This window comes from Numenius arquata, chromosome 7 (genome assembly GCF_964106895.1).
Source record: "Numenius arquata chromosome 7, bNumArq3.hap1.1, whole genome shotgun sequence".
Classification (NCBI taxonomy): Eukaryota; Metazoa; Chordata; class Aves; order Charadriiformes; family Scolopacidae; genus Numenius; species Numenius arquata.
Genome location: NC_133582.1, coordinates 59,613,110 through 59,901,467, shown reverse-complemented (window position 1 = coordinate 59,901,467; position 288,358 = coordinate 59,613,110). Strand labels below are relative to the sequence as shown.

The 288,358-nt window shown below is 39.0% G+C and overlaps 2 protein-coding genes across 4 annotated transcripts; one reads left to right on the top strand and one right to left on the bottom strand.

Moving 5' to 3' along the window:
* Window positions 1–93,309: 93,309 nt before the first annotated feature.
* NDUFA4 (NDUFA4 mitochondrial complex associated) lies at window positions 93,310–96,708 on the bottom strand. Its single transcript, XM_074150774.1, has 4 exons — window positions 96,587–96,708; window positions 95,865–95,953; window positions 95,492–95,552; window positions 93,310–93,529 (listed from the first exon to the last, which is right to left on the bottom strand). The coding sequence occupies exons 1-4, from the start codon at window positions 96,626–96,628 to the stop codon at window positions 93,473–93,475; spliced, it is 249 nt and encodes an 82-aa protein (XP_074006875.1). The 5' UTR covers window positions 96,629–96,708; the 3' UTR covers window positions 93,310–93,472.
* An 18,535-nt stretch (window positions 96,709–115,243) lies between these two features.
* Window positions 115,244–265,637, top strand: PHF14 (PHD finger protein 14). 3 transcript variants are annotated; one of them, XM_074150633.1, is made up of 20 exons: window positions 115,244–115,404; window positions 115,948–116,058; window positions 125,735–126,384; window positions 131,381–131,525; window positions 137,002–137,161; window positions 143,000–143,111; window positions 145,820–145,957; window positions 148,441–148,587; window positions 152,317–152,587; window positions 153,505–153,611; window positions 155,125–155,220; window positions 156,788–156,891; window positions 158,535–158,666; window positions 164,488–164,656; window positions 172,810–172,860; window positions 173,034–173,155; window positions 210,745–210,862; window positions 233,265–233,378; window positions 235,061–235,143; window positions 265,339–265,637. In XM_074150633.1, coding segments are annotated over exons 1-19 (2,820 nt in total). In that variant the 5' UTR covers window positions 115,244–115,403; the 3' UTR covers window positions 235,133–235,143; window positions 265,339–265,637. The 3 variants fall into 3 exon arrangements, with proteins under 3 accessions (XP_074006734.1, XP_074006733.1, XP_074006735.1); XM_074150632.1 differs by lacking the exon at window positions 235,061–235,143 and having other exon boundaries at window positions 265,339–265,510; XM_074150634.1 differs by lacking the exons at window positions 210,745–210,862; window positions 233,265–233,378; window positions 235,061–235,143; window positions 265,339–265,637 and adding an exon at window positions 200,186–200,757.
* The last annotated feature ends 22,721 nt before the right edge of the window (window positions 265,638–288,358 follow it).

The following is a 288,358-nucleotide window of genomic DNA, read 5'->3' as shown; positions in this document are numbered from 1 at the left end:
TGTGCTGCTTAAAAACTCAATATCTTGGTGCTCTAGATTATATTACATGATTATTTGCCCAAGAAAAGAGCAAACCAGCAGCAGAGAAAGATTAAACTCAAAAATTCTGTCTCCTGGGGCCACTATTCTAATCATTCATATACACACTTTAACCTTAAAATTGTCAAATTCCTTGTTGTGTGGAAATTTGTAAAGAAATCTGTCAACAGAGTTACTACATAAAATATCTACAGTTATTCTAGAGAGCTCTATTTAAAGAAAATAATATTAATCTTTACTGAACAGGGCACTAGAATCTTACTGTTCATACATCTCTGCTTCAACATTCATCTTATATTTCTGTAGAAGTACATCTGAGTTATTCTATTCATTGCTTTTGTTTGCTAATTTATCCCTACATTATATTAAATTTGCACTGGTTTCCAAAGTACAGTGTATACAGCAAGAATTGTTTACGCAGTCACTGTTCAGATTATCATTACTTTCCTTCTCACCTTAATGTCATCATAAACATCGCACCTTACTCGTTAACCTCATGTTGATTTAATGACTTGACTCGCTTGTGACAATAACGCCTCTTATCTTCCAAGCTGCTTAATGTATTTGTTTTAAGAATAACTGAGATCTCAAGTGACGGTGCAGGCAAATTAGAATCACCACAAAAAGTTTTGCGGTAAAAGATGATTACAGGAACTTCAATGCCAAATTAATGAACAACCTAAATATTTTATGTAGTGCCCAAATTATAAATAGTTTCTTCAAATCCAGCAGCTGAGAATTAACATTCTTTAATTATTGTTTTTTAATTTATCCAATTATAGGACTTCAACTGGAAATTCATAAAATAATCCCAAACCTCTGATGCAATTGCCAACATATACATTGAAAACTTGTTGATTCGATAAAATAGCTTTCTGAGGACAGGGACCTGGATGGAAAAATCATTCTGACTTTTTAGTCGAAATAGCCAAACTGAGTCATACCGGCTGATGGCAACAGAAATTGTCTCAATCTCTGGAGTGAGTTTGCCAGGAGTAACTATCAGAACTGCCCTCTGTTCGGCCCTGACATCCCTCCTCTCCACTTCGACCAACTTACAAAGATGGAAATCTTCTTAACATCTCCCAGTACCTCAGCATGAGTTCAGATCTCTCCAATAGAAAACTTTATGATATAATAGAAACATTCATTCATCAAGAAACTAAAATGGAGAAGTACAGGCAGTGTTCTATCCATTCTTAAGGTGCATATATTTCTGACAATCAGACCAGATGTGAATGCTTTTTTTCCCAAATTAACTTTTTAAGATTCAGCCACCTCATGCCAGTTCTTAAGTGTACATCTACATAATCAATTGTACGTGCTTAATGAGTCCAGGAGTAATGCTAACAGTGACAAAGGGACTTGAATGCTTAAAATGAAGAGAATATATAAGACTAGATGTTACTGGTGAAAGGGACACGGTCAAATAGTAGAAAAAGATAACCCATGGTATATAGCATTTATTCCTCTAGGTGTACATACCTGGAATTTCATTGTAAGCACATTTCTAATTTCTCTATGTTAGATACTGAGAAGAGAGCCTTTTTTCTTAGTGTTCTCTGTATTTTCCTATCATTGTATAATAAAAAGTGCTTGTCTTGCAAATAGGATCATAGACTGCTAAAACATCATTATTTTATTGCAACTAATTACGTTTGTTATGCCATGTAATGTTCACCACCAAAAGTTCATTTCTCCCATTGAGAGGCAATTTTTTCTTGATATTAGTTGGGTCTGCAACAAATACCATTATTATGACTGTTTCACATTACTGCCCGCAGCAGGGAAAAAAACCAAACAAAAACAAAAAGGATTTGAGCACTTGAGATACGGGGCCAAGTATTGTGCAAAGTTGGTTACATGTTATTTCCACACCAGTTTGTTCCATCTTGGCTCACACCAGAGACCAGCATACAGGAGAAGTTAAGCCTGTCTCCAGTCACCATGTGGCACCATCTATGCCAAAATTTGTGTTTTTTAAAGACTTAACAGCCTGAAAGGCAGAAAACGAGATAAGGGAAAAGGGTATAAAATGAACGTATAGCAATTAACAATGAGCACATAGTATTAACAGTCATTGATTCTTGGACAGGATTTCTTGGATTGCCTTCCTGTTCAATGATCATTATGTCAACGATGTTATGCTGTCATGAGGGGGGATTTGAATGATGAGAACATAAGAAAAAGGAGAATATAAGAAATAGAAAAAAAGAGACATTTTAAGAAGTTAAATACAGAGAAAAACTTTTCTATGATCTTGTGGAATTATTTGTTTAGAATTCTTGTGAGCAAGTCTGAGCCATCTGTATTCAGATAATCCAAATTACAAGAGAAGTCAGGGAAACAAAGATGACTGAAACATTTTAATGCAGAGCTACTTCCTATAAGACATGCAAATCTCATTCTGATTCCATAAAAATCTTCTCTCCCTGAGCCTTCAGTCTGCCATTATTAAAAACAATACAGACAGGAAAAAAAAGCACAGTGTTTCTTAAGATTCCCTGCAGATTTGTATAAAAATGACAAAACTCTTTATTCTACAGAGAAAAATAGCAGAATTGGGTGCTCTGGGTTAGTGAATCTGCAAATAAATCATTTGCAACAGAAGGCAACACAGCAAAAAATATAGTCAAGATTCCAAAAGTAAGCGTAGTGCATAATATGTGCATATTTTAGGAGCTGAATTCTATTTCAGGATTATGTGATATAGTAGATTTTAGAGTTTTAGACCTAAATCTTATCTCTCCTGAATGAGTAGAGTCCTTTCTTGGCAACAAAACTAATGTAGCTGAATTAGCCTACCTGAAAAAATAATACACTGCAGCTATAACAGCAAAGGGAGTCAAGATCTAAGTATGTACACAGAACTTGCCATGTTTTAATGACAAAAATGAACCTTCCTAGTCACTTCAAGCAGGTGAAAATGAAAAGCAAAAGATTTGCCATACCGTCTCTAACACACACAACTACAACAGAATACAGAAAGCCATGATCTAATTTAATGGCAAAATGGCAAAAATAATGCCATAGCTCTGAACTTCAGGGTTGGCCAAATTCAGATTGAAAGCAAAATGAAAGCAAAATGAGCTGAATGCAAAAGCCACCCACTTAACAAGAGCACAAATCCTTACGGAATTCTTTGTTCCTTGCTAAATCTTACCCCTCCTTCAACACAATACAATAACGTTGTATATTTAATTCCATGGAAATATATATATATATATATATATATATCACATTTTTTAGGCATCTGGTTGAATACATTCTTATATTGGATTAGAATATGGTAATAAACTAGAATGTGTTTTTGCATATTGCAACGGGTATAAGTCATAGCCCTGATTGGAGAGTTTGAAAGAAAGTAATGACCGCAGAAGGAGTCTCAGAAAGAATTCTCACTAAATCTACAGTTCTTGAAGCTTTGAACAGCATGGGCTTCAAGTAGGCATTTTCTATCCCATTTTTACTTCCTCTTTTATGTCTATGATTTTTCTTTGGGGTAGATGTTGTCATTCATAATACTTACATGAGGCAGTGACTTCATTCCATGGGCACTGTGACCAAGTCCTGCGTAAGTTATGCGGGGATATGGAAATGTTCTCTCTTTTGTACATGTCTGCTGGTTAATCTTTACCTATTTTAAAATACACTCGGAACACTGCATGGTTTGATCCCACCCATAGCTACAATTTATGAAAAATGTCTAGTTTAATACAGCTGGAAATATATTTCAAGCATGTCTTTTGTTTATTCAATCTCTAAAATTTTTACTGGGGAAATATGTCTTTTCCTACACAACATAGTACTACAAAACACTTTCACTACAACTTTGTCACAGAAGTACCTATTTCTATATGGTGCATCCCAGTGCTACATGACCATTGACTCTCCACAAAGAACTTCAGTTACTCTCACAGAGATTTATAATTAAGCAAATGGTCACAAACTTGAGGAAAGCCTGAGACAGCTTTTCTCTGTGTATAAGTATGGAATAAAGGAAACACACATGGATTTCACCACAACATGTTGGATTTCACCATCACCAGGGTTTGGACTTCATGCTGAACTATTGTCTTCCTTTCTTTCCCATTTTTAGCTTAATATTAAAGTCCTTTCTCCTAAATTAGAATAGTATATTTCTGTATACATTGGATTGTTTCTTCCCATTAAATAAACCAATATTAAACAATCACCATTAAAATTTACAGCAGGCACACAGTTCACAGCACAGGAGAATCTGGTTGCAGAATTCTGAATTTGTAGCAGACTTCAGATATTCTTTTGGTACAGCACCATGAAATCTGCTAATTGGCCATTGAATCCAATCAGCTGCTGAATGGAAACTTCACAAGCCCTCCTTAACATTAGTGCCATCAGGTTTACCCCTTCAAATCACAAAAGATGCTTTCAAGCTTGAATCTGTTTCTTTTTAAAGTGAGAAAATACTAAAAGCAGTCAATTTTAGATTAAGTAGATGAGCACAAAAATATTATGTTACAGCATAAAATCTTTGAACTAATAAAAACAAACCTAATGATTCTTCAGGTGGACCTCCTACAACTGCTGATAAATGGAAACCAAGGTTTTTGTGTAATTGGTAGAGTACTCATTACTTATCTTGCCCTAGTTGAAATCACTATGAAGGAAGCATTTCATCCACCTCTGGGGTGAAGCCACCCTTGGAGCAGAATACAGTGGTCATTATAAGTTCAATAGCGTGGTACAGCAGCCTTTCAAGGGGAGATTGCCTTGTTGAAAATGCATGAATAAATAGCCTACAATGCAGCTATACAAGCTGGAATCTGTCCAGGACAATAATAACTCACACACTTTTCTTGCAAAGGGTGCCCTGGGATCTTTAATGACTCAAAGTGGCTTTCTCCTTGGTGCTATCTCTCAAAAGCCCTTCAGGTCTTCTTTTAGAATCCTGAACCCTACATATCCCACTGCAGGGAAGAGCTAAAGGAAAATAAAAAGGGCAAAATGTCAATAGTATGTATTGTTTAGTATGAAGAATCCCCAAAAGCTCAGGAAACATGTCTTTTTAATGAGAAACAACAGTTTGTGGCCAGCTGTTCCACATCGTTATGAACACGTTAGCTCCAGCACGATGTACAAATGGGGACTATAAACACAGTACGTTGAAAATAAGGCCTGCATGGATAATCATACCTATTAATATAAATGGCACTGAGAAGAGGCAGACTGAGCTCATACACTGACTGACAATTTAGAGCAAAACACACTGTTTTCCTTCACCATCTCAATAAGAAATTAGATGTAACACGGGTACAACAACAACTGAGCCCCCCTAATGTGTTTATTAAAATGCGAATTGAAATTGTGAGTGGAAACATGGTACTGCATATGAATGCGACGGCCACTCTTTTGAGTTCTTTTACACCATCAAACTGTACACATAATAGGATCATGCATTGGACTTATTTTCAAAACACAGCCTAAGTGAGGATTTATGCAGCTTTTCTGAAGGCTACTATGAAAAATATACAAATGCAGGCAAAGAGCTAAGTTTATCACAACCCACAAAACATTTTCTTCCTTAATAATAACAGGGGGTTAGTCGGAGATGGAGTTCCAGCAGGTATTTCAACATATCCTGTCCTGTGATTAAAGAATATCTACTGACAAAATACCCCTGTCTAACATTAAATCTTTAAAATTTATCTGGCAGCAAAACAACTGAAGAAAAAAATCAAGATCCTTATCCATGAGTTTTCCATAGCAATTTGCTCTGCTGGGTTTCTTTTTATTTTAAATATGTCCATAATAAACTGGGGGGGGGGGGGGGGGGAAAGACCAAATTCACTGTCTATGCTATTTTTCCATAGAGGTGTATTAATGCAAATTAGACAGAGTGACTTTTCGCAGTTATAATTGGGCTGAAATGAGGTGGACGGAATAGAAAGACAATTAACTTGAGTGGTTTTTCTTTTTCTTTTCTTGGTTTTTTTTTGGTGTGGGTTTTTTTTTTTTTTATCTCCAGCAGTTTGGAGTAGGTTTAGTGCCTGATGGTAGTAGGCTGTCAGTACTGCCAGGCAAAATTATTCTGAGACCTTCAAGGGGCTTTGTTTATCGCATTTTTCAATTAACCTCTGCATTTAAACTTCATCATAATGCCTGTGCCAATTCACACCAAAGAACAAACAAAAATCCCCATTTCCTGTCATTATTTCTTTGCTTCATAAAATCAAGGGGCTTGGGGTTTTTTTCCCTTTGTCTCTCTTATTTGATACAGGGAGGAAAAGGACATAAATTTCAGATTACAGGAGATCGCCACAAAGGGTTTAATATAAATTACATTTCTACATTAACCTTTGTGTCTTTTCTTTCCTTTTCTGCTTATGCAGTAAGGAAAATGTTTTCCATCCAGAAAGTATATTTTATAAGTTTTAAAATTTAACACGAGGAACTTCAAGTAGATATACGAGGTTCAATACTAAACTAAACAATTTTCAGGAGTTCAATCACAAAGAGAAAATCATAATTTTATAACTTTAAAGCCCTTTGCACGGCATGAGAAGCACTTGATGCCTAAGAATTCTGGCAGTAGATTCACAGCAGCCATAATAATAGAATCATAGAATGGTTAGAGTTGGAAGGGACCTTAAAGATCATCCAGTTCCAACCCCCTGCCCTGGGCAGGGACACCTCCCACCAGACCAGGTTGCTCAAAGCCCCATCCAGCCTGGCCTTAAACACTTCCAGGGATGGGGCATCCACAACTTCCCTGGGAAACCTGTTCCAGTGCTTCACCACCCTCACAGTAAAGAATTTCTTCCTAATATCTAATCTAAATCTCCCCTCTTAATGTTAAGCAACATTAGCTAAGCAAGCCTGAAATATCATAACTACAACTCAGATATGTTTAAGTACATGGAATAATCCTCCTCTTTTCTACCTTGCCCCTTCCTTACCTCTTCTCCCCAGACTGCTGCTGACCATCTGGATCTAGAACAGAAAGGAATGTAATCGTGTGCCCGAACTTGTGCGGTTTACATTGCATAGGTGATACCAAGCCTGCTGGAATAAAGACTTTCTGTCCAAACTGGAATCACAAACCTGGGTACCAAGCCTTCAAGCAGAATAGGTGGGTACATTTACACACCTGTTAAATACTGTTAATTGCATGGGACAGGACTCAAATCATCAAACGGTTGATGCCTGGATGCTTACGTGGAAGCTGGCCCCCCTTGGCTGCCTTTCAAGTCAGTGGAGAGTAATGGGCACTTTCAAGGTTTGATTCATTTCACTTCTCTTAGACAACTGCTTTAGGCTGAGACAAATTGCACTTTCGACTCTCCTCACTGTATTGACTACGTACCCGCTGACTATGAACAGAGCCCTGGGCGCAAACGCTACCCTTGATGGATCCCATCCTTTCCAGTTTTCCCATCATCTACTCCAGGTACGTTAACTAACAGATCTCTGACTAAATTCAGGACATAGTGATTATTAAAGATGCAATAAAACTGATAGAGAAAGAGAACTGAGGTAAGATTTGGGGGACTGCACTAAACTTCAATACACTGATTTTTTTAATGATTACTAACAGCTGCCTGCTGAGTGTTGACAGCCAAATAAATTGTTAATTCTCAATTCCCTCTTTTTTTTTTTTTCCCAAGACACAGGTATGTGAATTCTCAGCTATTCGCTAATAATAAATCATTTTAAAATCTGTGGGTTTTTCACTGCATGGTCAGGCATATGACAACTTGTGAAGTAGGAGCTAAGCATGAGTGATACTGAGAGAGATTGTTCAACGTTTAATCTGGGTAGCAGCTGCATAAAATCTGAGGAAATTTGAAATAAGCCTATATCAAACTGAGAATTGCAGGTTTTGGACTTGTATTAGACCAATCAATTCAAGTATATTTACAGGGTCTCCAAAGCCAGGACAGAACTTGCTGAACTTGCGTTGCTGTACAGTCCTTAAAGGACATGGCAAACACTGGGATGCGGGCAACAGGACATTCAGCTCCAGACTCAGAATTATAACAGTGTGAAGACCAGGCTCAGACACACATTTTAGGCCACGTGAGCATGCAGTGTAGGAGTGCATACACCTCACTAGGCAGGATCACTGCCTGACAGTCAAGGCTCATTAATTTGGTTGCAGTCCTATATAAAAGCAAATACCTCACTTTGAACACTGAGTATCTCTGAACCACTCTGTGTACCGGCTCTGCCTGCACTCCACTATGTAGCATGTGTGCAAAATTTTTATACACTCAGCATCTGGATAAAGCTAGACGACCACCACTTTCCAAGAACCATCTCCTGAGGTTATGAGATGAAATCAGGTCAGTCCTTGCAAGAAAGAAGAAAAAGTAAACAGCATCACTGCCTCCTTTTCTTGCCTCCTTTATTTACTCAACAAAGAGCCCTGAGTTAGAACAGTCTTTACGGATTTGGGAGATCCAGGTTTAAGCCACTTTTTGTCTCAGGTGACTGGAAATCATATCCCTTGCCTATCATCACAAGTTTGCCCTAACCTAAGAACTGTGGAATATTTTAAGGCGACAACTCTGTTTCTCTCCCATGAAAACTTTTATTAGTGACACAGGTTTATTACTGATATACTCCTTGGCACAGAATAGGCTGCAAATGTTGGTACAACCTGCTCAATAGAGTATTGTCCTGCTCCCAGAACAGACATGGATCTCAGAACCTGCTCCGTATATTAGATAAGAACATAGATTTCACCAAAGAGCAATTCAGGTCAGAAAGGAGCATTAACACACAGCGTATCCCAAGTCACTAAATTCCCTGTACTAAGCACAGGAATATAGTTGCATTAAATACTTCAGGCCTCAAAAATAAATGAATAGCTAAGGTAAAATTAGAAACTTTTGTGTAAAGTAGTATTCCATCAATAGAAAATGTAGAAAGACAGTTCTTTCAACCTCACAGGCACATACACAAGGCTCCCCTCCTACAAACTGCAAGTTCAGGTTACATTAGAACTTGCATTAAGAGCTTTAGAAGCAATTTGAAAAGTATAATCTTCACAGGGCACACATCAAGTAAATGCTTCTGTACAAGAATTGACTGAAAGACAGATTTCTCCTGGCACCATCTCTATTCGTGTTTTCCTTGAACATAGTAAGTCCAAAGTGCTTGAAAATTCTGGTAGGACAAAGTTATCAGCCAGTGGTAAAAGATCTATAATCTTTACTTTGTAGATTGTATCAACTTGATTGGAAGAAAGAGACCCATAGCTGGCAGATCTGACAAGAAAGCTACTACCTGTGGACTGGTGATCAAACAGGAGGGAAAAAACAGATAGAGGACAATGGAAAATTCTCATACGCAACAAGAAATTTACTTCAAAGTTGAGAAACATGAATGAGGGGATACATTCAGGTATCTCAGAATTACCATCACAAAGGAGAGAAACTCTGAAGCAGAAATCAAAAGTAGAATTGCTTTTGTGATAGCAGCACTTGTAAAATTCAACAGAACCTGACATGACAAGAATATCTCAAGTGCATCAAAGGTAAAACTCAGAATAATTGAGTTTGCCATAGGCCTGAGCGTACGTGAGACATGGACTCCAGCGGTATGGATCAAATGACGTGTTCAGGCCTTTACATTCAAATGCTTCCAAATAAATATATGAATAACATACACTGTATAGGACTAACAACTCTATTAGAATGAATATTTTCTCAATAATTGCGTCCCGTGACTCTGTGCAAGCAATTGCAAAACGAAACAGCTGCTGGGATGGCTTGGTGATGTGAGGAGAGCAACAGGCCTTGCAAACACAACACATCAGGCAAAAGCCAAAAAGTAGAGGGAAAAAAAGATACCTGGCCACCATAGGAAGAGAAGTTTGAGTGGAAACCATATTTATGGCTTCAGGGTAGAATCCAAGATATCCAAAGTTTACCAGAGATAGAGAAAGATCTAGCCTGTAGTTGGTTATGTGAATTTGGAAGTAGTGACAATAAAGAAACTGAATATATTTTTGTCAGTACTGCATTTTGACAGTTTTCTTGCCTTTGAAGATAAAGGACCAAAACATTCATGAATGGTAGGAAATATGTTTATTTTTTAAAAAAACTAGAAAACCTAAATTAAATATTTAAGGCATTCATCAAGTATAAATACTGACTATATAAATACTAATTGTATAAAGTATATAATTGTTTTATAACTGTAATTACAGTTATACTGATTGGATATAAATACTTATTGTGGCTTTTAGGTTTTTTCAAATGTGGCTTGATAAAGGTAGTATTCTAGCACTTCAGGAATCCATTGCAAAATCTCTGTAAATAAGATATCCAGATTTGCACGACCCAGATCTAGTTTTAAACGTGGAGTGAATACATGGACTAAATTGTGTTGCAGAGATGTGGCTTTAACGATGTCAAAGGAAAGTTTCTTATCCGGCCCTACCTTAATTCTACACAAGCTTATGGTTAACTGCAGCAAAAGGTTGAACATAACTCTGCTAATTTCTACTGCACAAGTTAAATCCTATATGATGGAATAACTCCACTCAAATCAATAGAGCTAAACGATATAACCTAACTGGGAATCTATCCAATGGTGTTCCTAAAGTCATTTTAACTTTAGTTAAATAGTATGCTATTTAGTTAAATAGTGTAAATAGTTAAATAGTAACCCCCTTTTTCCTTTTTGCTATTAGTGTAATATTATAATTTGTTTGTGAATCATATAAATTCAAAATATTAGTTTTACAAAATCCTGTTTCTCTGGGAGTAAGGTGCTAGATTTTTCATTCATTTTATAGGAATACAGATTATTGTGTATTTTCCAAAACATGTTTGTGCATCCATCTGGTAGCCTACCAGGTCATCTTTCTCCATATGAGGTGAAGCTCCACAGGGCTCTCAGGAAAGACACCGCATGGCAGCAAGCTACAAACACCAGAACAATTCATCCAGAATCCACCTTCTCCCAACCTTGCAGAGAAGAGTCCAGCAGGCAGCAGGTTCTCTGCATTAGGTTGGTCACATGAGACAGCCTATGGGTCCCTCATCCCATTGCCCGGGCATCCCACTGTGCCTTCAGGCACAAGCTGGGGAGCAGAATGTGCTTTATATATGTACATGTACAGTGGAGTACATTCATCATGATGAGAGAAAGAGGTAGGATTGTTTTTGTGTTGCACTGCAGGTCAGGCATCATTTAACATATTATGGTATGTTAAATACCATATATATCCTCTAAAACCATAGAGGAAAGGTCCAGTCTGCTCTCACCGATTCCTTCTGGGTTTTACCATGTTCCTGAAAGCAGCATTTGGCAAAGCAACTAAAACTTGTCTCAACATTGAGAATAGTTTCCCAGACTACTCCTGCTCTCTCTGAATTTCCGGTGCTCTGGCAAGGCGTAATCTGAGTCTGCATAAAACATTGAAAGAACAACTCCATCTGACAACATTTCTCACATAAATAGCTCGGGTAAGTTATTTATGGTCTCCCAGACTCCTGTCATGGGTAATGCCGGTGATTAGCTAAGATGATCCCTTGGTACTCTAGCAACAGGTCTGACTGCCTAATAGGAAAGCATTCAGACCTATGTCATAGACATTGATTCTGTCACTTCAGAACAAGGTTTCACAGCTTCAAAGTATTCCCCATTGTCAGAGCACTGCCACTTTCTCCAAAAAATTGACTGTCTCATGATTTACTCCTCTCAACAATGATCAGTTCCTTTGGGCCTGACCTGGACTGCCACATGTATCTGAACGTTTAAGGCCATGTTGTGGAGAAGTAAAGAAATGGATGTATAAGCTACTAAGTTCCTTTCAGCATTCAACAGGCATCCCATGTTGGGCAGTTAAAAATCTCTGCAAAATAGAGCTTCCAAAGCTCCCAGCAGTAAGCTCTCACACCACATTTTCTCATAACCGTCTCACAAAAAATCTACCTGCAATCCACGATGGGAGAAGCTCAGAGGACTGTAGCCAACAATGCACAGAAAACCTGAAAAGGAAAATACAGCTTTAAATACACAAGGAAATAAGTCATGCAAAACAAAGACTACATTCCCTATTGTTTGCCACTGTCACCTGTATACAACTCTAAAGCCAAGGGATTTTAATGTAAAATGCTAATGAATTTCCTAGGAATCTAGCTTCAACAAAGCTGAAAAGCATCTGTTCATTTTCAGTGAGACCTGAACACACTAGGTACTCTCCTGAGAATTCATCACTCCTGATACATCTTTGGTATGGCTAAAAGAAGAAAAGCAAACCTGAAGGCATCAGCTAGACTACTAAATATTTTTATGCACCTAGGCTGTTTTAAAATCCCAAATCTTTGCTGAGTTATGAAAAAGACAATCTGTTAGTCTGACCTGCACTGAACTGAGAGCTCATTGATATAAATATTCTCAAAAGTTATTGGCATCCCCATTAGACCCATTCGGTAACTGGGGAATGTTGAACCATAGGAATGTTTTGCATCATGGCTAATCTCTAGAAGCCCACCATCTCATCCCACAATTAAATATCAGAAAATCACACAACTATAGTTGATAGTAAGAACCTACATGTTTCCATTCCTAGAGAAGAAAAATAACATTTTCTTCAGGCACCGATGACAAGAGCAGCTCTCCAGGAAGTCAGAAAATCCCGCAGTGTATGCTCTCAAAGGACCTTGAGCTACTGATGTTTTTTGACAATATAAGAGCAGTCAGGTGCCAGGGATCCACAGGACTAGTCGTATCTTGGATAGGTTCCATCTGGCTCCAAGCAAAAAGGCACTAAGACTCAAACATCTGTATGTATAAAACCGAAACAAAACATTTGTCAATAGCCAAAATATGCTCAGTATAAAAATAGATTTAATTACTTTCTAAACAAGTCAGTGAAAGTGTATGCATAAACCAGAAGACCAAAGAGATTACTTGTACCTTCCTGTTAATAATGCATATCAAGGTCCAACAGCTGGACCAGAGGAAAGATCTCTTTGTTCCCACTTAAGGTCAGCCTGAGACATCATCTTCTGTGCGTTACAAGATCAGTTAAATTGTCAAAGAAAGTCCCAAGCAGCCACACTGTAGCCTAGGTATTTGTCAAGGAGAACTTTGACACATGCAGAGCACCACCCCAGCTATTCAAAAAATGGGAGACTGTGGCAGGCAGTGTGAGTGTGAGGCAGCTGAAACTCACTTCTCTACAGAAATGCTGGACTACTTTTTTTGGTCTTTTGACAGAAGAGGAAAAGCAAAGAGCACAACAGGAAGTAAAATCTCAGCTAGAGCTGATCGGTGTGAACTCTAGCTACAAATGAGAAAGTATAATAGCTTTTGACACCTTATCTACTTAATTTAGTTATACAAAGGAGGAGGAAGAGTAGTATTGGCTGTAGTGGCAGAGTATCATCCTTCATTTCAGACAGTCACAAGAAGCCATTATCTGACATGAAGCATAATACAGCAAACACAGCGTTAGTTTATATGACATGAACTTGCAGTAAAAGCTGGCAAAGGTAGATTTTCTCTTCATACCCTGACCAGACAGCACACCACTAACTGGGCCAACCAGTTATGTTAATAGCATGCCATGTGCCAGTGCTGTTCCGACTCTTAACATTTCTGGAACATATAAAAATATCAAATGACTACTTACGCATGTTAACTACACCTAAGTATAAACAGAAGTCTCTGTATTGTTTATGAGCAGTTAGCCCAGCAGGTCTGACACGAAACCCAAAACCAGAACACATGGCTTCCCAAGAACAATTAAAGGCAATTGCATTTGTGTCCCAAGACCTATCTCCAAAGAATCCTACCTAAGAAATGCTTGGAAACATTATTCAGAGCAGAGGGCAATGGTAGGAATGGGTTTTGTTACAAACCCTGGTTTAAAGAGCAGAAGTAAATCTGAGGTTTTAAACAAGAGGTTAAGCAACTGCAGAGATATCCAGCTACTAAATATTTTAATTTTTTCTGTTTCTAAACTTGTCTTTTCAGCTTTGTACCTTCAGTGTTGTTACAGAAGTCTTTATTTTGATTCAGTGCTAAACCTAGATGGTGTTGGGGCAAGAAAATCACTGTGAAATCATTCAAGCTGAAGGTGCATTAAATCCACAGAGCTGGCACAAATAAAACAATCTGCCCAGACTCCAACCGAACAGAATCCAGCAGCATATATCTGAAAACCAGAAGACAGAGTCTCTTCCTATCAAGCTGAGAGAGGGAAAATATGAGGCCAGGACACAGATTTTTAGAAAGGGAATCTTTACAGTAACATTAATTAGGCCCTCTCCTGAAAAATAATTCGGTAATGAGATATCCTGGGGACCCAGGCAACTCCCAGGCACCACAAGTAAGAGCTGGGGTTGCAAAAGTCTCTGTGAAAGAAACAGTAGAAATGCAAGGAAAAAAAAGAGCCCAAGAAAACACAAAAGAAAATCACTAGAACAAAACTTTATAGCAAAATGCAAATAGTTTCCTGTTTGAAACTTCCCATTTCAGGGAAAGAAAACTTGTGCATTTTTCTGTGAGTAAATAAGACTGGCTAAAAAACTCCATTATCAATTTCTCCACCGAACTGAAAACATCAAGAGGCCCTGAACTTTAGTCAACCACCACAGGATGAAATGGGCAGCTAAACAGCTTCATTATTACTGCTTGTACTACTGCTAATGCTGCCTACTCATGATTCTGATTCATGTGTGTTGTGAATTGTAGACAGACACTGTGACGGAGACAATTTCTGTCCCCAAGGGATTAAATGTAAATTAAATGTAAAATTATGATGTAAATTATCTCCAACCTACTGAGGGCTCACTGCTGAATAGGACTATAGAAATATTTTCCAGACCTCATTTTGGAAGGCCAGTCTCTCTCCCCATCGACAATGATGCCAACAATCAATGTCCCCACACCAGCAGACCCAGTCTTCATCTACTATTAGAAGATGTATTTCTTATTTACCTTCAGTGAGATTACAATTAATTTCTGAAAGGAAGGATACATTTAATAGTGTACTCACCCAGGCTTACAGTCACACAAATTATTAAAGAACAGCATAGAGCTGCAATTTGGATAGTTTCTCTCATTTCTGTAGATAACGCTCAACACAGGTGGCTCCTCTCAGCCCATCTCCTGCCACTGGACAAAGCGCCTCTCTCCTAAACCACACCAGCAGTGACTACATCCTCATACTGAATCAGTCAGGATCTTCCTCACTCCATGGACCCAGCTGAGAACACCTCAGCTTCCCAAACCAGTACAGTGTCCTTTCTTCCACTGACCCATTCATTCTAGTGATTATAAATTGGTAATAGAATAATTAAAAGTAACATGCAGCAGAGGTTCCTTTCCCTCCTCTCCAAGTGTAGAAGTGCTGCCTGAAATATCCTTAACCTCTGACTCTATGGATGCAAGACCATACAAAAGACCCCAGAGGAAAAAAGGCAGTAGCATCTCTTTCAGGAAGCACTAGATGGAGATAGCCTCTCGGTAGGTAGCCAGGCAATAAAAATCTCTATTTGTTCTGGAAATACTTTTTTTTCCCCTCATTTCTATGCTGCAGAGGAATGGGAAATACCCAATACTCTGTATCAGTTCAGCTAGCTCAGCTGAAAAAAAAGCTATCAACCTACCATGATCCCTGCAACTTGCTGTGTATCCTTCTAAAGTTTGTCTTAGACAAATATGTGCAGATTACTTTTCATTAAAATATCCATTATGCCCCATTAAAAAATGTGTTTTCACACTCATGTGCATGTTAGCATGGGTGTAATTTAAATACAAAAAGATACATTGTTAGCAAAGATTCACTAGGACTCATTTTCAAAAAAATTAGAAAAAAAAAAGAAAATACAGTATGAAATAATGGAAATGACCCAAAGGGACAGGGTGATCTTAAGAAGCCATCTGTACATTGACATCTTTTGTATATACTGTTGTATTGTACCTCATCTGCTACAGAAGGGAAGTAAATAACTGAAATGTTTTCCTATCGTATTATTATTACAATTACAGTCACACCAAGGATGAGCTCTAATTGAAGCTAAAGTCATTCACTTTCTGTGTGTGACTTCTGGAGGGAAGTCATGCAAGCCAAAGCCATTCTACAAACCAGCAAAACCAGAAACACACATACCGTTGACGTTATTTTAAAATACAGTATTTTCATACTACCTTTAATATCCCTTAGTGCATCCACTAGACTTCTATAGACAAAGGTAACAAATAAAAACCTTTCTCTGTATTTAGTAAGGAAGATACTGATTGGCACTGAGACATATCCACTATACAACACTGCAGTCTCTACAGTGTTAATACTTGTTTCTTGAAGCAAAAGAGCTCCTATTAGAAAAAGAAAAAAAAAAAAACACCCCAACCCACACTACTTTTGATTAGAACAGTTTAATCCTAATCCCTTTTCTCTGATCTTGGCAGAGGATTTTTAGCAAGTAACTATATTTAAATAACTACCCAGAATTAATCCTTTTGGTTGCTCAAGGCATGAAGGGAAAGCAGTCAGAAACAAAGAATTCAGAAAAGTGTTGCAGCTGTTTCATAGAATTCACAATTTATAATTGAAAAGATTCTTTTTTTCTTTTCTTTTCCTTTTTTGTGTGGTGTGAGGGTAACCTTCAACTGCCTTACTTGTCCTTTCTTTTCCACAATAGCAAATATCAAGAGAGAGACAGAGTAGATTTAAAGCATTTTCAGCATGAAGTTAAGTATTTCTGACAGTTTACAGTGTGCGGCATAATGCTGTATGTAGAAAGAAGATTCTTTCTTCTATATAGTTTGGGTTGATTTAGTAAAACTGGGAAAAAAACTTTTCCGAGATTTTGTCGCAGCAGTAATTGGTTGAAAGTGCCAAGCTCATTCCTAATTTGCAAAAATAGGAATTGCATGTACTGAGAAGGAATTTCATGTGTAACTGTAGTCCCTCCGATTCTACCTTCCTCTCATAACACTCGGTGCTTTCCAGATTCAAAAACTACCATGACCAATTTGGTCTTAAGAACCCTATCCAAGGTGTAAGTAAATCTTTTTAGTCCCATTTTAAAGAGCCAAAAATGGAGCCCAAAAGTACACATAAATATGTGTTACGATGAAATACTGTTATAGTAAGCACACGAGTGTCTATGCCTTGTTCAAAAACTAGGTCCTTATAATAGGTTTTGAATAGAGAGAGAGCTAGGAAGCCAGTCTCTGTTCTCAAGAGCTCTCAGTCTGCAGCATACATTTCAGAATATACAAAAATACAATTCAAAATATACAAAATAGAATGAGGAGTGTTGGGACAATGAAATATTTGGGTACTCTAGCTATACCTTTGGCTTCTGCAAGTGGTAGTCTGCATAAAGATTTGTAGGTAGAAGAGAGAAGCTGGGGTTGTATTATATGGATTACTTTTCTAAGAATGTAAAAACAAAGCTGATCAAGGAGTGGCAAGAAGAATACCACATAAATTAACTTTCAGTTTTTATAATACATACATAGTATTTATCCATCCACAGAGTGACCTGTATTCGCACATGTGTCCCATAATTACAGCATTTCAACAAATCACCAAAAATAACATCTTTACCATATCACTGAAATAAGAATGTGCCTCTGTACACATTGGGAATCAAAAGCTTGAATCCAGAGAAAAGCAAATTGTTCCAGGTCACACAAGGAGCTGGGGGCAAAGCTAGACTTTTTTTTTCCAGCTTTAGATGTGAAACTCTGCTTCTTGAACAAATATTATAGAAATTATTAGCTTAGTTAAGAATTAATGAAATAGGAAAGTTATTCAAAACTACTCTAAAAAATTGTTTCCTTGTCTAAAAGAAATAAAAGTTTGGATAGCAAGTTCCTGTGTCTTGGTCATTCATCAGACTTCACTGTCTGGCCTGGTCTATATGCAATTCCTCATTTCCCTTTCCCTGCACACTTAAGTAAATCCTTAAAAAGAGGTCAATAACACAAACCCCTTTATAAAAAATCCCATTTTAATTCTTTCATCAGAACATTTTCAAAGTCCTTAGGCCGTATTTCTTACATTTGCATTGTAAATTCATATCTCTCCAAATGACAGGTTTTCCATTTTGTACAATTTTATATCCTTTGTCCTGATTATATTATCAAAACTCCAGATCCAATTATAAAGCACTTCTTTAATTCAGAAGTAGGTAGTGTTCTCAAATTTCCAAAGCAATCTCTGTAAAAGCTTGGACAGAGAAGAAGATTGGAACTCTTTTATTCTTCTGTGTTTTGGAGCAGGATCTATAGCACACATGAAAGTAGGATAATATCAGCTGGGGAACCAGTCACCCTTTTACTCCAAGGGCTCACAGATTAGATGGAGAAGATCACTAAAAGTAGTAACAAAGTTCTTCAGAAAAAACTATTCATTGTGTGATATGCTCAAAATGCAAAGACTTCAAACATTTTCAGTATTATCAGCTTTTTTCCACTCTTCTGTTTTCTATTTAGATATAGAAGCTGAAAGCTCTTCCATCCCTGGTACTCAATGTTATTCACATGCCTTTTATATCATCAATAAGGCCTCGGGCAGGTGGCTAAAAGAAGTCGAAGCATAGTCAGCAAGCACATGAAGAGGATGCATCAATCCAAGGAAAAAATCACACTCTTCTTGAGCCAAGCAATTACCAAGATCTTGCACTGTTAAATGTAAACATTCTGCCTGATCAATTGTCATTACAGAGGAATTATATGATTTGTTTCACACGTGCTATGATCTGTGGGTCCCACAAACATGGCAGAAAGGGACCAATGTTATTGGTAACAGAGGAGTAAATGGAAGCATAAGGGAAAGGCTATGAAAAATTTAAAAAACCAACTGATTAATTGTGAATGCAAAGCTGCTAGCTGCTTGGCCTGCCTGCATTATTTAAGAACATACCATGAGTTTCAATCCATTATAGTTATAATAAAACATTGTCTCTCTACAGTTAAAAATTGCACTCAGAAATATTTCTCTTTTTTTCTGCTTTCTTCAACCATGTGACATTGTTAATGCAGTAGAAAAATAAATTCCAGAAACCAAAGTCATGCTTTGTAGTCTATTAAAGCCCAGCTGTCGGCCAGAGTTAAGGAAACGATTGTGCTGTTTGTGCCATTTCTAATTAATAATAACTAAGGATTAATAAAGCAATTTGGAAAAAGAATGTACCAGGTAAGGATTTATAGGCAGATGAAAGTAATTTTATTGTAAATAATCATGGATAAAATTAAATGGGAGCTAAGACATTTTATGGTGCAGCAAAAAGTGTTTAACACATTTTTCAAGCTCTGCTTCTCTTGGAAGCATGTTAATGGAGGTGGAGGTACTGAAAAGTCGCAATTTCATCCCTGACAAATAGATAGTTAGCTCAGTGACATCTGCAATGTTTAGCAGTTCTCTGCATTATTGCGAAAAGCATGAAAACTGATCTTGTAGCAAGGCTTTTCTCTGTCTATTGTGTGTTAAGCTCCTTAGAGGTTTCAAAGCATGATGGGTGGCTTCTAACCACACTGCTGAGAGAGAAATGGTTTGGGCCTTTCAGGAACCACCGTCAGGAGCTGCCCTCAGTAACCCCTGTTGGCCTACTACATTAGGTTTATTAGGTCTTCTAGCGAAAAAAAACGTACAGTTACATGGGCCATGAACTCTTCTGCCCATAAAAGAAGGAAAGAGCAATTCTTAATTTACCTCCTGAGGCAGGTCAATGCGCATATGAGGAGGAAACTGGTCAGGTCTAGGGCAGTGTCCCACAATTGACAAGAGCACATCCTCCTCCACAGACCTTCTGCAGGCTGCTCATTTTTACATCTCTACTCTAAATACAGGTCCAAACCCCACTGCTTAGTCCTGGCCAGCCTGTCCATATGGCTTATGTACAGCATCAGCGAAACTCAGGTGTCAAAATTAAACTCACCTCAGGCAGATCACCAATGGAGAGCCAGCAGCTTCTCTTTGAGGCAACTCACAGCTGGGCCTTCACGAGCTGCTTCTGAACCACCCCAGGCTGTCCTCCTCAACATGGCTGGGCACACTCGGCCAGCTGCGGTAGTGGGGGGCTGTGGGGTGCTCCATGTCAGGGGGAAGGTCAAGAACTGCCCAGCTGCCTCCAACACCACTGTGAACCCCCTACTGCCCACCAAAACATCTGCCGGTCGAGGAGCTCCTGATGCCACTGTGCACACAGGGGAGAAACAGAGTCTGAGGGGAACCTCAGGGTGAAGGGAAAGCCGTTCATAGAATCATAGAATTGCCTGGGTTGGAAGGTACCTTTCAGATCATCTAGCGCAACCATCAACCTAACACTGAAAAAAACCATCACTAAACCATGTCTCTATGTCAACCCGTCTTTTAAATGCCTCCAGGGATGATGACTCCACCACTTCCCTGAGCAGCCCATTCCAACATTTAATAACCCTTCCAGTATAAAAATTTTCCCTAATATCCAATCTGAACCTCCCCTGGCACAACTTGAGGCTGTTTCCTCTTGTCCCATCGCCTGTGACTTGGGAGAAGAGACCGACGCCCCCCCGGCTACACCCTCCTTTCAGGGAGTTGTAGAGATTGAGAAGGTCTCCCCTCAGCCTCCTTTTCTCCCAGCTCCCTCAGCTGCTCCTTATAAGACTTGTTCTACAAAACCAGGAGGAGCAGGAAGAGGAATGAAAGGCTTGTTCTTCACAGCAGGAGGAACCTCCCTGGCCATCTTGCAGGTGGGCTCAAGCCGGGCTCCAACAGGCTGGGAGTGACCCCCCAGCAGGGGAGGCCAAGCCCTCAGGTGCAGAAACTGAGGGCCTCAGGGTTGTGAGTGAGTAAGGTTTTAATGTCATGTAAATTAGCAGGCTGTACTGATGACGTGTGTAATACTTTGAGCCCAGCCATGGGCACAGTCTGTACCATGAACAGAGAGCACATGGGTAACATCCTCAGGCCTGGCCTCAGTCTCAGACCACAGACAGGGCCCAAATCTGCAGTCATTCCCTCCCCTCAGACCCTCGTTTCTTCTCTCCCTCTTATGAATGGTCTCTGGCCCACCAGAACAGTTACGGAACAGGTAAGGAGCCGGGAGTTTCTTTGTAGTCACTCAAAAACCTACAAGTTTTATTTACAGCCATTTGTACTGATTATAGCCAGTAAGGCCTAGCAGTGCCCCCAGGACACTGACAGGTATATTGGGGCCAGGAGTTCAGGCTGGATGAATCCCCCTATTAAAGCTCTTACTCCAAGTATTTCATTAGATATTGTCTTCTTTCATGGCAGACAAAAGCTTAATCATCTGTTGCCCTAGTGGAACAAATTCAGATGTGTATTTGATGAGAAAAATGCAAAACCAATACAGTTTACTGAAGAGAGTGCGTGACAATATGGAGCTGCCTCAAAATCTCGCTAGTCTATCTGCATCAGGGCCCTGATTTCTTTCTGGGTGTATAGTTCTATACCTTTCAGAGCATCACTGGTATATAGACCTTTTACACCAGTGCCTGAGTGCCCAAAAATAGGTTTTACAGACATCTATGCATTTCTCTGCCACACCTTGGAAATGGAATCTTACTCTCCAGTCAGTAAAACTGTTTGGCTTTAAACACCTCATTTCTTTTTTAAAAAGAATTTAAAAAGTAAAAAGATTCTGTTCTGCTGACTGCCAAGGAGTTTTGGAACATTTAGTCCTTGGAACAGTTGATCCTAGTTTCTTCCATGGTTTACTTATATATTTATATACATATACAAACACACACATACATACAGAATAATAGAGCCTTGTAGCTAGGAGACTACACAGTTCCAGTTTGAATAATAAATTCATAATGTCTTGGGAAGGATTAGCAGAAGAGTTCAGTTTGGCTTTATCAGTATCAATTCGTCTGTCCACTGTTTAGAAGTGGGACACAGGTATTCGTGGCTACTAGTGTCAAGTTTCTGGAATTACTTTCACCAGGAAGAGATTTGTATAGTTTAAAGGGGAATTTTTACACACATGATAAATCTTGACCATGCGCTGATAGCAAAGAGCAGTGATAAATCTGCCAATCTGTAAATATATATTTTTTTTGTTTAACCTTGAAACCTACATTGAAGAAATAAATTTTATTTAGGTTACTCCATTTTTGGGGGACAGTTGTAATTGTGCTACAGTGATTTTTGCATTTTTCTTTTCCCTTGATTTCCATATTCACAAGGTAAATGTTTAGACTGTCAGCTGCTCGGGTTAATTCTTTCCAGGACAATAGGATGAGAATCAGAGCAAACAATTTCTTTCTTTGATTAGCCATATACCAAACACAGCTGTAGTTCTACCTTCTGATTATCTCCCTGCTTCAATTTCATTTACAGGATAACTTGTGTTAATAACAGAATAGATCGCTTTGTCTAGATGCTACACATTATGGATACATTTTTATCTTTTAGAAATAGCTACTAATTCTTAGCATAAGACTACCCAAATATCAAATACAGGATTATAGGATAGGTTGGAAGAAAATACTGTGGTTGGTTTAAATAAAATCAATATTTATTTGTGTATATATATTATATATATATAATTTAAATAAGACCAATATTTCTCTTAGTAAATTTATTATCCTATACACCATCTTAACTGTATTTTAAAATGTAGGTCAAGAAACCTGCTCCTTAATCCTTACGTATCAGTTCACAGAATCTCAGAACTGCAGAATCACAGAATGGTTGAGGTTGGAAGGCAACTCTGGAGGTCATTTTATCTGATCCCACTGCTCAAGCAGCGTCACCTAGAGCATGTCTAGATGGCTTTTTAGCATCTCCAAGAATGGAGGTCTTCAGTCTCTCAGATTCCATTATTTTTCTCTTGTGGTATAGAGTATTTAGGCAACTTTTGCCCAGCCCTTTAAGGAGTGAACAAAGTCAGCTACTGATGGAGGAAAATGGAGAGGGATGCCTGCAGTTTGCTCTGTTAGGAAAACTCACAGGCCAAGTTCCAGCTTTGGGATGATTCCCAAAGCAGCAGCAACAGGTAAAGTAGTAAGGGTCTCCCATTCAGTAATAGCTCAGGGTCACTTCAGCTCAGGACACAGGCTAACAAAAATTAGAATTTAAGACAGAAAATATATAGGGGAGTTACCATTTTTCCATTCTTCTGTTGCTGTGAGTGTGAATACATTTGCAATTACCAGTAGATTAATTCCACATGCGTCTATTGCTGACTCCTGTGATGAGGAAACATTACCCTTGGAGTAAGGAAGCACACTGAGAACATTATAAAAACAGAATATTTGTTTTTCATACTTATTTCATTCTTGTCAGAACTTTACTATCAATAATGTGTTAAATAGATATATGAGGCACTGTAGGAATGCAGCATTTCTGCAAGAATGTCACCTGAATTGCAAATGATACAACAAGCTAATTGTTTTAGCAGTAGAGAAGACTTATTGACAAGGAGTAAAGGAGGAAGCCAAATACAAAACATATTTTTCTGCAAGGGAACTGGTTCATCCTAATACGTAAGTAAATAAGGAGCACATAATAAACTCTCTCTTCATGTGGGATTTTTCAAATGTCACTACATAGCAAATGTCAATTGCTATGAACGTGTACTTCAGTGTGCAGAAGGTAAAGTACTGTTTGCTACAAGACACAAGAGAACAGGGAGAGGAAATTAGGAATTTGAACCTTAACAGTCTGTGCTTGAAGAAAAATATAAGAATAGGTCTTTATGATCTTTCCAATCTTGCCTGTATTCAAAGTATCTGACTCATTTGAGTAACAGCTCTCAGACTTCATTGAAATGTTTACTTGTATAAGATCTACTCCACATGACCAAAGGAAGCAAAATCATCTTCATAATTTGCCAAGTGCATGAGGCCCTGGATAATTTTCTTTATGACTAAATATAACATAACACCATAAAGCGTGTCATTTAAATTGTTAAAGGTGAATTATTTTTAAATGTAAATAAATTTCCCCAAAGCATCCTTTTGCATCATGCTGGTCTACTAGAAGTGGGTTACCCAAAAAGATGAATCCTTGCAGGTATCGCATGGCTTGTCTGTGGCATGTGATATGCTTTCGAGATAAGCATTTTTCAGATATAGCATTAGCAGGAAGGTCTGTGCTAAATTTATGCTGCTGGCCCAATTTCCACAAAGGTTTATTTTACAAAAACCAGAACTCAGGTGCTACTGTTCTAAAACACTTTTGTAACATTAATGTGGGTCACTGACATGATGACAGAAAACTATGATTTCATGTCAGCAGGGTTAAAATTTCAGGCTTGAATAAAATGTTTCAGTCAGAAGGGACAATACTGTCAATGAACAAAAAGACGTTTTCATTTATCGTATCTGAAGGTAGAAAATACTCAGTATAAGAAAGTACTACAGGAGCACTTGCTGGCACTGTTACAACTAAAGAGGACTTTCACACCAGGACATGTTTTAAGTTATTTTACTTCTAACATGGATTCATTTCCCTTGCAATTACCTATAAGGTGTTCTATCATTTTGGCTGCTCCCAATAGCTACTTCCACTAATGTATGCCCTCTGCTTCTCTTAGTCTACCGTGCAATTACATTAAAATGCATGTTTTAGTGGCATCAGAGACATTACTTGTTGCACTCTGGTGTCAGAATTAAGCCTTTGTTGTATCAAAAGGAGCATATAAATAAAAAGTACTTGAACAGGTTTTCTGTCCTGAAATATTAAAAAAAAATAGTTAATAAGATAGCATATCTTTGCTAAAGACCCAAAATAGAAACAACTGAGATCTATAGGTATGAGATCTAGACCTGGTAAAAAGTACAAAATTGTTAAACTTTGCTCAGTGAAATTACTCCCAACTGAATATATTTTCTTTTTTTTAATTTTTTTTACTGTATTATCTCTGACCCAGCCTGGTGGAGATTTTTGGAGATGACTCCATTGCTTCCAATTAAGAAGTGATATAAAGCCCAGCTTTCTACTTTGTTATTCCTTGTTTGCACTCACCGATTTGCAATCACATAATAAATAAAACAACTCGGTGGTGAATGAGGTGGCAAAAAATCATCGGGAAAAGTTAGGAACACAAACCTTAAACTGCGTTTAGGCTTTCCAATTTAAAAATGGATGGAAAAGCTTCCTGGAGTCCATGTCTAGCAGCTATATCTTTGTCTCCTCTCATATATGTATCGTAAACTGCTAATCCACCTAAAACACTTTGCTTAGGCGCACTCCTACCCCTAACTAGAAAGTCAGTGTGGGCTACTGAAAATACTAGTAGCATCGCTAACCCAAACATTCACAAATCATATAAGACTTGGCAAAAAATTTGCTCGGTTTAAAAAGTATAAAGTGTGGACAGATTTTATTTTATTTATTTAATGATTCATTATTGAGTTTTGAGAATTAGTACAACTTTACTTAAATTATGCATAAATTGTCAGTTTGTCTTTACCGTGCCCTCTCCCACCAGAGGAAGCATTCTTGGCTTAGAGACAGGCTCTGAATCCACAAAAGGAGAGGCTAAGGCTGGATATTCTGCATTCCCGGGAAGAGCTTGGTACAATCTGCATTACTGCTTTAGGAGAGAGCTCAGATTTGAACCCGACCTTGCAAAAAGCCACAGTGATGACACTGCTAATACCAATAATACCAAGGCAGAAGTTGCTTTGTCTCCTTTTTGCAGCAAGATGACAGCAGCAGGTATGTAAGTTATCTTGGCCAAGCTGAAATCTAATGTATTCATCTCTTCTGTGGCATTTATTACTGGTAGTAATCCACCACCCATTAGAATAAGCGTTCTCATAGAAGGGAAAAGAAAAGCTACCAAAATACGCAACAGAGAAGTTTTCAGCAGGACAGAGCTTCTGGTGATAAATTCTTGATCCTGCCTTCACCTACCCTCAGAGACATTTCTGTGGAGCTGCCAGAGTATGACTGAAAGAGATCCACAATTCAGTACAAGTTCATTTTTGATACCTATAGTAGGTTACAGAAAATGCTAGGAATGTCTTATTAACAGATCTATCTGATAGTTGTCAGTGACACCATTAAATCTCTCATACAAATGAAAAAAGTTTGGACTTAATTGCAGCAAGTCCAGGTTTAAGTGACAGTGAGGCCATTCAAGCTTGGCTTTAAGCCATGGCAATTTGCCATTCAGCTGCTGGGTAAGTACAAGCAGCCTCTTGTGTCAACTCTCCTGAAATTTCACCGGTGAAGGTGAAAAACGCTGTCAAACAATGTCAAAACATCTCATGAAAAATTAGAACATTTCCTTGTGAAATGTTCTCAATTCAGCTGTTCTCAACTTTGTATTAAATAAAATGGTAAAAAATAAAAAAGACTTAAGTTCCAAGACAAAGTTCCAGTTGACTTCAGATGACCAGGTCTTTATTGAAGGTTTTCAAAAACAAAATATAACATTAATCACTTAACAATTTTTTTAAAAAGATACTATTTCCAAGGGGGTTTCTGTATGGTGATTTTTACTGTATTAGAGTCACACTTTAACAAATTCTCATTTTATGAAAAAAAGTCTTTAACACATCCCACAGAGCAGGTAAAAGACACGCTCCAGCTGTTCTGACAAGGTTATGTATTCATGAATTGCTGAGTCACATTCAAAGATAAACCCCAATTCCCTGAAATCTGTAATTGAAGAGCTAACATGAGATCCATAGCAAGTGGGAAAAGACCAGGCTGAACAACAGAGAAAGAGGCTGTAAACTTAATGCCATCACATGCAGCATAAATACCCAGATATTTTAAGACAGGTAAACCACCTTTTTTATATATTTTAAAGTATGTACCTGGAGAAGCTAAAGGGAAATAGTGTAGCTATCAGTGCTAAACAACAACATAAATTCTGGAGAGCTTGCACCAGCTAAACCATGGTCAGACCATCTGTAGCATCTTTATTTTCATGACCTACTTCACTTAACATCATCATATTTTGGATTAGCTTCATGTGGCAATCCACTAACAATTTGTACGCCCGATCATGTTGAATAGTTGTAGTCCAGTTATCTATCAAGAGTGGGTAAATTGAATACGTTCACTCCTTTGCTCTGAAGGAAAACCGAAGGAAACAGTCATGGTAATTCCATATTTGTTCTGGTAGAAATGCTACTGACAAAAAATAAGAGGGTGTTATGTCCTGTGCTCCACAACAGAAGGAAACAATTTCTACTTTTGCAATTGTAAATTTTTCAGAGGAAACACAATGCAGATTGCCAATTTTCAGCCATTTATATTACTTTGAAAAAATCAAGATTCTAGAAAAAGGAGACTTTTCAACCACATTTCTTCTCAGCATGGAAATGTCCTATGCCTGGGATCACCAGGGACAGTTATAAGGTCTTGGGGCTTTGGCCACAGAAGGTGCTTTTTGAATACTTTTAAGATGCTCTGCCTGGACTCGGCTGTCCTGGCAGCGTTTGGCCGATGGATGGGGTTAGATGGAAGCTGTGGGAGTGCAAGGAAGGAGTCTTGTCTGACTGTACAGCTTCTACATTGCTTGGGCAAGGCCGATTTTCTCACACAAAACCTGTTTTTGGATGAGGCCACTGACCATTAACAATGCAACAGTAGTCTAAATAAGTTTCGTGACTCTGAACAATTAAAGAATGAGCTAATTAGAGCCTATTAATTTGTGACATGACCAGTAAGTGGTTCAAAACTAGCTGGTAGCAATAAATAGATTTTTGAAGGGCTAATATTGTGTTTTGCAGAAGAGCAAACAAGCAGAGAAAGAACTCTAGAGCATATAATTACAAGTGTCATAAAGACAAAAACAAAAATCGAGATCAGATAGATTTGCAATGAAGGTTGAACTAATTGCAGCACAAAATAAAGGTACCAGAGTTGCAGAGTTGTTTATTCAATAAAATTTCTTCTGGTGTACTTGAAAGCAGATGTGCAGAACCGTTTCGCTCTATCACAGCCACAGTGCACATCACCCAGCCTCACTGAGCCCCAAAATCCTAATGTGCTGGCGGATCTGCAAAGTGACCCACCAGCATATTTTAAAACTTCATTCTCCCACAATCGCAAATTTGTACTGCTCAAGTCCTTCACTCATACAATCATGGAATGGTTAGAGTTGGAAGGGACCTTAAAGATCACCCAGATCCAACCCCCTGTCATGGGCAGGGACACCTCCCACTAGACCAGGTTGCTCAAAGCCCCATCCAGCCTGGCCTTGTTATTTTAAAGAACCAGACTTCCTCTTTTACCTTGCCTCTTAAAGCTTCCAAACGATCCCAATAAGGGTAGTTTCGCAAAGGGCTGTGTCAAATAGCCCCCAATCTAATTAGTCCAGCCGGAGCCTTTTCCTACTGCAAATCATGGAGTAACTGTGCCTTCCCGTGGCTGTAGCAGAGGCCAGGCCAGACCTGGGTCTGACGGAATGGCATGAGTGTTTTCTTTCAACACTTCGATACGTACGGGCCAGGTGTCTCCCGATCTGAAAGGGCACGGCATGTCTACTCCATGTATTGCTGTACACAAGCTAGAGAATTTGTATACTTACTCCTCCAGCCTTATAAAAATACTTTCATTCTTTCTTTAGCTCTCAAGTGCTTCCATATTTCTACTTACTCTCATTTTAATATGACAATAAGAGAAAACATAATTTTCAGGTCTCAAGTTTTTCAGCAGGGTTAATCTTAAATGTCGCTTAGTGACTAAACCCTCACTTTTGAGAGGGCAGAAACACTAATAACATATAGAAGATGTGACTTCCCTGTACACGAGCACAACTCAATGGCTTCTGCCAAGCAAAGGAAAAAATTTGGTCCATTTCATTAATTTTATACTTGCTGATTGAATTCAATTGTTAGGCCTGAATACGGTGGTAGATTTTCCGTTTTCAGGACAGGTACGTGCAGTATGTGTGCTCTTCATTCAGTAAAATGGATCATTAACAAGGGATGTAAAGTGGCATAATAGATATGACTGTTGTTCTTTTGCATCTAGTGCTGGCTTCAACTGGAGATTAAATTGCCTCGTGTCCCACACATTAATAATTGCTAAGGCTGACATTTATGAGGGAAGCATGAAGGATATTTCAGGCTTTCAGATGAATGTCATTTCAGAGACTGCGGATTAGATGTTTACATGCTCATATGGCTCCTAATAATTAAAATGAACTTCAATTATTTGATGTACAGATATCAAACCTTTCTTGACAAGTATTAATAAGGTATATATATAATACATATGTAAAATATATAAGATGTATACAATATCAGTTAGGATAGGTTTTCAGCAACAAACAAGATATTTCTATACTCTCAAGTGCAAATTCACATTAGGCAAAAATATTGTCTGCTACTTAGTTTAGTATTTTTTAAAAACACAATCAATCCAAGTTTCTTCATGCAGAGGGGATACAGTTTTTCTGCTTTCATAATGGGGTAGAAAGTAATGATGCATTCCAACAAAGGCATAATTCTTTCTTTTGGTGTTTATGATCAACTTCCATAAATACAGCGGTGCACTAAGCTCAGAGTATAATACACGAATCCTGGAATAGCAGAGATGGAAGTGATTATGCCTAAAGAGATATTAGCAAGTAAAAATGAATTGCCTGTAAAACTATTTCTCCATGCTGTAAGGCTGTGTGTCGCAACGATCAACCTGTACAAAGTTTCTGCTGACATCCATAATGCTGTGTACTGACGTTGCAGACTTGGATGAAGTATTGCCCTTTCTACCAGTACCTGGGTGGACCAGAGTTTAAAATTCACTGTTTGTTCTGGTTTCATTTTCCACTTTCTCTGCCCATCTAGCACTGTTCCACTTCTTGCATTCATCAAGTGATGCCATTGATTAACTCTGGAATTACAGCATTGAAACCATCCCAGGATACTCCATATGAAGAGTCTCACTGCATTAGTCCAGTCGTTTGATCTGGAAAGAGACCTCATCATTTCAATATATTCATGTAAAGGAAAAGCAGGGGGCAAAACTGCAATGTGGTCAGTAAGTTTAATGTATATAGTGAGAAGAATATCAATCATGTCTCAGAAAGAAAGGAGGACACGTGAGATTTTAAAACTCTGTTTATTAAAAAAGCACCCAGCTAAAATAGTAATTTCTTACCACCCTTCAAGTGACAGATTGACAAGATGTTGTTTAAAAAAGGGCAAGTGAAAAATGCCAAGCAAAAATATGTTTTCAACTCCATACTTACTGCACTTAGAGTATAGTCTCACTGCTCTAACTTAAGAGATACCACTATTATTCCTAAGAAGATAAGCGCAGCTATAGAGGAAGGAAACCTCAAATAGATCTACCTTAAAACAACTGTTTTTAAGTCTTTAAAAACTAACAGTGCCATCTTGAAATGACTCTACTGTTATGGGCAGCCAACTTAGAAAATGCTGGCAGGGGGTCATGGTATCAGAGCTGCTCAGACAAATAAATGAACACGTTTCTGCCTTCCAAGAAGCTGCAGGGAACAGAAAAGCCTGCATAAGCTATTAGAGAATTATGGTAAACATGCCTTTTGATCACAAAGGCACATACTGCTATTGTGAGGTTAAGTCAAGGTGGGTTTTTTTTAAAACTGGGCAGCTGGGGAAAAATACTATTTTTTCTACTAGAACTGATACATTGTTTTCCATGAGAGGAGTTGGTTTCTAAACAACCCTGAGGTTTTTGGTGGTTTGGGTTTCATTGTAAGTATAGTCCCAGGCAATGGGTTTTTACAGCCCCGGTGTCTGAAGTTGTGTGAAGGCCTTAGATTTTATTTTCTTTGAGAAACAAATAAGCTAAAATTCCTTTTCCACTCCTTGTGTCTACAGGGAAGAACTTCACAATCTAAAGATTGAAAGAACAGACCACAAAAACAAATGAAAAGTGTGGATTTTTATCCTGATTTTTACCTATTCCTATGATTTTTTTTAAAGCTTGGGGTTTGTCTATGTTGTCAACACAGAAAAACCTGCAATTATTTTCCAAAAAGTACAAATAGGGAAGTCCAGACAGTTCAATGGACTGGTTTAGGTTTTCACAGAAAACCATAGTCCGACCTTAAATCTGGTTCTTCTAAACCACAAACCAATCACATATTCATGGAACTATCTTTACAGTTTGGATACAGTTTACTTAAAAAGAAAACTGATAAGAATAACTAACTGTTGAAATGAAAGCTTCTGGGGATAAGTATTGTAAAACCTGAAGTATTTATCCTCATTCACCTCAAAACTAAAACAAAGTCCTTTCCATTTTTTGAAGTTTCTCCATTGCAGAAGGCAGATAAAGAAATCATATTATCAGAGAGTTTGATTTTTGTTGAGATTCAAAATTTCAGTGGGCTTTGCACTGCTGACGTCTACATTTGAGACACATGAGGACAGTTTGGGGAAAATCAGTGTACAGACCATGGCACGCAGATTTATTTTGTAATACTACCTATGGAAACCAAACCGAAGTGGAGCAGAAGGCAGACAATCCTGCAGAGATTATGTAAAGGTGTTGAAAGTCTCTATGCTAATGAATGTTTGCTAAGCCCTCTTTTATTATCATCTATCTAAATATCTTCATGAGGAATTGTCTTTACTGATTCCTACTACCACTGTTATTACTGTGGGTAAATTGGTGAAAGGTATATTACATACAGCAAGTACTGAAAGGGCTGAATTCAGGAATAAAAGCAAGTTTACATGGCATGTGCTTCAGGATTTATAGCACAATTGTCTTTTCAAGAAAGGGTCACTTTGCAATACAATAGTTGTTTCATTTATCTTGTGCTGACTTACAACAGAGAGTGGACTCGAAGTTGATTAAAAATTAAACTGCACTTTATTCAACATAATGGTAAAGCGATGCTGCATAAATTGAACTGCCTTTTCCATTTCTCTCATCACAGTCTGCTCTCTGGTTTCTTTTCACATGCTGATATTATTAAATGCTGGACATTTTCTGAGAATTTAAATGTTAAGGATTAGAAGAGCTAATTGCTCCCAGGCCTAATGGCCACTACTACATGGAGCATGACTGGAACATTCTTCTGCTCCATTTGGTTCTCTGATATTCCTTTCCTGTACAGGCAGGAGGTCACCTGCTGTAATCATACGGTATAGAAATGTAATGAAAGTATTTCTTACTCCACATATTTTATAGAAATATATGATAGAAATATATTTGTATTTCATAGAAATGCCTGGGATCTCAGCACATGAAAATTTCCAGAGTTGGACTCCACATGAATTTACCCCTAGTGCTAGAAATAATTTTATTTGCTACTAAAGAAGACCTCCATTTTTTGTCCTCAGATCAATTTGTAACATTTCAGAATGTAATCACAGTTGCATAAGGTACAGCAAGTCATAAATAAGTAAGAACGGCAAGACCACTTCCTCATAAGATTAGGGTCACCAGTATAATTTCCTTGTCCCAATTTTCCTAAATTATTAAGTATTATCATCAGATCTACTGCCTGTACCATCTTGTTACATAAAGCAGCTTCTTGCCAGCAAGAAATGTCATAGTGTGGTATCTACTTAGAATCATAGAATCATAGAATCGTCTAGGTTGGAAGAGACCCTTGGAGTCTTCATACCTTCAAAATCCTACTAATCATAATTAACTTTTCACCATTTTGAGTTTTCTGCTTCCCATTGTTATTAGATTTTTATATACTGTATGGAAAATGAAGCTGTTAATTGATATTGATTTGCTGTTAATATTAATTTCGATGTAAAATGAAAAGATATTGTTAGACGCTTTCATTGCTTTCCTGTGAGACTCTAATCGCTAGAAATCACGTCATGAAACACAGCAATTTCCAGATAGTGAGGGAACTACTCAAAACAGATTACATTAAAATAGCCTAAGGTCCCAGAGTATTCATGGTTAACCCTCTTTCTGATTCCCCTTTCCCAGGGCCTTGGATTTCAGGTCAGCTGTGCAACAGTTTTTAAGATCGAAAAACTTGTTAGCTTATTAAATGGAACCAGCTTCAAAGTGGAAAGGTCCACAAATTGCCCTTCTTCAGCATAGCCTCTGTTAAAAAAATCCCTTATAAATTTACAACTTTATAACAGAGTGGAGGAGAAGAGAGGAAGTATTACATGTGACAGATCCCAGTATCCTCACTTAATGCACACCGTAACACATCAGCAACTGCAAGTGTAGGTAAGCATAAGTATCAGAAAAGAATAAAATTAGGCTTAAGTCTAATTAGATTCAGTGGGAAAACGTAGATGAGAAAACAACAAGAAAAAAAAAAATTATCATAGAATGGTTTGGGTTGGAAGGGACCTTAAAGATCATCCAGTCCCAACCCCCTGCCCTGGGCAGGGACACCTCCCACCAGAGCAGGTTGCTCAAAGCCCCATCCAGCCTGGCCTTGAACCCCTCCAGGGATGGGGCAGCCACAGCTTCTCTGGGCAACCTGTTCCAGTGTCTCACCACCCTCACAGGAAATAATTAAATAAATGTTAAGTTAAAAATAGCATTTAATTTAAAAATTTAAAAATTAAAATTAAAAATTAGAATTAAATAAATCCAACAGTGTGGCTCATTACACACACTGGAGTCTCTCACATCAACATTATTTTGTGTGATTCTCTTTCATACGTTTTATAGCTGCAAATCAGTTTTGAAGCCTCTCTACTTCTCACACTCTTTGCGCCAAAACTCATTTTCCATACATTTTTCTTACTCCCCTGTGCAGCTTCCCATTGTATGTACAATGAATTATGGGTTTGGATCTCCTCTCTTTGTCTTTCCTCTGGAATTCTCTTGGATGGGCTTGTTCTGCACTGTGCTTCAGCTTCTCAGTCGCTTTCACATGTCCCTTTTACAGCCTAGCAGCCTGTTCCATTTGGAAGGATTTGTCTCATTTATTTGGACGTATCTGCATAGGAGTAAGGTAGGGCATAGATAACCATTTATCAATAATTTTTTGTATATTTTCAAAATTTTGCATGAGGGCCATGGCACTAGCATCCATCAGCCTAATGGTTCCATTTTCATGCCAAAGGATTCATATAAGGAAGTATTTCACTGTTTTATCCTCTTGTGTAGGATCACAGTATTTGTGAAGTCTTTGGCACATTTTATGGTGACTGTGCAGAATTGGTGCTGCTCGTTTCTTAGCCATTCTGCTCTTTTCCTCCTTTTGAATAGTAAAGTTTTGCTTTATGTTCCTACATCCCTTTTCCCGCTTGGTTTGTTCTGTATAACAGTTCGGTTCTTAATTTCACATTTAAAACCAGACACCCAGGTTTCTCGGTGATCATTCTATATACCCATATGACTGCTCTTGACTTAATTCCAAACAGCAAGGAGTGTATTTTGAAGTCGTCAGCCTCCTCGTTAATGCTTCTGTATTACATGGCGTGGTCAAGGCCACGCGGTCACTGAACGGTTGGGTCTCTCAGAGGAAAGAGGACTCAGAGCACTGTGGGTGCAACCCTGTGCAGAAATTTGGTAATACACAGCGCCTCCGGCCCCAGAAGGGGTAGTGATGTGCGATAAAGGAGGTGTTTGCATCAGGGAGCTGGTGTTGGGCACAAATGTTGAGCTCTGCCCAAGGGGAGACCAGGGACCAGTAAAGAATGAGACAGGGCAAAGAGGCAAAAATAAGGAGCAGAAATAAGATATGAAAAAAAAAAAAAGAGACAGGAGACCTATACGAAACAAACTGTCTGGTGTTTTAAGTCCCCAGAACAGGAGAATGGGTTTCCCTAAAATAGACTTCAGGTTGGAGCTTGTCAGTTCTGTTTATCTACTGCTGATGGTTAACTAGGCTAGAAATATACTAAAGAAACTAGACTTAAAGGAATTTATTTTTAAACTTTCCAAACCACGTTAACCTTCCCAAATTAATAAGCATATGTTCTCATTTGAAAGCTTCCTGAATAATTCTCTGCCTAGGATAGCTTCAACCACAGCACTATAAAATGGAATTTGCAAAGAGATCTGTGAACAGAATTAACAGCAGAAGGTAATGTATACTGCATGGAGTGCTGCCATCTTTTGGTTATAACAAATTAAGATTGTTACAAAAGAGCTCTGAAAACATTTAAGCAAGATGAATACAGTCTGAAAGCATAATATGTAAGCTAAGTATTATTAAATACAATTACCATTATTACGAAAATGACTAAATTTTTTATTAAAGACTCACTCTGAAATGTAAGATTGCTACTTAAAATAACATGGCATTTCATTTAGCCTCTCATTTTATTTTTTTTTAAACCTTTTGCTTTTTCAAAGATCTGGATAAGCAGAGCAATGAAGGATTTCTTCTCATCTTGTTGCAGGGGAAGTTAAAACATCATTTAAAGCCCGTAGGAAATTACACTAGTTAATAATTTCTGCAAGTCCCTCTATAAAAACCAGCAGATTGAAAGATAATATAGCAGTATCCATATCATAAATTGGCCTGATTTTAGTTAGATAATGATTTGCAATTGTTTTCAAGATTTTAAGAACAAGAATCGCTCCTGAAATTATGACATACATTCTGTTGTTATGTTTCAGAGACACCACACATTTCCATAATCCCACGGCAGAACAGTAGGCAGCAATTTCCACCTATTTTTATGGTAACTAATAGTGGTTGCATTTGTTAATAGTAATTAATAAAGAAATAAGCATCCTTTTGAGAGAGATTTCCAGCGTTTTTTTTTTACTTTTTTCATTCTTTATAAGACTGGAAAATAGCTATCTTTCTGTGTATAATTCACTTGAATTAATGGCATATCCAAGTTCCATCCTCATCAGAGACATGTCTATGCAAGTGACTATAGTATGGTTACTTTTCTTTTATATAATTTCCACAGATGAAAAACTATATACATAGAGCATTTGTTTAGATTTAGTAGAGCTTGGAAGTCGGTGGAGTTGTTTTGTTTTGAAGGACGTGAGCCACTGGTCCTTGAGCAGAACATTCTTATTTTGATTTTCTTTCAAATCTTTATTGTTACTTTACAGTTAAGTTTATTTGAAGTTCCTGGACTCATTTAAGTATAAAAGCTTGAAAATGTGACTTGAAAGGCAGGAAAGTCAATAACCAAATGAGAGTTAAAAGCAGATTATTTTCTCTGGGGACTTTTGAATATTCAGGTTTATAAATTTAAGATGGAAGTGTATATAATTGCACTCAGATTTCTTTGCTTTTTCACTGTAAACTGACAGCCACAATGGAAAACAAAACAAAACCACCCAAAACTTATTACCTGCTGTAGTGGGTTTTTGTGTTGTATTCTGTGCAAAGCAGGTATTTACTGTGCCTAATACTGATATTTCATACTTATTCAAAGCATTTTATTTAGCTATTAAGAGAACCAGTGGCACATCTTCTTGGCTCAGGCTGTTTCTTCGATGCACTTTACAAGCTTCCCATTGATTTAGATTTTTTTTTTTTTCTTATAGGAGCATGTTTTCTTGGTGCGAAGACATTGGCATTCACTTTTCCACATTGTGTATGTTTTGTCATTTTCTGGTTCTGCTGATGCGGTGATATGTTTTCTGTCGAAGGTGGTTTACAGGCCGTTCCCCTGCCTGACAGGAACAGCAAGCTACAAGCATTTCCTGAGGAGAAACTTCCAGATACAGCGGGTGAGATTTCTCATCTCCCGACTACATTAATTACGTTATCTCCCCGAAACAACATTCGAAATAAAAACATTCCCTGAAAGTCTCACACACAGTCCAGCTGCCTGGACTTTGCTAATGCTTCTGTCATCTATAAATAATTCACAGAAAGCCAACTGGGAGACTTCACACCCATTTTTTTGCTCTCAATCTCTGCCAGTCATGGATAAGAGAAGATTTTCAACCTGGCAGCTGTGGGGAGACAGAAGTTTACCAATTTCAAGTCTTCAAAAAAATCTCAGGTCCAGCTATAATAAAAAATGAAATCGGCTTTAAAAAAAAATCTATTTTAAAATAGATTTTTTAAATATTTTAGCTCTTTTTATTTATTTCTAAGTTCACTCAGGTCATATTTTCGCAAGAAAGAGGACAAGAATTTTTCTTTGAAATTAAAAAAAAAGTGTTTTTTTCATACTCACACATCTCTAGAAGTTAGAGCTTTCAGAAAAAAAAAAAAAAAAGAGAAGAAAAAACATGACAGCTGACAGAAAATCATGAGAACACCAGATACAGAAAGCTTCTTAACTTGAAAAGACGGGGTGGTCTATTAAAACAGAACAACACAATTTCTTCCATAGGCAAAACCATTACATATATTGCTGCCCTCAACAGTTAAATAACATGGATGAAATTTGATATATACAAAACCTGAAGCTATATCTGACAGGACTGGTTATTTTGTTGTATACGTGTTCTCTTTGCACATTTGTGCTATGGGGAAAAAAGGAATTATGTCATCACTAATAATATAATTCCAGTCAAAAGACAAAAAGGCTAAACTCAGGTGTGGTGTAACTGAATTTCTATTTACTTACACCAGTCACAGATTTGGCTCACTGTTTGTATTTTCATTTTGTGACAAGTGGCAAAAACACTTTTTAACCTTGTGATCAAAGGGGAAAACACTCGCAATTTCCCCTTGAAAGACAAATGGGACATGCAGCTCTCTGACTTATCTTTTTTATAGTTACATCCTATAAACTTTGATTATAATAATGGGAATTTTGATGGAAGATTATAGTATTGGCCCAATCATAGACCTAATTTAGCTCCAAATTGATACAACTCCATTGAAAACAATTGGTTGCATCTATATACACCAGAACTGATTTGGGATCAGTTCCTTTGAGAGACTGTATTTCCCTTCAGCTATTAGAATCTCCTCTCCCAAAGGCAGAGACATTATCATATTATTTGCACAAAGGAGCAACATCAAATGCTGCATACATAAGGATGGAAAATTAAGTTTGAAGAGAGCTGCATGCTTCTTTCTTTAAGGACTTTGAGGAAGAGAGCATACAAGAGTGACCTTATATTCCAATATCTGTGGGATGCTCCATGCAATGGAGAGTCCCATATTCCAGTTTGTACATTTTTGCTTTGCTTATTGTAGTCACCTGACATCTCTCCATGAAAACAGTTCAAGAGGAAAAGCTGGTAGCATCTACAGTGATAGTAGTACTTCAATGTGTTCTTAAAATTGCTGCAGAAAAAATTAAATAAATGTCTTGGTGACTACTTTGGAAAAAACCCACAATATTTGCTGTTAGTGTCGTATCACAGGAGGCATTTTTCTGCATCTTGAAATTATGTTGTGATTTTTTCTCTCTTCTTCATTGTCTTGTTGCAGGTATTGTTTTCCCATTTCCTGTGGAGCTGAAATGAATAAAATGCACAAAAGAGTGATGGTTAATGAGAGTAAGAGTGAGAATACAGCAACAACAGGAATAATAAAAGGTGAATTTCAGTTCAGAAAAAACGTAAGTATCTCTTCCTAGTATTCCTGAGGATAGAGTTGAAGAAACAAGACTCATTCTGAGGCTTAATAGGATTAACTTCCTGAAAACTATCACATTTTACGAGACACCGGCACTTTTGGAGCTTGAACTGGTGATCAGTTTCTGTATTTACAGCTTCTACAGAAACTACACCAAACAAATCTAATATAGTCATAGTGGGCAGGGACACCTTCCACCAGACCAGGTTGCTCAAAGCCCTGTCCAACCTGACCTTGAACACCTCCAGGGATGGGGCAGCCACAGCTTCTCTGGGCAACCTGGGCCAGGGTCTCACAACCCTCACAGGAAAGAATTTCTTCCTGAGATCTCACCTGAATCTCCCCTCTTTCAGTTTAAAATCATTACCCCTCGTCCTATGGCTCCCCTCCCTGATCAAGAGTCCCTCCCCATCTCTCCTGGAGCCCCTTTAGGGACTGGAAGGGGCTCTAAGGTCTCCCCGGAGCCTTCTCTTCTCCAGGCTGAACAACCCCAACTCTCTCAGCCTTTCCTCATAGGGGAGGTGCTCCAGCCCTCGGATCATTTTCGTGGCCCTCTGCTGGACCCATTCCAACAGTTCCATGTCCTTCCTGTGCTGAGAATAGCTGCGGGGCTGGTTAGTTTTTGGTCCCAAGCTACTCCCCAGCTAGGGCCTGCGCTGTTCATCCTTTGTGCTACATTATGTAAAGCTGAATATGACCCATGAATTCTGCAGAAATGATCTAATGCTAGAATTTCTGTTGTCACATTAATATTCCAACTTAAAATACCAGCACCTGCTGGCCATATAGACATATTAGCTTCTGTTAAATTACATGATACTATGTGAAGTAAAAATCTTACCATGTTGTATTTCTCTCTTCTGAAAGACAAAAAAAAATAAATGTAATTTATTTAAGTCCTTAACTAAACAGGGGTTAACAAATTTTAGGGATATTAGACGTAGCTTTAGAAGTAGTTTAATAGTTTTTTCTCTTTAGATTCTGAAACGTTTCATGTCTTCTGTGTCTCTTTTTTCTCCCTTTATCCATTTATTCATAGTTTATATATAGTAAAACATAGATCCAGAAAATTTATATGTGTATATCTATATTTTTCTCCTTTAGTTCATTATCACTGACCTGTTTTACAGATCAGTGCCTTTTCTTCCAGTGCCGCCTTTTCCTTTGTTTCTGATTTTGGATGTTGTGAATGGCTATGCAATTTCCTTTGCTGTATTAAAACTCGCCTTTTTTCCCTTGCATAACCAAACAAAGGACAGTACAAGGACATAGAAACCATCATGAAATGCCTTTTATTTCACAGCTCTTTTCATCTGCTCAACAAATAACAGAAACCATGGTTAATCGTTGCATACTTCTGGTTCCCTGGGCACTCATGGAGCTCTCCATATGGTCTGTTCAAAATGGAGGCACTTGCATATATCAGATCTAAATTATGCAAAGAAATATGATCATATACTGGAACAGAGTAATAATAGAAAAGATACCTGCTCAACAAAACCAGAAACCTAGCTAATAATCACTCCATATTTCCAACTCCCAGGGTGGGAGAACATTGTACTAAATACATAAATCTCCTTTCTGACATTAATTTCATAATCTTTAAAATATATTCGCTCTTGAGCTTTAAATATTGTTCATTCATGCAAGAAACCCAATAGCAAAATGAATAATTGTTTTGTTTTCTTCATTTCTCTCTTCTTTTTGTCTTTGTTTCACCTTGCTCTTGATACAATCAAGCTCCTCTAAGTCCTTTCCTTTTTCTTTACCGTTTATTTTGCTTCCCATTATTCTTATTATTTTCTTCATCCTTTACTATTTTACCACTTGTTTTTAATTAACGTCCCCTAAGATAAGCGAGGGTTCTAAGAAAATGCAGTATGTGATTATATTCTACAGAGAAAGGTTTGAAATAACGTTGCTTGGGTACTGTAGGCATCACATTGAGCAAACTGAGGAGAAGGTCACAGATAAGTGTCACCAGTGAACAAAAGTGTTTTTTCGTTGTGGTCCTAAGCCTTACCCTGGTTAGAGCCAGTGTCTGCCTCAGCTGGAGGACACTTAGCAGTGCAAAGGTGTGCAGGAAAATTATAGGTGCCTTCATTGGAAAAGTAGCATAGATGGTATTTTACATCTGGCAGGGAGTAAATAAGGAAATGAAGTAAATCTTGTTTGGGTTCAGGTTTTGATAACTGGCACATTAGTTACATATTGGCACATTTAACAAAGTTCACCAGATCTGTTAAAAATTACTGGGAAGAAAGCTTGGGAGAGCGAGCTAAGTGAAAACTTTGGGGAGCTGTGGGAATGATGTGAAGGGGAGGTGACAAAACAAAACCCACGCACAATCTAAGAAACTAGCTTGGACCATGGCAAGATATCCCTGATCATGCATCTAATAATCATTTAGGTAAGGAGTATTTAGTCTTGCCTGATCCCTCTTCTCCATTAAATAAAGTCTTTCCTTGACAGCTATAGTGTAGTGTCTCTCCAAGGCAAAGAGGCTTCGGGGCCTACGGGAGAGATGGGGAGGGATGCTTGATCAGGGAGGGGAGTGACAGGAAAAGGGTGAACGGTTTTAAGCTGAAAGAGGTGAGGTTTAGATTAGATCTCAGGAAGAAATTCTTTCCTGTGAGGGTTGTGAGACCCTGGCCCAGGTTGCCCAGAGAAGCTGTGGCTGCCCCATCCCTGGAGGGGTTCAAGGCCAGGCTGGATGGGGCTTTGAGCAACCTGGTCTGGTGGGAGGTGTCCCTGCCCACGGTCAGGGGGTTGGAACTTAATGATCTTTAAAGGTCCCTTCCAACCCAAACCACTCTATGATTCTATGATTTATTTTCCTATAGAGGAAGCAGAGAACAAGTGCTGTTACATATAGTCTTTAATGAAGTATCCACATACTATTTCTCCATTGGATCTCAGCCTTACTCAGCACATAAATGGGCAGGTGCGTAGACATGAACCAGAGTTGTGCAATGGAAAGAAGAAAAAGTAAGTGAATTCAGCTAAACCTTGTACTAAAACCAGCAGATCAGCTGGTGCTTTGGGATTTAAATGTCCAGAATGAGCAAAGAGAATAATAGTAATTGTGTGAGCACAAACTTCCAGTTCAATAACTGCATTACACGGGCTGCTGAGAAGATTCTGGTACATTTTAAAGATATTATATATGAGTTTCCACAAGCTAGAATTCAGCAAGGTTGGCGTGAGCCACCTTCATCAGTGGGTCAGGCCAACTTTGTACTCAAAGAGATAAGGCAAATTCCCTGTGTTTCGTTCCTGTGGCTTTGCGGGGAGGAGCCAGACACCTTCCAAGAGGTAACAGCAGTTTCTACTGCTCCACCCACTTGCAAAAACTGGCAAGGAAGTGTCTGAAACGTGTTAGTTCGTTTTTAAAGTTGCTCTAATAGAAAACATATACTAAACGTTATGTACATTTTTGCAATATTCATGGAGTTGCTTTTGTTCTTAAAACTGTATGTTGAAAAGGTAGACGCATATGTTTTTTTTAAAGAAGTTGAGATTGCACATAAAGCTCTAAATCATAGTGTGAATTTTTTCCGTAACCAAAGAGTTTCTCATTAATGGAAGATATCAACTGTCACCCTTAGGGTTATCTACTGTTAAATATATTGTAGATCGGAGCCCTTATCTAAGCAAGCACCTTTATGCAGGACAGACCCAGGTAAACATATTTTTTTTCTTAAACAGCTTTTAATGTGAAAGTGTTCTTGGTATTGGCAGATAAAAATTTACCTAATTGTATGCATAAATGCATTTGTCTACATGCTGATGGGGACTGGCGATGTCCAGGGACACAGAATCAGTTCTGAGACTTACGCTCACAGGATTCTCTCTTCCACCAGGGAATGGAAGCCAGACCCATCCTTCTTCTACTTTCACACATCCTCCGGTTCAGCCTCTTACTGCGAAACTCTACAGCCTTGCAATGCAGATTCACTCCACAGGAGTACACTCTCATCAGCTGCACCCACATCATGTGTCCCCTGTTTAATGTATCCAAATAATTTTGGACACATTAATTGTAAGCTTAATTGCCACTGATACTAAGTACAGGTAAGGCAATTTGGGTAATACTTTAACGTAACAACTCTAAGTACGCAAGGGACTTAAAAGGCGTTTTCTTTTAATTTGGATTTGTTTCCTCAGATTTTAATTCCCTGTTTGTTCTTGGTCCAGTGCATCTCTTCCCTCCAGGGAAGTTCGACTACCTCAATTAGACAAAAACCTATATTTTTATGAACATCAGAGTAACATTTTCACATTGTTCCAGTCCTAAGGGGGAGATATAAAGAAAAAGCCTGCCTACTAATACTGCTGATTCTGCCAGCTATGGCGTGTGCGCTAACACAAACACACACCCTTCGTAACACCAACAAGAATCCAGGAATGGGGAGGGAGCGTGCTATCCCACAGTCCTTCCTCACCTCCTCTTGGTGGCTGGACCTGAAGTCCTCTTACAACACTATCTTTCCTCTTATCTTCCTTCTTTCCCACTTGCGAATCTCTGTCTCTTTGAGAGATTGGTTGCTTCTCAGCCATTTTAGGAATTTACTTTTTTTTCTTTTCTTTTTCAAAAACTTCCCACGTGGAGTTTGGGTTTTATTTAATGTCCCTCTGCCCCATTATAGTTAACAAGTGTACATTGTTTTCTTACCTTCTTTTAAGCCTGTGACTCTGTTTTAGGGCACCAGATGTTTCTCTGTGTGAAAATAGTCTCAGGAGGTCGCTGATTTCCCAGTTAATCGGTGCATTTTTTTTTCAAAGTTCTGAACTGGTCATGGCGATGCTCAAGAATCAGCATGGAGTGGAATTCATTAGAGATATGCTGATGTTCGCTGACTTGTACTGCAATTTGCTGCTAAACCACTGAGCATGCATTTTAACCACAAATTTATTTAGAAGGTGCTTCAATGCAGATCATTTTTAATATTTTGTTACTAATACAGGAAGAGAAGCCTACAGTTCTCAGACGGGAGTTTTAAGAAAGGCTATGGGTAGGTGGGGAGAAAACACAAAGAACTAATTCAAGGTGAAAAAACTCGGGCGTATGGAGCCATATGGAGGATGGCCTAGATAGGAACAAGAGAAAAATTCAAAGCAATTAGTTGTGAAGCTCCGGGAGAACAGCATGGATATGAATTTATGAATGTTGCTTGTCTCAGTCTCGATTTGGATTCAATTTATCCCTTATCCCCTTCTCCTCTTACTTGCTTTAGTAGTGCAGAATAATAAAAGGAAATAAATCTTCCCATTCTTTTTCTATTTTGAATAGGAATTAATCAAATCGGCAGGTTGTTCTGCATAGTACATTTTGTTGTGACTGTATTTTCGCCAACACATGCAGATTTGATGCACTGCATGATTACTGTTTCTGCAAATCTCAGACACCTAATCATTTCTTTTCTTAAATATACCGGGAACAGATAAGATTGAGCTAGACTCCTAAGAAAAGCACGTGAACTTATGCACGTTTGGTGCAATGCTTCAATATTTTACGTACACATCTGTATACATACGGTGCGCTGCTTCACTGGAAAAGGGACCTGAAATTTCTCGTACTGTTAAATTGAAGCCATGGAAAGTTTTGGTCAAGCAGAATTTGAGGGAGATGTCAAAACTTGCCTATGGGTTATCCAAATATTGTCATGAAATGACTGCGTATCCTACCTAGGTTGCAATTTTTCACATTGGCTTAACACAATATTGATTGAAAAGAAGGAAATCTATAGAGATTTGCATTAAAACAATGAAATCTGTTTGAATTCACTGTCTGGGAAATTTCCATCAAGGTCTAAATCTAAGCATGACAAAAGCAAGGAGAAAGGAAGTGGAATGCTGACAAGAAGGATTGGGGTTCATTTTCCAGCTGTGTTAGAAATGGACCATGTGGTCTCAAAAATCTGCAGAACTACGTGGTCCTTCCACTGTCAGTCCCCTGCAAACAGAGGCAGCTGTGTCATATAGAGCCTCTCATAGACCAGGTCATCGTTTCTGCTGGTAATATTATCTATGTATAAACCTGAATAACTATGCCTGCAAGCGTGTTAAAAGGTTTAAATAACATGTGAGAATTTTTTGAGATCCACGGGTTACAGATACTGAGGAAGTCCAGAACATTTAGGAGTTGTAATAGTGTTGTATTTATCAGTGTTTTTCTCTGGTGCTTTGATCTTCAGAGTCACTTTCCATTTCAAAGCAATAAATACTGAACAATTCCCTCAGATGTGGTTTCTGCATAAGAATTCTCAGTTCTTTCTGAGACACCCTGCATGACAGCACCGGGATAACAAATGGGTGTATGGCTGAGTTGTGAAGAATCTGAATTGTATAAATGCAATTAAAGATATGATATCTAATTTCCCTATTTGCATTTCTCCTTACCCAAAATGTGATTTGACCAGGGGTGGAAAGATAAAGGTGTGCTTAATTGCTTGGCTAATCAAGACCTTATGCACATACCACCATAAAAGACAGTAACCCTGTATGACAGCATGCCTACGCTTCCCTTTGTATTTATTAGCCATCACCTGAGCTTACAGTTTATCAAAGACCCTGTTCTTTTTGATTCCCAGACAATAGTTGTGAGGAATTGACTGAAAGACCAAATGCCACTCACAGTTATTACCTGTGTGGCTCCATTCATTTAAATGGACCCTCTTACATATATAAAGTCAGAAGCATATGCCCCATATTTCCCTAATTTTCCAGGGCTCTGCTAACCCACAGAAAATGGAGGGCTGTATTCAGATCTAATATTCACGTACTAGGTGATATATTTGTATATGCTCGTTTATAACTGCATAGATAGCAAAAATGAAGATGCATGTTGTCATAACCCAGACAGCACTGGAACGCTTCTCCGGCCCGCTCCGATGTCTGTATTAAAATGCAGAGGAGAAATGTCATAAGTACACTTCTTGAAATAGAATAGCACATCGGTAACGGTGTTTAAAGAGACTCTGTTCCAGAAATGAAATGTTCATTTCATTTACACTGAACCCGCGGTGGATGTTTTCGCGGGAGGGAGGGAGGGGGAGAGATGGGGGAATGTTGCCAAGTGAGCAAAGATGGGGACGGCTGCAAAGAAACGTTTAGCCAGTAAAACACCATGCTTTCTCATAATGTCATGCATCTCACTCACAATAATTCTTTCTTATTAACTGCTTGGGAACAATTTATTTTCCTCTCAGGCTATGAAGGCAAGTGCAAGTGTAGCAGACTCTGTTTGGAGCTGATAAGCCATCCTATAGAAGCAACACTGCTGGCATGATGAGATTTGTTAAGAGGACAATATCCCATTGGCTCGGACAAACTACGCCGTGTATCAAACCTATCAACAATAATATCTGCAAAATAATGCCTTTATGGATCTGCCAACTGCCACAGAAAGCTCTCTGGTGTTCCTTTGGAAAGGTGGTTTGAATATTTTTTCATATATTTTTGATTTTTGGGTTGACACATAAAACAGTTGAAGGCTCACCTACTCTCACTTATATTACAGTATTTTTAACCAGCTTCTCAAAACACTAAGCAGAAAACTGCGCTTATTAAAACAAAATGATCAGTCGCTGCTGTAAAAGAAAAATCAGTCTTTTCAACTTAAACAAAAACAACACATTTGCATTGTTAAATTATTGCTACATTACTGTTTAGAATGCTTTAACTGAACTCTATGATCTTAAAAGAGCATAAAAAAAGAAAAAAACTTCTAATCTCACAATTAAAAATATATCTCCATTGCCATCATCGTCTTTGAAATACCGGGTTTTGTTTCTTTTTAAGTGATTCTGTTTACTATTTATAAAACTGTTTGAGATGTCATACATTCAAACACTGAGGGAAAAACCCTGCTTAGATTTTTTTTTTATATTAAAAAAAATGCTTAACTGCTTCTAATGAAAATTTGTGTTGGTCAAGATCAGCAGGGTTTGATTTATTTTGGGAAAACTGCTATCAAAGACAATAGAAGTTTGATCATAGGAAGTAAATTTGCATCTCAAAGAGTTTTAAGAGACAAAAAAATAAATGTGAAAGTTATTCAAAACTACAGGCTGAAGCTTACTTTTATGTACTTAATATTCACATTCTGGCAGGAAGAATGAAGATCTCATAAAATTTCCGGGAGTGTATTTCCTGTCAAATCTGCTGGTAAGTCTGGAGTTGAACAGTTCAATAACAGTTTGAGTGGCAATATCGTGAACAATTCAGACAGAAATTCTATTTTTCTCTCCACTCATTTTGTTGCAAATATTTCTGGGAAATCAGTACTTATTTGAGTGGAGCGCTCAGCTTAGAGCATAAACGCTGGACTTCCCAGAGTTACTTTGGGCAGAGCTTAGTTTGGTTGAAAATAAATTTCTTGCTGCAAATGTTGCAGGTATGTCCCTTTTCAGTGTAAAGCCCAGCTTTCACATCTGTAAAATGGGAACAGGAGTATTTCTGCACTGGGGGACAAGGGGGGTGGGTGTGAGAATTCATGTGTTGAATATGGGAAGTGTTCCTCTCGCCATTCACCGGAGCCATGTCGGAGACACGTGTAGGCAGATGGACAAGCAGACAGGCACCTCTTTTTTCAATGGAAATTAACATAATATTTCATTCTTCCTCAGGCACAGTCTTCCTGGGGTGAGCTGAAGGTGTCTGTCCTGCTCGTTGGCTCCCGTCTGTTCCTCCTGCTGCAGCCTTGACCATACCTACATCCTTACTACTCTTCTGCAGCTCCTCTCCAGTTCCCAGAGCCTGCCTGCCAAACCGTTCAAACATCGGAAGCATCTCTGGTGCTTTCTCCTTATTTTTCCTCCAGCTCTGCATAAACAGGGCTGGTTTATGCCTGGAAGAGCCATGGGCACATAGAGTTGTGCCTCAACCTTGCAGAACACAACGGTGGCTGCTTCCCTGGAGCTCCCACGCCAGCAGACTCAAGCAAAATAAGGTCTGTTCTTTTCAAAACGCAGACAAAGGGTTTTGAGCATGGGCTTAAATGGACATGAGCCATTTCATGATGATGGACAAGGTCTGAGGCTATCAGCTACAGTCCCCTAGTGTGAAAAACTACAGAAGAACCAATGTTCCATCAAGTTCAACAGTTACGCTGCTGGTTGAAAGCTTGTCTTGCCCTGCTGCCCCACAGGTACCCAACACCCACCACCTAATGGAGCATTAGGCAACTCCACTTCCTCCCAGTGAGATCTGCCTGTTGGAAACATTTAATAGCGAGCTCTTAGCTCCCCCCAATATTTGGGCTGTGATCTGTCATCTTCTTTACTTGGGCCGCTCAGAGGGAAGAAGGGTTTTATTTAAACCTAATGAATGAATGCAGCCTTTTCCAAAATGAAGCTTATTTACTAATTAGCACTTTTTGATTAATGCAAGCAATTTATGAAGATTATAGTCTCAATGTTCAGTTCAACAAAGCACTTTAGCTCATGCCAAACTTTAAATTCATCCCTAGTAAAACATGTTAAGAACATAATTTCCTTACTGTAGCAGAGCTGATAGCGAGAAGCAAAAGGAAAACTCTCTGTTAAAGGACACTTCACACTCCTGAAATGCTATCAATAGCAAGCAAACAGTTCATGAGCAGGTTGAAATTTATCTGTATAAAGAGATAACAAAAAAGCTGGCTAGCAAAATATTTTTTTCACAATCACAGCTTGATACCAGTCGTTGCACCGCAGCTTAAGTTCTCAGCTGCACAAAACGGCATTGAGAGCTAGTCTGGAATATTTGTAGCTGAAATCGTGTCTTGAATTCCTTTCATAAAAGTATATCCTCTGCGTTCTGCTTCTGAAGTAAATAATCTGTATACTGCTGGACCTCTAAGCTTGTGCTTTACATTGCTGGCAGTCTTAAAGAATCTTTCACATTGTCCACAAAATGCAAACTGTCCTTCTGGCAGCTACTGCTCTCAAAGTCTTTCTTAGTTTTCTCTCCTTGTCTGTCACATCTTTGACATTTATGTCAGTGAGTAAAAATCACAAGAGACAGCAGTCATTGACATCTTCATACCATCATCCACGCAGCGGCTCCTGCAGAAGAGATTATATTTAGTGTCATGCTCAAGCTGCCCACCTACGTCTATCTCCAGTTTATCCCAAGACATGAAAAACTGGCATATAGCACCGTTAACCGGCATACTGCCACGCTGACAGATGGGCACGAGTTTAAGCAGCCAAGAGACGGAATATGATGTCTAATGTGCATTTCAATTGTTGCTTTCCCAGCCAGGAATGTCACATCTGCAGCTTGTTCCCAGTGCTTACGCCTACGGCTAAGGGGATACACCATCACCAGTTCAGTTCTGAGGTATATTAATTTAGAAAACTGTTGTCTGTTTTCCCTGGCATGGGACTTAGTTTCAGAGATTTAGGATTAGCTGTCTACAGATGAGTCCCTTTGACTCTCTACCAATGGCTTCCACCAAATTGGCTGGTAAAACCCACAGTATGTCAACTGAGAGGGTGAAGAAGGTATCCAGAAGTATTAACAAGATAAAATTAAGTTTTGAAGCAACTGTTATTACCGATACCTAAGACTGAACGAATGGCACAATGCAAAATCCTCCATCAAATTGCAGAGAATCGCACAGAACCATTTAGGTTGGAAGGGATCTCTTGGGATCATCTACTTCAACCACCATGCTTAAGCAGAGTCAGCTAGAGAAGGCAGCCCACGACCATGTCCAGACAGCTTCTGAATACCTCCACAGATGCATTCCCCACAGCCTGTCTGGGCAAACTGTTCCAGTGTTTGACCACTTGTATAGTAACAAGTTTTTCTTGTGTTCAGATGGAATTTCATGCTTCTTAATTTGTGTTCATTGCTTCTTGTCCTGTCATCAGCACCACTGAGAAGGATTCTGGCTCCTTCTTCTTCATTGTCTCCCATCAGCTAAGATCCCCCTTGAGCCTTCTCTTCTCCAGGCTAAACAGACCCAGGTCTCTCAGCCTTCCCTCACAGAGGAGATGCTTCAGTCCTTTCACCACTTTCATGGCCCTTTGCTGGATTCTCGATGGTATGTCCATGTTTCTCTTGTATTGGGGAGCCCAGAACAGGAACCAGCACTCCAGGTGTGTCCTTGCCAGTGCTGAGCAGAGGGGAAGGATCACCTCCCTTGACCTGCTTGCATCACTCCTGTTAATGCAGCCCAGGATGCTGTTGGCATCCTTTGCCATGAGGGTGCACTGCTGGCTCATGGACAGCTTGGTCTCCACCATGACCCCAAGGTACTTCTCTGCAGACCTGCTTTCCAGCTGGGTGGCCCCAGCACATAGCAGTACACGTTCCTCCCCAGATGCAGGAATTGGCATTTCTCTTGGTTGAACTTCCAGAGGTTCCTATCAGCCCAGTTCTCCAGCCTGCTCAGGTCCCTCTGGATGGCAGCTGTACCGGCCACTCCTCCGGGTTTTGCATTATCTGCTAACTTGCTGAGGACGTGCTCTGCCCCATCCTCCAGATCATTCATGGAGTTGTCAAACGGCACTGGTCCCAGCATCAATCCTTGTGGTGCACCACTAGTGACTGGCCTCCCTGGGCCTGGCCATTCAGCCAGGTTTCACGTCTGACACTTGATTATTTCCAATGAAGGTTTTCAGAGGCAGGTTTCCACACTATACATAGAAAATTACATATTTTCTTTTTTTTTTTTTCTGGCTACAGAGTATGCATCCCCAGAAGTTAAGCTTTACTACTGGGCCCAAGCAATGCAGAACAACATGATGGTGCCAAGATGTATCCTTCTAGAAATAATTCATCTCATTCTTAGTTGGTAGTTATGCTAATTCTGGTCTTTCTGTTCATACACAATTGTGCCAAAGTAGGTGGTAACTGGGTGTGATTTAAGTTATCAACCACACATGAGAGTAAACCAGAGCAACCAATTTCATCCCAGAGTTTGGATTCAGCTGCCAAACACAAGCGGAAAACTGTGAAATGTGATTTTCTAAAACAATTTCAGTAGAAAAAGACTAATAACATTCAAAATGAAAGGTCTGATAGCTCCCACTAATTTAGTCTCAACCAAAGTGTTATTGTAGATCCCATTAACTTGTCATCTTTCTCTTTCAAATTTAAACTGAAGTAGATAATTTGTGTGAATTTTAAGAAAATAATGGGTTTTTACCAGGTGACTCGTGGTTTAATTATAAGGATAATATGCTCTCAGTTATGCTGCCATTCATATCACTAATTTTTAAGTGACCCATCAAAAGATAAAATTTAATGTTGCTATTATATCCTTTGGCCACGAGTATTCATTTTTGTTCCTGAAGCTGAATTCATGAATGTTCTCTGAAATGGCACTGTTTGTTTTTGACTCTCTGCAACTCTGGATCACTGGTTTAAATCACTGCACTGCTTTAAAAGGAATCCACATCAAAGTGGAAAGCTTCCTTCTGCTGCACCAGACAATAGAGTTGCTAAAGGATAACAATGCCCCCTGGGAAGGAAGTGAAAACGTATTCCTAAACTCTTGTAAGTCAGGCCAAAATTGTAACTTTCTCTGTATGTGGAGGCAGAATAACGTAAAGAAAAACTACTGGAAAGGGACTTGTCAGACCCCAAACACAAAGCCCAAGTTATCAGGATCAGAAAAAGTTCTATTTCTATTTCTTACAATTTCAAAGTAAATAGCTCCACAGGGTTAAAAAAAGCGGTAACTTTTAAGTGGGAGAAGAAGCCCCTGTATCTGGCAAGTGAGTGTATTTCTTTTTTATAAATTATACTCTGTAATCCATTTGTATACGCAGAGACACAAACGTATCTATTTGTCAAACTGTATATATCAAAGCAGTCAAAATAGTCTTCCACATAGGCTTATAAAATGATAGCACATCTTAGAGTTATTATATTTATTGAATATAGCAGAGAGTGACTTTTGAGTATTTTTTTCTCTGCTATACCTTTTACTGAATGATCAGCTTTTAATATTAAGAGCCATACAGAAGACAAAGCTGCAAGAGGAGTCATAGATTCCAATAACCCTTTGTACATCTCTCAATTTTCAACCCTGCATTTCTTTTACTTCTCAGATGAAATGAAATGTATCAAACCCAGTTCAATTTCTGCCTTTTAAAATACTGAAGGTGAAAAACAGGGAAGCTGTGGATAATGTGGTAAGCAAAAAAAAAGCTCAGTGAGAAGGGAATCTTTGTTCTGTATCAGCCATTGTCAGAAAAGAAAAGCGGCTGTTCAAAGAGAGAAATGAGAAACTATGTTTTCTTTTTAAATATAAGGGATAATAAGTTCTACAAAAGTATATGTGTGATATGTAGATCTCCACTGAAAACGCATTGTAACAGCGGTAGGCGAGAGGGGTTATGATGGTTATGGTAATAGAACAAAGGCAGAAATATTGCCCAAGGGTACGCACAGGAGTATCAGTCGATTGGGCAGTACCAAAAAATACTTCCAAACAACATCAGAGGACAAAAAATCATGGATATCTCACTAAGAAGTTAGCAAAATTCAATTCAATGTCGAGCTTTTTGCTAAGATCAGCTCTTCTGTGTTAGCTGCTACATTCACATTTATTTACCGTCTCAAGAAAGCTCCCTTACCAGGGAAGACTCCCCATACGAGTCAGGGCATTTGTTGCAGCCCCCTCATCAGCCCGACCTTCAGTTCCTAGTGTTGGGGGCACACACAGAGAAAATTTATTTACCATTTATTTACCATTTAATTTATCATTCCTGAGGCCTGCTGAAATTAATATCTCACTGAGGACCTGGTTTTGTAGGCCTTACAAGGCCTCTCTCACAGACTGACACTATATTAGGAATATATTAGGATTTTTTCCTTATTGTTGGTCATTCATATTTGCTGCTTTTAGTCCTGCCCTGTATATGTGTATATTCTGGTTATATTTCTTCATTTTCTCCAGTAGTAGCTAAATTTGAACATCCTCTGCTGGAATTCTTATTGATTCTAGAATGATCTGACTTGTGTTGCCTTTCTAGGATGAATCAGTCCATGGAAAAGGACCTCGGAGACAGACTGTTATCAGCCTTAAACAGGAACAGAATACCTTCATACTTCTTCCATTTTATCTTCCTTTTTCAAAACTGGGTGTATAGCCACTTCTTTCGAAAAGTCCTCTGGTTTCTTTTCAAACCTCCAAACAGACAAAGTGAATGTGTAGAGTTTGTTTGACTTCTCCCTTCATGTATTTAATACTTCAGCGGAATTCAGTGGCTTGTTACTGGAAGCTTTGTTGTTTGAAAATTCCTGATGCCTCTCAGAACTTGTCAAAACTCAGTTCCTCAACAGTGAGCTCAACCAATGGTTGTTCACCTTTACTAAGCTCTTCATTAAAGCTTACTGACTATCTATAACTGCATGTTACGTAAATGTGTGTTCTATTCATGTCATAATTCCATTTTTGTCCTTTATCAGGCTTTGTTGCTGTTAATATTCTTGCCTCCGTACGGTGACATCCTCATAGAATGACCTCACCTTATTAGTATTTCTGTCCTGTTCCATCTGCTCTCCCAAGCCAGGCAAGTATTGTCATTTGCATTGTTTTATCAGTCTCTTGGCATTTGTTTTATCTTGATCATATTCCTCAGCAGGAGCCTGACTCCCACTCCGAACACACGCTGCTCTTACGCTGCTGGCAGACAGTGTAAATAATTAACCTTTCTACCATTCGGTTTTACCCACAAAAACGGATGTGAAAGGCATTTATTCTACCTTCCTTTACACTTGCCCAGAGCACAGAAATCACAGCCCGAGTCTGTCTGTTGACCTCATTGCACGGTGGTACCAGCCACGCTGGAATTAACCAGAGTTTTGACCATCAGCCTGGTCACAGAGTAGAAGTTACATGGGCTTCATGATGGGACCCAGAATTCAGGTAATCATAGAATCATAGAATTGTCTAGGTTGGAAGAGACCCTTGGGATCATCGAGTCCAACCATCTACCCTACTCTACAAAGTTCTCCCCTATACCATATCCCCCAACACCACATCTAAACGGCTCTTAAACATATCCAGGGATGGTGACTCAACCCCCTCCCTGGGCAGCCTATTCCAATGCCCGACCACTCTTTCTGTGAAAAATTCTTTCCTAATGTTCAGTCTAAACCTACCCTGTTGGAGCTTGAAGCCATTCCCTCTCGTTCTATCACTAATTACCTGTGCGAAGAGACCAGCACCAACCTCTCTACAGTGTCCTTTCAAGTAGTTGTAGAGAGTGATGAGGTCTCCCCTCAGCCTCCTCTTCCTCATACTAAACAGTCCCAGCTCCTTCAACTGCTCTTCATATGATTTATTTTCCAGGCCCTTCACCAGCTTCGTTGCCCTCCTCTGCACTCGCTCCAGCACCTCGATATCTCTCTTGTATTGAGGTGCCCAAAACTGGACACAATACTCCAGGTGTGGCCTCACCAGTGCTGAGTACGGGGGGAAATACCTGTGTGTGAATTTTATCCCTCTTTCTATATTCACATTTTAAGCAGAGAAGCAGGTGACTTATTTTTGGCCAACTGTACCTTTCGCAGGTATCCTTCTGTTTAACTGCAGTGCATTTAGGAGTACTGACGGCAGGCAATAAGCCGTTCATCTGCTCAGATACAGACCTATTAAGTAACAGGCTTTTCTGTTCTTCCCCAGCATTTCCGGGTAATTAGATTCTGGAACCAAGGATGCACCATGGCTTTCCCTAAACAGAATGTGATCTTCACCTGGGATACTAAAGCAAAGCAGCCCTGCTGACATCACTTTATATCAGCTGAGGATCTGGCCCATTGAGTCTTTACTGGGACATGAGTATAATCGGTACCATTAATATCTTGCCAGAAGGCACTAATCCTACTTTTACAGCTTATTGTTTTTTGTAATTTTTTCAATTGTCTTTGTTGCTGATTGGAAGAGGATGCTTGCATTACTGATTTCAATGAGGCTTAGAGGAATAAGAATGCAGAAAGCAAGGCCTGAATGTGGAGACACTTCTGAATTTATAGTGTATTTGTTGGTTCATCTAGACTACATTTGGGAGGGTGAATTGGTGTGTAATTTGTGGCAATTCTATGAACGATTTTGCGCCATGCATAATTTTACCAGTAGTTAAAATTGTTCTATATAAAAGTGGAAAGCCTCACGCTTTCCTCCAGTCGCCTGATTTAGCAGGCAAAAGTAGGCTAACAGCAAAAAAAAGCAAGTGAAATAATGTTTTTTGAAAAATAAACCAGGGTATTATTCAATAAACAAGCTAACAGATGAACAATGTCCAAGCACAAATATTGTAGGGCAACAGAAACATGCTGCTGCATAAAAAATAATTGCTTTAGAGAAACAAAGTTGTTTTCTGTGCTGTTCTGCACTCCTTTGTTCTTAATCTCCTCCCTTCTCCTTCCCACCTCTACTCTGACTTTCCCTCCGTATGGGGTGGATGAGACCTTCATTACTTTATTTTTGATTTCTTCTCTTTTTTTCACCCATTCTCCTTTTCTTCCAACTACAACTGGATTTATCTTTATTATATGATCAGTTTTCAACGTAAGCACATTTTCAAATGCCTATTTGGTTTCCGTATAGAGGCATTGTCAGTCTAGAACAGATGCAATTGCAGTCGCGCTACATGGCCATTGTGTGAAGGAGGAAGAAACCAAACACGAAAAGTCCTAAAAGCAAGTTAGGAAATCTTAGAGTCTTCCACAGAGTCAGTTGTCCTTGAAAGAGGTGAAGTAGCTGAATTTACAGATTTGGTGTACAAAGGAGGTCTCTGAGCATATCTCCCTTACCACATCCTACAGCACCCATGCTTAGAAAACACAGGACACATTTTTAATGTAGTGACGTACTGTTACCACCGACACAGCCAACAAGCTTCCACCAGTTTTGCATCCATGACATGCAGACTGCCAGCTGGATTCAGGAAATACTTTTTCCCCGTTGAAGACTGGAGTAAGGTTTTCAGTCTCCCTCAGCTTGTGTTCAAGTGGTACATAATAATATCCAGCACAAACCAACTGTTTATCGCTGAGGAACTTATTGCTGTTGAAGTGGTAAGGAGAGCAGCAAGCTACCAGGTCCATGTTCTTGGGGAATCATAGAATCATAGAATAATCTGGGTTGGAAGGGACCTTTAAAGGTCATCTATTCCAAACCCCCCTGCAATGAGCAGAGACATCTTCAACTAGATCAGGTTGCTCAGAGCCCCGTCCAACCTGACTTTGGATGTTTCCAGGATGGGGCATCTGCCACCTCTTCGGGCAACCTGTTCCAGCGTTTCACCACTCTCATTGTAAGATATTTCTTCCTTATATCTAGTCTGTCTAAATCTTCACTCTTTCAGTTTAAAGCCATGGTTGCATGTTATCACTTGAGGCCCACTGGGAAAGCATCTACGTGGACACGGGCCAAAACAAGAAATAAACGCTATATGAAATGTCCAACCATTTTGATAGCCTAGCTTAAAAAGGGGAAAACAATGAAAGGCAGAATTTAAGCTGCCACTTCATCTTTAATTTATATTTTTGTACCAATCCAGGTGTCTTTCTCTAGAAGTTTGCAGAACAGTAGAGGAATGGAAATAAACTAATGATGGAGCATGCAGATATGACCAGCATTTTCTTGAAAACAAAACAAAACAAAACAAAACAAAAGCCCACATGGTATTTTAACACAGGTAGGTATCCAAACCTGATGTGTGTACTTCATTACCTCCTTTGTTGTGGTATAACCAGGTAAATTAAAACAGTATTTACTGACTAAAAGGTATTTTAGTGAAGTATTGGGATTGCTGGACTTTTTTACTTAAGGACTGGCAGGATGGTAGGATATTCACTATATTTTCAATGCCATTATAAATGAAGTGAGAGAGCTATCTATTGATTTATCTCCGACACTTATGATGTAAAAATGGGGAAAAGTTTTTTGAAATCATATACACAAATATATATGACACAATAAATGACACCCGCCTAATAGAGTTTCTAAGCGCTCCACTAGGAACACTGCACCTTTCTCCTTTGATTTAATGGAAATTTGTTACATTCAGTGAAGTACAGTGAAGTAGAGACACCAGGTTCTTTCTTAAATGGGGGAAAATACGAGCCCCGTTACCTTTACATTTTATGAGTTGCTTGCTCTTTAGTGTTTGGCAAGACAAATAGAATTACATACTGAGAGTGACTCAGAACAGAACTTCACTATCAATCACCTGCCTGACTCTGCACAAATTCTGTAGGGCATTCAGGACATTTTGCTGCCTATGAATATTGCAGACAAGATGAATCCCTAAAAGCTTCCTGATGGATTAATACTGGAAAGTAGGACTTTTTCTTGTTTTATAGCTGTTTGTCAAAATACTATTGCCACTACCACTCTGCAGGAGAAGCATGTCTCTTTAAATGAAGGAAATAACCCGGGGGAATATTGCTGACTCCCTTTACCGCAAGTCATTTGAAAGTAATGATATTTAATATATTAATATTATCTGAACTACAACAGCAGAAAATGGAGAGTTGTATTAGCTTCTAAGCCCTTAATATGGCACTAATGAAAGTGAACTACAATGGATGCTTTAATAAAGCCACATCAACAGCCAGAGTCATCCAAATGTGTTGTAAATCTCTGAAGGTTCCCCAGCAAGCACGATGGGAGGAGAGTCCCCCGCGCTCTACGGGCAGATTCTCTCATCCCAATAAACCTGTATGGCTGTTGACTGTCTTTCCATAATGACAAGCCAATTTTCTTGAAACCTTTCACTGCCAGAAACTCTGGAAAGGGACTATTCTATAAACAGAAATGACCCTGATAAGTCCATATCCGTGATTATCACATCCAAAGTGCATGTAATGGACAATTGCTCTGTGAACACATTTACCTGCCCAAAGACCTTCAATCACAACTGCAAATAAGGCCTCCAAAATGCTTAGATACCTCTATCAACAGTGAGCTGTTGATAATGTAATAGAAAATTACATTATTTTGATTTTATAATGACATCTTGTTATTTGAGAACTATAATGACAGCTTTATCGTAAATAAATATTACTTCTGCCCCTCCACACGTCTTCAAGCAATTGTTTCAAAACTAGTAGAGTAGATTTTCTCTGAGTTGTGATGCTATGATCACATTGGGGAAATCAGAAATACCATTTGGCACATCATTTTTATCAAAATATAATTTTGTTTGCGTCTGATTTGTTTAATTAATTATCTGTCCATCTAAGTACAGAGAAGGCATCCATTAGCAAAGTGTCTATTTCTCTACTCAATGTACAACAAACTACAGTTACTGTAAGTCAGGTATTTGGAGTTGTGATACAGTCAACAAAGCATTTGCTGTAACGTCCACCCTTCAACCAACCTTGGACGCTCTACTTTTGCTACTGAAATTTCCTCTTAGCTCATCTCCAGCCTTAAACTGTGCTTCCCCCTCCTGTTAAACAGCTGCTACATGCCAGTCCGAGGACAGCTGCATTTCAATTCATGTGAAAGGATTCCTTTATCTCCCATGACTACCTCTCCAGGTTGTTATAAGTATTAATTAAATTTTGCAGAAGGCTTAGAGACATTTGGATGCCTGCAAAGTATTATTAATTACCGCCTTATGCTAAAAGTAGATATCTCCAGACTTACACAAGTCCCAAACAAAGTCATATGTGCCTAAGCGTTCTTGAACTTTGCAGGAGTTCTCACAGAAAGACGTGGAATTTGAAGGTCAGGCGTACTTTCAGTCAGAAAGGAAATGCACCAACTTTTCTCATTTCAGACTTTGTCAAATGACAGAATATTTTTCTTTATTAGCACAAATATTAAACATGATCTGACTGGTATCACTGCGGTACATCTGTTGTAGTAATGGATATGAATTTGCCAAGCTATTCTCTCATTTTGTTGTAGTAAGAATAAAAAGCCCAGCCCATTAACAAGAACAGGGTAAATGATCTCACTTCATCATTTTCAAAGGGACTGATGGAATATGAAATGAGTTTCATGGCAGTAAAGCATCATGGTATTACAGAAATAGTTTGAAATTACATAGATAAATGGACAGATAGACTGACAGTTGCAAACCAGTCTCTTGCATATTTGTGTGTATATATATTTGTATACGTCTGCATGTATAGATATACATATTTAGATTTAGATTTTAACACATAAATAGGATAGCATTGTTTATCCTGTATTATTTATACTTGTGATATTGCATATGTCCTTATGAGACACATACTCATCCTGTGACGAAACAATTTATTATAAATAATAACTGTTCTTTCCATCAGCTGAGGATCTGGCACCGCATGTGTGTGTGTATGTATGTATGTACGTCTCTATATAGCTTTATGCGTCTATATCTACATGTACCGACATACATCATAAGGAAACTTGGAGTGAGAACAGGGAGAATAGGGCTTTTTTTCCCCATTGTAAAATATTCTATGTCCTTTTTATGTCTTCTACCTCCTTTGATGTAACAGGCAAAAATCAAGGAAGCAGAGAGAAAATCCATGTAAAAAAAAAAAAAAAAAAAGAAATGACATGGCTTTGAAATTACATTCATATTTAGCCGGGATTTTATTTATTTATTTATTTATTAAACAGGGTTAAAATCGTGTTTTGTCCTGCAGGGGCTGGATTCCTCAGCAAATTTTTGGCTGTCTTCCCAACAAGTGTTCCAGAATCGATCCCCTCGTGATATGCTGTACCAGAGATGCCATAAACTGCTGGAGGTTGGATGGTGTTCCTGGACACAAACCCAGGCTTGTTATCCTTTCAGAAAAAAATTAATTTTATTTAGGTTTAAAATGATAAAAGGCAGCTATTCAGGTTCTGATTTATGTATTCTGGCTAACATATTCCTTACAAAATACAGTGAAATGCCAACATTCCTTTGGCACTTGGTTAAAATGCCAAAACTCGGCACAAATGGGTCACGAGTTTAAAGCTGAAAGACAAATGAGGAAAAATAGGATTGTGGAGTTCTGTGAAGTCTTTCCTTTAAGAAAACTGAGAAAACACACTTTAAATTCTGCTGTAAACAATGAGGGGTTAGTCTTTAAAATCACAGTTTCGTGTTTAAGAAGCGCTTAATGGGCACTTTCTGCTTCTTTATGTTAAAACCTTACGACGGCTTAACTGATTATACACTATTTTTATATAGAATACTTTGGCTTTCTTCAGCACCCAACCTGCTCCCACAGAGAAGGGGAATAAGCCTTACACAAGCAACTACACCTCTTAGTGCACCCTAATTTCCGTTTTTGCAATGTGAATAATTTTTTAATTTTTTTTTTTTTCCTCCTACTCTTACATGTTCCACAACATAAGTTCGTTCTTGTATCATGACCTGCTCCCGGCTCCCTGTCCCTTAGGGAGCAGCCAGCCCTTCCTGTGCCCTGACAGAAGGACACGGATAACTATAAGACTGGGATTGCTGCCCCCGGCAAAAACCATGCCGAGTTATGAAGGTCATCAAAGAAGAATTATGTTCAGACTCTCTTATTTGCTAATCAAGCAAGAATACTTTGTATTTAAGCGCTAAAAGTATTTTACAGTCAAATCTCTTATCTTTGTTCACCTAAGATTCCCACAGAATTCAGCAAAAATATGAAGATGTTCAAGAAATATGGCCCCCAAAAAAGAAAGCAAAAAGAATCGTTATTAATAGCAAATGAAAATCAACACTTTCATGTTAAAATACAAATGTAAGAAGCTTAGTAAACAGCTTCAGGTGGATAGAAAATAATATTAACATTTTAGACATGTAAGCACCAATTTTCAAGATGTGGACTATCATCTGCCAAGTGTAAATGTGAAATGATCCCCTGTTTCCTAAGAATCCTAGCTGTTCATTGCAGCATATTTCATATTATGTTGTCTATTATTTTGTAAAGTAAATGTATGAATAGGTAATCCAAGTTTTAGTGTTGGAGGTGTGAAATCAGTTCTGTACTCACACGCGTGTTTGATTGTTGGGGATTTAGAACATCCAGAAGCTTAGCTAGGTAAAAAATGCTCTGGTTATATTATACTAAAGTTAAAGTAATCCCTACAGAACAAGAATAAAATCAGAAGAGATCTTTTACAGAATCTACCATGTAAAGTTCAACAGTGATTTTTTAATACTGTTTTCAGGATTCAAAGGATCCCTTGGTTTAGGCACTAAACACGGTGGTGTGCTTCGTTTCTCAGAGCCTCTGAGCCTCCTTCTCATTGCAGCTATCACAAATTCTCTATAATAACAAGATCATTTTATTTACAAAACCATAATCTTGCAAAACATTTGCATCACTAATGTAATTAAGTACTTGTGCACATGCTAATGTGTTCTACCTAATCTTAGTTTAGCAAATTTTCCATTCTGTGTAAGGGTTAGAATTATAATTTTTTTTTCTTCGGGGTTTAATGACAAAAATTAACTGGATAGCATTAGTATATTCCAAGAGACAAAGAAGTCTAGGCTGCGGGAAATTATCCTGCCACAAACAAACACAAAAAATCTTTCCATGTAAATTTTACATGACTAATGCTAAGCGTGCGCTGAGGTTTTAAGAAATTAAATCGCTGTGCTGTGTTGAACCATCGTTTCATGCTCCGAACTCAGGCAAAGTGAATAGCTGCTAATCAAATAAGCTGAATCCAAAACTCACTGATGTCAATAGGAGATGTTGTACTTGTTTGACAGTCTATTAAAGCGTAACTAGTGCTCTAGAAGCATAGACTAAAACACAACTCTGCCTGAAATGCTCTGAACTGAGACGAGGTGCTGTCTCTTAAAGCAAATTACCTCGAGGCCTCTGTGCTATATGCTGTGGTGGAATACCTACTCGTTGTTATACTAAAAGCTCATAAATCCTAAATAAACCTTCCATTAATTACTGACTAAGAAAACAATTGGCCCGAGCCAGAGAAAATGCAGAATAATTATCACTGTCAAAGTTCTCAGTCTCTTTTAGGACTGGATCCTCAATGTGGCCATGTAACACACTGCTAGTCAGGCTTCATTAGAGAGCACCCTCCCAGTCTACATAATTCCTGATTGCACCTTTATTACAAAGTAGAATACAGGTTTTTTGGTTTCTGCCTTCCCTATTAAGTGACCTAATCAGAAATACGTTCCAGCTACACTCCTTCCCCAGTGCTCAGCCCAACTCTGCTGGAGACCAAACAACTGGGTTTATGTGTGCTTTTATCTCCTCAGGATGGTCAGAGTATTTGAGTGGCCAGAAGGTAACTCGGAAATCTTATCATCTCATGCACCAAAGGTCTTTTATTCATGCAGTTATAGTTACAATTATGGCATCATTTACTGTTTCTGAGCAATTTTAGTGCCAGGTCCTACGAAAGGGAGCTCCTACTGATTTAGAGCTTCTGAAGATGAAAGGTTATCTGGCAGTTAGCCTTTGAGATTAAATATTACAAAAACAATATCCATAAGAATTTTTGAAGATTTTAAACATCCTGAACACCACATTTATCTTTCATTAGTCACTAGAAGTGAACACTTTGTGAACAATTTCTTCTCCCAGAGTGCTTGCCTGCTCTTGGTACAAAGCCTCAGATCTACATTCAAATGTCATTCATGAACTAGGATAGTCTCTTAATTACTGAATAATCATTACCTGAGCCTATTTTCTTTCTTTTCCTGTTTAAAAAAGTACCTAATTTGGGTGCAAAAGCACTATCACGTTAGCTGAAGGAGCAGTTAAATTCCAAGAATGAATGTTAACAGTAGACATGACTGAATTGTGGTCAGTCTATTACTAATTATTTTTATTTCCAGAGACTGCTCAAGCAATAGGTCACAACATCACAGCTCACAGAAGCACAGATCTTGTTAGAAAAGGGGTCTACTCCGTTGCTTAATGAATGACTAACAGCAGAAGGGGTGATAAATTCTGCTGCACACTGGAGTGTCTTTACTTTCAAACACTTGGCTTTAGAACCTTACCATTGTTGTCTTAACAATTTATTTTTTTTCTGTGTTGTTTTATAATGAAGTTTCTCTGACACATGCAGTTAACAAGCAGTGCCAAATTAAGATAAGCTTCCAACCTTTTTTTCCCATTGATTCCTGGAAGCCAAGTCTCACTGTTTCACTTTTTTGCTTTTTGGATCAGACTGATCATTTTTACTGCTTTGCACTACCCACCACACCAGCAATTTTCCCATCTGTACCTTCATAAAAGCCATATCAGAAAAAAAAGATCATGGAAATTTATGATGTTTCCAAAATGAGATTCCAGTGTCCAAGTTCACACTTGCTCTTCTCCCTCTTGCTGTTCTTCTTTACTCTATTCCCTGTCACCAAGGACTTTGGCCACCTGGCTGATGTCACCTCGTCTCCCGGGTTTTCTGCCACAGCCCTTGGGAAAGCTTCCATCCTCCCGCATAAAGGAAAGAGGTTCTAACCACAGCGGGAAGAGCAAACCATCAAAACTGGTTCATGCTGGATCTTGGGCAAAGAGAGAGCAACGCACAAGAAAAGTGAGGCTTTGTGTCGAAGTTCTCACACAGAAACAGCACAGGAAAGATGTGCATCCACCGAGTGTGGCTGATGTGTCCTGACCCCTACACCAATCCTAGATGCTGGGCTTGAATCAGGCATTAAACAATAACACAGTGGGTGGAAAAAAAATTCAAATCCCACGAATTAATGTAGTTTGCTTGTATACTTTTTGAGAGCAGAAGCGTGTTAAAGATACTCAGGTCATCTGCTTTACACTTCATAGAATCATAGAATGGTTAGAGTTGGAAGGGACCTTAAAGACCATCCACTTCCACCCACTGCCACGGGCAGGGACACCTCCCACCAGACCAGGTTGCTCCAAGCCCCATCCAGCCTGGCCTTGAACCCCTCCAGGGATGGGGCATCCACAGCTTCTCTGGGCAACCTGGGCCAGGGTCTCACCACCCTCACAGCAAAGAATTTCTTCCTAATACACTTCAGCTGCTGGGTATGTTTGTCATTATTCACTGCGGCTTGCAGTTCCCATGTCAATCCCTTCAGGATTGTCTCCTCCTTTTAGAGAAAAGAAAAAGCAATATAAGTTGTAAAAACCCTGGTTATTCAGACGTGCACGCAGAAGCTGATTTATTTTTAATAGAACTGCAGTACTTTAGGTTTAAATCATATTAATGTAAAAGCATGTTTCCTAGCCCATTAAAGCTTAAATTGTGCAGATTAATATACTACTTCTACTACTGCTCTGTTTTGGAAAGCAACCAAATTGAAAATTCAGTTCAGTCTGAAACAAACATATTTTTATTATTATCTTTGATATAACTGGTCTTGTTACTAACAGTATATATTGCCAGTGTAATTTGAGGCAATTGAAACAAATGAGAGTATAGTTATGCCAGATAAAATATAAGACCGTTTCATTTCCTCTGTGAAATGTCAAAGTTTATGATTCTGGTGTCTCGAATAGAATAGAGTTGAGATAACCACAACCCACACACCAGTTTCATTTGCGGATTGCAGACACTCCTTGATCTGTGCCAATAGATTACAGTAGGATGTTTTTAAAGAGCTCATCATTTATATAAGAAGACAAGAGTTGAAATGAAAATGTGTAGAGGAAAACAGCCCTCATAAAGTGAAAGAAGCCCAAGATAGCTGTAAGGTGACATAACATCTATCAGTGAAATGAAACCGCTGTCTCAGGCAAGGCAGATAAAAAGTAAATGACTTCAAAGCAGAGGAGGAAAGTCAGGACCGACCCCGGGTTCCTCCATCTTAAGGGATGTCCACAATGAAGAAAGGGGCTTGAGTACTAAATGAGAGATTTTAAAAAACTTCTCCTCATCTGGCACCTGCTGGACAAGTACTGGAGTGGATGGCACATTGCTGGGAGTCAGTATGGTAATTTTTGTCATTCTTTGTGCTCTTGGTATGCATATGAAAAACCAGTCGTTTTAGAGACAAATTAGAAATTTTGGAAACATCACTCAATGACACTTCAAAAATTTCTGAAAGTATATTTTTCCACAGAAACCCCTTTGTTAAAGACACGACAACAATATGAAAAAAAAAAATCACTCTGTCTTAATCACAAAAAGTCATTACGAAAAGTTGAAAATTACTGCTGAATGCTGAAATTTTGAGGTACTTCAGAGTTGAAAGTATTGGCATTCCAATTAAGTGAGAATTAGTGCCTTATTAGTTTCCTTAAAGTTTCCCTTGAAATTAAGCAAGTGAACAAGAACTGATGCAGTCTGGCCTGGAAGGAAATATAATTTTTAATGCCCTGCAGCAGATCAAGCAGAATAATCCTATTTCAAACATTACGTCATTAGAGTTGATCGGGATGATTAGTTTTGATTGGGCAAAAAATAGCCCAACACCAAAGTAAATTATCTGTTCAGATGGAATAATGGGGAGAGCTTTAAAATTGTTGTCGGGTATTGGGTATTATTTTTACACAAAGTGAAAATTGTGCGCTTATAACCATCTTTTGTGTTCCCATTATCCGAAGTCTTGTTTCCCTGCATTTGCACGTGAACTTAAATTTCTGGGATAGTTCTGAACAGCTATTGATGAACAGGTCCAGGATAGTGTCTGTAAATAAAAAATGAAGGTGCTTGAACTTTTTATAAAGCTAAGAAATATACAATTAGAATTGTTGATTAACACCCAGAAGGTGTCTAATTGACTGCGAGGTAACAACACAAGTATTTTCCCTGTCATCAGCCAACCTGATCACTGGAAACGGTAGTTAAACGTGAAAGACTTTGTTTATTCTATTCTTTTCTTGTATTTGTGCTGGAGGTGGTTTTTGCCAATTAAATTGGCCCACAAACTATTCATAAGTACAAATGCAATTTGTGATATTCGAGCAGTGTGATACATTCTTATAAAGGAAATTTACTAAACTATTGCCAAAGAAATATTTCCATTACAGGCTAATATAAAAATAATTATTAGCCGCAGTAGTAGCACAGCCCATTTTGCTAAATACTGACACCAAAAAAAAGCAGTCTTGCATATGAAGAAATTATTATTAAAGACAAGAGAACAGACGTAGTAGAAGAAAACTACGTCTTCAAAAGAAACAGGCCAGACCTTATGGACTAGTACGTGTCCCTGCTGTCTGTCACGTTGCCAGTGAGGTCCAAGGTGCAGCTTTGGTCCGGCACCCTCCTAGGCCATGTCTAGACAGAGTACTGGATGGAACTCGGGACAGGCAGCGCTCCCACCAGGTAGTGCAGGTGCAGCCAACCTATTCTGAAATACTAGTTTAGCTGTAAGGATGCCACCCATAACCTGAGAGCCGGCCTGAAGTTGGAGAGTGTTCATGGCCTGCTTCGTTCACAAGCACGTTTTGCTGTCTATCATGAACATATTGCCGAAAATTTCAACGGTTGGCAATACAGTGGCCTCCAAAGCACAGTCTCCTGTAACTATTACTGGAAGAGAGAGGGAGTGCATGCTGTGTCTTCAGATACATTTACCACTGAAGTACATCAGGTTTGGGGGGCTGGAGAACAAGACCATCAGGACTGTCAAACGGGAGATGCTGGCTTTTTAGGGGCTGTCTTTGAGGTGTGGGTCGCTGCTCTGGAAGATCTCTGCTGCTTCATCTGTGAGACTGACACCAGGCAATCGCCCCTTTTTTCCAACCTCCACTCTCGCTTGATTAGGTTTGACCTTCACTCATTTAAGGAAGGTGGTGATGACGATGATGATGATTAAAATGCAACTTCTCAAAAAGCGGCAGGAAGAGAGCTCGCTGTAGAAGGCGTACTTTGGGCAGTGTGTTTCATCAATGAAGCAGCTCCACACAGCGAGCTTCCAAAAATCCCATCAGCCATCCTCCTGATGCTCCTCTAGCCTTCCCATCCTCTGTAAGGCATACTCTTCCCATCAGATAAAAGACCATATATTCGCCATCATGTTGTTAGCTAATGTCTTTGATATCCTGAAGGACAATTCATTGTTTTAATGCATGATGTAGTGTAATTCATCATGCAGCAAGAGCAATACTGATCACCCTTCCTGTTTGCATCAGCCATCACTCTTCAGCCCCTATTGTATCTGAATCAATCTGAGCTTGTTTATATTAATCATGAGTTGTTTGTAGAGAAAAAAGCCAGTTGCAGATTGTATGCATAGGTACCATACTGCAGAGAAACAGCGAGAGGGTTGAGTATGAGAGAAGATAAAAAGAGGAAATGAGAAGAATGTTTTCTTTTCTTGGGTTTATAAAGCAAATAAATAGAGTAAACAAACAGCATATAATCAAATGTTAGAGAGAAAAAAATATTCAAGAAACCTAATGTGAAAATGTAGATAAGCTCATTTAAAAGAAATTGAAGAAGAACTTTCAAACTATCAGAAGACTTAAAAATTCCCTCCTGATTTGCAGTCTTGAAGAGCTGCAATACAAACGCTACGAAATGTTGCACATACCTTTTCAGTGGTATGATCTCTAAGGCATAGCTCTGTATCAAGTTTAATGCATTTGCACTGAGATTTATCAACCTCCTTGCCCAAGCGTACAGGATGGACATTTATTTATTTTCATTTCCATTATTAAGGGTTTCTTACATTATACATCAGCTACTGGGATTAATGCGGTGTTCTGTTGCTTATAAAGAAGGATTAGCTTTGACTCTTCCATTTACAATTAAACCTAAATACAAATGCTTCTTGCATTTATTTGTTACAAAATGCATATGCCTGATTTTAAATCAAAAAATAATTCTACATCCAAAATAGTAACATTGAAATTAAGTGTACCATCAGAAGTGAACTATATCCTTAAATAATCCTCTGACTCACGGCTATTATAACTTTCCATGCACATGTCATAAACCAGTGTATTTTAAAGACGACGGTACAAAATAACCCCACATAATATTTCATATGAATATTTCCCAAGGCACAGCATAAAACCAGGGTGTAAAAGGTGCTACATCATTTAGAATTAACTGAGTCAAGAATTCTTATTTTTCTCTTTAGCTTTTAATATTTATTAACCTGTCAACTTGGATGCAAGCCAAAGCTGATTTCCATATTTCTACTAATGACTAAGAAATTTTCTTTTCTAGTCTTAAACCTTATAATGGAATAGCTCATAGAGAGCAGTTTCAGACGACAATAAGAGTAACGTAAAAGTTCCGTTTGACTACAACCACACTTTTTACATCATCAATCCCATTCCAAATGGTCAGTTCCCCCAGAGTATTCATAAAAACTCTTTTTTAAAGTTAATGTCTGTTAGATATCAGGAAACCCAAGGGGACAGTATAAGCAATTTTGATATCAAGGCAATATTTATCAGTAAGCTAGTTTAATGCATAGCAGAATATTAACGTTAAAATCATTACAAGGAGCAGAAGGAAGAAAATGCACTGTGTTGAGCCAAGTCATTGGCTGACATTTTTGTGACCAGCCCTGGTAATGGTGTCGCTTTAAGTGCCATGGAGATGCCTTGATACTCTTCCTGTTTTATTCACTAAATGCTCACAAGATACAGCTCCTCCAAAGATATCGACAAGTCATACATTTCTACCTGCTAATGCCCAAATATATGATGCAACTAAGATAAGGACTCAGACTGGGGAAACAGTCCGAACCTATTCACACCAAAAAATTCCTGCCACTGCAAGGATTGTATTTTTGTGTAAACTATTCCATGAATTTTTCATGGGGTTTTTTGTTTGTTTGTTTGTTTGTTTGTTTTTAACACAGAAAGAAAATAAGAAGTTGCCCCATTACCATAGTATGTGAGAAGTTCAAGAAATGACATTCACAACTGCCCTCAAAACGAGGTAATTGGGGGCGGTGTCACTCCAGAAGTGGTTGCACATTTGGATCTTTGGCTGAAGGTTTCAGGAAAGTAGTAATAAAGTCATTTAAGGCACAGCAATAGTCTCACCTACAGGTTTCCAGACATGAATTACAGCACGTACCAGTCTGTCAAGAGCACTGGAGTTGTTTAGGAACAGTAAAAACAAAATTTCGTAAAGGTTCAAGTGAAAAAGGCTTGGCCTGAGAGGTATCATTATTGATAGGAATTACTGAACAGAAAACCAGTAGATTATCGCAACATACAAACGTGTCCTTAAAGGATTCATTCGTCTGAAATAGGACTGGAAAAATATTACTGAAGACATTCCTTGTGAGCTGGATGTATGTTCTGCAATGTGATTTATGAAATTGGAATTCCATCATCCTCTGTACTGTTCTGCTAGCTCAAAAGAAGACTTTGAAATGGCAATTTTGCTCTAAAATTAAGATTTATTGAAGAGATAATCAGAAAGATTAGACTTGCCAATGTCTGCTGGATGTATGGTCTGAGCAACTCATTTTTCATTTTGCCAAACAATTCTTTACGCTCGTAGCAAGTTTTCTTAAAAACACCCTTCTTCGCATGAAGCCTTATTTCACTAATTTTTGTAGTAAGTAACAAGGTAACCACCAGATTTCTAAGACATCAGACGTAATCCAAGACTCTTAACCATTCTCATGTCGCTTCCAGGACTACAAGGTTAAAAATTTGTGCTTTATTCAGTTTAATTTCTATTTATTCCTTTATCTAACAACTTTACATAAATATACATAGAAGAAGTCTTGATAAAAGCACATGTTGTATTTCTCAAGTAGGAGGAAATTCTACTGGTATTCCCACTATCTGATTCATTGTACTAATTAATAAGTCTAGGCACATAGTAGCAGCCCTGAAACATGACAGGGAAGTAAATTGCTCCGTGTTATAAGCGGTAGGGTATTTACATATTTGTCCAATTTTTCCGCTGATCTACAAACATATTAGTGCTTTACATGAATTTTTTACTTTACAACTTGCACATAATGTTTCTGCCTGAACATCAGATAAAAGCTTAAAGGAAGGCTTGGTGTTTTAAAGGAAAACTCTTTTCTCACTTAGCAGCATTCATCATCCAAGCCTAGGGCCTCCTGAAAGCAGCTGCAAAGAAAAGAGTAGATGTTCTGTTTTTTCACTTGCTTTCTGGCTGTCATTTATTTTATTAGCAACACTACAGGGGACCAATTATAACAAGAATAAACAAGATATCTATTTGGGTTTTTCATTATTTGCTGCATCTCCTTTTCCTCTGTTTTCAGTTGAAAACACCCCATGGTTTTGCCTATAAACAGAATTTTGGAAGCATACTTAGAGTAATGGTATTCACTGGTGCGGAAGAAACTCAATCATAATCTTAAAATGAAGTCTCTGGGTTTGTTTCTGCACAACTGCAAGCTTCAGTGTGAATTTCGGTTCTGGCTGCACCTTACACTGCCTTTAAAAGAGTAATTGCAGCGCTGCCCTGTTTCAAAGGCTTTGCCAGAAAAGAACAGCTTTAGCCAAGGGTCCCCTGTAGAGCTTTCAGGAGATGTACTTGAATTAAATAATAGCTGTGCCCATGTGTCTAGGTCAATGTTGTCAAATTTACAGCCTCTGTCAAAGGCAAGGCCAAGTCTTGCTTTGTTGGCCCCCATGACTTATGGCTTATCTTGTATATCCTTATGGCTTACAGTATTTGTCCTACTATAATAACCTTGAAGAACAAAAGCGTACGCTACAAACAGAAAATTTTGACTATGCTACAGCCATTCAGTATTAATTCAATGGCATATTTAAGACTTAAGTCCATTGGTTCTATTGAGCCAGCATGGAGGATCTTTGTGGGTTTTAAAAAAAAATGTAAAGATGTTGCCCTCAGCCTGCCAAAGAAAGGAGTTTATACCACATCGAGACACTGGCTAGTGGTTGGGCATGAAAATTTGGTGAAAGGACCATAAAAATGAATGGAAGGCATTTGTTCATTTGATCTTGCAAACACAGGCTGCATACAACCCCAAGGTTTGCCCCTGCCAGAATTATTTTTGATGATTCTGATTCAAGCCATAATTTCCTACTAAAGCCCAAATGTTTAACGCCGTATGAACAAGAACTCAGAATAAGGGAAACTATTCATACACCTATTCACACTAATTAACACTTTCAAGATCTGTGAGAGTCTTTGTGTAAAACTTTGCATTCTTACTTTCATCTTTGTTTTCATTTTATATGAAATTTGCCTGCCTTTAACGCTTATATGCTTCCCAAGTTAATTTGTCTCACAGCTGCCCGGTGTTTCTCTAAGTCTGTGAAATATTTTCCTTGTCACCATATGTGGACTTATTTCTTCTAGAAGACCAAAAACCACCACCATACCTATCATCTGAGTATCAAAACACAACGACAGCATTCATATTAACTGTCAATAATCATGTGAGCAGCAGGATGACTTGCTGATGTTGTTAAATGTCATTTCTTATCCCTCAGGTGTATTTTATATAGAGATTATAAATCTTCTGGGCAAGAACCCTTCCTCTGCTAAAAAAGGATGAGTACTTGTAGCTGCAGGTTTTGGATAAAAGTAGGGCAATGCTGACAGTGAGGACGGTGTTAGATGTTGCCTGCACATCACAGGTTTTGAGTATATCTTGGTGGCTACTGGTTTCGTGGTGCTGTTGGTCTGGAGGCCTCACGCACACACATTGCTACCAATGTAGCTTGCCAGATTTTGTGCTGAAAATTCTATATGGAAAGATGATGGCCTTGGGGTGTTTCAGCATATTTCGCTGCTATTGAACTTTGCACTTGCTTGAAAATATCTGTTTCTTTCCAACTTATTGCACTCTAATAAAGAATAACATTTCTTCATACAAGCTTCAATACAAATAAGTGTTTCTACGTTATTTATTTGCTACGTAGACTTCACATTTACATTGCACAGGCAGTATCTCTACACTTGACAATAACCATAAAAGACTAAAATGATTCTGTTTCAAATGATCATTAATACAATTTTACTTTCCCTAGAGAAGGAAGTGAGAAGAAATTTATGAAACGTGTTTCAGGTTCAGAAAGAATAAAAGGAAGGTCTTCACCTGGTGAATTTATCAGATCTATGATGATTAACTGTAGGTGAGGTTCTCGCCTACGGCGTTGGAGCAGAAGGTAAGAAATCCACCATTGCTTTTTCAATTTTGATGGATTTGAAAATTGAAGGATTTCAATTTGGCTTTGGATTTCACACAATATCACTCATTAAGCTTATGAGTGTGCTTAGGGAGTTAAAAACAACCTGACTGTGGTATCACAACACGTGTTTGTGAAGTCATGAATCCTTCATGACTGACTAAAACTAGTGGAGAAACACGAGCTTCTCATTGATGAGATTGATACTAACGTTTCTCAAGAAGTTAAGCTGCCAGTCCCACAGAAACAAGCAGAATTTTTTTGCTAAGTAAGTCTTCCTCAAATATCAACAATCTCACCAGCTGTTATTCCTTCTTGAACTTGGCAGGAGCATAGAAAGGCAGTCACAAGGTCTCACTTCAGCTGTATCTTTATTACACAATTATGTTGTTTCTCTTAATCTAAGTTTGTAACTTCATAAAAGACTCCAATGATTACAGATATTTATGACTAATAATTTCTTATTAGTCACTAATAAGAGATATCTATGAAAACCTATGCAAGCTGTGCTGTCGACCACAATCCATCCACTGCAAGACCTTACAGAAGTAAATAGAAAGGCTGGTTAATGAGTTCATTCATCACCCTCCAAATGGTCCTGAGGTTAATACTGTGGAACCGCTTTTCTTCATCTGGGTCTGTGTATGCTATACCCTGTATGGGTCCGTCTTCTCATCTTTCTCCTTCAGTACAGAGATGAATCCTCATATAGCTCTTTCCAGGTGCCTTACAAAGAGAAGAAGCTAGATTTAAATGGCTACCAGAAATTTAACAAAACACAGAAATACAAGTTAATACAAAAAAATATGTATTATACCCTGAGGATATGAGAAGTTATGGACGCCTCATCCCTGGAGGGGTTCAAGGCCAGGCTGGATGGGGCTTTGAGTCAACCTGGTCTGGTGGGAGGTGTCCCTGCCCATTGCAGGGGGGTTGGAACTCGATGATCTTTAAGGTCTCTTCCGACCCAAACCATTCTGTGATTCTATGATTCTATGATTCTATGATTCTATGATTGTGGTTCAAATCCATTAGACCTATTGCAAAACCTGGATTCACACCACCAACAGCTAACATGGTATGCGGCCACCTGGGAGAAGGTGTCTGTCCAGTGAATACCTCACAGTGACCACCTACACCTCTGTCACATGGAAACTTCTCACTGAAATGAGCAGGGAATTTTGTAATTTGATTTGTAGGCCCATGTCAACCACCACTTAAGTGACATTAATTTGTAGTACATCTACTAAACAGTTCTCTCTTGGACTTCCTGTTTATTCTGCCTTTGATTTATGCATTCGGCTGTGCTTTTGAAAACCTGCAAGTTTCAATTAATACCTCTTACACTTTTTACTGCTTTTCTAAAGAAAAGCAGAAAGCTTAACTTGCTATAGATGACACATGGTGTTTGGTTTTGGGTCCCTCACAACAGGAAAGACATTGAGGTGCTGGAGCGGGTCCAGAGAAGGGCAACGGAGCTGGTGAGGGGTCTGGAGCACAAGTCTCGTGAGGAGCGGCTGAGGGAGCTGGGGGTGTTCAGCCTGGAGAAAAGGAGGCTGAGGGGAGACCTTCTCGCTCTCTACAACTCCCTGAAAGGAGGGTGTAGCCAGGGGGGGGCGGTCTCTTCTCCCAAGGAACAGGTGATGGGACAAGAGGAAATGGCCTCAGGTTGTGCCAGGGAAGGGTTAGATTGGACATTAGGAAAAATTTCTTCGCTGAAAGGGTTCTTCATCCTGTAAGACTCCACAATGGATATTTTTTACATTGTGCTGAAAGAGGAGAGCTTTACACAAAAAAATAATAAAGAAATTCCCTGAAAAACAACAAGAAAATCTCTATTTGTAGTTTGGGCACAGGCTAAACATTGATATTCTGGTAAAGGATTTAAAATAATTAAAAGAATAATTATCTCAGTACTACTTTGACATGGAATAGAGCACTCAGTAGTAATGAGCCATTAGAAGGCAATAAAGAGCATTTTGCTCATGTAGGAACTATTTTTCTCTGGCATAACTCTTCCAAATTTATTGGTCTGATGCCTCATATATGGCAGCAATTAGAATCAGGGGTCTCCAGGAAAACAGCTAATAGATTATGAGAAGTATAATGCTACACCCTAATCCTGAAAGCTGAATAAATGACATAAACGGTTCCAGGTAGAGGTTCATTGGGGCGGAGAACTCTGTGAAACATTGAGTTATCCTCCAGCAAAGCCAATTTCACACAGCAATAGGCTCTTAATACTATTCCCACTTTAAAATCCAAATCTGGTAGTCTCTCCCCGGTGCTGAGAAACAGTTTTGATATGTTTACAACGCTTAAGGAGTACCATCATGATTGATTAAACTTAAACTGCACCAAAATAAATAAAATCTATCTGGTAATTGATTGTGCTTTCTTTTCTACTCAGCTTCTGAAAGGAAATTAAGGTTTCTTATACAAAACAAATTAAGACTTTGTTTCTGTATCTGCCCATCTCTCCTTCCCTACCAACGCGTAAATTCGTATTCAGCACTGGTGAGGCCACACCTGGAGTATTGTGTCCAGTTTTGGGCACCTCAATCCAAGAGAGAGATCGAGGTGCTGGAGCGAGTGCAGAGGAGGGCAACGAAGCTGGTGAAGGGCCTGGAAAACAAATCCTATGAAGAGCGGTTGAAGGAGCTGGGACTGTTTAGTTTGAGGAAGAGGAGGCTGAGGGGAGACCTCATCACTCTCTACAACTACTTGAAAGGACACTGTAGAGAGGTTGGTGCTGGTCTCTTCGCACAGGTAATTAATGACAGAACGAGAGGGAATGGCTTCAAGCTCCAACAGGGTAGGTTTAGACTGAACATTAGGAAAGAATTTTTCACAGAAAGAGTGGTCGGGAATTGGAATAGGCTGCCCAGGGAGGGGGTTGAGTCACCATCCCTGGATGTGTTTAAGAGCCGTTTAGATGTGGTGTTGGGGGATATGGTGTAGGGAAGAACTTTGTAGTGTAGGGTAGATGGTTGGACTCGATGATCCCAAGGGTCTCTTCCAACCTGGATGATTCTATGATTCTATGATTCTAAATCCATTGACCCATTTTTACAAGACAGAAGATGGTGATGTAAGTTTGTGCAATGATTAGGTTACTACAAGCTTCCTGAAATTTGGCAAGTGGAAGGAAGAGACCCAAATATGGATCTCTGGTGGGAAGGGAGACAGAAATTCGGAATTTATTGACTGTGGTTGGAATCAGCCAAATGTCCCCACAACCACGCCTCTAGTACCCTGGGTAGCCACGTCACACGCTTCTGGTGGATGTCACGAGATTATGGAAAACTTAGGCTTACTTTTCTTAGAAGAGTTAGGGGACAACATTAAAATCTGTAGGCGATGAAGCGTTAATAATTCTACTGCTCTCAAAATAACTTGCTTTTATTGTGTTCATTCATGTACTCGATAGTTCAAAAATGTTAGGGAGTTTTTTATTTAAATGTGAATATTTATTACTAACGTAGAGCAAACAAACAGATTGCTCCTGGAATAAGTAGACTTTAATGGGGTACTTTCAGAATCACAGAAAAAGTCATTTCTAACAGTGAGCAGGGAATTGTGTTAGAGAAAGGAAGATGTTATTTTCCCAGAAACTAATTGCCTCCTTGCCTCACTGCGGAGCTTCTGACTGTAACCTTTCCCACACCTCCATCTCCCCAGTTCCTTGCAACAATCTTAACAGAGAGAGTCTGGCTGATCCTATGGTCTACATGGAAATCTTTTGAGAGAAATACTACATTTGAGAGGAAAAAGAGAAATCTTTTATGTAGCAAGTTTGTTTGGTTGTTATTATTATTACTACTCCTATTATTATGCTTTCAGCTGCTTCATACAATTTAAGAGCTAAATAAATTGTAAAATAATTTCTAGGGAGATGGAATAGCTGGAGGAAAACAGAAAATATTCAGCATTGCATATTAACCTGTGTTTTTATCAAATTATCATACCATTTCTTATGTGGCTTTAATTTTTTTACATATTGAATGCCTATGTATTTATATAGAATCCTGGAATTCTCCTGTATGTTGGGATTCTGACCTATTCCCTTTCTTCCTTCCAAAATGCTGCGATTTTCTATGAAGCTACCGCTGTCTCCCTAATGGGTTCCAGTACAATCGTTACATGCAGTACATATTCATTTCCCAAAAACTGAGGATTTCTGACATAACTGCTAAACTTCCAAGGAGTTGCTTGGGATTTAGAAACACTGCTCTCATTGACTTTAACAAGATTATTGAGACTCTACTGCATGTAAAGCTTTGAAAATTTAGGTGGAACCGTTAAACACTAATGACTACAATGGTTAGACCCAAATAAATTAAAACAATGGAATAATACCATAATGACTCACCAGAATTTATGATAATCCATCATAAAATAAAGAATAATTCATCAAGGAATTTTATTTTGTCCTTCCTTCAAATATTCCTTTTTGATGTCTCCTGTCAGCCATGACAAATAATTCCCACAATAGTACTGTTAACTGTGTTGGTGCTGTCGAACTGGGTAAGCTCTTTTTTTGTTGTTTAAAGATAATTACAAGTCTTTTAGAGCTCTTATAAGCTCTTGCTTAAGTATTTGCCATTGTGGTATTATAGTCCGTTGCAGAATATGTATACGTATATACGTACCTACACACACATATCTTGAACTTTGAGATAGATAAAAAAATAACAAAGGAAAAATGAAAACTGGTGAACTGGTTCTGAAAGTAGAATATTTGTCTTAATGTTACAATGCATTTTAGTGATGGTAATGGGAAAATTGGTGGAGAAAGAGTACTGATTTTCAATGTGGCTTGAAAAAAAGGAAATAATCACAGAAAGAACCAATCAGAGTGAAAAGAGCACAGTGTACAAAAATTAACAAATAAATGCAGTATTTACTGTTATAAGTGAAGGAAGAAAGGACTGTAGCCTTAGGAAGTCTGAAATCAGAGATTTTGTACGCAGGGGAGCGTGAATTCCGCAGCAAGATGCACACATCCCACTGCATCCTGGAAGGGGAGTAGCGTGGACCCCAACACACAGAGCTAGCGAGGGAGGCATAAAAACAGAGCAAGTGTCCATCTTCTCTTCCGCACGTCTGCCTGCTCTTGTCCCTCACATCTCTCTCTAATATCCCCTCTGCAGACACCTCTTGAGAAACCTGTAGCTACCTGCTGGAAGCCTTTGGAAGTGGAGAATGGGAAGACTGCTGTTATTTCTCGGTGGAAGTGGGATGTGTACACACCATGGTTTCAGCTGGGGTAGAGTTGGCTTTCATACTAGCAGTGGGTTTGGTGCTGTGATTTGGATTTAGGGTGAGAGTGGTGATGAAGCCACACTCTGGCTTTTTTGGCTGGTGCTAAGCAGGCAAGGCCTTTTCTGCTCCTCACACCACTCCGACGGTGAGTAGGCTGGGAGTGCACAAGAAGTTGGGAGGAGACACAACCAGGACAGCTGACCCCAACTGACCAAAGGAATATCTCAGACCGTATGATGTCATGCTCAGTATATAAAGCTGGGAGAAGAAGAAGGAAGAGGGGAACATTTGGAATGACAGCATTTTGTCTTCCCAAGTAACCATTAAGTGTGATGGAGCCCTGCTTTCCTGGAGATGGCAGAAGTCCTGCCTGCCCATGGGGAGTAGTGAATGAATTCCTTGCTTTGCTTTGCTTGTGTGCACGACTTTTGCTTTACTTATTAAACCATCTTTATCTTAACCCCTGAGTTTTTTCACTTTTCCTCTTCGATTCTCTCCCCCATCCCACCAGGCGCTATTGTGTGGTCCCAGCTGCCAGCTGGGGTTAAACCGTGACAGTATGGCATTAAGAAAAACCCAACTACAGAAGGAGACCATGACTGCTGTGCTGGTGTTTGCCAGGTCTCCGCTCTCTGCTGAAAGTATCACGAGCTCCAAAGTGTTGCTCCTCCAGAAAGCTTTGTACAGAACAGGACTAGAGTTGTCTGGAACACCAGAGGAATCTGAGCAAGCGCAGCTTCATGTCCCACTGAATGACAGGACTGGGAATTCCACATGTGAAGTAGCTGCGAGAGAGTGCAGTCAAAGTAAATTTTCTTGGTCAACTGCCCAGACATCTGGAAGCAGAAAAAGGCAACACATTGCGTTATCACCCAAATGAATTCTGTATACTTTGTTTTCTGAGCTTTCCTAGGAAGGCATCTCGTTAACATAGCTCTTAAAACAGCCATAACATGTGAAACAAATAAAGTGCTTAAAGTCCGTGTCTTCTGGAGGGTACAGTGATAGCCAGTTAGAGAAGAGAGTTTTGGGTGCATGGCAAGAGTGAGTTCCACGCCATTTCAATGTCCCCACACTCAGTAATCGCGTCGCCTGGCCTGCAATTCACCACAAGCCTCTGCAAACCCTTGGGGCGCTGCCAATCTGTAGAGTGAATGACGAGATTCATGGGTTACATCGTGCTTTACACGGGTAAAAGGCATTTGCTGTCAATCGGTCACGGTAAATTTGTAGCTGGAACTAGCTCCACGGCAGCTACACTGGAAGGGCTTGACCATGTGAAAATATGCCAAAGCAAATAACTTGCCTACTGATATAAGGGTGCATGTTTTGGTTTTGGAGACACCAGTCGCATAAACGAAGCTGTGAATGCTTTTTTATATATATTAAGTTGGGTCGCATTGTTATCTCAGTTATTTCTCCCTTCGTGCAATTCATTTATTATTCTTAAATAATCCTCCCGGTTATACAAGCAGAAAAAAAGGTCACTTCAGACAATAAAACACTCCACATACATTTTTGCAATTCACCTTATTTTAAAGTAGCTGAACTCCCTCCTCCTCTTCTGTATTTGTCATTTGAATAAATAAACAACAAACAGAAAGTATTGCTTCTGGACTCAAATTTTTTGTCCTTTTTCTTCTTGAGACAATTTTTTTACAAATTAGTTAAAAGCCCCTCGATGGTCTTCTAAAGGAAGGGCTGACGTAGTTTGGTAGGAGCTTCGGTAGGAGGATGCTCGAATTGGTGCAGGTGGAGGGCTACAAAACCCTCGGTTTGGTTCCACAGCAGTCACTAAATAAAGGAGTTTATAAATAAGCGATAGTGGTTCCTCCTGAGCTGGTTCCGTTCTGACACTTACTTCCATTTGTACTCATTTCGTTTCTCGCAGTTTAATTTTTTTCCCAAGTCACCTTGTGTTTTTTTTCCATCGTTCCTTTTAGTTAAGCGCCACTACCAAATTGCTTTGGCTCGATTTACACATTAAATGCAGTAAAATGTGTTGCCACAGAAGTACGTGCCTCTGAACGTGACAACCTGAAAACATATAATTTTATGTGTTAAAGTGGGTTCAAAAACTGAAATGTTTCATTTTGCTTCTTGCTAGGCAGCTGAATTTGTTCTATTTCTGTCTGCTCTGGTCAGTTCTTAAAGCCATTTCTAAGCATTTAGCTCACAGAAAGAGAAATGTTTTCTTTGATAAAAAATAATTTTATATTTTTTAACTCCAAAGTAGGCCATCTTGGCCTAATTAGGCTGTTATTCAAAATATTCTGGGGACAAGTCAAACCTAGACTCATAGCACTTGTGAAATCGCACTGAAGACAAAGGGACTGTGCTTGAATTTGGTTGGAAACCCAAGTGGGAAGAGTAGCTTGTCTGCAGACGTTAATGCAAGCTCTTATCTGCAAGTAAAAATTCCCAGTGTTTCAGCACAAGTTAGCTAATTTGAGTTAATGAAATCCATTTAAAATGAAAAAAAAGATGACAGCGTGAGCGCAGCTGAGAGAAGATGCCGGACGCCACAGGGCTCCTTAGGTCACTCTCAGCCTGCTCCTTCTCAGACCTTCTCTGCCTCCCTTCACGCCAGAAGGATCCGCCTGCTCCCACTTAGTTATAAACTGTGATGCGGGAGCATTTTAGGGCTTTTCCAGCATCTCTGAACCTTTTCTGCTGATCTTTAACAGCACACGGAGTCCTCTGGATCTGTGTTAGGCTGGACAAAAGGAGCGTGTCCGGGCTCCATGAGCATTTGCTGCGGTTGGCAGGGAAAAGAGATTGTATCAAGACAGGACCAAGATGCAGAAGGATGGGGAGTTGTGTTAATCCAAGTACCGAAGATAGAAAAAGAAAATAACATTTCATATTAAATAGGTACCAGAATAGGTTTAATTTAAGGTGTTCTCCCTTTAGACAACATGCTACTGTCTCTATCCATTTCTAGAAGAGAGCCTCACCTGAACCTCAGCTACCTGCACTTATCCAGGATCCCAAATATTGCATACACACTATATTCATTAACAGCAACATCTCTATATACTCTTTGCATCATCACAGCATTCTAAATTGAACGTTAACAGAACACATTTGCCATTTTCATAAATGCTATTCTTGATATCAGAATAGAAATTAATAAAAATAATTCTTTTCACCGATTCCACTGACCTTAGGAGTATTTAGTACATCAGCAAATTTTACTACTTTAAGCCAAGTAATATTTTATTGAGCCACACAGAACTACATAAGCCTATAGTGAACTGATTGGTGTTAATGTGCACACACAAAAACCGAGCCAGGCAGATACTGACCACAATATGCTCATATCATCAAGTCATAAATAGCAATAAGTGCTGGAAACTAAAAAGAACCAAAATCACTGGGTTCCTTACTAAATTGACTTATAACCATTGGTTACATTTTAATGCAATTACTATTAAAAAACAAATCACATTTATTTTTAGTATTTAACTATTTTGTGTGGAACCACATTTGAAACAACACATTTCTGGCAATTTTGTAAGCTTGCGGGCTAAGGTTATCTCAGCTCCTGCTTTGTCTTATGCATGGTATAAAAAGGAGTGCTTTAAAAAACCAAAAGAAATTCTCAAATGTTTAAGTTTTATATTCCTTTCAACCAGCGTTCTTAAGTTTATCAGGCAGAAGTACACCTGAAAGCATTGCTTAATTAAAATTCAGTGTCTGATTCCTTGGGGTTTCACTTAAAGGAGTGAAAACTCACCAAGCAGCCTTCAGATTTTCTATTTCTCTCGCAAAGAGAAAAAGGTCATTGGAAGAAAAATTATCGCATTTTTTTTTTCTTCCTCACCTTGAACAGCCACAGGAGACGGGGAGCAAACCCCTGAGCCTGGCCAGGTGTCCGACAGCACTTCTTATCCTGCGGTTTTATTCTGAGCTCCCCCTTCTAACAGTGGATAAGAGCAAAGACTATCTGCATGCAATTACCAAGTTTGGGGATTTCTTAGCGTGACTTTGGTGTTACGTACCTTGGTTAAGGTACATGAGGCTAATGGAAAGATAATCATCTTCCTATTCCTGTAGGACCCTCGACAAACGACTCTCAGCTTTTCCCACAATTTATTAGCTACTCCGGTTTATACCTAGTAGATGGTACAGATCTTGGGCTACAAGAAATGTTTTGAATCTTTTTTTTTTTTAGCCAGAAGACTTGTTTTTAGTTTTTCTGCAAGAGTAAATGTATTTCGCTGCACAATGCTCAGAAGGAAAACAAAACTCCTATTAGTGATTGAATATTTTGTGCTGAACTACATATAACAGGTTTTGTTTTGCTCACAGAAGGAGTTGCTCAGGACAGGAAATAATACAACGTGGGCGCAGTGAGTCTATAAGAATTTTGGGGGTAGATATTCATGTAGGCCTTGATATGGGATGATGGCTGTATGGTCAGACACCTCTGGCTAATGAAATGTTTGGTCTCATTTGACTTTCCATTTTATTAGGTCAATTCTTTAAATCTATTTTACAAAGTTTTCGGCTTTGGGTTCCCTCACTAATACCACCACCAAGGAGACAGAGAGACAAGAATTCTAGCTACATGCAAACCCTTCTCTTGAATTACGTGCTTAGGCCCCAGTTTGAGAGACAGTAACATCTTCACAGAGGTGACCCCGTTTTCTTCCATTCTCTTCAGTATTTTTCGGAGGAATGGCCATTGTGAGCGTTAAGGGATTCATAAGGAAATGAAATGAGCCACCCTTGCCTCAAACTTGATTACACTCCACAGAATCAGAAAAACAGGGTTGGGGGTCACATCTGGATGAGTCTAAGCACATCTACACTTACTTTACATCAGGTTGCCCAGAGAAGCTGTGGCTGCCCCATCCCTGGAGGGGTTCAAGGCCAGGCTGGATGGGGCTTGGAGCAACCTGGTCTGGTGGGAGGTGTCCCTGCCCAGGGCAGGGGGTTGGAACTGGATGGTCTTTAAGGTCCCTTCCAACCCAAACCATTCTATGATTCTATGACTAATCTATAGGACATGAGGGTCTTATGGAGGTATGTGTGTGTAGGACATGAGGTGTATGATATGTATCAGACAGGACTTAGCACTGGACAGGGTTGTGGTGAGCCGAGCCTTCACACAGAAGTGCTCTACACAGTCCCAGTGTCTTAAATACCATCCCTTTTTATTCCTCCGCTGGCATAGAAACCTTGTTTGACATCTCTGCTCTCTGCTGGATTTTGGTTCTCTGGTAATTCTGAAACTGGTTAAAACCAGGTACAAAACAACAAAATACTTACTGATTTCTTCCCCTTGTATTTTCCTTCCCTTCACCAAGCTGCTCTGTGTACAAATCCGTTGAATATGTCTTTCCCACTCTTTTTATCCCCGGTGTGGCCGCATTGCTGAGTTTAGGGTTGTGGTAATTTTACAAATGTTTATCTGTCCCCGTATTAAAAATAAATTGGACCAACTTGGTGTTTTCAGCTCTCAGAGTTCAAAAGTGAGAATTATAACCAGCTATACTGGGAAGCAGAGATTCGGTGAACTCTAAGCTTTTCTTCGGGCAGAGGAAGCTACACTCATGCTTGTCAAGGAGATTAACGAGAAATCTGATTGAGTCTGGAAGACTATTGCTGCAGTGGATTACAAGTTTGATCTTCTTTTTTTTTTCAGGGATAAACAACCTCAAGGGCTAGGACACTGGCACAGAAAAGCAGATAATATCACTGGCTGTGAAGAAAGAGCGTGGCCATATGGCAGGCCCAATAAATGAAAGTAAACGAAAGTGAAGCAATCCATTCAACAAAAGTGTGGTTATGTACTTGTTGTACAAAATTGTTACTTTTACTATTGCATTTCTAGATTAGCATGTACCCTTTCTCCAGCTCCTTTCTATCTTATTTATTCAGACTGCATATTCTTTGGGAAAGGCCAATCTCGTACTAGGAGAACGCACTGGATCCTGCAGCTATCGTAGTGCAAATGTCTAAAAGTGACTCTTTGAATAATCAGATTAGAATAAACACAGGGATAAAGATTTATAGCTGCTGATGGAGTGTGGAATTTCTAAAACTACATAGTACCCTACACAATAAGGAGGGAAATTCAGGAGAATTTAGCAGCTGACAAGAGTTGTATCCTCTAACTCTTTGATCTCAAGGACCACAAGAGTATTCAGGGAATACTTACCAAATAAAAAATTTATTTAAAAATAGAGATTCTCACAAGTGGTCATTCCCTCTAGGCTGCATGTGTTACTGTTTCTTAAACAGGTCATATGCCTGAATACAAAAACCAACCAATGACCAAAAAAATAAACATAATTTTAAGCAGGATTTCAAAACCCTCCTTTGTAATATTTTACTCTATTCAAAAGCTGTCACAAGACAGATAATCCTATATCTATTCTATAAATACTTATTAGCAAAAATAGGGCTACCTACTTACCCTAGAATAACACCCAAAAAGTAAATCAGAGTAACACCCAAAAGCATTCATTTCAGTGACAGCACATCTGCACTGAACGCAGCTTTCTCACTTCTCGGTGAACGCTTTCCAAGTAAGATCAAGGAAAGGATTCTGATGGTTTTAACTCTGTCCTAAAGCAAGATGATCACTGAATCAGATAAACTATTAATCTGTTTAAAGCTTGTTACTTTTATTTTGCCAAGGCTGAGATGCTTTGCAGCAAAAAGCAGCCAGGATGCTTCCTGCCAAGAGCCAGACATCTCATGCATGTTTCATAAATACGTTTCTCTGCTGAAAACACAAGGATTAAGCAAACAGTAGTTCAGTTTGCAAAGGCTTCCACTAATGATTTTTAAATAACTCCAAAAGAAATCTTGGCTCTATTTAAATCAACAGTAAATTCTCATTGCATTCAGTACGTCCAAGATTTTACCTCTAATTTTTAGCTGCAATTCAAACCCTTTTCAATTTTAAATGAGGGTAACAATAAGTCATACAAGTGCACTGAATATGATGATGCCTATTTTTATTGCATTTGTTGAACTTCTAAATACCCAAATAGATGCCTTTTTACTATTATGTAAAATCTCCTTAAAATTTGGATAGATAGATTAAATGAAGTTTACGCCTGCATGAAGTGTTCAGAGTAAATATTGACTGAAAGAAGCCAAGGTTTCATAATAAAGCTCTGCTATTTATAATGTAACATCACCACACACCAAATTTTTTTGTGAAATAGATCAGTTCTCAAGGAAGCACATCTTAAAGCAAGACAAAAGACATATTTTCAACAAAATAGCAATGCTGTATCTAAAAGAGTGGTGATGAAGAGTCCTCCTTTGCTTAGAAAATCATAAACTTTCTGCAGGAATAGAGAAATAAGCAGTGGCAAGGTTTGGAAGGTTTCAAGAATGGAATATTAAAACATGCCGAGAAGCAGGATTATTGCCTGATGTGCATCGTGAGCGTAATCACGATTGTAGCACCTCACACACCTGGAAGCCTGGTGGAGGCATTATGTGTGCATGTCTGTGCACACTTCAGTAGAAACTATTTTATACTCACAACTGTACAAAAAATAACTTCTTATTTATAATGTACATTCTTTGTCCCGTTTGTATTTTGTAGAGTGCAAACACACACACACAAAAAAGGCTTTCCGTGTCCTTTTCAATTCCAATTAAAAAATAAAATCATGGAAACAGTCTAAATCCTTCGTCTTGCCCTTTAACATCATGGAGTATATTCTAGTCTGCATAAATTCACAAGGCAGAGGGCAGTGCTGCACAGCAGTAATTGAGATTGCTCCTAACGAACTGGCCTGGAGACCGGCAGCGGTGGCCTCATGGCAATGTGAGGCAGCTCTGGTAGCCCAGGCAGATGCAGCACGCTACGCTCATGTGGCCACACTGCTACTAGTGTGAAAAAACAGGTTTATCTGCCCAAAGTCGTATTGCTGCAGTGGGCAGCATTTTGCTGAATAGGTTTCCTATTTTACAGAATCACAGAATGGTTAGAGTTGGAAGGGACCTTAAAGATCATAGAATCATAGAATCATCCAGGTTGGAAGAGACCCGTGGGATCACCAAGTCCAACCATCTACCCTACTCTACAAAGTTCTCCCCTATACCATATCCCCCAACACCACATCTAAACGGCTCTTAAACACATCCAGGGATGGTGACTCAACCCCCTCCCTGGGCAGCCTATTCCAATGCCCGACCACTCTTTCTGTGAAAAATTCTTTCCTAATGTTCAGTCTAAACCTACCCTGTTGGAGCTTGAAGCCGTTCCCTCTCGTTCTGTCATTCATTACCTGTGCGAAGAGACCAGCACCAACCTCTCTACAGCGTCCTTTCAAGTAGTTGTAGAGAGTGATGAGGTCTCCCCTCAGCCTCCTCTTCCTCCAACTAAACAGTCCCAGCTCCTTCAACCGCTCTTCATATGATTTGTTTTCCAGGCCATCCAGTTCCAACCCCCTCCCCTGGGCAGGGACACCTCCCACCAGACCAGGTTGCTCAAAGCCCCATCCAGCCTGGCCTTGAACCCCTCCAGGGATGGGGCAGCCACAGCTTCTCTGGGCAACCTGTTCCAGTGTCTCACCACCCTCACAGGAAAGAATTTCTCCCTAATATCAGGGTTCCACCAACGATCCTCCGTTTGTTGGCAGATATTTTTGTATCGAGGCAGTTTTCTACTGCAAATTCTACAAAGTTTTACTCGGCTCACTGAACTTTCCTGCTTACTCGGAAAGCTGGTGTCACAGCTGTAATGAGATGTTGATGGGAAAAGGTGGAATTTCTTTTTAACACGAAAGTGGCCAGTGATTGTAGCAGGTCAGGAAATAGCACAGCCTGACAGAAGGGAAGCTCCTGACAAGCAGAAGATAGATGAGCGAAGAGGATTTCTCAGGCTAGTAAGCAGAAACCCGGGCTATCTAGCTGAGGGAAGGATGAGGGAATAAAGACTGAAGACAAGAAAAATGGAGACCTTAGGCAACGTATCTATAGACATTTATATTCTGCTGTCACTGAGCTTTTTTCATTTTCAATAAACGCAACATACAAACAAACAAAAAATCCATCCAATTTTCCATGTCAAAATTCATGTACAAAAACATTTCCCTGTGACAATAATTTGTAATGGAGGAATTCATTACGCTTCCACTGCACATTTCACATCCCCTGCTTTCCTATGCCTCAGTGAGTAGGCCACTTGTTTCTGTCTCTCTGTTCTCCTCGCTTTGGCTGTAACAAATCTCTCTTTCTGGGGTCTCAAAAAGCTCATTCTTCTTTCCCATAAAAGCCCTCTGTGATGGCTGAGAAACACAGCAAAACGGATCCAAGCAGAATTTCAGACACACTACCGGGCTCTTCATTTTGTGCTCGATGTGCACACAGGTAGATAATGGAATATTAAGCTCCATCCAGAAGAGCTCCACTCTTTCTGAAGCGGATGGTTTAAGCTCCGTGAGCTGGTGAATGCAGCTCCATGACTCATTTGGCTGCTGAAGCAAACACCCAGGCTTCAGGATGAGGAGGTCTATTGCTATGATCCATATAAATCATATCTACCTGCCTGACTACTACTGCATGCTGTGCTCCAAAGTGGGAATATTTCCAAATTTGAGGATCCCATTTTAATTTATTTTGGACCCGTGCAAACCTCATGAAGTTCAACCAAGCCAAGTGCAGGGTCCTGCACCTGGGACATGGCAATCCCAGGCACAAATACAGGTTGGGCAGAGAATGGCTGGAGAGCAGCCATGAGAAGGACTTGGGAGTGTTTGTGGATGAGAAGCTCAACATGACCTCCAGTGAGTGCTGGCAGCCCAGAAAGCCAACCACATCCTGGGCTGCATCAAAAGAAACATGGCCAGCAGGGTGAGGGATGTGATTCTGCCCCTCTACTCTGCTCTTGTGAGACCTCACCTGGAGTACTGTGTCCAGCTTTGGAGTCCTCAACACAGGAAGGACATGGACCTGTTGAATAGGTCCAGAGAGATGATAGGAGGGCTGGAGCATCTCTCCTATGAGGGCAGACTGAGAGAGTTGGAGTTGTTCAGCCTGGAGAAGAGAAGGCTCCAGTGAGACCTTATAGCCCTTTCCAGTACCTGAAGGGGGCTCCAGAAGAGATGGGGAGGGACTCTTTATCAGGTGGAGGTGTCCCTGCCCATGGCAGCCGAGTTGGAACTCGATGATCTTTAAGGTCCCTTCCAACTCTAACCATTCTATGAATTTTGTCGATTATCCTCTATTTATTATCAGCTCAAGCTCAGGTTATTAAATTGTAGAATTTGTAAAAATTCGACTAACACAGCTCCCAGGCCAGCTGTGAAAGACTTGATACGGGAAACAGGTAAGGTTTGAGTCATCTTTTTCATCCCCCCCATGTAAATATTGCACAGCAGTCTGGATCACCTCTGAACACACAGCCGTCACAGCCTGGGCCATCAGTCAACTCCTGACCTTCCTCCCCTCTGCCAGGGATGGATGAAAGCAAACCATTGCCAGGGCCCCGGATAAAGAGCAGGTTGGGTGGTGATTGTTCACTACCTGCTCAGCCACCCAAGCAAAAGAGTCCTTGCATATTTAGATGCTGTTCCACTGGCGTAAAACAGCTGAAAAAATTTGTCCCTCCTTATTTTGGTGCGAGATATATTCAACTGCTTACAATTTGCTGAAGAACTATTTCCAGCGATGCCGGCCTTTAATTTTCATACATAAAAGTAAAATTAGATTTAAGATGGAAGACCTTCTGAAAGCCTTTTCCTGTTCGAAGGTGTAAGATAAGTTTTGTTCAGGTACAATAATGTAGGGTGAGATATGAAATACTACAATCTTAAACTAATATAAACAGCTACCGACACCGAGATCATCAAGAGAAAACATATCCAATTAAAATATATACAGTTCAGACGTGATTCATATATACTTTTTACATTATTTGTAATAAGAAATAAGTTAATCTTTAAAGAATGGCATTATAAGGCGATGTAGAGAGAAGAAAAATGCTATTTTCAAACCTAATCTGTTTTTATTTTTATTTCACGCTATTGCACAATACAAACTTGTCATCAGTAGTCTAAATTCAGAACAGACCTTCTTTTGCAGTTATTCAGCTACTGCTTTTTTATTCTGAAGTAATAATTTACACCCATTGGAACAGCATGCTTTTGGTTTTAACTCTCAACTTAATTCTCACTGCATCCTAATAGGCCGAGCAGTCCGGGGATGCGTAAGGAACAACTTCTGCATTTGTCAAATATGTGTACAAATTCATGGATATCAACAGAAAAAACTCCTGCACCCAGAACTTGCTGTAATTGATATAAAAACTGATACAGCTCCATCTGCCTGTTCCATCACATGTATATTATACTTTTTTTTTCTGGGCTTTTATAAAAGGGGGTGAGAGAGACGATTTGCACGTGCAGAAAACTGCTTCAGTGATCCCTGGGCATTTTAAGCACATTGTCTCTATTCCAAGGATGAACTGACCTGCTGGAGAGCAGCTCTGCAGAAAATAGACCTGGGAGTCCTGGTGGACAACAGGATGCCCATAAGCCAACAATGTGCCCTTGTGGCCAAAGAGTCTGGAGAAGACTGAGGGGGGATCTGATCAATGCTTAAAGGGTGGGTGTCAGGAGGATGGGGCCAGTCTTTTTTCAGTGGTGCCCAGGGACAGGACAAGAGGAAACAGGCACAAACTTGAATATAAGAAGTTCCGTCTAAACATGAGAAGGAACTTCACTTTGAGGGTGGCAGAGCCCTGGAACAGGTTGCCCAGAGAGGTGGTGGAGTCTCCATCTCTGGGGATGTTCCAAACCCACCTGGGCACATTCCCATGGGACCTGCTCTGGGTGGACCTGCTCTGGCAGGGAAGTTGGACTAGATGATCTCCAGAGGTCCCTTCCAACCCCATGTGATTCTGTGAATTTTCCTCCCCTAAGCTTCCAAAATGCTAGGAAGTTAAATCTGTTTGACACATCAGGAAGATGAGAACAACATCTGAAGAAAATTATCCCCTTAACGCTCTATCAAAATCCCACAGACTGTCATGAGATGTAAGTGGTACTAGAGTAGGAAGTTTGAAATTGGGAGGCAATTCCATTTTCTTCCTGTTGATAACAAGTCTTGCTATTTTCCTGCTCTTGGTCTAGCAAGGAAAAAGGAAAAAAAAAAAAGTTATGAGTACTGAGGAAACCTTATTAGATTCAACCCTCTTTTTAAACAGCTAGGACCAAAATCTTCATTCGGTGACACACTGGTGCCACCCCATTAAATTCCAGCAGTGGCACCACTGGTAGAGGAAGAATGGCACTCTGATTTTTCACCATTAAGTAATCTGTTTTCATTACCTTCTCAGCAGTTTGTTTCATTTGCCTGCAGTAGGGAAACTAAAATTAGAAAACATTTCATGTTCATAGTTAGTTCGCTTCCAATGTGAAAAAAAACAAGTCTATAAATTTGTCTGTTGGGTTATGCCTTGTGCAATTCTACTAAAAATGTTGCCTTTACATTACAGTGATGAACTGTAAATGGCGTAGTGCATTATTTTGTCCAAAGTAATTCAAATTAATGACCCTAGAAATATTACTTGAGGTGTCTAAGTTACAAAGCATTGCCAAGTGTCATGAATATTACCCGCAGAATTTCTATTCTCCTTCGCAATGTATGCGCTGCCACGTGTTAATGAAATATTTTCTGATCATCTTCAGAACGTGCTGTCTCTTACAGGAGCTCCACATGCCAGTCTTGTAGCGGTTCCCGTCACAAATGAATGTCAGGTAAACGCCGACAGCAAACTATCCAAAGTTTGAACGCGTTGCTCTTGACTTGCATACCTAAGTTCTCATTTCACGTTACCTAAAGTAACACTGATTCCGACTGAAAAGAAAATAGAAGAAAAAAAGAGTTGAGCAAGTCGAAGCGTGGTGATCTCATAGGCCTCTTGGCTGGTAACTGTGAGAATAACATTAGCTTGGAAAGTCTAAAACTTACTTTTTAGTTTCATTGAGATGAAACTTTAAAAAAGGAGAAAAAGAAAAAAAAAAGTAGAGTACTTTTCTGGCTGAGATAAATGTTGATCTGGATGCTAAAAACACATTTGCTTCTCAAGAATGGAAGGGGGGGGTGTTTTCCTGCATTGCACTGGCCCATGTCCTTCTCACTAAGAAAGTCCTAAGCCTCACCAACTCTAGAAAATAACATTTTTGAAATGATTAGAAAAACCCCAAAGTTCCTCCAATCCGGATGGCACCAGAATTAACCCACATTTGGGAAACATGCCATCATAGTGGTACCCAGAGACACCCTTAAGAAGCTTAGAGATCAGAGGAGGAGATGAAACGATTTGAGCTTCACAGGAACTTCTCATGACTAAATACTGATGCCAAGACCACTTCTAAGGAAAAGCGGATGAATCATGAAAGCATGAAGTCAACCAACTTCTGGATTTCAAAAAGAGGACTGAAGAGTAGATTTTTCTATGAAGTAATATAAAAAAAACCTACTGTGGCAATGATGCACCTGACGACCTATTTTTTTTTTTGGAGTTCTCATGGACCTGCTGAGCTTTGCTTTGACCCGGAGACAGGGTTTTCCAGCTCATGCAGTTGCTTTCACACCGAGGCCGGCCCATGAGTAGATATAATAACTTTGCGGGCACTGGAACATATCTCATTTTTTTCAGTAATTCATTTTCTGTTTTAAATGCCTTTTTTAAATTCCATAATAACTTTTCAACCTTTCAGACACAGTCTTATGGTCCAATCGGCATCAAACACACACTTTGCTTAGTTTCAAAGGTCATTCAATAGTCCCACAGCAAACCATCTTTAAAGGTAAAGCAGAGCTTGAAAAACAGATCTGAAACGTATTTCCTCCCATGACATTTGGCTGGAAATCCTATGCAAAATTTAAATTATTCTTTGGATACCAGACACACCCTTCTAATTGCTTAGGGGTAGTCGGACATTTTATACTTACAGGGAATGCTCCTCGCTGCAGGCAAATAACACAAATCCTACTTAGTGGCTACACTAAAAACACAGCCAGAGGAAACACACTGCAACGTGTTGCACGGAGTATGTGTTCATGTGCCAAAACTACAGAAATTGTAACTCTGTCTTGGGTGGGCAGAATTAATTTCAGATTTGATCACCCTGCCGCATATCAGGATCATGGATAAGGGGGCGCAGAATAACTGCGTTAAACGGGAATCTGAGCTCTGTACTGTAAAAATAACAGAGAAATCTTCTGTGCGTGGCTCATTAACGAGACACTCGGGGCCAAGCACTTGCTTCGGTTTTACACGGAATAAAGAATTCCTCAGTCCCTAAGGAAAACTCACGGTGGAAAAAGGTAAGCAGGAATTTAGGGCCTTGCAGAAACAGAATTTTAAGAATAGAAACAACATATGAAATACCAAAAAAGGAAACAGCGACTAAACAAAGTGCATTTATAAGTTTAAAAAAAAAAAAAAAACCCAGACTGCTGAAGAAATGGTAACGTGTCACAGAGCTGAATTACCAGGAGAGATCTATCAACCTGTAAGTTAATTATAAAATACCAAGAAATGAGGAACTTTTCTTTTAGGGATTTGAAGAACACAGAGTGTCACACTACCAATAAAGGTGGGGAATTTCAATGCTTCTGTGTCCCAAAGCTGAAGATTTAAGAAAGTGCTTAACTTCTGCCCACAGAATAATTTAAGATAGTCTTACAGTAAGTGTGGCCCAAAATCTCCATAAATGTGAGGGTTCAACAATAAGAAAAACACCTGCAGTGAGGAATTAGTCCCATGGACCCCAATAAACAGCATATGTTCGTGTGAAAGTAACATGTTACTGGTTGTGCTGCCAAATCACACAAAATATGCAGCTTTCTTTATCTGACTGAGTTCCTTTTTGGAAATTATGTATCATTTTCCAATTGCTGAATATTTCAAGCATTAGATTGAGAAAGAAACAAAATTCTTAGGATGTTTATTCTTTTAAAGTTTGGCAGGTAATGGTGAGTATTGTCTGTTACCATTTAAAATAGGACAGAAGCCTATACCCAAAGAAAAAGGACCAAGTGTCCCCTCAGGATAACGGTCTTGAGAATGAAATATGGTTTTAACCTAAAAGTCTTCAGGTTTTGTGTATTTTCAGCAGCAAGGATGCTGCTATGAGGAAAGCCGAAGTAGCATTGAATGAATTGTCCTTTTTGTTTCCTAGTCAACCCAGATTTAGAGCTTTAAATATCTTAAATACTTATTAAATAGATTTAGAAATCTATCAAGGGCAGACTATTTATTTTAAGTGCCTTTATTAAGACAAACACGAGCCTATACCCTCTTCAGCTGTGATCAAAAGGGAACAACCTCGTCTCAACTTACTTAGTATCAGGTTTATTTCCTGGATATTGGTCTTTCTTAATGCCCAGGAAAGGATCTGCGCTTGAAGACCATGGCAACATCACTAAAATCCAAAAGGACTACCAAGTTAAAAGGACACTTCCCATTTTCACACGTGACTCACTTTTAAAACTGAAGAATGAAAAGTGTTCCAACAGAATGATCTATTCCTAAAAACATTTGGATTCCAACAGCTACTACAGTCCCCAAGGACACCTACAGCCTTTGCCCACCACCGCAAACACCATCTCTGTCACAGCACTCACACCCTGCTTCAGATTTCACAGAAGCCTCTCAAACAAGCAAGAACTGCAAATAAATCCACCATTTCGGTATATAATGAAAAGAAAAATAATCAAAACTGCCGCCAAATAAACCACAACTGACCTGTAAGATTCTTCCATATAAAAGGTGAAGTCTTTGCAAGTATTTGTTATTTTTCAGTCAATCAGCACAGAATAGTTTTTCTTCTCCAAGAAACGTTCTTGCTGCTCAGTTTCTTTGAACCTCTCCTAATTATTTATATCTACATTCTGAGAGTCTGCTTTAAGTGGACTGAAACGTATCACAATGGGAACAGCTGGACTCCATCAGACAGTCCAGAATTATATCCCTCATCCAAGGAAATACCAGATGTTTACAGAGAAACACCAAGAAGAACCTGCCATAAGTTACAGACTTGCAAGGATATTTTCGTCTCCCCACAGCAAGGCTAGAGAAAGGACTGAAGTGTGAGACTTTGCCCTTGCTGAAAGATAGTCTTGTTCTTAGGTGAAAATCTAATTATTCCTCAAATCCTCTCCCCTGTTCTGCTGTGTGCTCCCCTTCCTTAAAAGCGTGATCCACTGGAAACCTTGAGTACGTTCCTAGAATTTTAGTTTTTAAATATTCACGATTGCCTTCTTGTTTATTAACAAACTACTTACAACAAAAAAAAAAAAAAAAAAGAAATGAAACTAAACTCTTTGCAGAGAACTTGGGCTTTTTTCTTTTTCCTCCCCTCCAGCAACATCTGGCAACATCTGTTGCCTCACTGCTGCCAATGACTTGCTGGCATTGACTTATCTGCTACCCAAACTCCTTCAAGTGGCAAGTAGAAAAATTCAGGTGCGATTAAAAAAAAAAATAATATATACACACACATATAAATACGTGCTTTCAAGTTCTTGCAGGTCGGTATCCTGCAGGAACACACAATTATTTCTCTAAAATCAACGGAGCGAGTACAAAGCCCACCAATAGAACTTTGTTTTCTTGTTCAGGAAACGTGAACTGGCTTTTGCTTACTATTTGACCGATCATACAACAAACCGATAATAGGAGAATATCCTCATTTTGCAAAGTCACAGTAAAGAGTAGACACTTCAAGTTTCAGACATTTATTAAGCCTCATCCCAAAACTTTCAAACACATGACCAAGTGCAGTGTGAGGCAAGTTTGATTATTTCCTGGATGATTTAAGCATGACAATTGTGCGGACGGCTTTCGGAAGACCTTTCTGTGCAGCTTATGGAGATGAATGTGTTGTTCAGAAGTCAGGACGGTCCTTTTTCAGCCTGCTGTAGTCAACGTTAACCGAGTAGAACTGGGAAAGAGGGGGGGAAAAAAAGGAGTAAGAAGTCCCAACTATCCATTTTCCATTGTATTTACTCAAAAACATGCATCACCTGAACTCACGTCAGGAAACTGAAATCACAGCTTCAGCCTGTACACTAGACAAATAATAATAATAAAACCCACTTTTGAATATTATCTTCATTCTGCATAGAGCATTACAAGTTCTGCATTTAAAATGAGGCAGCGCTTGTGCCTACAACTACAGAAAACCCACAGGGATCTCTTCTTTCATCCCCAGAATTAAAAGCCCATTCACAGGAAGTTCTGGCAGTACTGCTGAGTTTATCCTTTTTTTGCCCCAAATCTATATAATCCCATACACCGAAGGGCAACACCCAGCTCACCAGGTGGCACAAAGTGTTGTGTATATGAACAGTGTCATGAGGGAACATATAGAGCAGTGCTCCAAAGCCAGGTTCGCATCTAGAACCAGAAGGTATGGCGAGGAGGAAGGAAAATAGGAACAGATCCTTTCACAGTTTCAATTAATCAAGTTGGATCCCATCACAAGCAATTCAAAACAGCCCAAACAGTCACCAAGGCAATGATTTTTACAGACTAAAAGCATAGTTTGGCATCCCAGCCTGACTTGACATCAAGCACATGATGCCATAGTTTTTCTTTAAAGGAAAAAAATAAGAAATATTTATCTATTAACTTGATTATTTTTAGTTAGGCTCAAATTTATTTATTTTTTTTTTAACTTCCTCAGTAAAAACAAAACAGCCTACAGCACATTCCAAGCACAGCTTTCTGCGCAGCTCCTACAGTAACGAACAGGTCATTAATTCTTTTCTTTGGCAAGACTGAGGAAGTTGATATGACAAAGGGAAGTTTACAAAAGAAAAAGTTTAATCGAAAGCTAAAACCTTGTTACACCAGAGCTTTTGACTAAACAGCCATTTTCAGTTTAGAGTATCTGCCTTTCCATTTCCCACAGAGCAGATTTGGGAAAAAAACCCTCCCCAAGGCTACACACACCCAAATATGGTAAACCCTGAGGCTGTGACAGACGGGGAAACGCTACGCAAGGCATGCAACTCTTTAAAAGAATTTGTGCTGCGCACCATGTTGAGTTTGCCTCTTTTGGATATTTAAGAAACAGCAACATTCCAGAAGCAGCAATGAAAACAAAGTATTATGTTCTTTCTGGACCTTTAAGGGAGCTGCAACATACTTTATTTTTGAGTGTAGGGTTGGTTTTTTTTTTGCTTATTTCAACAGTAAGATATGGTACTGAACAGACACCAGCTTTGAAAACATAGTAGGTTTTTTATTAGCTTGAGGATAATTTTAAAATACTCTTAACAGGAATCTACTGGAATACCACTTCAGTAAAACATGATAAAAATAGGATTTCTATAAACTACCAAATGTTTTACACATCTTTGCCTGCTTCCCCATTAGTTCAATGAAATAACTTGAATATTACTTAAAGAACGTTCCTATTGCTTCCAGTTACTTACAGACAATGTTTTGTTTTCAAGCAGTCAACTGTAGAACTGAATTACTGTTTATGTTAAATGCTCACATTTTCCTGTTTTGCTTCTCATGAGTAAAGACTGACAGGTCAGAGCACAGAAAGCTTTAGCTCAGAATGTACGAGGTCTTGCACTTCTCCCGGTAGTTTATTTCTGAGTATTATGAGCTAGTATATTCTTCCTCTCACATATAATTCCTCTTTTTCTCACAGTGCAATATATATGACTGCTTCCATATGGACTCCTGTCACCCCATTGTCAATCAACTCTAGGAAAGTTTAGAATCTCAAACTCAGCTCTCCGCTCTGAATTCTAGAGACAAACAAGTGTTGCACAGCAGAGGAAATGCATCACTCTTTCAGCTCCTTTCCAATGTACTCAAACACCCTAAAACAGTAAGCTACACCTTTGATATTATGTTTCCTAAAAATATGTATTCTTCATTTTACCTTGTACTGGTCACTGGGAGACAGTTTGTTCCAAGGTTCTGGATTATTCTTCTTGTCCCAGCTATTGAGAAATGCAAAACATGAGAATATATAAAGAGAATCACACTACCTTCAAATGAAATAAAATTCCTACGTGTACTGTGGTTATTAGGCCATAGAGAGTCACCCACCCAAATAAGTTTCCACAGAAGACACAGTCCTTTGTCAGTAGTCTCTAAATATCATACGATAAACAAATAAACCTCCTAATCAAGGAAATCTCCACACACTTAGTGCCAGTGACATTGGAGCAAGACATAAAGACCAAAGCAGTGAAGATGACTTGACTATATGCAGCAAGAAAAGCAGGCGCTATGAATTACTTGATACATACCAGACATCAGGGTTGAACATTGCCAAACGCATGAGATACAGGCCGGCGCCAACACCTCCGGATCCGATGATCAAGAACAGAGGGATCAACTGAAATAAAAAAAAAAAAAAAAAGTTAAATGGCATACTAGTATATAATAGAATAGTTAGCATTCCTGACTTATACGCAATTATATAGCATTCCTGACTACAACAATAACAAACCAAAGAACATGCTCACACATTTTAAGACATAACACATGGCCCTCTAACAGCCTGACATAAGCTCCCTGTGTGCAGGTCACCCCTGGGGTCAGAGAGGAACTGGCAGCTACAGAGAGGCTGACATAAACAACATACCTCTACGTGCATAAAAAACAAACTAACTAAGAAACAAACATCAGCCTCTCCACTGCCCAAAACAGCCCCTGCCATCCTGATCACGAAGTAAGAAAATGGGACTGGGGGCGTGCAGGGAAAGAAACGAGCAAGAACGGAAAAGCCGCCTTGAGCCTTGAGAAAGGCCCGCACATACCGGAGGAAAAAGGGGACCTGACTGTATCTTGCCCACCAGCCCCGGCCCAGCCGAGAGACCAGACATCCAGAGAGAAAGGAGAAGGAAGGGACACTGGGGGGGCACCGACCGCCGGCAGGGGAGGGCCGCCGGGAGGGGAGGACGACGGCCCGCCGGGGCCGAAGCACCACCGGCCCCGGCCCGCCAGAGCATCGCCGCCGGATACTCACGCTGGGGTGCTTCTTGGCGTGGCTGACCATGACTCGAAACATGGCTGCAGCAGGCAAGGTCTCGCTCTCTTTCTTTACCAGGCTCCGAAGCCCGTCCTCCCCCTTCAGCTGCCGAGGCCCAATGTCACCCGAGGCCCCCGGTGCGGCAGGTGCCCGCCGCCGCCGCCCGGATGTAGCCGCCCCGCCGTTTGCCTGTTCGCCCTCCGCTGCGGCCACCGCTCCACCCCAGCACCCCGCCGCGGCGGCCCGCACCGACACCGCCGAGCTCTCCGGGCTTGGCCACTCCCGCCTCAGCGCGGCTCCCGGCCGGCCGGCAGCACCGGCAGCACCTCTCGGGGAGCAGGCGCCTGCCTGGGCAGCCCGGGCCCGCACCGCCCCGAGGCCCCCTCACCCCGCCCGCCGCCTGTGTGGGCCGCGTCTGCGCTGAGGGCGGCGGGGTGTGAGGGGCTGTCAATGGCGTCCCCTCCTTGGGGCTCCCCTCTCACACTGTCTTCCAGAGCGGGCCAGAAGCCGCCGCAGCCTTCACGGGGGGAGCCTTCCCTCTCCGCGGTGGGGACGGGGCCGCTTTGATGGCGCACAGGCGGGCCCCCGCCGCGGAGGTCCGTCCTCACCATCACCCGGGGTAAAAAGTTGAGGGGGTGGTTGCAAAGGTGAGGCAAGAGGTTTTCGCTGTCTTCAAAAAGAGCGAAATTCACCCCCAAAAACGCCCAGTTAATTATTCTGCTGCAGTGTCAGGGTGGCAAAAGTCGGGTGCGTACACAGCGTTGAGAGAGACCTTTGAAGATTTTCTAATTTAAGGTACACATGATACACAATGAAAAAAATTATCTTTGGCAGAGAAGTTTGTAGTGAAAGGTTACGTATTTTGGCCAAGGTTGGGTTGGATTTCATAATTTTTCTTGTTAGGTAATACTAAATGAGCAACAGGACTGCTTATTGTATAAAACTAAGTGTGCCCAAGTTTGGTCTATATCTTATTTTATACAGAGTTGGGAGCCTAATGCCTGTCTTTGGCTAGGGTCACCAGCAGCTTTGAGGTATGATTTCTTGCACAAAAGTTAACCCAAAACGTAAGTTTGCACCCAATCATGAAGAAATTCATTTTTAGGTAAAGGGAATATCAACATGCTGCTAACCTAAGCCAAAAAGAGCCCCTTTCCTGGGTTAGAAGCAGGATAACTTTACATGAATGCTAATGGTTTGTGTGGGTATACATCAAAGTAAAATTTTGAAGTAAAAAAATAATGAATTAGCGGAGAATAAATGTATTTCAGCAAATGGATGTCTTTTATTTCCCTTCCTAATTCCACAGACCGGCTTCTGCTTATTTGCAAGAATTGTCTCAAATTGTCCCTGTCAGAATAAATTCCAAAAAAAAGCCATACTCCTGTCTTATCATTCCCCATAATCCAACCTTTTTCAGTTTGCCAGAGCCGGTATAATGTGGCTAACAGATAACTGGGGAGAAGAGAAAAATGCTGGCAGTGGGCCCGTGTTCAGTAATTTGTACAGATGTATTTGACAAGTCACTGGATGACACCAGAGAAACTGTAACGACATTTTCTTTGGAGCAATGCAATCCTCTTAATTGTCCCCCTCATTTGTTCCAGAGCTGATGAGCAGAAAGGGAACGTAGTTGGTGTGCTCCGAGAGCCTTGTTGACCGTTTCAGTGGATGTCATGTGGTGGGGACAGGAGTTTTGCCATTTTTTTCAAAATGAAAAGAGCAATTTGCCCATGCGGTTACAAGTTTTGAAGACAATAGTGGCGCTGCTATTTCTTTTGTGAGGGAGAAATACCTGAGACCTCCAAGAGTAACGTGGAAGGTTACGCTGCTCAAAGCTGGCTGAACTTTTTCACCGTGTATTTGGATCGCGGGAAATGGCGAGGCCCCATCTGGAGCACTGGGTCCAGTTCTGGGCTCCCCAGTTCAAGAAGGACAGGGAACTGCTGGAGAGGGTACAGAAAGGTCTACAAAGATGATGAGGGGCCTGGAGCATATCTCTTACAAGGAAAGGCTGAGGGACTTGGGTCTTTTTAGTCTGGAGAAGAGAAGACTGAGGGGGGATCTGATCAAAGCCTATAAATACTTCAAGGGTGGGTGTCAGGAGGATGGGGCCAGTCTTTTTTCAGTGGCGCCCAGTGACAGGACAAGAGGAAACGGGCACAAACTTGAACATAAGAAGTTCCATCTAAACATGAGGAGGAACTTCTTTCCTGTGAGGGTAGCAGAGCCCTGGGACAGGCTGCCCAGGGAGGTGGTGGAGTCTCCTTCTCTTGAGACATTCAAACCCACCTGGACAAATTCCTGTGCAACCTGCTGTGGGTGGACCTGCTCTGGCAGGGAAGTTGGACTAGATGATCTCCAGAGGTCCCTTCCAACCCCAAATCGTTCTGTGATTCTGTGAAATTCCAGTTGCCGAAGCAGCTTCAGGATCACTAGGGGGAAACCAAAGGGGAGATGGACAACCAGTGACCAACCAGTTTAGCTTGGGGCTGCTGAGAAAAACTCACGTCAGGTTCAAACAGTCTCCTTTCTCCTGCACGGCCAACATAAGGCTGAGCGGCAGAAAGTCAAAGACTTTGAGTAGCCTCTTTCTGCCCTACTAAGTGAAGACCATCAGGGACGCATTATTTCCACTAGGCATATCTTTGGCACCTATTTTTAGGAATATATCACGGGTTTTATACGCTTCTCCGTGTATTCCTCCCCTTCCCCCAATGATTTAAACTTTTGCTGGCTTCTTGTGCTTTTCTGAATTTAAAGAGAGACATAGTCCCTGACCAATTTGCAAAATTTGCTGTGCATTTTATGGGCTTTCATAAATTTTCACCACTGTGTGCATCAGCTTTTATTGCCTGGGATGTATGATTCAGCTGGTTTGTTGTTCATATACATGTCTTATGTTATTATTCATATACATGTCTTATTATTATGTTTCTTGGAATTTTGTGTATGTTAATGAGTTTTACAGCCCAAATATTAAAGTGTGAAAACAAAGCAGACTTCTAATTTTAGAAATCATGAGTTAATAATCTTAAAGCAAACCCAGTGCTACAAATGCAATCTTTTGGTTTCTTGATTTGGTGAAATTTTGAGTATAAACTCCAGCCACCTCATGGCATCTTGGTGGTGGATCCGTGGTTCCTAGAAATACCTGCCGTGTTTGTGTGCTTGAACTATGCCACAGTTATAGAAATTCTGTGTTAATTTATAGTAATGCTGTCATAGTAATTACTGTAGTAATTTGTAGTAATACTGGCCATACTTGAAGACTAACAATTTTCTGTTACTCCTCAAGAGTCCATCCATTCCCTTACAGAGAGTGAACAGCAGATAAAGGTAGGCATTCTTACCACTCTTTTAGCTGTCCATTGGCTGCTCAAGCTGAAAGGAAACATATTTGTTTCCTCTTAAAGTTTGGTGTCTTTGTGTTCGCACCTGCCAATTAAATTTATGGCGCTTTAGTTAGACCAGTCACTTCTGTTATTCTGAGTGAAGTTATTTTTGTGGAGGTTTCTGCTTTTTAAATAAGTGGATCCATAAATCCTTCAGGTATTTTGGCAAGGTTTTGTGATGGACCGGTCCATTTAGAACTAAGGGGCTGAAAATCAAGTACTGGCGTTATCCTGGTGCTTTATCATTTATTTTTCCCTCTTTTGTTCTCCTGTAGAGCCTCATCTCACACCTTCTGTCTCTCCCTTGTCCTTCTTTGTTCCTTTCCTTAGGCTCATTTGAGCTTTTAGTTGCAGAATCATAGAATGGAATGGAATGGTTTGGGTTGGAAGGGACCTTAAGGATCATTTAATTCCACCCCCTGCCCTGGGCAGGGACACCTCCCACCAGACCAGGTTGCTCAAAGCCCCCTCCAACCTGGCCTTGAACACCTGTTATTATGAATCATATAGCCACAGATTTCTACTGTGTTTAACGTCAGTTAGGGTGTGCTTCATTTTTTTATATTAAAAGCAATCGATTTTAGCCACAGATATAATCAGGTCTGATTTCCTGAAGAACAGGAATATGAAGTCATAATAAAATCAGAGGTTATTTGAAGAATTGCACTCTTAAGGTTTGACAGAATCAATCGATTAAAAAAAGAAATCAACAGAGATATAGTCACTTTGAAGTTACATATTTTAATTGGAGGAAAATAGGAAGGAAAGACTATGAGATTTGGAGATGTTCCAACTGGTCACAGATCAAGAAATTGAATTAATTGTGAATTGTTCCATATCATTAGGGTATTTCTCTGTTAATCAAAACAAGGTATAAACTGAGGATTTTCTGTAGGACATACCATTTTTGGTAAAAAGGCAAAGATTTTTAAAAATAATTCTTAGCAGAGAAAAGGAATTCTAGGAGAGCAAAATGTATTTTAAAACTTATATTTGGTTTTATTTGGGGAGTGGCTGCATCTTCTGTTCTTGCATCCCCGGTGTAAGGGCAGGAAGAGAACTTGGGGGACTGAGGTGGATGCGCAGGGGTAGTAACATTGCAATGTAGCATCTTGTGATAAAATCTTCCAGTAACTGTAAACATTGTAAATATTACAACAGTTCTGCAAAAAAAAAAAAAAGTAAGAATTTCAGTATGTTACAGGCAGTTAAATCAAACTCTATGTTTACAAAGAGAAAAACTTGAAAGAAAAAATTATGGATATAGACCAGGTGATTTTTCTTTTAAACTGCAACAGCGTTTAAGATAACTGTGGTGAAAGGAAAATAGCTCCTGGAAATCTTGAATACTAACAAATTACAAGGGCTATGACAAAGAAGAAATGAATACGAAATGGTACAGAAATATATGATACAGAAATACCGAAATCTGAAAAAAGCCCAGACTTGGCACCAGTGGTTGTATGTTCTGTTACTAAGGGAAAAATAGTTTTCTAGAGTTTACAATCTGCTCAGCAAGTCAAAGAATAATATCCTATTAAGACAGAATAACTTTTTTTTAGTTCATTTGCATTTATGTATCTAACTTATGATTATTAATTTATATTATAAATACAAATTGTGCCTTGGATTTTTACAGTGCTATTTTTAAACTTAAATATATTAGCCCTAATGTACACAACTTCTGTAATATTACACTTTTATTAAGTGTACAGCTATATAGAATTCTGTAGCATTTAAGTAATTATAATTACTTCAAAGCAGGTAAATCCTTACTTTAAAATAAAGGCTTTTATTTTAAATGGAAATAAATAATGCTTTTACACAAAGAGAATGGATACGTGAATATGTGCTATTTAGCAAAAGTGAAAACTGCCAGTAAGGAAATAAAGCAAGGATTTCCTTAAACTTTCTTTCCTGAAGTTAAACATCTTCTGGCAAAATATGGATGTATTTACAAGTATTTAAAATTTTGTCCTTGAGCATAATTTTTATAAAATCCCAGTTCCTCAGCTGTCATAAATTGTTATTGGTGAAACTGCATAAAGAATTTAGAGGGAAGTTCTTTGTTTGTCCATACAGAGTATAAAAAGAATCTTTGGGCAGGACATTTCTTGGCATAAAAATGCTCTTACCCATTCCTCACATGAAAAAACTATTAAAGTGTATATTGCACAGGGAAGCAGGTGGTTATTTGGGTTGTTCGTAATGGAATATTGGAGTTTTTTACCTTTATTAACAGATTAAAATCTGTCTCCATTCAGTCTCTGTAGAGGTTTTGGAGGAAGCATCTCAGGTAACAGATCCCGCAGGAGCGAACGGGTTAAAGCACCCGTCACCAGCGGGAGTTCTTCTCAGCCGACTGAAAATAACACATTGCAGCTGAAAGACTTCAGTCGTTCTGGGAGAGAAACAGAAATAGAGATGTGTAAGAGCTAATAAGATATTCCAAAATGGATGAAAATATTCAGGTTTTAAATACCGACATTTATAAAATGTATGGGGTTTTTAAAATGTAGTATCATTCCGTGACCATTAGGAACAGAAAGCAAGAAAGAGAATGACACGGAAAGATGAGCACCTCAGAATCAAATACTTAAAAAAACTAAATTGCGGTTTCTGCTTCCTCTCTAGGTTCAAGAGAGCAAGTGAAAGAGTTGTTCTTCATATTTAAAATATATTTTGTTTTAAATTACATCATCTGCCAAAAGTTAGGATGCAGAAGTGCAGCCCCACACAGCTTGCACCCAAGTGGAAGGCTTGAACCTCACTAAAAGACCACAAGAAGTTACTGGAACAGTTCCCCTAAAAAGTCTGCTGCTCAGTGCCCTTTTACAGGTAATCTCTTTGCTGTGATTGCATCCACAGATGGTAGCTCCCTGTAAGCTGCCCTTGTGTTCAATTTGAAAAACCATCTGAATTCTATAGAATCACAGAATCATAGAATGGTTCAGGTTGGAAGGGACCTTAAAGATCATCAAGTTGCAACCCCCCTGCCCTGGGCAGGGACACCTCCCACCAGACCAGGTTGCTCAAAGCCCCATCCAGCCTGGCCTTGAACCCCTCCAGGGATGGGGCAGCCACAGCTTCTCTGGGCAACCTGTTCCAGTGTCTCACCACCCCCACAGTAAAGAATTTCTTCCTAATATCTAATCTAAATCTCCCCTCTTTCAGTTTAAAACTATTACCTTTCGTCCTATCACTACATTCCCTGATCCAGAGTCCCTCCCCATCTCTTCTGGAGCCCCTTTAGGTACTGGAAAGGGCTCTAAGGTCTTCCCGGAACCTTCTCTTTTCCAGGCTGAACAACCCCAACTCTCTCAGTCTGTCCTCACAGCAGAGGTGCTCCAGCCCCCTGATCATTTTCGTGGCCTCCTCTGGACCCATTCCAACAGGTCCATGTCCTTCCAGTGCTGAGGACTCCAGAGCTGGACACAGGACTCCAGGTGGGGTCTCCCCAGAGCAGACAGAGCAGAGGGGCAGGATCCCCCCCACCCCGGCCCTGGTGGCCACACTGCTTTTGATGCAGCCCAGGGTGCCGTTGGCTTTCTGGACTGCCAGCGTGGTCTGCCGCCTCATGTCTATAAATACAAGATAAATTTAATGACTCATTAGAAAGTCAAAATCTTCACTAAAATTGGAAAGAGGTCTCGTACCTGGAAATGTTTTTAATCAGGTGCTGTTTAAACTATTTAATGACTTGGTACAGACAAATTAAAACTGCTTCTGTTTCTGCCTGTCATTGTCTTAAAGCTTTTGATCTTTTGCCTTAGTACAGGAGGTTAAAGGATGCTTTTTAGTTTCTCCTGTGGAGTAAGGAGGAGCACACCTGAATAATGCTTCCAGCACCATTCTGTGCTGTTCTTTTTACATACACTGGGGAAGAAATTGATGGTCCTTACAAGTCCTCTGTTCCGATGTGCCAAATTTAAGTCAGCCTTTGATTCATCTTTTGTTTGCTTATAGTTTTACCAAAGTTGCCTCAAATCTCAGCTCTTTTTTTTTTTTTTTTTTTATACTGGGCATCTACACTGAGACAGGTCATGGATTGCCAGGGCTGGCGTGACAGTCAGGTTCACGCTACCAAAAACTATTGGCTAATTATTTATAAAAATCTGATCAGAGTTTGCTCTCTGAATAAAACTCTTCTCCTTTGCCGGGAAAGAATAACTTGTTATCGACAGCCCTTTTTCCAGGACATGCTGCTGCTTATGGGAAACTGCTGCAGCTCCCACAGGAGTGACTCAAGCACAGTTTGGGAACAGAACAAGCTGCTTATAAGCAGCTTCTGAAATATAAAAATACACCACCACCCCCCCCAAAAAAAAAAATCAGTATAATTGACTGTACACCAGCTGTAAGGAATGATATATGAGCCCTCGCATTCATTGTGTATCCCAAACATTAAGGAGAACAATATAATGTTAACAAAGCAACATGAAAACAGCGTATGTTTACAAAGTAGAGTCTTGTTGCCGTGGCGTTGTCTGCACAAGCTGTGCCAACAAAGGATTAGACAGTTAGAAAAGTATAAATAGATTTTGTATTCTAATTTATTTTTCTGGTTTTTTTTTTTTTTCCGTAATGGAGAATGTCAGTATTCTAATGGAAACACAATTTATAGAAAGAATAAGGCTCCCAAATCTTAACAGTTTCAATAAGCCAAAACTTGTTCTTATTTAAGACAGTGACAGAGCCGTTAGAGGACAGGATGAGACATAATTCTGATCAAACTATTTTCCACAGACCCAGGCTGGAGAAAATCTCATCTGTCTTCCACTAACACGAGTCGGAGGCTTTTGTTTTCTTTCTGGAAAGGGCAAGGAGGGGCTCCTGCGATTCATGAACAGGACAGATACTGCTATTTTGGAAGTAAGAATGTTATCCATGTACTTTCCAGAGAAAACATAATTTGCCTCTCTTTTCTGCTGTAGTTTTTAGAGGAAGGTTAATGTTTGCAGAGTAGAAAGGTTTACTGAATCGAATCATAGAATCACAGAATGGTTAGAGTTGGAAGGGACCTTAAAGATTATCCAGTTCCAACCCCCCGCCTTGGGCAGGGACACCTCCCACCAGACCAGGTTGCTGAAAGCCCCATCCAGCCTGGTCTTTAACACCTCCAGGGATGGGGCATCCACAGCTTCTCTGGGCAACCTATGCCAGCATCTCGCCACCCTCACAGGAAATAATTTCTTCCTAATATCTAACGTAAATCTCCCCTCTTTCAGCTTAAAATCACTCACCCTTTTCCTGTCGCTCCCCTACCTGATCAAGAGTCCCTCCCCATCTCTCCTGGAGCCCCCTTTAGGGACTGGAAGGCCATTACAAGGTCTCCTGGGAGCCTTCTTTTCTCCAGGCTGAACAGCCCCAACTCTCTCAGTCTGTCCTCACAGCAGAGGGGCTCCAGCCCTCGGATCATTTTCATGGCCCTCCGCTGGACCCATTCCAACAGGTCCATGTCCTTCCTGTGTTGAGGATCAACACACTGTTGTTGAGGAATAAATCATTCTTTCAGGATGTCATTCTTGGCCCCTGCCAAAATCACGAGCTGATGCACAGGGACAGACTCCAGTGGCATTTCAGAAGACGTTACTGGATAAACCTCATGCCTTCATTACCCTTCAGAGCAAAACCACGACACCTGCGTTATCCTGCTATGAACCTGGTAAGACCTGGAGGGCTTGCGCAGAACATCTAATAATACCTGTTTCTTGGTGTTCTCACGTGGTTTGCACTGTGAAAAATCGTGAAGTCTTGGGGTTCCTCCTACAGGGGCTCTGATGCCTGACGCTGCGACATGACATTTTTTTTCTGTATATGCATTTATCTACATCAGTACAAAACTCAGCGCTCCGTTTCTAAGAATACAAAGTATCCTGTGTTCTCTCTTTAATAAATCATGACAGCTTTATCAAAAAGTGCAGGAAAGTATTGGTCTGGCTACTCTTGAGTTTTACTTGTGGTTTTTTGGAAACTTCTACTCTTAAAAATTGTGTGATGTGCTGCTCACCAGAAGTAGTATTCCTACATTATCCTTTCTTTAAATAAAGTTTCATTTAAATGTAGGGAATGGTATTATTATATTTTCGGCAGAAGGATAATAATATGTTTTGATGTGTGACTGAGTCCATCCTCCTCCTTTGAAGGATCCATACAGCGGATCTGTGAGACTCACATTGTGTGATTGCATGAAACATACACCTGGAGTAAGACTTCTGAGCAGGAATTTGTTATTTTATTTCAACACCACAGTCTAGACTGAAGTGAAAATGATGTGAAGGGGAAAACTACAGCATATCTTGAAATTTTTTCTTATATGTACTAAGACATCAAAAATTTTCTTTGACAACAGGCAGAACGTAAGTTAGCAAATTTAATTAAAAAGGAGTTTCATGAAGTACTTTCACTTTTTTATGTATGTGAAATGCCTTTTCATCTTGGATCACATACAAAATCAGATTAAAGACAACAGAATGTGTCCAAAAAAAAAGTTGACTCCCATCTTTCACGAAACCGTTTGTCTGACTGACTCACAGGCTTGTGTACTTTGAGATGTTACTGCATCGGTGCTGTCTCTGCCCATCTCTTTGTCCTCTTTGGGACTTGCCCTTAAGAGGCACCTCCTTCAGGCTGCCATCCCTATTCACGCAGACATAAGCAGAACAGTAACACTGGTGTGAAAGAGCTGTCTTAACAACCACGTGTCGGACTCCTAAAGTCTTCAGGCGCCCAACGCTCTTGTCTTTTCTCCACGGAATGCGGAGCAGATGTGGAGGAAATGGATATATTTAAAAATTGATATCTTCTGCAAACATAATTGAAAATGCTGGAGCTCTGAAAAGCAATACCCATAACAAAAATATCCCTCGTAGGAGATACATTTTACACCTCTCCAAAGCAGAATCATTGCTAATTAAAAAAAAAAAAATAATCATGTAATGAGGCCAGTCCAAAGATGAACGAATTTTTTTTTTTTTAAGTAAAATAAGTAAGTCTTTAAAAGAACAATCTGCCTTATCAAACTTGGATTCAGTATATTTGTTTATAGGGTAAAATGAGCTTTGATTATAATTTGGCCAAACCGAAATGACCGATGTGATTGAAAATTAAAAAATTCCAGTACAATGACTTTTAAAAGAAGTAATCCACACCCCATCTTCTAAAGAAACAAATCAGGACAGCGGGAATTTTCGCTCCCTCTCTCTCCCTCTGTGCTCCCCTATTTGATCTGGGAGGGGAGGAAGCATGATTTTCAAGGTCATAGTTCTTTTAAATGGACTTGCTGGTAGGCTGTTTCATGACCACGGAATCTGGAAGAGAGAGAAGAGTCGTTTGAGGGGCAATAGAAAAGACTATGTACTGTGGATTCCCCGAATCTTTTTTCTTCAGAGCCACCTTGAGTCAGAGAATACAAATAAATAGTAGTGAGAACACAGACGTGCGGAAGAGTAAAGGATGTAGTGAATCACTAAGGCCAAGGTTACACAGTCTTTTTAATTCACAGTGAGCCCAAAGTGCTGCTCAGAGAGATAGTTTCATCCATCCTTTGCCCTTGGGCTACTCGTGTGCCAGCACCAGTTCACCTAAAGAGGCGAAACAAAACGTTTCTATCATCTGGATCAATTCCAGCTCGTTGCTAACGGTGGCATAAAGGATGTGAGAATGGAAGACGGCAAATTTCCTGTCAAACTGTACCCTGCCATCATTGTGACCAGGGAGAGACCGTCATTGGGACATCATTATGGTTGGACGTTCTTATTAAGAAGAACAAAAAACTCAAAAATGTATAGTCATGTCAGCGTGATTGAAAAACAACTTTTATATTTTAATTTTTACAGCATTTCCTGAGTTTGACAACTATTTAAAGCAGTCTGGAAACTGACCCCATTCTGTGTTTGATGAAAAAAAAAAATCCCAATGGTCTCATGGGGTTTTTTTGTGTTTTCTTTCCTTTTCCAGTAGAAGCATTGAAGGGAGAGAGTTTCATCCAGGATCTCTCATTTCTCCCCTTCTCATCTGGGAATGGGAAGAGGAGGGGAATGAGGAAAGGGCAGGGGAAAGCAATCCTTTTACAATTAAGATAAAACTTGTGAAACATTTAATCGGACAAAGAAAGGTACATCTTCAACATCAGATTGTTGTTCCTGCTAAATTTCAGAGACTGTAATAAACAAGAGCTTCTCAAAGCTCCTCTATTATTTTCTGAAAAAATATGGTATTTTCTGTCAAATAATTTAAATACAGGGTTTCTGCTATTTCCCCCTATAATTGTCACAGTGTAAGATGCGTACTTCGTCTGTGTAAGGATAAAAATAATCCTCGCTACAGGATGACATTTAGCACACAAATATCTTCACAGAAGATGGAGTAGAATGTTTTAGCCTGAAGTCTTGCCCGTGTTTGGGACTGGAGGAGTTCAAGTATCTTGAGGATCTCTGGTTTATGAGCCATCACAAGTACAGCAGATTCCATCTCACTACCACTCCAAAGCTGAGTGCTGCCAAGCGAGGTTTTGAATAATGTAGGAAAAGAAAAAAAAATAATAATAAAGTCAGCATTTCTCTTTTTCACCTGGAACAGGTCATCACTCTGAATGTCTGGCTCAGCAATATGGCTCAGCAATATGACAGCATGGAAGAAAATCTGCTTCTTTTTCAGAAGTCCTGCAGGATTTCATCCCTGTGCTCAAGAGATACTTGAGATTGAGACTGACCTGTAAAATATTAAATTAGCATTATTGTGTTGTACACCTTGTATACCTTGAGATATGTGTTTCGCAGTAGCACTTGGGGGTGGACTCTTGATCAAGGAGTGGAGCCATAGGACAAGGGGGAACAGTTTTAAGCTGAAAGAGAGGAGATTTAGATTAGACACTAGAAAGAAATTCTTTGCTGTGAGGGTGGTGAGACACTGGAACAGGTTGCCCAGGGAAGCTGTGGATGCCCCATCCCTGGAGGGGTTCAAGACCAGGTTGGACGGGGCTTTGAGCAACCTGGTCTGGTGGGAGGTGTCCCTGCCCAGGGCAGGAGATTGGAACTCGATGATCTTTAAAGTCCCTTCCAACCCAAACCATTCTATGATTCTATAAACACAATTATACAGAGACTTCTGAAGGTCCAGCTCTAACGGGGACTTTTCTGGGGGCTCTACCATCACTTGGGAAGGTAAAACCTCTTTCCCTGACTTGCAAAATCAGCTCACCTTCCCGCATCTGGTTTCAGGAACTTGTGCTTCTTGCCAAGAAATTGATGGGCGCAGGCCATGAGCCTGCCCTTCGCTGTAGGCTGTTTTCTCCGCAGCCGCAGAGGGAGATCAGATCTCTCAGTTCTTGCTGCGCTTTCCAGGCAAGGCGCCAGTATTTTTTGCCATGTGCCGCCAACAGGGCACCTTAACAGAAACAGGTCTTAGCGATTGTTTTTCTTTCTGTATTCTTAAAATACAATTTTTCAAGAAAAACCTGCATAATTTGGCAAAACTAGATTAAAAACAGATTAGTTCCTATAAAATCTGTGATGATAAAAGATATCTTCTGTGTCTTTGCTGCACATTGTGCTAATCAGGGACATAATGAATATTAGAAAAAGAAGCGAATTGATTCCTAAATGTCACAATTACATTTAACAGAGAGCATTAAAAGCAGTTATTTCCTTTCTTTATTGCTTACTGGTTTTATTATTTCATTATAATTTTTAATAGAAATCCAAACCAGGCCAGCTCAGCTTCTTTTGTTTACAGATAATAACTAAATAGAATTTAAAAGGAAGCTATAGAACCCCCTTCAGTAGCATTTATTTTGTCGCAATTCGCAAAGATTTTTGTCAGTACAGCTGAAGCATCTTTTGTCCTCAGTGAGACCAAAACAAGATTGTATTGGAAAAGCTTTATGTGAGAAGGGTCATTGACACTCGCACTCAAAGTAATTATTCTTGTAAAATTAATTAACTTCCTTTTTTTAAATCCGAGCCCTTAGAATACTTCCCATTAGTAGCATCAGGTCTGCGCTTTTTATGTTCATTGTGGCAGATGTTCCTTACGTCCCAGATTTTTTTTTCAGAACAACAGAATGGTTTGATGGATGAAAGGCTGCGTCTGAAAAAAAGTCCATCAGTCATTAAAAGCCTGAGCCAGAGCCCACTGAAATCAGTGGGAATCACTGGCTTATGTTCCCGTTTTTCATATCTTGTTAAGAAGGAATGAGTCTTGATTATTAAAAAAGAATGGAATGACGTTCTTTGCTTCTATGGCACATAATTCTTTCTCCAACGGGGAGGAAGAGAAAGGCTGTATTGGTGGAAGGATCTGCTATTGCACATATAGATGGCTGGGTTTGTGGCCCCAAGGGGCTCGCAGAGTGACTACCAGGTGGCAAACCCCCTTGGGGAGTCTGGCCAGGCTCCGAAGAAGTGCTGGGAAGGGGTAACTGGTTGTGGTGCACCAGTAGTAAGTAGGAAGAATGCACATTCATCATGAATCAAGAACAGTTTCAGAATAAAGAGAGTACCTTACCTGAAATTCATCGGAATGAGGTGTCAGAGGGCTACAAGAGGGAATTGCTCCAGAAGGGAAGGTGAAGGAGGAGCTGGTGCTGACAGCAAGGCAGAGAGGGCTTGGTGCCAAGGCCCAAAGGAAAAGAGCAGAGGAGGTCTGGTGATGGTAAGCAGGGCCAGATGGCAGTTTGGTGACCCAGCCAGGTCATAGCGATGAGGGAAGTCTACGGTCAAGTCAGGACCAGGTAAGTTCCTGGTAAGATCATAGAATCACAGAAAGAAATGGAAGGGACCTCTGGAGATCATCTAGTCCAACCCCCTGCCCAGAGCAGGTCCGCCCAGAGCAGGTCCACCCAGAGCAGGTTGCACAGGAATGTGTCCAGGCGGGATTTGAATGTCTCCAGAGACTCCACCACCTGTCTGGGCAGCCTGTTCCAGGGCTCTGCCACCCTCACAGGAAACAAGTTCCTCCTCATGTTTAGATGGAACTTCTTATGTTCAAGTTTGTGCCCGTTTCCTCTTGTCCTGTCCCTGGGCGCCACTGAAAAAAGACTGGCCCCATCCTCCTGACACCCACCCTTGAAGTATTTATAGGCTTTGATCAGATCCCTGCTCAGTCTTCTCTTCTCCAGACTAAAAAGACCCCAGTCCCTCAGGCTTTCCTCATAGGAGAGATGCTCCAGGCCCCTCATCATCTTTGTAGCCCTCTGCTGTACCCTCTCCAGCAGTTCCCTGTCCTTCTTGAACTGGGGAGCCCAGAACTGGACCCAGGGCTCCAGATGGGGCCTCACCAGGGCAGAGTAGAGGGGGAGGATGACCTCCCTCCACCTGCTGGCCACTCTTTCTGATGCCCCCCAGGATGCCATTGGACTTCTTGGCCACAAGGGCACGTTGCTGGTTCATGGGCATCCTGTTGTCCACCAGGACTCCCGGGTCTTTTTCCTCAGAGCTGCTCTCCAGCAGGTCAGCCCCCAGCTTGTACTGGTGCAGGGGGTTATTCCTCCCCAGATTCTCCCCTCCTTTAATTCAGAAGGCTCTTCTATTGAAGATATCTACTGTTGGTTTTTACCTCTTCTGGACTCTTTTACGACATCTCTACAGCGCAATCAAACAAATGCCATAATTAATAGGCTGAGGCTGAGCGTGGCCTAAGGAGGGCAAGAAATATCTCAATACCTGATGGGAACATTCCCCGGCAGCGTTTGACTGCAGCAGACCTCGTAGCAGTCTGAAGTTTATTATTATTATTTCAAAGTCTTATTTTTCAGAGACTACCGATAGCGAATTTCCTCCCTTTGTAATTTAAAACAGCAAGGACATCTGATTCACTCTCTTTTCTGTTTTACCATATAACACCAGACAAAAGAGCAGAGAGCACCGGGCGAGGTGCTCGCTGTAATGGCGCAGTTAAAGAGCGAAAGCTGGAACAATTCTCTTTGGAAAGATCCTTGAAGAGGTCAGTCTCCCTACTGCAGAAGGGATGTTTTGATGGACAAAAAAAAAATATATATTGAATTCCGACAGGTAGGTCATGGCTTTAACTGTCTGCTCACTGACAGGAAAAAAAAAAAAAAAAAAAAAAAAAAGGATATAAGATTTCATACCGTTATTTCTCCATTCATAGTTGATGGATGAGTTAAAAACGTATTTACTCTTGAGTTTATTCCCCAGGTGAGGAAATGTGGTATTATTGTATGTCTGTCTTTGAAAACTCGACACTTTCATTAAACGAAGAATGGTATTTTTAAGGTAATTTACGTGCGTGTGACTGTATTCTCTGCTGACTTGCTATTGTGTAACTCCTAAAAGGGGCTTTGCACAACGACAACAAAGCTTCTTTTTTTTCTTAGGGCAAAAGTACAGTCAGAAGATATTATTTTCTCTCTCCAGCAGTTGAAGAGCAGCACTGAAATGGAGACACAGACGCCTTCTCTTGCAGCAGGCTGGGCACTGAAGGCTCGACCTGAAGGGAACCACTGGAACGCTGGGATAATTGAAAGACCCGACGTGCTCGGCATGAAATATTTTGAGGCATTTTTTTAGGTATTATGTTAGTGATGGAGCTGCCATGACATTTTCATACTAGAAGTTACTACTTCGGCTCTCCCTAATTTCCCTCTAAAAATGCCCTTTTAAGATAATTTCTTTACGCGTGGACGAGGGTAGTAGTTAAAGGTGCTAAACCGGCAACACCTACAACCCATTTAATGGCTGTAGCGATGTCAGCGCAGCGCCCCGCTCCCAGCGGTGTGCCAGCAATACCTCGCTTCTTCAACCGAAAAGGCACCTGAACATTTCAGCGCCCTTGATTATCTGCTGAGATTGGGAAAGGCCTGGCGGATAGAAGGGGATCACACGCTCTCTCTGAAGGCTTCTTTCATTTGGAGCATGAATTCTCCCTTCTTTTTCCCTTATGTGAAATACCTGACTCCACTAAAGGAGGTGAGCATCTACTGAGGGTAACTTCTCTTTTAACAGATGTCTTAATGGCCAGAAAATTCCAAAAAAATTATGGTCAAAAGATAAACTGGTAGTTCTAGTTAATTTCTGTGCTGCATGTTTACTTCTAATTACTAAATTTTTATGCTGCATGTTCACTTCTAATTACTAAACTACTAAGCCCTATGTTTGTAGTGCCCAGAAACTTAGGGAAACAGTGAAAAAATTTTAGGTACCTCATAATTATTTTGATTTTATTGATGTGGGGTTTTTTTCCTGTTGCAGAATGAGGGCAAAATAAGCAAGCTGACTACGGAAGATAACAAAGAATGTGTGCATGCTATTTTCAGAAATAAAAGTGTGTATATTCCTTTACAGGGGGGGGGGGGAAAAAAAGGGAGAGAAAGAATAAAGAGAAAGATTTGGCACAAGAAAGAGTAAGACAGAAGGGCCGAGAGGACTGGAGTACAAAGACGGAAGGAGGAAGGAGCGGTTGGGCAATGTGAGCTGCTGACGAGGAGCAGGGGCAGGCAGCCATTAATTAACTTCTGCCTGATCACCTATTCTTGCCAGAACCGTGTAAGTAGAAACTGAAATAATCCCAGCATTGCAGGCTGCCCCAGAGAGCTGAGCTGAAAGCCAGACAGTCCCTACGTCTGCTCTGACTTTCATGTTTAAAGGAATTGTTAAGTTCCGCCACTGCGGATGGGGATGCCAGTTAAAGGGAAAAAAAAAACCCAACCCAACTCCTTTTCAAGGAGTGAAAAGCTAAGACATATGCAACTCCTACCGGAACAGAAACGCAGATCAGAGTTTTGAAGGAAAGACTAGACTGCATGGGCTGACAGAGTATTTGGGTAGGGCTGACAAAACCAGATTCGGGAAAGGAGTTAATTTTGCGGTCAGGAGACCTACGTAGCCCAAGAATCGGTGGAGGAAACAGGAGGTGCCAGCAGGAACACACCGGCTATGGATGTGATAATGTGCTACAAAAACATCTGGGAAATTCAAGCACAGAACGAACATAGGATTCACATTTCTCTTTAGAATCTTCTGCCCTTCCAAAACACTCAAAATCTGAAACACAGAAGGTATTTATCGTAAGTATTTCAGATGCATAATTACATCATACACCAACCGGCCACCTCTACGCTCCATTTGAAAAAAAAAAAGAGGACTAATACAGCCGTAACACACTAACAGCCTTCGCAGTACCGAGAGGAGTTTGGGCTCTGGGAAGGCTTGTGTGGGCGACACAGGCGGAGCTGCGCTAGACGTAGCGCAGGCTCTTGTCACAGACCACACGCGTGCCAACCTGCACGTTCCCTCCACGCTTCATCGTAGAACCAGGCTGAGCTTGTGCAATGCAGCAAAGTCCACCGGGAACTCGGGGTCTGATGAGAGGGGTTAAATAAAAGCAGTTTTATAATGCTGTTTCCACACGGGGGGAACAGAGGAAGAGCCAGATTGGTTTTTGAGCTGTTTTTCCTAATAAATGTGATCTGTGAATTGTTTTGGTTGGAAAAGACCTTTAAGATCATCAAGTCCAACTGTTAACCTAACACTGCGACGTCCACCACTAACCCATCTCCCTCAGCACCACATCTACACGGCTTTTAAATACCTCCAGGGATGGTGACTCCACCACTTCCCTGGGCAGCCCATTCCAAGGCTTGACAATCCTTTTGGTGAAGAAATGTTTCCTAATATCCAATCTGAACCTCCCCTGGGGCAACTTGAGGCCATTTCCTCTTGTCCCATCGCCTGTTCCTTGGGAGCAGAGACCGACCCCCCCTGGCTACACCCTCCTTTCAGGGAGTTGTAGAGAGCGAGAAGGTCTCCCCTCAGCCTCCTTTTCTCCAGGCTGAACACCCCCAGCTCCCTCAGCCGCTCCTCACGACCTCTGCTCTAGACCCTCCACCAGGTTTGCTGTGCTTCTTTGGGCTCGCTCCATCACCTCAATGTCTCTCTTGCCGTGAGGGGCCCAGATCTGCAGGCAGCTGCTTTGTGCGGAATCCTGAGGTGCAACCGAGACGTTCTTGGACCAGACATAACCCCCACCCCGCCCCGGGAGCGAATGGGTTTGGACCGAGACTTTGTCTGAACCGCTCCCGACTCCCGGCACTACCCGTATCTCTCCTCACGGGACATCCCAGCGCCGGCCGGGCCGCTCCGTACCCTGTCCCCGCTGCGCGGCCCCGGCAGAGGCCGGGAAGGGCCGGGCGGAGGACGGGCACCGCCGCCGCCTCCTCTCGGGCTTCACCGCCCACCGTGCAGGCGCGCTGGGGGCCGCGCATGCGCCGCGGGGGCGGGCGGCGGGCTGGTGCGCAGGCGCAGCGGCGGGACCGGCCGCCGCGGGCGGGCGGGCGCGGGTCTGCATCCGGGTCGCCGCCGTGCCCATTGTCTGGGGAAGGGGCCCGGGGCTCGGCGGCTCCGCGGCGCTGCACCCGAGGGCCCCCGCCCGCCCGCTGTCCGCTCACCCGCGCAGGCTTTAGTAAGTGATCCTCCGCGGCCCTTCCCACCCCTGCCCCGGGGAGATGCCGGGGTGCCCGCGGAGCCTCCCCTCCCCTTCCCCGGGCGGGCGGGCGCAGCGCCGTCCCTCAGGCGGTCCCGGCTGCCCTTTCCCCGTTGCCTCCGTCGCTGCCTCTGGAGGTGCTGGTGGCCTCGGGGGCCTCAGGCGACCCCCGGTGTCCGCCCAGCCGCTCCCGGGGTTCCTGCCGGGTGCCGCGTTGTGTGCCGGTGCCTGCAGGGAGCAGCGCTGCCCCGCCGGGCGGGCAGCTCCGGGCTGGTCGGCGGAGAGGGGTGAGCCCTCCCCGGTGTGCTGCCGCCGCTCCCCTCCCTCGCCTCAGGGAGCCGGTGTCTCCGGGACGCCGGGGCCGGCCGCTCTTCGGGCGGCGTGGCGGAGGCAGCCCCTGCCTGTCACGGCCCTTCTGCCTTTCCTCCTAATTTAAATATCCTTAACGATGCCGAATTCTCATTATGCCACCCGGTAACGGCGCTCTGCTTTTTTTTTTTTTTTTTTTTTTTTTTCCTGCAGTGGACCGCAGCTCGAAGAGGAGACAAGTGAAGCCTTTGGCAGCTTCGCTGCTGGAAGCTTTAGATTATGATAGCTCTGATGACAGTGATTTTAAAGTTGGAGATGCTTCAGGTAAATATGCTTCCTCATCTCCTCCGTTCCCCAATTATCTCATTTTTATTTTATGGTCGCTCCTTTAGTGTAAGGGAGACAGGATGGTGTTAGGGAACTGTTGGGACTTGGAGACACTTGAAGTTCAGTGACTTTATTGGATAATGGAAAATTCTTATGTTCCGGAAAAGAAAGAACTGATTAAACAAAATATCCGTACGGTACTTCAGTTACGATTAATTTTTTCTCAGCAGAAAACTCGTGATTATCAAACGAGTTTTGGCAGAAGCATTTGAGTAGCTTCTGTGCTAACAGCCTTAGCTGTATCTACTGCTTTTTATTTCTTCGGTGTAGAGAGAATTTTTGAAATATTCACTGCATTTAGTATTGAAATAAGAATGTTCTAAAGCCATTTCCTTTGGAATCAGTCTGGGTAATAGTTTGCTGCGGACTTAAGAACTTGCCTGTTTCTCAAGGTTAATTCCACTCGGTGAGTGAAAAACTTAAGCAGAAAGATAACGTGTTCAGGTTTTTGTTGGTTTTTTACAATAGAAAAATGTAAGGTGTCCGTTCAGATAGCTACACAGAAAGGCGTATGCGTTGCATACTAGAAGGAAGTCCTTGCTTCAGGCTGGTTTTGTTCTGCAGCCTTTTCTGTGCGTGCAGATTCCTGTATCTGCAGTGAACATCCACAGAAACTGAAAGTAAACAAGATGCCAAAATAAAATGAATAAATTCAAGTAATATTGGAGGGAGGGAAAAGAAAGGGCAGGACCATGTTTGCGAATGAACCGCACATTGGATGTAGCGTGTGCTCAAGGAAATAAGCAAAGAGATGCCAGATGTGTAAGATGCAAGGGAAACGTTATGAGAGCTTGTCAAATAACTTCATTATTTCTGTACTGGGGATGCTGGTCTATGTTTTCATGTGAACGTATCTTGCAAAAATATTCCCCATCTGCATTTAAAGGCTTGTTTTTTATCATCTGGCAAGCTCATCCTTATTAATGACCTTAAAAATGCTTAATAATCATTTCTCCAGTGCCAGTTTTAAGATACGCCTTACTGCTACTTGTTTTTTTTTTTTCCCCCAAGCTTTCCCTTGGTTGGTTTGGTAGAAACAGGCTGCAGTGACTTGAGGGAGTAAAACTGATATTCTCTACTAAATTCATGCTAATATTTTTGGGCGCTTGTTTTATTTAGTTTTTTTAATCTTGCTTTTGGGGATTTTTGATCCTTTGTTTTGTGTAAAGGCATTGCCTTTTGTAAAGACAATTGGCCATAAAAGGAAATGATTTTTAGTTCCCCCCAAAAAGTCTCCCTTTTTTTGGAACGGTAGTGTAGGCAGGATTTAAGGAAAAAGGAAAATTGGAAATGGAATATGGGAGATGGACACATAATTAAGAGCAATATATTATTTGATTAAAAGACAATCGTTAGTTAATTAAAAATAATGAATAAAGCATCCTGACTCAACTATGTCTTAATGCAGAGGATTAATTTGTAATTGATATCCTCTTTGACTTTTAGGGTTGTCTTGTGCATACATGGTGGGGGGTCAGTGTCCAGCCTTGAGGGTGTTTCAATCACAGTTTCATTTTGAGGATGTTGGATGGGTTTTCCCTTAAAAAAGCAACAATAAATTGAAACAAGCATAAGAGAAAAACCCAAGTTCTACTTCAAAAATGTTTTTCTAATTACTGTTTTGTGTTCATATATTTCATATAACTTTTTTTTAACGTCTCGGAACCTGTATCTATCACTTTAAGTAGAAATGAGTGTTGTTTAATGAAATTTAAGATTTGGTCAAAACACTTTGACAGCAGCAGAGTTGGACGTTTTACACTTTATTCCAAGGTTTTTCAATGTGAAAGGAGAAAGTTGTGAGGGTTTGGAGAAGTTGGGGAGTAGAAAGTTATTTGCCATACAACCTCTTAAGCTGAAGGAGAAAAGAAACGTTTCTTATGTGCAATGCAGGTTAAATCAGTAGTTGCAGGATATTTGGAACAGAACATTTGTGCTGATTTAAAATGAAGATGGGTTAACATAGTCTTAATTTTGATTGTACCTGCTCCATTTAGATTCGGATGAAAGAAGTGTTGAAATATAGGGACTTTTTTTACACACACACATCTATAACTAAAATTGATAATTTAAAAGTTACATATACAGAATACGTGTGTATACACACAAGTAGCCCTACTAGACGAATTCTGGATTGTTGCTAATAGAAAACAGGTTTTCCTGTTTTTTTTTTCCACTGTGGATTCAGCTTTCAAAGGATAATGTGTATTTGTCCAGTGCAGTTTAGGCTGTTGCTCTTTTTTCTTCTTTCAACGACCGCAGAGGTCTCTCCATGTGCAGCCTGTTGCAAATCAGTATTTGGTATTTGTTTGAATTCAGAATTTCATTGCGTAGTTTGCTTACAAAGGGAAATAAACGTGATGGAAGAAATAATCTTTCTACGTTGAAAATGACCATAAATTCTACTCACACACTCAGAAGGATCCCGTAAGTATGGTAATTCCACAGCTCTACCATGTGTGTTTATTTGATTCACAAATGCATATATAGGTGTTTAAAAAAAAATAAATTGAAAGTTAAAAGTTAAAGGACTATTTAAATAGTGACTTAAAAGAATTCCAAAGTTGTTTATTCCCTGGTGATTACGTTGCATCCACATGTATGAGCTTTGGGATGTTAAGTGCTATGTGCTAGTAGATGATATTGTCCAAGCCTGGGAGGACCGAGCCCTCAATATTTAAGCTTTTATACATACTCGTTTTTTTATCAGATTTCTGGGAATATGAGGTGCAGTAAGGATTTGAGAAGTTGCTATTAAGTACTTTTAGGAAGGAATCAGCATTTCTGAATTTTTGTATTCAGAGTCCTGATGCCTCGGTAAATTTTTTTTCATTACAGAAAATACTTCTAATCACTTAACCTCCAAAAAAAAAAAATCCATAGAAGATACGACCTTTACTTACAGTCTAGTTAACTTCTTTTCTTTTGGATTTAGGTCACACCAACAGGCAATTGCTGCCTTTTCAGCTTTAGAGATCTCATCATTCTGACATCTCTTTAGGGAAACTGATTTTAGAAGTTTTCAGGCCTGTGGGCTTTTCATTATGTTACTGTTGAACGAAGTTAATTTTATAATGGCTTCTCTTTTTCTACGTAATAGAAAGTAGTAATGCCGTAAAGTACTGCATTTTTCTGTTTTTTAGCAACATCTTGAAAAATTTGTTCCTTAAGTGAGAACGTCATATGTAATCTTAATGTGGGATCAATCAAAAAAACTGCCCCTTTGGAGTCAGAGCTTACAAATATGTGACTTGAAATAATGGTACCTTAATATACTCAGCTGGAGTTTTTTAATGAGTTTCACAATACAGATGAGTTATTTGAAGCTTTGCTTTTAAGTTCACTGGAGCATCCTTTGCTTTTTTTTTGTGTTGGTTTTGTTTTTTTTTTTTTTTTTTTTTAATTGAATGAGAGCACCTGGAGATGCACTGAAGTCAGAAATCAGTGTACAGTTGTAGAGTAATTCCCTGCAGGACTCCAAAGCAACCATCTACCGCTTTTTCTCCTCTCGCATCGGTGAAGTTGGTCAGTTTTAGGCAGCTCATATACTGAATTGTATATGATGCTGAGAAATGTAGTGTGGTCCCTGAACAAGACTGATGTGTGAATTTGAGGACTGGCTCTGTCTCAGTGTAGCTACGAAGAGTGTAGCTGAATGCTGCATTGAAGAACTTGGTTCTATCACTGCTTTTGCTACGGGTCTCCTAGACTCGAATTTTTAGAAATATTTGTAAAAGTTTATTTTTTTGGTGTTGAGCATGGAGCTTGACTTGCATAAATATTATGTACTATTATTGCAGTTGAGGTCGGTGGGAGCTCTGTTTAAAACGTGTAAAGGTCTGTAGAAATGTATGTATTGGGTATTCTGAAAAAACTCTGGCTTGATCTAGAAATAAAAAGTTGCAAATATCTTTATCTTTCTGTAATTTGCTTCCTCTTAGCACAATGGAGATTCCACTTTTGCTTTCCTGTGCAGGACGCTATAATATAAAAAAAGCTTGCAAAGCCCCAGAATGCTGTAGTGATAAACACTACCGAAATATTGATGAAGAAACTAATTATTTTTCTTTGTTTTGCCCCTGCTGTGACTCGTTGTGCCGTGTCTTTCCGCTCGCCCTGTCCCTTACGAAACCTTTCCTCGTCACTTCACCGTCCTTCTGCTTGTGCAGTCAGGATTTTCATGGCCTCCTACTTTACTTTCTTTTACATTTCCTCTTTTTTTTTTTTTTTTTTTTTTTTGTGTGTGTGTGTGTCCATCTCTTGTGTATTTCCTGCCACGTGGAGAGGATTCTTTTGCACTTGATTAACTCCAGCTCGGTGGGATGGTCTGTTGGGAGCCTGGCTGCCTCCGAGAGTCTAGCGATGCTCAGTGAGGATGGGGTGTTTCCAGTGTTTCTTGGGCATATACTTGTTATAAATTAGCCTCAGAGACTTAGCAAGTCCTAGACACGTGTTCAGCTGTCTCCCAGATGTCACTTCCCTCGTACAAGATGCAAAACTCGGATGTGTTTTTGGGAAAAAATACGTATTCTAGCTCACTATTCAATAATTCATTGGAATATAATTTTAAGGATTATTTAGGACTGCAGCTTTGCTGAGGGAAGTCATGGGGCATGCAGTACTTCATCCCAAACGAAGTATGATAATGTTGAGGACAATGTCTGAAACTGGGAAATATCAAGCAAATTCAGGAGGTAACCAGCTCCATCTGTGTTAGAACTTTGTAAATAGGGTAGTTCCCAAGGACTCAAGTCAAACTTGGCAACCTTTAGTTTTGAGTGCTTTTATGGCTTGAATCTGCTGAAATGCTGTGTGGTAGAGTTACTGCTAGTGTAGAAGCGGGGAAACTAAACAACGTATGTTCCCCTTCCATCCTTTTTTTCTATTAAACTAAGTTCTTCTGAAAGAAGGGTACGTGGATCAGTGATCAGCTAAATCAGTTCGATTTCCTCCTCCGCCCAGTCTACATGTGCGGTTAGTACAGAGTTTAGAGACTTTTTTCCAAAACGTTATTTGAGAAGTTAATTTCTCTCCTTAGAGCAGGATACCTTAATCTGTGTTGGTTTTGGTTTGCGTGCTCTTAATGAGGTTACTTTGGGCAGTTCCATTTTTCACCTGCTGGCATTACCGATGGTGTGTTGCCAGTAGCTTACCAGTGTTTAACCATTATACTCAGCAAAACGGCATAGAAGGCCAGTAGCATGTATCTAACTGATGACAGAGTCTCTTTTTTGAAGTTATGTTGAAAGTACAGTATTAAGCCTTTTCAGTTCTTGCTTTCAGTATGGTTGTATCGGGCTTGGCACAATGGACCTCTGTGGCTTTAGTCTAATAGACAAATGGGGTCAGGAATTTACCAGTTACACAGCTCTGCCTTTGCCAAATTAAGAGTTCATATTTTCCACGTATGATCTAGGTTTTTCTGCCTTATTTTTTTTACATCCAGTTATTAATATCAGAACTTCCTAGGTAGTTTAAGCATTTACTTAAAGTATTTTGGAGTCTCTATTAAAGTTATTTGCAATTTCCAGATCGGGTGTCTAGAAAGTACAGCTGCTTTTACATGTGTTTGGTGTAGCACATGTGCAGAGGAGTTTGTGTGGCTCTGGAGCTGCTCTTCTAAGGAAGTTCATGGGCAGAGGCTGTTGTCTACACATGCTCTTTGCAGCGTTGTCCCCTTTCCCCATCTGTCAGGATGGAGGCAACTTGGGTGAGGGACTGTACGTGGTGTGTAACGTGGTGTTTTAGCGCAGATACAGGGGTGATTTCACCTCATCGTGTCAAAGACGATTCTCCCTTGTGACAGGGAGACACAGGCTAAGGGACCACTGAACAGGGTGGTGGGGAGCAGATGGCTTTAATCTCCAGTTATCCTCACCTGTAGCCTGGTTTTTGTTACCACCCTCAAAAGGAAGGCTGTCGTGAAGCAGACTGTGGGCTAGATGATTTCTCCCATGATGCCTCTATTATTGAACAATATTGAACTACTGAACAATATTATTTAGTAGGAATAACTTCAGACATGGTAGTTGTTTTCCGTATCGCATGCTCAGTTTTCCAGGTTTTTTTCCATCCTTTTCAGTGTTCCAGGATCCTGGGTTGTATTCTCTCTATGTAGCTTCGAGCACTTGAGTAAGTCTGAACCAGGCAGGACTCAGTCCAGAAAAAAAAAAACAAAACAAAAAAACTTTCCAAAACGATGCCAGATGCATCTCTTCTGCTGTCTGGAGTTGGTTAGGCTTTGTTAGTGGAAGAGGCAAGTCCCAAATCGAATCTGCGATTGCCTTTAACTAGCTTATCCTTCAGACTTCACTTAAAAACAAGCAATAAAGCTGCTTTTTACAGAGCCGCTTTTCAAGCTAAATACTGCATTGAGGAATCAGCCTGTCTCCTGTGAGCGAGCGGCCGTGTACTTATGTAGTATAGCATTTACTCTCTGTATACGTGGATTTTCTTTGAATGTTTAAAAAAAAAAAAAAAAGTCCCAGGGTACCAATTTTAAGATTGCTGGCAAAAAGGGTCCTGCAAAACCCTGGGAGTATTATTTTTTTTAACTGCTGTAGTGATTTCAATTGCTTTCCCCCGAAATCTTGTGCATAGTACATGTTATACAAGACTCCACAACTGATGTGGAGATTAATAGTAACTTTTTAAAATTTTTATTGAACTTTTTCTGATGTTAATTCTGGAGCATCATGTTCTGTCCCGGAGAACTCCGCTCAGAATTACCCTCTTTAGATTTGACTGCCACCTGCTGTTGTGCTCAGCAGCGCTAAAGATACAAGGTGTATGGAAATAAATGACGCCTTTCTCACGACTGTTCTCTCTCGTATTTGTTCTCAGTGGAACTCTGTGTTCTTCACTATTTGACAGTATATCTGGCCCCATCTTTCACTGAGAGTAACTTGACTGTTCTCCCATAGGGAATGACATGATACGGTTGCCAATTTGAGAGAGCCATTCTTTAAGAATTTCTTTCAAGGAGAAAATTGTATACTACAGCCTCCTCCTAACTGAAAGTGCATCTGACAGAAGCACACCGGCAAAAATAGCTGTTACCGCAGAATAGCTCTTTCAAGAAAAGTACCTATCGGGGTGGATGCATTCAGAGAGAAGAGGGATATTCCTTACCAGAGGTATCTCTAGTCTGTACGTGCAATGCAGAAAGGAGAGCACGAAGCATAATGTGCAGGCAGAAGGCAAAGAGAATTTGAAGGAGACAAGTGAATGAAACTAACATTTATTTTTTCCTCTGCTTTATGTTGCTTGCATGGCATAAAGCTGCTAGAGAGTATCCTCAGTTTTGCAGTATTGATACACGAGTATTACTGTTGGTAATTTAGAGTGCTGTTAAAGACCAAACTATACCAAGACTAAGATCCCCCCCCCAAAAAATAAAGTGGAAGCTTAAATTCATGAGAAGTCTAAGAATATTTAGAAATGGAGCAGCACAATTAAAGCATCCAAGCAAATTACTGCCATGAAGTTATGGTGGGGAAGTAAAAAAAAAAAAAGAAAATACTATAAGGTAACTTAAAAATCCAGTTACATTAATTTTAATTTGACAAAACCCTATACTACCTTATTTACGGTGAGAGAAGTAGTGCACATGGGCACTCAGAACCTGTGAAATGAGATACAAAACATACATACAGCGTTTAATCTAGAATAGAAATATCTAGTGTGAGAGTCTGACTTCAGGAGTTACTTGTAAAGTGTGAGGCTTGGCAAATATCATAAAATGGTTTGGGTTGGAAGGGACCTTTAAAGATCATGAACTCAATGATCTTTAAGGTCCCTTCCAATTCTAACCATTCTATGATTCTATGATCATCCAGTTCCAACCCCCCTGCCCTGGGCAGGGACACCTCCCACCAGACCAGGTTGCTCAAAGCCCCATCCAGCCTGGCCTTGAACCCCTCCAGGGATGGGGCAGCCACAGCTTCTCTGGGCAACCTGGACCAGGGTCTCACCACCCAGATGGTAAAGTTTTTCCTTATGTCCAGTCTAAACCCTGCCTTCTTCCAGTTTCAAACCGGTCCCCCTTTTTCTGTCACTACAGGCCTTGGTAAAAAGTCTCTCTTTCTTATAAGAGTCTGCTTTATATATTGAAAGGCCCCAATAAGGTCTCCCTGGAGCCTTCTCTTCTCCAGACTGAACAAACCCAACTCTCAGCCTGTCTTCAGTATTTCATGGCCCTTCTCTGGACCTTCTCTAACAGGCCCATGAATATGTATCCAGACAAAGCTATTGTCATTTAAACATAATTTTTTAAATTGCATATTAGTTAATACTGTTTTTTTTATTTCTTAGACGTGCCTGAAGAGTGTTCTGCTATTGCAGAGCTTCAGTTAATTACAACTTCAGTTGTACTACATTACTGCCATTAAGGCTGGAAGGTGGAGGGAAATGACTGAATTACTCTTTTCTAAAAAGAGTGGGCAATAACTTGTGTTACTGCAGTTTGCATACTGTTTTATGTTGCTTTTTGCAGAGATGGATGTGCACAGAAATCTCTGTGTAAGGTGATACCGAGTGATGGGGTTTGTGTGATAACGAAAGTGATTAAGGATTTTTTTAATTTGCAAGCATCAACATGTTTCTTCTTCGCGTGGATGTGACAGTGCATCAGGAGCTTGGTGATGGCTCTGAACAAACTGGAAACTGTAGCCATTGCCTAATTGATCCCTGCCTTGGATCAAGCAACTTTGTATTTTCTTGTTAATTTTAAAAAAATAATTTCTGAGTTTTTCTTCATTAAAACTAATACTTTAAACAAAAAGTAGTAGGTGAGACATAGTCAAGGTGGATGATGTTTATAAAATTTAACACGTTCACTTGTCATCTTTTTCAATAATTTTTACATGTACTGTATAGTACAGATAACTTAATTTTGTGATATCTTTTTTTTCGCACAAATCCACTTCTGTTCCTTTCTATTGCACAGATTGGCCCGTGTTCATTAATAGAAATAGCGACTACACACAGAACAATTCCATATGAGTGGCATAAGGTTAGAATTTATGGATTGTTGTGCAGCTGCAACACTGAATGAAGCATAGCTGATGTGGGATTAATAAATGAACTAACACTGGAAATTAAAATAGCCTCCAAACCCAGAAAAACAAACCTGTACTAAAAATGAAGGTGTGGGAGTATCCATGGTGTTGTTAGTACTTGTTACATAAACTCTTCCTTTTGTAATTTTAAATCTCTTCTATTGGGTAGCTATTTTAATTTGAAGATTTAGAAAACACCTCCAGAAATTAAAAACTGGAATGCTCTTTCTTTAAGGTGTGACTTCACGTGGAAATTATTCTGTGCTACTGCTTATTGTTAATATGAGCTGCAGTTCAAAGGAACATTTAACGTTCATTTAATAAATTCTGCCATCTTTTTTTTGCCATCTTAAAATGCACTCATGTTTAACAGATTCTCAACATACCACTTGAAATAGCAGTATTTGGACACCAGCTGAAAAAAAAAATAGGTGGAAAACCTTATGAGGGAGGAACATGCATCATTCTTTTGTTTAACAACTTGCTTCAACCGATTTTATTTTTGGGGGTACATTTGTGTCGGAACTTTTTTTAAATTTTCATATGCTCAACAGATTCTGAAGGAAGTGGTCATGGGAGCGAAGATGCATCAAAGGACAGTGGTGAAGGTTCCTGTACTGAATCAGAAGAAAATATCTTGGAGGAGGAACCAGCAGAAGAGAAAGTAGAAGAGCAACAGCCCAAAAGCTCCACTGAAGAGGAGGTGCCACCAGCAGACAAAGAGGTAATTAAAACTGAAAAGAAAGAACAAGAAGATGAAGAAGAAAAGCCAAAAAAGAAGAAAGAGAAAGAGAAAGCAGCTGAACCCGATGCTGTGGCTGATGAGCAAACCAGTGAACCAAAAAAATGGAATTTGCGCAGGAACCGACCTCTGCTGGATTTTGTGTCGATGGAAGAACTGAACGACATGGATGACTATGACAGTGAAGATGACAATGACTGGCGGCCCACTGCTGAGAAAAAAAAAGGAAAAAACGCTCTGCGAAAAGAGGGGAGCGATGGAGATAATGAGGACGATGAAGATGATGGGAGCGGAAGCGATGAGGATGACAACGACGAGGAAGGTAATGAAGAAGACAATAGCAGCACGGCTAGTGATGGAGGATCCAAGAAGAAGAAGAGTAAAGTTCTTAACAGAAATAATGCAGATGATGAGGAATTGACAAATGATAGCCTGGCTCTTTCACAAAGCAAGAGTAATGAGGTAGTGCAACCAACTTTCTATAATATATCTCTTGACAAATGGAAACTACTCCCCGTTAGCTGTTCTGTTAATTTGAAAAGTTAACCTGATTGCCTGGAATTGTGTTTGCAGGAATAAGCGAAGCAGCAAAGTTGTGCTAAGTAGGCGCTGCATATTAAATAACCTTGCTTGGACCATTTGGCCAATCTTATGCCACTAAAGTCAATAGAGAGACTTCTCTTGGCTTTAGGAGGGGTGGATTAGTTCTAAAGCAAACAGGAGGTCCAGTATGCAAATCAACATGGATTAGCAAGACTGTAGTTCGGTTTTAGTGTAAAAGTTGCATATCTGTAATGTTCTCAAAGTTAAAAGCATCTGTGACGTATTCATCAAGTAGCTAAATGGTAGGTTATTCTTTACCCTAGACCTTTATGACAAACATCAATGTCTGAACACTAAGTTCACTAATTGAAGAATTCTAAGTAAAGAAATACGCACACTGGGTTTAAAATCAAATAGGATAATCATGATAATTTATGTTGGGTTTGCTTATAATACTCATAAATGAAGTAGTTTCTTACAGTACAACAAAGCATATGGGAACTATTATTGTTATATTAAATATCTTCTAATTGCAGAATGTGAAAATTATATGTTAAGGGTTTAGTAATGCAAATTTTTTTTCCTATGCACAATTACAGTTGCCTAAAGGTTGTGCCTATGGAAAAATGAAGATACTAGGTTATCAGGATGGTTAACTTGCATGTCCTACAGCAGCAAAATTTTGAACAAATTAAAAAGAGCTGCTGTAAAATCTACATGCAATTTTCAGGAAATTGCAATGTCAACATGACATTTGATAAATGATGGTGGCATGGCACTATTTAAAGTTGTACAGTTCCATTTAATCTTTATTTTAATGCGTAAAATGACAGGGAACTAAACAGAGTACTTGGAAGAGTCAGTTGTCTCAGTTTCACTTGCCTATGTATTTTATATATATATATGATTGCAAACACTGTGCTGTTTTAATTACCACTAATATTTGTGATTGGAAAAAAAAAAGCATAATGGTGTGTTTTGGGTTTTTTTTTTTCACTTTTTGCATGCACATCTTCTTTCTAGCTCTGTAATTCCAGTGTTGTTGCTCATATTCTCTTGGCTCAGGAGCTGAAAATGCTCTAACAATACTGATGATCAGAATGTCAAATAGAGATAGGCAACTTTGCTTTGGATTTTTTCCCTGTATCAGGATGGAGATGTGAGTCTATATTCTTAAGGATATATTCTTGAATATGTCCATAATTTCCATTGACTTGGAAAATTAGGCCTCTTCAGAAACCCGGAGCTGTCTCTGATACATCCCTTGTGAAGCTTCTTAATATGCACGGACCTCAGAGTCTGTTCTCGCCTTGAATTTAGGGCATTGATCAAAAGATAAAAATTTGAAGTTCAAATTACAATTTTGTAACTGATAATTTCTCTTTACTGCACGTAAAGCAAAGTACTGTTTATGAATAGGTCTTTAACAAGGAAGTCTTGCAACAGTGAGTATCTGTAGCCTGGATTATAGACCATAATTTTCAGATTGATACTCACCTGTATTATAACACTATACTCTCCACTACGACAATATTTTAAAATAGTAAAATAAAAATAAAACCTGCCTAGCAGACAAGTCTAGCAAAATCTCATTACACTACAGAAGCTGTGTTCTTAGAAAAACAGATGTGTGAATGCATAATTCATTTATGAAAGAATATTCAGGTAATTAACCCTGAACGCGTAGTAGTGTCCTTAATATGCATCTTCTTTTCCTTTCCTTACTTTTTGGGGGTGGGTTGTTTGCTTTTTGTTTCTGTGTGCTTTTTATTTTTCTACATTTTATAGAAATATTCTGAGGTCTGGCTGTATGGTTTTTTACCCTGTGCTGTAATGAAACACTGTGTGCTCTTCTACTGTGTTAAGCACAGAAGACAAACTTTGCTTTCTTTTCTAGGGTCAAGCATCATTAGTAGATAAACGGTGCTTTTCTTCTGTTTTTATAATTGCTACCACTTTATGGGATTCTTCTTTTCTCACAGAGGTGGCTGTTTTATTTTTTAAATGTTTTTTTATCCCTTGAAAGCCAGAAGCGTGTAGGCATATAGCTTGAAATGCTTTGTGTTCTTCTTAACACCAGAAAAATGGGGAATTACACAGTGATTCAGCTGAAATCCTTTCTCCCACTCAGGGAGGGAAGGGGACTTGTTGAGGAGTTGGCAGCAGGTACCATCTCCATGGAAAAGTTCCCGTACTTTAGACAAGTAGCGTCAGCTTCTGGGATGGGGTCTTTCAGGTGCTTACATGGAGTAAGATACTAGATATTAGGAAGAAATTCTTTCTTATGGGGGTGGTGAGACACTGGAACAGGTTGCCCAGAGAAGCTGTGGATGCCCCATCCCTGGAGGGGTTCAAGGCCAGGCTGGATGGGGCTTTGAGCAACCTGGTCTGGTGGGAGGTGTCCCTGCCCAGGGCAGGGGGTGGAACTCGATGATCTTTAAGGTCCCTTCCAACCCAAACCATTTTATGATTCTGTGATAAGCAGAGGAGAGCAGATACATTCCCCATCACTCCCTCTCCATGCCTGTACACAAAATTGTCATTCTGCTGCTCTGGTTGACCTGTTGGGTGTCTTCACATAAGGTAAACCAGAAGGGATGGGGATCCTAACGTTACATCCAAATTTGATGCCTTTCCATCGTTGCTTGTTTCTTTTTTTTAATCCATGTTTGCATCTGTTCTCACTGCCTGAACAGCTATTGTTACCTCAGTGTTGTTTTTACAGTGCAATTCTCTTTATTTAATTTAAAGTAATAGTTTTGTCAGGTTTTTTTTTTTTTTCATTTTCTTTTTTTTTTTTTTTTTTTAAATACCAGACCTTGGGCTTCTATAACAGTAGAGGTCATAAATTTCTTTTAAACTTCTGTTACCGAAGCCAAATGACAGTTTAAGTGGAAGGTACTGTCGGGAAAAGCTGATTCCTGTGGAGTTGTGAAGCCTGAGAAGCCTGTGCCATTTGCACAGTTAATCTGCCCAGATTATGGAGTATCTACTGCCATTTTTCTATCTGTAATGTTAATAGTAGGCTAGACGTGGGTATTTTGAGTAAGGATGGGCCACAGTATTTTTGAAACAAATGTGCAAGTTTCTTGCTTTCCTCAAAATGCTTTGCAGTTTTGTCCTAAAAGGAGGATGTTGGAAGGAATGCTCTGAACTCTATGGGGAGGAATCTCGTATTTTTCCCAATTAGTGACCTTCCTGTAAGGAAGCACGACCGTGTGAACGGTTGTATAATCTTTCATTGTTACCTCTAGCTAAGTTTTTTTTTTTTTTCTATAGGTCATGTTATGACATTTAGAGAAAATGAAGATCCAGAAGCCTTTCCTCACTGCTAGAAGTATGTGTTTGGCCTTTCCTGGGTCAAAAACATTATCACAAGCCACCTCCGTTATGTGAAGTAAACTGTTTGAGCCCAGCGTTAGGTGGTGAGGTTATTCTACCCCTTTATCTTGCTTTAAAATCAAGCAGAGATTCCCCCCCTTTCATCCCCAAATACCTGCCCAGATAAACCTAAAGTACAAAGAGACTTCATTAAGGATTCACTGAAGATTTTGTGCGGAGACTTCCTGTATCAGATTGAGAGGTTATCATGAAATAATTTCATAGATTAGTGTGAAAATTTAAGATTCTTGAGGACGAAAGCCTACCTCAGAGAGCACTCGTGACACTTTTGAACTGCTCAGGCTGCGCAGGCGCGGTGTTGGTGCTACGATTTGTGTCAGAAATGGGGGTTTGGAATGAGAAAAAGATGTTTGAGAGGGTATCTTCCACCTTAACTTATTTTTTTCTTTCCTGGTAGAATACCACAGCAGCTTTGGAATATTTTCAGATCTCAGCTGTTTTGAACGGATGCCATTTAGGCGTGAACTGTCAGCCCCTGCTCTGAAACTATTACTATTTCTTTATCCTGCAGTGATTATTTTTTACTGGCGTGCCTGATTTCACACTTCCCTACGTGCCTTCGTGTCACCAGTGAAAGCAGTTCAAGCTCAATGTTTGCTTTTAGTATAAAAATAGAAGACAACGCCTGGAAGCTGTGAATCTTTGCGGGAGAGACAGTGGCTGTACCTCACAATGAAAATAATAAGACGCCTTGATGGTGCCTATGAAAAAATTAACACTTACGTACAGCTTTATTTGGTTTGTGAAACACATCTCTGTGTTTCCTTAGAGAAAGGAATTCCCTATTAGATTCCCTATTAAAGGAATTCCCTATTAAAAGCCACATTCTTTTTAAGTGGTGTAGTTCACGTTGGAGGTTGCCAAAACAGAGCAATGCACTTGTTCTGCAAATCCGGACTTCTCTATAGAATCAGAAGAAAATAAGTTGTTATAGCTTTAATAAATCATATGGTTTTGCATATAGACATATCAATTTGCATTAAAATGAAACAGAACCGAGTTGATAATTTGCTATATTTTACGTAAGTGAAGACTTGGCAGGCTTGCGTTAGCTGGTTATTTTCAGATTTTTCATATCCATGTTACTTTTTTCTTTAAAGGTGCAAATTTTAGCAAAATGACATAACTTTTCTGAATATTGGGACGTTTGAAGGTCACCCTTGGCCTTGGTGGGGCTTTTCTTTACTGTTCTTAGGAATGTGTGTTTGTTCCTTTTTGTAGAACATAAATGGATTAAGGACATAGGTGTTTCTCTCTGAGGCAATAAGACCCTTCTCTGGCCTTTGGATCTTAACACATCTCTGGTTTTACTAAGATCAGATTGTGTCCATCCTTTCTCCTAGCTCTTGTATTTGTGGATGAAGTGTTTAAATGGTTTGACAAGAAAGAAGTTTTGTTCCTGTGAAAATGATATCCCATCTTTGTTTGTTTGTTGGTTGTTCAAAATTTTTTGTTTGTTTTAATTAAAATTGGAGTTCCTGGCATAATCCGTGTCTTCATTTTTCAATATTAGGACTCCTTGATCCTTGAGAAGTCTCAAAATTGGAGTTCCCAGAAAATGGACCATATTTTGATTTGTTGCGTTTGTCTTGGAGATAACAGTGAAGATGCTGATGAAATAATCCAGTGTGACAACTGTGGAATAACAGTGCACGAAGGTAATACAGCGCTTCATTCTCATTGCGGGAGGAAAGCATATGCTTTGCTTTTAATAAAATGTTGGCTTCCTTTCCTCAAAAAAAGTGAAGCCTTTGAACTCTGGCGGGTGATTTGTTGTAACACTACATGGATCCTTTTTAGTGGTGAAACATCCGTCTTCGACTTCAGTGAAGCAAATGCAAGCTACTGCGGGACAGGACATGGGCTACAGATACCTGTGTAATGAATCACAGTGTGCAGATACTGGAGCTATATATTATATTTTCAGGGCTTTAAGATATTACTAAATGGATTTTTGTTTAAGTATTTCAGTACGTGAATTTGATTGCATAACTGTGATGTAAGATGATGAGAACAGGCGGCCTTCTAAAAGGAAAGGGTTTTTAACATATATTTTTGTTGTACCAAAGAGGCTGAGAGGCGGGGAGAAGGGGAGGAAGGAGGCGTCCGTGGCATTTAGTTTTAAGTGCTAAACAGCCGGCCTTGAACTTTGTCATAATTTTCACTGACAGTTCCTGATATCCTGTACCTTTTTAGGGTTTCATTTTGTTTTTTTTATGGTTTCCCAGGAAAAGGAGATAGGCTACTTCAATCCTTGAAATTAAAGAAGGTAGGCTATATAATAAGAAGTCCTTCTTACTCCTGTGCACAGCTGCTTTGTGGTCTGAAAAATGTGTTCCAGTAATAAGTGAGTGTATTTTGTAAACACGTTGGAATCCAAGAAGTTGTTGTTATTTTTGCAGGTTTCCGTTGGTAGGCAGGCTGCTGGGGCTGCAGACACCGTGCTCTGTCCTGAAATTTCTTCTACTCTTTGAGCTTTTGAGTTTTTCAGAAAATGCAGTTTCTAGCACAGTACTGAATGAAGAAGCTCCAATTTATGATTTGGATAGAAATCGATGCCGTGATGTTTGCCTGCAGTTGGGAAGAATAACGTGCCCAATTCCTGTGAACAGATTCTGATACTCAGCAGTTGTCTTCTCCCTAGAATCTCAAAACCAAGATGCCTGTTATCCTGAAATGCCCAAACAAAGGTGCTGTAATACCCCAGGGTTTTTCATCATAGTTTTTGTGTGCAATTTCAAGTTGAATTATAAATTAGTATGTTCTCTGCACTTTTTTGTAGCTCTGTGGATATTTATTTGGAAGGAAGCGCACCTTTCACACGCAACTGCTGTCCTACCCAGGGACCTCCATAATGATGATGATATCAGTGATTCGATTATTCTTTCCCTGAAGACTTTATTTTCTCTCTTCTTGTTGACTATTACACTTTATTTCACAGGGGTCTTACAGCCTTGTCTTGTGCCTTTGGGCTCTCCTGAAGTTTCCTTCAGAATTTTAAGGTTCCACAGAACCACCGTGTCGCCAGCAAAGATGTTAAGCAGCAACCGGTCACCTGGACCTTGAGCTGTTGACCACAACTCTTTGAGTGGGGCCGTCCAAGAGTCATAGACCCTTAATAAATACTTTTATTTGCCTTATTGACAAGTTTTGCAATCGCTAGAATTTCAGTTTCCTTTCCAATGCAACTGTTTGCTGTGTGATGTTCATATCACCTGCATGGCCTGCCTCACTTGTCCAAAAAAAAAAAAATCTGTCTTTGCTCTGCAAACACGTGTCCAAAAATGTATAATCTTTGTGGAGCAAATAACTCTTTCAAAATGACAGAAATCAGTAACTGCCTCTAAAGCTGCAAAAGTAGCATACATGTAATGCTAATTTTATACCCACCCTTATACTTTGCATTCCCCTTTTACATCGAAACAGCCTGTAATTAATTAATAAATCCATCAATTCAAAATCTGTTCTTATTTCACATATCGGCCTAATTTTGTTCCAAAAACACAAAAGAAAAGGGAAAATGTTTACATTGCTAGGGAAAAAATCCTTCTTGTTGAATCTGTAGCAGTATCATTGCTTTTCAGTGTTTACTTCTGTGCGGAGATAATTCTCATTTCTTTTTTTATAAGAAGATCTTCTGTAGGCACTAATCTGTCGTGTTGGATAACCGCTTTTGGGGTAAGATCTGGTAATAGCAGGATCTCCCCCCCCCGGCTGCGATGTCAGGGTTTTTGACACATTGATTGCAGCGTGTCTGAAGGAGGTGTCTGCTGCGTATCCCACAGAGCCTGTGCCCTGACTGCAGGTAGTTCTCTTGCCCGGGGGTTAGTTGCTGTGAATTAAATGAGAGAAGTTCTACATTTTAACAGCTGTTTTTTTTTCCGTCCCCTCTATTTGTTCCTTACTTTATTGTGACGTGTGTGGCAGGGAATCAAATTTCCCTCGCTGAGAGCTATAGTGTGGTCGCCGTATGCTTTGCAGGGTAGTGAAATGTTTTTGCATTTTAATTTTGCCTCTTACCCTTGTATAAAAAATCATTTTGAAAAATCACGTACTTTAGTACTTTCTGTTTATTAAATAAAAATACTGTTCTGAATTTATGATGGATGAATTAACGTCTTTATTCTAAACCGTTGGTCCAATCAAGAATTGAATGTTACATATTTTAAATACTGTGATCTCGCAGCATTTACTTTTGCAAACCTACAGTTTACCTTAAAGTTCATGTTTTCATGCTCTTTATAATAAGACTGTGTTTCAGAGTGTCTGTAGTTGGTGTATGCAGATGCTCTCTTTGACTGGCAAAAAATTACCCTCCCAGGGAGCTGGAGGAACAGATGCAGCCACGGCAAGAATTAGGTCTCGCTTCCCGTTTCCCTCAGTGATATAAATTTCAGAACAATTGTTTTAATGTTAGCATTTTAAAGCACTTGTAATTTCGTTTTAGTGACAATCACATAAATAATAAGCTATTGAAAGAGCACAATGACTTTAAAATCAGGGAATAAAACAGTATAAAATGACACACATTTGATAGACAACCTGGCTGTAATGGTTATTCATAGATGCAGTTTGTGGAACAATAAATGTTGCGAGAATTTTAACTTCTTGGCTTTTCATGTGTTTAAGTTCACAGGTTAATCATATGTGTGTTAATCAATCATATGTGTGTTAATTATATGTGTGTTAATCATACACCAAACCAGTTTTATCATTTAACGTAAGAGGTATTCAAGGAGGTGGCAGACGTGGAGTTGTGATACAGTAATCTCAGAATGTACAAACATGGGGATTTAGTGAACTTGAGTTGAAAAGGGGCTCTCGAGTATTCTAAAGATGCGAAATTCAGAATTCGTGTGAGCATTAAGGAAAAGCAGCATGCATTTTAAGCAAAGTGTTGGAAAGTTGTTTTGTTTTCTTCAACATATTTTCCAGGCAAAGGGGGGGGGGGTGGTTGAGTTAATGCCAAAGTGGTCAGAGGTGCAGTGACAATAACTGAAACAAATACATCATTTAGGAGACGTGTGTGCTTTTCTCTGCTGTCCTTTCAGTCCTCAGGCAGTCACACCACCTACGCGACTGAGGTGGTTTTAGAACCAACCTAAAGATTATCTCCTGATGTTGCTTGGGAGATTTACTTGTAGCGAGCCCTTCCATTGCTTTCCGTTCCAACACCAGCAATTCCCAAAATTTCATAAAAGAAAGTTGGATTGGGTGACTTTTTCATGCTCATCAGCTTAGCTGTTTAATACTAGAACGTAATGTAATTGCTTCAGAGTAGTTCCACTGGCGCATATTCAAGATAGTGTTATTAGAACTTAAAAAGTTGCTCTCTGGAATACTAACTAAAGCTGGTACCACGTTATAAAGCAAATGGAATTACCGTATGTGTGAGCTATGTGATATTTTATATACCTAATGAAACTCATCTGTGAATGCGCTTCTGCGCATTACTTGTCCTTTGATTGTGGAATACTTTTATAATGAAAAGAAACATTCTGGCTGCTTATTTTAATTCTTATTGATGAACCTCATTCTGTAATGGAAGACTATATTTCTTAAACTGTTCCTACAGTGTTACTGCTTATTTCCTGAATGTAGTTTTAGTCCATTATGCAGAGCTCTGTTTCTGTCACAAGGGGAGTTGGAGCGCTGGTGCTATTTTATTACAGTCAGTGGGTAATGAACCAAAGTAACAAATCATGTTGCTATTTAATTGCAGAATTCAATAATTTAACTGTTCTGCAAGCACAAATGTTGACTTCATCACTGGTTTTGACAAATAGCTGAATTTAATCTTTTAGTAAAGTCCCTACTGTGTTTTAAGTGTTGACAACGAAGTCATATTTTTTCTCTTATTGAATAACAGATAAATGTTCAAAATAGGGAATATGCAGAAATACAGTTTTGTGGTAATAAGCTTTAAGATTTTCCTTTTTGTCATTTGCAGTAGTAATAATGCTACTCTTATTCTTGTGCAAAATTTAAATAACAAGCTTCTAAATCACCTTAAAATTAATGTTTTCCTAAATTTGTGGTGGTGAAGCATGCAAAGACACCCTAACAATAATAAAGAATAAGTGGATATACCAAAGAAAAATGGAGAAACTAAATGATTGAGTTTAGCCATAATTTAGAAATTAGAATGGTGATTTATAAAGTATATTAATTTTTTTTTTTAAGCAATCTGGTGCCTCAAAACTGTCAGTCTGTGCTCTGCAAACTATACTTTGGGTTTGAAGTTGTAGAAAGTCTTTTAAGCTCAGTCCTACAACCCTTAAAGTATACAAATAGTGTTTTTTATTTCATCTGTATATTCTTTTGTAGTTGATTTGGATGCTGAATGCGAAGTGGAAAAGTGGAGTGCGTATTTGTTGACTGGATACTACTGGCATAATCGACCTCTCAAAAAAACCAACAGCAAAAACCCAAATCCTGAAAATCATGTTCATTTTCAGAGTAGGGAGAAGGAGAAAGATAGGAATATATAATACGTAATTTGGGTTAGGCTGTTGATCCAACAGAGAGCAGACTTCACAGGTTGCATGGGAAGAGAGAGGCAGCTCAACACAAGCACTAGACTTTCCCCACTGGAGGAGAGGAGTAGGATGTGTATATGGGATCTTATAGGATAATAATAAAGGAATGAAGAACTGTTCTTAAAATGTTTTTCTAAAATAGTGTAATTGATCAGTGTTTTATTTGGATTTTTTAAATTTTCCTTAGCTTGTTGCATTTAACTTGAAATATATTTCTTTATTTGAAAAAATATGCTCTTGAGTGTTTTTTTATTTTTTTAGTCTTTGTTGGCTGCTTTGAGTCTGGTTTTCCTACTTTTCCTTCTTATGGTTAGTCTGGAATAACGTTGCTAAAAGAATGAAGTAAAACAACCTTTTTCTTCTTTTTTTCCAGTCATAATCTAAGAAAGTCACATAAACTAGATCATTTCTTAGAATTACTGTCTCTTTAAAATGTAAATTTTGCACTAGAGATGACATTTGCCAAAATATTGTAAGCTTTCTTGGGACTTCCAGTGTCATTCCTCTTAATGTCTATGTGTGTCTTTCCTACTGAAATCATAACTGACAACTCTCTGCTATTCTTATATCGGTCTTCCCTTTTTCCTGTCTGTAGGTTGCTATGGTGTTGATGGAGAGAGTGACTCTATCATGAGCTCAGCTTCAGAAAATTCCACGGAACCTTGGTTTTGTGATGCGTGCAAATGTGGTGTCACACCTAGTTGTGAATTGTGTCCTAACCAGGATGGGATCTTCAAGGAGACTGATGCAGGCAGGTAAGATTGAAGAAGAGATGGTTTGAATTTGATGTCATCTTACACTGAAAAAATTGGGGTTTTCCCCAGTCTGTTCCTATAGGAGACAATATCATAAATTAAACTTTGTTGGTGTCCTCCCTCTCTCACCTCACTTTTGAGTTGGATGCTCTTTGGATAGTCAATCACCTAACTTCTTGTGTGCTCCTAATATTCCTTGTGCCCATTGTAATCATAGAGTCGTAGAATGGTTTGGGTTGGAAGGGACCTTAAAGATCATCGAGTTCCAACCCCCTGCCAAGCAGATGTTTTCCATTCCTGTCACATATGGAAAATAATGTGACATTCTTGTCGCATTTGGGTGGTGAGACCCTGGCCCAGGTTGCCCAGAGAAGCTGTGGCTGCCCCATCCCTGGAGGGGTTCAAGGCCAAGTTGGAGGGGGCTTTGAGCAACCTGGTCTGGTGGGAGGTGTTCCTGCCCAGGGGAGGGGGGTTGGAACTGGATGGTCTTTAAGGTCCCTTCCAACCCGAACCATTCTATGATTCTATGATAAATTAAGATGTAGATATTAATGATAACTAATTTTCTATAATAAAGGAGAGAGCAGGATTATCAGTGATGTGTCATTTATGGCTAGTGGTACTGGTTTTTGGTGGGTTGGTTTCTGTGTGGGTTTTTGTTTGTTTGTTTTTATTTTTTTTGTTTGTTTTTTTTAAACCATTACAATTAAGTTCTTCCTCCATACATTTTACAGTTACATAAGTTGCTGGTGTGTGATAATACACAAAGCTTTCAGATGCTGAGTTTCTCGTGAGCTTTTCATTGGTCATGTTAACAAGGGAAGGCAATAATTAGTTGACAAAGCTGTTCAGAGGAAAAAGAAGCTTTCTTAATCCTGATTCAACGTCTCTGTTTGAGATGTAGGAACATGAAAGTCTGCAGACATAACTTACTGGTGATGATGGATGAGCTGGAAAGAATCCAGTTAAACATTCAGTATTAGCACAAATGCTTTAAGTCCTCTAAAGTTCCTAAACGTTAAGATGTGTTATTGTAAAACTTTTTTACAGTTTGCTGTATTTTATATTTTTTTTTTTACTTTCCACTCTTACACAGACTTTACTGTAATGATCTGGTCCTGCCATCATTAAAAGAGCTCAGGGTGATGTTTTTGAGATTTTTTTTTTTTGGCATACTGTGTTGTCTGTCTTCAGAAAAGTGCATACAGTATTAAAATGTCACGTCAGTTCAAGTTTTGTGGATTCAATTGTACGTGCCCTTGCATTTCTCCCGTAGTTTGTATTTTTTCCTGATAGCAAAATAAGATGTTGAGTTTGTGTCAGGAATTAAGAGCTAACGAGGGTATTCGTAACTGAACTTTGACCATTGGATGCAAATGGAGGCATCTGCCTTTCTCCACTGAGTATACATTGAGCTCAGCTTCTCAATTTGTAGCTGAGGTGCATTTTAAAGATATATATACAGCACGTAAAAGAAATCTGTTTTCCCATTTATGTCATTTATGTGCATCTTAGAAAGGGAAAACAATGAAAGTAGAAGAAAATACCGTGCTATGTGACAAAAAAATAAAGTTACACAAGTGAGTCAGGATCTGTAGTGAATAATTTTGACCCCATAAAAGCAGTTGTGCTTCTTTTTTTTCTGAACTTTTGGGGTTCAGATCGTCAGTTTCTGGTGTGTCTTAGGTTCAACTGTGTCTGTGCGTCTCCCTTAGAAAGCTGTTACACAATTAAACAAATCGTACTTCTCAGTTGTGTTTTCTATCTAAATACTAATGCTGCTGTATGGAAAAAAATGTTTTGAAAGACTAAAGTCAATTGTCTAACAGTTAGGAAACGTGAGAATCAATGCCATGTGGCAGATTTTATTTCAGCCTTTTTATTCCTGTCTTCTATAGGGCAGTTAAAGCACTATATACACAATTTCCCATATAGCTATAATAGAAACTACACTCAACTTTTCAAAAATTGCTTAGATTTCTTCTTGCAAAATGGTAGTATGCTTTTGGTTAATGTAGAAGTGTTTTCTCTGTGCAGAAGCACATGCATGCCTTGGTGATTGTGGGCGTTAACACATTAATTTATTGTCATTATTATTGTATTTTTATCTGTTGGATAATGTAATATAGCTATTGTGAATCAGTTTTATTTTCCTGGATGAATAGAGCTGGTGTACTAGAAAAAACAAATACTAACTACCATGTGAAAATGCTCTCTTTCTTTCTATCATTTATTTACAAATTTGAATTCTCGAGGGTTATGGGTCACTACAGGCCAAGGGCAGGGTCTTGGGGCAGGCAAAGTCCATGATGTTTTCATTGTACTCGGTACCTGCAACCCATTTCAGTCCTTTTCTTGAAAACCTAGCGGAGAGAAACTCCTGAATAACAAGCCTTTAACTCACCGTTGCTCTCCATCCCCTTACTACCTTTTTAAAATAAATTCTTCATATGCATCAGTGCCGGAAATTACACAATCCAAACCCATTCACTTTCTCCTCATAATGAAGTTGGAGTAATTTCTGTGTTCCTATGTGAAAGGTGAATCATTAAAATAACGAGGTGCTTAATTTCTCAGCAGAAGCCTTTTCGCATTAACCTCTCAGTTTCACAAGCATAAATGTGAATTTATGAAATTTTATTTCTCAAACTGCTATTATCCAAGAATATGAATTCTGTCCTTGTTTCGGTATGGAGTTTTTCTTCTTCCCTAATCAACATCTGTCATCATTGCTCCAAGCTAAATGGATGGTAAAGTAACAAGGAAGATTATTCTTCTTTGATTACCCAATTTGTCTTAATTACAAGCTTCTAAAACATGTGCAGCTAAACAAATGAGGAGGAAAATATTTAGGACTGGTATTAAAAGCAGCTGAAATTGCTTCAGCTGTGAACTTGACTGACTTGTGTATGTTTTTTAATATAGATTTGGGTCTGAGTTCGCGTAGAGGTGGTTAAAGAAACGAGGCCCTTGCGTGCCAATCACCCTGGAATGGCAGTTTAAACGGGAAATACTGTAATACTTGGGTGACATGTGCTAAAACATTTTGAGAAGGTCAGTACGAAGCAAGCAGCCAGCTGTTGGGTTTATCGCAGATAAACTCCTAGAGAGTGCAGCAGCATTTAATACACCAGTGGAGCATGAAGAAACTGTGCAAATTAAATTGAGAAGCAGCTGCTTGTAGAAGATGCGTATCTTTATATTGAACTTTGGCGGGTACCTTCAGGAGGCTGCATTAAAACTCGCTATCAAAAATCTCCAACCAGAACCTTGGATTTTTGTGAAGAATAGTAATTGTGGAGGTGTGGAACTTCTGTTTATACAACTAGGTTTTATAGAACACCTTTTAATTCAATGGAAAGGTGTAGAAAAGAAGCCCTAAAGAAGTCAAATGCTTTTTATTTGCAAACAAGCAGTTTCTTTATCTCAAGGTCACAAGTCTCATTTTACATGTGGCATTTTGGTTTTTTTTAAAAAAAAAAAAAAGTATTTTTATTCCTTTTGAAAATGATACACTCATTTAAATGATATTTATTTTAGTAAATGCATAATATTTACCAAAATACTCATTTATGCACAGGCGTATGCTTTTTTTGTTTCATAAAGGTACAGTAGTGACTGAGCCCCAGCTATTGCCAGTTCTGGATGCAGCGTGGAAGGGCAGAGGTGGTACCGGGTGCTCCATTGCTCCTTCCCAGGAATATCTCGTGCCTCCTTTGCTTTTGTGGGGAGGCAAAGATGCTCTTTTCGTATAGTAATGAGAAAAATCTTACTTTTTGCATGTAATGTATGAAGTTAGGGGGTTGTGCTGCCACACTGGAGTGTTTATGCTGCTATAAAACCATGTAAAGGTGTATGTGGGATATGCATCATTCTCGTTGTTTTAAGTTTTCATATTTTAAAGGGAATTTGTCACTTAGCACATCAAACCTGAGTGATATAACTATAGGGTAGAAATGTGTTTCAGACACACAGTTGAAAAGAATCTTGTCGGGTAAGACGCTGTGGATCAATCAGTGCTGGGGCTTATGTTAGATTTACTGAGAAATTTCTTAGAGAGTGAAGTGTGTTAATGGCTTCTAAATAGTTTTTTACTGTGTTTTTTCCTATTTTTAGGGAAAATGCTTAACATACAGTCTGTCCACCAGTTTTGTACATGGCAGGATCATTGTTTTGTTTTGCAAAGACTTAAATGTGTATGCATTTTTGAGCTTGCTACTGAACCTTTCTTATCTTATTTTTTTTAGAGTTTCTGTTTGGACTTAGGAGTCTTATATAATTATCATGAAACATAATAATTCTGAACATGATGAATTCCAGCATTGTAGGTCTAAGGACCACTGATGGGAAACGTGGGAAATCAGCAGTAAACGTAGCTCCTGATTAGTGTAACCATCGGCTTTAGTATTTCTCTCATCTGTAGAGAGCCGTATTTAACCGCTAACAGGTTAATAAACATGCTGTTTAAGTGCAGCTAAAGCCAAGATCTTACTGCTCTGGCCCCAATTGTTGGTTTTTTTTTAAATGATACAGAAAACAAAGAGGAGATTCAGAGTGATCAGAGTGATTTTTAAGTGATAGAGAAAACAAGAGATAGGCTAAACAGTGGTAGAAGATGGGAAAAACAGGGCGCAGCAGGATGGATGCAGGTTTAAATAGGTGGTAACAGGTCTGTGCTGAACCCCCAGTATTTAAGGAGACTGGAAAATTGCAGTACATGCGTAATGAAAAAACCAAAGGAAGAAGTTTTTCTACCATCATCATGAGTCTTCTTCAATACAGGGGGAAGATTCCATGATTCTATTAGAACAGAAGTTCTAGTCTTCACTAGTGATATATTTACTGTGACTGGGGAGATCATAAAGCGCTGAGCTAAGGTATTTCCTAAGGCTCAAGCACAGGATATTTTAGCTCAGTTATGTCTGAAGTCTCTTGCTGTATCCCCTGTCGTCTGGGAGCTCGTGGGTTCCAAGTGGCAGCTACACACGTCTGCAGCTGCAAGGCTGTTTTCTTGACTATTTGAAGATACCAGAAAGTAGCAGTCTTACCTTCTGTCCGTGACGGTTTGCTCCCACCTAGTGACTTAGCAAAGGGTAGCAAATCGTTTCTGGAATTTTGATAAAACAGATTATTTGGTGGAGGGAGGAACGCTTTGGTTTTTGGAGTCCTTTGTCTCAGTTGATGCAAGTCACGCATGCTGTGTAGAACAGATTTTGAGGTTGGCAGTAACTGATGATTTGTGACAACGAGAGTTGGATCGTTTAGAAAGTGTTCATTACCTAACAAGAAGAAAATGTGTCTTCTGCTGCAAGGCTGCCTTTTGGGTAACTGAGAGTTTCAGGAGATTGTGAAAATGTCTGTCAAAGGCAGACATGAGGCTGAAGCCGTTGTGTTATATTTAATGACTAGACACTGAGTCCAGATTCCTGCTGTCTCATTTTATGCCTCTCGGGGCTGAAGATTTAGACCTTTGACCCTCCAGTTTGTTCATGGCCAGTGAAGAAGAGTATTGCTGAGTAACAAAACACCCTGTTCATCTGAGTTTCATACAGGCTTTTCTGTAGTACAACTCCCATGGTTTATAACTGAATGCCATCCCAGCGGCTTTGGGAAAAGCCTTGCCCTAAGGTTCGGTGTGTGAAGTTCCAAATAGGCGTTTGGAATTGGAACCCTAAGTCCCAAACGCGCATTCTCTCCCTGCTTCTCATGTGCTTCCCTTCAAACACATTTCTTCCAGCATCTGTAATGTTTACAAGGCCCTTTGAAATCTGCAAATGGTGAGTATAATATAGGATGAAAATGTGGGTAACTGTAACCTAATTTTATCTGCTGTTTTAGGTGGGTCCATATTGTTTGTGCCCTCTATGTTCCAGGAGTGGCATTTGGGGACATTGACAAATTGCGGCCAGTAACACTTACAGAAATGAATTACTCGAAGTACGGTGCCAAGGTAAGTTTGGAAGAGACGTGCTGCCAAGGAGTAACTTTATTTTGCATATAATAAAATAATATACATCTTCTCAACTTTATTTTTCTTATTTATAGCAATTGCAGTGAGGTTCGGGACTGGAAATGAGATGAAGTTTGTTCATGGCTGTTAAACCATTGATCCTCCCTCCCTCTTTCTTTCTATTTTCCTTACCACTGTTCTCCATAATTTCTGTCACTGTTTTCACCGTAATTTCCTTTATTTTTACGCAGATGCTAATTACTTTCTTTTAAAGTCAGTTAGTGGCAGATTGTCAGAATGTGGATGGAAAGAAGAGGATTTATGGGATGAGAAATGGAAGGTTGGGTTGATTAAGAAAGTGACAGATGCGCATTCAATAAGAATTACTTTAGGTTCTATATAATTATAAGCTAGAATCCATAGAAAATGTTTGCTGCAAAGCAGTATTTAAAAAAAAAACAAAACCACAACAACATGGGGTCCTCATCTTGAACGAAAAAATGGCTCCAAAATTAAAGTGATTTTACATGTAAATGTTTTCAATCCAGATCAAAAGTGATCACGCACAAACCGTACAGAAAAGCATTGCAATGGGCGGAGGACAGTACTTGGTAATTTGCTAATTACTGTTTCTATAGCTAATGGGGAGAGGGTAGAGAAGCCATATCTGTAGGCTAATGTGGGGGAAGGTGGTTGTACTCCTGCCCTAATGCTTCATTTGTGCATGGGCAGTGTCATTTTCTGGAATGTCAAGTTGAATGAAAATATATAGTACACTTTTAGAAAATACATATAAATATATAAAATAAATTAAACGGCTTTGGATTGCCCGTGTGCAATGTACACGTATCGGGAGCATGTTCAGCCTGGGCCTGCTGAGGCATTTAGCGTTGTTTAGAAATGTTTGGTTAAAAAAAAAATTGGAGCAAGCTCCCCAAGCCCTACAAATGTTGTTGCAATGAGTCATTTATTATTATTTTTTTTTTCATTAACATGAGTGATGTATAGGAGCGGGGCTAAAAATTTGGGTGTATTTTACTGCTGTGGATGAGGTGAAAGTGAACTGCACCGATGAGGATTCATTCCTCTTGCAGACCCGTAAATAAATGCTGTTTTGCTGTATCAGGTATGGAATTTACGGCTTACGGAGCTAAATTTCCCCCTGCAAAACCAGCTTAACATAATATTCCTTTTCACTTCATTTCTTACCTGTTCCCTGTTGGCCCCTTCCCACAAAAAAGACATTGAGGTGCTGGAGCGGGTCCAGAGAAGGTCAATGAAGCTGGTGAGGGGTCTGGAGCACAAGTCTTGTGAGGAGAGGCTGAGGGAGCTGGGGGTGTTCAGCCTGGAGAAAAGGAGGCTGAGGGGAGACCTTCTCGCTCTCTACAACTCCCTGAAAGGAGGGTGTAGCCAGGGGGGGTCGGTCTCTTCTCCCAAGGAACAGGCGATGGGACAAGAGGAAACGACCTCAAGTTGCGCCAGGGGAGGTTCAGATTGGATATTAGGAAAAATCTTTCTACTGGAAGGGTTATTAAGCCTTGGAATGGGCTGCCTAGGGAAGTGGTTGAGGCACCATCCCTGGAGGTACTTAAAAGACGGGTTGACATAGTGCTTAGAGACATGGTTTAGTGTTTTTTTTTTTTTTTTTTTTTATCGGAGTTGGACTAGATAGATGATCTTAAAGGTCCCTTCCAACCTAGACAAGTCTATGTCTATGTTGTTGTTGCACAGCTAAAGGGTGCCCTTCTCATTTAGTGTACACGCTGTTTTGAGGTTTCTTCACTCACTGAGTTTTCTTTGCTGTTCCTTTCTGTCATTGTTTTATTTCCTGCATGGAGGTATTTTTTGGAGGTGGTACACAGCTCTGCTCCGTATTCAGGGTGTGAGAGATTGAGAAATGCACAACTGGATAATTTTATATATTTTTTTTATCATTTTATACCATTTTTTTTTATATCAGTTGCTTGTTTCTGCTTCTGTACTCATTTCCCTGGTTTGCTGGCACAGCTGTTTGGCAGGAATTTGTGGTGAAAAAACAGACTGAAGAATTGATCAGGCTGAAAAAGAAGAGTGGTGGTTTTTGCGGGTCACGTTAGGGGATGTTGGTTTGCTGTGTTACAGACTGTCTAGAAGGCAAGTAGCTGAAGCCCTAGTGCAGTGTTTGAGTGAATCACAGCCTTTTTTACTGATATTTACAATTCTTGAGTGTTTCTTTCTGCGTTGTCACACATTTGCTCCTTGATCCTTGCCTATCAAAGGAGATCTATGTAATTATGGTTTTCAGTCATCCAGACCGCTGCTCTTTTTTCTTTGGTTTGTTTGTCCTCTGAACTTGTTGAACAATTGGACTTTTGCTGAGCTGTAATGTTGGGGTTTTTTTGTGATACCATACTTATATAATTAATTACACATGAATCGTTTAAGTAGTATTTAGTTGTTGCTCTGAAGGGACATGGAAGACATGAAGTCCATATAAAAATTGATCCAACGTGCTGTTTAGGTTGTTTAAGCACTTTCCCATTGCTAGTTGAAAATGAAATCAATGAAATTTTAAGTAGTGCCAACTCTCAGCAGCACACTTGGGTTCTGTACCACACAGGAGTAAACCTACCTGTTTGGTTTTTAGTACGTAAGATGTAAATTACCAAATACTAAGCAAAATGCACCTGAAATATTTACTATGGCATTTTCCACTTTTCTTGATGAAGGAATGCAGTTTCTGTGAAGATCCTCGTTTTGCCAGGACGGGGGTGTGCATTAGTTGTGACGCTGGGATGTGCAGAGCTTATTTCCACGTGACCTGCGCTCAGAAGGAAGGTCTCCTCTCAGAAGCAGCAGCAGAAGAGGTACCTATGGGAAGGACAGAATAAAGAGTTGTATCGAAAGCTTGTGAAGATGATCTGAAATTGTGCCTTTTTTTGCTCACTCACCCTGAGCAAGTCATAGGCCGAGTAAAGGGACTGTCCGGGGAGTGCTCTTTGTTTACCAAATTGTCCAACTCTGAGCACTTTCTGAAATGGCCTGGAAAAAGGGATGGAGAAGGTGGGAGAAGGGATGGAGGAGGTCAACACTGAAGTTGGCTGAATAGACTATCAGTCAGTACACACATGAATTTGATGGTTGGACTAGATGATCTTAAAGGTCCCTTCCAACCTAGACAATTCTATGATTCTATGAATTCTCACTCTAATTCTCGACCTTCACCTAGGTTGACGTTCTTACCTAGGTGTTTATGTACTATAGTAATCTCTCTTTCATACCAAATAACACTGTCTTGAGAAACCAACTGCATTTCTAATGCCATTTTTCAGGCATGTTTTCCAGCATTTTCTTCAAATTGCAGTACAGGTATATCACTTACCTCGTGGTGACATTAATCTTAGGAATCAGAATAAAAAGCAAACATCTACTGATAACTTTTTAATACCTGTACTAACCAGTTTTCTCCCTGTAATATGATTAAAGCAATTTAGATTTGAAGCTTCCACTCCTGAATTCATTTTTATAGTATGAGTACTTTTAAGTTGCCAAATTCCATCTTAATATGTATAGTTTGGATTAAGCCTGTCATGTTTATGGCAGTACAATTTAACTTCTTATTGCCTTAGGAAGTGCCACAGGTAACACACAAACAAGCATCGCTTGCACTATTGACATTGACACTTTGGTTTCTAAAAACAGGGGACCACGAACTGATTCTTGAAGGAATCACAAAATACTTTCTTCTGTGAGACTGACAAATAGGAAGATTAGCACAATTACCTCATTGTTGTCCCTAATAAATTAAGTGTAGCGTTGATTCTTCAAACCCTGTGAGAATTTCTTCTAGGCGTATGCATTTACTTGCCTTTCCGCCTTAAAATTTTGTTGAATGTTTTCTGTAACCAAAATACCTTTAATGAAGGCCTCAAACAATGGGATTTTAGGGTGCTGCTAATTTTTGGAAGTTGTCACAAACTCTGAAAATCTAAATCCAAATAAAATATATTTGTAAGAAAAGCCTGTGTAGATTTTATTGGTCTGTGTTTTTTATAGGTGGAGTAAAGGAAAATTTGATAGGCAAATTGTATATTAATATTTTTATTGCTTGATGAAGGAAGATTGTTTTAAGGTTTTCTTCTTAGTCTGTAGATTTATGATTATGTTTCTACACCTTTGAAAATATATTGGCAATTAAATATACTTCTCAAACCGTATCTCCTCGTGGCTCAGATATTTGTAGCCTGCTTGCAAGGTTTGCAAGTGCTAGAAGTTGCTATGAACTTACAGCCGTGATAATGTGCAGATCTGATGGAGCAAAGAATGAAAAATGGAAAAAAAAATCATCCAAGAGATAATAAATCAGGTGGGGGTACAGCCACTGAAAACATGTAGAAAGTCATGTGAGAAAAACAAATATATTGCCTTTTGTATTATTCAGAATTGATAATCCCTTGGAGGATATAATGTAAAAGAGAGAGTGAAGCAACAAGAAGTTAACGATACGAGTTATATGTTAAATGGGTTTGTACTTAGGAATTTCTTCTGCTGCATCTAGCCGCATCTGGAGCGCTGGGTCCAGTTCAGGGCTCCCCAGTTCAAGAAGGACAGGGAACTGCTGGAGAGGGTACAGCAAAGGGCTATGAAGATGATGAGGGGCCTGGAGCATCTCTCTTAAGAGGAAAGGCTGAGGGACTTGGGTCTTTTTAGTCTGGAGAAGAGAAGACTGAGGGGGGATCTGATCAACGCCTATAAATACCTAAAGGGTGGGTGTCAGGAGGATGGGGCCAGTCTTTTTTCAGTGGTGCCCAGGGACAGGACAAGAGGAAACGGGCACAAACTTGAACATAAGAAGTTCCATCTCAATATGAGGAGGAACTTGTTTCCTGTGAGGGTGGCAGAGCCCTGGAAGAGGCTGCCCAGAGAGGTGGTGGAGTCTCCGTCTCTGGAGACATTCAAAACTCGCCTGGACACGTTCCTGCGGGACCTGCTCTGGGCAGGGGGTTGGACTGGATGATCTCCAGAGGCCCCTTCCAACCACGTATCATTCTGTGGTTCTGTTTTTTCTGGGAATGAGAAAATAGGAGAACAACTGAACAATAGAGAGTTAAATAGTTAATGCATTTAAAACGTTTAGGGTCACGCAATGAAAACAACGGGAAAAAACTATATGGTAAATTACATCAACGTGACAAAATGGGTTTAGAAACATACTTGTTAGTTGTTTTTTAAAAACATGTCTATTTGGCTGTAAGAACTGTTTGCCAGAATGTTTGTGCTGTTCGGAGCCTTTTGGCCTTGTATGTCTTACTTTGTTTTCATTCCTTCCCCTTTGTTTTCTCTGAAACAGGATATAGCTGACCCTTTTTTTGCTTATTGTAAACAGCATGCGGACAGGTTAGACAGAAAATGGAAGCGGAAGAACTACTTGGCTTTACAATCTTACTGTAAAATGTCCTTGCAGGAAAGAGAAAAACAGCTCTCTCCGGAAGCTCAGGTATCGTGTGCATGAGACAAACGTGTCTGTGTTCATCACCCACGTTAGACAAGAAGGAAAGGAGGAGGATGGAAAATTGTTACTACAGTAGGAAATGAAATGTGAGAGATACTGATAGTGCACAGGCTTTTAACAAAGCAGTGAATTCTTTTGTAGGTTTTGGTCTCTAAGAACAATTCTTAATAAACTAATTATCAAATGGGGATATCTATACTTGTCTGAATTGAAAAAAATCTTACTTTGTTTGGTTTTGTGGCCAAAAGTTGGGAATTGCGTTTTCATCGTAATTCAGAGATTTTGTTTAACATTTTCTTCAACCTTCTTAACAAAAAAAAGACAGGCAGACAAGAAATTAGGCTTATTTCTACATCTGAGTTCAGTAAAAATCCACTTGTTTTTTCCCCCTTAGTAATATCTTGAACTTGGCAGAAGTTTAGCTTGCCTAAAGCTTTTTCTTGTTAGAGCCTTTTTCACCTTTTTGTAGGCCTAAGTAGAATTCTATGTGCTGGGTTTTTTCATAGTAAAGATTTTCTAGGAAAAACGGGTAGAAAAATATGTAGGTAGAGAAACTGAGCCTGTGCTGCTGAGTGGGAGCTGTCTGAAAACCTTAGGCAATTCCTATGTCCCTGTCTAGTGGCAGATCCACCTAAAACTATTAGTTACTGCATAAGCTCAACCGATAAATGTCCTGTTGATGTAAAGGTTTCAATCTTTCTGAGGCAATCTGTACTTTGTGTACTTTGTTATTTTTTTCTGATTCTGAGGAATTTATGGCATATTTTCTTTCACTGCTTAGGCTGAACTCATTCTGTGGGAAAATCAGAGCTGTGTAGAAAAGCAGCTTGTTGTCTGAATGAATCCTGCCTAATTTGTTGCAGAAAGTAGTAGATGCTGTAAATAATGGAAGGCAGCTATGGGAGAGAAATAATTTGCTTTTTTTTTTCTGAAGGGAGAACTGTAGTGTTATGATCAGAAAATAAATCTTCCTGTCATCAAACTTTTTATTTAAAAAATCATACCTTTCTAATTCTTCAAAGATATTTGAATAGGAGAAGAAAATAGTAATTTAAAATGACCTGTGGAGGTGAGGATGAATATGAGCAAACTCTTATCGTAGAAGAATTTTGAATAATATTTTCCTGTGGGGTACTGAGTTTCGTGTAGCTTGATGTCAAACTGGCTACATAATTCTTGCTGAATATGCTCAGCTCTCAATTAGGTGAAATGCACCCAGATAGTGGAGAAATCACAATAATATGAACAATACTCAACGATAAGTGCTGGTTGTACAAAATCAGTTTGGGTCCAACAGGGTTTATTAGCTCTGTTTTGAGGCATTTGTGATGCGGTGCTGATAATGCTGATAAAAGTTCCCACCATTTCCCTCTCTTCCTCCTCTTTCCCCCAAACCAAGACCTTGCAGATTTAAAAATCTAAATTATTTGGGTTAAATGTTGGGAAACTGAAAGAATTTATGCCGAAAACTGCAGGTGGAGTTACTTGAGGTGGTGTCATAGGCACCGTGATACAAATTCAATAACTTGCATACATTTTGTAAAATCACTTTATTTCACTATTGATTGATCTAGTTTGCATTAGTGTTGTGTGTGTGTCTGAGTTTACACGGATGGAAACAGATGGGATGCTTGAAAAATACATTTCCATGTCCAGTTGTACGTATTGGGACTTTATGAAGTAATTGTTGGAATGGTTTCTGTGACTTTTTAGAAATGGAGAACTTTAAGGGGTACTTAAAAGACACTACAAAAGTGTCATTGGGGGGAGTTGACACAAAGTACATATAAATTCACCTCTTACCTTACTGTGTGTTGGCTGTGTGAGGAAGATAAAATCCCACCAGTAAATTCAACCACCTTGGTTAAATTAGGGTTTTGTCTGAGAAATAAGAAGCTTGAGACAGCTTAGTCTGGGAAAAATATTTAGTAAATATATACCTATAGTGTGTATATATGTATGTACATAGAAAAACTCACTTGCAGGGAAGTTTGTAGGCTTAAGTAAGGTTTACAAACATTGAGCTTCACTTAAATAAGTATGCAGTTGTACAAATAATTTCTCTGGTATTGTGAAAGTGGATTTTTGAGGCACACTTTTGAAGGAGAAAAAATGGCTATTTAGTGCTTTGTAGCCCAGACTGGAGTAAGAGTAACTGAGCCAATGGTCTGGCAAGTCCTGTGGCCCAAGAAAGTAAATCGCTCTGAAGAATATAATGCCTGAAGGTGTCTAGGACTATTGTGGATTGTTGGAAGATATTCTGTATTGAAATACTTTCTATATGCCCAGAGAAGCTGTGGCTGCCCCATCCCTGGAGGGGTTCAAGGTCAGGTTGGATGGGGCTTTGAGCAACCTGGTCTGGTGGGAGGTGTCCCTGCCCAGGGAAGGGGGTTGGAACTTGATGATCTCTAAGGTCCCTTCCAACCCAAACCATTCTGTGATTCTATATCAATAAAGGAAACGTACGTTCCTTGAGTAAAGTGTATACTTGAGCTTGGGATTCCATTTAGACATAAATCATTTTAATCTGTCATCTGTTTCTGGAATAAAACTCTGGGTATGCAGCTGTATGACATCTTAAATGACCCCAAGGGTTTCAGAACTGAGCGTGTAATTAGTGAAGAAGCTCTAAACCCTTCCCGTGGAGAATAAAGCAGGGTGGTGGCTGTAGGTTGGTCTGTTGCTGCTGTAGCTCCTAGAAAAATAGCCTTTGGGGTCAGAGCTGGCCTCCTAATGTTTCTTGGTCATTAATGTTCAAGACTTAGTAAGGTAATGTGTGTTAAACTGTCTGTAATATCACCTTCAGCGATGCTGCTTGTCGTGGGAGATGTTCCTTATCCACAGCGCGCACATACACACACACACACTCTTTTGCTTTTGTCTCGGGAGCATCTCCTACCATATGGTGGGGCAGTTGGATTAGTTTAGTTTCTTCTTCCTGCAGGCAAGTAAACAACTTCTGACTGAGAGTCAGCTGGAGTTTTGCCTCTGAAGGTTTGTACGTTGATGTCATTTTCTGCTAGAATTGCCGCTACACAGAGTTCCCACAAGACAGCCTTCTCCACCTGTCAGTAACAACTTGATCTTCAGGGGTTGATCTCCCAGATAGTCACAAATAATACAGATGTGATTGACAATATATACTGTGAGCTTCTCTTGCCTACTTCACTTCTGTTTCAGTTGGTTTTTTGGCGCGTTATAACCAGCTGGCTTAACAATTATAAGGAAACGCGGCATTGAGAAAGGAGTTCCTATGGAAGGAATATGTCAGATATGGCAAAAATGCTATCCATCGACATTTTGTTGCTCCTGTAGATACCAATTTAAAGTGTATCTAAATGTATTTTTGATAGGTCAGCCCAGGCTTTTCCCAGTAGTGAATTTTCACAGCCCCATCAGATTATCGTTATTAGAAAGGATTGTCTGAAAGCCAGTGATCACCTGTGTTACTTTTATTGGTGGGGAAATCTCATCAAGAAACCCGTGAACACCTCTGAAACCTAGCGAAAGGATAACGTTATTTGTGTCTGTGTTTTGAAGTAAAATCTAAAATGTCCGAATCGGTGGCTGTTTCTTGAGTTGTAGAGTTCCGCAATGAATCTGCGGCTTCTGAAATGCAAATAAATTGTGGACGTGTTCCACAAAAGGGTGTAACTCGGAACCAGTTTTGAATTGTTCCCCTGCGTTTTTAATGTATAGAATTCTTTATTGCAGGCCCGAATCAATGCCAGGCTACAGCAGTATCGTGCCAAGGCCGAGCTGGCCCGCACCACCCGGCCCCAAGCCTGGGTGCCCAGGGAGAAGTTACCGCGGCCCCTCACCAGCAGCGCCTCAGCCATACGGAAGCTTATGCGCAAAGCCGAGTTGATGGGAATTAGCACAGACATTTTTCCAGTGGATACTTCAGATACTAGTTCCAGCGTTGATGGAAGAAGAAAACACAAACAGCCGGCTCTCACTGCTGATTTTGTGAATTATTACCTTGGTAAGAATGGAAATTGCGTGTTTTTCTCAATGAAAAATTATCGCTTTGCTGTGTCTGTAATGATCTGATTCACGCTGCCCAGAGAAGCTGTGGATGCTCCATCCCTGGAGGTGTTCAAGTCCAGGCTGGATGGGGCAATAGGACGAGGGGTAATGGTTTTAAACTGAAAGAGGGGAGATTTAGATTAGATATTAGGAAGAAGTTCTTCCCTGTGAGGGTGGTGAGACACTGGCCCAGGTTGCCCAGAGAAGCTGTGGCTGCCCCATCCCTGGAGGGGTTCAAGGCCAGGCTGGATGGGGCTTGGAGCAACCTGGTCTGGTGGGAGGTGTCCCTGCCCAAGTTGGAACTTGATCTTTAAGGTCTCCTCCAACCTGAACCATTCTATGATTCTGTGACAGGCTCTTTTATATTATTTGTATTTCTTTGCTATTAATAGTTAAATATGAATTATGACTTCATTTTACATCAGGTATATTATTGCTTGGTATCTGTATTTACACAGGAAATCAGTGATTTTTGTTTAAAAAGACATTTTGGGAAGAAAGAAAGTCTTTCAAATCTAAAAGGAGGCGGCGTCTTTGCTAGGAAGGGAGTGGAAGCTTAGGAGCCTTTGGTGTCATTTTGTTTCTTTTGTTTTCCTCCCTTTCTGTGTGGAATGGCACGATTTTGTCTTTGGGCCTGTTCATTAGATGACTGGTCAGAGCTCACCATTTAAATAACTATACTAGTTATGCAGCAGAAAGTAAATGTTTTTACTGACTGCTCACTCTACTCCGTCTGTGTAATAAACCTATAGGCGATAGTTGCTGTTTGTGTGTTGTTAGGGCTTTATGCTTTTCATTGCTTCACTTTTTTCAGTGCATTAAACTTGAATATATAGCCAAGGATAGGAAATAATGCAATTTTCTTTTAAATAGAGAGAAATATGCGCATGATTCAAATCCAGGAGAATATGGCTGAACAGAAGAATATCAAGGATAAATTAGAAAATGAGCAAGAAAAGCTTCATGTGGAGTATAATAAGGTGACGAAAAAGGCATTAATAAACTGTTGTACCGCTTTAGTGTTGCTGCTGTTAAATTTGATAGCATTTTGCTTTCCAAACAAAATGACTTAGGAAGAAAGATACGAACCGTTCTTTCTTTAAAAGTAATATTTAAAAATGTATTTCTTTTAAAAATATTCTGTGATCCGTTATCCCCACGCAAGCAGAGTCAACTTGTAAAATGTCGTATATTGGCTGGGCACAAGGTCTTTAAGTGACCCCACTGAGAGCACCAGTAACAAATTGCACATGGACAGACTGGTCCCTCTCATGAGTGAATTCTGTCTTAAGGCCCTTCTTTTTCTTATTCTTTGTATGTGTTTCATTTGAGACTTTGAGAAAACAGTTTGACTCTTCTTTGTCTTTTTATTTCGCTTGTGTGTAGTTCTAGGTTCTTTTTGAACCTGTTTGGTTCTCTGCTTAGAGCCCTACTTGATAATTGAGAATCTAGGATTGTTAGTGTGTCATTTTTTTATTTATTTATATCAACTCCAACTCCAGTCGTGTTCATCCTAGATTTAATGACTCGGCTAATTTTTTAGGCTGAAATAATCAGTATTTACACGTCCATAGTGTAAATACACCTGAGTGTTCTGTTTGTGTAGGAAATTTGGGGCTCATAAATGATGGCATTGCTCCCCCCAAAGTGTTGCTACTGTAATTTTTTATTAACTCACCATCATGGTTAAAAAAGCATTTTGTGTTTATTTGCATTTTTACTAAATAATTATTTCTTTATTTTAATGCTTAAATATTTGCAATTGGAACATAGAAATACTGTATCTTTTGTGATAGATGACATGCTACAATTCTTGCTGAATTTGGCTACCTCTCAAGGGATAGTTAGTGATGACAAACAATAGTGTTAATAATAATTCTTAAATTGTCAGGTGCGTGTTTTAAATGGAAACATACGGAAATGAAGCAGCAGGTCCTTGTGAGCTGCCCAAAGTTGATAAAGAGGAAGGAGATTGTGCATGGGGGTTTTAACCAAATTAATAGGTTGTATATGCTGTGTGGCGATGAACAGTTACTTCCAGAAGAAAAAAACACAACCTTTTTTTCTGCTTGCATCCTTTAATAAATTATATCTTTCTCTATGAGAGTGAGTGAATGTTCTTTGGTAATGCAATATAGAGCTTTAATTCATTTATGTGGTTACAATGTCGCTGCTTAAGTGGTATGGACAACGCATACGAGATGTTGCTTTATTTCAGTTTTGCTTTTTAGTTTTTGCTTTGTGAAACCTTTTCAAACTGAAATGCTTCAGATCTTCTTTACAAAACAGGTGGCTGCCCAGGTTTTCATCTTAGTTCCATTAAATTGCTGAGTGATTGCTCTGGTCTCAGCTATATTGCCATGAGTTCCGTTGTTTTTTATTCCCACAGTAGACTAATGCACCCTAGATAGGTAAGAGGTTGACTGAATTTTATTAAATAACTCTTAATGGATTTTCATTCCTGTTGATTTCTTTTTTTCTTTAACTTTTCAGCTGTGTGAGTCTTTGGAAGAGCTACAAAATATGAACGGAAAACTGCGAAATGAAGGGCAAGGCATTTGGGCTCTGCTGGGTAGAATCATTGGACAGGTTGGTTGGGTTTATTTCCCCCTTTTCATAGTCCATAGGCAGAGCCGGTGTTCCAAGAATTTTGTTTCTGTCTCTCACTTCTATGGCTGAATAAATTGATTTGATCAGACCCAGGCTTTACTCTGGGGATAATGTTTCCTGATTGAAATACCTAGGCTTCTGCAAACCACCTATTGGGAACCTGTGGCTTAATTTTGTTGTTGTAATAGCGATCTTGTTTGCAAAATTCTTCCATTTGGTAAAACTGATTGACCTGTCATTTGGGATGAACCCTAACATGAAGCATGAGTTAATCCTACCATTTTTGTCTCCACATTGTCTTTAGTTACTGTAGGCTTCAAATTGTATGGTAACTCTTTATGGCTTTTATAAGACACAAATCTTTAAAACTGCAGTATGTATGTGATGGTTTTTAACTGGATAGAGCAGAGTATTTTGGTCAAATTAATATAAATAACCAGGAGAAGAGAAGATTTGGATTGCTTCCTGTGGCCAGCAATTATCTTTGTTGTCATTGATACACGTGGAGAAAAGAGAGAAGTATACATTCTTGCCATGTTTTGATATACGTTTTATGTCAAAGGTATAAAATGGCAGTGGACATTTTAGATGTCAGAGAGAGATTGAAAAGATTTCCAATTACGATTTTAAAGAAGATTGAAGAAATTGTTCATTGTGAAATTGCAAACATACCATTAGGTCACGATTCTGTCATGCCCTTTGGTGCTGCTGAGTTTCTGCTGCCATTCAGAAAACGAAGCTTACCCTTTCTCTATGCAGTTGTGGTTCTTAAGATATACCAGCTTTTTCTGGTTTTATTTGTCTATCTTTGCTATTTGTGAAGAAGGATTTTCACATAACGTACCTCTTGAATCAAGATTATTTTTTTCCCCTCCTTTTTAAGATGGCTTTGAGTAAGTATTCACAAATATATTTCCTGGTGCAAATGTTACTAAATGAAAAAAAAAAAAGAGGGAGAAGAAAACTTAAGTAGAATTCATTTGCACAGCTTGCATGACATTTTTTTTCCAGTTGGTTGAACAGATGCAGACCCATGGGGCTGCTAAGAAATGACTTTGATCGATGGTTGCTGTCTGAGAAGCTTGCACACTGCAGATTAGTAGAAACCCGAAGAGAATCTCCTCTGCTTTGTGGAGGGCTTGGTCCAATAAGATAATTTTTCTAATTAACCTATTGAGCACCAGTGTAGCAGGGATGTTGGGGAAAATAAACTGCCTCGGTATTCTGTCAATTCCATGAATTTGCCAGTTCTTGTTCCAGCTGATTGGACAAATACATCCTTGTCCATCCCTCTGAAGCTTGAAGAAAAAATTTAAAAGCTGGTATTTCAATGTGGTTTTTATTTATTGAATTGAAAAAAAATAGAAAAAAATTGAAAAATATGACTTTGTAATATAAACATCTGTGGTTGCTCTTGTCTGCAAAATCGCTACCTACATAATTTCCCACTCATAATTTGAGTCTCGTTCTTCATGCATTGAGATTGGAGTGGTGTTCTCTAAAAGCCTCAAGGCTCACGTCTACTTCATTTGTTCAAATCCCATAGAAATTGAACATACCGGCAATTTTACGTGCTCCTAAGGAAAGGAAACCGAGTAAAAAGGAAGGAGGAACGCAGAAGACATCTACGCTTCCGGCCGTCCTTTATAGGCAAGTAATGAAGTCTTGACAGAATAAAATATCTAGGAAGTTATAGTTTCATAAAAGTGTTAAGAGAAAATTGCTTCCGTTTTGATTAACAAAATGTTTCAGAGTTGTCTAGTTGCTTTACTTGGTTCTGAAGGCCAAGTTGAACAGTAGTCAATTCCCCACCTTAGCACACGTCAGGAAGGTTTGGGGGTTTTTTTGCTAATTTGAGAGCAGGGCTTTGAGGACAAAGGAAACTCTTTTCAGCTGAAATAGAAGGGTCCTTTATGGTGTGGAAATTTTTAACTGGTCATCTTGTCTTTCAGTTGCAGTCATCTGTGGTGATGATTTTGCAAACTGTGCTGCCCAGTCACAGTGATGGGGTGCATAAAACACTTGTCATATAAAAATTTTTACTTTTTGCTTATGGGTTGTCAAATACTTTGGGATCTCTTTTGTGTTTTAAATTTCCCTACTTCTATTTCTATTAATTCCCAAGAAAATAAAATATGTTCGCTTGCTCTGTCATCATCCCTCCTTTTCTCTTCTTCTATAAGTCGTGAAGCTACTGACTGGGTTTAACTCAGCCTAAGAGTGGAAAATATGCTGGGATCCCAGAGCGTGACAGTGCAAAATATATATATATTGTCTTGAATCTCCTTCTCTGGCCACTGGCTGAGGAGTGGCACGGTCTGTGGCTTATGTCCAGCCACGGCAAGCGGGCAGTATCTCAGCCCAGCAAGTGGGCTGAAAGAAAAAGATGGGTTACAGAAGCAAAAGTTAATTCTAGTGCTGCAAGAGATTGAAATCCCAGAATGATATGGGATTGAAAGGAACCTCTGGAGATCATCTAGTCCAACCCCCTGCCAGAGCAGGGTCACCCAGAGCAGGTTGCACAGGAACGTGTCCAGGCGGGTTTTGAATGTCTCCAGAGATGGAGACTCCACCACCTCTCTGGGCAGCCTCTTCCAGGGCTCTGCCACCCTCACAGGAAAGAAGTTCCTCCTCCTGTTCTTGAGAAACACAGCATTGGGCTGAGGATTTGGCAATTCAGATGTATACCCAAACAAGTAACAGGAGTCGTGCTTTACTAGTTCTGTTTCATTCAAATCCAGTCCAGTTAGTTTCTCCCATTTTATGGTGAAATCAATGAACACCTGATGTTTTTGAAATAGGTAAAATTTCAGATCCAGTAAATAGCGATAATAAAAAGGAAATGTAACTTCTTATGAGTTGATACATTGCCCAACATAATAGCAGCCCAGACCTATTTCAGGGTACTTCCATTATTAAAACAAGCACATGATTGTTAAGACTGATAATAGCATAATTTTGTGTTTAAGCGTTTGGATGGCACAGGTAGTATTTTTTCTGTTTCCCACTGGTACATTTTGTTGAAGTATCAAGTGATCACTTACCGGTTAGAAGTCCTCAAAAAATTAGATTGAAAGACATTTTATTGTTGAGCTAACTATATTAGGTGCATTTTATGCTTTACTGAATATAGGTAGAAGGTCTTTAAGAAGTAATTATGCACTTAAATGATGCATTCAGATTGAAGTTGCCACGTGTTGGTATTGAAACTGAGGATCATGCTGAGATGTATCGTTCGTTCTTTATGATTTTTAAATTTAATTATAATGCTTTTCTGCTACCTGCATTAAAAGTTGTGGAATTTGCAAGAAGAACCATGACCAACACCTCCTGCTACTGTGCGATACCTGTAAACTCCATTATCATCTCGGTTGCCTGGATCCACCTCTTACAAGGATGCCAAGGAAGACCAAGAACAGTTACTGGTGAGAGTGCAGTCGATGTCTTGCCTTGTGCGGTCTCTTTACTTTCAGTGGGACATAAACATGAATAGACTTGCAATTCTAAGCATTTTAGACATTGCTATGGTGCAGTCTGAACAGAGGTATTTTATTTTTGGGTTATTAGCAGCGATATTTCAAGGTAAATAAGTTGTAAAGATTTTCTCATTATAAGCTGCTGTGTAGACATAGATTATAGCTTTAATTTTCTTAGCTTTTGAGTTTATTTTTGATTACTAATGCTGCTATATAACAACGGTAGGAAACGATAGGCTGCCTTCGGGAAATGAAAGACTTTCTCCTGTTTATTTTAGGACACAGATAAGCAACACTCTGTCCAGATCTTTAGGAAAATACTTGTAAATACTTAAAAATAAACTTGCAATTAGTAGATCAGTTTATTGCAATATGGAAATAGTTGGGTTTACCGCTGTCTTATGACTCAAATCTGCAGTGGCAGAAGCATGTACATAACTGTACTTACTGCACTTATATTTCCATGAATTAAAATTGTCTTTGCGCCAGCGGAGCAGAATAAAAGCCAAGTGGGACAATGCAGAACTGCTAAGGTGGTAAAGGCGCTGATTTCCGAACTGTCATGAAATGAGTGTGCTGCTGTGTTGCGTTAGCATTCTGCGTGTTTCTAAACTCTCGAATGTCTCAGAAGGAGTTTTTATCTGGCAAGAAGTTAGTGAACAGCATCTCCAGGCATCATCATCACCTTGTCTAAACCTTCAGGTACCAAATCAGAATCGTATAAGAATTCATTCAAAAAATGCAGTAGTATAAGAATTTCTTCAAAAAAATCCAGTGAAACTATTTTGATCGAGAAAACTTTCTGTTTATCTTCCTATATCTCTTAATTACTATTATTTTTTTTTAAAACTTCCGTAAAACATTTACTCAAGTTGTTTTTTGAGTAGTTGCGATGATTGTGTGCGGAGCAAGAGGGCTGGTACGTGAAATAGGAGGTCTCTCTTTTTTTATATCTTAATATGACAAAGTGTGGATTTACCCCAGTAAATATAGTTAGTAAATTAATAGAGATTTCCTTTAAAAGCTGAAAATCTTAGAAATGTTTTCACCATCACTAATGTTTTTCTGAACTTAATTTTCCTTTAATTATTTAATGCGGTCTGGGATTTTGGACTTTTCAGTATTTCAAGGGCATTCTGAGCTATTTGGTCAAATTTACAAAGTAGTTACATTTTATGGAAGTATTTTTTTAAATCTTTTTTTTTTTTTTTTTAGTAGCTTCTGCATTTCCACAGGAGGTTCTTGATTTTTGTTCTGCTATTTAACTGAGTTGAAAAGGCTCACTACAAGCTATCAGCCCAAAAGATGGAAGACTACAATTCTCAGTAGGTGTTAAAGGCAGAATAGGTCAGGTTAAGTAGTAAAATGCTTTTATTTCAAAGCTACAACTTATCTCTGTTGTGAATTTCATGCTTTGGTTATATCTCAGATCACAAACTTAGCTTTTACTTCTAATTAGCTAAGGCGTATTCTGGAGTATGAGATTATAGCAGACAGATTGAGCTGTATTGATTGCATTCTTTTCATCGTTGAACATGCCTTTATGTATTCTTTTTAGGATCAGTAGAGAGCATATAGAATGGACCCTTAATCTAAGTTGGAGTTCAGCAGGTTTCCCCCCCCACTGTTTTGAATACAGTTTTAATCTTTTGATTAAGTTAGAAGAAAGGTGCGTTTTTGTTTCTTTGTATATGAGGGCAAAGTATTATTCAGATATTTGTATAGATAAAATGGGAACTTAGGCAAGAAGATAAAGCAAGAAAATGGGTATAGTGGGAAATTCCTTGAAACAGTAGGCAGGTTGAAAGACATTAATTAAAAATGGTTAAGAATGTTGACTTTAATCCTCTTTTAAAATAGTCAGCAGGAAACGGTTAAAAATAATTATTTCTTAATTTTTACTTTCTATTCCATTATCACTGCTAATCCTTTACTCATAACTGCTAACTTGAGCCTTTGCAAAAGGTTTGATGAGTAGAATCCTATATTTTATCAATACATACTTATTTAAACATCGGGTAGTTTAGCATGAGTTTATTCCATGTGCTTCATATTTTATACTGCGAGGATGCCAAATGATTCCACATATGAGTGTGATGTTCGCAGATTAGTTAAGTTGTACTTTTTGTCCATTTCATGCTAAAATTACGGTGTACAAAAAAGGATTTTGAAATTATTTGACTAAATCCACTATTGCTTGTAATAGCAGGAAAAAAATATTATATATGTATTTATATTTAAAAACTAATTTGTTATAGAAAGCGCAAATGATAATTAATTATCTTGATGTTTCTAAACATTAAAAGAAGGTAATGATTTAAATCTCAGTGAAACTGCAGGAAGAGCTTAGACCTCATGAGCACCAGTGTCTCACAGCTTATTAGAAACTGGTTTCAAGCACTTCACCCTAAGTATTTCCCCAGTTCAGAGGCCTGGCAGTTTTCTCCGAGGTAACATTTATACATCTTGACTATTTTAGAAAGAAATTGTTTTTAACATAGCAAGTTCAAAGCCTGTCCTTATTTCAAATTGATTTATTTTGAAAGGAAGAGCGTGACAACTATTTTACGTAATAAAACATGAAAGCATTAATTTCTACCTGGTTTGATGCGGTGCTTTCAAAGCAGACCAGCAGTTCAGAGAGGAAAATGCTGTGGCATACTGCTATTTAAAAATTCTCAGTTTCTTAGAAGTCCCGTTGATTAAACTCTAGAATATTCTTTTGATTCACACGTTATCATAAAATTAAGTCTTGTTGTTCTGACAATTTGTGTGCTTTTATGCTCCTCCCCAATTCTGGATGGACTGGGAACCGTGTGTTTTCTTGATAGAGAATGACCCGAACTGATACAAAAGCAGTGCACGAGTGTTGGCAGAAAATAACAAAATGTTGACAGACAGAATCAAAATCTGATTGTAAAATGCTGGTGTTTTCATGAAGAAAATACTCGGCGGGCCCCAACAGGGGACTAGCTCTTTCTATTGAAATGAGATTGCCGAAAAGCAGTGATAACTTCTGGTGGCACGTGAAATGCTGGGGACTGGGATGAACAAAACAAGGACTAATGATCACATTGGGCTTCGTGGGTTATATTTTTGTTCTGGAAGGCCCAGATTTTTTGGTGGTAACTCTGCTGTGGGGAGTATTGGCCGCAGGATGGAATGAGCCGTGGAGTTCCTGACCAGGAGTCCCATGAACACACATTCGGTATCTGGATTTCAAAGCAGACCAGCAGTTCTAATCAGAGAGGAAAACGCTGTGGCATACTGCTATTTAAAAATTTTCAGTTTCTTAGAAATCCTGTTGATTAAACTCTGGAATATTCTTTTGATTCACACGTTATCATAAACACATTCATGTTCCTGACCCCATTCATTCAGTCCTGATCCCGCACATCTGGATTGTTTTGTCCTCCCGAGTTATTGGATAATGATGTAAAATTATTAACTAATATATAGTTGTGAGTGCAATATACTATTGTATATAGCATAAATTTTTACATATTTGTCACTTGTCCTGATTGAAGGATGTTTGGGTCATTGCAAATGGCAAGTTTTCAGTACCTTTACTGTCTGAAAGATGCTCTTTGAAGCTCTTTGACAAACTATTTTTAGTTCATATATAGGGTCTTTTATCTCCAGAATAAGAGCAGTCCTCCTTTTTTTCCACTTCCAGTATGTCATTCAACACGTGTGATTTATTCAAATTACCAGAGCAAAGGTGTCATCTTAAAGCTTTGGTCCATGTTTCTCAAGTTCAAAGTGGTTTAATTCTTCGCTACTGCTGCAAGAAGTGATTTATCACAGAGTACATCTCCGAGACCTGTTTCCTCCTAAATCAAATCCTACTGGTTTTCTCTGTGAATCTGGATGAGGCAAGTCCAGACTAACACAATCATGGAATCACAGAATGATGTGGGGTTGGAAGGGACCCCTGGAGATCATCTAGTCCAGCCCCCTGCCAAAGCAGGTCCTCCTAGAGCAGGTCCCACAGGAACGTGTCCAGGTGGGTTTGAATGTCTCCAGAGAAGGAGACTCCACCACCTCTCTGGGCAGCCTCTTCCAGGGCTCTGCCACCCTCAATGTGAAAAAGTTCCTCCTCATGTTTAGATGGAACTTCTTATGTTCCAGTTTGTGCCTGTTACCTCTTCTCCTGTCCCTGGGCACCACTGAAGAAAGACTGGCCCCGTCGTCCTGACACCCACCCTTTAGGTATTTATAGGTGTTGATCAGATCCCCCCTCAGTCTTCTCTTCTCCAGACTAAAAAGACCCCAGTCCCTCAGCCTTTCCTCGTAAGAGATATGCTCCAGGCCCCTCATCATCTTTGTAGCCCTCTGCTGTACCCTCTCCAGCAGTTCCCTGTCCTTCTTGAACTGGGGAGCCCAGAACTGGACCCAGTGCTCCAGATGGGGCCTCACCAGGGCAGAGCAGAGGGGGAGGATGACCTCCCTTGACCTGCTGGTCACACTCTTCCTGATGCCCCCCAGGATGCCATTGGCCTTCTTGGCCACAAGGGCACATTGCTGACTATTGCGGACTAAAAGCAAGACAAAAGCTGTGTACAGAGTTTGAATCTTTGGCACCATTGCTCCTGTTAAGTTGGTTGTGCTGCGTGGCAAGGCTTGCTAATTTAGAGGCATTCGAGGATTGTTGGAATAGTTGGGAAGGTGACCTGTTGTGGTAGGTTCTCCATTCACTGCTTGTCCTTGAAGAGGTGAGACTAAATGAGCATGACTTTAGCGTAGCCAAAAGAAAGAGGAGTCACGTGGCTGCTCTCCCTGAATATGTTGGGATTAAACAGCAGAATGGGAAAAGAGTTCTTTATAGTCAAGAACCATAATCGGAGCTGAAAGTTAGGAGATTGTTTCCATGTCAGAGGAGTGTGTGTCTGTAATAGGTTTTCTGTGGGCCCCGTGGGAACCAACAACCCAACTACTTTCTAGTTGAAGCTTGACTGCTTTATAATAGGGTTGATAAGACGTGGGTGAGTGTGAGAGTTGAGGTTATTCCAGTAAATCAAGAGGTTGCCTGTAAGTTTGTGGTTATAACTTTCCTTTTTCCCCCGCACCTTTGGGGTATTTGTGAAGTTTTGTTCTGATTCACACACCTTCTCCTCCCATCGTATTATAATTTTGCAGCTTTCTTTTTGTAGATCTAGCTTTTTTCTAATTTTTCATTGCCGTGACACTTGGCGCTGCCTGTGTTCAAAGTTTGTTACTATACGGCTTCAGCTTCTATATCTTTAATTGGCTCTCCTTGTTTTGTTTTGTTTTGTTTTTTTTTCAGATTTAAAACCCACTCCCTTAGAAAATACATATTGAAATTAATTTTCATTACAGATGTGTCCTCTAAATCCTTGCCACTAAAGAGTGCTCTCATCAGCCTGAATTTGGGAGTGTGTCATTGCAAAGATTAAACTGCAGCAGCAGTTACAGTAATGAATAGATTACAGATCAGTGGGCACCATTAAAAATGGGGATGTGGTACGATGCAAATGGTGAAATAGGGTGCATCTTTCTTGAGGGTTAAATCCTACTTTGAAAATCTTGGTTTTCAAAGTTTAAACACTGTCGGAAAAAAATGCCACCAATAAGAACGTCTCACTCACTTTTTGCTTAGTTGCTTAAAATATCATACTTTTGAGGGACTTCCTTAGGTGTCCATTGGGTTTCTTGACTTTTTAATTTATTTTAAACCCAAACACTTCAATATGTTTCTTTTTCTGCTTTTGTAACTGCAGTTTTAAATGGAAAATGTTCCCCTTTGCAGGCAGTGCTCGGAGTGTGACCAGGCAGGTAGCAGTGACATGGAGGCTGATATCGCCATGGAAACCTTACCAGATGGGACCAAAAGATCAAGGAGGCAGATTAAGGAACCAGTGAAATTTGTTCCTCAGGATGTGCCACCAGAGCCGAAGAAAATTCCAATCAGAAACACGGTAAATGATGGTTGAGTTGTTCCGCAGCTCATAAACAAAATTATTATGAATAAGATGATGGCTTACGTTTTGGACATTTTGAATTGCAGGATTTCAATTTGATTGATGTTCTATTTTTGTTATAAATGCCCTTTTCTCTGTTTAATGCTTTATTACTTGTGTAAAATATATAGTTTTGCTGAAGTAAAAAGTTGGGAAACGCGGTACTTAACTGAAGAGCTGGACAAGCTTTTCCTTTTACCTGGGTCACAAAGTCCTCTGTTAATTGCAGAAAAAGGGAAAATTCAGTTTACGCTTAAACTTAGCTTTTACGGCTGTTCTTCACAGTAAATAGTAAGGATCCTTTGTTCTTGTATGTTAAGTTTGAAATGTATCGAACTGCCAATTACAGCTGTAATTAGTCATTTCCTTATGTAGTGGCAGCCTCCTGACTGACTGCACGTTTTGTGACTATCACAAGACCCTGTTATTTTATGTTATTTAGCTTCCTAGTCTTACTAGTCATTGCATGTTTTCTCAAACTTTTCTGGCAGATAGATTTTGGAGAAGAGAAGGAAAAGCTTTTGCTTCTTGTACTGATGAAATATTTAGCATCTTTCATTGGAAAGGAGAACATTTTTATTAATCACTGCGCTCTAATCCCTAAAATTTTGCTCTTCTATTGCTCATAAAACAAGGTTTTTCGTGTGTGATGTGTCACGAACACAAAAGTATCACAGGGCTTTTAGGTCTAGTTTAGGGAATGAGTAGTGTTCCCATGACCCTTTGGACATTAGTAGTAATTATATATAAACTGGTGGTTCGTTTTCCAGTATACGTTTTAGGATTAGGAAATACTTAAACCCTCTCACGTCGGGGTTGGACGTACTTCATCTCTCAAGCAGCACAACTTCATGAAAGTGATTCATGAAAACTTTGGTTTTCTCTGAGGGCCTACGTTGTTCAAATCTTAATTCTGTCTAATCTTACATCAGAACACTGATGGCCTGTGGCAACTGGACTACACTGGGGTTCACAGCTTCTGCGTGGTATCGGACGCTCCGCTTCCTTCTATGATCTGGAAGTGTGAGAGAAATAAGACTGAAGCAGGTTTTTCTGGAGTCCGTGCCTCTCCCTTGTACAGGTCTCTACGTTAATTGTGTGTCAGGGCGGTATTTTGCATCCTAATGCTGGGTAAGCTTTTTAAAACAACCCTGTGAGTGCTCTCTAGTATTTTCATCTCTTGGTTTTCAAATACCTTGGAGGATATTTATATCAAGAAGAGCAGCTGTTTCAAAGAAAATGGGAGAAGAGAGAGAAAGTCCAGCCATTTCGACAGCCTTGTTTTGGAGACAGCGCCTGTTGTACTGTGCATTAAAATGTAACTCAAGTTTACAAGAAGACTTTTGTGATTTTAAACTTCCTAAGAAAGACCATGTAAGAGAATCTACCTAAATACACAGGGGTAAATTTAAACATATCAGAATTCTACTCTGTATCAGGGTCTGTACAAATTATAAATTAATGTAAATAGACAAGACATTAGGCCTTTATACTCTTAATCTGTTGTATGAGGGCTGTATTTGTGGACAGATTTTAATTCATCGTTTATGCTTATATATTTCAAACCATATGTAGTGATCTCTGAAACAATTTTCTGAATATCAGTGCATAACTCCTTAAACTCTCTTAAACTAAGTTTATCTAAAATCTGTAATCTTTATGATTCCAATTACATACTTGTGTAAGCTTCACAAATCATTATTCCTGCTGCTAGTTAACTTGAGAAATTAGTAGTTAACAGGAATCAATAGCTGATCTGTGCAAACTTTTTTTAAATATTTGTTAAAAACCTGAAGATGTTTTTGAACAATTTCTTTTCAGAACTGTACAATTTTTTCATATTGGATATTTTTATTATAAAGTTTAAAAGCTTACAGTAGTTTATTTCAAAGAAAATAAGTAAGTTGAGTGATTAATGCTCTTCATCTTCTCAACAATGTGTGTTCAGTTTTTCAGAGCCTTTGTGAGCTGATCCATATTTACAAAAACCAGCTTTTAACAAATGGCCATTTGCTATTCTTGAATAAAAAAAGAACGCATGGGTTCTTGTTGATCTAAGATGCCATCACTAAAATAATTTTATTAGTCTGGTGTCATGTTTTTGCGAAGTGTTCTCCTTCTGTCCCTTGGGAAAAATTGTCTTAAGTCTATTTCAGTGAATTTCTTTACTTTAAAATTTTATGAAGTCTACTTTACCTGCTGCATGTGCTGCTGTTTGGAAGTGTAATGGAGTTTCTGCAAGAAATTTCACATACATGCACATCTTCCAGAGCAATATTGTGCTGCTGGGGCTGGCTCTGTGCTCTGAGAGGTGGTAGGGGATGCTTTTTCCCGTAAATCTGGTGTATCCTTTGAAGTTAAGTAGTGTTTGTGCTGTGGAATATTCCATTCACCAACAAATGCTGTCAGATCCTGGTACTCTTGAGGGTATTAGAGGGTGGTATGCTTTTTTTTTTTTGCGTGAAAATTCCATTTTTGGTTCCTTTTCATTGAAAAAGAAGTATCTACCCAGTGTTACATAGGCAAAAAAGGCTTTTTGTAAAGGCATTCTGTAAAACTAAATAGTTTGTTGAGGGATTTAAATAAAACTTTCTGATCTTCTGATACTGAACTTATTTTTGTTATCTAAGCCCTGAAAATCTGATAGCTTTTTTTCCTATAATTACATTGTACAAAATCCGAATAAAGAGACAGTGATTTTTCTGTTCAGCAGTAAAAAGTCCGTGTTTTGGGGAAAGAATTATTAGCCAACACTGTGCTGTTTGTTCTTTGGAACATGGAAGAAAACAAATGTGCGCCTGAGGGGCTAGAGTTAAGTAGATTAGTTTTGGGAAAAAAGAAATAAAAATAATAATAATAAAAAAACACTGACAAAGCACCTACAAACTGTTTTTAACACAGGGAATTGTTGTGTATAGTGGTTTTGTTTCACAAATAAATACTGTTGTTTAGAATAGATTATTATTTCTTATAATAATAGGAAAAGATAGCAGAGGAGTGATTATTTTTTCTCTTACCAAGTATATTAAAAGATCAACAGGACTGTTATCTTGTATTGAACTGAAACATTTCCACCAAATTAGTTTCCAGACATCTATTGTGTAACTTAATTATGTGATTTCATAAATACAAGTTTTGAATAAAAAATGGCTACAAGAGGAAAAGAGAACATCAGTTCCAATCTGAGTATAAGTACCAGTGCTTCATAGAAGCAAATAATTTTAAAACACTTATCTATGCTTATCAGTCTTCATTTTAATTAACATTGTCAATGATCGGTCAACTCATTTAAATATGACCTCTGAATAAGTACCTGGAAGACCTTTTAAAGCGAGAAGTTCAATAGTAATGGTTTTGACATGTTCAACTTAAAAGAAATTGTCGACTGAACGTTAATACCGTAGAAAAAAAAATAATCAGGAGTTACTCAGCTTTCTGAAACTTCCCGTTTTCATTGTAAAGAGCACTGTAAAACTGATTTTTTGTTCTTCATCACTGGATGTAAAAACACAACCGAATCTATGGCACCTCAAGACAAATGTAAAAACTAGATCAATGAGCTTGGCAGATACACGGATCCAGGATCGTGTAGGAATCTCTCTTTTGGCTTGAGGGCAAATTTAGAAAGGGAAGTAGGATAAAGTGATGCAGCTCTTCCACGATGCTTGAAGGGAATTGAGTATATCAAGAGGTTTGAATTTTGATTTATTTGTTTTGATTTGTCTGTGGATTGTTTAGTTTTAGTTGTTTGGTTTTTTTTTTTAAGAAGGCAGGGGGAAAAAATGTATAGATGAAAGATCACTTTTTTTTGATGTAGCAACATCTGCAAACTGATTATTTTTTCTGGCCTTTCTGATCTCCTGCCTCTATTTCAGTTCTCCAAACGTGTGTGAGCTTTGAAGGAAATTAGTGTTAGGAAGGATAGAGACCAATCCTAGATCTCAAATTCTGTTACGTGTTTTAGTCTTAGAAACAGTATTTTCAAGTTAATTGCTGGATTCAGCGATAGTTTGGCTTGACAGCATGTAAGTTGCAAAAAATTTTGCTTTTCTGGAAAATAAAAGTTCTCAAGAGAATGGTAACTAAAGAAAAAAAAGGGGGAGAATTGTAATTTGGTGTAATTAGGCTTCATGGTCCACTTGTTTCTCTTTATAATCATATTTTGATGCATTGCTTTTTCTTTTTGTCTGGCAGTTCCCTTTTTATTACTGCTAGCTTTCTGGAAAATTAAATAATTATTGTAGAGACATATTTTGAATAGTAGTGATATATACCATTTAAGGTACTCACTTTGGTCTGTATTGAGCGAGTGTGCCATCTGGTGTCTATATACCTGTCCTTAACTTTATTTAAAATAATTTTATGCCCTGTGTGGTGCCATTAATAGAATGTTGTTTCTGCCTTTTACCAAAGCAAAGGAAGTCAAAGGGATTTTTCTGCAACTGGCTTGATTGGAACTTTTTCATTGGCAAAGAATGTTTATAACATTGAACTCTTAGTAAGGATTGGGTGACATCACGGATTAAAAATTGATATCTTAGCAAAATGGTAATGGTTTGTGTTTAACATGAGACAGATCCCATTATCTGTGGGGTTTCAACCTATACGTATATTTTCTCAGGCTTTTGAAAATCGATAGTTTGCTTTATGCCCGCTCTTGACAGCGCAGTGATTTCAGCAGGTTACTTTTTTGGTAGTAGTGGAAGTTTTCCCAATTCCGTTCTCTGAGAGTGCTCTGCTCTGCTTGTGTTCCATATCAGAGTCATCTTCTGTTCTGTAGCAATGAAATGACCTCTTTGTTTGGAATGATTCCAGAACATTTGAATATTTACTAATTTCTATTATTTTTATTGTCTTTAGATTCTCATTAACAAGTATATGTTAAAGGCTGCACGAGTGAGAGGGTTAGGGTTAGAAAGTGTTTGATATGTGTGATATGTATCAATGAACCGTAGTCTGATAAAAGGTAAAGCTGGAAGTATATCATTAATATTAGTACACAGAAGGTAATTAAATTCTGGGGTATTTTTTAGAGAGGCTGGATGGGAAGGATGAGCGCTGAATAAGGAAGAGGTTTTAATTATGAGCTCGGTTATCCTTTGCCTTTGGTCAGTCGCTGCCTCGTGTAGTTTGGAACCTGCCTTTACGTGTCCTCACTTCAGTTGGGGAGCACAGGGAGAACTTGGGGATGTGGTGGGAAACATGGTTTTAATGTAGGAGAGAAGGAGAGGTTAAAAAATCACTAGAGAAGGGAAGGAATAGGATTATGATGGTATAGTATTAGGAAGTAAAATATGCCTAGTTTGGCTGGTTGTAACATCTATTTATTTCTTTATTGATTTATATTATTTAAGGGCCCTATTGTGAAAGGATATGAAATGAAAAATAATATCTGCCTTGTGTGTCATGATTATGACCTTGGCATAAGTTTGTCTGTTTTTTGCCCACTAATGACAGAAATTACTCAAAACATTTTAAAACGCAAATACGGTACTTTGAGGCAAACTCCAATGAAAAATACTGGACAAAGTAATCCAGGTTTATCTGATTCTTTTCTGTGACCCTGTAAGGTAAATTTAGTGAAAATATATGTAAAATTACAAATGCCTAATTACTGGAAGGCTAATATTGAAAAATCACAGAATATTCAATTTTCAGTTGTGGATTTGATATTATTTTTGAATTGTGAATGCTGGCAACAGTGTAGCGATTCTGAGCAAATATGTTTAAGTGTGGAAACCGGTTTGGAAAAACATTAATGTAAAATTCTGTTACTTTAAAAGCGTATAAAATACCCTACAAACGTGTATGTCAAAGGTGTTGATTTTAATATTTGTTTTCTAGTGATTGTCAAACAGATTCAAATCTAATGGGAATATAATGCGGGTATAATTTAATGTGACATTCCATGTCATGATATAGCAGACAGATGAAAACCAACATTTTCTTGACAAAGGTGACTAAATTATTTGTCTTGTATCTCCATTTTACTGAAGTTAAAAAATGATTCATCAGTTCTTAAAATATAGTTATTAACTTATCTTTTCCACTTAGAGTAAAAAATAATTTCATTTTACCTATATTTCCAAATTATGTATCAGTTTTTAAGGTGTCATTACTCTGACCGTACAAAGCACGTATTATTGTCCCTTGCTGCTTAAACATGGAGAATAAGGCCCAAAACAGAGTATAGATTGGCGTGCACCTTTATATCTACTTCTTTTTAATTTTTACGCAGCTGGATTCAGCAGGGCCTACCTGGATTAAAATTGTTAAAGTTTCAAAGTGTTCTTAGGACTAAAAGTAGAAGTTGAAAGCAGTGAAATGGGCAGTTAAAGTCCTGATGTCTGGTCAAACTTTTTTGGGGTCTAGTTTTAATTTGTGGTGACCCTTGGGTTGTGTAAGATGTAGTTGACGTGTAGCCCGTATTACGTTAATACCTCTAATACGACAGTGATAAATTCAGTTACCTGTAATAAATCAGTTCTTCCAGACCTGGACACATAGGGATCTCCAGTGTGGCTTGTGGAAGGCGGAACACCTCGATTATGACTGTATTATTAAATGTATAGTAAATATTTGTATGTATTAAATAGATCATGTTTTACAATTTTTTGTGAATCGTCTTTATGTGAAAGACAATCTCAGTGGTAATTAAAATATTCTAAAGAGGCACAAAATACACTAGTGTTTTCCGTTCTACAACATTCCTTTCTACTATGGAGTTAACTCCTGCCTAAAAACAAAAAAACCTTCCCCAACAGTGTGTTACAAACACGGAGGGATCAAAACCCACACAGGCAGAAAGGTGTAGGTGTGTTGAAGTGGCAAGTTTATTTACAGTATGATTATAGTTAAATGTGTAAAACGGTTTAAAATAGTGAACAATCTTATTTTGAAACTAGTATAAATCCCCTTCAAAGGGTCCCCAAACAGGAAAGACAAAATAACAGGAGTTATAATTAACTTTTTCTGAATTGGATTTGGCTGGTTTTTATTCTCAACTGTTGTAAGATTTATTTTTTTTTATAAGCTGTTCTTTAATTTTTCTGAGACAAACACTAAAATAAGTTGTAAGAAATCATAAAGTAGACAGTGATTATTTTTATCATATGACAAATGATTTCCTAAAATGATGATTTCCTCCCAGGAAAAAAAAAGAAGAGGAATTTTCAAGTTTGTTTGTTTAATTAATTAGTGTCAAGGTATCAGACATTGTGGATTAGCGCAATAGTCTCTGTTGTTTTTCAATTCTTTCCACATCCCTTCTAATTTTCTTTCCTTTTAAGCGAGGGGAGAGTGGGATATTGTCAGCTCATGGCAGTGATTTAACGCGAGCGGGTTACAGTGCTGCTGTTTCAGAGATAAAGTCATAGTGACTGCAAATGGACAGGTGGGAATTGCGTGTAGTTCCTTAGAGCTGCTCGTAAAGCTTTGGTGGTGGTTGTTACAATTCACGGAAACCTCTTTTCCTTGTTACTGTTGGTATTCAGATATTTTGGCCAACTGAAATAGCTTCCACTTTTGGTATTACCCATTCCATCTGTTACGTACCAGTTGTATGATGGTGCGTGCTCCAGCTTTATGACCATCAATATATCCCCATTATATTAAACTTCAATTTGAAACCTTTAGTTCTTGCTTGGTCCTCAAAAGCTGTAAGAACTATTTTCTTGTTCTGTTTTGATGAAGTTTTTTTAATTTTGATTTCTTTGAATTTGATCACTTGGCTTACAAATAGAGCCCTACTAAGTGCTCAAGGAATTTACTGTAATATACTATTTTCAAATTATGCCTTTTAGTATTGGGAAGTTTGCGAAAGTTTGTAAGAGATTTGTAATTCTAGCAGCAGGGTTTTTTTAGAAGACGACTCCACATGCTCAGGTCAACAAACATTACTTATATTTACTTTTTGGCTACTTCTGTAGATTTATATCTAGAATCTGAAGCTGTTGTTCCAACATCTGTTACTGTAGTTCTCTTGCACTGGTTCTGTAGTTAATGCTTTAAATTATTTCCTGTGGTCTGTTTTTGTTGTTGTTACGAATAATAGATAAATAGCAAAACCATTCAGTTACCTAATATTGAATTTTAAATATATTTTCTTCTAGAGAACTAGAGGACGAAAACGAAGCTTTGTGCCTGAAGAAGAAAAACCTGAGGTTGGAATATAGTGTTTTGTTTGTTTGTTTTTTTTAACAGTTGCACAAAAAAAAAAATTAAACTTCGGGCTGTAGTGTTACTTTCAGTGCTATAATTGCAAATATCTGCTTTCCTTCCCTCCTTCCCCCCCCCCCCCCACCCCATTCCTTTCTTTTTCCCTCTGCTGTGGCAGGAACGGATTCCCAGAGAAAGGAGACAACGACAGTCTGTTCTGCAAAAGAAGCCCAAGTCGGAGGATTTAAGGACTGAATGTGCCACCTGCAAAGGGACTGGGGACAACGAAAATCTAGTCAGGTAGGTTTGATGCTCTGACCTTATGAGCAATTAAAATTCCATTTTCATCCCTTCGTCATCGTGATTATAACAAAGCAAATGCGCTTTGAATAAAAACAAACCCCAAAGAAAAACTTATTCAGGGGAAAAGTTACATGAGAAATATCGACTTGCTTCACTTATTGACCTGCCAAACACATTTATGCTGTGGATTAAGATGTAAATAACCGAGATAATCTGTTTTTCTAACACAAGAGAATTAATTTTCTCTTGTTGGACTGAATTGTCAGTGTTTTAGAGCAGGTCAGAATGATAAACAAACCAGCAATTTAATGATATTAAAGCTACAGGAGCATCCTAAAAGTAATTAAATTAGCATCATTATCAATTTTATGAGCTGAAATGTGGATTATGAGGAATTTATGTTTTTGAAAATGTATTAATGCTACCTCCATTAATGCAGGTCATGAAAGGGTTTGATAATGGCGTTTCTTCTCTGAAACAAGTGAAAAAAGTATCTATGGAAGGGTGTTTCAATAGGCACAGAAATCTAATTAAAGAGTAGAATAGATGCCGCTGAATAGCTCCTGTTGACCACAACTTCTGCTGATTTTGACTTTATAACTGGCCTTGTGGCCTCTTTGCGAAGCTGTAGAAACTGCTCACAATGCTTCAAAAAAGAAGAACGGAGCTTAGCAAACAGAAAGTGGATTTTAATTGAGTCTACTGAGCTTTCATTACAATGATCTCCTAATAAGTTCAGATAAAAAATAGTGTTGTCTTTAGGTCCTGTGTGCTTCAACCAGATTTTTTTTTTTTTTTTTCCTGGACAAGATCTCCTCTTTAGCTCAGATATAATTGTTTTTTTTTTAAATAAAAGATGCAGAAAGACCATTTTGTTGTGGGAAGGAATCCTGGGAACAACACGTACTGTGCTTTTTACTGCAAAAAAAAAAAAAAAAGGCAGTTAATTAGTTTTCTTCTTCAGGCTTTTTCTAGAAGTGTTAAATACCACATTTGAGGACATAAAGTATAAGATGAGGAAATGCCGTGAAGAAGTGTATATTTAAGTTGCAGTTAAAAGTATGATAGAAAATTAGTGGTTTGTCTTGTTTACTACATGAAAAGATTTTAGTAGTAATTTAAATGGGCCAAAAATAAGCATTCTATGTGCCAAAACCCAACAAGTTCTCTCCTAAACCACCCTCATAAATAGGCTTGGAAAGAGCATAGTAATCCTGTAGAGGAGGACAAAAAGATTTTTATGTTCTAATTCCTTGTTCGTAATACTCTGAAAACTATTTTCTTAAATATTCTGCCTTATTTTCCATATTAGTTTTTAAAAGAGATTATGTATTTAAAACTTGCTTTTTTCTTCAGGTAATTCCTATAAATAGCTGCAATTGTCAGGTGACCGCTGCTTCTAAAGTGTTGGGGAGGCTTATTTTTGATAAAAACTAAGTGATGGTAAAGCATTTAGTAAATTTTTAGTTTTGTTAGTGTCATTTTTTTGGTTCTTAAAGCTGTATTTCTTTTGCCGAGAGTAAATTTAGGGACTGTAGTAAAATACCAGCTACCCCACAGCGTTTTTGCGGTGTCGGGCTGTGACCCCCAGAGCGTTGCTTTGTCAGGGAAAGTTTTCAGAATCCTTTTGTCTCTTATGTTGTCACAAAATAAGAGCAAGGGACCTTCTGCCTGCCTTGCCTTTTCCTCCTGCCTGGACCATCGTGCAGGACTCCCTTGTGGTAGCAGAAATAATGTTATTTTAAATGCAAGTTGGTAGAGTTCCTTGTAAGCAAGAGATGAGGAGGGAAAACAGAAGTATTTTTTCAATATTTATTTTGTTTGGCACCATCTGTTATTAAAGCCAAAACTTTCTCAGATAACTAGAGATCTCTGGCATCATCTTTGCTCTTCACTCAACAAATGTTTTGTAATTACCGGATTTTATTTCCACCTTTTCCTGCCCACCTGCAACTAAGAAAAGGGAGGTTTGTGGGGAGGTTGTAGAAGAGATTTTTCTGAATGTGAAACTTTATCGCTAAATTAAATGGAGAAATATGCAACTGCTGAAACTGCAAATTTAAGGAATAATCTTGATGGGCCACGTAGCTTTTCCTGCGGTGTGTTGCCACAGACAGGGCTGTTTACATGACTCTTCAACAATCAGCTTATAAAAATTTTAGTTTTTTCTAAAATTTATGTGTCACTCTCACTTTGGGGTGGCCAACTGGCTAAGGATTAGAGGAATATACCAATTATTTCCTCCTTCATAGAATGCGGCAGAGTATTTAGTAATGAATCTGGAATAAAAAAAATAATGTTAAATTATTTAACTAGTTCTTACTGTTTGACTAATGGAGATTCAGGTTTTTTAATCTCCATTTTAGGGGCTCGTGCGCAGCATTGGATTGCTGAGGGATTATTTGTTATATGTGCAATGTCTTTACTTAACCTGTTGTTCATATGGTTTAAACTCTTTAAATAATTGCCTGTGAAAGGATTTAAAATTGTTCCTAAAAAAGCACGTTTCATTCTGATAAATTATAAGGGCTCGTTAATTGGCTGGTTTGCCTTAGTGGCTATGGTTTTATACCAAAAAAAGTTATTAAAGTTAGAGTATCTTTAATTATCAGCTTTTGTCTAAAACATTTTTACATTCTCTACTTTTATATCTGGTAGTAGTTGCCATATAAATATATATATTATAGACATGCTGAGACAGTGCTTTTTTAATCACTGCTGTCAGATTCTATAGATAGACCGTTTCACTATAGTAGAAAGTACTAGAACCAAAAATTTAGGTTTTGTGGTTTTGTCCACAAAAAAAAAGGACACAAAAATCAGTCTTGTGATCCTTTTCTGATACACCTTTTTTCTTTTTTAGAATTTACAGTGAATTTACTTTATAAATTCTTTTACATACATCTGTGTAAGTTTTATTGAACTAAATATTTCTGCAATTTTTACCTTTTACAAGCCTAGTGAGTGGCACAGTCAAGATTTACAAGATCAGGCGAACAGTGAAAAGTTAATTGGAAACATTTACTCAAATGAGGGAGTCCGATCTGTAACATTATAAATGACAGTAAGGAAGCTATATCTGCAATTAGAGAAAAGTTGGATTTTGAATATCTTTTTAGTCAAACGAACTGTAATTGAGTTTTGAGAGGTATACTAGTAGAATATGGAGGGGTTTTGATATTTTATATTTGATGCAGATAGGTTTGATGTAAAACATGGAGACACAGCACTTTTTCAAAGAGGTAAGAATTCAGTGGAGGGAGTTATGATGTGCACTTGAAACTAAAGTATTGCGAAACCAGAGGATACCTATAACAACATACTGCTCAATTTTAAGCAGTAATCAAATATTGAAAATTGGAGACATATTTTGAAATATGGGAGTTCCTAAAGCTCGATGTGAAAGATAAATTTTCTTTCGAACAAACTCAGAAAATAATTTGAAAGGATATATTTGATTTTAGAGGTGACCTCTACTGTTTGGTTTAGAAAGTATTTATGTAATAATGCTTTTCATTTGTTCCACTTCGTGAATCTTTCAAAGTTGCATCTAGTTTAGACATTTGACAGGTTTCACGAGTGCTTTCTTACGGTCTTGCATGAATTACTTAGAATGATAGATCTTACAAAGGAATTGCTTGATTCGTAACTATCGCCTTTTTTTTCCTGAGGCCAGCACTCGCTAATGCAAATCTTTAAAAATAGCTCTCTAACTGCACCCTTTAGAACTTAACCATATTTAGTAGAAGCATGGATAAGGAAGTATATTTCATGTGGCTCAATATGTAATAGCTAAAGCTTGTCCTTCATCTTGCACCGTACTCCAGGGTAAGTGATTAAATCACTGTACACACTAAGTGCTTCTTGCACAGTGTTACTGTCTGTTCTGTTTTGGTAAAAGAAAACATTAAGATGAATTGTGCGTTTTATTTTAATAATAATTTTTTTATTTTAATTTTACTTTTTTATTTTTTATTATTTTTTATTTTTTATTATTATTTTTTTATTTTAATTTTTATTTTAATTTTAAAAGAAGGCTCCATAGGCTAATCTGGTTTCAAAACTTCCAAGGGAAGACTTCTAAATGACTTCGCCCCTAAATAAGTGGCCTTTGCTCAAAAGATAATCCAGCTCTCAGCTGCTGCTATTGTACAAAATAATATTAGAGCTTCAGTTGTTGGCTTTAAGATGTGCCTGGGTAATATTTAGGAATATAGTGTACTAGATAAAATTGATACCTCAATACTAGATTTGAGAAAAACAGAGTAAAATTAGAATATTATGATTATTAGAATGTGTGGGGCAAACGTATATGACCAGGCTAAAGAAACCTCTGAAAAAGCATTAGATTTCTCCATCCCACAATTTAGAGCAAGCATGTAGTAATACGTTCTTTTATAGTTTTGTGTATTGAATTTATATGCTTTATTGTCAGTTACGTTAGAATTTTCCATTTTGTTTGATTTGCAGCAACTGAGGCAAAATTATTACTTCAGCATTAGAGACAGGGTGAGAGAGACTATGGCCATGTATTTGAAAGAATATGGAGTAGAATTTTTTGAAAGCACAGATTTGAACGCTGCTTATAAAGTATTCAGAAAGCGTAAAGCAAATTCTTAAGCGTGCATGTAGTATTTATTTTTAATGCAGATGTTTACTAGGAAATAAGCAATTGTGAAAGTATTTATTTTTCCCAATATACTAAATCTCACATTTCAAGCAAGTGGAATGTTCTGTGTGTGCAGTCCCTGTATTCGGGCATGTCTGAGAGGGGAAGGGGGGGAGTAGGAAGAGAGAAAGAAGAAAACTTACGCAGTGTCATATTTACTAAAGAAAAAAAGCTCGAGTAAAATATGGCAAACCTTATAGTCTAACTTTGAGTCATCAAATCATACTACGATTGCGAATCTTTAAAATGCTTGCAACATCTGTAATTCTGCTGCTACAAATGTATGTATCAAATTTAGGATAATAATTTATACTGTATAATAAAGGACTGAGTCTGTAGCTGCCCAAATTAATCTACTTTAATTCTGGTTTTGACAGAAGGTATGTTCTAGACAGGCTTTTCAGAATCCTCTGCAAATTTTCTCTCTAAAAATTACTTGCCTTATTTCCTTAATTGCATTTTCCTTGTGTAGATTCAGCTTTGTGGTTTTTGTTTCTTACATTTCCAGCCTTCAAGTTAAGGATTTCTTATCTGTTCACTGCTAGTTTTGAAGCTCTGCATGAGCTGAAGTTTATTCCAGATAATTATTGATTACCTGAAATGCGCTGCAGCGAAATTACAATCCATCATAGTAATTGAAAGCCTGTGATTTACAGTAGTTTTAGAAGTTTAAGGCTGCTTAACGTAGAGATTGATCACAAGGAAAATGTTAGTTAATTCAGCCACAATTTGCAACAATCTTATGTTTTACAGAGGATTACAAATGCGTTATTTTATTGGAGTGAACTACTTGAATGAAAGGAAACAACATTCAGTTGTGTAGTTTATTTCTGCTATATGATTTAGAGGGATTAATTCTGCTCGTTAACTTTTCTCATGGCTTAAGTTACCCGTTAGATCATTTTTTTCTGTCATTCACAGAATTTTCTTGCCTTCTAAAAAGTGTTTCTTTTCATGCTAGATAGCAGGATAATGCATATAGTGAGAAATACACGTTTTTGTTCACGGAGGACTTCATTCAAACTGAATTACCTACGCTGCATTGCATTTTACTGTAAAACACCACAGTTGTTTTCATTTTCAGTAAATTCATGTGCTGGGGCAGATATTAAAGAAGTCAGACACAGGTTTGGTAGCAAGACTCATCCTGCTGCCGTTGAGGATTTCTCCAGAAGCAGAGGGCTAGGAATGTTTCCGTTTGGGCTACCTGGCTGCCATAAGCTACACGTGCCTGGAGCATTTGATGCTGTATTGCAAAAAGTCCGTGGCAAAATCTTGAATTTTCTCTTAATTGGGAACCAGTCTATTTACATGGTACGTAAAGGATTTCTTTAGTACAATTTTCTGTTATTGTCCTGAAATGAGACAGAATTTCAGGAACTGAATTTCCTGAATTGAAGCCCAGATTATTTTTTTTTCCCTCTGATAATTTTGCTTAAGGAAATTAAGCCGCTTCAAATATACCTCATGTCTTTGGATACTGAGTTTTCCCTTCCATCTCTGGTTTGATTCTTGAAGGAACTGACTTGGGGGTAGTCTGAGTAGGAGTGACTCCAAACTGAAAATTTGGAGAATATTGCCATGATTAAATGACTCATTAACATTCAATTCTGCTTTATCGGAATTGGGAAAGCCGGGATGGGAAATTTGCCCAGGGCCCTCTAATGTTATTTTTGTGTAAAGTTTAGTATTGGGCCTTCATTTTGAAGAAGAGAGTAAAACTGGATGAGAGGTTATTCTGCCTACCAGGGCTTTCTCCTCAAGCACAGATACAGCAAAGGATGGGGGGTTTTATTTATTTTTTCCCCCCAAAGGAAAAAGGTAGGAGTTCTGTGAATTTCCCATTTTGGGGTATTTAATGGCATTTCCTGTTAAAGCATTGTGAAGAAGTGTAATTTTTTTTAAGTATCTCGAATAGAGGAAAAAACACGTGTTTGTCTCTTTTCAGTGTTATGTAAAGGTCTAAACCCCTGTTGGAGTATTATTGTGATATTTGGCAAGGTTTATTAGCGTTGCTCTTACCCAGTGATTGGGGGCACTGTGCGTCTGCATCCCCCAAATGTTTCTCTTCATTTCCTGGACTCTTTAGTGATCTGTCAGTCAAATCTCCTTGAAGTCTAATGTTAGATCTTTTTATAGTTGTAGGACAATGGCTCCCAAGCTGTTGGATACCGGGCTTTAATCTGTAGAACCTTTGTGAATAGAAGTTCATGGACTCTCCTTGTTCCTGAACTCTTCAGTTACATTTGGTTCAGGTGTTTGTCGGAAGTTCTTAGTATTGAGATGGAAAGTCTGCTGATCTGAAAAGCTTGTGTACCTTTAACTTTAGAAGCATGTAACCAGATAACCGCTTGTAAATTTGAGTTTTGTGCTTTGTTTTCTACTAGCAAATAGTATTTTACCTTTTTTTTGATCAATGAATTTTTAAAAATATAGTTATCCTTCTCTCTTCTTCAGTTACAACTGCTTGATCAGGTCTGTGCTGCAATCATGGATTGGTACATTGCAGCTTGAAATGATATTTGGCAGTTGTTGTCTGTTCCCCAAACAGCTAGGGATTGCAGGATTTATTTCTCATTTTTCTGGTTGCCTTAGGAAATACGTGCATCAGGGACCTGTGGACCCCTGTGGATCAGGGATCTCTGTAGACAGAACCGTAATGTAAATTATGGACTATTTGAGTAAGAAATCTTAATATGCAAAATAGCGATTCCTACTTTACGTATTTTTTTTCTCACTTTGTTACTACTGCCCGATGCTTTTACAAGTCTTTGATCTGTAGTTAGTTAATCTGGGGGGGGGGGGGGGGGGGGTGTTGATAGTAGGAGGCCTGAGGTTTGGGTGCAAAACTTCATCTACACTACTCAGAACAAATTTTGTCTTGGAGTAATGTGAGAGTTTTGTGTGTGTTTTGTCTTGGAGTAATGTGATATGTTTTACTTTACCAAAGAAACCCATACGTGAAAAGCACTTTGAGATACAGGGAGCTTAAGGATTTTAAGTTACTTTTCTCAGCACTGACCATAGTTATTTTGCACATGATCAAAATGGCATATAGCACAAGTTTTGATTAATGAATCAATGGAGCAAATCTGCATGCAGTTGGTTGCTAATTTGGGTCTAAATTAAGAATTTTCCATATGGTATTATTCTTACCTCAAAGGCTGTAGATATTCTACGTGTATATGGGATATTATTGTTCTTTTTACATTAATAATTCTGTAGCCCCAAATATTTCAGAGCTACTTACTGAAGAACATACTTAAAAACATAAACAGTGAAAAATCAGAAAAAAAGCTCTTGTCATAATGCCTCTTCAGGGTTATGATATGGTCGGTAAAGAGGGCTTTTTTGCAGTGTATATTAAAGGAGAAATTTGGTTTTATTATTGAACTTTTTTTTGATATAGCTGAAATAATTTGCATATAATAACATATAGATAGAATCATTGAGTCATAGAATCATCTAGCTTGGAAGGGACCCTTAAGATCATTAAGTCCAACCATCAACCTAATGCTGCCAAGTCCACCACCAACCCATGTTCCTCAGCACCATATCTGCCCGGCTTTTAAATCCCTCCAGGGATGGTGACTCCACCACTTCCCTGGGCAGCCTCTTCCAATGCTTGACAACTTCTTTCAGTGAAAATTTTTTTCCTAATATCCATCCTAAACCTCCCCGGGCACAACTTGAGGCTTTTTCCTCTTGTCCCGTCACCTGTTACTTGGGAGACCGACCTCCACCTTGCTACACCCTCCTTTCAGGGAGTTGTAGAGAGCGAGAAGGTCTCCCCTCAGCCTCCTTTTCTCCAGGCTGAACACCCCCAGTTAATGTTAATCTTTTTACAGAATTTCTTTGGTTTTTGGGGAAAGGTACAGAGTTGTAGGTTTTATTTGTCAGTCCTGTATTTCAAGATAATTTTGATGTCCACTAGATTTTTCATTTTGCCTGCTCTCACTTGTCTTGCTCTAGTTCCCTATTGGCGTGGCCAATACAGATTGAATCAATTGAATCAATTACAGATTGAATAGTCTAAGTTTGGTTTTTTTCTGTAGGTGAATTGTAGGAATCTGTAAAATAGACTTATATGTTTTTCATATTCATATGTGAAATAGAATTACAGGTTTCTCATTTTCATGAGAAAAATGCAATTTAAGAATTTTGCTGTGCTGTCTCGAATAAGGTTTACAGCTTAACTTTTTAAGCCTGTCTCTGACTTCATCTTGAGGAAAGCCTGATAACTTCACTTAGTTTTTAGAAGAAAGGCTGTGGAAAGGATATGCAGGAAAAAAAAAATGCTTATATTTTCTTCAGGAATTATCTAAAAGCTTTTATGGAGACTAATATGCTAAGTCTGTTCCCTTTTTCATATAACTGGTTGTAACAATGCAAAGGTCAAGCGTAAATTAATTTGCGTTTCTGGCTGAACCGATTGTTTTTATTTTTTTGCATTCACTCCTCCCTGCCCCAAATTGTCAATTAAATTAAGTATAGTAATGCTATTGTATTGCATGCGTACTTACTTTTGAGGAACAGAATCCCCCTAATTCTAACTTTGAGATCTGATGTGACGCCATATTCGGGAAATATGCCGTAAAGTATAAGCTGACATTGGAATAGGGGGTAGTAACTGACTTTTACCATTGTACATAAACAGAGTAATTATTCTAAATCATAGCATCACTTTCAGCCAGATAACCACTAAAAATCACTGCACTGTGGTTTTCTGAAAATGCCACAATCCTTCAACTGCCAAATTAAGCCCAGGGAGAACGACCATCAGTAGAGCCTGCACGGTTATGTAGAGGGATGAGCCCTGAACCAAGTGAAAAGATGTTCTGGAAGAACAGTAACCTTTCCCATGATGTGCACATTTTCCATTACATTTCTGACACAAAATGCTGTGAAATGATTTAATGGTGACATTTTGTTTTGCTGACTTTCCCTTTTCTTATTAAAAAGAAACAAAAGTTAGGTTAGGAAAGTAGAGGAAGGGTGGCCAAGCATTTGAATTCCATTACAGAAATCTCTATTCTCTTTTAAAGACAAAAACAAAGCCATGCTGGATGTACATTATTTCTGACAATGGATTTTACTGGTTTTAGGGGAAGGGAAATGTATCTCCAGCATCAATGCTGAGCACCTTCTTCTGTAAAGTTAATTTACGTTGCTGCTTTTCAGTAATTGCATACCAAGTGTGATAATTCAGTAAAGCATCCTTTCTAATTAGCAATCACAGAGACCTTATACAGCACAGCACACGTAGTACACTTATTTCTGCTTGTCATTTTTGATGTATATTACTAGAAATGATTGTAAAGGGAGCAAAGCACCAGCAGACACAGTACATTGAAAGGTCAGCACTTGTCACTTGGCAAAGGATAAATTTTTATGGAGTGAGAAAACAGAAAGCTGCTGCCCATTGATGTCGTACAGGGGCTTGTCTGCATCTAAAGTAATGCATGTAAGAATGGTTGGACAGAAAAATTACTTGTCTAAAGTGTGGTTCATGCATCCTTTGGCAGCTTTCGATTTCCTGTTTGAGAACTGATGAAAAGCCTCGCTTGTTCCTAGCACAGTATACAATTTTATCTTTGAAAAACACAGCTTTTGCTTTTGTTTTCTTAAGCATGTATGAAGTTTTTTTGGCACCTCATTTATTTTATCTCTCTTCCTTCTATTTTTAATGTGGTGGATGATGGTTGTTGTCATGGTAAGTCGTTATGTTTCCCTGAGGGCATCTAAATATGAATAAAATATTGTAGTTTGGAGTCACTGGAAATAAACATAGTTTCAGTTGCACAGTAACTTGAGAGAACATATATATATGTTGGAACGTGTTTGCTGTCACATTATTGGTTGGCCAAGAAGATGTGCTGGCTTTGATAAAATCAAAATAATCTTAAGTTCTGGGCAGAGAAACCTCACTTTATTCAATTGAAATTTAAAACCAAAATCACATACATAATTTAAATATTAGTAGCTAAAGTTGAACACAGGCAACTAACTCCCTGTTTTTCCCAAAAGCTGATGTGTACAATTGGGATTTAAGAGTAGGATGTTTCTTAAGAAAACTGTGTGTCATCTGGTAGCACCTTCAGGATTTTGTGAGAGCTTTTGAGGAGTTGTTTGTGGTTTTGAGAGGAAGCTAAAAGGGTAGCGAGAGCCAAAGGTGAGTACAGCACTGACACTTAAAAGTTGAAGTATCACCCAGTTTTAGCTTGAGTAGATAGAAGTAAATACAAGTGTAATTCAATAATAGCAGTGGACTGATAGCTAACTTAGTAAATTCTAAAAAAAATACTATTTAATAAAAACTAAAAGAATTGTAAAAATCCTGATGGCAGTAACCCGAACGATAGAATTTGTTGACGTTTATTTGACCGTAATATGTAAACAATAATTTCAGAGCTGTTTCTTACAAAAGGCTATTAAAAATGAAATAGATGCGATGAAATTGTTCTGGCAGCCTTTAGCTGTTTGCTGACAATTTAATACAGCAATAAAAGTTAGCAATAGCGGCACCAAAATTGCATAGCAGAAACTTGATTATAATTTGGTAAGAAAATATTGTTATGAATAAAAGTGCGCGCTTCACTGTAAACTGCAGCCAAGGTTTATCCTTGGGTTTAAAAATCTCATAAATTTGAAGAGTTTTCTAAACTGTTCTTGTTACTAAAAGTCAGAGACAAATTATACCTGGTGCTGATGTTGCTACGGAGGGGAATAGAGGAGAGGAGTTAAATCTGTTCTGTTCTTGTGCCTGTATTAAGCCTTCCCAGGCCTCAAAATGGAAATCTCTTTGAACGCTGTGACATGGGCTGTTTATTGAAGTATTCGCATCTCTGCTCCGCGATCCAGGCGAATCGAACATAAAAGCGAATGGATGAGACTCCTGCCTGCATTTCCGCATCTAACCCAGAGCGCGCTCATTAGCACAACCAAGTGGGAGCACAGGCTTGTGCTTAATGCCTGGTGAAAGGCAATTAAAATAATAAAAAAAAAAAAAAAAAAAAATTAATCTTTAAACTCTGTCTTTATGAAATCGTGAAGTCCATTGAAATTGTGAATTGGACTGATGTTTCCTCTGTGGGGCCATTTTTGAGGTAACAGGGTCTAGATGCATTTCTGAATTGGGTGTCCTTTAACTTGTGTATAGAAACTCAGACTCCTTGGGGAGGCGTGTGGAAGAATTTTCTGGAAGTGTGTTTTATTATAAATGTCTACTGAGCTAGACGTTAAATAGGTGCAACAGAATACATTATAATAATCACGTTAATACACGGTAGAATAATCAGCAAGAATCTGTGCAAGTCCAGAGTAATTTTGGTTTGAGAACGTCAACTGTTTTTGAGACGTTTAGGATATTTAAATTCATTATATTTTTTAAAATATTTTGAGAAAAAGGTGAAAATATGGAAATGCTGCTCAAGAGGGAAAAGGAAATGAGGCAAAAGAAGGGTTAAGTAGGCAGAGAGGAATGTAAATGAGGAGAAATCAGCTTTCAAATTCTGTAAACCTCCAAGTAGTGAACAAAGGTCTGACATTTCCCATGGAGACTGGAAGGAATCCAGTCTAGAAACTGTTGTGGGCATAACTTCCTGAGAGTGTCTACCGTTCGATGACGCAGAAATTGAGAAGAAGAAAGGCGAAGTTCCTTGAGGATGGTACAAAATGTGACAAAAAATCAGCGCTGAAAAAGAATAGTTGATTTTTGAAGATGTTCAGAAAGAATAACGAACGGGATTCGGTAACAGCGTGAGAAATTGTGGCGGGGATAACCTTGTTTATAAAGCTGTTTGCTTCAGGATTGAAGAGCATTTTGTAATAAATCACAGGAAAAGAGAGCAACTTCTAGATTTTTCTGGCTTGATGAAGACTATTTGTAACTGCCAAACGTACGAGTCTGTGGAGGGATGTTTAGAAAAGCACTTGGGGAAAAGATACTGAAAATGTCCTTTTTGGAAAGCAAATGTAACGTCTGTTAAGATTTTAGGTTTCCATGAGTAAAATCAATAGTGCTGGTTTTAATAGTCCAATTGTGTGATGTGAATCAATCCCATAGTATTTAATTGAAGGTTTTCTGCATTTTGGAGAGATTGTGCGAGTACTGATATGTAGAAAGTGGGAAAGAATTAGTTTAATATCTTAAATGCAGAGCAGATGAAAAGAAAAAAAAATAGTGTTACTTTGTAACCAGTCTTAGTAAAAATTGTTTAAATTTACATAAAAACTGCCTGTCGTCTGCTTGGTACCTACTGACAGTTCTTTTAATAACACTTGCTGTGAAAAAGAGATAAGAAAACCAGCGGGCTTTTAAAACTCCAGTGGTAATCTTAGTTTTTCACATTAAAGAACAATAAGTAAACTGCAGGACTTGAATTTTCTTTAATTCTGAAAGGCTTGTCTAAACCGTTTCTGGTTTTATTAAAAGCGGAGTCACCGAATGGTTGAGAATGGAAGAGACCTCTAGAGCTGGTCTGGTCCCCAGTGCCATTACTCAAACCAAGGTCAGACAGAGCCTGTTACTCAGGGCCATGTCCAGTTGGGTTTTGAGTATCTCCAAGGATGGAGTCTTTGGAACCTCACTGGGCAGCTTGTTCTGTTGTTTGTCCCTCCTCATATTAAAAAAAGATTCTTCGTATGTTGAAAAAAAATTCCCTTTATTTCCAGTTTTTGCCTGTTGCCTCTTGTCCTTTCACTGGGCACCACTAAGAAGTCTGGGTTTTCCCCCCATCTGGTATTTTACACCCTGAGGAGATTCCCAATGAGTCTTCTCTTCTCCAGACTAAGTAATCTCAGCCTCTCCTTGTATGACAGATACTCCAGTCCCTTAATCATCTTCATGGGCCCTTTGCTGGACTCACTCCAGTAACTCCATTGTCTTTTTTTTGTTCTGGGAAACCCAGAATTGGACACAGTCCTCCAGATGTGGTTTCACCCGTGCTGAGTGGAAGGAAAAATCATATTTATGGTCCATAAAAGTAAACCATTAAAAAGAATAAATTCCTCTGTTGTGTATAACAGGCAAAATTTGGTTTGTTAGAAAAGAAATAACTTCTTGTAGTCAATATAGTAAATAGTGAGTCATTAAGGACACTACTTGTGGATCATCCCCCCTAATGATGGCTTTCAGTGAACACCCAACAGGTTGCTTTAAAAGAGCCGTAGTTTATCTAGTTTAGCCGTAGCCTGAGAGGGAGACACAACAACTCCCAAACCTTAACCGCGAAGGCCTGTTTCCTAATCCTTTTCAACCCCAGAAAATAATAAATAATGTCAGAGTTGAAACTCCGTGCTTTTTCTTAGCGATGAAGAAAACGTCAGGAGGATTGTCAGCCTCTACAGTCTCCTTTCGTCCCCTCGGGTGGGCAGTGGGGCACCCCACAGAGTGGAGTTAGCCATTAATTTCTACTTAAATATCTTACTGTCTCATTCCAAATATGAAAATACCTTAATATTTCATTCAAAACTAGTTTCACTGTTCAATGAGATGCTTCGGAAAGGTTCCAACGCTCCCTTCATTTTTGCATTTACATTTTATATTAAGCCATGTATATGAGGTGATAATTAACTGTTTTAGTACTGGAGATGGATAAAATTCTGAAATTGAGCAGCACAGTGTTTTCAGTATAGATTAATCCATGTTATAAATTTTTGAAGTGCTTTTTCTCTGACAAATATATGTAGAAATGTTTGTGTGAAGCTGGTGGGTTTGATAAGGCAAAGTGAGGAGGTTCAAAATGTAACTCTTGGCACCTTAAGAAAGATTTATCAGTTGCCAATGAGCTTAATGCATGTATTTAACAAGTCACTTGAAGAAAAGGAAAAACTCTTTCTGGTTAAATATTGCTGCTGTTGCCTTTTTGAGTAGCTGGAGTATATTTAATGTTCTCTGCCAGCCCCAGAAATGGGAAAATTTGGAGTGTGTTATTTTTAATTTTGCTATTTCATAAGACATATGTAACATTTTCATTGTTTAAACACACAAAAGACCACCTTCTGTCTTGGGCACTAGAGCTTTGGGAAAAATAGTGCTTCAGCTTCTGTTGGTCATCGTATTTGAGCCTTTCTGTGTCTCTGTTATTGTCAACAAGGGAAATTTTTTTCCTGGAATTCATTAGAGAAGTCATTGCTGAATAAGCTAAAAGTTAATGTTTGATTATATTTTTTTTTAGAAGCATTTTCTTATGAAAATTTGGTTCTTATTTTAAAATGTTAGTTTCAATTAATTGATTTTCAAATTCATACTATTATTTTTGCTTCTAAAATAGTGGACGCAAACTATTCCATTTCCTCAAGAATCATGAATGATGCATATTCTGTACAATGATTGTTTTGTGAAATGCTGAAGGAGAAACAGTGAAATGCTCAAACAAAATGTCCATGACTGAAATTTAGCAAAGCTTACTCTCTGAAGATTTTTAGCCAGTGTTGGTACAGATGAAAGTTAGATGTACTGGGCAGTGGGAATAATTGCAGTACCAGAGCCCATTTTCAGTTTCTTATGACTGATAAAACTTTAATCACTTGGACTCCAAATTCTTCATATCTCTTTATGTCTTTATTAGGCTGGATGTTTTCAGCCTCTGTTGTTCCTTGGACCAGACTGGGCCTGGTTTTGCTGAATTGCCATCTTCACATTCTCTACTATATTTTCAGGGTTTTTCATCTTCGTGGGGTTTTCTTGGGTTTTTTGTTTCTTGAGTCACTACCGTGTAGCTTTTCAAACAGGCACAATGAATTTTTTTTACTCATGTAGCAGAGTTTGGCTTTTGTACTATATTATGTCTTGTTTCCTCAGTAAAGCTAAGCCAAAGTCATGCAGATGCGCTGTATGAAACAGGGCCTTGGGTTACAGATGGACGAACCCTTGGGCTGTGGTCATCTGGGCAAAAAGACTGGAACTCCCAGCCAGGTATGGAGATCATGTAGTTGTGGCTGCCCCATCCCTGGAGGGGTTCAAGGCCAGGCTGGACGAGGCTTTGAGCAACCTGGTCTCATGAGAGGTGTCCCTGCCCAGGGCAAGTGGTTGGAACTCGATGGTCTTTAAGGTCCCTTCCAACTCAAACCATTCTATGATTCTATGATCATGGTGGAACTGAGACTGGTGGGCTGGAGAAGGACCTGGGTTTGGATGCTAAATGTGCAGAAGCAGAATTGAGAGACAGTGGCAAGCTCATGTGGACAGGCAGCAAAATCCAGACTTCTCAAGCTCCAGGACTTGAAAACAAGGAAGCTGGGCTGGTTGGAGAAAGACACTGGAACAAGAAAACTCAGTAGGTGGTGGTCAGAGGAGGGGAGATACTGAAGCTTTTTTAAAGAGCCAGGGAAAGGGAGTTGTGGATATGAAGCCTGTGTGGAAAGGAGAGGTTTGCCATGGTCCAGACGAGTTAGTCAAGCCAACTTCAGCTGCTTTATTGGTATAGGTGATGGAGGATATTTATTTACTATGATGGTGAAATTTCTCTTTGATGCTGATATATTATTTTGAAAATACTCAAGATACCAATTTTACCTTTTCTATGTCCATCATTCCAGTGGGTCGATACATTCATATTCAGTGCTGTTTTCTTCTTGAGAGGAAAAAAAAATAGTGAAAAGGAGTAGGGGAGGTACAAGGGCATTTCAGAGTGACTGTGACCATTAATAAGGCAAAAGCTCAAATCCCAAATCTACACTCTGTAGTTCCAAAGTCACAGAATCATAGAATGGTTCAGGTTGGAAGGGACCTTAAAGATCATCTAGTTCCATCCCCCTGCCATGGGCAGGGAAGTCATGCAGAATGACATATGGTTGTCTCTTATGTCATATTTTTCTCCCCAGATTAATGTTCTGAAGACAGACATTTATAAGGGTGAATTGCTCAAAATGCATTTAAGCCTGTTACTAATTGCTTTTAAAGCAGTTTCATTTCCGCCTGGACTAAATGCTGAGTGTGTTGATATGTTGCAGAGGGAACTGTACTTTGGAACAGGTCTGACTGGAAGTACCCAACAACAGCAGAAACAAAATTTTGGGAAACCGGTAAAAACGAAAAATAATTTGTTTCATCTTACATATGGCATGGCATAAAGTGAGGCATCAGTTCACCCTGCTGGCTTGTTTTGCTTTAGGTTTGCTTCATATAGATTTTGCAGACAAGATATAATATAATGAGAATATATATTGCAAAGAAAATATAATTTTCCTACCTAGAAAAGTCCCTGCATCTTTTGATTCAGTTGAAACAAACCACGCTTCACTTCGTGCCTCACCTACACTGGGTTGCTGATGTACCTGCTGAAAGTAATATTCAAAAATACACTGACATGGTCATGACACTGTGAAAAATCTACCTTTTTTATCATAATGAAAGAATTTTTTTGAGGGCCCCTTCTTATATTATTTGTGAAAAAGCTTAAGTAAACATGCTACAATGTGCATCGTGGTATTATTTCCCTGATTATTTTTTTTTTTTTAGTTCTCAATCTTGGAAATGATTTATAAAATACTTAACACGGAGTTCCACAAATGGAGCATTTCTTAATACACTTATCAAAATTCTGGCATTGTCTTAAATGCTATTAATGAATAGATTTTTGTATATAATACAACTACTCTTTGTCATTGATTTTAAGATTTATGTATGAGATCTGAATTTTATTTGCATGCACACTTTCAGCCATGGTGTAGAAGAACCATGTTACAACAACTGTTGTTCTAAATACTTTGTCTAAATAGTTATTTTCAGTAGTGCTATATGATGCTTTTTGTATATAGCTTGTTTATGATATAAATGTAAATATATCTGTTGTTTAGAAATATTGGTTAATGTGTATGTGTATACATATTGGTTAATGCCATTTGAAAAAACTATTATTACTAAACATTGCATGCTCCAGAAGTAGTTTGAAAGAAAACTGTAATTCCTGTTTCTTGTGTATTTCTGATTTATTCTATTCTTAGTCCTTTCCCGCTTAGAGACCTGTCATTTTTGTTTTAAATAATTTAAAAAAAGAAGAGTGAAAATGAATTATGAAATTATAATGGAATAGATGAAATGGTTACCTTCCAAGTTAAGCAAATATATTTTGAAATGCATCTTTCCAGCCTTTCTATATCTATCTGTTTGAAAAACTTTCTGACCTTTAAAAAAAAAGCCCCAGTGTTAAGATGTGTATCTTAAAATCCAGGGATGTGTATGTACTGTGCGAGGGAATGCATTACATTTTCCATACTTTTGGTTTCTGACTTACTTTATATTTTGTTTGTAAACGCATCTGGGAACTTTTTACTTAGGCCATTTTGTGTGTAAAGTTTTTTATGGTGGGGTTTTAAATTTGCATGAAAAGTACTAGTTTTCTGGTTTGGTTTTGGGGGTTTTGTTGTTGTTGTTGACTACAATATGCTTTCGATATGCCCACATAACCTTTCCTGGCTTTCGCTTGGTGAAATTTTTATAGTATAAAAATTATAGTATATAATAGTATATAGTATACTATAGTATAGTATATTCAGTGGAACATAAAATCACGTTTCAATCAAAGGAAAGGGCCTTTATTGTGACAAATACCATTGAATTTTATGATGCCATCAGGGGCACAATATTTTACTATTTGTGCACAACGAGACTGATTATAAATTAGTCTTAGATGCCGCGTAGAAATTTAGTATTGGCATGTGGACAGTCAGATGCTGTCTAGAAGAGGGCTGGGAAGCAAATTTCTTATTCTTTGTACCTGACAGGAATCCTCTGCTGACCTGGGCACTGGCCATCACAGGGGTTTTTCAACGTAGAGGCTCCTGGTCACAGGAGTCAGCAATACTTAAAAATAATGGCTGATGTAGGGATTTCTAATATCTGAAATGAAAGATTTCAGAGTATCAAGAACAAATTATCATCACTTCTTAATTGACTGTCCCCATACAGCTGGGTACTGAGCATCTCCTGAGCCGGCTATTCCTTGCAATGAAAAAGCATCTGCTAAAGCCCTCTGTTAAGTGGACTCTGTTTTCTCATCTCTCTTGAATTGAGTGCCTAAAATGGGTTATGGTGTTTTAAGCACAGTGTCATTAACTCTGAGTCAAGAGGAATAATAACCTCCCTTGATTTGCTGATCCTGCTTTCATTCAATCATACTGAGTTGGATGTTCATTTTAACCCCCCGGTTCTTTTAGCAGGGCTGAGAACAGCTCAGCCAGTGGCTTCTCAGTCTGCACTGATGCATGGAGTCATCCCCCCTCCGTGCAAAATGTCATTCTGCTTCTTGGTGAGCTTCACGATTATTTTCTGGTCTAGTCGTCAAGTTTCTCAAGCAAATTTCGGATTAGAGCTTTACTGTTCAGTGTGTCAGCCGCCCTTCCTAACTTAGTGTCTTGCTGAAAGTTGTAGAGGGTGAGTTTTGTCTCATTATGATGATTCTTTATGAACTCTGTTGGACCACAAAACCACCCGCTGTGGTACATTGTCTGTTATCGGACACCATTTCGATTTCAAGGTATTGACTGCTGCTCTTTGAGTCCAACTGGTTTTTGACCCCTTCATCCAGCCTTGTACTTAACTTGATAAGGAAAGTGCTGTACGGACCTGTTTGAAAAGCTTTATGCTGAATACACTTTGGTGTGTTCCCACGATGGCTCTTCCTTCTTTCACGATGGTTTCATCATGGTCGTTTCGAATACGACCAACTCATCTACCCTCCTTAAATCTTTGCTGAGGGCTCTGGGTTACTTTCTTGCCCTTCACGTGTTTGAAAATGCATCCTGAGATGACATGTTGATCTTCCCCAGGGCAGGGCTGAGGCTGACCAGCCTGGGAGTTCGTAGGTCCTACTTGCCGTCTTGTTTTTAATGGCCATCTTAGCTCTTTACGATGGGCTTGTCTTAGCGTTTTTCAGTTGCCAGAGACCTGCCTTGGTTGTCATGATGTTTCTTAGATCATACACAGGAACCTGGCAGAGGTAACAAGCATCCCTTTCAGAACCACTGGATAATCCCCATGGATTGGAATATATTCCAGTATAGAGTAGAGTAGACCCTGACTTGTTGCTTTTCTGCTGTTGGCCATCCTTCTCTTTCCCAGCTCACGCTGGTAGGCATGGGAGTCTGAGAGTGAATTTTCACCCTGTAGACTGAGGCGTTGAGCACAAAGGCATCAAGTACATCAGCCCCGTCTCTGTTATTTGTTTAATCTTTCATAGAATCATCTAGGTTGGAAGGGACCTTTAAGATCATCAGGTCCAACCATCAACCTAACACTGACAAAACCACCAGTTGAAATTCAACTCATATTTCTTTGAAGTTCCTCTCACCAATAACATTCTTGTAGAACTACTTTGTGTTTCCCGTTGAATCCGTGTGGGGTTTTCCCTTCTGAATTTTACCACTGCTCATTTTGTGTATTTAGTTCATTAAGAAGCTTCTCGCTTAACCAAACAGACCTTCTGCTGGATTTCTTCATCTCCTGTACAAAGGGATAACGTGTTTCTCTGAGCAAATGTTCTATTAAAAATCATCCCCCTCATTTGATAACCTTTTTCTCTCACTTGTCCCTTTCATGACAGCCACCTGCAGGATTCTGCACAGCAGTTATTTTGTCCAGCCAACGTTTCCTCTTCCAAAGCCATGATACAGCTTTTTGGAGCATTCATGATTAAGAAGTAGTAAATTATTCTGTAATTTTTAAACCGTAACTGTGATAAGAGGCTGTACTTACACCTCCCTTTGTTCTCGGGACACGATGTTCCAATGAGCAATAAAGTTTCAGTAGTGCCATTAATCTTCTCGGTGTAAACTATAAATAAAACCTGATCTTAATTGATTTCTGCATTTCTCAGTCATGGCAGCAAGCGCCTCATGGATTTTGAGGTGGGCTGTGATGTACAGCAGCTTGGTAGAGAGGTTCCACGTGATGCTGTAGGGACTTGGCTGGCTCACAGTAGAGCTGTTATGGTTTTAAGGTTTCTAGGAGTGGGAGTTTGGGGAGGAAAAAACCCTATAAATGTCCTGAAGAAGAAATTACTTTTAAAAGGAAGAAAGAATACCCATCTGTTAGCCCTAAGCCTGTGTTTTAGACTGAGCAGACTAATAATAGTTTATGAAGCCTGTTACCTTCGGTGGGACGGCTCAGGCTTGTTACGAGACCCGTGCTTGAGAGAGGAGCTGAGCGGGAAACCGGGATTCCTGCTTCGGCTCCTTTTGTGGTGCTCTGATAGTCACACGTAGATTTTAATGTAGTGAAGTCACAGAGGAGGTTCTGAATGTTTCACAGGTCTCAATAAACCATCAATAACTGATGGCTAACTCGGTGGCTTAGGCCTGCCTTTGCGTTAACAGCAGCATGAAGAACAGTGTGCGGTCCGGTGGCTTCGCAGCTCCTTCAGACCCTGGTGGGAACCGTCGAGTGCTAAAACATAGACATTGCAATGAAATTTAGATTTTCTTTTCAGAAGTCACTTCTCCCCAGTGATAAAGAGCCAGCCCACAAAAGTTACTACATCTACTTTTCTGTAACAAATCATAATGATACTACTTGAGATTTTACCTGAAAGATTAATGGCGTGTTAGTACATCTGTGTAGCACTTAAGGAAGAGTGCACTGATCTTACAGTACAGCGAGTGACAGTCCTTATAAAAATACTGTGTAATATATAAACCAAACATTTTTATTGAGCTGATGCTATTGACTTACTTTAGTGATAAATTAAGTCTTAATTACACACAGTTTGTGCAAGAGAGAATTTTGCTGGGAAGATACTCTGTGACTATTATCATCAAGAGAATCCGAAGCCTTTTTCGCCTGCTTTGGGCTCAGACAGAGGTTGATGCCGAGGGTGAGATTCTGGGTTCTCTCTGCAAAGGTTTCTATGGGAAGCTCTGGGGCTCACGCTGGTTCAGAGCAGCCTGAATATTCCTGCCGCTAGAGATACCTTAAAACTCTTTAAACTTTAAAGCATATAGATTATAGACATAAAAGCTGAATTACTCATAGCATCTTCTGCGGTAAAGGGAGTCGGGAAGGCACTGAAGGACTGAGGTTGATTTTTTTTTTTTTTTTTTTTTTGGATCTGATTTGATTGTTCCTAATTTTTTTGTTTCACTTCATTCAATCTGCATGAAATAAAAACAAAAACAAGGGGGAAATAAACCCCGGTCTGTGTGAGCAAATACCAAATGGCTTTTTTGCAAGGCAAAATTTTACTTTTCAAATCATATGCATATTATGTAGGGAATCAGAAGTGTTTTGCAAACGACATTTCAATTAATTGTTTAAGAAGTACAAAGTTTTGATTTAAAAGACCAACTTTCACATAACTCAAAACATTCTGTCCTTAAATTGGTGTGTACTTCTGTAGATAAAAGAGCTTTTGAAAATTTCTTTGCTTATATTGCCTTTCCCTTTTTCTTTTGTTGCTTTGACATTTTTGCTTGTTAAATCCATCTTGCTGGGTGAAATAATTGAACGTAATGTGTAACTTTGCTGTCAGGATAGATATGCATTTAATAAGACTTCCCATCTGTTCGCTTTCAAACCCAAGACAGCATAAAAACTGAGAAAAACTAAGCGCGTGGTAAAGGCATGATGTTGGAAATGGTGCATTAAGCTGCTGAGCTCCACGGTTTCAGGTCAATTTTAGTTGTGTTTTATCTTGCTGACTTTTGGCTTATTTGCAGTAACGTTCCATTGATAAATTCGCCCTGCATCGCAGTATGCTGGGGAAGATGGCACTTAGTCATTTAAACAGCAGGTGCGTGATGTTGAGCAGAGCAGCAACACACGTGAGCAGGACCCCACGGGTGGTGACCCACTCACTTCCCCTCAAGGCTTCGTTAATTCCCCATCTAGACCACTTTTTTTTTTTTTTTTGAGAGTTTTTCTTTGAGATTTGTGCTGTTTAAACTTAATTTTAATTGTGAAGTTCCTACTTCTGTTAAAGCTGTTGTAAGCCAAGCTTGTGTGGGAAGATGTGATTTCATAGATATTGTATCAGTGTTTATAAATTATTATGCTCATTGCATACAGATCGGGTTTTTTTTTTTTTCTTTTGAACGCATCCAAGTGCTCAACTGAAAATAAATACAATCTGTTCCAGTTTAGATTACATGTTATTGTGCAGTTGGGATTGAGAATTAGTTTGTACTGTCATACGACCTTATCTTACACAAGCTCTAACTCAGTATTTTGGTAAATGATAATACTACTAGTACTAATTTAGGGACTCTTGAGCAGAGAGTGGAGCGATAGGATGAGGGGGAATGGTTTTAAATTGAAAGAGGGGAGATTTAGATGAGATCTGGAGAAGAACTTCTTTGCTGTGGGGGTGGTGAGGCACTGGCCCAAGTTGCCCAGAGAAGCTGTGGCTGCCCCATCCCTGGAGGGGTTCAAGGCCAGGTTGGATGGGGCTTTGAGCAACCTGGTCTGGTGGGAGGTGTCCCTGCCCATGGCAGGGGGTGGGACTCGATGGTCTTTAAGGTCCCTTCCAACTCTAACCATTCTATGATTCTAATAATAATTTAATGTTCTATGACCTGTTTTTCTCACTATGTAATGAATATGCTGCCAGTCACAAGATTCACAAGTTGAATTCACGGGTTGGCATTCAGTTGAGTATATTTTCTTCTTACAGTGAGTACAGAGATTAAACTTGAAAATGCTCTCCTCGTGTGCTCGTTCCAAATAATAGCAGGGAGAAGGAAGAGTTTTGCTTTAAGTGGAAAGGGATAGTCAGTCCTCACAGACGGAATCAGATAGAGACAGCTGCAGAGGGGAGATATGCATTGCAAAAACCCAGATCAATTGGATTCAGTCACATCCAAATGAAATTACATCAGTCAATAACCTTCCTTTCAAGTTACTGAAATCTTCCTGGCCCAAATTTCTCTTGTCAGGTTACTGAGTTTTGCCAATGATTAAAGTATCTTGAAATTGCTTCGATAACATCAAGGACCTTGTTGTGACAAGGTCTGTAAATGCAGTCTCTTAAAAGAGAAAGCTGGGTTTCATGTAGAGTATTGAGTGTATTGACTGGAATTTTTTTTTTTATGGGTTCTCAGAAGCTTGTGTTCACAAAGGCAGCGCAGAATGAAGGAAAATGACGCTTTTATTACCAAATGAAACCATTTCACAGGCACGATACCAATATTTTATTTAATCTTTTGTATGGGATATGTTGTTCCTTCCAGGCTTTGAAATAGTTTGAAAATGTGTTCTTGTTTTGAAGTGGGCACGGTAGTACTTGGAGAACAGAATTCTGTAAATCAGGACTATTGTTAGTCTTATTTGTATACCTCAGTCAATATGTTTGTGCAGTGACTACCTCGAAATGCCACTATTTATGCTCCAGTTTGCCAGTTATTAAAAAGAAGCAGAGCTTTTCTATTCCAGTGGTGCTTCAGTGATGTTTTTTCCTGCAGATAACTTTTTTTACAGGCAAATCGGTGTGTACGTTAGCAAATAGAAATCCATAACCATTCGGGAACCATTTATTAATATTGATAACTTGATCGATACTGAGAAGAATTGAAGTAATTAGCAATGTCTAGAAGACACATTGCTCATCATTGTTTTGGGGATCCGTTGTGGGTTTTTTTCCCTGTAGCTCTCATCCCCTTAATGTCGCTGTGAGTGGACATTAATTCCTGGGACCAAGGCCTGAATTTTAAAAATGCATATTACTTATGTCACCTTCAGATGGTTTGGTGTTTAGCGCAGATAGGGTTCCTTGCCTTCTACAACTGGTCTCTGTCAGCACTTCCTCTATAATTGTAGATATTCATATACTCCTCCCCATTATAAGTTCACTTAACGGGGGAAGGAGATGACAGCCCCTTATCGTTAGGGAGGACATTGAGAGACCTTGACATGTTTCTCTCCCTTTGTACCAAAACTTGAAGGAAAGGGCTTCCGTAATGATTTTTGTCTTGGAATGAAGGAGAGCTGGGAGAGAGCAACTCTTCTAAAGGACCATATATGCAATTGGGAACCTCCCTGTTGAGAACGTCTATTATGGCGTTACCTGTGGTGCTCTTTTCTGTCTCATATTTGTTCCACCTACTGGTGAGAGAGGAAAACTCTTCAGTTTTGCTCGCTGTGCTTGTTTTGGAATTTTTCAGTAAATCGTTTTCCCAACTAAAGGCTGAAAAAGCAAGACGAGATATTGCAGGCAGCTCTGGTTCCTGCGGTCAGTGGAAATCAGAGTGGATGTGTGGGAATGGGAGCGGTTCCTTGGATGAGGGAGGGGGTGGGAAATGGTACGTAGGGGTGAAACGGTACACAGGGAGTAAAATAGGAGAAATAACATCAGCATGGGAGATCCCAGGAAAAAATGTTAGTAAGTAATTCTCCAAAACTAGTAGTCACTAATCAGATGGGTTTGGGGGTTACAAGCTTAAAAAAAGTCTGTTGTATTTATCTATTTATATTCCTTTGGCTTTTACCAATCTGTTGCTGGTTAAAACTGTGTTTAAACAAAGGCAGTAGGAATTCCTTAACTAAATAATACTTTGGAGATGAGAGGGGTGAAGTTAACCTGAAATCATGTAAAATAAATGATGTCAAGTCAAAATTTAACAACAGTAGAAATGGAAAAATTGTCCAACCATTTAAAAAGTAAATTCCCCTTGTATCAGTAAATATCACAGTGTTTTTTAAAATTTCTTGATATGTTGTTATCAATAAAAATGCAATACAAAGAAATATTGTAGGAATCCCTGCTGCAGGTATAGGTTGGTTATACTTCCTAATGACGCCTGTTTTCTGGCAGCCTTACGTAAAGCACTACAAAAAATCAGGATCTTGGCTTTGCTCTCCAGTTACATGTTTCCTCTGTGAGCCTTGTTTGTCTTTTATTACTTCGATTTGTGAGCTTGTTGTTAAAATTTAACTTACTATTTTATTAGTTTAACTATGAAGTTTTTTTCATATATAAAAGCATGTCATTTTAATGTAATACTAATTTATGAATATAAATTTATTTATATAAGTATATTTATAACTACGTAGACATGTATATAAGAACATATACTAACGTATATATGAGTATGTATATATATACATGCTCATTTTGAGGACACAGAAATAAAAAGTTGCATTAAAAGCATGGATCCCTGTATTTCTACCCAAGCCTTGCCAGCCCAGAGAGGGCAGAGCCCGTCCCTGATGGTGCACGGTCGCAGCTGCTCATCCTGGTGCAGAGGGGACAGAGGTGGCACAAAGACCTTGAGCTTCTCTCACATTGTTTGCTGATGCTGCCCCTCGGGTTTCTGCACTCGAATGCGTGAGAACTGAAATGGATTTACGCGTACTGCTTCCTTGCTGTCTCTCTGATTCTTAGACACAAAGTCCTTACGCTCAAAATTAAAATCAGTTTGGAAAGAACTGTTGTTGGAACATGCGGTGACACTATCGCTCCTGTTCATTGGATTGTTACGGTTTTTATTTTATGAAAGTATGTCAGAATTTTGTATGTCAGAAAGTATGTTTAGAATTCCTTTTTATTTACAATTCTACTTTAATACGTTTCAAAGTAGAAAACAAAAAAACAAATGCATTGGAGACTTTAGATAGGTCTTTCTTTGAAAATTGATGTGTATTTGATATGCCAGCACAGCTTAAAGACAACATAGGGTTTTTTTCCTACTTAAAAATCTCACAGTGCTATCAGTTGCATTAATTTGCTGTATTGCAAGCAGTTCTAAAGGTTTTAAATATAGAGAATCAGTGCTTTAAAACTGTATTTATTTTTTAAAAAAGAGCATCCTTGAAAAGTACATATGTCATGAGAGGGTCAAAAGGCAGGATGTACAAGTAGGGAAAAAATGCTGTGAAGAATTTTGAACCATTGCTTCAGACATTGTTTTAGAAGTGACTGAAGCTTTCTATGTACTGAATTATTACACTGCATTATGAAAGAAGCTCTCCCTTACTTAATGCTTATTTTCTTTCAAATGCTATTCTATAAAACAAGCATTTTTTTAAGGTCGTAACGCGGTGCCCACGTTGTTTGTGCTTGTCATGTAGTCAGTCCCAGAGCTGCATTGGTGTGGGTTTCAAATCTGAGGCAAACACTAGCTGCACAGTCCAGCCTACTTGTACTAAATTGTTGCTTTTATGATTTAAAAAAAGAAAAAAGAATATCTTCTCTGTCTTCTGGTGGACTGCCTTTGTTCTTTATGAAAAAGTTAAAAGGATGCTTATACTTAACTCAGTTTAACGTTTTGACACTTAGAGACTCTTGGAATTGAGTGTCTTAATCTATTTGGATCTGAGGATACACTTTGCTTGCATTTAGTGTGATGTTAAAATGTTTCATAAGACAGAGCAGAGCTGCTATGATCTTTCAATGTTAATATTTTTTTCTTATCACTTTACTGTGTAGATACCCTTCATGAGACACAACTCTGCCACAACTCATCCTCGGAGGCAATCGTGGAAGCCTTTTATAATAGGATTTTTAAATGTGGATAAAGCTCTCAATAGAGTACCTAAAGTAAAGGAGAACAGCTACCTTGTCTCTACTATAAGCTTATTTTGACAAAAAGTTGAGTTTGCTTGTCAGGCTTGGATAGAATGTAATTGATTGGTTTGTTATTTGGACTGACAAGGTAGTTAATTTGCCTGCATATTTTTTTTGCACTAATCAGGAACATTTCATATGTGCATTGTTGAAAAATCCCGGATAAATGTCTTGTCAGAATTGTCTTATTAAGTAATGTCTTTTTCCCCTGTGCTTCGTTGGCAAATGATGTTATACGATGCTTGGATTCACTGAAGAGTGACAGAAGCCTGTGGGACTTAAATATTGTGCGTTCCTCTATGGTGATACCGAATGAATTAAGCACCGGTTTGCCATCCGCCTGCTGCTTTACTTACATGCAGTTTAATAAGAATATTTCTACATAGAAAACACCGTGTTGTACATAGACCTTACTGTAAAAAGGATTGTTTCCTAAAAAAAAAAAAAAAAAAAAAAAAAATATGTTCCGTGATAATGAGACCTGTAAAACACTTGAGACTTACTATTCTGAAGGAATAGATTTGCCACGGAAAAATTGATTTTATGCTTATTAGTATGCACTAATTGTTTCTGACTTCAGACACTCGATTGAATAGAACTATGCCTATATTGCTTTCTGAAAAAGTTCTGAAGAAAAAAGTTGAGTATATGCAAAATTGTTTTCTTTGGCTTACTTCTCTGGCAGTGTCCAAGACAAGCTTGTCTCCTCACAAAACAAATACGAAATTGTTGTGTAAGTTGGGGAAGGAATGAAGAACTGATCACACAACTGAGATCTTCGGCTTCGTCCCTATATATCCTGGTAGATGCAGACATAGTATTTTGATCTACAAACGGTACCGATCCGGTTCTTAAATCTCCAGTAGCAGTGTGTTGGCATCTTCATCGCTCTCATCTCCAACTTGCTCGGGAAAATCCTGCTCAAACGCAATCACACGTGTAACTTGATGACATATAATCTTTGAATTTCTTGAGATACGGTGGGTTTTGTCATCTATTAAGGCACGTTTCCATTTGAAGATATTTTTTAAACTTAAGAAAGAAATTAAATGCTGTAATAAGTAATAGGAGAAATATACAAATTTGTGTATACTTATCTACGAGTTATATCTTACCAGGGCATTTCATGTTTGGATATTATATTAAATAAAATTAACCTGATGTCTAACACGTCGTTTTGTTTTAAGAAGGGGGTGGGATGATATCAGAGTAAGATTTTTGTCTGAACAATCAGAAATGCTTACTGTCCTGTGTTGGCAAGGCACACAAAGTCACCTTAAAAAATAAAGAAATCTGCACTGGGAAATAGATGTTAATGCACGAATTTGAATCCATGAATCCATTTTAGGAAGAAGAGACCAAGTTTAGTGACCACTTATCCAGAAATCTGGAAATCAGAAGTTATATCCAAACGCTGTGCTGATGAGGGGGGAAAAAAGGTGTTTACCTGTACATCATGCTGAGTTTGGGGGGGAAAAATAGAAAGTAATGTTTACTGTGATTTATGCTCAGTTGTTAAACTCGCACAGTCTAGGTATTGTGAGCAGGAGAGAATGATAAATGTAGCATATCTTGGCTTTAGTAAGACTTTTAAAATATATCTCTGTGTGACATTCTGCTAAATAAGCTACAGAAATATTCTGTTAATTATGCTGCAATAAAATATGTAGCTGATTCGAGAAGTTGACCGGTTCCCATGGACTCACTGCCGAATTGGAGTGATATTCCACTCTCTGGGTTCCACTCAGGACTCTCCTGGATCCAGTTCAGTACTATTGTATTTTTGGTCATTTTTTGCTTTACTTTATTAGGTACTGGAATGAAGCGTTTGGTGACATTTGCAGGTGATACCGGTATGATTTGAGGGACCTAGTGTTAGAATTAAAAGTGAAATTTTAAGCAAGCATCCAGGAAAAGCATTCAGTGCAGTAAAGAAAAAGGCAAATCACTGTTTAGGGAGTGATTAAGATACAAAGATTAGCTGGTCAGGAGGTACGTCTTCAAAAAAGGAGGTTATGGGGGACTCCGGATCACGTGAATCAAACTGATCGTACCTGGGATGTACAAAGAGAGGTGTTATATTTAACACATGAAAATACTCCTCTTGAATATTCCGAAAACCAGTATCTCACCCTTGGAAAAGTCTCAGCTAGTGTATTTTGTCCACTTTGGCAGGAATTATGTAGAGAAAAGCAAATGGAATTGAATGATAAGAAGACTACGGGAGACATAAATGAATAAAAAAAGCTTAAAATAGTTGGATTTCTTTAATGTAGAGAAGACTGAGGAGTCTGTCTCCAAACGGCTAAATGAATACAAAGATGATGAAGAGGGAAGTTGCTGTGAGGGAGGGAAAAAAGAAGTTGTTCTTCAATTCTGGTCAGACCAAAAATAAGTCAAATGGTAGCAAGATGATTTGGGTTCGGCAAGAGAGAGCTTTTTTCGAACAATAAGAATAATTGCCCTGGAGAAGTTTGTTAGGGGAGTTGAGTAATCTCTGCTGTTGGAGGATTTTAAGGGCAGACTAATGTGTGTTAAAAACTGTTTTGAGTGTTGTTGATAACTCCCCTGGGGGAGCTTGATATCCTGAGGTGATTTCCTGCTGTATTTTGTGTGTTTGTTCCCCAGTACAGCTCTGTAGAGTTTTGTTTCTTCCTTAGCACTTTCTTTTGACATCAGGTATTTAGTTTTCAGCCTCTCTCTCCCTTTCTCTCTCATTCACATGAATCATTGTTGCTTACCTCTCTTTTTCTGGAAAGCCAGATGTTAACGCTTGATATTTCACCTTTTGAAAGAAGTTTGATGGCAATATTCAAAACTGTAATGGGCTTCTCTAGTAGTTCACAGACAATACACCCTTCTGTGTACTTGTTCCTATGAATATTTGAGAACGGCACTATAGATGCAGTCGTGTATTACGACAAGGATGTACTTCAGAAAAACTAATGCGGTATTTGCTGATAGCTTTCTTAAATTTTATACTCTTCCGTTTGTCAAGGGAGTTATCCTGGTTCTTTCAGAATTGCCCAGTTTTCCCAAGAAAGAAAATATTTTGGAGGGTTTTGAGATTGTAATTTGTGTAGCGTTCTCTTAATACGTGTCTTGGAGGCATTAGCTTCACAGAAATACTTAATTTAAACTTAAAAATACTGTAAATATAAGTTCTATACAGTAGTTGTATAATAGGAACAAAAGCAAACACATACGACAGCGTTTACATCATTATATTCTCCATCATGAATTTTGCAAAGTAATTTGTCAAAGCCATGTGTTTATAGTTTTGAACTACTATGAGAGAGAGAAGTGAACATTTCTTGCTGAAAGGAAAGTGTTCACATACAGGTATAGTAAATAAAGCTTCTTTATAGTGTTCTTATAATTCATTGTGTAGATGCAAACTAAGTTTCATGAAACATCTGACTTGTGGACCATTCATAAAAAAGCAATTCAAGTTCTTCCTTACCCATAAATAATCAGTGTTAGGTTTTTTTGGATTTGGGGGGGTTGTTTGTTTTACTATTAAAAAACATTAATTAAATGAAGTAGGAGAGGTGGCAGTTTTGGGTTTAGTGTAATAAATTTAGCTACACAAATGTCTGCCAGATTAATCCTTATTTTCTTTTGCTCATTTGTGGTGTAACTGATTGACACTATTTGTCAGTTCTGTTGGAATAAAGTATTTGATGTTTAGATTATGTGATGATAAGCGTCTGAGGGGGTAGGGAGTAGAAGCTACATAAAATGTTTTTTTCCTTTTGAATTTATTTTTTAATGTTTTGTTTACCTTTTTTGCTTTAAAGTAGAACTTCCTAGAGGTCAAAGCCATAGAAATTCCTGCTGTTGCATATTCTAACTAGTGCTAAATATAGGGTTTTTAAATAACTTAATTCATCTAGCAGATGCTGAAAAGGGTAGCATAGATCCTTCTAGTGAATGAAGGCTTTCCCACAGGATTATTCAATGCTAGATAGAAAAAAATAGTCAATTTATCGATGCCCTTGAGTTTGGACAGAAATTTGAGTAAATTAGAGATTATACAGTTTCCCACATCCAAAACTCTGTAGGTTCTTTACCATGAGACCACGGTTAGCTGAAGATCAGTGAGCTCATCTGGCTCTGTCAGGCCGTGTGTCCGTCTTGCCCGTACACTGTCTTCATCAGTAGTGGGTAAATATGAAAAAAAAGAATATAATAATCATCCTGTGGCTGGAATATTCCCTCACATTTCAGTAATAGCCGTTCCCCTCTCGTTTCCAGGCGTAACTGTCTCATCTAACATTATAAACTGTGGAAGTCAGGGACTCCTTTTGTATGTTTGCACTGATTGTAGCTGGCATAAAAGAAATCTGAATGTGGCTTTTAATTATTTTGTGCAATACCATAAGCATTGTCCCTCCCACCAAGAGTATTTCATTTACTTAAATCAAAATTTTGAAAATATCAGAATCCAGAAAGATTCAGGTTGGAAGGAGCCTCTGGCAGACCTCCCTTTTAGCCACCCACCCAAAGTAGGACTAGATCGAGTTCCTTAGAGTTAATATACAGTTGAATTTTAAGCATCTTTGGAGATCGAGAGCCTTTCAGGATAACCAGTACCTGTGTTAGAAAAGGCCATATAATTGGGCTATATCCTGGTTTGTATTCAACGTTGTGTGCATGTGCAGTCACCTAGGAATTTTAGTGCTGGAATCTGTCACGCTCCTGATGGTGAAGTCACCTAAAGCTTGGCTGGCCTGTGTGAGAAGGCTTTTAAATTATCCTGGTGCTAACAGTTTCTTAAAACTGTTCCGTAGAACAGAAACTGCAAGATGACTTGAGCATCTGTTTATACTTGGTGTATCCCTCGTAGGCAAGGGAAAAATTGTAGAAATCAGGATGAGGAAAACCAGCTTTTTCCATTTTATGCTTAATATAGTTTTCTCCTTTGACAATATTCTGCCTGAAAACAAAAGAGTTGCTGAGGATCTGGACCTTATATTTTAAATTAGTGTCTTAAACACAGCCCTGCCTCACTCCTGGTTTGTGCTTGGCCTGTGACGTATCACGGCAAAGTGAAAGCAATTTCTGTTGGAATCCGTGGGGCTGAATTGAAGATTTTGGGTGTAGAATGCCAAGGTAAGATACGAAGACGTATCTTCACTTTGTTTCAAGAGATGTCGGAAGAGAAAGCTAAAAAGAAGAATGTTTTCCACCTGTTCCATAATGAAAAAGTACTATTGTTTTGGGTCCTCCTTCAATAAGTAGAATAAATGTAAGTTTTGGACAGCATATAATAACAGTGCGCTAAATATATAATTATGCAGTTATTTCACCATTAGATGTTTAATTATTCTTTAACTAAGGGCACAGGAAAATGCTGCCTTTGACATGACATGTAAGAATTGCTGATATAACCCATCCCATAGTACTCATTCCTATCACCCAGAATTTATCCCTGTCATGGTCTGGCTGCAATTAGGTGTCCCAGGAGCGCTCCTCACCCGCTCCAGTTCGAAGCCGGTCACCTTGGTCCTACAGTGGGACTTCACCTGAGCTCCATCAGCTTACTCTGTTCCTTTGGGAACGCTGACGTGCTCCCTGACCTTGGATTTATCCTATGGCCACTAATAAGGAATAAAACGATGACGGTGCCTTAAACTGGTTTGAAGTTGTTCATCTGAACCCAAGAACGTGCTGCAATCTACAGTTTGCAGTTTCAGAGGAGCTCAGAACTTGAGACTTGAGGGATTAAAGGGGAGGGAGAGCCTGAGAAGCAGCATCCCTTCCTCAGGGGTTGAGAGCCTTTAGTCAGAAATGGGGTCCAGAACAAGGAAAGACGTATATCAATAGTTAAAGCCAAACCCACACAGATGGTGGAGAAGCCACCGTGTTGCCTCCCCCCAACTGATGGGGGAGCAGATGCATGAAAAGTGTTTAAGACTTTAAAAATTCTGGGTTAGATTCCTTCTAATTTTGTTCTAGTTACTTCTGAGTTTGCCAGAGGAAGGCTTACATGAGAAGTTTTAACGGTGATGATGGTTTGTCGATAGTGTGTCAAAGTTTTATCTTTTTTTTTGCCGTTAACCTAAATCTTTCTGAGCTGTTGTGATGAACAGGGAGTAGTGTGTGTATTTTGCAATTCTGTGTTTTGTTCGACACGGCACCTTTTGCCGCGACGCTGCAGACGGCGTGCGTGAGTGAGAGATTTTCTCTAGTCTCCGAAGCATATTTGGAAAGTTGTATTTAAAGATTAGCTTATTAATGTTGTGTTTCGGGGACGTGGAGGTAATTACTTTCACAGCTGTAGATGGGTGACGCTGCCTTGTGAATGCAAAAGAGGTTTCTTCACTCCGGCTGAATCAGCTCTTTGTGCTTTTCGGTGATATTAAGCGGTGACTTAGAGACGTGCCAGCGATGGGCAGGGTTTGCAGTCACTGTTCCTCTCTAAAAGCAGAGGTTCTTTCTTTCCCCAGTGGTCACGGGAAGACTTCTGCAGGCCAACTGATAAGGCTCCCTCCCGTCCAGGTAGACGCAACGTCATGAAATTGGATGCGTGTGCTGGGCTCTGTAAATAAAATGAGATTGACCCCAGCCATTATCTCATTTATCTCATTTACATTGTAAAATCAGTATCTACACTATTGATTAGAGCATAATTAGTTAATTATAAACAGGAAAATGCAGAGTGATGTAGGGCTTGAGCACAGCCAGCTGTACTGCTAAAAAACCTAATAAAAACAGTCCAAGGGCATGAGCAGATGGAGATCACTTTATTAACGAACAAAGCAGACGTATTTCAGGTATGGAAATGCCTAATCAAGCTTTCTTGCTGTGAAGATGTAGCCGACCTGCATCCCGTACGTTTATGAGGGAAAAAATGTTTGCTTTTATTCTTTTTTTAATTTATGAACCTAACTCCTTCAGAATTCACCTTTCTTCTTCACACCCCATTTTCTCGGTCTGTAGTGGGCATGTATCTATCTTCGTTAATTACCGGGATGAGGAAACCCGGCGATTTCTAATTTTGATGCATAAAGTAATTTCAGGCTTGTTAAAACAGTGATCGTAAGCAATTGCCTGTCAGTTAGAGGTAATTTCGGAGCTTTAGGTTGGCTTGCCTTGGTGTGGGGCTCTGCTTTTTTTTTTTCCCCGAAGTTTTGGGGGGAGCTGCAGGAGCTGGCCGGGCACTTCGTCGCGTTTGTAAGTCGTGTACTCAACCCCACCAAAAATGTTATCCACAAATAATAGCAAGGTACCAGATTTGCTGCTTTCAGGACTGTTTTGAAGATGTGACCTTGAATCCACAAGGGTGCAAATTTTACCTGAGCTTTTAAAGCGGAGGAAGTGGTTTCTTTCCCTTTTCCCCCCGCCGGCCCCACAGTTTATCTCGTGCTATTCAGCCATCTTCGGGATGGAAGCGGATGATGTTTGTAAATGACAGCGGCGCGTGGCTCCTGTGCTCTGTGAGCGTCCGTACCGTGATGGATCCGTGAGTGCATTTACTGGAAGGCTGTGAGATTGTCAGCATCGCACCTTTGGTGACCCGACACTTCCATTCTCTAATTAAAGTGTTCCTTATTTTGTGTCGCTTCCTTATTTTCTGAATCGGACAGTGGCTTTTCTATCATTTTATGCTGCGAGGCAAAAGAACACAAGTAATAATATACGCTTAAGGGCTTAATCTCGTTTTACTAGTGCCATTTTAACCTGGGTATAAGGTTTTTATTCAGAATTAGCAATTAATAATGCCAGTTTTTTCTGGACTGCGATGTGTGTAAGCATCACGTTTTGTCCCAAGTCAGTGTTGGCGGAGAGATGCCAGACCGAGCGTCGTCTTTAACCACGGTACGGTGTGTGTTCATCTCTTTCCCCAGCATCGTTCCCCAGAATCAGTGAATTTGTGTCCCGCAACACAGAATTTGCGTTCCAATAAAAAGGAAGTGTTTAAAAATATTTGGTGTAGTTTCATTTTTGTCACTGTGCAGCTTTTTGTGTTTTATATTTCGACACGTGAAAATAAGCTTTTGTTATTTGCATTTCCTCAGCTGTGCAGTTGCAGATAGAAGCTGTTAGGATTCGAAAACTTTCATGTAGATATTTTTAACTCGTTCTAAGAAAATGCGGTTTTTCTTCTGCCAAACTGAACGGCTTTGAAGTGATAAAAATTAGTGACAATAAATGTTAAAACCGTTCAGCTTTAGAATGGCGCCTCCTGATCTGTGTTTAATTTCATGACGTTCTGGTTATTTCGACCCAGCCTCGCTAATTCCCCCAGTTTCTTCCGAAACGTGGCTGAAGGTGCAGTCGGGAAACGCCACGTTCTAGGTACGAAATGGAAAAGATGGAAGAAGAGATGGCGAAGCATATTTTTAAAGGGGAAACATTTTCTTTTGAATGTAGAAACACTTGTGTTTATGGACACTCACTTCAGAAAAAAATCTAAATTAATGTTGCTTGAAGTCAGGTGTAGATTTTAGGATTAAGCTCTGAAAATACACTAAATCAGTTAGAAATAGCGTGATGCTTTATTTTGTGTTAGGTAGGGGATCCCAAACAGTTTAGAAGAAGGGAGTTGTGATAAGCACTGCTCAGTAAGATTCTAGATATAGAAATAGGTTAGTAAAAATATATTCCTTTACAGATGAGAACATTGAGGCTGAAAGGAGGCTTAATCTTTTGCTGAAGGTCACGTAGGCTGTTGGGAAGTAGGAGTGTAACCTATCTCATCTTCCACTCTCAACCTTTTATTATTTTAATATGCCTTTCACAAGAAATAAAACTGCATGTATTCCTAATTGTAAGTAATATATTTCTGCATTAGAACTCTTCTGTCTTTAAAAACTGAGAAGGGTTTCATTTTTTTTTAAGTGTTTTCTTTGTCCTGGAATTAGATTGAGTTATTACTAACCAATCCTAAGTGTATAGTTTGTAATATGGGATATGCTATTTTTAAAAGACGCCAACCCCATGTCAGTCCAGTGTCCTCCATATTGAGGATGGAGAGATTAGTGCTCTTAATTTCTACTTAGCGGAAGACGGTAGACGCCATACCCTTACCAATGCTCGTGTCTCACACCTGACTGCTAAAAAGAGGAGGCTTCCCCAGCGAGCACAGCCTCGGCCGCATGGAAAAAAGTATACGTTTAGGTTAAACAACCATCATCAGGAAACGGCGGCTGCTTCTTATTTGGAGACTGATCGCTGGAGAAAAGTCACGTGAACCTTTTCTTCTCTTACTACAGCAGCCTGGTCTCTTAGGTGAATCCTCTTTCTGTGATGCACTCTGTGTTCTGCTGATAAATTACCTCCCTCTGCCTTTGATCTGATGACGCCTGTGCCATCCTATTATTGCAATTTGTGGAGATTTGCGTGTTTTGGAGAGGAGAAAATGAGTGGCCAGGGAAGCAGAGAGAGAAAGTGTAAAGGATTTCTTAGAAATTGTTATTTTTGAACATTTGCTCTATTTCCTCTTTTTGGATAATTTATACTGGATTTAATTCAGAGTTTAAGGACATTTAATGAAGAGAATATTGCAAACAATTTGAAAAAAAGCTTTCTTTTTTTCACACAAAAGAGTACGGGGAGATACGCAAAGAAAGTCAAGCTCAGTGGGACATATGAAAACCTCTATTTGCTTTTAAAATCTTTTTCTCATTTGGAGCACATTATTATACTGACTTAAAAATCCTTTTGTGAAGCCCTTGTTACACTGTAGCATTTCTTCAGTGCTGGTACATTAAGGATGGGTGAAGAATAGCTATGTTTTTATGTGGACCGTACATAGTACAAAATGAAAGGTTTATTAAAAAAGAACATTAAATTGTTGTGTGCACACAGGGCAGTTTTCTAAGTGAAAGATCACAGTGAAATCCTTTTAAATTAATGCCCCTTTCCAGAAAATTCAAAGCAAACCAGAAAATATTTGTGGGTTTATTTATCAACCACATAGCCCTGCTGTAAAAAATATAATTCGTAGCTGTAAACTATACTTGAGTTGTTGAATATGTGAGCAAACAAATCACCGAGATTTCCTTGAAAGAGTAGACGCGTAAAATAGTGTCTTAAAACTGAAAAATGAATATTGGCACTGTCTCAAAAATTCACAAATTTCTGAAAATACGTGGCAATGAACGACGTTGAAGTATCTAAAAATTTGAGCTGGTTATACATTTTTTGTGTTTGATTTGCAAATCTCTGAAATAACGCCATTTATATAAGATGATGACAAAGGTGATGTATGAGTGTCTGCATCAGAATATTCCAAATTAGGCATAACCTACCTAAAGTGATTGTGTTTGAAAATATTCCTTTTAGAAAATGGATTTTCTGTATCAGGATAACAGATCAGGAAATCTTGTACTGAGAGTCGCAGGGAAGCTCAATCTAAAATAGTACAGAAGTACCATTTATGTATAAATATTTTCATTTTTTTTCTGTTCCAGGTGTGACGAATGCAGGCTTTGCTACCATTTTGGCTGTCTAGACCCTCCCTTGAAGAAGTCTCCTAAACAGACTGGCTATGGATGGATTTGTCAGGAATGTGACTCTACGTCCTCCAAAGTAAGTTAATTCATCATAAAGTAATGATTTCAGATCCTCTGTAAAACAGGTGAAAAACAGAATGTATGCGAAATGGAAATATTCTTAATCAATAAAGAGAATTGGGAATTTTATTATCCCGGTTAAGTGCTTTCTTTTCACATTATGTTCTGAGGAAGGAGTGAGTATTGATAGTGTATCAGGATTGATAACATTATTGACAAGTGAAAGTATTTCAAGAGTAGTACAGAATACAAACCTCTAAGGACAGAGAGAGAAAATACGTGTTTTACTAAATAAATGAAGATGATTTAAATTACTGCTTTTTCACTGAAACTGAAAAAACCTGTTTTTTTTTCCACTGGAAAATCACGTGAAGGTTGTTAGTACTCTATATGCCTTGATCAAATATAATATTTTAGAGTTAGAACTTAATTTTTGACATGGATTAACTCTCTTCAGTAATATTGACAATAAAAGTGTGTGCTTCTGTAGTGCCTCAAACCAGGAAAAGTACCGACTTGTCAAAAAAATTAAGATTTTGACTCTTTGTCTGTCTGCACAGAAGCTTCTTTAGCACTGACATTCTTTTCTGTCGTCACCGTAACCTCTCAAGAGACACTTTCCAATTGATTTTCAAAACTGGATTTATAAATGGGTCTCCTAGCTCAGTGAGAAAATAAGAGAGCACTCTGAAAGCCTTTAAAATTTTACAGGCTGTTCTGCCACTTCCTTTGTATTTTGCTGAATTTTTTAACTTGTAAGGAAGCGACTCAGTATTGGAATGCAGAGGGACACAGCTATGCAGAGATGGAATTAGCATATTTGGATACTTAAAGATAGAATATACAAAATGTATAATTTTTTGGCTTGCTACTGTCCAACTGGAAAAATAAGGTATTTGCTTTCACCTGGGGGGGGGGGTAAATCAAATTGTTCTGCCGCAAGGAGATCTGAAGACAGACGTGGGAAATGAGCTGTCCCCTGCAGTTCGGGCATCAAGCGATCTTTCTGGATAACCACTTCCGTGCAAGAGTGAATTAAAGCCCTTATTGAATTTCTGTCACCTGCTTAAACTTAAAGGGGGTTCTTGATAACGTTAGTTAAAATCTTCCCTCTCTTGTTTTCTTGGCTTTTTCTGAGTAAACAAAAAAAGCCCCAGGTTTGTAATTTCTAAATGTGTTTTCCAGGAGATTAGCACACTTTGTACCAGGTGAAATTTTAAAAATACTTTATCATGTAAATTAAGTATGATTGACTCCACTTAGCGCAGGGCGTGTGTTAGTTTTAAGGTGTGTGTTGAAAAATACAATGTTGTGAAGAGTGAACAAAGTTTATCATTAGAATAATGATATATATCGTGTTATTTTAGTGATTATTGCCAATTAAAGAAAAAAAAGCTTGTTATTGTGTCTAGTTTACTTTTTCATTCATAGAGATTTTTAATGTGTAAATTTAAATAAAGTCTTTTGCACTTTCAAGCTCAGGCAATTTGAATTGTATATGAGTGAAAAATGTAATGAATATGAAAGATGCTGAAAAATTGTCTTATGGGGACTCCTTGTGGTTTTGTTTAGTCACTTTCCTGAAGCTTTTCCACAGGGCTGTGCAGAGAAATTTCTCTGAAAAAAAACTATATTGCCCTCCATGTTTTAAAAAGTTTTTTTAATGTAGCTTTTTTTTGGTTTATGTTTTATACAGTGGAACAAATTCAAACAACGTGGTGTTGAGTTAAACTCCTTACAGACCTTCCTTAACGCGAACGTATTCTTTAAAGGCTTCGGGCTTTGTTTATGTACTTAATCATTTTCAAATTCAGTATTCTCTGTGGCTTTAGGATTGTGTATTCTATATCCGTGGTTTTGGGCAGCTTTTCACAACTGGGAGGAGCGGATATGATAAAGGCTTTTCCCGCCCCTTACTGGAGGGGGTGGCCTCTCTCGAACGTGTTCTTAGAGCTCAGAAGAGGAAAAGCGTAGAGAAAGTAGCTTTCTTTGCTGCACTCTGCCTGACCTGTGGATGGATTGCCAGCCGGAGCTTCCAGCAATTCCAATTTCCCCGGCACTTGCTAAATCCAATTCTTGGTGTGTCACAGTCGAGTTTCCTGTATGGATTATAGCGACAAAGTGGGATTGAGTTTCCAGCTTTGGTTAAGGAGACTATTGTTTACTTTTCATTCCTTCTATTTTGTTCACCTGTTTTGATCCAATTTAATTCACTCTTACACTGTACATTTTAAAATTCCCCAACAGCGCCTTCTGTAGCGGGATTGGGCCTTGAAAACAACTGGTAGGTAAATTACACTGTTTCAGCGACGAGAGAAATTACAGTGGGTGGCATATAATGGTTCAGTTCATTTTTATTTCTAATTACGAATTTCAATTTTAGACGTTCAGGAAAAGTTGCGTACTGCTGACAGCGAATAATGCCATTTTATTTTCCGATTTTGCTAAGCACTTGCAGGTGTCAGCGGTACGAGAGATGCAATTTAGCGGTAATAAACGTACGCTTTAAATTGTTATCTGTCGCAAATGCTGGGCATGCTCCTTCCATTTTGCTCGTCCGAGTCACGGGACTCTCCTGTGTCAGTTTTTCCAGCAGCGTAACATATCCCCGCATTACCCCGCCTGTCAGATCACAGACGGAGTGACTTTGCTGTAGGGCACGAGGGCAACAGCTTCTCTGCTGGTAATACTGCCTGTCACTTTTATGGAACGGGTGATGCTCACCGCTAAGGTCTGACAAGCTCTCTCATCTCCAAAACATTGTAGATTTTGTTACATGGCATGAAAGCCAAAGTGAACCTCTGAGCTCCCCGTTTCTCTACCGTTCCCCGTCTATCTACCCTGCGAAAGGATTACGGTGCGCTTTCGGGCTTGCCAAACAGCCCTCTGAATCATAAATTTGCTAATAGTTTCAAATAATGATATTCAGAATTAATATAGACCCTTATTTTAGTTGAATTTAATAAAAAAAAAAATAAATAAAATGAAAAAAAAAAATTATTCAATATTACGTTGTGGTAATATTCATTAGGAATAAACGTGGCCTGACCACGTTCGTTATGTGCGATAAGGGTCGGAGTGTGAGGTCTCCTCATTACTGGAAGTGGACTCCTTTCCCTTGCCTCCCATTGAAAACCTACTGTTTAAAGCATCTCCTCCGATTTGCAAATTTTGCAAAGGCCCAAGGCAGCAGGGAGTTTGAACGTACCTCACGGTGGCTGCAATGACCGTGGGGTTGGGTTTCTCTCTGCTCGTCTTTGCCTACGGTCTATTTTGCAAAGCGCTGCAGAGCCCCCGTGTCAGGTCGTTATTTGAGCGCCGCGAGAGCAGCCGCCGTGTCTCGTGACTTCTGTTTAGTTTGCTTTTGTTTCAGCTTTTTACCGCCTTGCATTTTTTTCACTGGAACTAAATTGCCGGTATAAACGCGTAGAATTCTCATCTGAGCCCCTCAGGAAATATTTCCTGGAACTACGAATATGTGACACGCCAACCCCGGCAAGTAATATTTTCGTTTTGTACACCTTTTGTCTTGGAAAACGATCATGGATGATTTTACTCATTAGCCAAGTTGAAGCGTTTATTTGGGTATATCTCACTTGCACGTAGTGAAAACACACATGTAACCTGACGCTGTAATATTAAAATACCGAATATAATGTTGGAAATAATATTTTTAAATTAAAAATAATTTTTAAAAAGTAAGATTTATTTCAGATCTCCAAATTGGATCAGAAAAAAAAAAGAACAATTAGATTTAATTCTTGTAGTCAGTGGAATTCTAGTTCTAGTAAAATATAAAGAGTGTGGTTAAGAAGGCCTGTGATGAGGGTAGAAGTTTCTGACCTACTCATGAGTTGTGCAGGTGACAATCTCGTTATGGTTTGTGGAATTTAATCTTTTTCGTTATTCCTTTTTCTCGAAGTCAGGGAGTATTTTCTCACACATGCATGATTACGCATAAGTGTATTAAGAAGCAAAGAGCAGAACTAAAAAAAAACCTGATGTCAAGCTCTCAAAATTTAGGAAATAGCAAAATGAAGGTGGCATGCAGCACTTGAAGTCCTTTTATGTCTATATGTGAATTTCCAGTCTTTAATTGCTTCATGCTGTGATTTATTTTTTTTCCCGATAGGACCCCTGCCTTCTCTGTCAGGAGTCACTGAAAGGGATTCGTTTGGGTTGAGTATTAGAAGAATATGCTGCCTTTAGGTTTTGCAAGACGTGAAAACTGAAGTGATGATTTCAGGAACAGGAAAAAGAAGGAAGCTTGACCTTAAGTTTGGAGTAGTTGAGTTGTGACCAGAAAATTGAATTTTGCCTTTGTCTCGTCCCAGAGCTCCTGTGCCTACTAGACAAATTAAAATTTCCAAATATTTAGTAGTTTTTTTCTCCTTGTTTGCTGTTCCCCAGTTTGGATCCCTTGGTCCAACACAGAAAAAATACAGAATTCTCGGAGCTGTGGGGGGTGCGGGTGTAAGCCGTGTTTGGAAAGTGCTAAGTCTCCATAATGATGTGGTCTGGACTATTGCAAATTGAGTAATTTAATGTAATAGAAATTTTAATTCTTACTCTCCCTGTGCCTTGGCTTCCGTTTTGCAAAAGGTCAATGCTTCTCCCTTATTTTAGACATTTCCCTTAGATTTGGATGAGTTGTTCTCCGGAGCTGCCTTTTCCTACAGGAGGGAGCCGAGACAGTTACTTTAGATTAGCGAGGGTTATAGTTCAGGTGGGATTCTCCTGGCTTGAGTCCACCCAGGAGATGATTGAATCAGCGTTGCATGGACAGGCTTTACCTGGGCATTCACTAAATGTTTGGAACAACATATTTTCAATATAGCCAAGATCTTTAACATTTTATATAGACAAGAAAACCCTATTTGAATATAATAGATGAGCTTGGCACATGGTGGTAGTATATATGCATGCTTAATCATGTCTTAAATATGTTTTATATATGATATATTTTATCATTCGATACAATGTGACTTGAAGTAGTTACATTTAAAATACATCTTTCAAAAATTAAACCAAAAAAAAAAAAAAAGTCCTTTAAGGTCTTTTGTATTGATTCAGACCTGTTTTAGTTGCATATTCTGACAAAGGGTGACTGCAATTGTAAGGGAATTGTGGCCCTGATTTAGTCAGTTGACATCAGAGAGACTGTTGCGTCAGAGCACCCTCTTTTGAGGGTGACACAACGTACAAGCGAGTGCACCGCCACCGTGGCGAATGGCATCGCGGCTGAAAAATGGTAAAAGAATAGCGCTAATAAATCTGCTTACTGATACAAGCGGAACATAAGACAATGGAAAAAAAGTTCTATTTTTATGCAACATTTTTGAGCCTTAAGTTAGCAATATTTCAAAGTGGCTCACAGAGGAACAAATGGCATCGGGTAATTCAGGGGCCACATTTGTGAAGGTAGAATCTACTTTCCCTTTTACTAGGTGTGGGTGTTGTGATGTATTTTATTACACGGTCACTGAGAGCAATGGAGTTAAATATTTTTGTGTGTATTCATATGTTTTGAAGTTGCTTGAGGGCAGTTGAATAATTCAAGATAAATCAAATTAGGACTTTGGTTTCTTTTGTGACGTGGAACAAAAGATATATATTTATATGTTAACTGGGAAATATGTGGTTATTCTGAAAGGGTTGTTGTCTTCATAGGTTTGTGAGGAGCAGTCGAACATTGGGACTGGAATGATTTTCTTAAAATTAAACAAGAGAAAATTATCCAAATCCGTAAGAGTCTGAAGATTTAACACAAATCCTTACACCACTTATGCCACTGTTTTAAGAACTTCACTAATGCCAAACTCTGGCACAGAAATGAATTTCACTATCAAGATAGTGGGAAAAAAAGAGGTGAAATTGCAGTGTATGGTAATCCTTATCAGTTGGCTGAAATATTGCCAACTGGGTTTTAATATTTCCTCCCAGGTATCATATTTTAAAAAATGAGTTGGCACAACCTCTGTTATTTTCTGGCAAACAGGCATAGCGCATCTATGTAATGAATAATTTATACCATAAAAATGTTCCAAAAATAATCAGCCTTGAAATTAACTTAAGATGAGACTTGATTTATGAATAGCGGATAAACTCAGCATAAAGTTAGTTGGTATTAAATCCCCAGATTAATCCAAATGATCAGATACACTTAGTTGGCAGAAGAAGATTCCCATAGTGTAGGTGGGAAGCTTAGGCTTTAATGAAAAAACAGGTTAAGCGCTGTAAAATACTTCTGGAATAGATGCTTATTTTAAATACTTTAATTCTTTTCCACATCAAAATCAATTCTACCAGTTTCAATACCCCACATACTGCCAAATCCTCATCATGGACTCGTAGTGCTTGTTCTTCTTAGGTGCAGCTTAACTGTATCAAAAAAATATAGTAAAAAATGGAAAATAGAGTACACCATAGTCTTTCCCATAACCTTGTCTGAACGAGTCTCTTATGGGCTGGTTACGCAGATTGTCATACGTCTAATACCAGCCATAAGTTTAAAGACGTTGGAATACGGGGGGATCTTTCTCTTAATGAGGTGGTGGTGTTCCAAATGCAAAATCAGATTTCTGATTTTGAAGGATAACACTGGGATAGATCAAAGAGTATTAATTAAAATGTTTGAAAAATAGAGCACCAGTTAGGAGTGCAAAGTGAAATACATAATTTTTTCTTGCGTTAAATGTTGTCAAAACCCAGCAGTTATAATCAACCTCATAAGAGTCTGTTTTCCAGTGGTATGTTCTTAGAAAATTAAGATTTAAACTATGCACAGCAGTTCTAAATAAGTATTCTTGTCCAAAAAGCCCCATTTTCCCAAAATTGTTTGATTTCCAGGATTCATTTTTTTCTTCCCCATGTTTTTCCTTAGACAGGAGACTGAGAAATGAATTGCTGTTTAATTTCACTCACTCTCTCTCCTGAACAACCGAACAATGCAGAGGTTTTTCCAAAGCTGAAACTTTACGCGCTGTTACAAGTACTTTTTTCTCAATGGGAGAGCAGTAATAGCATTTAATGCCGTCCATAACGCTGGATACTTTATGACAAAAGCAGGAGCAAAAAATGTTTCAGATACTACTGAGAAGAGTGATTCATTCTGATGTCACTAGACTTTATAATACCTTTAAAATTAAGCCAATTATTTTTTCAGGAGGCTTTGTGGGGGTCTCGCCAATCACATTATTAGTGAGGGAATCCTGCTTTTTGTAAGTCGTCTTGACGGGTTTTTTTGCGACTGAAAATATGTTACCAAAGTAAAAACAAACAGGGATGGCTGAAATTTAGAAGGAAGCTCAGTCATTAATTACCGCCTTGGTTAAAATACGCACCCGTGTCCAACTCCCAATGGAACATGTAAGAGGTCCCAGTTGGTAAGGTACCAGACTTAAAAAAAAGAATTTAAATCACAAACACAGCGTAGTGATTGTATATTTTTAATGTATCTAATCTGAATATATACGATCTAGTATGTAAATGTCTAAACCTCTAGTTTAGGTGTGGTTTGCTTTAGATAGAATAACTATTACCTGCTCCAAGATAGTGCGTAAGGAAGGAAAATCTCTTGATGGGCGGCTCTTAGAAACACCACTGCTACGCCTTGCCTTCTTTGGGTCACACTTCTAACAAAATCTGCTTACAAATACGGTTTATCTGGGAAATAGCTCTTCTACTGAATTACGTCTTACACTTCCTAAGCCCTGACAAAATGAATTTACAGCCGCCGTCGCCCGCTGCCGTTGTGCTGAGTGGGAAGGAATCTCTGCCGGGACCTGTCTGCGACTGGGGACAATCCAAACAGCGTCGTGTTTGAAGTAAAGCCACTAAACCTGGGTTTACGCTAACGCAGCGTGAGGGAATCAAAAAAGGAGAGCGCTTTTTCAGCCCTGAGCAGCACCCGCCACAGGAGGATTTTATGCCTCCTCTTTGGTGTCAGCCCTGCGTACTCCCACGGCGGGGGAAGGCTGGTAGAGGAGTGGTGGCGAGGAAGGACGGGGGGACACTTGCTCCTCAAAGAACTGGAGGCTTTCTCTTTCTTGCGTTTGAAAATCAGTTTCTCGATACTTACAACGCTGAGCCACATTGTGACAGTGAATTTTACATCTTGAAGATACCGTACTGACATGTAAAAGACACAGTAGTTTTAAGGCAGGTTTTCTCGTTTTTACACCCCTTTTTAAGCAAAGTCACAAAAGGAAGATAAAAGCACGTGAAAGTCGTCAAACTGTAGCTTCCAAAGCGTCGTAGCTCACAGCACTGATACACGTTCAGATCTGCTTCATCAATCCACTTGTCTTCCTCCTTCTAGAGTTCCCAAAATAATGAGCCTTTTGAGTATTGATAATTAGAGGCTTCATGCTGACAGTGGAGCCATAAACAAATTTACCAATAAACTGTAATTGACCGTTGCTACTTCCTATTAACAACCTTATTGGAAATGTTGATTGTGATTTACTTAATTAGTAGAACACATGTTGAATTTGAAAGCGCCTGTAAAAAGGGTGAATGAAAAGTTTGTAGCTGACTTTTGAATTTTTGAACCTTTTGAGCCTTGATTGAATTCTTGGTTTAGATGATGTAAGCTGCCAGGAGGGCAGTATTAAAAAAATATATCCATTGTGCAATCTTTTCTAATTTGGGTATTCATGAAGAATTGAAGACTCAACAGAAAATAGCAAAAGGTGTGCAATGATGTAAACAAAGAGAATCCCGAGAGATGAAAAGGTATATCTGGAGTCTGGTGGCATCCCGTCCCACTCTGATTTTGCAAAGTAGTGTTTTTACCAAATTCCTGAGATAAATTTCTTCACCTAGAAATATATTTCTTACCTTGTGTTTTGTATTGAAATGGAAGGTAAGTAATTAAAGAATTATATATCTTAATTCCTCGCTAGTCTGACTTTATTGCCTTGCAGATTATCTTAGCACATCACCTGTAATCATATTTTATGTAACGAAAGAAGAATTAGATCTTTATTTGTTTGTCTCTGGATGAGATCTGAGCGCATCATCATAGTTGCCTAATTACCTGCTTGTGTTTACTCTCATTTTAAAGACTTTTGAAGCAATGCTGCCATGTATGTCGCTTCGAGTAACGTGTTGCTCATCACTATAAATTAGTGACGCTGTCTGGGCAAAATCTAATCATGTTGAACCAGGAGAGAGAAAGGAGAAGGGGGGAAGAAACCCCAAAAGTGCCATTTTATGAAGTGTTAAGCAAGTAATGAATTTTAGCAGAGTCAAGATTGGCTTTTCGTGGTAGCCTTAGATAGTGGCAGTGAGGTTTAGTCACCGTTCTCAAATAGAGATTCTCGTAGTGCCAGGCACATTTAATCACATTTTGCAGAAGACAGCTGGGCATTGCCCGTTTGTGCTGTGTCAGCCACTTTCTGTGCAAAGGAGTCTCAGCCCTTGGATTTTAGCATTCTGTAGCAGAAAAGTTTCCTCTTCTTAAAATTGGCTCAGCAAATAGTTTGTGTGAGAATATAACTGGGAGAGCATTACAATCAGCTCTACCAAGAAATAGCATAAATACTATGTGGAATTTTAAGAGGGCTTTTGAAAAGATTTTTTACAAAACCTTTAAAAGGTGCAGTGCATTGTTAAATTCTGGTGGCAATTAAGTTTATCTTAGATTTTTTTTGTAAATGTGTCTTTGGTAACGGTGGAAAATTATTATCTGGTTCAGTGGTTTGAAACACCTTTGGGCAGGTTTGAAAAGTCTTAAGTGTATTTCATCTGCGTCAAACGGTACCAAAAGATTTCGTATATGGGAAGCCTTGGAATCTGTAGATGTCTAGATTTCTTCTAGCTACTAATCTCGTGAAGACTGAAGGGCAGATGGTATCCTTCTAGATGTGGTATAAATAGCCAAAGAAAAAAAAGTGTGGAAAAGGAAATAGCAAGATAACTCGGTATTTATGGAAGGTACACACGAGTGTGCTTAGAGTAGGTTAATTACATCACGTATTTATTTTTGGAAATAGGAGGGTGTCAGCACATTGATACGGTCGTTGACATAATGAATATTAAATGTGGAACCCATCTTGTGCAATAAATAAGGATACGCGATACATATTAGGTACTAATATTTGCAAGTGTATTGTGTATGAGAGGAATATGAAGTTTATCCTATTGTTTTCTCCTGGTGCCTGCTTGTTATACATTGAAAGTATTGCAGAAGGCAGAGGAACTTCAGGACAAAATGGTATTTTAATTTTTAAATTGCTGGTCGTAAAGGATTTTGTGAAGACTGTTATAAGACGTCTGTATTCATGTAGAGATAGCTTCAAAATTCTTACGCTTAAAAGGTAACTATGAGAAAATACAACAAGTTTGAGGTATGGGAGATATGATTTATTAATCCGTTATTAATTCTCTCACTGGAATGACCTGTAGACTGATTGTTGTTTATGTGCTTTCTGGGTACAGCGTAGACAGAGCCTGAAACCTCCTTGATACAAAATAGTAAAATATTCAGAAGACAATTTGTACCCTTTCTCAGGTACCCTTGTTAATACACGATGGATCATTTTACCCAGTGACTTACCCTTCCGTGCAAAGCAACCTGCTTCAGCGAAAGAACAGAAGGCTTGAGCATAAAGGCTTAAAGAACGAAGGCTTAAGCAATCCCTTGGGGAGTATGATTTTGAACCCTTGTAAAAAGAAGAAGAGGGAAGTGAACCAGGATCCTCCCTTTGATGGTTGAAGGTGTTCACTGTGTAATTTAGGGCAGCAATCAAGTCATCGTCTAAAAGTAAGGCCTTGAGTGTGTCTGTCTTGCTCTTGGAACAACAGAAAAAGAAAGAAGGGGATGGGGGGAGCTGTTAGACCCCCCAAGAACTTTCAGTGTCATGAATCTCCAGAGGAGGAAGGGAACTGTTGATAGTCCAGGATAACACTACTGAATTCTGGATAAAGCTAGGATTTAAAATACCCTGTTATTTTGAACATTTCCTATCGATTAACGTAAGTGGTTCTACATTGTGGTTTGCTTGCTTTCATGGATCTTGATCTGAGGTATCTTAGTGTGTGTGTGTGTCTTAGCGTTTTGGTTAAGATCAGGAAAGCATTTTTGGAAGGAAGCACCCAGTTGCCACCAATTGGTAGGCTTTGGTTGACGTTATGGAGTGGTCTCAAGAGTGTGGAAAGCAGGTTCCCGTCCAGGGACACTAACGCCGGGGGTGTATTCTGGCTGTTAATGGGCAGTGACCAAATCAGTCCTATCTCTGAACCATGTGTAGAACTGTTCCTGTCGCACCACAACAGTTACTGGTGTCAAGCCACTATTAAAACCACTCTTACGTTTGCTGTATGGATGGTATATTTGTGGTTTAGCTTCATTGACTACCAAAGCTTATTCCCATTTTGATAAGAGAATTTGTGGAATTCACGTATCAGTCGTCTCAAGGTCAAAAGCCTAAAAATTAATTCATGGATATACACTGTTTTAAATTTTATCATTTCTATGTTTGTGTAAGCACAGTGTGCGTATTCTTTCAGAAAGAATCTGCTCTACAATATTATTGAGCAACTATATTTAAGAGTAAGGGACTCTGTGTGTGTTTTCTACAGCAGATGAGAAACATAAAGAGAAATTTTGTCTCGTCGATGTAATCTTTTTTTAATAAAAAAACCCAAACCTACAGGGAAAATATTCGTGCCTCCTAAAACAAGGCAGTGAAGTTCACATTTTGAGCTAATTTAGCCTCGTGATTCCATATAGCATTTACAACATTCTTAATTAGGGAAGGATGAGGAATTTCCAGGCCTTTCTGAGGATGCTTTAGAACAGCAGCACCAGTTGTGACCTTTCAGTTTCTGTGGGCTCAGCAAAAGATGGCTGATTAATGTCACATCTTAAACTCTGTCAGCTGGGCTGTTCTTTCCCTTTTTAGTAAACAGCCCCTTGTCAATGTATCCCAGTTCGACAGAATAAAATTTCCTTGTGTTTTAGCTGGCTGCTTTATATTAATAAGGGTATATATCTCTGTTGAGCAGTATAAAGTTATATGGAAATTTCCTTTAATAACTCTAATGACTAGGGTGAATGAATAAGTCAGGGGCACCCACAAAATAGGATTCCTAACATTTGTTCCAAGCTTCTTAAAGGATCTCTAAGAGTTTTTTCATCTTGGCTTATTCAGACGTTAGAGAGGTCTGAAAAGGAGGGTATAAGGAACATTTTTATAGAAAGGTTTTCTGTAGATAGATTCATTCTTTAAAAATATTTTTGTGGTCTTGAGTTAATGTTTTGTGTTTCTGCTTTGTCGGTTGAAAATAAGTGATGGTACTTTTTTAAAGAGGAGGGACTGGGAGAGGGAGAGAGGGAAAAGCAGGATGGGAACTGCAAGAAGCATCCTTGGCGTTGAAGGGGAAGTGTGAGCACACACACATTCGTAAGAACAAGAAAATTCCACTTGGGGAAACACACAGAAACCCTCACAGGGCAGAATGGGGTGAATTAAGCAATAGGGCTGTGGGGAAGTGGGGAGAAGGATGTTGAGGGCAGACAGAGAGCCCTCCCCCAGAGCAGAGTAGAACCTTTGTAGAAAACATAGGGAGAGCAGGAAGGTAAGGGGGTGCTGTATAAGGAAAGTTTAGGGAGCTATAAAGCTTGCTTCATAAACTTAGATTGCAAAAAATAATGTACTGTGCAATCCTTTTCTTTATTTCATCTTGTTACTGGAAAAAAATTCTGGGAGTGGGGAGAGATGAAAACCAGTCTTGATTTAATAAGTAGCCTTTGACGATTTTGTGATGCTTTTGGTGATCACACATTTCAACATCACTCTGTTTTGCATTATGTTGGGAAAATCTGGACTTCAAGGAGCTGAAAAGCAAGAATCAGTGCTGATGAAGATGTAAGGAGCTAAATAAATATTACTTAAAGGACTTCTCAAAGGGAAAAAAAAAACCCAACAAACCAGCAGCCCTATGAATGTGCTGACCCTGTCTTGAGAATTAAGTTAGATGGTACAATTTAAAGCTTTGTTCCAACATCTGACAGACACACTCTGCATGCTGATGCGTAATATCTGAAGATTGTGCGCTTGAAAGAAAGCCTGTTCTGAGCTACGTTCTATTTTTGTGAGAATAAAGCAGCTGCTTTTTTGGCGCAGAGATCTTCTCAAGTGCTCAATCCTCTAGTTCAAGTGAAGCATCAGCCAAGTATTGGGAGCAAATTTTGTGTGCGCTTCCTCCCAGGCTGCTGGAGTGGAGTAGAGCAAACTGCTTTGTTGGTTAGAAAATCTTCATTTTAAGTGTTCGGTGTAGAATGCCCGTATCGTTGTGTAAATATATTGAAGTCAACGGTTGCAGTTATATACAACATACGTCCAGCAACACAGTAAGCACTGCATTTACTGTGGCCGAAGATGCTTCTGATGTTGTGATGGGTTTGAGAATTTGTTTTGCAACTTTTGTTTGGATTTTTTGGTGGTTTTTTTTAAGACAAGGGGGAAAAAAAGGGGGGCTGGAGAGATGAGAACTGTACAAAATGGGCACAGGCAAGATGAAATACCCTGATCCCACAGCAATAAATGATGTGTGCATTGTCTTAAAGATCTTTTAGAACTCCATAAAATAACTTTTAAAACTTAGTAAAATATAAAAGTCGGACAAAAATGACTTTCTAGGCTATAGTATATGCCTGTAACCTAATTCGTAATAAAAAATAGCAGAACAATATATGGGAACAAAGCACCGTGGACAAAAAACCGAAAAAAGTATTGAGTTGCTCTTACATGCAGTGCTAATGGCATAGTATAGCAGTCTTGCCAGTGTATTAATATCCTGCAAAAGGATATTCACATAAAATCTGTTGCTCTGGTGCACCAGATAATTTCCAAATTATGCGAGACATAGGAGATTTAGCACAAAAAGGCTAGATATTGGCTTTTTCCCCCATATTGAAGAAATTCTAAGAATTTCGGCTGATGATATTCATGTTTGTACATAATTTTTTTCCAGTAGTTTGAGCCATATGGTACCTGTGGATTTAAATGCTTAAATGGCTTTAATCCATGACAGCAACAGGAAAGGTGCATTCCTCTGCATTATACATATGAGATGAAATTAGTTTGGAGACTCGACATGTTGATGTTTAATTCCAGTTTTGGTATTTTAATGTGGTTTTATTAATTACAGTGTTTTAAGAGTTGATTTTGAATACCGTGTGGAGAATTCTGGGGTCAGAAAAAGCAGATGTTGAAAGGGTAGCTAAAAGAATGGCTTTTGAATGTCTGGAAATAATGAATGATGAGAAAGTAAAAGGGAAATACAATAATCTAGGAGAGTTTGATTTGAAAGGAGGAGAATTCGGCCCAGAGAGAGGTAGGATTAGTACACTGAGTAATGGAAATGTAGAAAATATGTGAGTTGGAAAGGGGAAACTAATTCAGGTTCCAGAGGTCAGTGAATGATAATACCTTCCGACAGTAAAATGTTCTCCTGTTTGCTGCTTCTATTTGCATGTGATAAAGTTGGAAGAATAAATATGAAAAACATTATTTTGAGAGTGCTCTTTCTAGCTTTAAATATATGTAAATCACGTTTTTTTTCCAATTTGAAAATGCATGACCCTCTTTCCTTTCATATTTTGTTCAAACACTTCTAGTAAAATATTAGCAATCGTAGCAACCTTATTTTAAAACAACCACAAAAGTGGGAATTCACCCTTTGACACTTGGAAATGCAGGTAGATTGCAAAGATGCAAGCTTGCTTTGTCACTGCGGTAGTTTATTGACAAGCTGGAGGGATAATAAATTGAAACAGATGGGTATTTATTGGAAACTTCTTGTAAATTTATTAGTTCCTTCATATTACACAGTGTGTAATATGGCCTGTATCAGGAACAGCGTGGCCAGCAGGAGTAGGGAAGTGATGGTGCCTCTGTACTGGGCACTGGTGAGGAGTCACCTTGAGTTCAGTTCTGGGCCCCTCACTACAGGAAGGACATTGAGCTGCTGGAGCGTGTCCAGAGGAGAGCCACCAAGCTGGTGAGGGGTCTAGAGAACAAGTCATACGAGGAGAGGCTGAGGGAACTGGGCATGTTTAGGTTGGAGAAGAGGAGGCTGAGGGGGGACCTCATTGCCCTCTCCAACTACCTGAAAGGAGGTTGTAGAGAGGTGGGTGTTGGCCTCTTCTCCCAAGGGAATAATGACAGGACCAGAGGAAATGTTCTGAAGTTGGGGCAGGGGAGGTTTAGATTAGATATCAGGAAGAATTACTTTACTGAGAGGGTGGTCAGGCACTGGAACAGCCTGCCCAGGGAGGCGGTGGAGTCGCCATCCCTGGAGGTATTTAAGAAACGTGTAGACATGGCACTTCAGGGCATGCTCTAGCGCCCGAGATTGTTGGGTTGTGTCTGTTTGTTGGGGGGTGTGGTGTGTGGTGTGTTTTGTTGATTGGTTGGGTTTTTTTTGTGGTTGGACTCGATGATCTCAAAGGTCCCTTCCAACCATGAAGATTCTGTGATTCTGTGTTTGAAGAAAAAAAAATACACTGCGAGGCTAAAGAATGTAATTAAGTTTCTGTACTTGGAAAACAGAGATTTTTCTTTTGTTTCTGTCTTTAAAAGAAGCGGGGGTTTTACAGCTGGGGTATGGTTTATTACCTGAACCGAGGTAGTTTCAGAGCCGTCTGAGAAGGAGACCCCGTTGTGTTGACAGTGTGTAAACGTAGAAGTCATCGTTGCCTTCTCGAGAGGGAGAAAAAGTAGCCAAGGAGAGAAGGACGGGGTTGCCTCTGTGAGTGGCCGCGCAGGAGGTGAGCACGGGTACCTTAAAGGTTGCATTCGTAATTTCCCATCTGCGGAGAGGGCAGAGGCAGAGGGGAGGTCGTCAGATGTGAAAGAAAATCAGCATGAGGAGAGTGACAGAGGCAGACGGGGAAGAGGGAAGGAAGTTTTACAACAGTGGAGCGTGACTTAAAAGTTTGAAGCCCATGTTCTTCCCTCATTAACTAATGCAGGGCAGCACCCTAGGAACGGCCAAGTGACTGATCTCACACGTAAGTAGTCTGGGATAAACCCTACATTTACTTTGGCCGCCTGTGAGCCGTGGAGAACTACAGATGTCCCATCTTCACTAGATTTTCACCAAATTCTGGCTGAGATGTGAATTCTCACAAAGTTCTCCCCTGGGGTGTCAGAGCGAATGGGGACGGGCAGGAGCTGGAGGAGGGATGTTCTCTGGTCTGGGCTGGGGAGAGGCACCTTCTTTGACCCGGGAGGGCTTTTCCCTCAAACGACCTTCCATGAAGCTACGAGCACTTTAGCACTTCAGTAAAAATGTGCTAATTCCTTCCTGTAGCCCTTCAGCCTTAAGAAGCTGCCTTCATGTTTCGGAAAGGGCTTTTTTTTTTTCCCCCTCCCTTTTTATAAGTCTAAAAGGGGACAGATAATTCTACTTTGTTACTGTTAGAAGTCTTTGTTAGTAACTTTGGCGTCCAATTCATTACTGCAGTCATGTTTTCAGAGCCTGGCGTGAGAGATAAACCCTTTGCAAATGAAGACAGCATCCATTTTCTTTCTACCTCAGGCCACGCAGAATTGATAGGGGTAATAAAATGACAGTACCATGTAATATACTGACGGCTCTTTAATTTGAAAACTAGTTCCAGGCTGATTCAAAACTTGTTTAAAGCTAATTTATGACTTGTGTAATTTCCAACTGGACCAAGGTAACGGGTGATGTATGAAAACTGATGCAGAGTTAACATAATGCATTCAAACCTGTCGGCTTGGAATCGTCTATAAAGGGTTTGTGGGTTTGTGGGTTGATTTGTTTTCATTCTTTTTAGTTTTGTTTTGGTTTAAAGTAACAATGGCAGAAAAAATAGCGGATGCTTGGCTGGTATAAAAACTGTTGTAAGACACTATTTTTCCATCATTTTATTTCAAGTGCAGCTTCTTATGCTTTCTAGCAAAGTATTTTATGCATATTTTTTAATATATACATCAGTTCTCCATTTTCTTCAAAATCAGAAGCTGTGTAGAGTTTCTAGTTCATATGAGTCAACATCTGTGCTGACAGTAACGGGGATTGGTAAACAATTACAGTATTTTGTTACCATAGCATTCCCTGTGAGTGTATATACATATCTGTATCATATTTACATACACAATACGTATTTGTATTGATCTTGTACTTTACAGTCTGGTTTTTAAGTGACTAAAAGTAAAAATAGTCAAGTCCTCAAATTGAGCCACAACGTCAGCATAGCATAAAAATCTGAATATTTTCCTCTGAAATCTCTCTCTTCTGTGTAGCTCACGAATGAAATCCACATCTGTTCTGTGTACGCTATTGGTTTTTCAGTGGACCGTATCAGGGATGCTTCTGCACAGCAAAGGACAGGACTAAAAGAACAACATTTGCTCCTATTGCAGCAGATGCAAATAGCAAATACGCCAAATGGGATGAAGGGGAGGAAAGAGCCGAAGGCTTTGAGGGAGGTGCTACAGTTGGATGCACCTTACGCCTTTGATTTCTCATCTCCTACCAGTCATTGTCACCGTCATCTCTGCTGACCTGAATATAAAAAACAAGAAAAAGTAAAATGCTGATTGTCCAAGACTCAATTTAACCAGCTACACTTCTGTGCCTGCTGCCAAGACTGGCAACCAAGGTCCACCCCAGGACTGGAATATCTGATTTGTCATATATTTGTGTCAACGTGTAATATCAAATACTCTGGGTTTTTTTCAGAACTGTGATTGATTCAAGGCAATGCTGTTGTGGTATCTTAAACTGTGTGAACATTGAGGTCATATGAAAAGAGACGTAGTTCAAAGCAGGGCTGTCTTTCGTGCATAAACATAGTAGAATGTCAGTGCTTCTCATGTTTCCTCTTTAAGGTTTTGTAAGTCCAAGAAGGATCATGTTCTGAGGAGCTTTGAGCAAAATCAGCATCGTGCAGGAAAAATGCAATTACTGATCATTCTGAATTTATTTGTTTATGATGCACTTACATTTTGATAAAGAATTTTTGTATTTTCAGGAAACTGAAAGTACTGGTTAAGAGTGGTTTGCCCCCATAGTTTATTAAGTATTATGAAGAAATATTGTGATCTATTAGAAAGCTGTGTCTTGTTCTGTCCAACTTAAAAATGCAGATACGTGAGCTTTCATATGTAGGTTGGAAAATGCAATAACATGTTAATGAAATGGGGAGGGCTTAAGCACTAGAATAATGTGTACAAATTACTTACTGTGTAGGTTCCATGTCCATGAACAATCACGTCCATCACTGCCATGGCCAAGGCTTAAACATCAATGAGAAGTGCCATTGACATGGTTTTCATCATACAAGGCCTTGAAAATAGAAAGAAGGGACTTTTTGCAAAGTCAGTCTAGCATGTTATGATTTAAATAATAATTAGGAAGAACAAGAAACTAATTTTAATTATTTTTTAAATACTTCTTCAGTAAAAAAGTTGTTTTAGGTCAGAGATACAGATTTCTCGCTTTTCCTCAGGTTGTTTTATTTGCTGGGTACAAGTCAAGGTACTGGGATTCGTTACTGGGGCTATTTCTCATTTGGCCATGTGCTCATAACGCACTGAGAAGCAGCTTTATGAAAATTCTCACTTGCACCTTGGAGCATTTTTATTGTTGTACCTTACCTGAAAGGATCTCATTCCACTTACTGAATGTGTTTATTTCTGAAAGCTCTCCTCTTCACATGTTGCCAGACTAGTTCAGAGCAGCATAGGTTGCCTTATGTTCAGGTTCTATACAGTTTTCCTGAGAAGCGGTGGGAAAAGAAATAATAAAACCAGTGCAGTTGGAAAGGGAGATGCATTTTCTCGGCTTAGTTTCTGAATAATAAAGTCAATTTGATTTCCATCCATCTCCTTAAAAATGGAAGTATTATATTAGCTAGCTGGTTCCTAAGAGAACTATTGAGAAGGATGGCCAAGCTGCTTGGAAAGAAGATAGTCAAGACTTGATGGGGGAAGAGACTGCGTGACGTGCTGGTCCTGTTGAGGCAAGAGGAGTGGAGCAGGAACGTACGTTTACCAAATTGCAGTTGTTCACAACATTTTTGAAAACCATTGTTTATTACTTTCAAAAATCATAAGAAACAAAGAAATGTTGCTGCCGTTATCTGGGCACGGGTAATAGCAACGTCACAGAGGTTTGTTCAGACACGAAGGACGGGCACAATCCAAGGAGAGAAATCACTGAACCAAGGAATTCAGACAAGTGCATCATTTTCTTCCAGCAGATGTGGTTGTTACTTCTGTTTTTGTAAGTAGCACAGAAGGGCTTCTGGAAACATATTGAGCTGATAAATGGCGCGTCAATGATTTAACTTCCCAGTTCTCAAGGAGGAAACGAAACAGGACTGCTCGGTGCTCGGAGCCGGTTCGTGGCTAATTGGGTCAACAAGAAGAGATGGTCTCATCGTCATCGTTTACTGGGAACCAAACGAGAGGCCGTTTGCCTGTGGAAGTCCAGATCTGCTGGGGAAAACAGCGAGTTGTCGGGATGAACGGGGTGCAGAGTTTATTTTGATGGCACGTAGAGCGTGGGGCTTTTCTACAGTCGGTAGAGGAAAATGGGACTTTCATTATCAGAATGCCGGGGGTGTTTCTCCTTATAGTTCAGTGTGGTTAGCTGTGGTGTTGGGATTGGATGGGAATACCCTCTGCTGGGTTAAAAACTGGCTGGAGGGCCGGACCCAGAGAGTGGTGGTGAATGGAGTTAAATCCAGCTGGCGTCCAGTCACGAGTGGTGTCCCGCAGGGCTCGGTACTGGGGCCAATTCTCTTCAACATCTTTATCAATGATCTGGACGAGGGGATCGAGTGCACCCTCAGTAAGTTTGCAGACGACACCAAGCTGGGTGGCAGTGTTGATCTGCTGGAGGGTAGAGAGGCTCTGCAGAGAGATCTCGACAGGCTGGATCGATGGGCCGAGACCAACGGGATGAGGTTTAACAAGGCCAAGTGCCAGGTCCTGCACTTCGGTCACAACAACCCCAGGCAGCGCTATAGGCTGGGGGCAGAGTGGCTGGAGAGCTGCCTGGCAGAAAAGGACCTGGGGGTGTTGGTCGACTGTCGGCTGAACATGAGCCGGCAGTGTGCCCAGGTGGCTAAGAAGGCCAACAGCATCCTGGCCTGTATCAAGAACAGTGTGGCAAGTAGGGACCGAGAGGTGATCGTCCCCCTGTACTCGGCACTGGTGAGACCCCACCTCGAGTACTGTGTCCAGTTTTGGGCCCCCTACCACAAGAGGGACATTGAGGTGCTGGAGCGGGTCCAGAGAAGGGCAACGAAGCTGGTGAGGGGTCTGGAGCACAAGTCTTATGAGGAGAGGCTGAGGGAGCTGGGGTTGTTCAGTCTGGGGAAGAGGAGACTGAGGGGAGACCTTATTGTTCTGTACAAATACCTGAAAGGAGGCTGTAGAGAGACGGGGGTCGGTCTCTTCTCCCAAGACACAGATGATAGGACAAGGGGTAATGGCTTCAAGTTGCGCCAGGGGAAGTTCAGGTTGGATATTAGGAAACATTTCTTTACTGAAAGGGTTATCAGGCATTGGAATGGGCTGCCCAGGGAGGTGGTGGAGTCACCATCCCTGGAGGTATTTAAGAAACGTGTAGACATGGTTCTTCAGGGCATGCTCTAGTGTCCAAGATTACTGGTTTGTGGTGGGGTGCTGTGTGGGTGGGTGATGGTTTTTGGTTTGGTTGTTGTGTTGTGTGTTCAGGTGGTGGGTGGTGGTTTTGTTTGTGGTGTTTTGTTTTGGTTTTTTTTTTTTTTTTTTTTTGTTTTTTTTTTTTTTTTTTTTTTTACTGTTGGTTGGACTCGATGATCTCTGAGGTCCCTTCCAACCACTACGATTCTGATTCTGATTCTGATTCTGATTATTTTGAGGAACTGAGAAAGCTGAAAAATAAACTTATATTTTTCCTGTCATGGAGTTATTTGGGATGGTAGCTCTACCAAGGTGTCTCATTTTTCCCTTTGTTTCACAGATCCGATGCTTATGCCCGTAAAACGGTCCCGTGCAATGGCAGTTGGATGGCATTGTTAACATTTTAATTGATGGCATTCTTTAGTCTTTGCTGAAAGCTCGTTTTTCCTAAAATGTCTTCCTCATACCAAACCCTAAACTTAAGGTGAAAAGCCACAGAATGGGCCAGAATATCCTTTTTCTAAGTCTCAGGGTGGTGGTGCAACAGGAAAGGCATAAAAAGCTTTGTTTGATATATTTAAGCCCAGAAGCTGTTTTAAAGGGATTCACCTGAAAAGGTATATGAAATAGAGATATTAGAGTATTCCCCCTCCAGGTCCAAAGAGATTTTTCCAACTTTCTAGCCACCAGAAACCCCCTTCATTTATTAATTCTTTTACAATATCTGGTCTTACCTGCGATTCTCTGTGTGATTCAGTAATGGTTGTTGGACCACGGTGTTCACTTGTACCTTTCCAACAGCCAAACGTACATTGGGCTGAACTGCAAATGCTGAATATCATCATTATGAAATTTTAATTTACTTTTTTTTAGAGGTTGTTATGTTGAAAAACTTAATAACGAGCTTTGCAGCTTGCAGTTTCCAAAAGTATAATCTTGATTTCCTTGCAATTAATGACTACAGAGAGAGAGTGATATATCAAAAGCACACATCCCGCTTGCTAAGTGATGACATCTAAAATATCTTCTGTAATGAGCATTACAACAAGCACAGTAGAGATAGTACCGATTAATGGATTTTTTTTTTTTCTCAGTAGTAAAATGTCTCAATCTATGCAGTTATCAAAAACACCGTGTGAAGCAGGGAAGGTATTAAAGTGGTTTTTCTTTTGACTGTTCTCGCCATGTTGCATTTCAAAGGTACTTTGGAAAACAGAATGTAAACTACTTGAGACTTTTTATTTTATTTATTTTACTGTAGTGTTCAAGTTACTAACAGACAGCCAAGTCTAACTTTTCTAACTTTACCAGGTTGTGTGCTGTATTGGTTTGCAGTGATTGGTAAAATACATTGATGGGGGGTTGTTCTAGCATGGTCCCAGCTGTTTTGCACAAACCTCTTAAATAAGGGGATGAAATGGAATATTCCCTTCCTTGCAGTTCGGGAGCAGGGGTGGATATGGGCAAACCAAGCATGCTGTTCAGAAATTTGCAATTCTGAAACGCTATGTAGCTATTTAGTAATTCTTATAATGCTCTTGTGAAGAAAATATTACCATTTTAAGAGAAAAATATATGACAGATGGTTTTGCCTCTGGGGTAAAAGAGGTTGCCCAGGGTAAAAAGATTAGAGTTTCAGACCTCAAGTATTTTTCATTTCTCTGTCTGTGCTTAGAGTGCAGTTCCTCTGAAAAGTCTCATTTTCTCGGCGTGCCACGTCGACACGCTGCTGAGGGGTCTATTTGTCTCTGTTGCCCTCAGGATTCCGAGCCGTCAAATGAGGTGGTCTCAGAGGCCCCAGGTAACGTGGTACCCTCTACCTCCAGAAGTAGCTCTGAAGAGCTTGTATCGGTGGCACAGAAACGTCCAGAAGAGGTAGGACATTCTGTGTCTATTCTTTTCCAAGTTGAACTGTTGGGGGATACACGTTTGCCTCTGGTTTTCATGCCTAGTGTTGCTTTACTCATAGCAGAGACTTTTTAAAGCTCAAACTCAATCTTAGCCTCCCATACCGGCAAAAGGCAAGGCCAGGGTAAATCTCAGTACCTATAAGCCGAGTATATTCCATCTGCTGCCTTTTTAATGCTCTTTCTTTTTAACAGCGATTGGGAAGATATTTTTGGTTATTCCTGTCTTTCACACCATGACATTAACAGGAGTCCCATTAGATTCTGGCCAGTTAAATTTTATGACACTAAAGAATCAGAAGTAGAATCTGTACATAGGTATATAGGTAGATGTAAAGGAATTATCAGCCTTCATTAAATTTAAATAGGCTAACTGCTGGGTTGTGCAAAGGAAAGAGCCTAGCTAATATTGTGCCTTTTTTTGTGCCCTTGTTTTCCAAAAAATGATACTAGGTGCTAATGAGCATGATCATAAATCCATACTCCCTGGTGTTAGAAGAAAAGGTGCCGGCTTGTAAAATAGTTCCATAAAGTAGCCAATGACTTGGGGTTTTTTCTGACCCTGCAACACGCACTTGTCACAGTGCACCGTAGCTGGAGGAGAGGTTGTCTGCAGAATTCAGACTCTGAATTTGATTTCATGGTGGCAATCATCCTTTCAGAGAACCGTTATTATCCTTAAGTTAACCCTTCCTGTGAGAAGGAAGTCCTTCATTTGGAGTAGCCTTAACATTATTAATCTTGGCTTCCTCAAACAGTTTAGATGTTATTGTTACTATTAAAGATATTCCAAGGGCCAGGTAATATAAAGACTAGTCTTTCCTGCTTTTTTCTCAGATTTCTTTTGACTATAATCTTCCCAGTAAAGGGGAGTATGCAATACTAGCCATAGGAAATACAGTGCTATTTATTAGTTCTTAGTGCAGCCTTTAGATAATTATCAAATACCTTCTTGAATTTCTCCTTTCCTCTGATAGTCTTGTCACTTTGTCTGAAGAAGAGGGAAGTCTGCAGTACAGGGCCAGAAGAATTCTTAGGAGTGTCTTCTGGATTAAGACCAAATAGGTACTTCACTTATTTTGGAGTATCACCACGTATTCTAAGACAGAAAATCGGGTTATCGCATCTGAGAAGTCCTGAGGATGGGCTAATAGGAGTTTTTAGCAATACTTCTGTATATATTCTTGAGTAGCTAAAGGACCTCTGGTCTATGGAGGGCCATGGGTTCTGCCTCTTAAGTCTCAGCTTTGCCAATTTATCTCAGTCCACTGGAGAAATTAAAATTGAGAGCACAGATGATACTTAAAAATCAAAATAGAGGATAAGTGCTGCAGAAAGAGGAATGAAACATGGCTAGGTAGTAAAAGGCGACGAAGAGGAAGATGGGTATACAGTTTTTACCTTTGTGGAATAAAACCAGCTAAAGTGGGGGAGAGGAAACTTCAGAGAATGGAAAGATGGAAATATACCCTTTGAATTTTATATATATCTCAGTAATAGTTTATGTTAAAGCTGTTTTACGGAATGTGGGGTAATAAAGTATTACATGTGTTTTATAAGGGATATAGACTTTCTTCAATCATATTTACTGCAGTTTATATAAAAACAGAGAGAGGTGAGTCAGAAGGAGTTTTGTGGTTGGATTTGCAGGGAACCTTGAGAGGGGAGCACCAGTACGTTGAATTTCCAAATTCAGAACCCACCATGAAACAACCCATCTAAGTTACGCATGGGTAAGTCAGCACCGTAAACAAATGTTTGCAAATTATACTCTAAAAAACAGGTCTTTAACAAAACAAAAAAAGTGTTTGCAGAGCTTTACCTCAACTAATGTCTTTTTTTATTTCTCATTTTATTTTACATCTCCTGGTACATCACTCCCTTATATTCTTTCAGTATCTGCTTAATGAGTTAATATTTGGAATTAACTACAGCTGCTAACTGATGCATTATTTGGGTCTCATCTGATGGTCATTATGATGGGTCTCATCTGAGTTTGCCCCATCAGTAGATGGTGAGAAGGCAATTGTTAAGGAGAAGCTCAAATGCGGCCACAGAAGAGAGTAATGGGAGAAAAAGGTTTAAAGAAGGCAAAATGGCCAACAGGCTAAGGATTTCAGAAAGGTGGAGGAGAATTGAGAAGGATGTGGAAAGAGATGTTCAAAAAAAGTCTTGGACTTGCAAATGTGGGGAGAGAACAACTTCTAGTTGGAGACAGTAAGGAAAATCTCGTGAGTTGTCACATTAATTTATATAAACCATAGGGTTTTTTCTGCTTATGATTTATTTACCTCTCAGATAGGCCAGTCTGAATCTGACACTCAGTTATTTGTGTCATTAGTTTTAACTTTGTGGGATGTCATTTGGTCACTGGGATGAGGCTTTGTTTGGCTTGTCCAGTCGTTCCTCCTGGTAGAAATGATGGTTGAATTTTGAGTTCTGCTCAACAGGAGGGTGGGATGGCGTCTGCTCCTCTTATTGCCTCCCTTCCCACCCTCTTTTAATGCTCTAAAATCAGATTTAACTCTGCGGGGGACGGGGACAGTGTCCAGCCATGTGGCATATGACAAAAGCCACTGGAGAAATAATTGGCGTTTCGGGTGTTTAGATGGTGAATTTTTTGTAGCTGTGAAGGATTCAGGAAAGTGTGTGTATTCTTCGGTGTATTTCAGATGCAGAAACACTTCAGGTTATAAAATGACCGAACTATGTTTCAAGTTAGAAAGAGAACTCGTTCTGTGCTCTCAAAAGCTGTGTAATTCTCAATAAAATTTAAGTTGCATAGATTTGAATGCTTGAATGATTTAATTAGTAGCCATACCAAAATAAGGAAATGCCCTGTGTGATTGATGAGTTAATATTGTAAATATTTATTGTCTTTTTTAAGAATAGGAATCGAAAAGTGTAATTTAAAGGAAAACTTGATGCGTTTGAAGGGGACGGGTGTGTGTCATTGTAATTTCAGTGTCATTTTATTGGACCTTCTTAGGAAACTGTAGAATAACACTGCTTTTGATCGAATGTTATAGTAAATTATATTGTTTTGGTGGTTTCCCTCCAACATAATGCTTAAAATAGGAATTTTGTCCCCACAACCATTTCAAAATTCAAAACTGCACTGTTGTTGTGATATCACATATTCTTTACCATGAACCAATGAAAGAAAATTCTCTGGACATGTTGAATACCTAAGATTCAGAGCTTTTAAAGTGTTTTAAATGTACGAATACACTTGTTTGAGTAACACCGATCATTTGATACAATTGAAAGGCTGATGAATTAGATTTCTTGACCCTTACTCTGTTTTTTGTGGTCACTTCCATTGTGCATCTGGCAGTTGCAGCATATTTAGTAAATATATTTATACAGTTTTTTAGAGGAATATATAGTGAAGGTGAAGAAAGTGAAAGCGTGTTGTTAAAGTGATTTTGCTTTCCGTTTTTCATGCAGTGGCTGAAGAGCAAGACGGGTGGGCTCTATCTTGATACCATTTCTCATCAGCAGCACGTTAATGTACAGGGAGTGATGGTGTCAGTTATCTAAGTAAAGGGAGACTAGTTTTGACGGTTCCCTTAAACCTGAGTATCATAAGAGGCATATCCTCTTTTTTAATTAGAAGTAAAATAGAAGTACGTGAGTTATGTGTATTAATTTCTTTTGCCGATCCTGTGGCAAATCAATTAATCGTGTTTTAATAGTGTAAGCCTAGAGGCTAACAGAGCTGTTCTTTCTGAATGGCTGCGTTGCCAACGCAGTTCAGATACCGATAAAAAGCTCTGCCAGTCTCTCTGTCTTGGATAAAAAGAATGAATTCAACAACCAACCAACTCCTTATGTTCCCCCGGAAAGAAAATGTGTATATATGTTCTGGAGCATTTTAGGGTAAAATATTAATGGTGTGATGGTAACACATGAACCTGAATCCCTTATATATTTGTGGTGCTTTCTGAGTGCTGTATTAAAGCTATAAAAGCTGTGTGAAGCGTTGTGATTCTCAACTGAAGAAAGATTAAGATAGGTACCCATTAATCTGTTTCTGAACTATTAGGCATTCAGTGCTTGCAGTTTGTCTGGATGGAGCACAGACTTTTTTCCATTAGTAATGCACAACTCGGCTATAGTGTTTTGTTTTATAGGAAAAAAATGTGTCCCATGCTTAAGTCAGCTGCCGTTAGTCATAAGTATGGTACAGGCAGCTTAAAAGGTTTATGGAATTCAGTATTAAAATCACTGCATTATTCTTGGAAAATCTGGGGACGCCATCTGCATTATTTCATATATGAGCAAAGGGAACGTTTCTTAATCTTTGTGAACACAATTGGCAGCTGATACTATCTTTGTTTCTTGAGTTATCTCCCTTCCTTGATACTTGGATAAAACCTTTCCCAACAAGTCCCATTGCTGCTTCAAGTTAGTAGGAAAAGAGATTTTCTTAAAACCCGAAGCTATAAACTTCAGCAGAGCGTCCAATCCATCCTTATGCTGATTTGTTAGACTGAGGTGTTGGCTTTTTAAGCAAAGTATGATGTAACATGTTCTGACAGAGTTGAATAAAAAGTAATTCCATGTCAAAGCTTGTAATAACGCTCATGTGATATTTTCTCCATCTGTTATTATTAGAAGACTGTTAAACAACTGTGTTTCCGTCACCAGCATCTTTCATTTGAGAAAATAACTCAATCATCATGTAGAATAAGCACTGGCAAGAAGCAGAAAGATGATCTGCACTCTTAGAGAACAGGAGAAAATGTTAGGGAAAATATACATTTGTATATCTGTCCAGATGTATAAATCCAAAGGTTTTATTCTTGTGAAAAGGCTGTGCGTTCTTTTTTAAACTTCATAGGCATTTACAGTATTTTCCCTCTGTTCTGTGTAGCTGCTGGCTTGAACCCATTTAACAGAAGAATTGTGTCAGACTGTTGTTGCTATAAATAAGTTGTTCTTCCTGACACACTGTTAATTGGAAAAAAAATACAGTTACCCACATAGAGTGGGTAGGACTGTATGTTTACACTTGAACACTAAATTTTTTTGTTTAACTTATGAAGAGCTTACCACTCAAAAAAGTCACTGGAAATTTCCAGGCTGTATGAACCTAGCAGACTGTTTTCTGATGAAAAATCGTAAGTGATAATTTACTAGTTATTCTGTATCACAGATAAATAATCCCCCTTTATATCAGAAGTTGTGGGATTGCGATTTTGTCAGCGGTTGATTTGAACCTGCTGCTACAGTGAGATCAAGATGTTCCTTTTATGCAACACCACAAAGGCTACGCGGCATACTTTAACAAAGGGAAGAAAATACGTTAGGTCATCTGTGTCATCCATCCCCTGGTAGATGGGACTGATCCCTCGGTGCATTTGTTAGTACTTTATTCTGGTTTTAAAACTCGTGAACAGTCATGGTTTTCACACTTTGGGAGCCTTTTCCTTTACAATCCTGTTCAAAGGACCTCACAGGATATTTATTGCACCCTTCCTCTTTGTTTTCTTTGAGTGGCAACAAAGAGTTGAGACAGACTACACATCTAGAATTGCTAGGCATTTAGAATATTTTCTGGACCTAAATCAGATTCATTGTAGAAAGGACTGAAATTTGATTACTTGGCTGAAATTTGGTGATTTGGCCCATAATGCAACTCCTTGTGGGTTCCAGCCATCAGTTCCATTTATCAAAAAAGAGGAGTTGAGTCACCTGTCGAGATCATTTGGCACTCAGGAGATTTGTTTGATTTTACTTTTTATGCTTCTACAAGTAATTATTATGATTACTGTAGTTCCCATGCATATTTCATAACTAAAGTGCTAAGCCACACGCCTAAAAAGCCTTAGAGTCTAACTGTGTTAAAAGTGAATTAATAATGAAGGGAGAAAAGAACATAATACCTTTGACTACTGAAGTGATTCCTCTGTAAAATAAACTGGGAAATACAGTGAGCGTGGAAATGCTCTGCAGTTAGGAATTCATATTTTCCGTCTAATCTCCCCACATGACCGTTTTATGTAATCTTCTTAATAACAAAACATAAAGGTCGCAAGATGGCTGGAAAAATGGTGTCATGCAGTTCTGCTTCTGAAGTCAAAATTTATTTATGTATATTTAAGCCGTAAATGGCCTTATGGAATGAGGGCTCCTCTTAGAAGAACGTTATTAATTTAAAAAATGAATTAGGTCTGTTTAAAATTTCCACAAATGCAAGACATTTTTCTTTATTTAACCTTTTCACAGTCCCTGCCCTTCTTTAAAGTACATTCAGTCCTGTATCATCTGTTACTCGGGAAGGTATTTAATACATGACTTGGCATCATTTGCATTATACAAGAAGATTAACTTTACAAGCTCTGCTATTAATCTGAGTAGCTCTACATATTGACCTATGAAAGAACATAATTAAGTTAGCTTAATTAAGTTAATTAATTGTTACACTCTGATGAACTTACTATTGAGAGGAAATTAAAGGCAAATAGAAAATGGCATTCATTGGTTTGAAATCATATTTTAAAGGATTTTAGAAAGATACATTATATTTAGATGACGAAAATATCTATTGTGTAATAACCAAAGCAGAGGCAATTAAAAATGTCAAAAGCTAAGAATCCCTGCAGTATTCGCTCTTATTACTTGACGTGCAGCCATATTTCTAAAAGCAATTAAAAAAAACCATACTAGAAATTTAGAAAATAACTATTGTGGGGTTTTTTTTCCCAATACCCAAATAATTGAATTCAGAAATTGACACCACTGTCTAAACCTGAACTACCGAGAAAAGCACACTGTAAAAGTTTGGTAAGTGTTATAATCTGATGTCACGCTCTCCTTTTGGGGGGAGAAAAGGGCAAAAGGATTGAAAGATAGAGGGCAGCAAGCAGTACCCCGACAAATGTCTGTACTCGCCCGTCAGCCTAAGAATCTCTTTCTCAAGCAGCGAGGGAGCGGGAAAAGGGACACTTCTGGAATTTTCTCCAGCAGCTGAACCTCAGGTGTCTTCATCAGTCTCCATGTGCACCGATGTGTACCCTGGCGATCAGCAACTCCAAGTAGCCATCATTAATAAAAAGTAAGAGAAAAATGGCCAAACATGCACAAACGTGCCACAGTAAATGCTGCCAAATGAGCAGTTTATTAATCTGTGAGATTCATTAATTTTACAGTGGCTTTAGTTTGAAGTTAATTTGTCTGAACAATTATTGGTTCTCTACTAATTTTTTTTCCCCCAGATATATGGGTTTTCTGGATGGCATCCGCAGTGATTTTAGGATTTCATGCTTTCTTTCTTTGATAAAAAAATATTATTTTAACTCAAGTGAAAACATTATTTTCCCTGAGGTATTATTCTTTGGCATTTCCAAATCACATGAAAAGGTCATTGATCTGTGGATACATTCTCTGGAAAAATAGCAGCATTGAAAACGGGAAGCCAGTGGCATTTAGAATCACTTGTGTACAAATTTCTATTCATATTCTGAATACAGGTAAGTTGAAAATTCATTCCTTCAAAGAGGAAAGAAAAATATTTTTCCTTGAATCATACTAGGTTCTTTTTCATTTGAAAAAAAAATCTGAAACATTCCTTAAAATGGATAGGATCAGAAGAAACAATTAAATTGCAGCTACTGTATATTTAATAAGACATGCTCTTCTTTAACACCTTACCCATAAAAAAAATAGTTTTAATTTTTGTAAATTCAATTTGAAATGAACATGTTGTTATATTTGGCCAATTCAAAGTGTTACAGAGCGCTAAACAACCAGCTATTTTCTAAGAAGAAAGAATGGCTTTGATTTCAGCTTGAACGACCTGCTTTAAATCTTTAATTATTTTTTTTATTTTATTTTATTTTTTTGTCTAGAGGAAGAATGTGGAAAATAGAATGAAAAATCAGAATTAAGCAAGCTTTAGGTGGGAAAACAGCAGCAAGTTGTAGCTGTGTGCACACGTGATACACAATGGAAATTATTTCCTGGAGGAAAGTAAACGTGACTACTTTCTTTAATATGTTATGTTCACACTCTCAGTGGTCTTTTTTTCTTTCTTTCTGGAGGGATTTGTTATCTTCTCTCTTATCTGTAATATTTGAATGAAAAATTAAGCAAATACGTTCTCTGGTCATTGTGGGCAGTGTAAATATTAGACTTCACATTGCACTATGTGAGCAAAGCAATGATCCTTTTTTTAGGTGATATATAATGTCAGAAATTTTCTCGTTTATTTTAATGTGACAGGTTGAAAATATCATCAGAACCTTTTTAAGTTATTATAGTCTAGATTTCGGATAATGAAGGTTGAGTAGAGTTGAGAATTTCAGTGTCATCTCTCAGGTAGTGAAGATAAGCAGAGGTCAGTCGGTAGTCATTAATAACGGAGGTTATATAGATTTTGCCCTACCCACTTGTTTCAGGGTTGTCTCTGAACCGCTGTGCAATCCCAAGAGTGTTGCAATGCTGCTTCCTCAAAGGATTGTTTCAGTAAATTTCTCTCACTGTTAAGCAGAATATTTAGACGTTGAAGAGTTTGTATTACCGAAATATTTTAGCACAGTAGGAGCAGTGATGTGTTATTTATTAGAATAGCTCTTTTTGCTATTAATGTGTATTTTTGTGACAGTCGTTATACAATAATCTACCCTAATTAACAGTAAATTAAAACTAAATTTTTGTTAATGCCAAGTATGTATTTTCTGAAGACTGTGAAGTAGATTAACACACACCATTATCTTTGATAGCCCTCATTGACCTGCTAAATCCTTCTTAAGTGGACAGTTTTCCTATAATTAATTTTTTATTTTTTCAAAGTGTCTACTCAGCTATCTTAGTCTCCCAAAACATCTAGATTACCTGGAATGCCCAGAACTATGTATTCTATGCTATAGTTATGGGCTTTGTTTTAGAAACTGTGAAAAAGTTACTGAAAATCCAGTTCAATTCAGAGAGACTTGGACTTTCATGAGGAGTGTCTCTGGGCAGTTAGTTATCCCTTATCCAGTCCTGATGTGTTTTACTCTGGTACGATTCTTCTTCAAATTGCTTGAAGTCAACACAGGAAATTAGCACACGCCTTCTATCAATAAAGGTACTTTTGTGTCCTCTCATAAGGACTGCTTTGGAATTATTCTGTATTCTCCATATGCACAAAAGGGCTACGAAGATGATGAGGGGCCTGGAGCATCTCTCTTAAGAGGAAAGGCTGAGGGACTTGGGTCTTTTTAGTCTGGAGAAGAGAAGACTGAGGGGGGATCTGATCAAAGCCTATAAATACTTAAAGGGTGGGTGTCAGGAGGATGGGGCCAGGCTTTTTTCAGTGGTGCCCAGGGACAGGACAAGAGGGAACGGGCACAAACTTGAATGTAAGAAGTTCCATCTAAACATGAGGAGGAGCTTCTTCACTTTGAGGGGGCCAGAGCCCTGGAAGGCTCTGGCCGGGGCTGGTGGTGGCTGCCCAGGGAGGTGGTGGAGTCTCCTTCTCTGGAGACATTCAAACCCACCTGGACAAATTCCTGTGGGACCTGCTCTGGCAGGGGGTTGGACTTAGATGATCTCCAGACGTCTCTTCCAACCCCTTATCATTCTGTGATTCTGTGTATTGGCCAGTTCTTCTGTATTTATTGATTCAAAAGAAGCACTTTTTCCTCATTTTACAGCTCTCCTCTCCGTTTACCCCACAAGAGTAGGCTTGTCATATTTGAGTCATTCAGGAGATTAAATTTAATCAGAGACTAAAATGAAGAGCTACTGCTTAATGTAAAAATGAAAATCCCGCTCTTCCTTCTGCAAATTGGGATCAATTACTACTTTGTAAGATTTTCAGACAAGTGATCAGTTACACAAAATTTAGACTGTGATTTGGAATCAAGAACCGCAAGCGTTGGAATGCACAGAAGGTGGTACACGTGTGCTTCCATCCTTGTGATGGTTTTTTTGTGATCTTTTTTGGAAGAAATCTTTTCAGGCTATTAGAGCACAGAGGCGTAACCACACCTTACTTGTTGGAAACTTGCTTGTTGGAAAACTGGACCTGTTGGTTTTGGATTCAACAAAAGAGAGGGAACCATGTTCAAATCTAGAACTCTAACCTGAGCATCCCCTCTCCAAAAACAGAGTAAATTTAAGTAGTAGGTTTTGGTTTGGGGTAGATTTGCAACCGAAATTCAAAAATGAGCAGTGAGGGTAGGAAGTTGCCTTAAATCTGTACAATTGAATGGCAACAGAATTGTTCCCTGCATTTTTTCCAAACCTTTGATTGTTCTTAACTCCAGTTTTCTCCAGATTTTCGATAGACTTTTTGCATATAGGCACTTGCTATTGGTAAACTCAATTAATCCAATATTGGTCACACAGGGACGGTATTGTGAAGAGAAATTTCCATAGTTTAGGAGGATAAAGACAGGCCTTTAGAAAACACCTTCTTAGAGGACTGTGGAAAATTAAAGTCAAGAATAAGGGTGTATTTGCTCTGATGTAGCTGTGAATCTGGGAGGTATAATACTCAAAATGGAAGATAAGGTATGAAAAAGTAGGAAGCATGAAGAAAAAGAACATAAAGAGAGGAGCAGAGAACTTTTCCTGCATTTTCGATGCTTATTTTTATTCTCATTTTCTGACAGTCTTTATTTATATCGTTAGCTCTGGGAAAAAGATCTCAGTAAGTCAGCATTTACAAATGGAGTCACCCATAGAATATAATTTGTGTCTGTGTGCATGCTGTGCAAAATTTTAGATGTTTATTTCTGAAAAATGTTGCTTGTTTTAACATCCTCTTTATAGTTTCAAGGGTGGTGTGTGAAATGGGGATAGAGGCAGAAATGATGCAGTGTCATTCAGCGCCTGTAGATAATCCAAAAGGCACCATTGTTCATATTTCTCCTGATAAGCAGCAGGGTAAAAATAACCCCGTTTTGCAGTCATGTTTTTACTTGAGAAAGCTTTCAGTGTCTGTAGAGGCACCGAGTTGTTCAGAAAGGGGAAGCAAAAAACCAAACCCAACCTCAGCTCCTGTAAGAAGGATTGAGGAGAGGAAATGTCCTTCTTCACGGCAAGCGTGACACCCTGCAAAATCTCTCCTTAGGCCATGGAGGACACGTTTTATCCCTCCATCCCTTCCTCAAAGTCTCGTGCAGAAACACTGAACACTTAGAAAAAAAATTGAAAATAAACTTTTATTTGAATTATTTTATCTGAGATCAAAAGGTGGAAGAATTTATAGCGGTGTTTAAAATAATATTATTATTCCTAAAGTCTAACTTTTCTAAATTCCTCCTATGATGTTAGGTATTTCAGGTGAAATTTCCTTATCTCAAAGGTTGTTGTATTTAGTAATAACGTTTAATTTGGGAAACTAAATCGGGATAAATTCGATTTGTTCTTGACTTCATCTTGCCGTCTTCCCTGGGCGTCTGCCTGTGGCCATTGAAGGCAACAAGAAACTGGGCTGGATAAATGTCTCTTGTTACCCAATGGGGCTCCTTATTTCTTTACGGCAAAAGTTATCCCGCCAGTGTCAAAAATCACAACTTTTCAGATGCAATATTCCATAGGTGGTGTGGTTTCTGTTCTTTTTTTATTCTGCTAGGTTAGCATCTGTTTTTATTTCACTCTTTAATACAAATGCAGCGCATTGAGGAGACGGCTTAGCCAATTTTTCCAGGGTATTATAGCTTTAGAACTTCCTGATTTTTATTTACTGAATTAATAATAGTTTAATTTAAATCATTATGCATTTTAATTTGCATTTAATAAGCAAGGGGCCTTTATGTTACAGTGAAGCTCCCATAACATAAATTAGCAAATAATTCTGTTCCATTACGTATTGTAGTTTTTTTCATGGCAATCTTACCCCAAGAGCTTGTCATTTGGAGTATTTATTTGTAACTCCGTAATCTGTATTGTGAATACATTTCCATTTGGCAGGCAGGGCTATATGGTTAAAAGCACTGAATCAAAAAAAAAAAGCCCAGATCCTTAGTTCAGAGAGGTTCCATCTCTAGTGTAAAACCAGATGTTGCAGATAAAAATTTATTTAAAAGTCAAGTTATATGAGTTCTGTCTACTGCATTTTGGCTAGGGTTTGCACTTAATAGGAGGGGTTTGTGCTTTTAAAAAGGAAAGACTGATAATTTATAAGACTGATAATATTGTTTCAAATAGTTTCAAATTTCCAAATAGAAATTTCACTGTTTTTTTCCTACAGAGCGTATTATTCAGCAGTTTATAATAGCCTTGACTTCTCTGTGTAATACAGAAATTTAAGTTAGTAATAGAAACGAGATTAAAGACAGTGAACAGATCGCTTAATGGAACAAATGGATTCCTTATTAATTGGTAAGCTTAAGCTAGAGAAGTATTGCACATGTAAACTGGGAAAATGGAAGGCTGTTTGCATAAATATTTTTCCCTTAAAGCACGTCATAAACGGACTTTAGCAAATCAGACCAAGGCTCTGTATCAAGCAGCTTCATCATCCATGTAGTCCTGAAGTGAATGTCATCAGAAATCATTGGTCTTAAACGGTTATCGGCTCAATATGATAAAATGACTGCATTTTTATTTACACAATAACCTCAAATCCTCATATTAAAAAGTGGCAAATTTTTTTGCCCTTTGCTGTTCTAAGTGTGACACATGTAACAATTATTCATCGTTCCATAATGGATCATTTTTATCAGAGTCCTGTGTCTCTTCTGTATATATAGAATAAATATTTATGTTTTCTCATTTTTCTGAACTAGAAGATACTGATAGAATAGGTTTGAAGTGTCAACTATAATTCATTGCCTGCAAAAAAAAAGCTTTATACTGATACTGTGTGAAAGGAAAAGAATATCTAAATCATTTCAGCAGCGAGCTTATAACCAAGATAATATCAGCATTTTCCTTCTTGAAAATATATCTGCCATAAATTAAAGGAGGTCTTCAGTATTTTATTAAAATGCTTCTGACAAGTTTAACCCCATCTTCAACAGGAATGTATGTATGAATACGAAGACCTTTTCTTGAAAAAGAAAAGTGAAGGTCAAGTGAAAGTTAAAACAAGCTGGCGGTAAACTTCCGAATAATTCCGCAGACATTTTGTTTAGAGCACGTTAACAAACTATGGTGCTTATTTAGTATCAATCTAAAGGTACATATTTTATTGTTATAGAAGCTTAAGATGTACATAGCACTTTGCTATTTTGTACAATAGTAATACAGTTCGCAAAAACCCCCCCAAAATACATGTATACTGAGTATATTTGAATGAACTCTAAATTTAGTTAAAATTAGCCTTAGCAGTAAGTGTAATAGAGGAGAGGTGCATATCACAGTATATAATTATGTTTAAATATATACATAGCAAAGTAATTGGGATAAGAATATAATTAGAATTCAAAATATGTTTGTAATGCAGCATTTTGTACACAAATGCTATGGTTCGTTGTCTTGTCTCATTTTCAGCTGTGCTTCCAGTTTCTTTAACAAGAAAATGGAGGAAAGGGTTGGTATCATTTATAATGAAGTAATAGCAGAAGAGAAAGGTTGTATGTGTTGAAACCCCACATCTGTTTTGCAGAATTCGTAGCTGTCCCATTAGTATTTTTTTAAAACTGTTTTATTTGAAGTACTTTAAAGGGTGACACGCCACATTTCTTGGACAAGGGCAGAAATGTACCCGCTTCCTATTCCAGGGCAAGGGGTTAAATTTCATTCTTTCTTTGTGATTTCTCCCTAATTCCAGCTCCAGCTGGAGACCCTGTGTCTTCTGGGTGAGATGCTTCCCAAGGTACTTGGTCAGGAGAGACATTTCTCTTCCGTATCCAGTCCCCTCCGCAAAAGACCCAAAGCGTCCATCACAGGCTGGAACAGCTTTTTTTGCAAATAATCAGAAAGCTGAAACGAAGTCTGAGGTGTTCCTGGTGTATATGAGAATTTTACTTTGAACCCCGAGTAGGTTTTTTTCCTGCAATAAATTTAACTTTAATCACTCATTAGTATGACATCACGCTGATGCTGGAACAAGCTGGAAGATTTTCTAAGATCATGTATTTAATAGGAAACTTCTGTAAATACAGTTTCGTGACTATACCAAACAGTTCAGTTTAGAAACTTGATAATTGCTTTCTTTAAAAAATCGGATACTAAAAACCAATGTGAGAATGAATCCTTCCTTTCCATGACAAAAACGCAGAAGCAATCCTTCGTTTTGGAAGCAATTAGTATGTTAGGAAAGTCATTATTGTAAAGCTATGAGTTTGTCCCTGCTGGTGACATAAATAAGGCAAGTGGTCTTACGGTATTTGCTGTTGTCAAATTGCATTAGCATCTTAGGCATGATAAGAATGTCATTAATGTGAAACAAAAATTAATTACTATAAGGCAATAAAACTTGTTTAATACTGCATGATCAGTCTTGAAAGAAACTTGCAATTTCAATTTTAAATTCCTTCTGTAAATGTTTCCAGTTCCTGCAGACTCTGAATCTTTACCTGTTGTGATTATTTACAGGCAGGGTGGAATTCACTCTCGGATGGGCGCTCTGTAGGAACAAAGTGCAGAGGGTGACTCCGTTTGCCTGCCATCTGTCCTTGCCGTAGTGTTGTTAGCGTCTGTATTAGGGAATCGCTGCACTATCCCATCCTAAAATCAATGTGGAAGATAAGGGTGATGAGTTATGTTCTGGGCACTCCTTCTACTGCCCAACGAATGCATCTTGTGTAAGCAAATGTTCTGATCTCCAGACATCTGAAATGCAGGAAGGATGAATCTGAGTCACGGTCACTGAAATTAGCAGAGGTTCTGTCTCAAACCACACAGAAACACATTGTTTAGCTTTCTCATATTTCAATCGGGTTTTTAGGCATCTTTTTTTAAGATTATGTTGTTTATGTATGCTGAATTTTGGTCAGCCACCGCAAGAGGTCTCAAAGTGACACAGTACTTCAACCCAAACAGATACCAACATGCAGGATGAGAACCTCCCTTAGGTGGTAGGTTCCTCTGCTTATCAGAGAGAAGCAAAGGCATTTATTGCATTTGTATCTCTCAAGTCTACACACTCGATTCATAAGCTAAGAACTTAGAATTCACAACAGCCCCATCCCTGGAGGGGTTCAAGGCCAGGCTGGACGGGGCTTTGAGTAACCTGGTCTGGTGGGAGGTGTCCCTGCCCAGGGCAGGGGGTTGGAACTGGATGATCTTTAAGGTCCCTTCCAACTCTAACCATTCTATGATTCTACGATTTTTCTTTCCTTTAAAATACCTATTTCAGTATAAGAGAGATACTATGAGAGGATATGTCTGTATTGATGTATGAGATCATATCTGTTGGAAATCAGGCTGTCACATGGAATTGGCCTTTGGCTATGAAGAGGCAGGCCAGCAACGTAGCATTCGCAGCACATCTTTCAAAGAGTTGGCTTCTGCTATACTGTGGAAAGGTTCATCAGATAAAAACTGTATTAGGCCACCAGTACATACAGTTGCATATAGCAGAGGCTTTTCTCGCTCTGGAAAAGCTGTGGTATCTTCTGTTCTAAGAAGGTGGGTTCACTAGATGAATTGATTTCGTTTCAAGTCAGCTTTTTGTGCTTTGAAACAGAAGTACTGACAAATACTGGGTTGTCTCCATCCCTTCCTGGACCATGGCAGCCTGCCTACGTTGCAGAGCAGGTGTGATGCCTTCGTGGCAGATGGAGCAGCCACACTGACTCCTACCGCCTTCATACTTTTCCAGCACACAGTGATGCTTCTGAGGCAAGCACACTCTGGTAGACTTCCACTGGCTGGTGGTGACTTCTGAATTTCAGCGTGAGAATTCACATCTTTCACAATGCTCTGTGAGAACCTTGCTTCACATCCTCCAGCACCAAAAAACATCATTAAGGAAGCCTACCATTGGTCAGAAGTCAAGTCACATTGCTCTTTTCATGATAGCTTCCCAGCCAGCTGTAAGTGTGGGGCTTAGAAGTTTCAGCAAATCAACAATTTTGTGTTTGAAAGTGGTATTTCAGTGGAGACAGTCAGGAGGAACATACCTAGGGGTTTCTTAGACCACATATGCTTGAGCGCATCTCTCAGAGTATGAAAAAAATTGTTAACTGCAGAATATCTGCTGCTGGATTTTGCAGAGCTTGATAGATCACTGGTTCATAAACGTTAATGTGGAAAGCAGGAGAATGATGCACAAACCAAGCTATTGAGGAGATCTGGCCTTTCATATCTTTAGACAGGCATGACATTTTGTTGTCAGTTGACCTCTTATCCGTATATGAAATCATATGCCCTGAGGAAAGGAAATTCAATTATGCATTTAGCATTTTTGGATTAGCGAGGAATATGCATCTGGCGTGGTGAAAGCAGGATGGTTTTATCTATAAAAGTTAGTTACGAAAATTATCTTCAGTTGATATAAATATGATTACAACCTGCTGTATTCCTCCAAAAATCTGTTTTTGTAACACTTGAGACGAAAGCTGCTATATCACTGTTAGAATCTTAATATTTTTTCAGAGTCATGAAACATTAATGTGATGGGAGTTGGAGTTCTAAAATATTAAGAAGTTTGGCTTGTGAAAGTGATGATAGAAAACTGTCACTGTGTCCAGAAAGGATTTAGGGGCAAGGGCTGACGTAACAGGTGACCAACAAATAGACCAGTACAATGTGACTTGAGGTCTCCACTCCACCTCGTCCCGACCCCACTAAAATTTTTCAGGTTTTGACAGTTCCTTTGAGATGAAAAGACTGGAAGCTTAACTTTCCAGGTAGAGAAGAAAAATAAAATAAAATACTGAGATGAGTAGTGACTGGATGCTGCTAAGCAAGGATTAGTGGTTTAGTCATAGACTAGTTCTCCTCCCCAAGCAGAGAAGCACTGAAGTCTGGCAACTGCTGTTATTGGCGATTGAATAGACGGGTGGACTCTCATTTATAACAAACAAAAAAGCCAAACACCTAGTCGGTCAGAAAATTAACTTCTGTGTTATATTCTTTTAACTAAGATGTTTAATTTTTAGACTTCCAGTCATGCTTGGATTCAGGTGGATAAAGCGTGTTGCTCAACAGAATAGACCTGAGGTTAAATATCGCTTCATATATTCCCTGTCAGAAAGCAGGACTCCTGGCTTAAAGGAGAATGAGTTGAAAATTGCATTTATCGGTGAAATATTCAATGCCTATGTCAACCATTACAAAACAGACAGCACCGGTGGTGGTTTTCTGGTTGGAACACATTGCTGTAGTTGCCAAACATGTTTCTAATTTTTCAGAGAAAGAGACTGGCACCTGTTTCAGTTTTTCCTCTTGAATTCCCTTAAATGTCAGATTAGAGGAAAAACTATGATTCAGAATTTTAAAAAAACCAAAACAACTGCCAGCTATTTCCTTTCTAGGAAAACCTCCTCAGTCTCCCCACCTTGAACGTATCTATAAGTGGTAAACTGTTATTTCTGCCTTATCCTAAGAGAAGATATTCTTTTAAGGAAGTAGACACAGAATAGCAACAAAGAAAGAAGAGCTTGTGACTAAAGGAAAGGACACCAAGAAGATTTAAAGTGTTATCCTAAGGATCTTCAGAAACTTTGCTGGTTAAAAAGATAATAATTTTGTGAAGTAGACTGAAAGCTGGAAGGCAACAACCCTGAAGATGGTGAAACATCCACCAAAGGGTGAAGTTCTACACATGGTGAGAAGGCATCAAAAGGAAATAGTTTATGGGAGGAAGATGGCACAGCCTTGAGATACGTTATTTTCATAGAATGGTTAGAGTTGGAAGGGACCGGAAAGATCATCTAGTTCCAAGCCCCTGCCCTGGGCAGGGACACCTCCACTAGGGCAGGTTGTTACCTGTGGTTAATCAGTCTAAGAAAGGAAAAACAAAAGTAGCAGTGCTGATTGACTAGGAAAATCTTCTTTTCCTTGGCAGTAAAATACAAATGAGGGTGATTAATATGAGTAATTCCTGAACGGGCTCCTGTCTGCTGAGGGTTGGCTGTTTAAGGAACACATGAGTGCTTTGGCCTATAGAAAATAGGAGATAATACCTGCTAATGAGGAAGCTCTTGCTGAAGAGGGTGGCTTATACACTTACGGGCTGCACCAGCAAAGTACCTAATGCCGTAATAACCTACAAATCCCAGCTATTCAAGTTGGGATAAGTATTATAATCAATTATTGTAGCTTTCAATTGAATGCCTGCTCCACTTCTTTTTGTCAGCCTTAGCCTCTTGCCTGCCTTGTGGAGTCACATCTCGATGTGTGAAAATTATATCAGGTCCTCGCTAGCGCTGAGCACTGGTTTGTAGGGAGCTATCTGTGGCTTAAACTTCTCGGTTAATGAGGAGCTGGCTGTGTGGGGCTGGATTACTGCCTGGATTAGATTTCTAACCCATTTCATTTCCAGGCACCCTCTTTCAGTATTTTCCCTACACTTTAGTCTACATTAAGGTGGAAATTGGATTAAAAAGACAAAGCGTGAAGTCATTTGCTGAAGCAAACAGAGTGTTCATGCCAAATTTGGTATAAAAGGATGCTGCTGAAAGGACCGCGGGTCTCTCTTCTAATCCACAGGGAATCCTCCCGCCTCTGAGTTTAAGGACTTCATTTCCAAATACAATGCACAGGGGGTACATAAACCCCTGTTAAACGGTTCATTTTGTGCATTCATCTCTTGTTTGTTTATGGTATTAAAAATGTTGTTTCCAGCCTGGAACAATCCCATTCATGCAGAAATCACTTTGTGAATGTAAATACTGTGTTAGTGACAGCTCAGTTCAGAGCAAGTATTTTAACCTGTTGGGCAGTATCAATAGTTCTCCTCCTGCAATTAATGTTTTAAATATAAAAAAGAAAATTCTGCCTTTTGTTTTTCTCAGTGAAATAAAGATGCAACCTGCTCTGGGTGGTGACCTGCTTTGGTGGGGGGTTGGACTAGATGGTCTCCAGAGGTCCCTTCCAACCCCATATCATTCTGTGATTCTGTGATTTTCAAGAGGAAAAATTGGTTATAGAGAGGGGCAATGCTTAGTATATCTGAAAATGTTGTGTTAACAGGGCAGATGAGTTATTGCTGTTCTCGGATGAAGGCGATGTTGACTGTGAAACTTCCACTGCTGTCCACTGAGTAAGTGGCAAAGTTTGAATTGTAAGCGCAAGATAGGACATAAACGATGTATTTTAAAAATCCAAAATCAGAAACTAAATATACAAAAGTATGTGCACCCAAAGGTGTAATTCTGGGCCGCAACCTTAAAATTTGTCATTGCCTTATTCAAGACAACTTAAATATGAAAGTATATTCACATAGAAAAAACGGATGTAATCAAGCTGCCCACTGCAGCTTTCACAGAGGGGATATTCACTACCACTTAAAACGCTCTTAGGATATGATCTTCCTTGGAGAGCAGGGACTTTTCCTTCTGAAAAAGCGGAATAGACACGTGAATTTCATTTGATTCGGATGTACTAGCACTGATTTGGGAGTTACTTCCTTATCTCATTATGTTTTAAAAATTGACTCCATTCTCTTTTAATCATTCCAAACCAGACACCTTTTCTATGCATCGCCTTCTGATTGCTCTCAAAGGATCTTTCCAGTTAAATAATTTCCTGATGAAAAACAAGTTTATATGAAGTAGAACTGTTTTTCATAGGCTTTATAGCTTGCCACATATTATACCTTATTGTGTATCATAAAATTCCTGCTATTAATGGTTGTTTACTTTTCCCAGAGACAAAAAATATGCATCAGAATTTGGAACCAGACAATTTCTTGCAATAACTGCATCATTTTATGTCTTCTTGGCTGGTTTCAGAAAGAACAGGTGATGTTCTGCAGTAGAAAAGTTAATGCTTTTAAAGCCTTCTGTACTTTCTGAATGTAATAACAATGACAGCACTTAGCACTTAGATAAATCTTTTCATGCATAGAGCTCCATCCTGACATTGAAAGTAGTATTATTCACATTTTACGGATAAATTCTTTAATGTAGCAGCGAGTTCAATTTCCACGCCCTCCAGGCTGAATACGTATTATAGCAGGGGGACAAATGTCAGAGATTTTAGCCAGGAAATTCCTCATCTGGGTCTCAGACCTTGCATTACTATGGATACGTGCATTAACTTTATCCTGGTTTCTCTTAGTGACCCTCCTCTAGATTACAAATCCCATTACGTACCACTCCTCCGTTTCTTCCTCTCCTCCAATGACATTTTTCAGCCCACTATCCAAAGGTTTTCTCGGCTTTCTCCACACACTGTGCTTCATGTGGGGAGATCTCGCCTGGACCTCCATTCCATTTCCCCCCTACAGCAGAGCCCTGCAGACTGATTCCTCAAGGCTCAGGAGTGTTTTAATCAAATATCTGTAACAACTCTCTGATTTTTTATGTCTGGCCTGTCTAGTCAGTATATTTGTTTTATAAAGAAATGTAGAACATTTCTGTATGAAGTAGCTTTATATACATTTTGATGATAATCACTTTTTAATTATTCTTCATTTATTAACCATATTTGGCACAAAAATGTGATTGAGGTACGTGCCCGTTATCCTGACCCACTTAGCTTTTATGATATTTTACTTCTTGTCCTTCTTTCTTTTTTTTTTCATAACTGATTTTAGACTCTGCCAAGCTCAGACTCTCCAGATGTATTTGTACACTATGTGGCATGATACGACTTGGCCAAGATTTGGATTATTAATTAGTATTATAGTTAAATAACTATTATATTGCTATATTATCATTTATCAAAATGAACAGCAAAATCTTGAAAGGAGCTAAAGACCATTCTATATCTAGGTCTTAAAAGGCATCATTTTGGGGGTTTTGAGTGGACAACAAACGCAGTAGCTCTCAAAATTCTACAGGTTTTCCTTTTTTGAGAACTTAGCTCCTGAAAGATTTCCTTGAATTTAAATTAATTGAAAATTCTTCAGCCCACTTCAAGTCACAAATGATTAGTGCCAGTAGCTGTCACTGATGAGACAAAGGGAAGCATCAATTAATACAGGAAGAGTAGGATCCTTGATTTCTTGTCTACTAAAATACACAGCATCTTCTGTATTTTCTTCATAGTCTTCATAGACTTAATAATCGTATCTTAAAATTACGTTGGCAGATGAGGTAGTATAGTTATGTGTTTGTATCTAAATTTAAATGCTCATTTAAATGGCAGTGTTACAGACTTCCGTAGTTATCCATGTGTTGCATTTTCTAAGGTACATCTAGATGAGAGGGAGCAGGCAAAATGAGTTGTATCAAATACTAGGCAGCATTTACCACCGGAGAACATGAGCCTATTTTTTCTACCTAACCATTTCTTTTTCTTACTACCTATTTTGTTTTGTGACTAAAGGAGACACATGATGATTAGCTTAAATCATCAGTAAACAGAAAAAAAATCAAATTTTTACTGGTTGTTAACTCTTAGAATTGTGGTATCCAATTTTTACACTGAAAGGGTTGTTAAGCATTGGAACAGGCTGCCCAGGGAAGTGGTTGAGGCACCATCCCTGGAGGTATTTAAAAGATGGGCAGACACAGTGCTTAGAGACATGGTTTAGTGATGGTTTTGTCAGTGTTGGGTTGATGGTTGGACTCCATGATCTGAAAGGTCCCTTCCAGCCTGGGCAATTCTATGATTCTAAATCCCATGCTTGATCTGGGGGCTGTTGAAATTCAGCATTGCATTCCGGAGAAGCCTTGTTCTACAGCATATTTCATACATAACTCCAGTAAATAGTACTGTTCGGTGATAAGAGGAGTTGAATGTTAATGAGGGACATATACGTGTTTGCAAGTGGTGGCCCTTAATGGTTGTGAAGAATATTATGTCTTGGAAGCGCTGTGATATAACATAATGGGAGACAAAAAACCTTCTGAGTGAGTAGTCTTCTGAGGAATGGAGTTTAGTGAGCTTCAAAAGGAACTTCAACGAATTATATTAAGTGGCATCAGTGTTTTAAGGAAAAAGTAGATGAATAACGATTTATAGTGTGAGCTCTGTAATGAGCTCTTCTACCATAAATATGCAAAACACTAATTAGTTATAGTCAAATTTCCCTAGCTTTGGGAATCTTTTAGAATATAGCTTTTCAGTAATTGAATCACATCAAAGTATTTTTTTCTCTCACTCTTCTAACAAAGTTACGTGTGATTTGTTGGAGGGCGGGCAGAGGTAGGAACCAAGCTGTTGACAAACCAAAGGTTGGCTTTGATGTAGAACAGTGAAACAGTCACTTCTACATTTAACGGAAGGAAATGCCCCGTGAAACTGTAAGGAGCCCTGTTTGTGGTGCCTGCCTGCACCGAGGTGAGGTCTGTCAATTAATTTGATTATAGGTTTCTGAAAGGCAATTAATTTTTTTTTTTTTTTTTTTTTTTACAAAGTGTATAAATATTGTTAAAGAGAAAGTTTTGGAAGGATATTGGAGTGCGTTTGGAGGCAGATGCTGCTTTTACAGGGCAGGTTCGTGCAAAGTAGACGATAGTATTACCTTAAGTGGTTGGACATTGCATTATTTCCAGTTGAAAGAGTTTCATCAGATTCTGACTTAAAAATATTACAGCGGAGCAGCATCACTATCATGACAAATTACCAAAACATCCCTCAGTGTACCCACGGAATTAAATAACATTTGGCTTCAGAGCCTCACTTGGAAAAGCAAAGATGAGCAGAGGTTGAAGAGAATTCATTCTGCTGTTAAACCTCATCTATTCATTTTTTAATTTAGAAGCTGATCAGCTTGAGACTATTGAAACCGGTAACAATTTTGAGTCAAAATTGACTACGTGTTTATTACCAAAACACCCTTGATGCTTCAAATGCAGCTGAGTTATCTATGGTGTGAAACAGGACTGTTCAGGCATCATTACAAGGTCAGAACAGTAAGTGCTATCTTCAAATACAGAAATAAAGTCAAAATATAAAACCAAACAAACCTACAAACCGTCCTTTGCCATCGAACCAACTGAATTCCACCTTCTAAAGCCATAGATTTCTGGTCTTGTTTGATTCCAGATCCATAGCCAAATGTTTGGGTTATATTGTTATATTAAAAGTATGTTTATACAGCTTGGATTGGAGTGATTTTGACTTCTGGGAAGGGCTGCAGTGCTCGTGTTAATTTAGATTAAATGAATGATAACAGTAGGGAAGGTGTTAGTCTTCCATGAGGGATTGCTGTTAGCATGAAGATGTGGATCTGGTCCCAGCCCAGAATGCTTTTTGGGGATTTTATTTAATGGATGTTGAAATCATTGAAATGTTTGTCTAGTTACAGTTGTTGAATTCTGAATTTAAATGTCAGTGTGTGCTTTGGGGGACCTACTGAAAGGAATTGTGGGGTTTTTTGAGAAGCAAAAGTCTCTTCCATCTCTGATTTCTTCACCAGTAGCACAGGTTCTATTTGCTGTCGTAGTTTATCCTCCATCTACCTCTACAACTTTGTCCATTTCTATCAGTTTTGTTTGCAACTTCATGGATTGTGACTAAATGTAGGCAATTCAGTATTACAACAAATACAAAGCCATTTTTACAGCATTTGCTTATATCACGTTTTGGAAAACAGGTGGCTAAAATAAAGGCCTGTGCTGTGTTGCTCAGACTCCTCTGTCATCGTATCAACTCCACTGAAAGATCCATCTTATATGCCTTGAACCTGAACAGCGTTTCATGGCTGTACTCAGGTGAAATGTTCTGATGAAGTATAAAAGAAAGGAGGAAAAAAGCTTTCTGAATTGTTAGCTGTCACATTATAGCAACATTTTCATGAATTCCCAAGTTATTAAATTTATAATACTGCAGTAGAGGTTTTTTCTAATTAAATGTGCATTTTCTTTTGTCATAAGGAAAGCAAAAAACTTGGGTTATGCTTTTTACTGTAATTTAATTAAGCATTTCCTGTAAGTTGATTACAGTATCTATCATGGCTCACTAAAGTTGGTATTCAGTATAGAATGGTAGATTAATTGCCCTTTGTCTTAGATGAAATAAGAATCCTAAATATGCAGAGTCATGAAATTTAATTGTTCCTCAATTGCTTATTCAATGCTTTGGAAACCTGAATCAAGAAATACTGAAGAAGAGGGCCAAAGGTTGTTAAATGTAGCGAGTAACACAGATTTTGAACTTTACTTAATGAACCGAGTGTTTATTACTATGAAATAAATGCACCATTTAAAGAATTATGGTGGAAATGTAAAACATTAAAACTCTAATTAATTTTGGTCAGAAGCATGCAATGCGCTCATTTTTCCTAAAACATTTTCATTAGGGTCTAGGTTTTCTCTGTTATTGAGATAAATTTATTCCTTTCACACGGTAGCTAGTTTTCCACTGAAAACGTGTACTTCAGTGATGTTTGGAGTGATGTCTTTCAGCTGCCTTCGACTGCAGGCAGCATGTCTTGATTGTAGCTTATAGAAGCGGTTTAATATCACTCAGTGGTGCCTACTTTTCTATTTTATGTTATTAATCATCTTGAAAATAAAGAAGGATTCCTTTCTTTCCAAATAAATTTGGAAATTTCTTTATTCTTCTTCCCAAAAGGCTGTCTGGAGCCAAACTTCTTTGTGAAAGCAGTTAAAGCATGAAAAAAGATCTTCAGCTATCATTTAGTAACTACCAAGGTGCATGTATAGCCTAAAAATTGAACAGTTAAAAACTAGCCTCTTATTTATTTTTTAATTAAACAGTGCTTAGAAATAAAATTGTTTAAAAGAGCTATTAATTCTTTATTGTTGGCCTGAGCACCTTTTGTTCTCGTGTAGCTATTGCAAGAAGCAGCCATTTTATTTTTCAGTATCAAGAATAGAAACATGAAGAAGTTCTGCTTCTTATAATTTAGTAAATGTATAGTGTAAAATTGGTGGGAGTAGAACCATGAATATTTAACATCATTTTGATTTGGTTAGAATATGCATTTCTAGGCTATGGAATATGACTCTGTAGTAGTGTATGAATATATATGAAGTGGAACTTTCTGGTTTCATAGAATTCTATGATTCTATAATTCATAAAAATAATGATGGTATTGCCACACAAGTGGAAAATGCTATTGCGGTTTCCATATGTATGTTTACAGATGCACAGAAGTAAGTACTATAATTGAGTAACAAATTTCTCTTAGAAAGGTTTTTAATCCAGACAGTGTCAGACTTAAAGGCTTGAAAACTCATGCAAGTGTCCTCTCTGAGACTGGGGTGGGAATTAAGAAGGTACTCACACAGGCAGGGTACAATCCCCTTGGAGTTGCTTTTCATCTATTTCTTAGTTCGTGTTTCAGGTTTGTGACACCTAAACATTTATAGATACAGTCTAAAGTTCATAAAACTAAACCTTTAAAGACTCAAATTGTTCAAGAGGAAACATTTCCCTCTGCTTTCTTCAAGGAGTACCAGCTGAACTTGTAGAACAATGGTTGGGTTTGAAGCACCACCTGCCCTGAAGAGCATCCCAACTGTAGTGGCAGTCGGCCAAAAGGGCCACTAAGTGGAATGGCTGCCTCCTGAAAGGGAGAGAAAACAGATGGAGGGTTTGAAATCTGGCATGAAGTTCCACTTCTGTGCTAAGCGTTAAATGAAATTTGACTGTGAGGGCTCTTGCGATGGTACATTTATCTGTATAATCAGAATTAGAAACAAGGAAATAGAAAATACAGAACACTGACAAACATTTCAAAAAGACTTAAAGTTCTTGTGCCAGTGCAAGTTAAAGGGAAGAGTTTATGATAAACACGCAGCTGCTTGTAGCTTCTGAAGAGAAGCGTCGGTATAAAAATAGTTCTCCTGGTCTTGCATTGCCACCTAGAGCAGGACGCCACATACTGCGTCTGGGGAGGAGACCGCCAACGCTTCCCCACTGCTCTTTTTGCTGAACAAAACGGGGTGGAGAGCTGCTTCCAGTTAATTGATGTCATGTTTACTTACATTATAATGCTTAGTTCATTCATAGCCTCCTTTTTTTTTTTTTTTTTTTTTTTTTTTAATGTACCAGATCAGCAGAGATTTCCCTGTAGGAATTTGGTGGGCTCTGACAGTAAGAATTAAGGGAGATGCGCATTAAAAGGTACGACTGTCAGCTTGCCGGTGGTCCCAGAGGGGGCGTTTTCTTGATGGCTGCTTTAGAATACTTCGTGAAGCAAATGTCAAACTTGTCGAGGCTGTCACTATGAAAATGATCCATGTAGCAAGGGTCTCCTTTGCTTGGGAAACAAACAGCTGCCTTATCACTGCAGAGCTGCAGTGACAGAAAACTGTCATCTATCACAAGAAATTTATATTTGCTTCTAATATCCATGGGTAAAGAACTGCTCCACTTGCACTCTGTATTTTTGCAGCACTCTGCGTTATAAGGGTTATCAGTTATACGTTTGAAGAAGATCTCATCGGCTTTGGAAGAAAAATAACTTTTGAATTGTAATGCTGGATGCTCACCTTTTGCTGATTTAACCGAGAGACTGATTGAACTCCCAGTTTTTAGCCCTGAAACTCCTTTTCCTCCAAATTTGGTCTGTGACATTAGAAAGCTATACTTTAACGTACAGGAAGAAAAGCTCTCGTAGTTTCTGAAGTCCCCTTTTCCTGATATGTTTTTTGAAGAGTATTAAAAGTATTTTTACCTACTTCCAATTGCTGCTTTCCCAGCTGGAATCTGTGAGGCAGGAGATGAAATACCAGCTGGAAACCCTCACTGGAGCTTAGTGTATTAGTCATATTTCAGCTCTTTTTGGGTTAAGATACTATGAAAAGTAGTAGTATCTGAATTTGGTCCTTCGTGGTTTTGAGATGATATTTCTAGATTATGTGATAGCATAGAGAACCCTTTAGTCGTTCCTCAGCGTAGTAAGGTATTTCTGTGTTTTGCGTTCTTTCTTATTATTCAGATGTTCGTTTGCATCGTACTGTAATATGGAGCTGTTTATTAAGTTTCGAATGCGGGTTACAGCGTGCAAAGCACACAACAGCAAGTTTATTTCATGAAGTATACCTTTGCAGTGCAGCTTTATAAATGACAGGTGTGGTGTAATGCACAAATCTGTGAATTGGTGCCTTTCCTAGCACAGTTAATGGAGATGTGGTCTGTTCTACATAGAGAGTAGTGTCAGATTCCCTGTAGACATAACAATTGTCTAATTCACTGTCATCTTCCAGATTTCATATCATTAACTAATGGAATAAAATGGAATTCTCAGACATTTTGCATGAAATTGGTTGGAGGAGGGGAAAAAGAGAAAGGCACACCCAAAACCCTATTTCTGGGCTTTTTTTTTTTTTTTTTTTCATACCAGAATTTGTCTACAGGGGAATATTCTGAAATAATTACTACAAAATTAACTTTCCACATGGGACCTGTTATTCTCTGCTCAGAGCACCATTTGTAGTTGACCTTAAGCATGCTTTCAGAGGGGATGAAGTTATATGACAGTCTCTCTCAACTGTCAGATCAAAATTTTCAGAAATAGGATCTTAAAAGTCAGCTTCTTACCTTTATTTTTTTGGCAGCTAAAGACAGCTAAATATCAAAGTATTCCCATTAACTTCAGCAAAGAAATTGAATGCTCAATATTTTAATAATAATTCACAAGACTGTGGCAGATTGTAGGATCTCAGTTTTAAAGTCTTGTCCCTGCTCTGTTTCTCTGACCCATAAATTCTCTCCTACCAAGCTCAGACTAAGTCATTTGGAGGAAGAGATGTCCATAGGACGTTTGAAGAGCATCCAAAGGACCATTTAATCTAATGCCTTGTTTCATAAGGGAAAAGGAGGGATGCCTGGGGACAGGATGTAGGAAAAAAAGATAATGTGGAAGGTCCGTCAGCATCATCAGGATGCTGAGGGGGTGTCCAGGCATCAGTGGCTTAAGGGGCTCCTGAGCTGACCTTTCAGTTCAGGGTGTTGGGTTTAACAGCACTTTATAAAGCCGTTTGTACTTTTCCTTATCACTGTTGGTTTTGTAAATCTGAAAGAATGACAATTCCAGACTAGGAAACTTCATTCTTTTCAATATGAAAATAATCTTTGGGCTGTTAAATGCATTTTTTTTAGTGGGAGTAGTAATAGAGCCTTGAGGGATTCACTTCCCTTTGTTACTCTTGCAAGTCACCAGATCTGTGCTGAGACAACTTTTAGGTGAGTGTGTTCAAAATTCACTGTAGAATATTCGAGTCAAAGGCTGCCTGTAGTCAGAAAAGATACTGGGAGGAGTTTGATTTTTGACGTTTGCTCGCAAGAATGACTTTGGTCATTGAACATTTTAACACCAAAATGGCTGTTCTCTGTCTCGGGATTTTTAGGACAGAAAGCACTGGACGGTAGAGGCATAGGCAGCTGGAAGCAAAACAAATAACAGAATAGAGATGTGCAGTATTAAAAGATATAACTGGAACTGAATTTTTGTGAAACAGAAACTGGAATTCAGTATTTCATCTGCTTTGTAGCCACTGGTAACAGCAACTTTACACACTGCCATCATGGACTGGTTTTTAAGAGAGAACATGAAAATAAAAGGTTTTCCTTTACTATCCATCAGAATTAAAAACATTGTAATGATGGTAATGATAGGTGGTAATTAGTAAAACAAATATATTAAATATGTTTAATCTGCAGTCTGTTTGGCATAATTTCATGATAATTAGGCTATATAGGCTATTTAGCTGAAAATTCAAACATTATTAATGACATTAGAAACTCCAACTAATTCAGTATTCTATGTGCAATCATTGGAATGCCTCTTGGGCTTTTTTTTTTTAAAAAAAAGAGAAAATATTTCATAGAAATTTTGCATTATCAGCAAACTGAAATAACAGTGAGTCTTCACATCTTGGAGAATGGCTAATATGCGTGATCTAAATTGCCGGTTCAAATCTTTCCCAAGTATATTGGAAGTGATATTGTACTTCTTATAACTTACAGGAGTTCATGTCTCAAAATTTTCTGATGATTTTCAGTCATTAGTAAGTTTGCCGGTCTCAGGCTGCTGCTGTTGCTTTTTAGTTTTTCTGGCAGAAGGATGCCTGGGTGCCAGAACTGGTTGGTTCGTGCTTTCCCAAGTCCCCCATCGATCCTTTCTGTGGTCTCTTGTGTGCCGGCTCGCTGGCAGCGCACAGGTTTGGGAACTGGTCCGGCCGAAGGCATATCTGACAAAGGAAAAGTTTTTTTTTTTTCCTTGATAGTTCGTACCGTGAGAAGGATCAACCGTCACGGCTCTGCGTTTTGCACAGCAGTCACCACATCTAGATTTCCGCTCCAAAATGAAATGCGAGTTTCTCTTCTTGGAAAATGGAGTAAAAGCACAATTAGGATGTGCTGCGTGGAGCACGTTTTAATACAATATTCTTCAGAGAGGTTCTGTGCATAAAACTATCAAAATAACAAAAGGTAACAAGCTGTCTGTCAGGGACCTGGATGACTTGTGTGCGGGAATCTGCCCGCGTGAGTCCAATTCGTGCTCTGCTGGCAGATTTTACCTGTTCGATTATGTTTTGCCTGATTGAAGCAACAGGAGATGAACAAAGCAAAGAGTATTGGTACTGCAGAATATCCCAGAGCGGATGCTTCTGCCTTGAGCATTCCCACAGAGCGAATCCTGGGCTTGCTGCAGCCCCTCAGCCAGCATTTCTGCGTCTCCGAAAACACCCGTCGCTGCAGCTGCTGCTGTAGCCTCGGAAACCTGCCAGGGAGCAAGCGTGACCTCCCGAGCGCAGAATTAAAACGTTTCAAGTCTACACAAAGCCAGAAGATTCCCTTACAAAATCTCTTTCACTGGATAAAAACCTTTTTGTCCGCAAAAAAATGCAGACTTAGGAAGCTGACGTTCAGCCTTGAGCCTAATATCCCTTCACCCTCTTGTAGTCCTCAGGGAAGGTATGGCCCTGTAGTCCCTGCCTGGGAAAACAAGGATTTTGTAGGATTTATATCCCCTGTGTGAGGGAGTACAAGTCAGGATGCTGGAATAATGGCAGGTTGTGTGCTGGGAAGGTGGATTAGTTGGCACTGAGGTCAATAGAGATGCAACTTCTGTGGGGAAGGATCTTCAGAAACGTGCAGATTTGCTGTTCTTTTATTAACAAGTCCTTCATGACAGAACCTGGCTGTTCAGCAGCCAAAAGTCTCTCTGGGTGGCTTTTTTTATTCAGTGATATTCTTTGACACCCATAAGCAGCACATGTAAGTTTAGTTACACGCTGCTCCTTTGTTGCTTCCCCTACTGCCTTGCCTTTATTTTCTTTAGAAGGTTGACCTTTGTATGTCTACTACCCATTGCACTCTCTTGAGTATCTGCACACTCGTAATTTCAACTAATCAACAATCTTTGGTCTCACACGCACAGATGTGTTTCCTCACCTGAACTGAAAGAGCCGCAGAGCTCACTGCATGTTTTGAAGGTAATTGAAGAGATGACAGTCCGGAAAGATAAGGGAAAAAAAGCTTTTAGCCTTTAGCGGTCAGTCATGTAAATATTTCTCAGTGCCTACCCTGTCCCCAGAAGGAAGAGGAATTTAGAAGCAGAATGGTTTGGAGTGTATGTTTCTTTAATACAATAACTAGTTTTTCCATTTTATTTTAGCGTTGTGTAGCATAATGCAAGATAACATTTTTTTCATGAGATTTTCCATTGCTATTCCATTTTGTGCTGCCCGTGTGATCTTCCTGTATATTTTGTACCTTGTTCTTTATTATAATTATCCTTACAAAACGTGCTTTGATGGTGAAAGAGGGACTAGGATGCAAGAAGATAAAGTTATTTTCCCATAAAAATGAAGGTGCTATTTCAAAGCAGGGAACTGCACCCTGGGTTCCTGGGTCCCACCTGATGTCCCTGGCATTTTCCTTTCTCTCAACTGTTGACTTGTGATGAGTGGTGCTACAGCAGGCAGGACCCTTCTTCATTCCCAAACGTCTATTCATTTCTTCTCCTTTGTGTTTTTGGAACGAGATTTTCTGTATATTGAATTAAAAATTGAATTTTAAAAATTAAAGATTCTCTGTATATTGAGTTAAAACGCAGGCAGGAAAACTGGCCGTCCTTTGAATGTGTGACAAGGACTGTTCGATGGGTTGCGAGTTGCCTTATAAAACAGTTTTCTCAGTCTTCCATAATTTATACTTTGGAGGTCACGATTTTGTGCTGGACACAAAATACATTCCTGTGGAAACGGGCATTATGATGTCACTTCATTTTTTTTCAGTGAGATCCAGAGGAACCGGTAGTGAATTATGAGCCCAACTCCTAGAGCTGAAGCTGTAGAATATTGTAAGCATGCTGCTGCCTGACATGCTCATGTTTCCTATTTTAGACCTGACTGATCTTCAGATAACATATGGTGGTACAAGTAATTGGAAAATTGGCAGACCTGTCAAGAAAATATGCTAGATGGGACAAAAATACGATGCTGCAGCACATAAAGTGTCTCTGAAGTTAAATTTATTGTCTTTTATCAAATGGTGAAGTAAACGTATCTGGTCTCAAAAAAATGAAACATTTTTCAATGGCAGATGCTTTTCAAAAGTAATTTTTAGAACAATGATGAAAGTTCTTGCATTTGAAAGTAATTTAGTGGAAACCTCTGGTCAAGAACAAAGGAAAGGTGTGTAATACTGTCTGCTGCAGACGTTTGAATATCTTGTTATCCGAGTGTGGTTTAGGAATTTCTTTATGTAACCATCCAGTAAATTGGTCAGTGAAATATTTACTCATTAAATTATTATTCTACTATAAATGTAGGTGATTAGATTTGTTTAAATTTTGAGTGTTGTTATCATGTCTATTTCAACTCTTGAGCAAAATCAAGTGCTTGAATAAATGACTTTTTTTTTTTTTGCTTATTTCTATGCTTGTAGTTCAGGCAAAAGATGACAAAAGACTGTACAGAATTCTATACATATGCATAAGTACAAAAAGTGTACTTCTTCAATAAGTTGATTAATGTTCAGGTTTTCATTTTCTTTTACAGGAAGAAGAAAATGAAGCTGAGGCAGAAAATCCATCTCAGGACCTGAATTTGGAACAGAAAAAATCAAAAAAATAGGAGATTGCTGTCTTGTTTGAAATCTTTGCAAGTTGTGTAACAGTGATTATAGTTTCTCATTGTAAAATTAACAAAAAAAGTTTCAATAAAGTCATTGAAAATTAAATTCATGCTGTACTGGGGAATTAATTAAGTAGCTCCTGGTGATATTCTTGATTGCATTAAAAGCTGAATTATCAGAACTGAGCACCGTACCAATAAAATTCTAAAAGCTTTTTGAACATGGTCTAGAAAGCTGTTGAGTTATTCATCACTAATAGCATTTACTAAGCAAACAGGTCATTTTTTTTTTACTCTACAAAGTAATGTTATCCTTAAAGGATAGTTATAACTCTGACCTATTTTGCTACTTCTGAGCAAGAGCTTTGATTCTTAAAAGTTGGATAAATATGTTCTAGTAAATGAGTTCTGAAATTTCTTCTGATCAATGATTAAAGTAAATTCTGCTGAGGACTGGGTTGGAGGCAAGGATTTTTTGGTATGTACAGGTTGTTTTCATAAGTAATTAGTTTTGCATGTTTGGAATTGGTTTCATGTCGCATTATCATTTTCTTCCATGCAAACCTTTCCCATCTTCACGTGATCGTGAATTGTCTTGATTAGACCATCCTGTACAGGTCCTTCATACCAATCTTTCCATTCTAACAGAATTAAATAATGTCTTGCTGTGTCATTAGACCATTAAGTGAGTAGGGAAAATCTAAAATAAAACCCCCTTCTTCCTGTACTCATTTTTATTTCTGATTTTTCTCTGCTTTTTAGCTTAATGTCCTGGTTTGAGCGACACAGGATTAATTTCTCTTTCAGTGATTTTTCTTTTCAGTGAGGTCTCTTCTAATGCTGGGGAAAACAGAATTTTTAGAAGACTCTCGTGTCTGAATTTGTGAAAATACATACTTTATAGCCAGCTATGTGGGTTTCAAGGACTCAGTGTTTTCTAGCTCACCAGGTGCGGGGATGAGGAGGAGCGAGACCCGGGCACTCGACCCAAGCTGCCAACAGGATTATTTCATACCATGAACAGTGCATTCAATATAAATTAGAAACTTTGCCTCGAAGTGCTCTCTCTCTCGTTGTGGATTCTCCAAACTATAACAGCTGTGCAGGCCAGTATATGGAAAGGTTAGTACAAGAAACTTAAGTGTAAGTTTATAGCCCAATAGTTTGACAAGTTGTAATGAAGAAACCGAAAGTCTTACTGACTGTTTTAGGATCAGAACGACGCTCACTCAAGTCCCACGAGTGAAGTTTATCTTGCTCCAGGAGAAACAAACCGTCTTCAGTTGGAAAAGTTTCACCTCTTTTCCCACTGTTGGGTATTTTTACTGTTACTCTGTATATTGAGTGTTAAATCAGATTGTAAATAGCATTCATCCTCAATTTTATCCCGTCTGTTTAAATTAGTGTTTCAGATATTTTAATCACAACATGCCTGTGCTTAAGCAATATCTTTTATAAATTCTTTTCTGGTTCATGAGGTTTAAATGCATGTGGCTCGTGGAGAAATTTCAATCACAATTACTCTACAGGAGTTTAATAATTCATTTAACGAATGCAGCTATCATGTAAATTAGCAAATAAAATAAATTCAGTGCTGGTCCGTTTGGTGCAGACCAACCACTGTAGCCATCTCGGAAAGGAGAGGGAACATGATTTTGACTTCACTGCAGCAGAAGAGAGAGATTCAAGGAAGCCAGAGGCACAGATTTGCCGTGCAGGACCTTATGGACCGTTCTCTGGACGGTGGTGTGTGGGATCACAGGGGGGGTGAGGACGAAGTGAACGTTTTTCCTGGTTTTTTTCATGCTAACCAAGAAAGACAAGGTCAGGTCTCAGAGCTTAGCACTCATGAGGATCTGGAGAAAAGGGGCAGGGTTGCCGCTGGAAAAGGCTGAAACACCTCTGAATTTTGAAGGACAGAACAAATAACTTGCCAGAAAAGGTGGGAGAATGAGGTTTCATGTGGGGCATATACAAAGGCAGGACAATGGCAAGGGGGGGTTACGGGCTGGGATGGGTTATGGCCATGTCTCGGCCTCTCTGCCCACCCCCATCCCCTCTGCTCTCGTTGTTTAGGTTTATCCACCCAAATTGTCCTATGCAAAATTAGCAGATAGGATCTAATTTGTGCAAAATAATCTATTTCTATTCTGTCCATGGCAGCAGGTTTGTCCTTTTGCTGTGAGTCTCAGCTCCGTGACAGCCTGGGACTGTAAGGGTGCATGAGATGAGAAAGGTGGTTATTCGCTGTTCAGGTTTTGTATGAAAATATATTACCTGGCTCCCAAACACCTTAGTGAGAAAAATGGTACAGACGTGGAAAGCTACAGAAACTTCCATTTGATGCATAGTGCTGATGAGCCTTAAAAGGAGTATTTCGATATCTTTCCTAAATTCTTAAGAGTTTAACGTGAGAGTACAATTACATAAATCATACTTTTAGTTAACTCCTTTTTCAGAAATCCAACATATGTCATCAGAACTTTACAGTCAGGGTCGATAAATACAAACCAGTCTCTTGGTTAAATTATTTAATTCAAAATTCAAATACTGGAATGTAGAGATTTTCACTGCAAAATAATAATAATCAGCACTGTATCATAATCAGCTGGGTCTGAGATGAAGTGAGACAAATGTGACTGAATCAAAAATGCAGTCCTAACTTCATTCCTTCTAGAAAAATGGAGGAGGTTCATTTAGTGAGTTGTGTGTAGACATTTTTACTAAATAAGAGAATTTTAACTGATTACAGATCAAATAAAGACTATAAAAAATAGGCGACTATTTCCTTTATCTTTATTCTAATCTAGTTAAAATTTGCAGCTGAATGGATTTTTTATATATTCTTGAGTTTTCAGGCTACTCGGTATGAATTTCATTTTCATCATATCTTTTTTTCTCGATGTCCGGAGGTTTTTTTGGATACAAATCAGTGGGTAAAGCAGATGGCTGAAACGGTCCTACGTGACTGTGACATGATGCTGCTGAGAGTTGCTGCTTCGTCAGAACTAAGCTGAAAACCTGATGCAGAATATTGTGGATTTCACTGAAGGTACGTCCGTGCTGCAATCAAACACCAGCCAGCTTGGACACGGAAAGCAGCCGAGGTCCTGTAGGGTGAAGCTCAAACCGTACCTGGAGATGCTCAAAGGCTAAATAAGAGATAGGATGGGCAAAAGTATAGATGGCTTTAATTCAGCTGATTACAGACATTTTTATGGAGCAGTGTATTCCTTGTGTGTAAAAATGCACAGACATCCCTATGTACATGTGCCTGAGCAGTTATAATGGCCTTTTTATTTTATTCTCTTTCCCTTTATGCAGTTATCTAATAGTAAGAGTCACAGGATGCTCTAAAAGTCTAGATGGAGAACTATTTATTTCCCCTTCCATCCCTCTCACGCACGGCAGTGGTGGCGCTCCCCAGCTGGGAGCTGCAGTTTTCTGGCTTGCACCAGTGACAGCTATTTTAGGGTGGCTTGGGGGATAATTATGTTTTCCATGCTTGAAGAGAAACTGTCATTTTCCTCATATTAAAGCAAATTTACTGCTTTCTGTGCAGTTTATAAGGGATTACTGTTGGGTTCTGTTCACTCCTCCATGTTTGCTCTTTCCCCCCTGCGGAACAGTGGGCCATCGAGGATTTTGTGGACTCGCAACACTGTGTTTTCTCTTACAGACAGTCACTTCACCATCAGATAAGAACAAATTTGTCTATTACTGTAATTTTTGTTCTTAGAAAAGAATTTCTTCGCTTTCTGCTCCGTCAGGCTCCTGCACCGCTCCCTCATATGGGGGTCACCAACTGGAGCGGGTGCAGAGGAGGGCAAGGACACTGGTGAAGGGCCTGGAGAATAAATCTTATGAAGAGTGATTGAAGGAGCTGGGACTGTTTAGTTTGAGGAAGAGGAGGCTGAGGGGAGACATCATCACTCTACAACTACTTGAAAGGCCATTGTAGAGAGGTTGGTGCTGGTCTCTTCTCACAAGCAAATAGCGATAGAACAAGAGGGAATGGCTTCAAGCTGCAATGGGGTAGGTTTAGACTGAACATTAGGAAACAATTCTTCACAGAAAGAGTGGTCAGACACCGGAACAGGCTGCCCAGGGAGGTGGTTGAGTCACCATCCCTGGATGTGTTTAAGAGCCGTTTAGATGTGGTGTTGGGGGATATGGTGTAGGGAAGAACTTTGTAGAGTAGGGTAGATGGTTGGACTCGATGATCCCAAGGGTCTTTTCCAACCTGAATGATTCTATGATAACTGGAGGAGCAGGAGTTGTATCACCCACGGAGTGAGGTTTCTGATTTATGAGAGTATGGTTTATAATTCATTTCCTTAGTATATCACCTAATTGCTGTTGTCATGCAAGGGTTCTTATTCTGGGTGCTACATCCTCACCTTAAAGAGCGGACTCCAAATGATTGGCACGCGCCAAAAAAGCAAAGCTACGTTTGACACGGATGCTGTTAATCTTCTCTTTGTAGCTCCACGGGCATTGAAATAGTTGGGTGTAAAATGCTGTGCAACCGTAAGTGTTCTACACACATCAGATACATCTTGGTATTTTAATCCTAGTATACGTGTAACTTCTTACCGGTTAAAATGAGAATTCAGTGTATATTTGTTATTGATATATTGAGATTTGCATTGCTGTGCTGGACATTCGGTGCTCATTTATGGCTTTTCTCCTAAACAGCACTAGTCATAGTGCATTATATGCATGAAATTTGACATGCAACAGCTAATCCTAACACAACATTCATTTTCTGCTCATTAGAAAGCATCTTTATACCTTTAAATTAAGAGAATTATTTAAACATGATTATTCCTTTCAGACGCTGCCATATTTGCACAGTCAGAATTTTTAAAGGGGGGGAAAAACCCATATTGGCGGAGAGGTCTGTCACTTCAACGCTTCTTTGTTATTGCAGTCCCATAAGCCGTCTCCCTCTTGGTTGGTTGCTCTGCATCACGGTACAGAAACTTAACTCTCCCTGACATTAGGCTGGATGGGTTTTACTCTGTGAAAAGTGAAGGTTGATTAGAAACTGGCTCTATTTCACATGACCTAAAGAAAACAATTGTTACATAGCAATGAGTAAAACGGCTCCTATCACCTATCTAAGGCTAGACTGCGGAATCATAGTGGGTAATAAATGTTTCCCCACGGTGAATTCAATGTGGATTCTGCAGCGATGTTATCTGGAGAAGGAAGGAAAATGCTGAAGGCAACAGCATGAAAATGCATGCAGCTATGGCATAATTCTGATTTGTTTTGGAAGAACTATTAATTTACTTGTTACAAAGCCAAGTAAGAGCAACCCTTTAAAACTGTTGAACCATGAAAGCCATTTCCTTGAGGGTTTTAAATTTGGGAACAGACTCATGAAATTTATAGCTTTGATGAGATATTCTTTGCCTGCAGTCAGAATGAGAGCCAGATCATTGGTTTCCCAGCATGACACCTATGTATTCTTGTGTGCACTGGATATCATTAGCCTCATAATAACACAGCTATCATCACATTAACGTCTGAAGGGTTCAGTTTTGATGCTTGGTTTAAGTCTCTCATTTATACCTACAGCATACTAAACAGCTGAATAAAAATAAAAGCTATACCATACCTATATTGTGCTATCGTTCTGCACTTTAACCAAAAATACAGTCATTTTATGCCTGATCAAATTTTTATTAATTTTTTTTCTTGCCAAGTCATGTTTTGAAAGAGCTGCGATGATGAAGTAACAGCATCCCGTGAATTCAGTAGCAGATAATGGTACAGAGAGACCATTTTTTTCTGATTCATGCAGTAAGGATAGTAATGAACATCGTATTGATCTAATAATTGTGATCTTTAGTATGTTATTGAAAGTTTATGTACTATGCCTGCCATCTTACGGTAGAAGAGCCGTGTATCAGAACAAGCCAATAGCACCTCATTGCCTACATTCTTTAAGATAAAGCCAGGCAGCCTGTCGCGTTATAGCAAGGCACCAGCAATTAGAAATTACACAAAGAAGGAATTACAACTGAAAGCAGTTAGTGTCACTGCTCTGCTACATACCTCTGTTTCTATTGGAAAAATAAATTGTACCTTTACAGCATAAAGTTGCCACCAGGTTTTACAGTGAATATCTCCCCATTTGTGCCAAATGAAACTTGCAGAGAGAGATACTAAGAGAAGTCAGTTTTTGTTCTACCATGTGACTGAAATGGTGGGTAGAGTTTGGGAGAAATATCCTCATTCTCATAAAGGAGAGAAAAAGTTTGGAGAAGCACCACTATAAAGGTCTAGTAACTCATGTCCTATAGGCAAATTACTTATTATGGTGATCTAATTTATTTTTTCCCAGATCAGCATCAGAGCTTTCACTTCTAATAGATGGGCGGGAATACCTGTGGGAGTTCTGGCTGGGGATACTCTGCAGGCTGGGGCTGCGACATAAACTGAGTCAAAACCAGCCAATTCCAGTGGTCTGGAAACAAAAAAAAATACAGAAACAACTTCAGTCTTTCATCATCAGTAAGTTGTGGAGGTTTTAAAGGCTACATGAGAGCAAGCGCTTGAAACCCTTGTGGAATAAGAAACACTAATTAGCTGCTGAGGAGATGGGATTTATAGAAGGTAGAACATAACAGTACTGTTACCCACAAGAAAGACTCTGGGATGTTTCCATTTTAATTGTTGAAATTGCTTGTATTTCAGTATATCTGTTAAAGTCTAGACATTCAGTTCAGTGGACAGAAAAGAATAGTGGTTTTCAAATATTAAAGTGTGTACTGTTCATAACTGTGTAAAGTGTGTAAAGTAAGGATCTCTAGCACCACTGCAGCTTTGTTATTTTTGAAATCTGACAGGAACAAATCAAGAAGACCAAACGTTCAAGCATCCCGGTAGAAATATGACTGCGCCTCATGGTCACAGGCCCTAAAAATGGAATAGTCAATTTGCCAGGTTTGCCCAAGTTGGCAAATGCAGCAGTTGTGGTTTCGGTGCCTGTTTTCTCCTCGGGAGCATAGTGCCGTCAGAAGTCAAATTAATACCAAATTTGTGAATTACATTTCACCTATGAATTGCATTTCAGTTGCTTTTAAGAGCAGTATTTTGTCTATGGCATGAGGAAATGAACCTGACCTTTATTTGCCAATTTGACGATGAATTCCAATTTTAGGTCACAGCCCTGTCTAGTATATACCCTCTAGTATCTGATGTCCAAATCTTTTTGAACATGATCATCTGCTTTTCTAACTCTAGATATCAATTAAATGTATTATTTTATATATATACACACATATATAAAAATCTGGTTTATGTTTCTTTTAGTTACGTAGAGTTACAGATTGTGGGGTCACCATTCTCCTTAAATTTTCAATACCTCAAACTTATACAGACTTAGGTGATGCTTGTGGAGCTCAATGTGACAGTTAAATGTCACTAGCAGTGTCACTGGCAGTGACAAGGAGCTTCAGGAGCTTCTCTCCATTCCTTCATGCATATCTTTTATCTCTTAAGTCCTGCTCTACTGACCACCAGTTCTGTAGCTTTGGAAAGTGACTGACCTCTGGATGTTATCACAAACCACACAAGCTTAAATTTCCAAGATGATACATATCTGTTATTTCTAGAAAATAGTAACGGTCTCCTAGATACATCTTGGAAAAGATTAATATTTTTGAGTTTATGACCAGGTTACAAGAGAACACTCATAAAGGTATATTTTTCACATATTCTTATTTTGTTGAGTTCCATCAAGATTATTATTTTTGCATCTCTTTATTTTATGTCTTTCTTACTGTAGATGAAAGATCTGATAAGTATTGGGAGGGAGGGAGAAAGGGTTATAGGTAGAAAATAATGTTTTAACTCAGTGTTTTAATCTGTTAGGTAGCATTGACTATACATTTCCCTTGTCTACACGTTCTTCAGAGGGATGGATGTAAGCGTTTGCTCTGTGAGGATCTGCCTGTCTCACCCTGCTGACAGAAATGCCGTGTTTATGCCTCGTAGAAACTGCTGGCTACAGCCAGAACCACCGTTCTGTGGTTCTCCAGAAGTTTCTGGTCAGTGTTTCTTTACACCTATGTCAGCTGAGCGCTCTGTTAGAAACATAATCATCCCAAAGTAGAATCTACAGCGTGACTGCTTTAGGGTACATCCTGCATAGCCTCCTTTTAAACAAAGCTGTGTTTATTTTTTGATGTTTATTCATTAGAGGGTTCATCCACGATGTCTATAACATCTTAATAAAGCCTAAGGTTTTAGTATTTCTGAAAGAAAAGCGTTGTGGCATGAGGTGGTGGTTCTCCAGTGAAGCAGTAACCTCAGGAGCTCCGGTTCAGCAGAGGCTTCTTGACATCTCTCCCTTGGGTCAGGCCAACTGAGACTAAAAGCATTGAAAATGTCACCTGCGAAGGGTTGTTGAAGAGAGAAGTGACACATTTACAGGCCTTTGCTGGCTGGCTTATCTTTGAAGCACTATTGATTACCTCATGAGGAGGAGGCTGTATATTCTTTCCCTTCTGCCAAAGCAAGGTAAGTTATGTGGGCACAGGTAATGGAAGTAGTGAATTTGGGGGAAAAAGTGATCTGTGGGTGAAGTAAAGTGCAATAGACACTCTAATGTCAAGAAAGGTGCTGTGATAAAAAGCAGGGGAACAATCAAAGCCACCAAGAATTCATTGGAGTTAACCTGTGCTGGCATGGCAAGCAGCAGAGCCATTCATATGACGGATTATTACACCAGCTGTCTTGTTTGGCCTTACTAAATTATTCTACACCCATGTTTTGTGAAAAACAACCAGATTTGCTATGACATTGTAAGTACATCACCATTGGCAGAAGGGTTCTAAGGACCTGTGGGTTGTATGTCTTCTCACAGGCTTCGCCCAGCAAACTGCTGCTTTATCACAACATTATTAGGAAACCCAGGCATCCTGTCCTTCATCCCCTTCATCTACCTCAGTATGAAAATACCATGTTCATGGGTCATCTTCCCTACCCTAACATGCTGTTATAGTTTGAAGAATCCACTACAATTTGTTGTCTTTTAGACAATTACTCCATCACCCAGTGACCCCTCCCCACCCGGGAAGGGGAATCGGGGAAAAAAACAAGGAAACCTGAGGGTTGAAATATAAACAGATTTGATAGGATAAGACTAAATAATCAACATTAATAATGCTAAAGAACCAATATTGATCCCGATGAGACCAATATAAAATATACCAGGATTATACTCAGCCCATTCCATCAGCAGAAGCTGGTCACTCCCAGCAGGGACAGCCAATGTGGGACACTGCGAGTGCTGCGGCGTTGGGAGGAAGGGAAGGGCTCAGGGGATGGCTCCGGGGCAAGGAGTTCTCAGGATGGCAGCCATCACAGAAGAGAAAAAAACTCCTCAGCAAACTTTCTAATTGATATTGAATGTGATGTTCACGTTATGAATTAATCCTGTCAGGAGCTTGGGTCTAGTGCCCGGGTCTCGCTCCTCCTCATCCCCACACCTGGTGAGCTCAAAAACACTGAGACCTTGAGATATTGGTTTCATCATCACTTGGAAGAACACTGAGCTGACACTCGTGGGCAACACTTTTCAGCTCCAGTTAACTTAATATTTTTAAGTAACATTGTTTAGATGAAGCCTATTGACTCTGATTCAGCAGAGGCTGCATTCTTTCCCTAAATACTTCACATACTCCAGGAAATCAATTATGTCTATAGATCTAGTCAAAAGCCATATTTAGTCATAAATTCTTTATTTGATGACAACCTTTTCTTCAGTTCAGCAGAGTGTTAGCGACACTCTTCTGCTTGTGCTTCTGAACCCAAACCTGCAAAGCCTCTTCTGAGTTGGAGTCCTCTGAAGCAGAGACAAAACTTAATTTCAGTTCTGCTGAATTCAAAGCGGCTTGCCAGGCTGACCGGTCTCTACACAGAATTAAGATGGAATAGTGAGTTGTTTCCTCTGATCCACAATAACGTGTGTGGGCACATAGAAACACCCATAAATATGCGTGTATGTGACCAAAGGCTTGACTTTTACATGACTATACGCCACATGAAATACTGCTTTATTGTTAAACTGTATTACAGAGTGATTTAATGTATAGTAGGAGCTGGAATGTTAATTTCCACTTTGAAAAACTTCTTAGTTATTAATACCGTTGTCTTCATAGGGATGTAGGAGCTTGGCGAAAATCTATGATTCTATGATTCATAGGGATGTAGGAGCTTGGCGAAAAGTCCTAGTGTTCAGCTTTTGTAGAGACGGTCAGGTAGTCTTCTAGTAGCGAGAAAAACAAGTATACTTCATGACATCCTATCCAATGACTATTCCCATTAAAAAAATTTAGAATGTAGTCAAATTACATTTATATCATAAAATGAAGTTGTACTATGATAGAACACTAATCAAATTACAATTATTTCCATTTGGCATGAAAAGAAATTTCAACCTCTTGCTGTTCATCAACTTAACTTTGCTAATTGAAGGAAATGGTTTGTATGTCCTTTATAGGAGATGCAAAGCGCATTTGTATTGCCAAATCAACTTTTTCCAAGACTGTTGCAAGGTAGAGCGTAATGGCTGTTGAATGCCTGCAGAATGATTCTTCTGCATTTAAAGACTAGTTCTTTTATTTCTTTTCTTGTGTAAAACCTAATTTGACCTGTTGATTCAGCTTCTATTTATAGCAAAGCAGGTGAATAGGAAAACTGACAACAATTTATTTTTGTACGCTAATTATACACAGTAACCAGAGAGGTGCATATGACTAAGGGCAGAATATACTGATTTTCTGGCAAACTTACATATTTTTATTACGTTTATCCATAGAGGCTTTGTAGAATAATAGGACCACTGTAATGAGAAATGACATCAAGTTGTTTGCTGCATATTACAAATGTCCAGTTTGTTTAGAAGATTCACAGTGCAAGAGACAAAAATGTGAGAATTTGCTTGTTTAGGATGTTGGGGAAACAGTGTATGTTTCTTAATGCCATTCTGATTTTTTTAAAGTTCTCATCTAAAAAGTTTCTATTTTGACATTAGACATTTCTTAATTGTGCCAGCCACAACACAAAAGAATTTTCATTCCCATGCAAAAGAATTCAGCAGAGACTGATTTTAATAGCGTCAACTATTATAAAAAAAACATTTTGATTTCCATAGAGCTGCTATTTATCCCAGCAGGAAAGCTCTTATTCCTGAATTCCCCATGGAACTAGCTCTTGTACTTGCTAATTACTGTACCACTTCCCTGAAGCTTATCTTCACTAAGGTTTAAGTTTCTGGTAGAGAGCTTGACTCTAAAGGAAAGCTCAAATAAAGGACATTTTCCATTAAAAACTGGTCAATTATAGTCCACGTTCTCATAATGGCTTCTCATAATGGCTGTTATTCTGTAAATATGTACACATGCACACAGACTGTAATTGCCCCTGAAATTGCAATAAAAGAGACAGGTTCTAGTGATGCCTTCTTACTTACTTGCTGCTTGGATGTTTGTTTAATGGTGTAACATGAAAAACCACGTTAGTGGCATATACAGAATATGTAGATGAAAATATATGCTTATATTTGAATGCATGCCAGGGCAACCTATTTTTATATCAGTAACATATAACAAATCCAAATGAGGTTCCCATATGCATAAATTTAAGCTATGAAGATGGATTAATGATTAATTTCTGAAGGGTTTTACATCAGATCATGTGTTTAATACATAATGTTACCTTACATACATAATGGGGATATTACATTAAATTATATCATATTTGGACTGTGATTGTGCCTTACAGCCCAAGTTCTTTTATACTGGATACTATAAAAATCACAGAATTTATTTTTTTTTTTTATTCATTTGGAGACCAGACATGTTAAAAAAATACCGTACATGCAGATGAAGGATAACAGCATGTCCTGGTTTCGGACTGGAGGCACTCTTTAATTCAACATAGTCACAACAAGACATGACTGCTTTACTTCATAGTTTGAATGACTACTACGGTAAGTAAAAGAAGACTTTGATTAAAAATGTAATTTTTTATAAAGAGGAAAATAGGGTACAGGTTGCTTTTACAGCAAAAAGAAGTGTTTGATTCCATGCTGAAGGGACTGTTAAGTTGGTGTATAAAATGAAAGGATTTAGTAACCTTGCTTTCATAATCTTTCTGTCACCTAAGGACCCTCTTTTCAGTACAGAAATACTGCACGGAAGGGGTGTGTGGCTACAACTGCTGAAGAATGCTATTGACATTGCAAGGAACTACACCACACAGTCACTTTGGCTGTTCATCTTTAACGTGTAACTTTTAGGTATTCATTTTGTCATATTTAGTAGATAATGCAAAGTATTACTGCATCAGATCTCAGATTCATCCACAAAATGTTGTCTGCGTTATCATGTGTATTTTACACATAAAGATAAATGTTTAGGGTTTTTTTTCCTACAAAATTTTAAAGTATTTAAATATGATACATTCAGACTTGTAATTTAAATGCATATAACTTGGACAATGTGAAGGACACCTTCCCAGGAATAGGCTTGATACGTTCTCTTTATAGACCTGATTTTTCATCCAGCATTCTGAAGTGTTTACTGATTCTGTTGCATCCTGTCGTGTTCCCAGATGCGGCATATGATCCCATACAAGAATTTGACAAGGGGAGTACGTCTCCTGGCATATTATTTCCAGGAATTCTGATGAGTTTCTTCTTGGCGCTCCTCAGGACTTCTTTTGGGCACTCATCAGGACTTCTTATTCATTAACTGGGGGTGGTCAAGCCTCTCTACCACTTTCTTTTGGTCACTAAGATGCTTTCCTCCCAGAAGATAAAATTATGTGTTACGTGTAATTTTACAGGGTCTCAGTACTTAGATTTGCCCAAAGTGGTGCTTACCTTATAAGATGAGATTTTTCTCATTTGGGTTATTCCATTTTCTAAGAATTTCTGCTATATTGTAAACGGACATTAAAAGTAGAAAATGAGGGAGTTTCTGTGGGCAGGTTAGATGTGTGTCCTAGTTGATACCAGCTTTCAGGAGGTGACACCGGGACTCTTTGAAAATGAACTGATGAAACCGGTCAGACCTGCCCCCTGAGGAAAGGTGCTTTTGATGGAGAGTTTTCTTCTGCAGCGTCAGAGCTCTAACTGTATTTTCTCAAAGGTCAGAAAGACCAGTTGATCTGCCCTTAATGACTGATAATAGGAGAAATATGATGAGCTTTGTATCTGGAATGCTACCACATTAAATAACAGTATATCATGTTTGAATGATTATGAGAATTGTCCTGGTAGGTAAAATAAAATTATTTTCTGTCCATTGTTTAATCTCGGCGATAAATTATTCCTTGCTGAAAAATAAATAGAATTTTACAACTTAATTCCTCCTATCACTAGAACATTGCCATCATCTTTTTGCATGTTTCACTGATCTTTAAAAGACAGAAAATGTTAATGAGTTTAAGGGTTATTTTGAAGGAGAGCTTTTGTACATACTGGCTATCTTGTGTTTAACAAGTAAGCATTTTCCACTTTGAAGGCTGGACTTTACCTCTTCCTTTCAGTACCTCTTCCTTTCAGCTCTTTCACTACTAATGTGATCAAAGAGATGGTTAATGTGCAATTTCAGGAACAGCTATAGAAATCTTTTTTCAAGGAGGTTTCATTCTTGGGCTCTGGTCATCTTGTATACAAACTGCTGAATTGTGAAGTTATTTTTTGATGTCTGTTAAGCACGGGCACCTTTCAGTGGAGTCACATCAAATCTTTCCTCTGCTGCTGACATTGCTCTGACCCGTGGCAATTTTTTTCCATCCAGCTTTTGTAATTTTGAAAGATTTTGCCTGGTGCTGTTTAAACTTATTACATCTTGGTTGTTGCAATGTTTCAGACTGACTTGGAAGAACTGATGCTTATGTCTCAAATAGAGAAATGCTTTAATAAACACCTAAAGTAGGCTGAGCTTTCATCCTCAGTTATTTCCAGGACTCCCCAGAGTTCTTGGATTTGGTCTTAATTTGCTTTATTCTTGGGAGCCTTCATTGGATAACATCTAATTCACGATACAAAACACTGTACTATGGTGTGTGCTATGGTTATATATAGGTATGGATTGGTTCCTTTTCTTCCCACAGGGACCAAGGCATAAGACATTCACTCATAGGTATTTGGAGGCACGCTGTTAATGCAATTTGTTTCACTCGCCGTCTTTTTTTTATCCAGCTCCTGGGTATGATTGTAGGTACAGATAAATTAAATTCCTCCCCTCATATATGCAACAAGTTGTTCTATTATTCCACAGACTGTCACCCCAGGCATTATGGGTGTTTAAGCATGTGGCTCGTCTTACTTACATGAGTTTAACATATTGGGTTTCGTTTGATAATTGCACCCCCGCAGTGGCTCCTGGCACCTGAGGGCGTGACAAGGACCCAGAGGAAAGGTATTTGGGTGCTATTTGTATTGCTTTACCATTTGCAGGCTCTGAGCCCTCAGGCGATTTAAATGCTAAGGTTAAATAGGCAGCTAGTTAACTTAATTGCATTTTAAAAAAATCATATTAGTTTTTACAGGGCATTGATTTTGCACATCATCTGAATCGTCTGAGGAGTCCAATTGAACTGATTGTTTCCACGGCCTTCCCAGGCTGAAGTCTTCGGAGATAACGTACCTCGAAGTAAGGAGGGCTGCGTCCCCAAACAGCGGTGGCACAAAAGGGTGAGGGATTACTGTGAGGGGCCCTGCCAAGATCTTTTCAACAGCATGAAAACCGTTGATAAACGCTGTGGGAAAAAAAAAAAAAAACAAAACAAGGAAGTCTCCAGTTCAGGGAAGCCTGCTTGTCCAGATAGGCTTGAACGGCTGCCAGTGGGTGAATCAGATGTCACTTGGGTTTGCACTGGAGGAGACAATCTGTTCCAGCAGTGCCCGAGCCTGAAAAGAGGGAATGAATCAATGGGAAGAGACTCCATAGAGAAAGTCCTTTTCATGTTACCAGTTTTATGCCAAATTATTCTGGGACCAGGCTTGTGCCATTTACCTTATTGGAAAGCGATAGCTCCCCTTTATCAGTGGGTACAGTACTCATTTTCATTCCCATCTTTGCATTGAAGAAAGGGATATGGTTTCTTTGAGAATAGCGTTGAATTGAGTTTCATTCTGTGAGGCCGTGCAACTGTTGATAAATAATTCTATTTGCCGACATTTAAATCACTGTTGTTTTCATGATAAGGAGAATTTAGATTTTCCTTTTGAATTAGCTGAAATTTTATGGGTTGCAGCTTCCATTCTACCCCTGGGGCACTGTCTGCCCCACTTAGAAAAATGCCGAATTACATGAGGGCAAAATAAATTAATCTCAATTTTGTGATTTCAGGCTTTATTCCTCCCCCCGAAAGGCAGACGTGCACGTGCACACACAGACAGGCACACGTGCTGTCACTCTGAATGGTGGTTTTGGTCATTTGAAGGGCTGCAAATGGCTTGAATTACTTAAAATGGCCACTGAGGGACCCAGTTAGTTTTTATATTCAGCAGTGGATTTTAACTGTGTTCCCACCTTGGCTCTAACAGTCCATCTTTTCTGTTCGGGTTTGTTTTAGCTGGTTTTCACGACTCTTAACTGTATTCATTAATTTTCTCCAAAAGTGACCTTTAAATAATGACCACTTTCTCTCAAGCTTTTAGAAAACAAATTTATGTTGGATACAGACAGAAAAGGACTTTGAATAATCTGTCCTGCCAGTCAGTGAAAAGCCATTCCCAGGTTTAAGTTTCTGAGGGGATAGATTATTGCTGAATGATAAATTTGTACTTGATATTAACCAAGTAGCGTTGGTAGGGAGGCAGCCAGGGTGGCATCTCGTGGCTCCTGAGGAGATGTGACACAGCTAGAATTTATTGGTTTATTGCAGTGCTCTCTTATCCAGTCCCATTACTTATCTTTCTAAATAAATTTATTGCTTCGGGTAGCCTGTTTACTAATCAGGGAAATTGCTACCAGGGCAGAAATGAATGGTATGTAGAAGAAAGGAAAGCTTAACTGAGATTTAGAATGTATCCTTCTAGATCTTTGCAAAATACGTTTTTCTCACAGTGTGAGCACTTCTGTGGTATCTTCGTATATTGCCACTCTTAGTAATTGTACTTCCTTCCGTGCAGCACTTCTCTAATGTGTCACAAGTGTCCCCTGTGCTACCTTTTCCATGCATATTTTGCTGATTTAAGCCATAAATATTTCCAGAGCTGTAAGTTTTAAAAAAATCAATATATGACATATATGCAGTGTTCATAATATATAGACAGTGGTCTCAAATGGCCATTTGAAAGTCCTGGAAAACTAATCACCATAGTATTTATTACAGAACTGTCTCCCTTATCAACATTATTATTATTGTTGTTATTGATATTACTATAGGCATCCTATTATTGTAACCTTGTGCTTATTAGATGGGAGCCTGTTTCATATGTGAAAGCAAAGTTTCTACAGGTTTTTTCTGCCGAGCGTGTGAAATACTGAGATGCACCCAGACAGAGCTGCACAGAGCTGTTCCTGTGTCCTCCTAATCAATTTTTTTATCCACAAGCTGTACTTCTTCCTTTGGCCAGGAGCAGAAGAGCCCTTGTGGAGCGTTGAACCATGGCTACCTTCTGTTGCCCTGGAAGTGAAGGGTGGGTCTTCGGCACCAAATAGATGAGCGCAGAGATCAGGCTGCTCTCTAGCCTCTAGGTACGAATGCATAAAGCAACAGAAAGCATATGCTCCTTGTGGCCTCCAGCCCTGAAGTGTCCGAAACACACGGGTGACGTACTGGAGATGGTGTCAAAACAGAGCCAGAGCAATAATTGCACGCTGTTTCTGGTTGCAGGCCTTTGGTGTCATGCTCATGACTCCAAAAGCTGCCATGAATAATTGAATCTCACTTAGAGATGCATCTTCTCTCCGCCATCCTGTTTTAGGTGACTATGAGGTCACCTAAATGAGTTTGGTGAGTTATGAATTTGGAACCTCTGGCTAAAAAGATATTGTGGGCATGTTAAAAATCACAGAATCATAGAATGGTTTGGGTTGGAAGGGACCTTAAAGATCATCGAGTTCCAACCCCCCTGCCATGAGCAGGGACACCTCCCACCAGACCAGGTTAATCAAAGCCCCATCCAGCCCGGCCTTGAACACCTCCAGGGACAGAGCATTCACATCCTCTTGGGGCAACCTGGGCCCAACCTGGTGTCTCACCACCCTCACAGCAAAGAATTTCTCCTAAAATCTAATCTAAATCTCCCCTCTTTCAGCTTAAGACAATTCCCCACGGTCCTATTGCTCCACTCACTGATCATGAGTCCCTCCCCATCTCTCCTGTAGCCCCCCTTAGGTACTAGAAGGCTGCTGTCAGGTCTCCCCAGAGTCTTCTCTTCTCCAGGCTGAACAACCCCAACTTTCTCAGCCTGTCTTCATAGGGCTTCAGTTCTCGAAGCATCTTCATGGCCCTCCTCTGGCCCCACTCCAACAAGTCCATGTCCTTCCTGTGCTGAGGACTCCAGAGCTGGACACAGTACTCCAGGTGGGGTCTCACCAGAGCAGAGCAGAGGGGCAGAATCACCTCCCTCGCCCTGCTGGCCACACTTCTTTTGGTGCAGCCCAGGATACAGTTGGCTTTCTGGGCTGCCAGTGCACATTGCCAGGTCGTGTCCAGCTTCTCATCCACCATGAGCATTGCTGGCTCATGTAGAGCTTCTCATACCCACCAAAATGCATATTCCTTTAGTCCCTTAGCTTTTTGTTAGGTTTTTTTTTGTTTGGTTTGGTTTTAATTTTGTTAAAAGCAAGCTGCCAGTGACTATACTGGCCTGGAAAACAAATCATATGAAGAGCGGTTGAAAGAGCTGGGACTGTTTAGTATGAGGAAGAGGAGGCTGAGGGGAGACCTCATCACTCTCTACAAGTACTTGAAAGGACACTGTAGAGAGGTTGGTGCTGGTCTTTTCGCACAGGTACTTAATGACAGAATGAGAGGGAATGGCTTCAAGCTCCAACAGCGTAGGTTTAGACTGAACATTAGGAAAGAATTTTTCACAGAAAGAGTGGTCGGGCATTGGAATAGGCTGCCCAGGGAGGGGGTTGAGTCACCATCCCTGGATGCGTTTAAGAGCCGTTTAGATGTGGTGTTGGGGGATATGGTATAGGGGAGAACTTTGTAGAGTAGGGTAGATGGTTGGACTCAATGATCCCAAGGGTCTCTTCCAACCTAGATGATTCTATGATTCTATACCCAAGTTCAGAGTTGAATAGTCATTAATTTTATGCCTCCAAATAGGCTTCATGGTTCTGATGTGGTTTCACAGTGCAGATACTGGGAGATGCCCATTGTCCAGGCCTAAAGGGCGATTCTGCCCCAACTGTCTCAGTGGGTTCCATGTGCTCTGTCTCTTACCACCTTGGTGCCCAACGCACTTAGCGCTACAGAGCTCTACCACCTATAGCTCTGCTTGGCTGGATAACCGTCATCATTACGATAACAATAGTCATGTGGATTTTCTTGTTCCGCTGGGGGTGTAACCAGCCTGATTGCCAGCCCTACAAGTTTCACCTGTTTCATATTACACATGAATGAGGGAATTCTCACCCACGGAAAGGTAAGTGCTGATGTTTTTGTGACTTTTCCTACATGGCAATGCATTCAGCTGTTGGCAGAGTTGACCAAACATGGTTTTTCTTTTCATAAAACGGTGAGATCGGGTAATCTGTTGTACTTTCTCAATTAGTTGTAATGAGAGACATTTGACTACATTATTGGAAAGCTAATACAATTATTGGATGCTGTATTGGAAAATTCATAATGATTTGAAGCTGCTGGCAACATTTAATGAGATTTCCTGTTTTGCTTTCATTCATTCAAGTATGTCCTTTAGCAGTCAGATTGGTAAAGGTTGAGATATTTTGGCATGAAAGAGTTTCTTAAATGCAAAATTCCATATAGTGGGGACTCTTCATATCCCAAACCTTATCTGAACCTGAATATTATGGAGAACATTTATTGGCTTCTTTTTGCCATTTTTTTCCATGATAAATTTTGTTTCTGTCATAAATGATAAGAAAAGTAGATTTTTCCTGATATCATATTGCCACTTCATCCGCAAATGCATTATGAAAGAAAAAAATTAAGGTTCTTTTGGAGGGTTCAAATACATTGTTTTTCTTGAGTAGAAAAAGAGCAAAATTAAACAAAACAAGACCAAACAATACTTTTTATATGCACTTTTATTTTTAGATTCTAAATACAGCTTGTGACAATACAATGTTATAAGACTTCAAGACTGCCTTTAAATATAACGGTAACCCAACAAAAATATATTTATCCTTCGCTATGAGAAAATGACTCGTGAAGAATAAAAGTTGTCTGTAGTTTTAAGTAAGCTATATCTTTTAGTATAACTTTGAAGTAATTATTTTTATGTTGTATAATATGACCCAAATATTGTATTTTTGTCAGCATGTCTAATAGGTTGCTCAATACCCTTGTTCTATACAGGTCATTAAGCCCATTCATGTTCAATGATATACAGTATCAATGTTCATGGGTAGTTTGATACATCTTTAATAGAAGGTGAAGGAAATGGCACACGTTTATTTTTTGACCTTCTAGAAGTGCATTTCCAGCCAAAGTGAATTGCACTTCTAGCCTCATCAATGGAAAGAGAAATTCTGGAGCAGAAAACGCTTAATTACTGCAGATAAACCTCTGAGAGCTGGCCAGTCATTTCCTGTGATTACCATTATAAAGCAAATTAAAGGAACATTTGTTTTAGATAAATCATTGTACAAAGTGAAAGGTCATCACATGCATTTTCCTCTCACTTCTGAGTTCTTGGATTAGTTTATGCTGCTTTGATGACCTCGTCTCTGCCCTCAGTTCAAAATGTTCTGAATAAGTACTTCTGCTCAGGGCCCTTAGCTTGAGACTACATGAAAGAACTCTGAACACTTGATCATAAGTAATATATAATAAAAATTTATGCCAGCAGATGTTAAAAAAATTAAAAGTGGACAATTTGCTTCTTAGAAAGTAATAATTTAATATGTGAAATCATGATGAGAATTAATATGAAAAGTCTGTTCAGTCAATAAAATGCATATTATATTGAACAGAAAAATATGAAAAGAACCCTGAAAGCCTAGTCCAAGATGACCATTAACTTTATTAATGCAGAATGAAAATGATTTGTGGTCATTCTTGCCCATTTTATAATACCAAGTTGTACAAAACCAAATTCATGAGACCCAGGACAGGCAGTTCAGGCAGAATCCTGGGTAACGTGGTGGAGTCCCAACACAGAGCTGGTAGAAGCTAGTGGTGGTTACCTGCAGGACTTGCCCTCTCTGACTTGTCTCTGAACTGATGAGTGAAAGAATTAATTGGAGCAGCTTGACGGAGGTGTGACTGTGAATTGAACAAACTGGGATAAGTGTCCCCCTCTCGATGGTGATGGAGGGAAATGAATCTGACCTTGTGCAATGAAAGGGATGGGGGGCAGGGTCTCCTGCCTTTTCTCTGGCAGATCACGGGGCTGTGTCTTCTTGCTCTGAAAACTGCAGGCAAAGGAGTGTGGCAAGTGTTCAGTGACATATTAATAAGAGATTTGTAGTGTTTTGTATCAAAGTGTACACAGCATAAAGGAGTTTTAAAACTTAGTGGAGGGACAATGTCACATACTCTGAAAGACCACATGGAGTGCTCATGTGGTGGAGTCTGGTAGAATGATATGGTGGGAAGAAACACAGAACACAAGTCTGTATTTAAGTGTCTTTTAACATGATGTCTCTTAGTATAAAGTCCTGTGAAAGAGAAGTTTCTTTCCCACTTGACGCCCAGTGTTCCTTCCTAACACACAGGTTGATGGATGGGAGATGACAGTAATGCTTATAACATGCATGTGGGGAGGTGGGAAAAGGTACAGGCTGCAACAGCATATCACAAATTAAAAGCTGAAAAAGGCTGTGGAATGGGTTAACAGTGCATCTCAGCATATGAATGTTGACAGGCCTGGCAATTAGATTTTCTTCTTTCAGCTGAGGCAGTCTGCATTGCTTGTGCCTCCTAGAAAAACAACAGTCTAGAAAAGAAAGGTTAAAATTTTTCTTCGCAGGTGACAAACCAGAGTAAGAACATCCATAAAATGTAGTACCTTTGCCTCAATCTGTAACAAACCCTGTGCAGCCCAAGGACGGCAGCCCGTGTTCATTGCAGAAGCAGGACCTTTGTTCTCAGCTTGAGTTCGAAAGTCTGGTGGTAGGTTCAAAGCACTGATCTCCGCTACTGCTCTCTATGACCGTGACCCCAGTTGTCTTTATTTAGAATGCCGATGGGAATGGCAGACTCTCACCACAGTTAGCTTCTGGGCTTAGTTTCCTTAGTTTTATGGAAAAAAAAAATCAGCTAACGGCAGTGTTATTTTCCCTCCTGGCTTCCCCTCCGAAGGGTCTTCAGGAAATGAAAATGAGACCATCATTATTTAAAGGACCGATTTGCAACTGGGTGGCACTTGGTAAGACTCATAATGTTTGTAACGTGTGCTGTACCATTGAGGAAGATGGTTAATGGGCAGTTCCGTGACGTTGCTGGTCACAACATCAGCGGTCACTTTTCTTTTTATAGAGAAAGGAGGGTTATGAACAAGACAGCGTAGATATTAGGAGAAAGAGAGCCTCAGAAGCTGCACTAAAATGCTAAACGGCACTTTAGAGACAGAATGAAAGTGTTTAGAGCAGGGTTTGTCTAATTACAATTTCACTGAGGCTTAGAGACCAAATACAGCGCTAGGTTTGTTCTCACCTTCTCTTGGTCATATTTGTGCTGGGACGTGTGGTTTGCAGTTACCAGCATATTGCACAGTTTATTTCCAACCTAATTGCAAGGGATTAGCTCTTCTTTAACTAGTACTTTTCATTTTTACCCCAGGCATACTTTATTAATTATGCCACAGTACATTAGCAGGCATTATAAACCTTACTGTGGACATCCCAGGGTCCTCTAAATGGACCTTATGGGCATTTATGTTGGACTTTTGGTAACTCATTGGTCCAGTTTCACTCTCCAGGGCATTTTTTAATCTGGTCCCAGTTTCACCCATGACTTTATTGTTAATTGTATAAAAATCTTAAAGTAGATTTCAAAGTCTACTTATCATTGTGCTATTGTGTTTGGCAGAGATATTTAACTGTTTGAGGGTAAAGAAGTGACAGTAACGTTTCAATAGCAAGCAACACTGAAAAGTTTCAGAATGGAGGGTGAAGTGCTTTTCTGGTCACTAGAAGTAAGACCAGGTTTTCTCCGGAGACGAGATGATGCGGTAATGCCAAGGCCTTTCCTGTAAAAGGGTGTAAAAGAAGTGACTAATTGCTTTAATACACCATTTCGGAGAGGGAATAGATTATCAAGGAACGCTACAAGAAAAGTGGTGGTGAGAGACAGAGAGCTGCACACAAATCCTCAGGGATTTTACATGTATGTAACTGCATGGTCATTAAATTGATGCCAGGAATGTTTTCTTCCCCTCGTTCCCTTGCTTTTATTCTTATTTTCTTTCCTGAAGCAGTTTTGGTAGGCCACATGCTGAGTCTCTCACTCATTGCAGCATTTAGCAAGAACACTCTGGCAGACAGACTTGGCTTATGAATTCATTTTCATAATGTTCCAACATCCACATCATGGTTTTTTGCCTGACAAGTGGGAGATTTAAAAAATAATAATAAAAAATAAGCACATTATAACCCAGCACGAATGATTTTTGCAGAGTTACAGCTTAATGCTAGAACTACATAGTGGGAAGCTTTTTAGGTCAGTGTAATTGAGCTCTAGAGTTGGTTTGGTTTTTGTTTTTCTTCATGTTTGTTTTTTGAACGCCTGCTATGGTTTGATGAACTGTGCCATTTGTGCAGTT

Coding starts and splice junctions, on each gene's coding strand:
- NDUFA4 (XM_074150774.1), bottom strand. CDS start 96,628: ATGTTTCGAGTCATGGTCAGCCACGCCAAGAAGCACCCCAGC. Junction 95,553..95,864: donor ATGTTCAACCCTGATGTCTG/GTATGTATCAAG, acceptor ATTTCTCAATAG/CTGGGACAAGAAGAATAATC. Junction 93,530..95,491: donor CTCCCAGTGACCAGTACAAG/GTAAAATGAAGA, acceptor CCTCTTTCCCAG/TTCTACTCGGTTAACGTTGA.
- PHF14 (XM_074150632.1), top strand. Junction 210,863..233,264: donor GTGACTCTACGTCCTCCAAA/GTAAGTTAATTC, acceptor TGTTGCCCTCAG/GATTCCGAGCCGTCAAATGA. Junction 233,379..265,338: donor CACAGAAACGTCCAGAAGAG/GTAGGACATTCT, acceptor TTTCTTTTACAG/GAAGAAGAAAATGAAGCTGA.